General features: G+C 39.2%; 3 protein-coding genes and 1 long non-coding RNA gene across 7 annotated transcripts; 2 read left to right on the forward strand and 2 right to left on the reverse strand.

Annotated features, from left to right (window-relative positions):
• The first annotated feature begins 36,315 nt into the window (after window positions 1–36,315).
• On the forward strand, window positions 36,316–37,916 carry INSM2 (INSM transcriptional repressor 2). Its single transcript, XM_061367301.1, has one exon. It carries the CDS (start codon window positions 36,336–36,338, stop codon window positions 37,713–37,715), a length of 1,380 nt encoding a protein of 459 aa, XP_061223285.1. The 5' UTR covers window positions 36,316–36,335; the 3' UTR covers window positions 37,716–37,916.
• Window positions 37,917–39,729: 1,813 nt separating this feature from the next.
• Window positions 39,730–174,653, reverse strand: RALGAPA1 (Ral GTPase activating protein catalytic subunit alpha 1). 3 transcript variants are annotated; one of them, XM_061367302.1, is made up of 42 exons: window positions 174,322–174,653; window positions 161,193–161,303; window positions 160,622–160,671; window positions 159,150–159,207; window positions 158,544–158,587; window positions 155,865–156,042; window positions 154,071–154,186; window positions 153,255–153,393; window positions 147,661–147,869; window positions 147,028–147,267; window positions 144,601–144,789; window positions 143,717–143,854; window positions 141,389–141,537; window positions 140,028–140,157; window positions 139,028–139,265; window positions 136,593–136,754; window positions 132,021–132,161; window positions 124,479–126,038; window positions 122,461–122,585; window positions 121,049–121,265; window positions 119,690–119,866; window positions 116,242–116,394; window positions 114,250–114,443; window positions 114,024–114,122; window positions 113,756–113,911; window positions 112,211–112,339; window positions 111,119–111,244; window positions 109,884–109,942; window positions 106,192–106,300; window positions 102,612–102,722; window positions 97,250–97,318; window positions 95,341–95,475; window positions 94,391–94,574; window positions 86,614–87,478; window positions 85,046–85,117; window positions 84,002–84,125; window positions 81,573–81,728; window positions 74,523–74,681; window positions 72,804–72,931; window positions 49,582–49,706; window positions 42,648–42,762; window positions 39,730–41,068 (listed from the first exon to the last, which is right to left on the reverse strand). In XM_061367302.1, exons 1-42 carry the CDS (start codon window positions 174,425–174,427, stop codon window positions 40,972–40,974), a joined length of 7,842 nt encoding a protein of 2,613 aa, XP_061223286.1. In that variant the 5' UTR covers window positions 174,428–174,653; the 3' UTR covers window positions 39,730–40,971. The 3 variants fall into 3 exon arrangements, with proteins under 3 accessions (XP_061223286.1, XP_061223288.1, XP_061223289.1); XM_061367304.1 differs by lacking the exon at window positions 42,648–42,762 and having other exon boundaries at window positions 125,871–126,038; window positions 174,322–174,651; XM_061367305.1 differs by lacking the exons at window positions 42,648–42,762; window positions 132,021–132,161 and having other exon boundaries at window positions 125,871–126,038; window positions 174,322–174,651.
• On the reverse strand, window positions 150,408–152,635 carry LOC133219792 (uncharacterized). The gene is made up of 2 exons (XR_009727531.1): window positions 151,882–152,635; window positions 150,408–150,884 (listed from the first exon to the last, which is right to left on the reverse strand). It is a non-coding gene; the product is annotated as an uncharacterized LOC133219792 (long non-coding RNA).
• A 7,030-nt stretch (window positions 174,654–181,683) lies between the features above and the next one.
• Window positions 181,684–203,370, forward strand: BRMS1L (BRMS1 like transcriptional repressor). 2 transcript variants are annotated; one of them, XM_061367307.1, is made up of 11 exons: window positions 181,684–181,890; window positions 187,794–187,884; window positions 190,255–190,382; window positions 193,184–193,263; window positions 195,866–195,962; window positions 196,365–196,448; window positions 199,377–199,441; window positions 200,270–200,309; window positions 201,130–201,256; window positions 202,387–202,459; window positions 202,941–203,066. In XM_061367307.1, the coding sequence occupies exons 1-11, from the start codon at window positions 181,755–181,757 to the stop codon at window positions 202,959–202,961; spliced, it is 942 nt and encodes a 313-aa protein (XP_061223291.1). In that variant the 5' UTR covers window positions 181,684–181,754; the 3' UTR covers window positions 202,962–203,066. The 2 variants fall into 2 exon arrangements, with proteins under 2 accessions (XP_061223291.1, XP_061223290.1); XM_061367306.1 differs by lacking the exon at window positions 202,387–202,459 and having other exon boundaries at window positions 202,941–203,370.
• Window positions 203,371–288,358: the final 84,988 nt, after the last annotated feature.

The raw sequence follows: 288,358 nt of genomic DNA on the forward strand, positions 1-288,358 counted from the left end.
ATCCAGAAGGTCAAAACTGGATCTGGATGCAATTTTCCGGTGATGCTAGGTGATATTTTGAGCAAATGAAAGACCTGAACTGAGTTATGTTGAGCTGCTTGAGCAGGAGGCTGCATACAGGTAGAGCAAACCATTTGTCTCAGCAGTTTGCTCCAAGCCCCCTTGTGCTCCTGTGCAGCCCTTGTGCCTAAAGCTGGTGGGTGCAAATCATCCTGGATAAACATAAAGAAGCCAGTATGCTGCTTCTGTGAGCAACAGAGCCTGCTGCAGCAGACAGGCACATGGCAAGCCTTAATTAGAAGCTGAACTGCATGTGGGCCCAGGGATTTCCCTGGGGACGGATGTGGCAAATGCAGGGGTTAATGCACTGAGTGCTATAGCTGTGTGTCTGTGCTAGCAGGGGAGCTGCCAGAGGAGGAAGCAGGAAATACTAGACAATACTGAGAGCATAACTCTGAGAGAAAAAAAAAAAAGAAGCCAACAAGCAAGAGAAGATGAACTTTGGGCTGGGTGCTTCCTGAAAAAGCCCTGGGACTGCCAGCCGAGGGACTGTCTCAAGGTAAGTTCCTCCTGTGCACACCCCCTTTGGAGGAGGGCTGGCTCTCTGCTCCATCTCCTAGTGAAAGTCCTTTGGAACCCTGAAGCCCAGCAGAGCACATGGCTCTAGAGGGGGTAACCCCAATCTGCCACCCACAAATTGCCTGAGGCTGGCAGCAGCTGGAAGGCTAAGCTCTCTCTGAGCATTCTTTTCTCTAGGCTGAACAACCCCAGCTCTCTCAGTCTGTTTTCACAGGAGAGATGCTTCAGCCCTCTGACCATCTTCATGGCCCTTCTCTGGACTTGCTCAAACAAGTCCACATCCTTCTTATGCTGGGGGCCCCAGAGCTGACTGCAGTACTCCAGGTGGGGTTCCATGAGAGCAGAGTAGAGGGTGAGAGTGGAGCAAAGGGGGAAGAGTGGAGTAGAGGGAGAACTCCAAATATGCCATGCCCTGCACTTTCAGGTTCTCTAGATCAGGTTATAATGAAATCTTGATTTCCTCATACAGCTCTTGCTCCATTATATTCCTGTTCATTTTCATGCAGCCAACTACTTACTCTGACCATGACCTCTCTTGGGGCAAGAGATGGCTGGCGGTGGGTTCAGGGCCACCAGCACTTGTGGGAGCCAGGGGATGAGCAGTGCCACACTGTGGGACTGTTTCACCTCTGCCACCCAGGCTGGTGGTTGGAGGCTGGCCATTCCTGAACTGCATGTAAGAAAGGGGAACTGGAAGTAGCAGTGTGTCTTTCTGAGGGTGCCAGTGGCAGTGATTCATTACTGGAGCCACACTGGAGAGGAGCGGAGCAGATGTAGATGACATGCAGATTTTCCAGCCTGGATGGAGTCTAAATTTCTCTCTCTCCAAGGCTGCATCCGTTCCTGGGATGACTTCCATTTAGCATATGCCTTGTAGGGCTCTGATTTCTTCCAGTTTCGTGGGCGTTGTTTCCTAACTTACGGCTCTGGTGTTTCCCAGACAGAAATTACCTGTCCAGGATAAGCTCCTGCCTTTCTAAGACAGACAGTTTGTACACAGTTCTGTGAACTCCCTGTGCTGTGTGTGCGCCGTGGTGACGTCTGGAGGGCCTACGCATGGCATAGTCCCAAGGGCATACAGTGCTGGACTTCCTAGATGTCCAGGGATCCTGGACAAATGGGGCAAAGGTAATTTTCAAGTTCTTCACAGACTGACTCTCTGAGCACGGAAAATATAACTTCCTTGGGAAAACCCTGACCTCTGTCGACACAGACTTAGCGCCACGGGTTTGGTTTTGTGCTGGAGACAAAAAGATTTGTAGAGGCTCTGAAACATGTTTGTGGGAAAGCCAGTGAGGAAGGTGAAATGGGAGGCAGTGATTATCCCCAGAGCACTGCAGAGAAGCCATGTTGGTCCCACTTTGAAACAAGTGTTTGATGGTCATACCTTTTAATTCTTCTTCTGCCTTCATCCACAGACCCAGACCCTTTTACTGGCTGCATCCCCTGCCTCACAAAGCGATGTCTCACCCTCTATGTGTATACAGGAACACCCTGTCATAGAATCATAGAATAGTTAGAGTTGGAAAGGACCTTAAGATCATCCAGTTCCAACCCCCCTGCCATGGGCAGGGACACCTCACACTAAACCATCTCACCCAAGGCCTCGTCCAACCTGGCCTTGAACACCGCCAGGGATGGAGCATTCACAACTTCCCTGGGCAACCCATTCCAGTGCCTCACCACCCTAACAGGAAAGAACTTCCTTCTTATATCCAACCTAAACTTCCCCTGTTTAAGTTTTAACCCATTCCCCCTTGTCCTGTCACTACAGTCCCTAATGAAGAGTCCCTCCCCAGCATCCCTATAGGCACCCTTCAGATACTGGAAGGCTGCTATGAGGTCTCCACGCAGCCTTCTCTTCTCCAGGCTGAACAGCCCCAACTTTCTCAGCCTGTCTTCATATGGGAGGTGTTCCAGTCCCCTGATCATTCTCGTGGCCCTCCTCTGGACTTGTTCCAACAGTTCCATGTCCTTTTTATGTTGAGGACACCAGAACTGCACACAGTACTCCAAGTGAGGTCTCACAAGAGCAGAATAAAGGGGCAGGATCACCTCCTTTGACCTGCTGGTCATGTTCCTTTTGATGCAGCCCAGGATACAGTTGGCTTTCTGGGCTGCAAGCGCACACTGAAGCCGGCTCATGTTCATTTTCTCATCAACCAACACCCCCAAGTCCTTCTCCGCAGGGCTGCTCTGAATCTCTTCTCTGCCCAACCTGTAGCTGTGCCTGGGATTGCTCTGACCCAGGTGTAGGACCTTGCACTTGGCATGGTTAAACTTCATGAGGTTGGCATCAGCCCACCTCACAAACGTTCATCATATTATATTCATATCTTCCCTTCTAAGGGAGGGTCCTCACCCCCCCACATTGTCTGCTGTTGCTGTCACAGTAGTGTCACTCAGTGCAGCTCTCTGTGCCACTGGCACTTCCATGCTCTGACCTCTGCCTGGAGCAGCCTCCTGGCACCACTCAGCAAAGTTGTGTGCCTGTGCAGTTCTGCACTTCTTTAGGATATCTGGGATGCTTGTGAACAATTAGCTAGCGAGTAATGGACAGCAAAAGGCGTGCATGAGATACCCTCTCCCACCCTTCTTAGTGAGCAACATCAAGTGCCTGTCAGCTTGAGGTCACTCAGGTTGCATGACTATGGAGAATGCTGAGCCATCCTGTGTGGGACGGAATGACTTTGCTCTCTGTGCTGGGGGCTGCAGTCCCCCTGTTCCCCTTGGTTGTGCATAACCTGCAGATCTTTGTGGCCCTTCTATGTGTTTGGCTTAGCTGATTTCAAATTACAACATATTGTAGAATGAAAATCAAGCCAGATCGCCCCATTTCAGGCACAGCATAACTGTGAGAGTTAGTTACAGTCCTGTATCCCTTAATACCCTCCCTCAGCTGCCTCATCTAGAAGTCTCTGGGGATCCTGGGGAGTAAAACAGTGTTCTAGGGACACCTCGTACCTTGTGGAAGCTGTTGATCACAGGGAAGCAGGCACGGGTACACTCTTGCTGCTGCTGCTGCAGGTGTCTGCTTATTTGGGCTTTTCCAGACAGCTCCAGGTGGGAAAACTAACATCAGCTCTGAGCTCTCTACATTGGCATGATGCTGCACAGGCAGAACCTTACCTGTGTCCCTCTGCATGTGGTGAGAGATGCCTGTGGAGAGATGCCCACAAGCCCTCCTGTATAGGCAGGCACTACTATGGGGCTGGGCCTCAGCCTGAATCTGGGAGAGTGGTGCAGTGAGGCTGAGCCCCTCTCTGAAGGAGGGGGCAGGAGGGCAGCATAAAGGTTGTCTTTGCTCATGGAGGTAAGCGTGGGGTGTGCTTAGGATGGTGGAGGAGGAAATATCTCAGCTTATGCAGGCTGTTGCACTGGTGCCTGCTCAGGTGGCGCCCACTCAAGCAGTTTGGAAAACCCCCACTTCAGTTTAGCTTACTTTTGCTTAACCCTGTTGGGGTAAGCTGCTGTGAGACATCATCCCACATGTGATCAGGCATGCATGGGAGGAGGGAGACACAGTTCCCAAATGGTTCCATTCCTAAGGACCATCCAGAGGTGGATTGGGCAGATAAAAGCCTGTCTTTGGGATCCCAGCTACACACTGGTTTCAGCTGCATCATCAAAGTGAGTCATTCAATAAAAACAATTAGCTGAAGAAATATCACTGAACAGTAACAATTATCCAAATGTCCTAGCATTGACCATTTAGATGACTAAATTCACACAATCAATTGTGTTAGCAAATGCTAATTCAAATCTAATAACCTTCTGGTTTATTTGATTATATATAATGAATTCACCTGCAGTATTGTGACAAGATGGGGCTAGAGAGCAGCAGGGTGCTTGGGCACCTGCCTGCCCTGTGGTTTCTGTGCACGTGTTGTCCCTGGGCTGCCAACAGCACACATAGTGTCCATGAGTCAGGCTGGGGAGCAGAAGGAGAGCAGTGAGATGATGTCTAAGGGCCCTTCAGCTGGGCCAGGAGCAGCTTTCATGGGCTTCAGAGGGACTTGTGCCTGTGCAGAAATGTAGAGTGGCCTCCGAGGAGAGGCTGTGTTCTCCTTTCTGCCTCCTTGCCTGGAGGGTCTCATGGGGGTCTGAATCTCCCAACTGCACAACTGGGCAAAATCACACAAACACCAGAAATCCAGAGCATCTGCCTGAGAATAAAGGGGTGTGGAGGGAACTCATGCTAAAAAAAAAGAGGATTACCATTTCAGTCAAGAACAAATCATACTTTCTAACTCATGCTGGAAATGGAACTTCTGGTGCAGGCTTTCACTCTTTTCTCATGTCCTTGCGACCGTCGTACCTAGGCTCTGGAGGCACACAGGTCTTCCATGAAGTGTTTCATGCTCTGGATAGGTTGTTGATACATGGTCATTTTATTATGAATGGGCATAGTTTTGTCGTGTCTGGACATTGGCATCATGCTTGACACTGCAGTATGTGGATGTCTAGAATAGTGGACATTATACGTCAAGTGGGATATAGGTTAGTGCTGGAATTGCCCTCAGTCTTCCTGCAAAGGTGCAGTGAGGTCCTCCATCCTCAGTGCCAACAGACCCTCTCTTCTTAGCTGTTGTCTGTGAGTGTTCAGAAAAGGCAAGTTCAGGAAACCTTGTTCTTTATCAGTATTTCAAGAAAGGAATCAGCAAAAGGTACCAAGAAGGCAGCCTGCCCTGAGAACTGATGTCTGCTGTGGTATTTGCACATCTGTGGAAACCATCATGTTTTGCTCTCCTCATGCTCTGCAGGTGCAGGAAGGAGTGAGCGTCTGGCATAGGGACTGGTGACACACTTCCGCAACACGGGGTGCCAGGGATGGTGAAAACCGGCGCCTCTGAGGTCAGTGGCCGTCAGTCTGTGCTCACATCTCTTGTGTCAGTGCCCTATCCGTTGAACCGCATTGTTCCCTTCAGGTGGAAAACAGCACAGGCATCAAGGTGATTTTCTCCCGCTGTCTGTTCTCACTATGACATTGCAGGGTTTCTAAATGGGGTTAATACACAGTGAATCCCCACAATGTGTTGCAGCAGGCCACTTGCACTTGGCATCCACAGCAGGACCAGCAGCTGGGAACATTTGCCATCAGCTGAGAGAGCCTGGCCATGCTGTTGGTAGCACACGGGAGCAGCCCTTATACTGCAAGGACAGGTCTTCTCTGCCTGTCTGCTAGTATTAACATCCATTTGCTCTCTGAGCCAGGCTGGCTTTATTTGGTTTTTAGGTCATTCTGTGTAACATAATCATATTGGAGTAAAATTCTTCTACCTAATCAAATGAAACTTCATGTAGTTAGTTTGTCATTAGCATTTACTAATGAATGTGATTGTGAGGATTTAGTTTCTCACATGGTTAATAGGAAGGCATTTAGATAATTACAGCTGTCTAGTGTCTTTCCACTGCTAATCGCTTTTACTGCCTGGTTCATTTCCAGACCAGCAAGTGAAACTCTGGCACACAGTCGTGCAGGAAACTGTCCCTGTGGTTATGCATTGCTGCATTCCTGATACGGTGCTTTGCAGGTGTGAAGTCGGTTCCTAGTTCCAACCTAAGTTCATATGAACTTCAGAAAACCACAGCCTTGCTGTGATCCAGCTTTCCCACTAGGCTACACCATGCCAGGTCACGTTGTCCAGTTCTCTCTCTCAGACACTGGCCAACTTCATGTCCCATGAAGACATCTAGGGAAGAAAAACATATAAGCAGTTAAATATGTACTGTTCCTGCTTGTGGACTGCACATCTGGCTTTCAGAGCTTTAGAAGCTTCCCGTGCACCTGTGTTTAGCAGCTACCCATGGATTTAGGTGCAGTGAACTTCTCTAATCCCTTGGTGGGCTTCTCCAGATCTTTGGTGTCCACAATATCCTGCAACAGTGAGATTTAATTATACATGTGCTGAAAAGAAAACTCTACCAAAACTTCTTGGTGTTTGTTTTAAAACTACTAGATGGTATTAAAAAAACCCAACTAGATGGTATTTTAATTTGGAATAAGGAATACTTCTGTTATGTGAAACAGGGAGTGAGATCTGTTCTCTTCTCCTTTTTAGGCCACCTGTGACTGAGCTGTCACCACCCTCTGTTGTCTTGTTTCCAAGCTTCACCTAGTTCTGCTAACCTGGTTAGTTTTTTCTCATATGGGAGCCTTTCCATACCTGGTCACTTTTTACTGAATCTATTTTTTTCTGGCTCTTTGATGCAGAGCTCAAACTGTATTTAAGAAGGATGTACCTTAAGAAGGAAGGTGAAATGATGTTTTCTGCTTTTTTTCTCTTTTTATTCCTATTCATTCCTATTTTGACCACCGTGGAGCCCTGATCTCAAGTGTTCACCATGGCTCAGAGATTTTTTTCCTAGTAAAAACAGTTAATTTAATGACTGTGTCATATATAAATAGTTTTCCCCTCGGATGCTATACAGTGCATTTGTTGATGTGAAATTTAATGCAAAATCTGACTTCCTAGTGCTCTGCTACACCACATTATGAAATATTTCTGCACTTCTCACTGTAATTTAATCTTTTCTGACTCATTCCATATCAGCTGCAGCCTTTGCTACTGTGCTGTTCATTCCCTTTACTACATCATTTATGGATATGGTAAAGAACTGGACATAGTTTTCTTTAAAGACAAAATCTGGGGGAGGAAACCTGTATTCTACAAGCTAAGTGCAGTATGTTACAACGATGATGGTAATGATAGTTCTAATAGTGTCATTGTTCTGCCCTTCGGCAGTTGTCTTCTTAGTAACAAACAATTCAGTAGTTTTTCAGAACAGTGCTGTCTTTTTAGGAGCTAAATGGGTCAAGGGTTTCCTGCCAGCAGGGCTGATTTCCGTACTGGTAAGATAAAGCGAACCAGGAGGAAGCTGTTTCTGGGTGACAGTTACATTAAAGTTAAGAGCTGTGCCCACTGGTCTGAGAGAGGCGAGCACCCATGCACCTTCAGAAACTTTAGCATCTCTCCCAGCTGCCCATCGGTTTATTAGGAATTTTATTTTTTTCTTCTTTGTCGTTGTCTTCTCTTTCTTTTCCTCCTTCTCCTTCCCCTTCTTTCCTCCTTCTCCGTCTATTTTATCATGACTCCCCCCTCGTCCATTCCCGTTTGCACTCGGTGCGGTCCCCTCTGCCGGGGATGCGGATGCCTCGCGGGGCTGCCCGGCCCCTCCCGCTCGCCTGTTTCCGCCGCCCGCCCGCTCTAGGGCTCTCCGTGCGCGTCGGGAAGGGCGGAGGTGGAGCGCCGTTTCCCTCTAGTGGTGCCTGGGAGCTTGGCAGGAAAGCTGAGAGTCCCCGCCGGGGGGCGGGCGCTGTTCGGCGGCACCGGCTTGGCTTCCAGAGCTCGCAGAACTCAAGCGTTGCTCCCGAAAGATGAGTCCCTCTCGGCTTGTAAAGCCACTGCTGGCCGCACGGAGACATGATGCCGTCTCCACGGCTTTACAGCAAAAACATAGCCAGGTTTCCTTCATCGGGCTCCCAAGGTATGGCTTGTACACATGAACATCAGTGTTCGTCGTTGCATCCTGGTTCAGTAGCAGCACTGTTCGTTGCAGCCCCAGTCCACAGGCATTTGGCACAGCAGTTGCAGCACAGCTGAAAAGCCTGTTTCCAGAAATCCATATTGGGATAAGTTAGGATGCTGAAGTATCAAGGTTGTTCCTGGTCACCTGATGCGTATTTGGGGAAGTTCATGTCAGGGTGCATGACTCTTGCTAATCTGTTGTTACTCAGTATTACAAGCAACAGGCAGAAACTTGAAGAGTTCCTGTTTCAAGAGAAAAAGGAGAATTGGTGAAAATGAGCATACTGTACTGTGTATCTCCAGGGAGAACAGCATTACACATATCAGACAGAGGCCTTGTACGGACAAAATACCTTATATGGACAAGAAGCTCTTCACAAAAACAACCTGAGGTGTTCTCTAGCCACAACAGAAACCACCTAGTAAGCTCCTTCTCTGCAGCTACTGGCACGGCCTTCAAACTTTCTAGAGGTGTTCTAGGTCAGGATATTTTCACACCCTTTGAAATAATCCCATGTCTCAAGGCACTTGGAAGTGGGTAGCTAAATCCTCCACCTCCTCTTAGATCTGATGTGTATGACATCAGTATGTGCATTGCAGAGATCCTTAGTGGCAAGGGCTTGGTGTGATATGGAGCACACTGGCTTGAGCCCAAAAGTGGGGGAGTCCTGACTGCAGGGTGTCCTGCCTCAGGATGAGATGCCTGTGCCCTTAGGAGTTACTCTGGGCAAGCACCATTATGTGCCTGCTTCTTGCTGCCTGTTGACTGTGAGTGCTAGGAAAGCCTGGTGCAGGTGTTTGTAACCTGTCCTGTGCACCATAAGCCAGATCAAAGACCTGGGAGGAGCAAGGTGCAGGACTTGCAGACCCTAGCCTCTGGTTCTGTTTGCATTCCATTGCCTTGTGTGATTGTGTCAGTGCTTCAGAGGACACCTCTTCCCTTCCTCAGTCTGACTGCATGGTCTCTCCTGAGTCAAGCAAGTCTGTGGGCAGAGTCTGAGGCAATGCCACTGTTGCTGATCCACATTTGACCATCTTGGGACCCTCATGCTGGCAATATCACTTGAATTCTCCATTATTGCCCTTGTCCTCCCTTCCTCTATGTACTTCCCTGCTAACCTGCCATCTCCCTCTCTTGGTACCTTTGTCAGCAGCTGCTAGCAGCCATTGAGTAGCTGCACTCTCCTCACCAGTATCTTGGTGCAGCTCCAGCTCCTTAGCCCACAAGCTGCACTGGCTGCTGAATTGCAAATCCTCTTTTTGATTTCATGTGTATGTGCCATCATGAAAATGACATTTTGCAAGGATTGTTGAAACCTCTCCTGGTAAAACTACGCAAGCACAGAGCGTTCTCCTTCGTATCTGGTTTTCTTCTTCCCCTTCAGAAAGACCTCAGACTTGGGGGAGTATATGGCATACTTCATTGATTTGGGCAGACAATATGAAAAAAGGAAATATTTTGTTCCTTGACCTCTGGTAGGGGAGCAGGTGATTCTCCTGATTATTGCTCTTAAAATTAAAAAACTATTATGGGTACTTTAAATTGTTGTTAGTGTGTTGAAGGAGTAATGTTAATAGTTAAATAATATTGATTAATTTGTGTTCATTAATATTATATATAGTAAATATTATTGTTATTATATTAAGCCTTGTAGGAGCAGCTTTAAAGGTTCTTAATTAGCTATTACTAAGGCAAAGCACCAGTATGAGGAGTGGCAGAGCAATGACTGGCAGATGATCCAGCTCCAGGAGGGATGTGATCACAGGACTCAGGCAGAACTTAGACGCTTCAGTTCAAAGCTGTGCTGTGTGCCTCCCGTGCCTCACCTCTGACACAGTGCTGCTTCCTGTAGACTCTTCAAAATTTCTTCTGTTGCAGAAAAAAAAGAGCAACTGGGACACTTACACAGAAGAGGCTGTGCCAGCTCCACCCCCTGCTCACAGCTACCCCATGGCTACTTCATGGGAAAGATAAGCTCTTGGAGCATGGCCCGAAGCCCTGGACACCCCTGTCCCCAGGGGAGCACTCCCTTTCCTCATTGTCTTTCAAAGTCTCCTGAGGATGCTGAACGTTTACAAGAGGTCAAAAGTGAATGGATTGAAAAGCCAATCTATTAAATCTATTAAATATAAAGACACCACTCAGGAATAGCCTGAGCCAAAGATTACTGGCTGTTGAGAAGATATTTGGAGGTAATTCCACTTTGTGCTTTCCTGTTGCTGTACTTTTTCCCAAGCACCTGCTTTTGGCCACTGTAGGAGACAAAGTGCTAGGCTAGATGGGCTTTCAGCAATATACCTATAAAATATAAAATATATTTATATTTATAAAGCTACACAGGTTTTTTTGTGCTGCCTTCTTGGTAGTGTGTCGCAAAATCCCAAGTTTTTTGTAAATGTCTTTGGCAGTGATTCTGATTGATTGTATCAGAAAGCTAAAGATTAACCAGATAATAAAGTAATGAAAATGAGAATAATAGCATTAAGTTTGCAAAGTTAAGCACTCAGAGGGAAGAAAATGTCAAAATAAGGGAGCTTGTATTCTTAGGATTGTAACGTTGGAAATTCCAAATCAGATGTCCCCCTGTGTGTGCTAGGAGATAGAATTGCATTACACAGTAATACTCGTATTTTTTATGTAGGGTTCCTCCCTTGTTCACATCACAGAATGGAAGGTGTCAAGGGTCGAGTGAGGAGAACAGGGTGAAGGAGAGGGCTGCCTGCAGAGTCCTACCTCCACCTCCTTCTCCTCCTCCTGCCTGTGGGAGTTCATGGGCAGGAGAGAAGCTGCTGGTGAACTCTGAGGGTGGCTGCCTGGTGCTGTGAGCCCCTGCCCATGGAGCACACTGCTGTGATGCTGGATGTCTTGAGTGAAACCACATTTTTCATAAAGGGCATAGACAGCTCCTCATTTCCCAGTGCTAACCGAGGGCAGCTGGTGCTTACTTATAGAATGGTTTATCCCCACCACACCCGAAGTCAGCTAAAGCTGTACATGGATGACAGCTCACTCATAATCTAGTGAAATTTCTACTTCAGATCCCAGTTCTATGTTTCTTTTACACAGGAAACAGGATTAACTTGCAGAATTTGGAAGTACATGTTTTGAAGCATGTATCTTTGTTTATAGCTTTATCCATGCAGCCATTTATAATTAGGTACCATAATATAAAAATAACATGAAAGCAAGTGTTTTGGTTGTGACAGTACTGATAGCTGGAATGTTGTCTAATGCTTTGCATACAAGTACATGTAAAAGTAGTTCTTGCAAAATTGGATGTTTTGGTATAATCAGATTCTGTTGTGGTCATTTATGTGTGTATAAATAGCTTGTCATGTTACCAGCCTGATAAATCTGAGCAAACAGCGACTAAAACAAAGACGGTCTGTCCTCTTGACAGATGAGCACTATTTGCAGTGTCTAATGCTGCAAAGTTAAGCAGCAATGAGTAGTCTGTCTGCCCAGGACTTCCCCAGCCTGCTGGGTAGATGTCCTGGCAGCCTTTGGCATCTGAAAGTGGATTCTGCTCTCTTGATCCCCACATCTTCATGAGCCAACCTAGGTTGTTTCTGTCATCTCACCTTATAAATATCTTCAGTTCTTTGAGTTTGGTAATGCTTCCACTTACATTAATAGTTGCCTTCTCACCTCAAATGAGGTAAAAACATTTATTTTTTGTTATCTTCCAGGGTCCCATTTGTCACCTTTCCCTTATCTTCATCTCTTCTGCTTGAAGTCTTCGGTCATGATGGTACTGCTGGTCTCTGAGTTGAGGTTAGGGTTCAGGTGTGGGTTACAAATGCCAAATGGTGCTTGTGCCTGTACAGGGCTCTTGGTCTGCAGTGAAACTAAGGGGAGTTTCCTATGATGTGGAACAAAACACACAGATTAAAGGTGTGTAGGTGCCTAGACTGAGTTGCTTGTGGTCCCAACTGGGCCACAGAGAGACCAAAAAGGCTGTCCAAAAGGTCTGGTTTGGGCTATGGTGAGTTGCTGCTGAAGGTGTCTATCTCTCCACTGAGCATGGAAGGCATTTAACCAACTAATTTCGCTTAGACACCTGTTTTCTAAGTGGCTAACATTTGGTGACATGAGGAGGGACATCTTGACCTTATCTTCCTAGAGTCAGTTATAATCACATGAAAAGTGATAATAACTTCTTATTTAAAGAGACTCTGGACAACAAAACCATAACCAGTTTCATTTGCTCTTAAGGGATGTCTGAGAGCTAAAGAAGAAGAGTGTATTTTTCTAATACACTGCTGTAGTTGTGCCTTGCCTGAAAAAAACAGTCACCATGAAAACACACACCTGCAACTAGACCTGAAAATTGCCTCCCAACAGTTAATGAAGGTATTACTTTCCTCTGTGATGAAGTTAAAATGTAATTAAGGTTATGTTGCTTTGGAAAAGTTCATTGTTGATGTGTTGGAAATTAGCATGAGGTGTTATGCACTCACAACATTCTTTTGCGTGTCCTGGCTGTTTGTCAGGAGAGTGTCTATTGAAAGAGGCGATGCTTTGACTGTGATAGGCACTGGGAAAACATGCGATAAACAGGGAGGCTGGTGTGATGGGGAATTTTCCGGAGTATTGGGTCTAAACTTAGTGTAAGCAGATTATTAAACGGGGGCAAGTGTGTGTAAATAACTATTGGCATCATTTATCTGTGTGGAAACATGAGAGAACTTCCGCTTGAAGTGAGAAACTTCTAGAATAAAAACTTCTAAAAGATTATCTGCTCAGATTTTGTTAGTTCCCAGCATTTCTAGTAGTTACAGTGGAGACTACAGCAAAGACTGAGAAGTTTTTACTGTCCATTCTTATAATTAAAATATCTGGAAACTCATTTAGCAGCAAATTTAAACTAAAAAAAACAAAACTTGCATGAAGTCCTCAAACAAAACAAAACAAAACAAAACACCCAATAGGTGTTGACACATCCTATCATCAGGCTTAGAAGGTAAGTACAAGAAAAACGATTGTTATCAGGTGTGAATTAACATATAGTGAGTTTGCTTGCAACTGAAGAAGGTGACAGATATAACATATGCATTAATAAAACTCCAAATGAAAGGTATGGCCATCATTAGGCATGGTACTTGGAGAAATGCTATTGATTCCAGAAACTGAATTTAATTTGATGGCTTTTACTGTAATTAACGCAATGGTTTGTACCAGCATAGATCTCTTAACATTATTAGCTAAGGTGACAAATTATGAAATTAAATGTTCATTTAAGATGTAATTCAAATATTCTAAAGGTTTTCTTGAGTCAATGGGTCTCAGTTAATTTCCTTAGAGCTAAGAGACTTGATTTATTTTTTATCCTGCCAGTTTTCTGCCAATGAAGATACTCCTGATTTACATCAATACTGCAATGAAGGAAACACGCACAAAGGAAACATTCACAGGTTCTGATGAGTTCTTGACAGCCCCTATTGCGATTACTTTGCAAGCTTGAAAGGTATTTTCTTTGTAGCATTAGATTTTAATGGTACTGAATGGAACGTGCACACATAATAGCAATAATTCATTTTGCTTGTGTTTGCCCGTTTCCCTTGTTATATATCTACTAGATGCAGGGTCTGGTTCTCTTCTCTTTTACACCTCTTTTACCCGAGGGCTGTTTATTTTGCTGGAGTTACTCCTGATTTAGACCTGTGTATATGAATCTGTTATCTGAGAGAGGTAAATTAATGCTTTTAATCAAGAACACTCTTCTGCCTACCCATCAACATCAAAGCCTAGACATGCTATTAGTTATTGAGAAAGGAAACATAGTGCGAGTAAGCAGCCCTCAGCTATCTCTGGCTTCCCATTACCAGAATTTTAGCACCATTACCTCAAACCTGTGAATACTTTTATCCTCACAGTCACTTGGAAAGGCTATATATCCCCATTTTACTGACCAAAGCCACAAAAGGATACAGAAGTTAGGCAGAAAGGAGGACCTAAATCCAAATATAATCCTCAAGACTAGTTTGTGCAGCTGCTTCCCAAAGTCTTTGAAGGTGCCTGGGTTGTGGACATTAAAGTCCCACATATCAGCAGATTTCTTTCTGGCCTTGAAGGACCTCAGTCTTGTTAGGGGATAGCAGCTTCAAGCCTAAGTTTTCCCCTGTCAGAGCCTGTGGCCTTAGCAGGACTCTCTTGACTGGAGGATGAATCTGCCACTATGTACTCAGAGTGTGCTGAAATCCTCAAACCAGATTTCACATTTAGCACTAGTGGAATCACTTTCTTTTTTTTTATTTTTTTTATTCCCTTCTCCCTGATACAAAGAGCTCTGGCATCCTTATCACTGGCCTTGTATCTGGTAGCTGAATTAATAGATCAGTCATGCAGGATGTATGTGAGATGATAGCAGCAAACCCTCTGTTTGGAAGGATGCAGAACAGCCTGTGCATGCTTCCAGTTAACTGCCTGAGCCAAGGGCTAAAAAGTAGGACTTCTCAATTTACTGAGATCCACTAATCTCACTGAAACCTGGTGTCTTTTCATGCAATCTCCTCAGGCAGAAGCAGGCCACTGTGCTGAACTTGTTTCCTCAGAGATGGGTAAGACATATGGGATTTTGTGCTAGATTCCATGTGGACTGGGCAAAATATTCTTGTAGGCAGCCGTGTTATAAGGTACTATATAAAACAACTGTTGGATGAAGAAGGAGCCACTCTTGGAGCAGGGACGGATGGCTAGATTTTCCTCTGGTTGTCCTAGCCACCAAGCAACAAAGTTGATCTCCTTCGCCCCTTCTTCATGAGTATTTAAAAAATTCAAGAATAGTGACCTCATTTCTGCTGAAGGAGTGGGGAGAACCCCAATGCAGCTAACTGTCATCAGATGCTGGGGGGACACTCTCTTATATAGGGTAAGGGTGGTCTCTCCTTGACCAGACAAAAACGTTGAGTCTGGTTTCTTGTGTCTTGGGTGAATGTGCTGAGGGTGTAAACCATGGTGTAATACATTACAGAAACACATCATCCCTTCTTTGGTTTTCCAAACGCACAGCTAACATGCCCACCTTAAGAAGAGGTTCCAGGTCTCCGAATCCCAAGTGAGCAGAAGCACTTATGTGCAACGCTGAGCACCTGTGTGGGCTGGGTGCTGCAGCAATGAGCTGGCACCGTGGTCGCAAGATCTTTTCCTGGGCGCAGTGGGATTAGGACGCCGATGTAAAGGCCATTCAGGCACTTGGAAACAGCGGAGACCGCCAGCCGAGCCGGGGCCTCGCCGGCGGAGCTGTTCCTCCCCGCGGTGCTGAAACGCCGCGATGGCGCCTAATGCGGGACCGGCGCCCGTCCCAACCCCTGCGCGCTCCAGCAGATCCTAAGTGTTCGGGACGTGGAGAGCAAGGGCCAATTAATGTTGTGAAATACACGGCCCCACCTGTAGACTACAGTCCTTCTTTATTTGTCGACTGATTACAGCTGTAATTGCTTTGCTATTTATCTGTGGAGTAGCTTCCTCCATATTGAGGATAACAGCATTAGGAGGCCTGGTGAAGAATACTAATTACTTAAACCCAGAACTTTAAATTTTGGGTCTTAAAGGCAACAGGAGGAATTAATTGGAAAGGAGATTCAAGCCAGGGTAGGTGGCTAAAAGCATTGAGACAATATATGTGCTAGGCTGCTGACCTGAACAATATTCCTCACCAACGGCAACAGCAGAAAAGAAAATGGGGGAACAAATCGATAAGCAGTTCAGCTATAGAATTATTTTAAGGAGACCGTTAGAAAAGGGCACATTTATCAAAACAAACATTGTTTGTTCCAATACTGTTGCAATGTGAATTGATGAAAAATTAGTAACAATTACTCCCAGAAGAGAAAGAATTCTTTAAGCATAAAAACTAAAAGTTAAACTCCAGTTTTACTTCTGCACATGTAATTTGCCAGAGAAAAGTAATGAATAAAATTATAATTAATAATTATAGTAAAGATAATACCAAGTTTCTATTAATGCCTATAAATACATCTTTGTTAATCACATAATGACTGATAGAAACACTCAGAAAGTAGTTAAGAGAGATTTTTTAAAAAACAAACGGCTAAAAAATATAATCCTACTGTACCTCAGTAATTGTTAAGGAAGGGCCCATTATCTTAATTATGTTTCTGGAGCAAACATTATTTCAATGTGATAAAAGATGACATGACACTAAAGGTAAAGCTACAGCAGCTGTTACATGAGTAACAAGCCAATATGCCCACATTCTGGTAATTTCTGCCCCCCCTAGACATGTTCTCATTAATCTGTGATTAATAGGATTTGAGTATAGTAAATGATGTTGATCTATTGTCTGTCTTTGTCCCACACCATAGAGAGAGCAATTTGTCAGCTCAGCTTTTGTGTGACTATTTAATAGCAAAGAGGGGGAGAGAAAAGACGCTAATCTTCTAATTGGCATCTACAGAGAAAGGTCTAAGAATACTGCCTGCCTGGAAATAGCTTGTGTGCAATTCCTATGCCTGGGAGGCTGAGGCAGGCAGACAGCTGTACAGCCCTGGGTGCTCACCAAAGAGGAACTGTATGTATCTATCACACAATCACACACTGTCCAAAGGGAGGCTGGAGAGAAAGACACAATGTGGAACAAGGTGCAGTTGCTAACTCTTCAAAGTCTGTTATGTTTCAGCCTGTTACATGTCACAGAAGTACTTCTTGACTTGTGCGACTTTATTAAAGACAGAAAGCTTCCTCCTCCTCAGAACAGAAAGAAGAACAAGGTGGGAGAAGAACAGGGGGCAGTGATGGAGACCTGAACAGTCCTCTCACATGGAAATGGAGAGAACATGAAGTGCCCAAATGACTTTCCAGAGATGTCAGGTGAACAATGGCTTTGTGCTAAGATGGTGCCACTTGTAATGTAACTGTCCTCCTTAGGTGCTAAGGTTACCTAAAAAAATTATTGTCCTTTCCATAGGACAAAATACAAATAATTTCAAATTTAAGTCACTAGTCTCAATTCAGCAAAGCATGCAAACTGCTGCTTAACAACAGGCATGAGGACAAGTGCTTTGCTTTCCCCCCCATCTGTGGGTATCTATTTGATGCCTTCGAAAAGGTCAGAATTGAGAGTTGGGTTTTGGGAGCAGTTGAGGAATAGATCCCTCTGGTACATCTACACCTCAAAAAAATGCAGGTTTGTTTCATGTAATGATTTCTTGAGTGGTGGACGTAGCTGAAAAGTTCCTCATTCGGTTTAAACATGGGAGCCATTCTGACAATACAGCTATTTAAGTCAGTGAAGTAACCTTCTAAAAAGACTTTATTGAGGACAGTTTTGAGGTAATCTTTTTACTGGTGCAATTTAGAGCACGTTTTTTAAAGTAGCTTTATCAATCCAGTGGGTGGAACCAGGATATTGCATCAAAGAAGTGTGGAACTATATTAAACCAGCTTTGCCATTTGGAAACTTTACTGTGGACCTAAGCATAAAGTTGTTTCTACCTATGTAATTCTTCAGTGAATATAACATAGAAAATCTCTATTGTCTCTGTTTAATGCTAATGCATGTGAACAGGATTTAATGGAAACTGATGAAGGATAAAGAATGGATAAAGAGATATTTCACTAGGGGAAGAATAAAACCACTGACAGGATTGGATCTGAATTAAAAAGGAGAAGAATGTAAGGAAAGAAGTTGGTAGTCCTGAGGTTAAAAAAAGGCACTCAATAGTGTGTATTTCAGTTCACAATATTTACTGCCACATTTCAGAAACAATCACATCCCTGTTTGAAGCCACTAGAATCCACTGCTCGGGTGTATAAACCAGTGTTTCAGCATGTACAGCAGTTATTGTGGTGTCTGGGCTCTGCAGTGAGAATGCTGTCAGGATATGGAAAGCAGATGTGAGTCTGGGCAGGAACAAAGCAAGTGGGAAAGTGGGGTGAATTGTACTATCTTGTATATGAATTTACAAAAATAAAGTGTTTCCCTGCTGCTTTGTGATGTTGCTTGTGGGCATGCTGAGCATAATTGTCACTAACCACAGAGTGTAGCCCTTTTTCTGTTTTGGGGGTTGAGCACTGACCTTTGTCCCCATTTCATGGGTGCATGGCAGAGATAACACATCCAAGCTTTCCCAGTGGAAAGAGCTCCCAAAGCAAAGATGCTGGAGTATTTGTGTCTCTATCATCCCAACACCGGGGAGTGCAGTGCTTAAACCCCTGCCTGAGCTGGGGCCATGTGAATGAGCTGAAATGTCGTAGTACACCCATCCATGTTGGTATGTCTCTGTGCTCTAGTTAGCATGTCTTTCAGAGGGAGGAAAAATGTCCATCTTGCTTCTGAACATGAGCTCATGAAGCATAATGCCAGGCCATCAAGCAATGTAGATTTGTGGTCAGGAAGCTTGAAGCTTTCTGCTTTGTGATCTGGTGTGATGAACTCTAGTGGGGGACACTTGTTCTTCTGGACTGCTGTGATGAGGCAAGGGAGGATTTCATAATCCAAGCCCAGGACCAGGGTAAATGGCAGCCTTTGAAAATTGCAGGGTATCCAGGACTATCTGGTTGCCTCCACCAGGCTCCTTAATTTGCTTTATAGATGCGAGATGAGTTCTGCAGCCTGGCTAGACTGTACTTAACCAGCCTGTTTACACAGAAGTTATCATAGATTTTCCTGTAGTGGTCACTGGGAGAAGAGGGGCAGAACATACCCCCCTAACTCCAGCCTTATGCCACCATTTGAAGGTCTTTTTGGTGCCAGGATCTAGTGCCACAGAGATAAAACTCTCCAAGACTGCACCCATCTGTCTCTATGTAGGTGTTTTGTGAGGGCAGGGGAACCAGAGGTGCCACAACAATAACCAGTATTCATACATTCCCTTTTATAGGTTAGGGTGCTTTAACCTGTCCAAGATACAGTAAAAAATATTCCAGTTCAGAGGGAGTTTCAGTGTAAATGCATACACTTCAGGTAAGCTCAAATCTGATGCAATACTTTTACACAAATACACATTGTGGTCAGGTTCAGACATGCAAGTTCTAGCTGTTTTTTAAAAAATTAGGTTAACTTTTCATTTTAAAATGCTCAGAGCTATGAGAATGGGGGGGGTTTGTTAATCTTATAGGCAAACAACTAAGCAAAATGCCCCAAATGTTTGCTCTGAATAGACCAGGAGGTGGTGCGAGGCTGCGGGTGGCTGGCTGTGACCTGCACTTCATCTGACAAAGTTCTCTGCATCAGGACATGAATTTATTGCATCTGTCCATCAACACAGCTCATTACATGGAACTTGAACTTAAGCTGTCACATATTTTCCAACAGATTAATCTCTATCTAGCATGTGAAGTTGTTGCGAACGCTATTTGTTATGTGATATTTCATGCTCTCAGCTTCTTCAAAAAGCTGTCAAGTGAAGGAAGATCAAAATGCAGAGTGACATTTCTCTTTAAAAAGGCATTATTACAGAAAGACTCCAGGATTGTTAAAACTTGAGAATACAGTGATGGCAGTGAGTGTTGTAAAACTTATTCTAAAACATGACCTGTTTTCTGCCTGTCCCTTAATATCACTGAGCTTAGACAGGAAAGGGGGCTGTTTTTGAAGCAGTTATCTCCCAGGCAGGCAATAGCATCTGGTGATATTAAAATGTCATCAGATGAAAATACATGCAACAGCATCAACCTCATTTGAATATGAAATGCAAAGACAATCCAAGGCAGACAAATGCTTGTTTAGAGTGATATCTGAATCCAAAGGCTGGATCATCAATAATAGATTAAGGTTTTGCTGCTTGCTGTAAATTAGAGGTCGGATGGGTATTGTTGTTTTGTTTTTTAATTATTTATCACATTAGCAAGGCTGGCTGTTACAAAACACCAGCCAGAATAAAAACGTGAAGTATGAAGCGGGAAGAATTAATTTTAAAATCTGACACTAGAATAAAGCTTCAAAACCCTGTATCAACTACACTGAAAATTAGATAGTAACATTCTGGTACTTCTGTCAAAGTCAAATACAGAAGCAATTGTTAAGTGTTGATAGGCAGTGGATAGAAGGTGTAATCCACTGGGAAGGTTTTGATCCAAAATGAAACAGTTTTCTACCCCTGCTAGTCAGGCAGAAATCTAATTACTCTCTTTTGATCTCTATGGAGAGGTAAACCAAAGAGTTATAGGTTATGGACAGTATTATTGATTTTTATCTCAGAAATCAACAAGTGCAGGCTTTACACTTTACACATACTTGCTTAGCTGGTGTTAGGATCAAATATTTCAAACTGGCTTTCCCTGCTACCAAGTCAATAAGCATTTTAGTTGTTTTGCTCAAGTTGTACTGTTGATGTTAATATTACAGAACTTTTTTGCACTTAGAAGCTTTGGAGGAAAAGCACAGCCAGCTTTTTACTGGGGCGTTTTAAAGCAGAAGTCTAAACATTTGTTTTTCCATCTACTTGTTTTTCTCTTGCAAGACTTCATTGTTACATTATGGCTATAATTGGACAAGTGACTGTGTTTTTACTTCAGCGTGTAAGAAAAATATCTCCTTCATTGTAAAGACAGCAAAACCAAGAGCCTGAACAGGAAGGGTCTGACAGTTTCTGGACATTTAGCATCCCTTCCACTGACATGATAGAGAAGGATTAACTGTGATTCAGTGGGTAACAACACCCAAAAACATGTCTGGAGTGCTTCCAAGACATTTCTATGTTAGTCCTGGAGTGCAAGGGAGAAGAAAGGTTTCTGCTTCTCGAGTTTACAGTGCACCTTTGAGACAAAACAGATGCAAACTTCTCTGCTCATATTCCAGCACTGAAATGCACCTTGTCCTTTGTCCCATCTCTGTGGGTACAGACATTTCCACAAATACCCACTCTTATCAGTTGCAGCTTATGGAAATACTTAATCTTAACACCCCCACAATCCATCTTTGCCAAGCTACTTACCATAAATCCTTTGTAATTTTGCAGGGTGAGCTCAGATGTGGGCCAAAATGATCAATAGAGAGTCCCAGCTTTTCATGGAGACCCTCTATATGCATTTTTTACTAAGTTTAAATATATGGGAAAGAATTCACTGTTAGTCTTACCTAAAACCTTGGCACTTAGTCATGTCCACAGTTCAGCAAACAGGAGCTGTGCCGTCAAGCTAAAAGATGTCAAGATTTCATGCCAGCCTTTTAAAGGTATAATTACTTGGGGTCTATTGTTCTTAATTACACATTTTCATTCAATCTAATTGGTCTTCAAGAATGTGCATCAAGTCAGGGTCTGCTTGCTCATGCACACAAAAAAGCCGGTCATTCGCATCTAACTATGCTGTCAGAGGCATACGCACAGACACGGAGCCGGGATGAGTGTAGCTTCAAGATGATTTTGATAGCTTCTCTTCTCCGTGTCCTGGGAGATAAGGCTGTTTCTCCCACAGCTGCATTTTTTTCCTGAATGACTGACAACCCCTTTAGAGGAGATCAACCCCTTTTTGTGCCCTTTCACTCACTCGGAGGTTATCAGCTAAAACTGCACTCAGCATTCAATCACATCTTTCCCCTGTGGCTGTAACTCCTGTTAACACAATTAACCTTCTGATGGGAACATAAAATGAATCTAGGGAGGGAAAAAGAACAGAAATGCATTCCCATGTTAAGGATTAAATGGCCACAGAGCTTATAGCAGTGTTTTTTCACCTCTTTCTCTTCCACTGCATTGTATGTAAGGGGCTATTAGCAGGAAGTCACCTGTCCCAGAATTCTTCCTAGCAATCCCAGCATCTTTTATTTTATTGGCAATTCACTGAATTTAAGGTTGCTGGAAAGTATTATGGGACATAAAATCAGATCACCAAAAAAGAAAATTTGCATTTGTCTGTGTTTTGGTTTGCTGACCCTAAATGTGAAAGATACTGATGGACAGCCAACATTTCCCTTTTGGTTATTTTTTTTGGGGTGGTGGTAACGGGAACAAATAATATCTGTCTTTTTTGGGGTTTCTTTTTCTGTGACAGTATTTTGAAATCATCAACAGACCCATTGTATGTTCATCTTTGTTTTCATTTACTGTCTGTGTTTGTGTCCTGAGCTCTGTATGTCTGTGTGTGTCTCTCTGCCTGTGCTCTACCATGTGTCTACTCTAAGAATGTTTTATTCACTGTACTTTTGAGGAGTCTGATTACACCCCAAATCTCCCGAAGGCAAGATATGAATATTCATTCAATTTCTCCATGTACAGGTTGCAGGCTGTGACATCAAGGGTGCTGTGCAGGTCTGGTGCTGGCTCTCACACTGGATATCTATCTTAAGCAAGTTAATGCTCTGCCCTGATTTCCTCTACAAAGATACATGTGAAGGACTTCCCCTCAATTTTAAGTGCACCAAAGTCCTTGAGCAAAGAACTAGGTGTGTATTTGAGCTGCAGAGGTAAAGCACTTGGAGGACACCCCCTTGGTCACACTGACTCTCAGCGGTGAGGCCAAAGGTGGAATGGGGTTGCAAGGCACTTGTTCTCTGACTGCCTGAATCTATACCTCCGCTGTGGTCAGAATAGGGCCTGAGGATGCTGGGCCTTTTGACCTTCTCTGGTCCTGCCTATTCTGAAGTGTTGTACAGCAGCAGATACTTGGCCTGTGAATGGTTTCAGTACCCCAGGAGTTTGAAATTTATAACTGAACAAGGGGTAGAAACTAAATACCACTTCTGTAGCATAGGCATGTCTCCAAGTACAGAAGGTGGTACAACGGAGGCAGCAGTTAATTGAGATGAGGACATTCTGTGTTTTCCTGTAAGATTACAATAATGTTGATTTTGATTCTACCCCATTTACCAGGTTTGCATAAAATCAGTAAGTGTCCTGGTCTAGCTGCTAAGGGTGCACCTGCACTCTTTTTCTGATGGTTGAATTGGCTTTCTCCAATGCCTCTGGTGACAGATTGAGGGAACTTTGATCATTTTAGCATCAGGTATTTAGCTCGCAAATGCCAAATCTGTGTTTTTAGCATCCTTCACAGAAGTAGATCTAATTGCTTAAACAGTAATTGAAGCAGGCAGCGGAAGAAAAGAAGCCGTTTTTTGGTATCTGTACATTTTTACAGGTTTTTGTGTGGTGTGATGTAAAGAACAAGTTTATAATGCACATTGTAAGAACAAATGGGCAAGGCAAAATAAATACATTTTTGAGACAGACTTTAATGATGTCCAGCCCGATTTGTCTGTCATTACATTTCCAAGTTTCTTCCTCTCTTTCTTATTACAGCCCTGCTCTCCCAAATAGGGGTTAAGAACATTGTGTGGATTTTCCAGTGTTGCTATTGTAGATTTGGAAAAGTGCCGCAAGGTTAAAACCTATGTTGAGAACCCCGCAGTTAATAATGCTGGAATGTGTCCCTGGCAAAATCAAGGAAAGTCTCTGCAGCTAGAGACAAGTGCCTTGTGCTGCTGAAGAAGAGCCAAGGGAGCTCTCTGTATCTGCCAGTTTGTAGATGGAGCAGCTGTTGGGCATGCAAGAAAAGAATAAGGAAACGCAGTTGATGGAAACAAGAAGATGCAAGGATATCAACTGACAGCCAAAGGCTGGGCTATTTTATTTCTCTGTTTCATACCTCTTTTCTCTTTTCAGTTCAGACGTGTTAATTGTTCGCCTATCCTTGTCCTGAGAATTGATTGTTGCATCCAAGGGAGATTGCTGACATGAAGAAAACACTTACAAGTAATTAAAGTGAGGAAAGCTGATGCCAGGCTTGCTTGTCCTTCTCAAAGGAACTAAGAACTTCACCAGAAAGCAGTTTTGTTTCAAAGCAAACTTCATTCCAGTGGATGCAGTATCCATATTGAACCAATTGAAATACAGCTTACTGTAGCTCTGTAGCAATGGAGCACAACTGTGGAGCTCTGCGGTGGAGATCACCCTTAAGGTAATCATACAGCAGAAGAATTGCACATAAAAAGGCCAACTAGGCAAGGTTAAATAAGTTTATGGCCCTGGCTCACACCAGGATCCCTTGGCTGGCTTTTCACAGGAGGTACCAGTAGGCCATTGCCTTTTCCCATGCAACTGCCTCCAATTCAAGCATCCTCTTACATGTTCCTGCTGCGGTATCTTTAGAGGACACAAAATCCACGTGCATTTGGTGGGGTCACAGGGAGGTGGCCGTGAGCAGATGCAGTGTGTGTCAGGGTAAGGGTCACACCCAGGACGCAGGGTGCACAAGTGCTTTCTGCTGAGCTGAGCCTGCTGTGAAGCTCATAACTCAGCATGCTGGTAGGCTGAGGGCAGCGTTGGTAACTGGGGATTTCCCACTGGGGAGAGAGACATGAATATAAACCAAATGGTTGTAAAAATGTGAATTCAGGACCTATTAAGCACTCTTATCCTCCTGAAAGACATGTGAGCTGGGGTGTTATGTAAATCCTGAAAGGATACAGCTCCCAGCTCATCCCATTGTTGAAAGGGATTAAACTTCTGTGAGCACTGGGTGCTCAGGGATTATGGCTCAGCATCCAGAGGGGGATGCACCAGAGGTGATTTATGGTGTTTAAGGGCTTTATACCTTCACTCAACACCTACAGCTGTTAGGATCTCTTCTAATTGTTTTCTGCAGATAGCAGGATACAAACTCTTAGTTTTTCCAGGTGCTGTTGAAATGCAGAATATCATGGACTCTTTTCCTGGATCCACACACACATGTGCCCTGAAAGCAGTATTTGAGACATGGCACCCGGTATTTTCTATTAAACCAGGCCACCTTTACTCAAAGCAGCTACCACGTGTGTCCTCCTCCACGGCCCAAGACCCACAGCTGTACCAAGTGGATCTGTCACCAATTGTCTCCCAGAAAAGCCTCCCTGTATTTTACAGTCCATGGCACTTTGGATTACTTCTTCATGTAAAAGTTCAGTGTTGCAGTCCAGCCCCTGGGAATTACAGCGTCTGAGCTGGCTCTGCAGTACTGGCGCGATGTGGTTATTAATCCTTCTGATAGGGCTGGAGCAGTCACTGTCTGGTGCAAGGGCTTGTGCATTACTACATAATACATCAAACCTCTGGTGCGGCAGCTACTTCCGAAGAGCAGATAAATTTTCCACTGCCCTGTGTGCCTCTGTGCAGGGCTCTGCCATCCTGTGGACCAGGGGTCTGCTTACCAGCATCAAGGGACTCAACCAAGAGAGGGACAGGTTAAGTCTGATTATGCTGAAAAACGTGACCTGCTTAAGATGCCACTTAAACAACTGTGGGGTTTTGTACAGATCTTGGAGAAAAGTAAAAGAAGCTTAACTGGGAAATAAATGATTTGCAATACAAATTATTCACTATTGCTCACCTTTTTCTGGTGGAGGTGGTGAGACAATGTCCTGCACCAGCATCTGTGGGAAACCCCATCTTTTTATTTCTTTTTCTTTCCTTGAGATGCACTAGTTTCGTTACATCTCAAGGCTGTACAGGTCTAGGCTGTCCACTGCTGGTTTGCCCTCTGCATTAACTAGTTTTGCTATCTGAAGCTGAAGCTCAGAAAACAGAAAAGAGCACAAGATGCTAACAGGGTCGGATCTGCTGTTTCAAAACGTCTCCTATTTTCCATTTTTCTGGGCTGTGCTTCCCACACCTTTCGTTCCAGCAAGTATCTCTTAACAAAAGAGAAGTAAAATCCATTGGTCTGCATTTCAGAAAGTGGTCTTTAAACTTTCAAACACAGCAGACATTTTCACCTGTATTTTCCATGCACAAAAACTGGATGTGGAACAATATCAGAGCAAAATTGGCAGTGTGCGCCTGAAGGTCCCTTTGAAAAAATGGATCCATTCAAAACTGTGTTTCACCCTCAGTCCTAAATAACTGATTTATGTTCCAGGTGAATTTGTACAGCAATTTACACTTCTTCTACTTCTTCAATTATCCATTTTTCCCCTATTGAGATCTTACTCATTTTCATTTGTTTCTGCAAAATCTTTTTTCCTGCTCACAGTACCATTATGCCTTCCCCACCTATTTCTTTGGCATTAAGTGCTTGGTTCTTTATCTTTTCATCATTAATTACCAATGTCTTTTTGACCTCTGCTTTGTAAGCTACCATGCCATATTTCTATTTCCTATCTTTTAGACTCAGCTTAGATTTTTTTTTTTCCCTTTAGCAACCTGCTCTGAATAGCTTTGTTCTTGTTTTTCAGTCAGTTCCTAGAATGGCCACAGAGCTGAACCTCTGCCCTCCTCTCTTGTTTCTCATCTTATCTCTATTATATCAATGGCCTAGTTAAAAATGCATTTTACAGCTCCCTGAGGCCAAGCTGCTCTCCGGTTTTATAATTATCCTGATTATAATCTATATAAGTATCTTGATAACCTTTTGCAGTGACTGAGGGCCAGTTAGAAGTTCTCTTCTGAGGGCCACGCGTAGTTGGCATGAACAGAAGTGGGTACCCCTGTAGGACTCCGGGTTTGGTTTTGGAGATGGGAATAGCATGAACAGAAGCCACCCCATGAATGCTGCATCAGTGAAATGTTAGTTGAAAGGGCTGAGGATTTTAACTGTGAAAAACAGTAAACTTCTTTTGGCAAGCTCATCAGTGAGATGGGTGGCACCTCGGTAGTTCAGAAAGATTCAAACCTGCCCTTTTGTATCTAAATCATTTCCTGGGCTGGTTGCACATGTGTCACTTCACCATGCCTTATAGTGACATTTTCATTTGCTTCTTTCTTCGTAATCATTCCTGAGGTTTTTTATTTTGTAATTGAAAAAAACTCAAAGTTTATAAATTATTTTCCTTTCTTCGCCAAATCTCCCATTAGCGTCATCAGAGTCTCATTTAGCGAGCAAGGTTGGACTCTTACATCGCCTTTAAGTATTCCTTTCTTGGGGGTGATGGCAGGGAAGGAAGGCCAGCAGGTTTTTTTCAGAACTCTGAGAATGGCCAGGCCTTCTATCTGAACTGTATTTTATAAATGTGCAAAGGAGACATGAGAAATGCCGGCATTTGCTGTCATTTTGTTCTTTTAAATAAATAACTGACTATAATGAGTCTCAGCCACAGAATGAACATAATGAACCTCAAAAAAAGATGTTGTCTGAGAGCAATATTTACCACTGAGGAAGGGATTGTTACAGAAACAAAAACTGTTTAGACGTTAGTGGGTGAGATAAGAATCTATTAAAGGAATTAAAAGCGAAGATGATTCATCACACATTTCTGCTTATTTGTAAGAGATACATGAAAGGCAGGGATTTCAAAACATTTGTATTAGAAAAACATCAATAACAAAGCCCCTGATTTAATTTTTCAGTCTCTCGGGCTTCAAAAGAAGATGTGACTTTTCCACATTTGCTGTGAAAAACACACAGCGCTGGAAGCAAGCAAAGGCTCTGCTTGCTTTGCTGCATTTTATTTTTAGGTAGGTCACCTATGCATGATATTTACACTGTTTTTTCCTATGTGAAAATCTAGGAACTGTTTCTGTTGCATTGCAAGTCAGGTTTCTGATATATTTCAAAGGGGGAAAGTGTTTCTCTTGGTGCTGCTGCCGAGGCTGCTGCAGCACGCTGAGGAGAGCCTGTGTGACGTCCTGCTCACCCCTTGCTCCCACGTACCCTCCCTTACCCCAGTCACCCCACTGCTCTTCCTGCTAAGAAAATCCCTCTGTAACGCAGATCAAGGTAGTCAATCAATGAGACTGTTGCAATGGGTCAAGGTAAAGATTTAGGTATGATAGGGTCGGACTCTATGAGGCTATATGGATGCTGGAACGAGATCTCATACCACAACTGTAGCAGAAAATTTGTCTTAAAGTGTTTTTCAAAGCAGAATACAGACAATATAGATTAATATAATAATAATAATAATACAGGATTTTTGTAGGTATGTTTGCTATATGGGGATATATGGGAATAATAGAGAACAAACACATCAACAAAAGTAACAGAGAAAGAAGTGAAACCAAAGGAGAATGTGTACATAAACAAGCAAGATGTTAGCCAGCACTGGGACTCTCTTAGAAGAAAACAGGAGTTACAGTTTAGCAAATCTCAATTCCTTTTGTTGTATGGCTCGAGTTTTGCTGAACAGTATTCTTTTAGACGTCTCCTGTGAGTCCAGCATCTATTAAACAGCCTTTGAAAATGAACTGGCTTGTACCAGCTCCTGCTCATTTGGAATGGGGGGTGGTCAGTAAAATCCTGATGTGGTGGAAAGCAGCAATAATTTCCCCAGTGCGGGAGTGGCATGTCAAGGACCAAACACACTCTTAAGGCTAAGCAGCAGCCGGGAAAGACTGAGGAGAGGAGAGGGAGGAGAATGATTTGACTGTTCCTGCGTGAGCAGTGCCCTGGGGAGCCAGAGCCGCCTGCTTGAGCGTCGCTGGGAAGAGCTACAACGCTGCTGCAGTGCTGTGGCTCTGCTCCTGTCCTCATCCTCTGACTCAGCAGAGCCCAGTGCTGTAGATGTAGAGACATCTACATCAGGTACAGCCCTACAGCTCCCTGGCTTTGAGGAACTGTGCAGGGGTCAGGCCCATAGGGTCAGGGTCATATGCCTGTCAAGATTCTCCAGACTGTGTCCATGGGCTCATTCCCAAACATGAGAAAGGCATTGGTGGGTATAGGGGGTGAAAGGGGCAAGGAGGCACTGAGATCTCACATGATCCTTTGACAGGCACTCTCAGATCTAGGAAGGTGAGTGGAAAGTTAAGGGAGCTCCACCTGCGTGTGGAGGCATCCTCCCCATTCCCTGAAACACCACCCATCTCCTGCATGGCAGGTGCTGAAACCCAAACTGGCTTCTGGGAGCTTTGCTTTTTAGGAAAAAAGTGATTCCTTCCTTAAGTGAAACTTTATGAAAAAAGAAAAAAATAGAAGAAAATATAATTGTGGAATTAAAACCCCCTTTTTATCAGGATTGTTTGTTTTAATGGCAATTTTTCTTTCCCTCATACCATTTAAAAATGCTGAAGTGCATTTTTGCTCCCACTTAAAGGTGTGATGAGCCTTGTAAATATAAACCAGGCAACAGGCCATTTCAACCCAAGAGCTGACAGTTTTCCATCCTTTATGCTAAGAAATACCATGCAGCCATAGGAATCTCTGCCTTGTTTGCTATACAATTCCCAATGCTTATTTTAAGTCCTAACTCTGCCATTCTTCATTGCTATTTTCATTTCTGATACAGTTCTGCTCATGTATCTTCCAACTGAACATACTGTGCTTCTGTTTAACTGTCTATTTATAGTCATAAGAGAAATAAACATATAAAATAAATGCATCTTGATGCATAGCTGTGCAGGAGTACAGATGTTTTATTAATGAAAATGAATCCAGCTTTTTGTAAGTCATGGCAGCAATATAACATATCATTGTTTGCTTCTCCGCTAGATAGTCCCTGCTGTTTTTACATAGAAATTCCTGTAATACTTAATGGACATCTGGAAGAATTCAGCCAATTAATCGAATTCACGCAGGAGCTAGGCTAATGGCTGTCTGAAAGGCAGATTACATTAAATCAAACTTGCAATATGAATGAAAGTACTTAATCATACATGCAACATTCATTAGACGCGGCACAGCAAGTGTTTTGATTACTTTAATGAAAGATCAGGTAAAGTGCATCAACTGAACAGATTGAAGAGACAGCATGCTTACAAATGTTTGATTATGTTGACTATCAACAGAAACAGTGCCAGTAATTTATAGCAAAACATATTTGGAGGAGGAGGATGGAGCCGGTGAACTTGGGAGGGGAAGTGAAATTTGGGCCTTGCCTCTAAGCACTTTAATTAATCGTCAGGATAGAGAGACTTTAATCAAATGTCATGAAAGAAGCAAACAGATGTATTCAGAGAATCCTGTATGGCAATGGCTAGGGATCACTTACTTAGAGCCTGATGCTGGTTTTGAGTCCCCTGTGTTTTGTCTGACTTTGGAGTAAACAGAGCTAACAGTCTAACCGGAAAGAGTGTTCCAAAACAATGAGATTTGGGCTTGATTTTCTTGGTCTGCAAAAGGTACTGACTTCAGCTTGGGGCTGCTCTGCCCTGTGGGCTCTGCTGGAGACCCCCTCTGGCCACCACTGCCCTGGCCCTCTGCTGCAGGCACTGGTTCCAGGCAGAAGAGCGCAGATAAAGAGGAGATTCCAGTGCAGATCATCCTGAGGCCCTGCTGCATTTTCCCTTTTCTGGCCCCACCAGCCAGCAGAGTGCTTGTCACTGCCCCCCGGGGTTGACCCACCGAAGATGGGCAGTCTCCAGCCTGAGGCACCTGCCGAGAGCCAGCGCTGCATTTTTGCCTTCCGAAGCTTTGTTCATGATGGGCATTTGCAGGTCTCATTTGAGGAGGAGCAGGGTGGCTGACCTGAGACGCCAAGGGAGCACTTGCAGAAAAGAGCAGCAGATTTCTGGCTCAGTACTGCCTTTCTTTTGCCTTTATCCTTCACAGTCCCTGCATGGAGACGAATTGCTATCCCCTTTTGGGAGCAGTCACCCTCCTTGTTGCTTTTGTGAGATGCAGGCACCCAGCTCAGATACATTTTATTTCCTTGTAATGCAGTTTTCCTTCTTGTTTCTTTAGGGCGCTACACTGCCCAGTTGTTCCTAGCCAGCTTTCTGTGTTGGTTTGCTCTCCTCCCATTCCCTGCCACTGTTTTTCCTTATCACAGTCTCCCATGCTCCATCTGCCCCTTTTCAACTGTTGTTGGCAATGAGGGCTCCTACACTGCCATCTGCTTTGCAGTGGCCAGGATGTACCTGCACCTTATTCCTCAGTAATTCCTGTATTTCCTTTGCATAGGCAAGCAAAGCTACAGTCACATCCTTCTGAAAAGGGCTATCTGCAGCTTGGGCAGGCGAGGGAACCTGAAGAAAACAGAAGTAGACAGGGTACCATGGAGCGGGAATATGAGAGAACTCTAGGGCAACAACTGTGGGGAATTGCCTGTTGCCCCTCCAAGCCAGAGGAATTTTGTGGAGGAAGCTGGCCTTGTCACAGGGGCATGAAAACATTCAGGTGGGGAAAGAAAAACAAGGGAAGAAAAAGGTAAATATTTTTCTGAGGGCTCATCTCCCTGCACCAGCACGGGAGCAGAACAAAGTGTGGCCAAAACAAAGTACCTGTGGCTGTGATTCACCTGTTCCTGTTCTCTGCTCTCCAAAAGCCTCCCAGATTGAGCCTTTTTTGGGAAATATAGAAAACCTCAGGCTTGCTGGAGGCAGGCACAGAGCTTCCCAGACCAGCACGCGGCACTGCCATCACTCAGGAGCTACATTTCTCCCATCCTACTGCTGTCTTGTCTTGTCGGTTGTTGATCTCTGTGGATGCAGAACTGTCCACCTATCTGCAAGCACATCTGCAAGCAGCGCAGCTGGGACTCAGCCTCGCTGAAAGCCACTACTGCGATTCATATAATTAATAACCATGACCTTTCTGTACCAGGAGTATCTTGTTCAGTGAATTACAATATATAATGATGCTTGTAGGAAACAGACTGCTGAGTATCTCATGGCCAAGGAAGCCAAAGCTTCCTATTTATGACATGGTGAGATCAATAAATAACTCCATTACAGGAAAATTTGTCATGGCAAATGGCTTCAGCCTGTGGGGTACAAGCTGAAAAGCAGCTGGAATCCATAATGAAATAACAAAAGTTAATGGTCCCATTGAGGCTCTTGGGTGACTTGTATGAGTTTGGGAATGTCCGGATGCTCCCTGGAGAGGACCAGGTGCCCCCACAATGGGCTAATGCAGACAGAGATGGGGAAGAACCCATATGTGGGAGCACTCTCCGGCATTATGTTGGTGCTCACTCATAGAGCAAGGACGGAAGCCACAGCATCACTGGCCTCAAAATACCAGGTTAGTGAAGGCTGTGTGGTGACATCAACAGCACCCCTTCATTTATGAAAAAATAAGGTTGAATGCTCTCATAGTGTCTTAATACCCTTCAAATCCCTCTAGCCTGAGTACTTTCACAGAACAGTGTTTCCTACCTTCTCTTACAAACAGCTTTTTGTTAATATTTGAGCAACGAAGAAAGCACAGCAGCTGTTAGCATCATTTTTCCCTTGAGGCAGATTGTCCTCAGGTAAAACAAAACACAATTAAGGTACCAGCAAGGTCAGCTATATTAGACGATTCATATCCTCATAATGCAGATATTGCCTTCAATGTCTGTCACCAGCATTGAATCCCCAACCACAGCAAGATAATTGGCAGCCTCCTTCTAGGGGGCAGATGAAATGGGTTGTGCTGCCACCAAAACCAGCCTGGATTTTGTTTGTTTAAATGCTGGAGCCTGGGGGTGGTATCGCTCATCTAGCTATATTGTTGGAGAGTCATGTATCAAGGACAGGCTTCTGAGGCAGCTTCTGTCTCCCTCCCATTTACTGCTCTTTTAATTAGAAACCAGATGTTGGGGAAAGATTTAAAAGTCAACTTTATTTGAAATTCTGAAATATAAAAAAACTGACCACAACAATTTTTTGTGTGGTGGGGAGGGGAAACATGAAGGAGAGAAATGTTCTTTAATCCTTTGCTTATAGCTCTTTTCTACTTTATTTTTAACTCCCATTTTTTAAAGCTGTGGTTGCTTTTTTCTCTTATTAAGTGGCCAAAGGCATTCCTCTTCTTCTTTCTGCCCCCTCAAGCCCCCAGAAGAGTTTTTAGGATTTTCTCTGAGAACCAGACCTCACCCGAGACCTTCTCCCTCCCAGCCGGGATTGCTGTCATGCATTCCTCTGCTGTTTATGCTCCAAGACTGCTCAGAAACATCAAATGCAGCTGCCCAGTTGCTTGACTATGTTTTATTTGGGGAATGCATTGCACCTCCTCTCCAGCACCCGTGCAGGCTCCCAAGTGTCTGGAAAGGAGCCAGTGCTGACCTCAAGGCCCTGCTGGAGGCATGGCTGGAGCAGTGGGATTCCTTCCTTGCAGCTGGAGATGCTGGTCCCTAGGTGGTGTGTGGGCACCGGGATGCAGAAGGACCTGGGTGTTGAGCTGCTGGTGCCATATTCTGGAACACTGCGGCCAATTAGATGGAGAATCCTCCAGAATCATAGAACTGTTTAGGTTGGAAAAGACCTTTAAGATCATTGAGTCTAACCATTAACGAAGCACTGCCAAGTCCACCACTAAGCCATGTCCCTAAAAGAAGGCACCAGAAGCTCTCTGATCCAACAGGGGAAAGTATCTAGAGGAAACTGAAGTCTATCGTGGTCACTTTGGAAGGTCCTCAAGAGGTTGACCTGGCCATCATTGAACCTGACTGCTGAATCTCAGCAAGGATTAAATGGGTGTCATAGGTTTATTTTAGCAGCAAAGTTATGTACAAAGGTAAAAGTCCTTTCATACAAAATGGAAAGCTTCTGCTAAAAGGGAGGCAAAGCAATGCTGTACCACTCTTGTTTCTGTTCTAACACAACAGCAGTCAGCCCCAACTAGAGAAGGCAAAGGATGTAAGAGGAGGAACTGGTTCCTCTTGTTCTCACCTGCCAGCTCCCCCCAGCTACTACATTTTTCGCTCAAAGTTTGATTACCTATTTACTGTGTTATTAACCCTTTGGTTAATCTAAGGTCACCTAAGGGTGACTCTCATACGGAAGCACCCAGTACATTTGATCAAGCTCAACCTGGTTTTATCAGACTGTAGAGAACGTAGTGTAAGGTCAGGAGAAGTCATATTGTTCAGTTCCTTGCTGAAGAAAGCCTCAACCTTAAATAAGGTTCCCCTTTTGTATGATGTTAAGGCAGGTGAAGTGCTCCACTCACAGCTACATGATGGGACTAATAGAATGTAATATCAGTGGAAAAAAACCCCAGCAGATTTCCACAGGATTTGTGTATGTGAGCACACAAATTTTTCAATGTCCTCATCAATTATCTGAATTTTCTGATTACAAATACCTGCAAGGAGTAAAAGCTGAGAGCAAGAAGACAAACCCATGTAACAGTTTGGAAAGCTGTGAGAGCCAGGTGTAGTGCCAGCCACAGGGTTAAACTCACTTATGGATGTGGGGAGGGAGGAGAAATAATCTGTAATCATGCAATAATGACCCTCTGAGGGGCTGGGAGCCAGCACTGGAGCAGGGGCAGCCAGGGGAAAATGGTGTGTTTATTGAGACAAGCAAGTCACAAGATGGCTGCAACAGCTCGAATCCCAAAGCAATTTTGTTGGTGTTTTCGTTGAAGATGCATGGATGCAGGCATGTGCTGCAGCAAGACCAGTGATGGGGTGAGGGGTTCTGCAGTTTTGGGTCCCACCTCAGAACTTGGTAATAAACTGGAGGCAGATGGAGGAGGCTGCAAGAAGTCTGCACTGTGAGGGCACTGAGGAGCATGGGGGGGGGTGGTGGTTCAGGCTCTCGCCAAGTTATAGGGAAGAGCTGAGGTGTGCAGCAGCAGGGACAGCAGAGCAGTGATTCCACCCCTGCAACTCTGGGAGGGGAGACCCTAAGCTACCCCCCAGTCTCCCTGTGACCTCTGGGCCATATCTGACCATGACCCTTGAGGCCTGAAGAAACTCCCTGGCACAACTCCAGCCTAAAGCTTCTACCACAGAAAATGTCTGGGTCCCAGTAAATGCACCCAGGGCACCTGCTTTTCAACTGGCACTTCGCCTCCTGCTACTCTGTGTAGGAAAAGGAATCACCAGGCTCCTCACCCCCTGGGACAGAAGCTGAGCTGGACGTTCCTAACACAGACTGTTCTTGCAACATGACAAAAGGAAGCAAAACGTTAATGGGAACATTGCTTACAAGGGGAAACTGGAAGAACTATTTACATGTCGCTTGGAGGAACAGTATAAAGCAGTGGATCTGTAACCAGAGACCCAATTATTCAGTGAGAAATGTAGCCGGGAAGTCCCAGTTACAAAGGTCAACCCAAATACTAGACAAAAATCATGCAGTCAGTCAGTCAGTGGAGCAACCTAACTGCGCTGCAGCATGGCTCATTGGTCCCAATTACAGCGGTTTGCACTAACAAAGGGTGATCTCTAGGCTGTAAAGTCTATAATCTAATCTAAAATTCAGTGCGACCATGAAAATGGAGGGAAATGGGAGAGGAGAGTAATGTAAAACATGATTAAGTCTTTGCTAAGCAAATACAATCAGCGCACTTACACGGACAAGTGGTTGAGCGTTGTGAGCAGGTGGGGCAAGTTCTGGTCTCGCAGGGAGGCTTCAAATCTTTCTTTCCACTTGTGGAAAGCCCCTCGATGTAGAGATGCTGGTTCTCCCTCTCTCCTGCCGCTTTCCAATTTCTCGGGTCAGGGGATGCTCCCAGCACGGCGAGTCCGACCGTCCCCCCGTGCCAAGGGCTGGAGAGACTCTGGCGTGCTCCTTGCCAGCCACACGCCATCTTGTGTGTACCAGGAGCAGCAGGTCACCGTCCCGCCTCCGAAACCGGGCTCGGGTAAACGAGCGATCGGACAGGAGATGCGGGTAAGGGGGCCCGGGGAGGCTGTGGACAACCCGCTCCAAGTGCACTTCGCTCCCCGCTGAAACCCAGACTTTCTAAAAGGCGATTCGTGGTTTAGCAAACATAACTGCCTCCTTGCTCCAGGGAGGCACAAGCTGCCACTGGCCTCAGGGCATCCACAAACGGGTCAGAAGCGGCATCGGGGCGGGTGTGGGCTGAGGGCTGGCCACTTCGGCAGTTCGTTGCACCACTTTGTTGCTCAGTCTTGCCCCACCCGTGCTCGGAGGCTGCCCATGAGGGAAGCTGCCTGGGGACCACAACCCTTACCCGGGTCGGCGATTTAGCATTGCAAGCGGCAGTGCCAAGTCTGCTGTTGCATCGGGAGCTCGCCTTGACGCTACATCTTTCTGGCTACTCGTGGGAAAACTCTGTCTGTGGCGGGCTCCCAGCTCCCGCTCCCCTCACGACACACACACACAGAGCGGGCCAGCCCCGGAGGTGGATGGAGGCTCTTGGCACATACACGCGCGACAGATGCTCCTGCCGGAACCGTGCCTGGCCCCTCGCAGTCTCTCCCGTCTCGGACCCACGCTCCCGGCCCCGCACCTCCCTCAGTCCCGCAGAACGCCTCTTCCCTCGGCTCCGCGCTGCGGGTTGTGCTCCCTGGGACACTCCGCCCGGCCCCGCAACCCGAGCGCGCCCGCCCCGGCAGCGGGAAGCCCCGGCGCTGCCCGGTAGCCGCCGCCGCCGCCTCCCCCCGCTGCCAGCGCCGTCCCCAACTCCTCATTGGCCGACGCCGCCGGAGGGAGGATGACGCCCGGTCGGGAGCGGGCGCCGAGGGTATAAATGCGGTGCGGGCAGCCGGCGTCCCGCTCCCGCCGCCCCGCCCCGCCATGCCGCGCGGGTTCCTCGTCAAGCGCAGCCGGCGCCCCGGCGGTTCCTACCGGGCTCGCCCGCGGGAGCGGGACCCAGACCGGGACCCTCCACCCGTCCCGCCGCCGCCCCTGCTGCCCACCGCCGGGGGCAGCCCCGCCGCCAGGCCTGGGGCGGAGGAGCAGGAGGAGGGCGAGGAGGAGGAGGGCGCTACCGCCGCCGCGTACCCCGCGACGTGGCCCCCCGGCGGTGGCGGCGGCCCTGGTCTGGCCCAGCCGGAGGGACCAGCCGCCTGGGGCACGGCGGGGCCCTGCAGCGCCGCAGGGCCGCGGGCAGCTCTCTTCGAGCGGTGCCTCAGCTCCCCCGCCTCCGCCGAGTCCTTCCCCCTCGCCGCCTCCTTCCCGCCCGCCGAGAAGCTGCTGCTGCAGCCCCGCACGCCTCTGCCCGTCCCGCCACCGCCGCCGGTGCCCGCGCTGAAGCGGCCGTCTCGGGCCAAGGCGCCGGCCAAGAAGGCCAAGGCCACGCGAAAGCTGAGCTTCGCCGACGAGGTGACCACCTCGCCCGTGCTGGGGCTGCGCATCAAGGAGGAGGGTCCCGAGGGCAGGCCGGGGCCGCCGACGGGGCGCACGCCGCTGGGCGAGTTCATCTGCCAGCTGTGCAAGGAGCAGTACGCGGACCCGCTGGCGCTGGCCCAGCACCGCTGCTCCCGCATCGTGCGCGTCGAGTACCGCTGCCCCGAGTGCCACAAGATCTTCAGCTGTCCCGCCAACCTGGCCTCGCACCGCCGCTGGCACAAGCCGCGGCCCGGCCCCAGCTCCGACTGCCCAGCCGCCGCCGCCGCCCCTCCGGGCAAGGAGAACAGCCCCGAGCGACGGCCCCGCGGCCCCGCCGCGCCCTCGCCACAGCCGCCGCCGCCGCCCCGTCAGCACCGCGGCGGCGCGGACAGCGCCAGCGGCGCCCAGGTTTCCCCCGGCCCCGCTCCCGGCCCCGTCGGGGAGGCGTTCGCCTGCCCCTGCTGCCAGAAGCGGTTCCGGCGGCAGGCCTACCTCCGCAAGCACCTGGGCACCCACGGGCCGGCGCGGCCCGCCGCCTACGGCCAGCCGGAGCGCGGCCAGGTCGCCTTTGCTTGCCACCTCTGCGGCGCCCGCTTCCCCTCGGCGGACATCAGGGACAAGCACCGGCTGTGGCACGCCGTCCGGGAGGAGCTGCTGCTGCCGCCGCCGCCGGCAGGGCCCCCCGAGGGCGGCGCGGTGGGCGGTGAGCGGCAGGGCTTCCCCTGCAAGCACTGCCCCGCCACCTTCTTCAGCGCGCCCGGGCTGGCGCGACACGCGAGCAAGTGCCACCCGCCGGAGAGCAGGCAGGTCCTGCTGCTCCAGGTGCCCGTCCGGCCGGGCTGCTAGGAATGCGTCTGCTCCGGGAGCCCGGGCGGGCCGAGCGAGTCCCGTCCACGCTGTAATTCCTATGGAAAGCCACGGCTACGACGGCCGAGGGGCCATCCAAGGGCTTCTCTCTGCCCTCCCCTGTTGGCGGGTACCGGAGTTCGGCCCCGCGGCAGGAGGCTGAGCCGACAGGCGGCACTGTCGGGGCGGGCGGCAGCGCCCGTGCCGCCGCAGGGGGGTCTGGCGGTGTGGGCACGAACCAGGGCTGACGGCAGCACGCAGGGACCTTGGCCCTGAGACGCCGGCCATGCAGGGAGCCAGGCGTCAACTCACTGCGAGTACATCTTCTGTAGCTACCCCTCAGATAGAAGTTCTGCTGTACATATGGTATTTAAAGAGAGGAATTATTTTTCGTGAGAAAAGGAGCCTAATCTAGTGACCTTGTTTTAATAGCCTTAGCCCCTGAGCTTCAACATTTAAGTTATTGTGAGGTGTTTTGTTTGCTGTACTCTGTACTAAGATAGTTGAGAAGGTAAACGTTCATATTAAGTCAATGTCAAGTCATACAATAGCTAGCAAAACGTATGGAAAATGAATTGTGCTGTCTGCTTAATTAAAGTACGAGGCGTCAATTTCTATGGCTAAGTGCGCATCTCCTGCTTGCTCTGTGTTCCTGTGCTCTAGCTAGCGACCGTGTGGTAGGCAAATGCACGTCTCCGGCAGCTGCCCATTTCAAAACCCACTGTCAGTGGCTTGTCAGTACAACACTGACAATGGCACAAGGCACAGTTGGGTCTCACCAGGCCCTGCAGCGTGGCAGGCAGGGGGGCCCTGTCTGCAGCTGGCCTTTTTGGGCAACCTCCGACCCCTCTTCCCTGTGAGCTGAAGTGCGGGTGGTGGGCTGTTGTCCTTCTCCCTAACAAGGCCTACCTTTAGCAAAGCAACCCGAGGCACGTATTCCCTGGCTTTGATGGTGCTCTGGCCACATGCTTTGAAATACTGTCAAATTTACTAGCTCTGACATTTCAGCTGGCATTTATTTATTTATTTATTTATTTATTATTTATTTTTCCATGCAGGACTGCCTGTTTCTAGATGTGATAGCAAGTGAGGCCAAAAGTAAGGGCAAGCAAAATTCAACAAAGGATTTAAAACAAAGCTCACCTTTTTCTTGAATTCAGTAGGGCAAAGTGGGTCAGCTGGTGATTTCTGAAGAATCAAACCGATCCCAGCCATAGTCTTTGTTCTAACTCTCTCCCTGAAATGAGCACGCAAAATACTTCAATCTCTTGATTAGCATCCTCTAAAGCAGCTATTGCTGTAGTTTTATATTTTGTTACACACGACAAAAGAATCGTGTATATTTCAACCCAGATGCTGAAGCAAGTGCTAAGTGCTTCATTTGAAACGTGTTTCATGGACTTTCTTGGTTTAGTTCCAGGACCTGGACAAATGAATACAATATACCCTAGAATACAATATAACCTAAAGCAGTCAAGTTTGCCTTCTGATGGAGGAGGCTGAACTAGCGGCTTGCTCTTCTCATATGCCAGAAATAAAGCATGTTACTTTAAGTTGTGCATTTACCCATCATTTGGTAGTTAATGGAGACAGCTAAAAATGCTTGTTTCCGCAGTTAGACAAGTTCTCCCCTGGACAAGGTTGCTGTGTTGAGTCGCCGCTCTCCTTTCTCCACTTGTGCAGTCAAAGATGAAGGGCTCTGGACCACAGAAACCTGATTACTAACTGCTCCTACAATTAGGACTGGAACAACCAGCCCTGTTGTTGCAGGAGGGAACGTGTGGAGCTGCGTGCATTCTATTTACTAGATCCAGGGAGAAGCTTGTTGGCAGTACGGCGTACAGTATGTGGGTTCGGAAGGAGCCCCCAAGAACTTGTGTGTACTTTTTACTACAAATGAAAACTAAGCCATGTATCACACTTAACTGCTCCACACATAATACTCTGTTCTTCAATCACTTGTCAACTGGAGTAATAATCTTATCACTGTGATGAATGACCAGTTTCCAAAAGGTGGTAAGAATAATTTTATTGTATTATTAAATAGCATGTCTTCTCTTCAACCATTACAAATCTGTAGATACTACATGAATGACAATACATAATTTATCTTTTTGTTGTTGCCCATAAGATATATTTACACATGCAGTTAGTACCGATGTCATGCTACATTTTGTTAACAGCATTTTGTTGTTTGCCAGACTCAAAATGTGAGCATTTCATCTTCTGCAGGAAAGCACCTCTGGGAGGGTGGAATGCGTGTACTAATCTGCACTCACAGGGTTGGAATTGTCAGCATTTCAGCCAGGCTCCTGGAGGATGTTCCCTTTTCTCCCCTAGCACACATCATCAGAGCATGAATTTCTATCAGGAAAGTTGTTTTGTTTTGGTTTTTTTTGTTTTTTTTTTTAATATAAGAAACAAGAATTTACCTCTAGACCCAGCAGCCTGGTGAGTGATAAAGGCTAAAAACCCCGTGGAACTTGATGGCATTTACTATTGATACCAGCTGAACCAGGCATAAGTAAAATTTCAGCACAGTGATTTTTCTGTTTGTTTTTTTTCTGGCACAGACTGTGGCATCGCCTGCAGAGTTATGAAATAATACGTTGCTTTGTGAAGAAAGATTTGGTGCTATGCACAAGTTATTCCACTTGGACTCTGCAATGCTTGAAAGGCCGTTGAACTATTTTATTCTTAACATAAATAACCTGTACACATCCTGTGCATTAACATTGTGACATCTGACAAAGACTTTACAAATGCAACTTCAATTTAAAATTGTACATTCATTTTCAAATTGTACATATTTCTTTGTTACAGAGAAAATTGCAGTGGGGCACAATAAATATAGTGTATTCAAAATACAGTTTCCAATTTCATATATGACTCAAGATCAGCCAGAGTTAAAAGTGACTACCGTTAAGATACTGTAATCATCCAGGAAGGTAAAAGGTGCAGAGGACAACTGCACTGCAAAGAAAAAAAAAGAAAAAAAGGCAGCCTGAAGTTTGATAAAAACCCAAAAGCTGAAAAGTAAAATTCCAGTGTCACTGTTTAAAATAAAACATACAGAAAAGGGGAATGCAGGAGACGGCACACGCATTAGAGACATTATTCTAATGGAAGCAGTGAGTCACTGTGGGAAGGAAGGGTGGCCGATCGCTGTTCACTAGAAAGCTGCAGGCATCTCGCCACTCAGGACTTGTTGGCTGAGCCAGAGGAGCGGCGCAGTTTCATGGACATGCGGCTCTTGCTAGTCCGAGGAGACATTGGAGAGGCTAAGTCTGTTCCATCCACCTGTGCTGTTGCTGCTGCTGGAGTTTCTCCCGGCTGAGTCTCTGGGCAGAAGCCTGCAGAGGACAGCAAGAACCAGATAGGTCAGCGCTGCCTTCCACACTCGCAGCTCAGGATCTAGTCACAGGGGGCAGAGAGGAATTTCAGTGCTGCTGTCACTCCCACAGCATCTCCTAGCCCTTTACCAGCTGTAGGTGATGGTACTACACATACCCCAATAGCCACAAATCTACCTCTAGAGAAAAGAGGATGCCAGACACCACTGAGCTATGGGACTACAGGACCCCCTTGCTCTCAGGAATTGAGGCAGCACTGAAGTGGGTGGTGTTCTCTTGCTAACAGAGAGAACAAACACCTCCAGTTTCCTTGCAGGGATAGGGAGTTGTTATTCAAACCACAACCCAGAAGAATCCAGTCTTTAATGAGAACATGAAGGCTAACAGCTTGTTGAGCATGAAGGGAGCTCTACGAATGCAGCTGAAGAGGTGGAGTGAATCAGGGGCAAACTGGGAGAGCAAAACATCTCCCATCCCAACTTTAGTCAGTGCTTCAAAAGGCAAATTCCTACAGGGTCCACAAGGCAGAAGCTTGAACAGAACATACTAACTGATGTACTATATGTTAACGTTTCTTTGTAAAAGGAACAAGATGAATTTGAGACAACGGGAAATAGTTCATTAGCCCAGCACCTGGAGCTATGCTCCAATGTGCCCTCAGTCCTCACTGCCAAGAGGACAAGGCTCTTCCTCGCAAACAGCCCATCTCCAAATCTTCTTCCATAAAGATACAAAAGGAAAGGAGAAAATACGAAACCAAACTTACATTCTCCTTTCCATGGTACAGAAAATTAACACTGTGAACTCATATCCACAAAACGAAACTGCATTTCAATTAGCCATTTAGAGAGGCTGACAGCCTGATTGAATTCAGCTACCTGTCACAACTGTAGTTGCTTCTGACCTATATAAATTACGGACAGACGCTTAGTCCTGCAGAAGTCAATAGGGAAACCCCTGCTGACTTCAGTAAGCCAGAGATCACTTGCTATTTCTTCCACATCATGTTATTACTGGTAATTTTTTTTAAACAATAATAATGCCGCGATCAGAACTGAAGATCTCCCTCCCTCACTATACATTTCATGTATAAGGGGTGCAAAACCCATTCAAAAGTGAGCATGATTTATTTTTGAAAGAATCCTCTAAAATCAAAGGTCATCAGGTAAGAAGTTTAAGAGTACATTTAAAACATATTTCATAAAGTTCTATGATTTAGTGACCTGGCTGGCCTCCTCACCAGGTCCATCACCTCCCTGCTCCAGAGGGACAGCACCATACTTTCTATCTTTTTCAAATTGACATGACCCATCAAAGTGACAGGGAGGAGAAAGGGCTGTTATTTGTCCCCAGCTGGTGACAGTAATTCTGTTCATGAACTAGGTACTTCATTGCCAAACAATCTGGAAAAGCATGATAATGCCTGACTCACTGTGCCTTACAGAAAAAGGCAGGCAGGGAAACATGCAGTCTCATTTTCTGAAATTCTATCTTGTTCTAATTTTACAAGGAATTAAAGCATTTCAAATGGTGCAAGTTAGAGAACAGAAAATAACCGTTGTTGTTTTGCACAGCATACCATTCACAGCTAGCGTGAAAGACCTTCCGTTTCAAGCCTTTGCCCTTTACCTTGATGTGGCCAATGCTTTCTAGTGGAGGTTTTGGAAGGAGAAGAAATATCACAGCATTTCTTTCTTTGTTGAGAATGAAGAAGTGATGAGGAAGGAGGAGTGGAAAGAAGTGAGGAAGGGGAAGGAGAAAAGATAAAAGATAACAGGCGTGAGACATGAGACACGAACCGCAGAGATTGAAGGGTATTAACAGATGAGCACAGAAAACGGAATTTCGAATTTCATTATGCAATTTCTGCTCATGCTACAGGTTAAAGAGAGTGATGAGTTAGTTATGTGCAATGAAGCAACAGCTCTGAAATCCGGCGTCATACTTACCAACTAAGCATTAAAAGAGAAAAAAAAAAGGAAGAGAAAGAGAAAGAAAAGAATTCTATAACATTATCCAGATCCAGCAACCTTATTCATAGCAACTGAGATACATCCTAAACATTGTCTGAAATGCTTGCTTAAAGTCTGTGAGAACAGTTACATACTCACACACATACACACAATCAAGAAGGAAAAACAAATGGCAACTTGATGTATGGCTTCTGCTCCCCAGCTGTTCCATATTAAATATGCCATAATTTTAGTCAGTTTCAACATGAGACTCTTGAAATCACATAAAGAAGAAAACCCAGAGTATTTAAGCAAGTGAGTTTGTGTCAAAGGGTCAAACCCAAATATGAAATTTCGTAATGGTTGGATAAAGAAAATATTAACCCCCCTGTTATTTTGATTTTTCTGGTCATAACTTAAAATTTTGTTTCTAATTCCTGCAGACCGAATCATAGATTCAGACCTAATCCCAGTTTTTAAGAATCTGACGTACAGCTACTGAAGAACAGAAGTCATGTAAAGTGATTTTCACATCCAAACATACCACACCAGAAGAGTGAAGAGTAACAGCACTTAAAATATACTTGAAGTCTGACAGCATTCAACAGACTTATTAGCAACTAAATTTCTTTGGATTTTAGACAAGCATATATATCTCTATATACATACATACACACATAAACACATGTGGGTATTAAATGTGGTATATAGAAACTTTGTAGGTTTTGTTTCCCCTTCAGAGTTTTAAAATTGTCAGTGTAAAATGTTAGTATCTTTATCTCTCTATGCAACGAAATGTTTAGTTATCCAAAATATTAAAATTGGGTTAAATAAGGACTTGAGAACTGACCTAGAACCAGAATGTTCCATAAAATAAACAAAATAGACATGTTAGGATTTTTAAGAGGTTGAAAAATGTCAGGAAGTGATCCTTATTTTTCATCTCTTTGGTTTTACAAGTGACAAATATCATAGCCTGATGAGCTATAATATTTTGGGCTATAATGTAAAGCCGTTTCAATTGCTTCTGAACAAGGCGGTGGATCAACAAAGTTGAAATGCGACATTTTCACACTCCATTTGAAAATGTTAGGATTTTCTAATACTAGGATGTTGGTTATTTGAATCGGAAATCAACTATTTAAATGTAAAATGGCATTCTAACTATGCTCAGACTGAGTTAGGAGTGAGGTGAGGTGGAGGAATCCGGAGGGATCATTAAAAGACACACACACACACATTGCCATGACTTATCTCGCTTATCAGTTCTGACTTTCAAAGAGGTGAAAAATTCACTGAGCAGAAGCCTGACAAGGTGCTGCCATGGCAAGGCTACTCTCTGTGTCTCTGGCTTTATCATCACACTTTGTTGTCTGGATCAACAGTTTCCTAAGTATCATCTCTCAGAATGACCACAGAGGAAAATACCACTTATGCATGTTGGTATATTTTGATGGTCTTTTAAGATCCTTGAGCACCCCCGACCTGATCTCCAGGGAAGCAGGCAATCATTTTTGTACAGCTTGTGCCCTTTGCCACTCCTAGAAATTCCAGTCCAAATCCAGCCAAGTTGTCTGTCATACTCAGCAGAGGCTTGCTAGAGTCAAGTCAATTAAGTCTCTTGCTAACTGGGGGAAATGAGGAAAGGAAGCAAGAAGTGGATGCAGACAGAAAGACTGCAAAAGCCACTGCAAAGCAAGATGAGAAGGTGAGGAAGAGATGGTCTAAAGATGTGGGAGACAAACTGGATAGGAGAGAGAGAGCCAAGAGCTTGACATGAGAAAGAGCACAGCAAAAATGATTAAGTTTATGGGTGAAAGAGCAGCAGAGCCCATGCCCAGTGCTCTTCAGAACCTGGCTGGAAATACCAGTGTTGGATAAACCAGTCCTTCTCTGTCAACTACTATCTGTGAAACACAGTGGCAAAGCTCCCAATCTTTCCACTAGAGGAGATTCAGGCAGCAGTAAGGCATCTTACCATTACCACCAGTTACTGCCCTATCTCAGTCTGCAGGAGGTGGTGGAAGATCCAGAGCTTGCATTTTTGCTTATGAATCATAAGGGTGTTAATTAGTGTCACAGAACTGCTTTTGCTATATGTGTTAAAACAAAAGTGGAGGGAATTACACAAGGAAATGTCATCACAAGACAATAAATTCATAAAGTGAAACATTCAAAACCTAGGAAACATCAAGATTACAATTTATTGCTCTCCCCTTGTGCATATGCATGGGATGCTTTTTAATTGGACAATCATACTCTATTTTTTCCAGTGGACCCATTTAAGTGTAGAAAGTTGATCTGTTCGGGGTTCTAGCAGTTCACACCGAATCTACTGCCTCAAAGTGCTGAGGATGCTCAGCTTACTATCACCGAGGTGGTTGACTTAAGGACAATAGTTCAGAAATGTGCAAGGTTTCAGCTTCAGTTATTCCAATATGAAACTTCAGTGAGTTTTGAGGTTTCCTGATTTGGAATGAAAAAGATTTTTCCTAAGTTTGGACTGAAGAAGGGATAATGAGAAACTCTTCCCTGCCCTGCCAGACATGCAGCCCTTGTTTCAGTTTCACATCCAGTCCCAAAATTCAAGCACCAACATCAACAGGTGTTGCTTAGACCGTTCTACAGAGAAAAGCACCATTATTCTCACCTGTGTTGGGGTTATACAAGGCCAAAAAAATTCTCAGTTCAGAGTTACACAGCAAGGAAGCAGCAGGAGATATTAAGATGCAGGCTACTGAATTTGGATTTTTCTTGTGCAAGGCTGAAGTAACGTTATCTCTACATTCCCCTCCTTTGCTTCTTATACAATGACATTCCCACTTTGGGAGTGTGAAGCAGAAATGTTCTGAACACAAACTTGAAAATATAGGAACGGTTGTTGGGATCAAAAAGTCTGAAGCTTTTAACACAAGGAAAAACTATGACTAATGTAGAGAAGCCCCCTCTTTATGATATTTACTATACTGAGTTACTATTTTTATTAAGAAGAGGGAACAAAAGAGGATTGAGAAAAACAAACCCAAGACGCTAGTACACTGTAAAGCTCAGAATCTTACCATCATGGAGTCAATAAGCCCTTCAATATCATTGAGCTTACCATTAACAATTCCCTTGACCTGTTCTGGTGTCAGAAATCTGGTTTACTCAATAGCTGCACAGGAGGAGTTACTCCAATTACGAGTATTTGCAGTTACTCTGTTTAACAGAGTCAGCACAAAGTAAAAAATAGAGGCAAATGAATTATATTCCGTGTGTAAGTGTAGGTATATCTCATTTTTTTAAAATGTACACATCAACTGCACTAGTCAGGTTCCCGAACATGGGAAGGTGGACTTGTCAGATATTTTGATAGGCCAAACTCAGCACCTAGATAGAACAGTAGCAGCCACAATCACACTGTATTGAAGGGCAACCACTGTAAGGAAGGAAGCAGCTTTTGGTGAGGGCTGAGCATTTGATAAAATATGTCAGTCTGAGGAAACAGAGTTTGTTACCAAATAGCATGTTCTCTATTTGTGCTGATTATCATAGCTCAAGTGAGAAAAAACCGGCGTGCTGAACCTGGCCAATGGGATCACAACAACAACAGAATTACAACACCTGGATGGGGTGTAGCACCTTCACAGTTTCTATAGCTTTTTCTTGGAAGAAACTGCATGTAATTTATAAAAATTAAACATATTCAGCAATTGCAATCTTGGAGGTCATGATTCAATTAAAGAATCAAGTCTATAGTATCTAAAATGTGGACATTTTTTCTAGTCTCTCTTGTCAATTATTTTTTCACTTAGAAACCCAGACATAAATGAAATATTTTGTATCTGGAAAAATAATTGTGATGTGTTTTTAGAATCCGGTCACACTTTCAGATGACACGGTCAGGTCTAGCAGGAAGCCTGCAAGGTTTTGCGTGAGTCATCCTGGGGGTGATGGATGTGCGTGGATTCCCAGACAGGCCTCTAGTGTCTCTCTTATGTGCAGTCCTGGCACAATTCAGAGCTCTGTACCTATCTTTCAAAAATCTGCCTGTTGTAGGGACCCTGAAACTCAGGGTATCTGCTTTTTTAATAGCACATCTGGTGAACTCATTCTTGGAATCACAGTCCAAGATCATCTGTAGCCACCTTGCTCACAAGTCTGCCTTTGCTAGAACTAGAAACCAGTGGTTTCCAGGCTAACCCCAACCCCTGGGGTAACCTTTTTGGCAGATGACTGCAGTAAACCTATACCTGCCTCAGGCTTTAGACCTGATGCCCTCCAGAGTCAGCCTGAAAGTAGATAGTCTGGTGATACTCTAGGCACTCTATTCTAGAGCTGAGTATCAGAGCTTCAGGAGTCCCAGATCAAATGGGAGTCAGCCTCCAGGCTGCAAGCAGGACTGCCAGAGTATCCCTAACTTCCCTGGGCTGAAATGAAAGCTCAGTCAGGTAGGTGTGGGGAGAGGTTGTTTGACTTTGACATTTGGTCATGCTATGCTGAATGTCTGTCCAAAGAAGCTTCTGGCTGCTCCCGACACGTGTTGGTCAGTTTCACTATTCATCACAAGGTCCGGAAGAACGTGTCCCTCAGGACGGGACAGCATGCTTTGTGGTATGTAAACACACACACGTACATGCAGATGTGAAAAAATTGCAAGGTACTATTAATGAGATTCCTGCAGATCATTATTACTGTTCCTAGAAAGGTTAAGTCTAAAATCAAGTTTCTAAAAATCTTATTTTTCCAGATGTTTGAGAATACAAAGCATGACTAGGACAATTTTTAGAGGAATACAATAATAGCCACTGTAAAGCAGTGTTCTCCAGTGCACCAAAATAATACAGAAAAACAGCTCTGCTTTATCCCGAAAGAATGAACTAGAGGAAGATGGCAGAAGGATTTAGCCTGGAAGATTTCCAAAGGTGAATAGGCAGAACCAATACAAACGCACTAGAGTACAGAATATATACTAGCCATACAAAAGTGTCTGGCATTGAATACTTACTGAGTCCATTAGGTAGGAAATGTGCAAGGACAGGTATCTGGTTTTTGTTTGTAATGTTTCTGGTTACAGATTTTTCCTATTCAAATGTTTTCATACATTAAATTAAGTTACTATTTTTTTATACTGATTTAGTTTTAAATTGCTTTTAGTTTTGTTTCTCTTTGGTCTTGATTATTTGCTCTAGCATAACTATACCACTTATTATACTTGAAAACCACATCTTATTTCTACTTACGTTTTATACTTCCAAGTGAACAAGTTCCTTTATAATAAGTGAACCAGTCTCTTTATAATGCTTTTTTAATGTTTTAACATCTCTCAGTCTTTCTGTAGTCCTATCACAACTCTTCTATAATTTAGAATTTATTTCTGCGTATTTTTGCAGTTGAGAAACAAATTTTGAGATAACTTGCCAAATTATTCTTACAAAATGTATTTTATTCAGATTTACACCTTTTCAACAGATGTGTTTTGATTTATGCATCACTAAATAAAGGTTTCTGAACAATGAATTTCAAGTGTTACACCTTCTTCTCCTTCTCTCCTATGTTACCACTGCAGAATGTCTTACAACATCAATGAAAGACAGTACAGGGTACAGAACACACCACTGCCATCCAGTACTACTTTTTCATGCTGAGAAACAGAGGTCAACACAATAAAGTGTTATTCATTCAACAACTGTCTCTATCATTAGTTACCTTAATCCCAGAACCAGTGTTAGTGCTTCATGCAGACCTGAGGTTAGTAAAAGACTAAAACTTTTAAGAAGATGTAGTGGTCATTTCTCAATCAGTGTGAAATTCTTTTTAGTGTGAACAAGGGCAACAAGGAAAGTTTGCAAACAATTTGGTTACAAGCTTAGTGCTCTAGTAAAAGTAAGAGGAACAAAGGGATTTTTTGGACACTTTGTCTTACCTTCAGATAAACAGAACTGATATTTAATGATCTAAAAAGAGGGGAAATAAAATAATGAAACAATCATAAGGAGTTCAAGAAATGTCAGAACAGGAAGGCCTTGAGTTACTCATTTTCTTTTACAGATTTTCTCATTAGTAACTGAAAATGCAGTATCCTTTTATAAAATGAGTATTTTATGGGAAAGTAAAAATGACCTTAAAACCAACTTTGCAGCTAATAACCTGGACACAAAACTCATGATTGCAAGGCTCTCAGCTTGCCAATTTTAACTCTAAAAATGTAGTGAGCCTTAGAGCTTTCCTACGATGAAGGTGTACTTAAAGAATATATCTACCACAACTAGTCTAGATGAGGGAGTACCAATGCTTCCATGCAGACTCTACACAGGGTGGGGAAAGTGATAAAATTCAGGGGCCTGGGTGCTGTATTAAAGCTGGTCGCCAAATCTTAATGCCAGTCAGTGGCTCATGATGCCAGGAAACAGAATAAAGATTTAGAGGCAACTTTGCCCGGGCTCTCAAATATGTACACATAGTCTCTCTAACGGTAATTCTTAATGATGCACAAAAAGCCTGAATTTTTAGTCTTCATAGGTAAGGATACTGCATTTCAAGTAAGACTGTATAAAAGCAGTTCTTGACTCTACTTCTTACCTGTCTCTGAGGGCAAATGGTGGTAAGGTGCTGGACAGAAAACCTGAGCAGCAAAATCCTCAAATGTCGTAGGCTCTAGATGATGTTGAACAATTGTTTGCAGGTATCGTGCTCTCTCCTCGTAACTGGTTTAGCCAAGAATTAAGGATGAATTTATATAATGTACTGTAACTGCTAAATAACAGTGCCTAGTAATTCAGAATTCTTTTTGTTACACCTATATCATGTATTTCAGTGGCTGTATGCACTTTTAATTCTTTACATATGATATAATGTGATTCACTGAGTTAATATTGACTCTAAGATAAAATGATTAATGAAAATCTTATGGTTCAACCATCTTTTTTTCATGTCTGATGAAAAGCTTTTTGAATTTTATTATTTTTTCAAAACAGCAACTTAAATACTCTAAGTAACTGATTTGCCTGTTCTATGATCACAATTAAATATAAAACCATTAACATTTTTAACAGGTATAGCATGAAAAATAATCTCAGCATTAACAAAATGACTAATTTTGCTCTTCTCCATAACAAACTGCTTCCATAATTGCTAAATACAGATACACACAGCTAAGATAAATACAAAGTGAAATTTGAGTATTAGGAAAAACACCTCTTCAATTATGCCATTAAAACAAGCAAGAATATTTGTAAAGAATCTGCAGGACCCTTAAATACTGGCTAACAGGGTGTCGGCAGGGCACTGACAGCAAAACACTGTACTACTTCCTTTTCTCTGTGTTCTCTCCTCTCTAATATTATTGACAAGAGACCAGTATCTTGAAGTGTTGCTTTTGAAGAACCCTCTCCAGGCTTCTTGTTCCAGCAGGCCTCATTGTGCTGTTAGCACAGAGAGAGCGAGAAAAAGAGAGAATATTTCTGCTGTTCATGAAAGCAACTATGGAAATGGCTGTCAAAATGTAAAGCAGCAGGCAGCAACATACAATTATCAAGAAAAACTACCATGCTGACTTCATGTCGTACAGTTCCCGAACTGAGAAATCAGTTAACCTTTTCTCTCACAACTTTCAAAGTCCTCCAGCTGGACTCAATACACTGACTGAGGGAGACCTTCTCCAGTTATCTTAGAGAACCGTAAAATGATCAGAAAATTTCCCTGGCATTTATCTTTGTGCACATTTGTTCTTCCTAATTTATATGTACATAGATAATTTTCTCCTCACATAGCTGTTTTCCTAGGAAAAAAAAATAAGCAACAAACAAATGAGGATGCTGTGGAGGAATGCACTCAGAATCAGTTTCATGATTTTTTTCTTTGCTGCTCTTTTTTGCAGAAGAGGGACAGTGAGGAAATGACCTTTCTGACTCAATTTCACCACCTGTGAAATGGGGATAATATTCATTTTGCACATATTTTTCAGCAATCCCAACAAAAAAACTGCGTGACAAGTGAAGAGTGTTTTTAATAACAAGTGCTAACATTTAAAATAAATAAAAATACTATTTTAATTTATAAGCAGTGATATTCTCAGGTCCAAATTAAAGCTGGAAATAATACCCTTAATCTTAGCTTATAAAACTATACTTCAACATATACAAAACTTATCCTACAAAAAAACATTTTTGTAGTTTTCTGCACTGTATATATAGTAGGTTTTGCAGTATATCTGAATATGAAAAAACACATAGAGAATATATTATCTGAAAACAACTTCTAGTGAATAAAATGATCTTCATTTTCCTTAGACCACAGCTTGGTAACATAACTACAAAACTGGGAAACCACTTTCCCTCCAAAATCTCTGTTCCAAATTCTTCCTGGATCCTGAGACAGCCGAACCTCAGCAGAAATCTCAGTCTGGAGAAGCTGTAACAGAAGCACTGGGACAAGAGAAAATATAAAAATCTCCCATTGTAATGGTTCTTAGGTGGGGGATAAACACAGTATTGAGCCTGAACAGAGGAGAGTAATATAGCACGGTTTTTAAGAGGCTGTGTGTAAGTGGTAGAGGATGAAACTGATGGTTCAAGTCTAAGTAATACTACGTATCGCACAACTTGTTGAAAAGCACTTTTTTCATTGGGGGAGATTCACAGCTGCTGAATTTTCTGCAGTTAATAGAGTCCTTTGATTCACAGCAGTGCCCCTTGCACAAAAAATACTGGCCTTTGTGTATTACCAGAAACTAATTTTCTATTTGGCTGAAAAGGGAAAAATGGGGTTATTGCTTCTCCCTCCTACAGAGCTTTTCATTATGCCTGATGCACTCAACTTCTAAGCTCTTCTGAGAAAAAAAATAACTGAAGAGGCAAGAGGTAGAAAAATGAGCTTGTTAGCACATTAGAAGTGAAGTATCTTGGTGGGCCCTAGAAATTCCCAGTGGTGTGTTAACTTATCACTCTATGCATGCTGGCACTGATAGTCTCCCAATTGATCACTCTCTTTTCGCACCAAAGGTGCTGCCAGGAAGCAAAGGCTGAAGGCCCACAGGAGAACAGGCTGCTATCAAAACAAGCTGTTTTTAAAAAGTCTGCCTGAATGGGTAAAATGTTTCATGAAAAAGTAGGGTGGAGACACCTACTTGCTTTTAAAATGCTCTACTTTCAGAGGTCTCTAAAGGAAACCTTTTAGTTCATCCTATTATATCCAAAGCTTATACACAAATAAGGCAAAAATTAAGGAAAGTTACTGTTTTGAACATGACAAGGACATTCCCATTCTTCAGTCTAGGTACCTATCCCCTAAGCAAATAAAGAAGTCTTGACACAGATGCTGACTGAGGAGGATAATGATATTTTCATTACACAGTGGAGAGGACATGCTTATATCAGTTCTAGAAGTCTAATTCAAATGCGCACTGAGTATACCCAAACAAAAGTAATTCAGCTAGCCAGGTTGCCGCCTGTCCTAACAATCCACAAAACCATCTGCAGCTTGTTAAAAACAGAAGCCTGCTTAAAAACAAAACTCTGATGTGAATGCCAAGTCCAAAGCTTGCTGTATTCTGCACTAAGAAATGAAACACTCCACAGAACTCCTTCTGTGTATTAGACTGACTAGCTGAGATTGGGATACTTTTATCTTCCATTCGATTTGAGAACATTCCAGTATTTTAAAACTCCAAATCTGTATGCTTTTGTGGCCAAGATAATCTAGTTCCATGCTGTATTTGAATGCAACTATCTGCAAGAGTGACCATAAACCCATGGTAGTTAATTTCTACATTACTTCTAATAGGCTAGACATTTATTTCTTTAAAACACCTCTCTCTAGGGAAGAGTTATTAGCACCTACAAATTGAGTGGCACATACAAACTCAATGGTTAGTAATAATAGGGCAATGCAAGCTGTATTCTTACTGTGTGGATGTTGCCACTGGCATCTGCAATTAAGATGGAATGGGAAGGATGCAGGGACAAACCAACGGAGAAAGACTCTTGCACAGAGAGTGACTAAACACTTAAAACAACAGTGTTGTGAGCTTTCTGCTTCTGAAGAAGGTGCTAACTGGAACAAAATAGAATGGATAAAATGGTAATTATACAGGCAGTCTCCCAAATCTCTCAGCTAAAAACTTGAAGATACATAATCTGCAAAAAAGGGTAACAAAAGAAAAAAGAATCTAATGACTTCATTATACCTTTTCAGAAGATACTGTTCTGAAAAATACAATCAGTGCAAGAAAAAAATCAGGAATCGTACCTTTATAGATCACTTAGGTGGCAGTCACTGCAACTAAAACTTCATTTGCCGTAAAATCCATTTTACTTTCTCTAAATCTTCAGTTACTGCTATACTACTGAAAATACTGTACTTCCCATTACTCCTGTAAAAAAGCAATTTTTTTTTGACCTGTTGATTTGCACTTGAGAACAGGCACCAAAATACTAGCTACTTACTTACGCTCAATCTGTCTGAAAAACACCTCAATGTCTTCACCTAACAGCTCTATTTAGATTCCTGTGGCACAGTACAACTACATCCTGGAGATTCTTTTTACATATTCTAACATAAATTATCTAGGCTCACTCTTCCCATCTCAGTTACTGCCATTCATACATACCTGGTCTAGTGAAAGAGGTGTCTTTGGGGGCTTGGAACTAGAAGATCTTTAAGGTGCCTTCCAAACCAAACCACTATGTTTCTGTGATATGCTTTTCTCTGACCTCAACAAATGAATTTTTATCACTCCTTTTATCTGCTCAGAGCATTGTAGAGCCCACTTTCTGAATACACTGCTTAGGTGGAACATTCTCTTCAGATACTGCACCCCTAAGCACAAATGCAGGCTACTTATTTTAACGCCATAGTCCATACCAATTTGATCAATTTTATCTAAACTGCTCTTGCCTCCAGTCAGTTGATGCAGTCACTCTTACTCACCTTGACATTTTCTGACAGGCACTTTGGTACTTTTTTCCATGTGGCTTATGCCTAGAATCAGGTCTCCATAAGCATCCACAAAACAATCCCCTGCAAATCCCCTCTCCTCTTTGCTATGATGTTTATGAAAAAAAGAAACAAGAAAAATACCTTGGAAGACAAAAATCTGAAACAATTCTCTCACATTGCGAGTTTTATTTTATTCATGGCTTTGTCATTCTTCAGTTTGGTGAGGAAATGTGTTTGCTACATATTTCCACATCTCTAGCTCTTTAGTCTTTATTTTTCCTTTCCTGTAATCTTAACCATATAATATCCACAAAATCCCATATTTCCCATTGTTCAGCCTCTTCTGCTGCCTCCATCTTTCAAGTCCTTCTGCTGAATTAATCTCCTCACAGTAATTTCCAGAGACTTGTTTTGTCATTTTGACTATGCTTTCTTTCCACTCTTCTTATTCACACTTCTCAGTTTTAGAACTGAATAAAATGCATTACGATAAATCTATTTAGTATTTTGCAGTTGAATACTAGATGCATAATTACTATGTTACGGTTATTCAGGAAATACCAGCACTAAAATGTCAGTAACCTGAAGCTGAAAAAAAATGAAATCAGTTTCAACATGGAGTAAAATTTCCAAGACTTTAATTAAGGATATGACATTTCACAATGTTGTAGTCTAATATGAGAGTACCTAAATGCTAGATTTACAAAGGGCTGGAGAAAAAAATTCTAGTGTCTGCTCCAAAAAACGTTTGATAAGAAACTCTTCTTAAGCAGGGACTGGAATCCAGAAACTCTCTTCTCCCAGGAAAGTACCATAACCATTAGGCTATAGAGATGAGCGGGTACTTTCCCTGTGATTCAGAGATCTTATTTTATGAAACAAAGAGCAATTTCAGCAGTGAACAGAGTGTGCCTGGTTATAAAATGTCCTTGGTCCCAGTGGTTAGAACAGATTTGTAACAGGCAGGAGATGTGGCCTCAAAATTGGAAACTGCTCTCTCATTTCCTGGCTGATTGATATAACTAGGGGGTTACCTCCTGTTGTGTTTGTGTGGGCTCTAATCCAGCGAGCGTAACTTCAAAACTCTTAGCTTTGCTGCCCTGCAAGTCAGATGGACAAAGAAATACCTACCTACCATTGGAAAAAGAGAGGCATGAACCAGGCATTTGGCTATTCAGGATACATCAAGGACTTAGCTCCTAGTATATGCTTAAGTGGGCAGATCTCCAGGAAAGGTTGGCAAGTGAAAGCTTTAGATACCTGTGAACAGCAGAGGCACTCAAGACTAGTGAGGAACTTGTGTCAGGTCGGAGTGGTTACATTCCTAAATGCTCTTAAGACTGTTGGAAAAAAATGCAGAAAATGTTTTAGCAAGACAGATTTCTTCAGCAGCTTCTGCAGGGAAGTACTATGCTGGGGAACCTACTCAATGACAGAAGCTTATAAAAGGGCTGACGAGATGCACAGTTCACCACCACACTAAAACTGTGATGGAATTATTTGTAATGGCAGATTAATAATTCATTTGTTCAACAAAATTTAAAAGGAATGTGTTTGTGTACCTAAAGTCATCAATGACAGAAACTCTGTATTTTTCCAAAAGTCAAAAGAAAGTATTTATCACTTCAGATGCCCACAATAAAATGTTATGCCTTAGCTTCCGTTTTAGTAGATGACTTCAAGATGCTGTCTGGATGATTTAAAATGCATCAAGATCCCTATAGTCCAGGAAATATCCTGGAATTATAAAGTTTCAAGTTGTAAGCTCAACAATGCTGCAGACGTTCCTACACGCCTAATGATGGGCAGGTCAAGTCCAGTAAACTGGTAATGTGACTTTTTTTGTTGTTGATTTTTAGGAAAAAAACCCAAACAGAATTGTAACAAAAGAGTCGCTTTCTGAAAGGGAGTAAAAATGTGGGCTCTTCACTTAATGTTTTTCCATCACTGTGTCTCTCATTCAGAACAAAAATTGAAATGAGACACTTCCATAGAGTTTTTGTTCATAAATCTTCCCTCCTGAACTTTGTGTTTTACATATATATATATATACATATATATGCATACGTGTGTAGTATATCACAATATAACTGTATATTGGAATATGATCACAATAACGACAGGATGCAGCACCTGAGATTCTTTGATTCTGGTGCTAGGAAAAAAGGTTTTGATGATTGCTTGGAAATACCTCTTAGAAAAAAGCCAGCGAATACACTTCTAAATAGCAAGATGGACTTCTTCAGGTTAAATTACAAGCTACTGCCAGAAATACGTGTACAGCTGCATCCCTGGCAGTTCCAACTGTTAGCAAAATCATCTAAGAAGTCAATATATATTGATACGATTGTGGAGAGTATGACTTTGTCAGCCAGGTATTTGGAAAACAATTTAGACAAGCAGAAATCAAAGCACTGTTCCATCTTTAACTGAAAAATGAAAATCCTCCACCAAGAGATACCTGCTTGCAGGATCAATGGACACCTGCAAGAGTTTTTATAATTGCATGTATACACTATTTATAAAAAAGAGATTAACAGTATTTTAAGGAAAGATGCATACGATGGCACCTTCTTGTTTACTACATTTGCCCCCTCAGCAAATTCAGAAGCCCACCTCTTCTTTTCTAGAAAAAAAACAGATGTGTAGTATTGTCAACATACAAAAATGCTCTCAGGATACTGCAGACCAAAGGAAATGAAGAAACAGTAAGGCACAATGAACAGAATTTGTTGGCAGATTTCTTGCTCTCTGGCTTGAAAAGGTGTTCAAGCCCTGCAGAATTAATTGCTACAGTTTGAGGTGCTTAAAATTATGAAAGCATCAATTTTATTTGGCCATTTTTTTCCTAGTAAATTACAATTCCTGACATCAGAATGTGAAAGGAGGACTGCCTCCTGTAAAAAGATAAAGCACGCAGGTTACGACCAAGGTTTTATAGAAGCTGAAAGGAAAAATTAGCTATAGCAGAATTTGACTTCTAAAAGAAGATAGGACAAAACCTACACATCACAGAAATGGAAGTTTTTTCTGGGAAATCTACTCTGAAAAAAGAGATTGTGCAGTGGTTGTCAAACCACCTGAACTCATACTGAGTCACAGCAATTTGTACTCTTTGTTGGCTCTTAAGAGTTAAGGATGTAAGTCAGGCTGCTATTGATCCAGTGTTGGAAGCCCTGCAACTAGCTGCGTTTTGTATGTAGGTGGGTGATGAGTATCAACTGTCCACACTGAGAGGAATAGTTAAAGTTCTCTTATATTCTGAAAAGTGACTCTGTAGAAGTGGCATCATGGTGTTCCCTATTTATTGCATTTCAGCGATTTCCACATCTAGTTTGCACAGTATACAAATAGATATTTTTCCAGCTGCAACTTCTGTTTACTGAAGTCAACTTGATACCTCAAAGTCAGCCTGGGTTCTTTTCTGGTTTTTAAATACTGCCAATACTGAAAATGGCATATAAATATTTTGCTCTGTGCATCTGTTTACACAGCTATGCTGTAAATGAAAGCAGCTTCTGCATATGCAATTGGAACTTAGCCACAACACTGATGATTCATAAAGCAGAATTCAGTTCATTCCCTTCATATCTGATGCAAGCTATTTAATGAATGAGAAGGAAAAAAAATTACTATGTTTGACACTACTAATGAGGTGAAAGAATAAAAATTTTGTATTTTCTAAGGTGATTTTTTTTCCTCTACTGAAACCGTATTTTCAATACTAGCAACAGCACTTTTGGAGTAAAATGCACAGCATATTTTGTTAGTCATAAAACCAGAACATAACTCAAAGGAATCAGTTATATCTGAAAATGAAACTTTATGTTGCATTTCATGAAAACATTTTAAAACTTCAGAAGGGACTCAGTGTTAATTACTCAATACCACCAATTTTAGGAACTAATGTATATGACAATCTACTAATTAATGTAGTTATCTCATAAAAAATGTAAATAAGTATAAAAACAAGTAACAAAACTCACTGTCGAATTTCAACAAACAAAATGTAATAGCTAACATCTTTAATAAATTTTTTTTTCAACATAAGTTATAACTGCAAAAGGGCTTTCTGAGGTATATATATTTTTGAGGTATACTTCTTCATGAAGAAATTACACTGACAAATCCATATAAATTAATCCCATCATTCCAGATCTTGCAATTTGTTTCAAATGCACAAGTTGTATCATTCTTTAAATTAACATAATTAAAATTACTTTTCATTTTTTACACTACAAAAAAAGTTCAATAAATCTGTGATAAGTTAAAAGTTACAGGGCAAATGATAACACATACTTTTGCCATTTAGAGGCTTTTTTTGCTTTAAGAGTACTAATCTTGCAGCTAACGATAACTTCCAGTATATCTAATCTATGGTTAAATGTCCTTCAAGGTAAGCATAGGCTAGATAAAGTTGCAGCCACTGGGCATTTCCAAGTCAATGCTACTGCTTTCTGCAAGTTTACTAACACATTATATATTGAAAAGCATTGACTTCCTCCAAGTCATAAAAATCGTCATTTTTACGGTGTAAGCACTTTCAAAATCGCCAAATTACAGCAAGAAACTCTAATTGCTGCTTACATTTTCACTGAAAAACCCAATGAACATTCTGCAACACTGTCATTCTAGGAAAATTCTTGATATGTTGTTTATGTTATTCTATCACATCTTACAGCTAACCAAATTCTTCAGTGGTTTGTAACATCATCTAGGAAGGAAAAGCTGTGATTCATCAGCACAGACAAAGCTGGGCTTTAATCCATTCCTATAACCATATTGCCAAGTCTATATTGTTTACATTGCGTCTCAATTAAGAGACAGGCAGGACACCTGGTACTTCTTTATCTAAGTCCCATGGGCTGCCAGATGACTCAAAATCCATAACAGGTGCTAAGGCAGTGTGAGTGTAGCACCATTAACACAAGCGGGAATTGGATAAAATTTGGCCTATGCTTAACCACTTAAAGCACTCAATTATGAAATGAAAAATGTAACCACTCTGCACCAAGCTCCTTTACAAAAGGCATTTACAAAGATATGTAGAATTAAAGTGCAAGTGTAATGGACTTAACGTAAATTTTAAATTTTAGTATAAATATTCCTAATAAGAATAACCTATAAACCTATATAACCTATATCTTAAAAAATTAAGATAACCATATAAATATATGTACTTACTGAACTGAATAAATTCTAATTTTGTCATCTCTTTAGGTAGCAAAAATGACAAAACTGATGCTCAGATTTCTAGCAATTTCAAAATTAAGGGGAGGGAAATTTGAGTTCACAATACTACTGAATTCTTAAACTCTGTAGAATGCAGATGTTATTTTAAGGACTTTGGCAAATGAAAGCATCTTACGGAAGGATTTAAAGACCAACAAGGTTCAGGTGAAAGACTGTATGATAAAAGATACTCCCTTTGCACTGAAAAAGCCCACTGCAGATCTTTTTCCAGCACTTTTTCAGCTGACTGAACTAAGTATTAAGCTTAGACACTGACAGAAAACACTGCATGATAGAAAAAATGAGTATCAGAAATTTTACAGTGGACAATTACTTAAGAACTATCTGTATCTAAATGTGCAGTAATCCAATTAAGTTTCTATTTAATATTGTAATTATCGAGAACAAAATATAGTGATTTTATTACCAGAGTAAGCAGTAACAAAGTACAGTAAACTGTCATTTAAGACAGTGTCATAGTATCTATGATAAGCCGCATATTGGCTTAAACTAATGCACTATATGCCTCTAGGGAATGACAGGCTCAGAGACTGGGTTTTAACATCAGAATCTATCCATTAATCTTGACTTAAATATAATCTACTCTGCAGTAAGAAGAACAATGGGCATTCAATGAATTATCTGTTTGAAATATAGCAGGAGCATATTAACACAAACATATAGTAGAAAATCTCTGTTTCGGTACCATTTATTGTGCATTGTTAGTTTTATAAATGCTGAACTGCATTGTAGCATCAAATTAAAAAGATAGTAAGAACAAATGACTAGCCTCATCCCAAGGATGAATACCTCAGCACAGTAACAGATTACTCATTAACTTTACTGACTGTGTGGTTAGAAGAAAATTACACTATTTACAAATACCCCACTCATGTTTTAGTAACAGGCTGTGGAGGTGAAAACAAAACAGTGAAGGAAACAGTGTTGAAGCCCTTACACAGGCAGCATTCCTACTCCAATGTCCACAGAGGATTTGTCTTACTAATGTATCCAAGACAATCGATGAACATATAAGGTATGTTGTACTAATTGTTTGAAGCCCATTACAGCTGCCAGTGCTTCAGGCACTCTTTGGAGCAATGCTCCTGCCAGCAGCCAGCCTTGCTGGCATGCAGCTGCTTACCTGGCTGTGCTGGCTTTGCAGGAGGCAGCAGGGGAGGCACAGGCACAGCCAGCGGGCCACCGGACTGAAGTTTATTAAAGATGCTGCAAGGGTGCCAATGAGAGACGTTAACGTGCTGTAGTCATCACTTCTGCCCACAGATAATATGAAATAGTACAGGCTGGGGGAACTGCAGCCCCACATACTAACTCCTGATTTTGGGAAAGGATTTATCCCTATTGTCACTCATCACTACATTAGTTTTAACTCAAGTAATTAAGGCTGACGAGTGTAAAAACAGAGAAGCAAAACTGGCTCCTCAGTCCCTGGTTATAAGGAATGAATGTTTAAGCCCACTATTTTCATACATTCAACTATTTGAATTTCTACCTTAAATGCTTTCTCTGCATACACAGACATATTAATTGATGAGGAAACAGTAAAGGAAATGCCCTTTATGAAGACATCCCTACAGACTCTAAAACTACACAAGTAAAAATTATTGTTAAATATTGTCCAGTGAAAAGACTGCACATACAGGTATATATTAAATTGCAATTCTACACTACATAGTAACAAATAAAACTTCTCTAATGAGAAGCTTTGCAATTAATTACAATCTGTATTGTAATAAGCTTGACAGCTACTTTTTTTTCTTCTCTCTTTGAAGGGAGTATTTTCTCTTTACCCTGGGTTGCTGCAATTCTGGTATGAGATAATCTACTTTGAAGTCCTCCCGGAGGGCAGCCACCGTTGATTTAAAAAACTATTTTTAAAACTCGAAGACAGGCTTCTTCTATTTAAATGAAGAAAACAAGTATTAACGGTCAGTTACCTCCCTCTTTCTTTATTTTGAAGGGCAATTAGTAAAGCAGCCCTTTCGCCCTCCTCCCTAGTGCTGTCAAGCTGTTGAGAGCAGTTTGCAGCACTACAATGGTACTATTGTGAACACAGCCTGGGCTTCCTTCCCACAGAGAGTTAAATGGGCAGTTCCTGCTGCCCATGATTGGTGTCCAGTGAAACAATACTTAAGAGCCAGGTTTTATCAGTTCTGCGCCAAAGAAGTGAAGCCAGGGAACCCAAGCCTTCATATCATGCTGAACCATATGCCAACCCTGCTGGCCCCAAAGGTTTATCACTAAGAATCAGGATGCATCATGTCCCCTGTGAAATTTCACTTCACATACCTTCTGTGAAATGCATGGCTTTGCTGAAAACTGACCTTTTTCCACAATTGGCAAGAACAGATGGACGGTAACTATGGTTTGGCAAGCAGAAATTAAAAGATTTTCTAACAGCCTGCATTCTTCAGTGTTTGGGAGGAGAAGCATTCAGAAGGAGATAGATACATTTGTGACCCACAGATCTATTCAGGTGCAGTTAATCAGCAATTAAACTATTTTCTCAATGCCCAGAAACTATACTGAGATTAATTTGATTGGCCAGGCCATGATTAGGACTCATGTCCTTCGGACTACCATATGGTAATTCCAATTACTGTAATACTAACTTTTAATCCTTGCTTTATGTTTTGTTGTTGTTTTTTTTTTTCCTATTAACTATATACATACATCCTTTTTGTTAAAATTTCAACTTGTTTAATTAGTGAAGTACATTCCATTTCCTGCTAGATGTTTCCATATACTCAGTGGTATCATATATAACCCCTTTTCTCAGTAACTGAAATACAGACCTATAAGAGAACAAAAGACAACCAGTGTGCTAGTTTCTATTAATCTCCTCGGGTTTTTTTGATACCTATCATCTTCTAATCCCACTGCTGGCACTGGAAAGCATGCCCCAACTGTCTTGATTACCATACGCAGAATGATGCAGAAACTGTTTGCCAATATCTTATTCAACTTACTTGAAAATATCACTCTGTCTCACAGATACCACTGTTGGTTAGTTTTGCTTGTTACAAATAATCACCCACATTTCCCACCAATTTAAATACCAGAATCAACCATACACAATGGTATACACTTGTTTTTTATATATATACACATCTTTTAGTATTTTAACATACAAATCTTTCAAGTTGTTTGCAAGTCACTTTTGTTATTAGGGGTGAAATTATGACTAGGAAAGGATTAAGCCATAAACAACGCTGTCTTCTGCAACATAAACACATTTTTAAACAGTTTAAAAACATTTCTTTGTTTAAATCTTAGGAATGTCAGGAAAAACTGTTTAATCTTCCCTGATTTTATTCACAGACTTCTGAGAGCAATCAAAGAAATCTGCATGAATTTTAACACCTTAAGGGGCAAGAGTCTTAACATTTTAACAAAGGGCTTTTGTTACCCAAAATGTTTAATTCATTAAAAAGGTTAAGTAGGTATTAACAACAACCCTGTCATTTTGTGTTATGTACAAGGCAATCAATCTGCAAAAGATTAAACTAGTTTATCTTTTTCATTCCAGTTTAAGGACTCCTAGCCTTCTCCCTTCAAATTTTTAAAAGAGGGGTGTATCCACATTTAAAACAGATTTGATAATGAAAGAACGATTGCTATTCTAACTTCCAGCTTACAGCATACAAAGATTTCCTATTCTAAAAAGACGCAGTAACAAAGAACTCCCCTCCTTCAAGCGACCTGTACTGACAGATTCAGAACTTCCTGAAGGCTGATAACGCACTTCACTGCCTTTCACAAGTAGCCCACTGACGTCCTTTTATTCTAAACCAGAATGACAGTGACATAAACCTACGCATATTTTATACAGAAATGAGTAGAACCAATATTCCCCTTCAGATGGGTAAGCTCATTTCATGGAAGAATGCAGATGTAAAAGAACCTAGAATATATTAATAGTACAGAAAGATTTGAGCTCCCAGATTTGAGAGACTCAAATCTGTTGCTGAGTTGTCTGTTTACAACACCAACTGAGCACTCAGCCTTTTATAAATGTAATTATTAGCAGAAAATTTTATTGCTAGAGTCAATCAGTTTAGTCTCATTTGGTAACTTGCTTTTTACCACTTTCAAGAGAGTTTCATCCATTTCATTAGGGAAGAGTAACTAATAAAAAAAAGCCATACTTACTAGTTATAAAATAAATCGTAACCATTTTGTGATGAAAACAAGATTAATACCTTTTAACCCATGTGCTTACACTATACCTCTTTAACAAGTGCTTCCAGTATCCCCGTTCATAAATAGCCTATAAGAAGAGGTAGAGACAGGAGATCTACATGGGGTAGAGATGTCAGGTTCTGTAGGATTAGAAACAAAGCAATTACTGAAGAAAATACATTTACCTGAACATGTACAAATCCAGAACTGCTGCTAAATCAAAGTATATATGTGTGTTTTTGATATATGAAAATAATACATTACAACACAGCCTTCAAGTTTGACACTTCAATTTATTCCTCATTAAAAATGCATAAAAAACAATTGAAATTATGTGTATGTATGTCAACATGAAAATGCAGTAAAACGAGTGGCTTGGTACACGTATCTGCAAGTATTTCTCCAGCACTTACTTAAGTGTCTGTATGATAAGAACTAGGGCAAGAGTTTAAAAACCCATCACAAATGTTGGTTCAATCAATTGTCTCTAGTGGCTAGAATCAAAGGCGTTTAAAGTGATGCTTTGGAATTATTTCGTGCAAAACAATCCTGTTCTTTCAACAGGTAACTAATAAATGATGGCTGAGAACAGGCTTGCATTACCTTTGAGGTTCAATTGTTACTCAGAACACTGCCTACTTTTGCTCCCTGGTGTTGCATTTTAACTCTAATTGCATGATCAAGCCAATAAATCTGACTTGGGAGACAAAAAAACACTACAGAAGTACCTACCCTGACAAAACCACAGGCTGCAAGAAAATGCACTTCAAACAGAAGTGAGACAAGATGAGACAAGTGAAGGAGAGGTATCAAGGCTTGAAAGACAGTCATTAATACTGACAGATTACTGTAATTCTGGCTGTCAAGGTGATCGATTTAAGCAGCATATGCCAATCAATACTCTTCTCATTTACTGAGCAGCATTAAATACATAGTTAGGTAAGATGTCCCTAAGACAGGATTCAAACCATACTTAACAAACATAAATTGCACAATTTATGCTTTGGAATCTTAGTTGTTTTTTCATTTGGCAATTTTAACTGGGCAAACTTCAGTGTGATGTTCTCCATTCAAAAGTTACTTTAGATGATTCTATTCCACTGCATTGCCATCATGTATACAATTCCTTTATGTTTCAAACTGTACTAATTTTCTGTAGAGTGTATTAACACAAATACCAAATATAAGCATTCTAAAAGGCAGCAGTTATTTAAGCACTGCTCATTTTGCATTTATTTTTTTTGCATTAGTGGTTTGCCATTCTGATGTATGTTAGCCATCCATGGTTAAAAAGAAACCAAATCTTTCTCGTAGTTCTCCTGGAATTTTCCTTGCAATAGTCTCTTATTGCTCAAATATACTTCTGACATCAAAGGAAAATACATTAATTGGATATATTAGTTAGGATGGAAAATCCTATAAATATAATAGCTATTACTGCCATTGCACACCTACTAGTAGACACACACTCTCATGCACAAATGTGCAAATGCACACAACTCTAAATAAAATTTTTCCCTTATATTTAGGTCTTCTTATAATGCAGAGAGAAACTATTACAAGATTCCTCGAAATGGAAATACCTGAACAGCCCATTAAAATAATCAGATACTTATAAATGCCTTGGAAATCTTAAGTTTTTTCAGGTTATATCATTGTATGCAGGAATTTAATTAATTACATTTTAATTTGTTAAAAGATCAAGAATGCTGAGGAAACTTCAACGGAAAAAAAGAGGCTTATAAAAGGCGGAAGCAAGGACAGGTGGCCTGGGAAGAAGACAGGGATGTTTTCCAGGGAGGTAGGGACCAGGTTAGGAAAGCTAAGGCCCAGCTAGAATCAAACTTGGTGAGGGATGTTAAGGATAATAGGAAGGGATTCTACAGATACACTGCAAATAAAAGACAGACTAGGAACAATGTGGGCCCTCTCTGGAAGCTATCAGGAGAACTGGCTACCCTGGATTTGGAGAAGGCTGAGGTTCTGAATGACTTCTGTGCCTCAGTCTTCACTGGCAAATGCTCTGACCACACCACCCAAGTCTTGGAAGGCAGATGCAGGGACTGTGAGAATGAAGACCTTGGGCCCACTGTAGGAGAGGATCTGGTTTGACACCGTCTTAAGAACCTGAATGTGCACAAGTCCATGGGTCCTGATGAAATCCATCTGCAGGTCCTGAAGGAGCTGGCGAATGAAGTTGCTAAGCCACTGTCCATCATATCTGAAAAATCATGGAAGTCAGGTGAAGTTCCCCACCACAAGAAAAAGGGAAATATAACCCCCATTTTCAAGAAGGGGAAAATGGATGACCCAGGGAATTACAGACCAGTTAGTTTCAATTCTGTGCCTGGGAAAATCCTGGAGCAGATTTTCCTGGAAGGCATGCTAAGGCACATGAAAAACAACAAGGTGGTTGGTGACAGCCAGCATGGCTTCACTAAGGGGAAATCCTGCCTGACCAATTTGGTGGCCTTCTATGATGGGGCTACAGAACTGATGGACAGGGGCAGAGCAGTTGATGTCATCTACCTGGACTTGTGTAAAATGTTCGACACTGTCCCACACGACATCCTTGTCTCTAAATTGGAGAGACATCAATTTGATAGGTGGACCACTCGGTGGATAAAGAACTGGCTGGATGGCCACACACAAAGAGTTGTGGTCAATGGCTCAATGTCCAGCTGGAGACCAGGAACGAGTGGTGTCCCTCAGGGATCCGTGTTGGGACCAGTCTTGTTCCACATCTTCGTTGCTGACATGGACAGTGGGATTGAGCGCGCCCTCAGCAAGTTTGCTGATGACACCGAGCTGTGTGGTTAGGTTGATATGCTGGAGGGAAGGAATGCCATCCAGAGGGACCCTGACACGCTTGAGAGGTGGGCTGATGCCAACCTTATGAAGTTTAACCATGCCAAGTGCAAGGTCCTACACCTGGGTCGGAGCAATCCCAGGCAGAGCTACAGGCTGGGAAGAGAAGAGATTCAGAGCAGCCCTGTGGAGAAGGGCCTGTGGGTGCTGGTCAATGAGAAAATGAGCATGAGGTGGCTTCTGTGTGTGCTCTCAGTCCAGAAAGCCAACCGTATCCTGGGCTGCATCAAAAGAAGAGTGACCAGCAGGTCGAAGGAAGTGATCCTGCCCCTTTACTCTCCCTTGTGAGACCCCACTTGTAGCACTGTGCATAGTTTTGGTGTCCTCAGCATAAAAAGGACATGGAACTGTTGGAACAAGTCCAGAGGAGGGCCACAAGGATGATCAGGGGACTAGAGCACCTCCCATATGAAGACAGGCTGAGAAAGTTGGGGCTGTTCAGCCTGGAGAAGAGAAGGCTGCGTGGAGACCTCATAGCAGCCTTCCAGTATCTGAAGGGGGGCTATAAGGATGCTGAGGAGGGATTCTTCACTAGGGACTGTAGTGAAAGGACAGGGGTAATGGGTTCAAACTTAGGGGAAGTTTAGATTGGATATAAGCAAGAAGTTCTTTACTGTAAGGGTGGTGGGCACTGGAATGGGTTGCCCAGAGACACCGTGCATGCTCCATTGCTGGTGGTGTTCAAGGCCAGGTTGGACGGAGCCTTGGGTGACATGGTTTAGTGGGAGGTGTCCCTGCCCATGGCACGGGGGTTGGAACTAGGTGATCTTAAGGTCCTTTCCAACCTTAACTATTCTATGATTCTATTCTAAGCAAGTTGTTAGTAGAACTAGGACCTGGAAGAACAGCAAAACAGAGCAAATCAAAGAATACGAAAGACTGAACATCACATTTTCTACCTTATGATTCTTGCTTGAACTTGGAGAACAATTTCTGTTGTGAAACAGTAGATTTTAGAAACAACTCTTATTTTCTTCTGGGAAAAACAGTGGGGGTCATATGATAAACTCATCCATGGCTCTCACTTGAACTCATCTCAGATAAGGCTACTATGCTATAATTCAGTGATTGGAAAAATATTCATTGAAATTCTGAATTTTTCAATTATTTGTTGTAAAGCATATAGAACAGTATCTAAAAAGTGTATAAATCATCATTTTAAATGTTCCTTCTCATCTGTTATGACAGACAAATCAGTAACAGGCATGTTAAAATATTACTAAATATCTTATGTCAAAATTGTATTGCCAGAAATATAGCAAAGTTTGCTGAGAACCTTTGCATACAGCAGTTAAAAAAAAAATCTAATCCAGAACATATTAGAAGAGCAACTATAATGGCATGTATTATTCCTTTCACTATACCAAAATTAAGTAGTGGCACTGTAAAAAATGAATTCATGATACACATTTAAGAAGAGAGAGCACCCCCTAAGCCTTTTCCATTTGATACAAAGTTATCACTAATGTTACCACACATACTGATTGCTGTATTCATTTTTTTCTCAATGCATCTATAAGATAGAAAACTTAATGGACTAAGAGGAAGGGAAATTGGCATTGCCAAAATCAGTGCTTTTCAACTTTAACTTCTAACTTCCAGTCTTAGTAAGAATCTCCAAAATCTGCACAAATTCCAGTTTAAAGATGTAAATCAAAACACTTTTAATTAAATGAAGTAAATGTGGCCAGAGAACCCAAAGAATACTCTTTGCTCACTACATATCATTATTTTTATATATAATTATTATATCAACACTATTTTTAAAGATGAGCTTTCCAATGTCTGCAATTCTATCTTGCGGCAGATGATGGTTGAACAGGCACAACCAACAGTGACACTACAGGTTCCAACAAAACTCTTTCTTGGGGCAGTTGAGTATCACATCAAGGAAGAAAGGTTTTTCTTATCTATGAGTTTTTAATACAGGGTAAACTTTTAACAAACCACTCAGAGACATTTCATTTATAAAGAAGTTACTGTCTTGTCAGATACCGTATGGAGTTAGTATCTTCCTTTTCTCTGGAAGACAACTGATGAAAAAGGTTAGCTACATCAAGTACCAAATGCTTAGACATAGTGCCAAAAATTTTTCAATTTTGATAAAAAATATTTTCCAATCATTTATATTTATTTTCTGCAATATAATATTCTTTGGATGGAATTATTAAAACAGCAAGATATTTTTGCTATCTAAGTTCATCTGTTCCATATGACAAAGAAAAAAAAGCCAAAAAAAAGCGTCAATTCTTGGCATTAGGTCAAAGACTTCATAGTTGAATATAAATAAGTGAAAATCATGCTATGGTGACTATGGATATAATAGTCTTCTATATTCCATTAAAAAAACAGATTTAAAAAATGCTAAATTGGATTTTTTACTGTGTGTCTAGCTATATACTACGTACTATCATTTGTGAGGGAAATACTAATGAGACAGAAACCATGGCATCTGAACTGCACTATCTGAAGAGCAGATAGTTTGAAATAATTGCTAGCACTCCAAAATTTGTGTACAATGTGCAAAAAGTAACACTAGTTGTTTCACAATTGGAATTTCACTCCCACAGATTTTATAGTATTTTTCCAGTTCTGTTGCAATAACTTTAACAATTTGGATCACTGGAGGTACTTACTAAACCAAGTAAAGAACATTATTTTGGTGTACCTCTTGGCATCTGGCTAGCATCTGTTGTTTATTTAGGAAGTTCACATAAAATTTTATATGAAACCACTCTTTCTATTGTTCAAAAGATTTAGTATTGATCCATTTCCCACACATGGTAGACTCTGAATTCAGAATGTAACAAAGTGCTTGCTCTGAGATGCAAGCCATGAATAAAACTATTCATACCAGGAATCTCAATGCAATCTAGTAAATAGAGTATTTAATAATTCCCTAAATATTGGCCTCCCGATTCTACATCATAGTGAAAATGACTATTTCGCATGTCACTTGCTGCTGCATGCACATATGCTGCCTGTTGGTGAGGGAGTACTGGTACAAGAAAGCCAGGCCACGCCACCAAATGATAGTGAGGGAGTGCAGAATCCTCGAAGGGGGAACTAAAGCAAATTCCAAACATCAGTGCAGAAACTGTACTCAGAATGGCAATTATTCTGTTCACACAGCTGCAGCAACAAGTATGTCAAGCATCAAGTTAAAACAGGATACCTGCCATGTTGGTTGATAATTTTAAGAATTTTTTTCACCTTAAAATACTATAATACAGAAACAGATCATGATAGTATTCTGAACAAAGAATAAAAACACAAAACAGATGAAACGTTTAAATATCATTAACACAATCAAATCTTTGAAGTGTTTTGCTATCTAAGTTTGCTATCAGAGATGTCAAAATAATATCAGAAAGAGCATGGTGACTGACAGAATATGTCAATTTCAGAAAGCTACTTCAGCCTGTACAATATATGCTCAAAGTTGGGGCAGACTAAAAGAGAGATGAGCATTATTTCTTGTATCCACGCAACCATTATTATACTATTCACACATACTACCCATTGCCACATCATCATTAACAGACTAGCGCAATAAGGAAAAAGTTGCAATCAGGTTACATGAAGAGGACTGAATATCCCTGCTGATTACAAATGACAGCTGATTTTTTTCAGTCAGGCCTGCACTTAGAAAATGCACTAACTCAGAGGATAAGTGAACACTCCTTGGAAGCAGGAGGGTCAAACTCAGTGCTACTTTTGTCACATCCCATATGCAAGCAAATCAACACAGTCTAATTGTTTCCCTTGATCTATCACCACATACCTTCACTATGCCATTTTAAATATTCCTCAAAAATAGATAAGCACATACCTACTGTATCATTAACTCGACACTGAGTTAAAAGGTGCCCACCAGGTATTACACAGCACAGTGAACTGAACCACACATCTGCAGGCACTGATACATCCATACGCTGATGCTGGCTTTGAAACTAATTCTGTTGGTCTACTACGGGAAAACGAGATCTAACCTAGAAGAATAGGGCTTTAAATGTGTTCTGTTTGACAGCAGGCTCAAGTATTCTTGTTTCCTCAAGAACCACATTCAGCTGAATTTCTACTCACCATCATCAAAGTTCCTAATAAACTAACACTGGTATATTAGATACTCATAAGTAAACAAAAATTAATTTCAAGCAGATCACTTCATAATTCTCTTTCATTGACACCATTATGGTCTTGGACATGTGGGAAGTCTTGGTTATCAGCTTCACTTACCAGTCTGGGTCTCTGCTTTTGGCATACCTTCCAAAAAAATAGCTTTTCTGCTCCTTTTATCCTCCCCTCTTTGAACATATTGTTTTCACCATTGTGAGCCCTCTTTTAATTTGCTCCAGCAACACTCAACACAAGGAAAGACCACCTTGGACAATGAGTCCTGTCTTCTGCAAAAGACATTAAGTCTGGCAGGGTCTCAAGAAAAGCTATTTAACCACAGACCATCAAATACTCTTGCCCCCATGCCTTTCAGTCCACAACAAACTTAAAAGCCAGTAGTGAACTGCTACAGCCATAGCTAAAATATGCCAGAGGAAAAAAGTGGGAGACACTAAAGACAATCCTTGACATCTTCAATTCCCTGCTATTGCAGGATCATACTTAGATTCAATTTTCAAATATTGCTAGTTAACAGACCATGTCCATGTTACAGGAACCACCCATGGGTCTTCGCCATTCTTGTTTGAGGGAAATTCCTTCCTGACCTCAAATCTGGACATGGATTGAACACTAAGAGCATGTCCATGACGTTTTTATTCAAGACCTTTTTAAACCACTGAGAGTTAGACCAAGCTTTGAAGTATAACATTTTTTTGCTGTTCTCCACTGACAGCTGACTCCACCACAGCCTAATTCAAGCCAGGGAAGTTTGTAAATTTTTTTTAATTTCATGCCAAGCAAACAGGTTTTAAAGAACTCCCCACACCCCCATTCTAATTTTTAAAGTATTAAACAAAGCACTCCAAGCCAGGTGGAAAAAGAATTCTACACACTACTTAACAGTCACCCTTTAACATCAGTGCCCAATCAACTGGTGCTTCATAAGCTCATTAAGTGATGGTGCAAAATGTACCAACCAAATACTATCTCATCTTAAATACAGGTAACACTTTCCATGCTAGCCATATTAGGAGACAAATTATCAACATGCTACCAGAGGCCATTAATTATATCATGAATTACATGCAGTGCTGTGATGCATATAAAACCCTCACAATTAGGAGAACTGAATTAAAAGTGCAATATACAGCTTTTAGGGATCAGCCAATTCCTAGACATTGACCTGGGAAGCTATGTCCAAGGTATTTATTATAACTTCCATATTCTGTAAAGAAGCTTAAACATACAAGTTTGTGGGTTTTTTTGGTACTGGAAGTTTGCTGTTTCAAAGTAAATTGTTTTCCAATTGCTCACCACTATACATCAATATAATGCTATAAGCCATCACTTTTCATGGTATAATGATGATAATACATTTGAAATTCTTTGATTAAACCATTTGAGTAATGGCAAAAAGATCGGACCTTTCTAAACATAAAAATACAATGAATCAACATGTCATCTAAAGAAATGGCACAAACGTCATTTGATGTGATCACATCAAACACTATCCATCATTCATCTGTAAATCCACTTCATTATATCTAATACAACCTCCAAGTATTAACAATCAGCCTTGGAAAAAAGACAGTCTTTTAGCAGCAATCTATCACATGACAAATAAAAGTATCTACAGCTTGGGTGGAAAGTAAGAATTGAATTTCTTTTGGATCAAAATTTAAACTTATTTTTCAGTTTAGGAAATTGAAAAACAGTATGATCTTGATTTAACTAACAGGTATATAACAGAACTCATTCTAAAGAAGGGGAGAGGTAGAGGTGACTTGACTTACCTTATGTTTTTTAATTTCTGGTTGGTAAATCTATTCTTCCAAGAGCAGCCCTCTCAGAAAATTACAATTTCAGTTCCCCTCCTCCTAAGAAGTGAGATAACTTCTGACATCTTTACAAAGACACTATCACTATTTTGACAACAATTCTGTACTCTGAGCCAAATAAAAAAAACCCTGTATGATGAAAATGTAACAAATATCACATCTTGAAGGAAAGCAGCATTCATATCCTCCTGCTTGGAACTAGACAACGAAACTAAAGTCATATTAATACTGGATAAATATTTAATACCTTTAAGTAAAGAAAGATTATTAACACTATGACATTGCTATTTTAGAAAAAAATACTCACAAAATGGTCACTAAAATAATTTTGCTAAGAAAAAGTGATATGTACATGTTATAAAACATTGAAAACAGGCAATTTTTCAGCACTGAATCTATTTTTCACTCAATTAAAAAAGCTGGTTGTAATCTGAATACTCCTCTATAGGATTACATTCCCTAAAGGCACCATCACCAGGAAAAGAAAAATAAAATTACCCTATATTAATCCAACAAATACATAAGATGACAGAAAACAAGAAAATCATATCTTCAGAACTGCAAGGAAACATATATGCCTTGGAAACCATTTGAGTGAAAGGATACAAGTTTTGGTATAATGGTATTAATGATTTCAATGCACGGCTTGCATTTATAGCTGTTGCACGAACCATAATAGGAAGAATTTTTCCATTCACAATAGCACCATCAAAGAGTGGACCAAAAAATGGAACCTGAACAAAAAATTAAGAAATTCAATATAAAGCAAGATCTTAGCTATAACAATTAGCAATCAACATTAACAATAGAGCACTCAAATATATCTTTTTTTCCCCTTCTCATTGCTAGATAATCAGACCAGTTATTGTGCTCCATGACAGACCTTTTCTCTTGTGGAAATATACAGCCATATAACTGCTTGATATCCTTGGTAACAGATAACACAGCATTTGAAGAAAATTAAACAACCATTTGAATGCCATGTCTCATCAAAGCTAATTTCCAACATTTGCTGCCAAAATCTTAGGAACAGTCATACATACGATGTTTATGAGGTTCAAAGGTTAAATGACAATACTGTAGGTAGCAGTAAGCAAAAGGAATAATTACTAACATTTTTAAGTAATATTTATCATGGCTTTAGATAGAACATGTGCATAAGGACCAACTCAATGTGCAACTGCCATACAATTGCTGGTGGACATACCCTCAGCTTCCATTTTCTTTTATTTTTCTATCTGTTTTTCTTCCTTTCTATGGTATCCATAGAAATGGATTGTAAGCCCTTTACAGGAGAAATCTGTGGTGAAAGTTCAGCCTCTTTAAACCCTAAGTGGAAGGCCTTATTTGTGAGATCAATAGAAAACCTTGTTGTTTATTATAGGTAGCACCCAAACAGTTTACAGAACAGATGAATCTTACGTTTTGGCAATAATTTCTCTCTGATCAAGCATAACTGTCCAATTAAAAAAACCACAAAAGAAACCAAAACAAAACCCTCTATTAAATATCTTAATTTCCTGTATGTGTGAATAAAGTTCTGCAGTTGCTAGCATAAGGCATGTGAAGAAGAGCAAAGTTTATGTATCAGGTCAGCAAAGGGAGCAGAGTGTACACTAAATATTCTTCCTGATCAGATGAAACCAATGCTGCAAAGGGATTTTAGATCCCGGTATTATTTTCTCCATCAGTCATTTAACATAGTTTTGAGAACACTAAAATCTGACAGGAGGCACATCTTTCATATACAAGGACCTCTTCATGGACTAACAACAATACCTGCTCTTACTTTTCTTTTCCTTTTTAACCTGCACACTTCCAATAATACAACTCTTTATATTTAAAATAGTAAAAGCAATATTAAAACTATGCATAACCAGCAATAACAAGACCATGTACTGTGTATCATTTCATGCCTATTGTCAGACAAAGGCTGTCATCCTATAGGGGAATCCTATTTCCGTCATACCTCATTTATTACTGTTACTGCTTCTAGAAAGAATATTTGAAGTATAGACATTTATGGCAAGTGGCTTCACACACAGAACGTATTATTTAAATGATTATGCAGAATATTCTAGCTTTGTTTCCAGTTTATGGTGTTAGCAGATATGCTTGACAGTATCAGGCCTTTACAATTTCAAGTTACTGGTTTTACTATGAATTGTGCTCTTCCTCTTCCTTCAACCACCACTGCAACTGTCAATGTTAAAGACACATCACCTTGTTGGATCTATGTATTACAGCAAAAACTCAAATTATGAACAAAATTCACTTGATATAAAATATACAAATGAAATGTGAAAGAAACCAAAACCACCTTACCTCAGGCTTTTTCATGATCTGGATACTGAACATATGATTTTTCATGGGATAGATAACTATAAGAACATCACCAAATTCTGTTGGAATTATTCCTCTTCTATAATCCCGAGTATGCTCTGACCAGACGATGTGTACTTCATCGTTTCCCAAATGTCTTAGCTGGAAAAGTAGGGATAAAACCCCATCACTTTGAATACATTATATAGCTAAACAGCTGTACTAAATGCTTGCACTTCAAAAGAACAAACCCACTAAAAAGAAATGAAGAAAAATGAATAAAATAACCAATTTACACTATAGCTCTCTTACAATTTCCATGACAGTATTAGTTCACAGTATTGGTTTGTATTACAGATTTTTAAACACTGGTACCAGTGTCTATTTAAATTAACAGATATGTCAATATCTGTTTTCTAGTGAATGTTGAAATTTTGCTGATATTCTCAAAAATGCAGAGTAATTAATCTTATTTATTAGAATGCTTTCAAGACTGCCATCACAAACAGGCAGTAAATTACTGAATTATATATGAACTTTTAAAGTATATGAATGAATTTGTTTAAAAGCTGCATATCCAAGCAGTCTTTAACTTCATCATTTTAATTCCAAACTGCCTACTACTACCAAAAACCTAAAAAAATCCACAAAAACAAAACCAAAGAAGCCCCTCAAAAACCACTCCACTCCTGAAAAATCCCAAATAGTTCTTGACTTGGCTCATAATGGCCAAATGGATTTCTCAAAATGCATGCTGTACCCTCAGCTGTAATCATATAACCAGATTAAGGAGTATCTTGAACTCTTTGGAATCATCTGCACTAAAGCTCCAAAATGCTCCTTCTGCTAAACATTACCATCTGATAAATAAATGTTAACATCATGGAGAGAGTCTTTCCATATACTGATCAAATATGTTCAGATTATTAAATGTGAGTTTCTTTCCTGTAAAGGCTATTTCTGAAAATTCAAGTTGGAATCACATTTTTTTTCCTCCTTGTGTATCACCAGTTATAGCTGACAGTTGTCTTTACCCACAGTTAACACTTTGCACAGCTTTAGATAGGTAGAATTTGTCAAACAATTGTCTTGATAGTATTCAAAGGACAGCACTGTGAACAGGTAACATGCAGACACTAACCTGAGCGCTTACAGGAAGTTATTCTATATAAAAAGGCAACAATTTTCTGAACTCATTTACAGAATGTAACTGCACTTTAAATAACAGCAAAACAAACATGCAGTCATGAGAGAAATGTCATTGCAAGTATTCACTTGTTTAGATTACAAAACCTCCTGGAATGCTATTTTTGTCTTATCTGAAAGCTTACACAGGTCATCCAGCAGTAGAGTTAAACAAACAAACAAATAACCAAAAAAGAAACAGGAAAAAAAAAAGCTACCTCTTCTCTGCTACCTTGAAATTGTGTAAGACAGAAAAACAAGGTGTTGGACTGGGCAAAGGATAGATAGCATCAATACCCTAAATCTTGTCTGATGCTCAACAAGTCATTTGTTTTGCCTGGACCAGATAATAGATACATCTAATCTACAATGATTGCAGCTCATTCAAAGTGAGCTGTTCTTGCTTCTTTTCTTAGATGGCTGAATTACTTTGAACAACACTCAGTTAGGGATGATCTTGTGCCAACTGTAAACGCAGCCCACAAAACAATTGGCTAGAACAACTTTCACTAAGCAGCGTTTTATTTGACTGGACTAGAACAAAACCAGGCAGCAACCTGAATGACTGATGTGCAATATGCAAACACCAGCTGCAGAAATCTTGGATGACACCCAACAATGACAAACATCATAAAAGACAACCAACTCTGGAATTGTTCCTGAGGGCCTGAACCTTTCATACTTTCAGTGATGAAGTGACAGTCAAACTATCTGTTGAAATGTGACCATGTTGCTGTCTCTCCTTTAGGTTTCAATGAGCAGAGGTGGATGAAGGTAGGACAGCTCTCCTGCAAGCAAAGCAAACATTTGGAGAATCTATTATTTACTGTAATTGTTACACCAAAGGAGAGCCAGAGCCTGACCTCTTTTAGCTGGATTCTTCATGTCTTTGTACTGAATTGGAAGTATCCTAGAATTCATGTCCTGGACACAAGTGGGACAAAGATACTGAGCTACAATCACCTCTGCTTAGTAAAACCTAAAAGAGAGACAGCAACATGGTTCCCCAAGAAGTTGTGTTCTCAATGTTATCTAAAAGAATCAGATTTGGTGCACACAGAATAAACAGATGCTGAGACTGAAATCTGTATCACTGGTTACTCAAAGCTAACCACCAGTTGTGTAAACCACTACATCTTCACACTAATTTCCTGACCTTGTCTTCTTAAATTTACAACTTCCTATGTGCCTATAGTAAGCAAAACACAGTGCAAATCCTCATTAGAGATGTAAAGCACATCGATAATATAAATAATAAAAAGCTCTAAAATAATGTTATACTTCAAGTAACCTGTAATAAGCTATAGCTGAAACACCTGGAAATACAGGTTACACACCAGTATTCTAAAATGCTAAATACTGCATAAATGCAGGTCAAACTGCTCTAGAGAGTTTATTATCTAAGTATAAGGCAAAACAAAATGGACAGGGACAAATGCAAAGGAACTGTAAAAAACGCATTAAAGCTTAGAAGAATATCTTTTATGGCAGCACTCTTCAAGAATGAAAGTGTCAAGGCCAGAGAAAGGAAGGTTCAGCAATCAAAACAACAGTTAAGGATATAATAGGTTAATTTCCAACAATGTAAGAATCCTGAAAGTGGGCCAAATTAAAGATGATTTTAGGTTATGGATACAAGTGACAGGCACAATGGTCGTGTTATCCGTGGTGATCCAGAAAGGTGGCAATGAGAGAGATTAAGAGCTCTGCTTTAGCAATTTTAAACCTGAGCTGTCGGGAAGACAGCCCTGAGGAGATATCAGAGACAAACAGATTTTTTTGTAGGCTCGCTTTGAAACTCTACTCCATTAAAACAAATATATAAAAATGACCAACTGTTAGGTTACCTGAAATTTCAAATTTAACTCAAAATACTTTAAAATATTCTTACTCTATAGCCATCACCATGTGTCAGCTCTCCTAATACATTTATGTTAACTGAATACAAAAGAAATGTGAAATAAATATAACCAGGAGGGATGATCAAATCTAATTTTGATACATTAGTGTCATATGCTGTACATGTTACAATAGCAGCCAGACTTAATACTAAGCTGCAGGCTATACTGAAATTTCCAAATGGCAGATTGTTCTAAGTGATACCAAGTATAATTGAAGTAATAAACGATAGTAAAAGCAAAGCACGCTGTCAGGAAGAATTTAAGTATTTACTTTTTAAAATTAAATGAGTTAGGTTTGGAAAGGCAAGACAAGTGAAATAATGCAGGGCTCAATTTACAGAAAATTCCTTTTATTTATCTGTTACATTAACCCTTGAACTCTTGCCAAATTACTGTAATTTCTAATACCTACTTACCTAAAGGAGGGAGAAAAAAGGCTATTACGTTTTCTTATGATACAACAGCTAGCCCCAACTTTTTTTCTTCAAAATGAAAGTGTTTATTATAAAAAGAATGGAAGGAGCAGAAACATCTGAAGTAATGGCTTAATGCAGCTACTTTCGCCCATTAAATGTAAGCAGCACTGCTGTCTACAGCATTATGTATCCTCTAGTTGAATTTATCACATAACTTTGTGTCTACAACTACGGTGTGTTTTGTTTTGGGCTTTTTGGGGGTTGGTTTTTTGTTTGTTTGGTGTGGGTTTTTTTCTTTTGTGGTTTGGTTTGTGTGTGTGTGTTGTGTTCTGTTTCTGCTTTTGTTTTTTATAAGCAGCACATTTACGTAATTGCATCTCCAAATGAAGTCATACTACATACATACATCTATAAACCTTCGAGTTCCAAATACCTGTTAATACCACAATAAAAAAACAAAAAAGTTATAAACACTGGGAGCTATAAATCTTTTATGTGGTTAGGAAAATTATCAAGCATAACCTAGGATCATGAATTAGTATTCCAATCATTAACCACATTACTACTTTTTATTTACATATCTTGTGTGTAACATTCTCACCTACAACTCCTCCACTCCTTTATCAGGTTAAGGAAGGAAGTGCTAGACAGGGGATAAGCTGTAGAGGCACATACATGAGCTTTCTCATTCTGTGAACTGAGTCTTCACAGTTTCATTTAATCCTGATTACATTCTTTGCAAGTTTATTCTTGTAAGGGTAGTGTAACTACTTCTTACTCTGACATTCAATTCTAAGAAAACCAAAATGGATTGCATTATCAGCATTAAATTTGAATTTACTATTTGCAAATTAAATACCTATTTTGTATATGTATTTCAATGTTATGTTCCTTTACATATTCAGATTTTTTTTATCTGTTCTCTGTGAATTCATGGCTTGCTCTTGTTCATATCTTCAGAAACAGATGCGTATGAGGTATCCAAGACACTTAGAAGTTTTATTGACTACTCTGTAAGACTGATGGAAAATAAGTTTAAATTGGCTTAGCCTCCGAAACAGCAGAATCTTGATTTTGCAGTGGCTCGACTGGCAGGAAGAAGTTTTGTTTTAATTTAATTTAATTTCCATTTATAAGATGAACCTATCATGCACCTCTAGGCACATTTAAAATATAAAAAACAGCAGCAGTTCTAAGCCAACTACTGCAATTTTGCTTGGTTTTCTCCTATTGAATGAAACAGACAAAGAAAGCACATGAAAGACCTGTAGAGATGCTCAAAACTCAAGTTTCTCTGGAGGTCACAAACAGTGAATGCACTCAGAACAATTCAACTGTAACACACACAGCTCTCAAATGATTTTCAGGTCCCCTGTAACGTGTGAGAGATGGACAGGATCTCAACACATTCCTTTTGCTCATGTGTTTGATCTAAGCAGCACAAGTAGTTGTACTACTAGTAAAAGAATTAAGCCTGTTTTCCTATTCATGTCTCCCTGATACCACTTGCTGGTTTCTCCTAAGATGAAAACTTGAGTTCATGCTTTTCTCACATTTGGGATGATTTGCATAGCCTCTCTCTCTCTGGTGCTGGTTCCTTAATGTCTAATGCTTCTTCTCATGCAGTTTTTACCTGTGGAGTATGAGCACTAAGAGCCTCTCTCACTCTATGTCTTTTACTTAGCCTATCCTCATAAAACATACATTAAATGAACACCTTGAAACATGTCTCTTACTAAATTTGATTGAATTGGGGCAAAAGGTGTGAGCGAAGGGAGGACAGACATAAAAGAAGACTCTCAAGCCTCCATTCATGGAGAAATCAGGCTTAAAAAGAACAAAAACTATACACAGAAGAAGAAAGGTAAGGAAAGTAAGTCACACAGAAATAAAGTAGCTTCATTACACAGCCCATCAGGAGCTGAGCTACAGATATAATCCCAATCTTTTGATACACTATGCATCCATATAGTATAGCATCCATGCAGACCTCAAATATTCCAAATTACTGACAAAGAAGGAGAGAAGCAGGCCTGGGGCAAGCTGGAACAGTTAAAAAGTCCAGCTGACACCATTTTCACAAGCTAAATCAGAGGGTGCCCGGACAGCACTGAACCTTGCCTGTCAGGAACAGCTATAGATGATGTAGATTCAAGGTGCTCCCAGAAACAGACATCAGATCTTGCCTGTGTTCTTCTGAAGTCCACAGCATTTGCGAATTATTTATCATTAACTGATTTTCACTGTGACCTATCTTCCCCATTAACAACACTTCTTAATGCTTGCATTCAAACAGATTACAAACAAATATTGTAAGGATAATTACAAGCTGTGTTTTATAAAAAAAGTTCCTTTTAAAAATACAGAAGCCAGTAAACTTAGAAAAAATACATACACACTGTTCTATACTAGAACAATAGCAACAGTCTTGTTTTAAAGTTAGTTATTTTTGCTGTAGAACCAATTTTATAAATCATTCTACAACCTAAATATTATCCTGACTCTATTTCAGGAAATAAAGAACGGAAAGGGCCCAGCACTACAGACATAGAGAAACACCCATTTTTTAAAAAACACTTCCCCTCAAATAAACAAGCCACCAAACCAAACAACCTAAGATGCAACAGTGAGAAGTCAGAATTCATAGTCAGTCTATAGTAATAATGATAACTAGAATATTTTTTCTTCAAGTTGAACACAAAGAACGAAAAAGTCATTAATAATTGAAGTTTGCCAGAGGCATGGCTATTTCTCTTTTTACTAACTGTCTACTGTCTAATTTAATTACAAGTATTAAGCTCCATGCTAAGGTCAACCAGCTTCAGTTCCTCCAATATTACACTTCAACCAGTGCTCATTAACGTGTCTACTGAACGGATTAGCACATCTGAAGATGTATGTACGCAGGACAGGGGACAATCTAATGATAGCCAATTGTTCATTTATAATAGGACACATGTTCGAGACTGTAACTTACTATCACTAATGTGGAATTTATTAAATTCTAAAAAAATAAAAAAAATAAAAAAATGCCAATACAGCAAACCATTTTTTCTTAATGCGCCTATGAGAGATCATATCACTTCTGAGCGTCTGTGCCTACTCTGAGACAAGACACCCTATCTACAATTAACATTGTTGAATTCTTTATATTTTAAACATTTTTAAAAGGTAAAATTATGTTAATAGCCATCATGTGGCTCCTGCATGAATAAAAAGTCACGTTAGAAAGCACTCACCACATATTTACTAATTGGCATTTAAAGTCTGGAAGTACTAAAAACATGGCTCAGATGTAATGCTTTTTCTCTTGCACAGACCATTACCTCCCTGTAGTTTTCAACACTATACATGTAATCCTGACAACAGTTGCAATGATGGCAAAGATCACCAGTATCGCAAAATTAGAGATTAGCAAGTAAAAGTGTTTTATTACAATAAAGAAATTATAAAATTATATTTTATGATTTTTCAGAAAAAGTTATTTTCTTTGACTCTTAATTCCTCTAGGATTATTATAAAAAGAAAACCTGTTATTCAGAATCACCTACCTTTTTTGTTAAAGAATCATCTGAATCAGAAGGCATTCTTGTTGACACATGGAACATTACTTCTACTGTTGAGGTAGCAAAATATGGAGTGGACAATCCAGTGCTTTTGTTTTTTTGCAGTCCTCCCATGAAGCCACAATGGTTTGTGAGATTTACCTAGAAATAAAGCACAGAAAGCATTATGAGAAGGGGAAAAAAAAAAAAGATAATGAAAAAAAAAAAATCAGGTGATAAATGCATTCTTTACACTTTAAAATGTGCTTTCAACCATATTTTTTAAAGTGAAGTTACTTTTCACAACATTACAGTTACGTTTTTCTAGAACAGCTCAGACTTGCCAACTAGACTGGACATTTACTGCAGTGCAGTGGCATTCTATATTCCACTGTCACCACAGATGCTGCTGGGAAGATGAGGGTAAAAAAAAAGAAAAGGCCGTGTAAATGAGCATTTACTGCATTATTCCCTGACCAGTTGCTTACATGTGCTTTTTAAATTTTTTAAAAGTCTCCATTACTACATCAGCCTTGACCTAAGCTCTGAAAAAATCCTGAGAGGCAAAAATTTTACATCATCTTGTTACCTTCCGTATGTTTTCTTGAGAAATAGTCCTTCTTTGAATATGAAAAAAAAAATTACAGGAAACTAACTGATAATTCATAACTAAGTTTATAAGTCTTAGTTCTATGGGAAATATTTTGACCCTGAAATAAATAAGCACACTTAATGTGCTATTTCACATTTAAAACTGCCTAAGGAACGTTGAATCTCAGATGTGAATACATTTAATCTCTGCCCATATGGGATATATATATCTGTTTTGTTAGTGAAAGATTCAGAATTTAATGCTAAGAGGTTAAAATACTAGATGTCTGTCCTGGTTCCAGCTGAGACAGAGTTAATTTTCTTCCTAGCAGCTGGTGCAGTGCTGTGTTTTGGCTTCAGTCTGAGAATAGTACTGATAACACACCAGTGTTTCAGTTGTTGCTTAACAGCACTTATCCTGATCAAGGTATTTTCAGTGTCTCATGCTCTGCTCGTGAGGAGGGGAACAGTAGGAAGGAGAGACAGGACACATGACCCAAACTAACCAAAGCAGTATTCCATACCACAGCATGTCATGCCCAGTATATAAATTGGGGGGAGCTGGCCGGGAAAGGGCTGATCGCTGCTCAGGGATGGGCTGGGTATCAGTCGGCAGGTAGTGAGCAATTGCATTGTGCATCACTTGTGTTTCTTAGGTTTTATTCCTTTCTCTCTTTTCCCTATTCCTATTATTTATTAATATTATTATCTTTATTTCAATTAAACTGTTCTTATCTTGAGCCACAGGTTTTACCTTTTTCTGATTCTCTTCCCCATTCCATAGTGGGTGAGGGGATGAAGGGAAGAGGAGAAGTGAGCAAGTGGCTGTGTGGTATTTAATTGCTGGCTGGGGTTAGACCATGACAATGTCTTATCATGGAATATTAATTCAAATTAGTAACACTTTATAGTAACACTTTATTAGTAACTATACCTAATAAAGGCTAAAGGAATTAACCCATGAAAGAAGGATATCTGAAACACTAATACATTGGGTTTTTTTCTCCTGAAGAATCAGGAATGTGGAAGATAAACATCTATGCTCATGACAGTCAGCAGATTTCTAGCAGTTTTTCTGTTCCTATGGAAAATTCAGAACCATTATCCACACAGCTAATCTAGTAGTGCTCTTGTACACCTAATGATTAACACAAAAAAAATAAAAGAATGAGTAAGATGGACACTCATGTGGACATTCCTGATGAATGCCAAGTCGCAAGAGGAACAAAAAACCTGCCGTTTCTTATGCAGCCAGCCAGGAGCAGAAGCGACTCCTAAACTTCTGTGTGACTGTGCCAAGCTGAACTTTATAATGGAAGTTAATCCTGTGCAGTCAGAAAGAAAGAATGCTAAAAAAGGAAATCCTTGTAGGTGTATCAAACCAGTGACTAAAGAGCTGCAGGCCCATACAGATGACAGGGAACATAACTGTGTGAACCATTACATGTCTGCAGTAGAAGGCAGGAAAAAGGGAGCATAACAGAAGCTGACTGTTTGTACTTTTTGGATTCCCAAATTTGAGCAAAGCTCAAACTTCAGTGGATGTAACACTTAACCAGCTAACAGGGAAATCAGGGTGTCTCCTACTCAGTCCATGAATGCCTAGTACAGGACTGCACATTAAAGAATCATCTCTGCCTGTACAAACTTTCTTAAATCCAAAGAGTTTAAAATTAAATACCTAGTTTTGCTAATGAAATTAAAACCAGAATTCTTCTCTACATCTTACTTGCAAACCAGTGTATTTCAGTACTTGTGAGTAATGCTAAAGAACCAAAGACTTATCCCTAAAGGGATCTGTAACTTTGTCTGTAAACAAATTTAGGATAAAAATGTTTTAATACCTCCCAGCCAAGACCAGCTACAAAATCCTCATAGGCTTGACTTCCCCCAGTATTCGTAAGAATGGAGTGTTTATCTTCTTGTCCCTCAGCAACATAAAACACTGCAATCTTGTGTGTCTCTCGGCTGTAAAACAGAGAATGATCACTGCATGACAGTGCCTTTACTAATATGAAACCAAAATATGCAAACAATACAAACAGTACACACAGAGCATGGCTTTTGAAACACCAAAAAATACAGTGGAAGTAAAGTACAACTATATGGCTTCTTTTTTAATACCTTCTACATTTCTACATTCCCAGTCCAGCCTTTTCTAGAGCCTAAAGTTTCCCTAGACATGAACAGCATTTACCTCTTTTATCACTTCTAAGATGTAGGATGGCACTGGCAATGCCAATTACCAATGGAATAAGTGGGTTTCTGAAATGAGCAAAACCTGTAAAACAGGCAGTATTGACAGTGCACTGTCCATTAACAGTGCCTTGTGTATGCTGTGGCAAATGCATCTTACGCAACTGAACAAAGGATCTATTAGTACTATAGCAATGTCTTCTGTCAAGCTTGACCTTGGACACTGGAGCAACCAAATGTGGTTTCTCATACTTCTAAAACCTCCACTGGATTTTATTTCAACTTTTACAAAAACAATTCAAAGTTTTTAATTCTGTGCTACAATGCCAACTAGAATTCCACGTCTTCAAACACTAAAAGCATTGGAAAACAGCTAAAGAATTACCCAAAGCTTAAAATGCAGAGACTTCAATTTATCCAAGTTTTAAAACTATTCCAACTTATGCATACAAGTGTTCATAATTCTAAGTTATTTGAAGTTTGCTCTGTCTCATGATACTCTACTTGTATAGTCTTACTGTACAAATAATACCAATGTAACTTCAATACAATACCAGTAACAACTACAGTGCAAAATACATGAATAATTTATGAAACTATTTTAAAAATCAGTTCAGCTCTTACACCTGTGCAATTAGAACCATTTAAGTACAACAAATTTAAGTAAGTAGGCAGCCATTGAAAGAATTTACCATTGTCTTGAGTCCAAATTTCTGAGTTCTCGAAGTAACTTTTCATTTTTCTTCAGGAGATGAAAGCTCCTTCTAAATAGAGAAATTTATAACTATTACATCACCTGTTCACCAATGGATACAGAACAGCACAAGAATGACAAAAGAACATTTCCAAGTCCATTTAAGAACAACTGGCAAATGCTTTTGCCTTTTCAATAGTACTTTCTTACATAAAATATAAAGACATCTTTTAAAAATATATACAAGCAATTTTATTTTTTTTTTTACTCCAGGAAATCTCCATTATAGCCCCAAGTACAACCTTTACTTCTTTCCACTTTCCTCTGTTAACCTATTGCATCTAACTGCAATCAATCCGTTCTCTACAGAATACACAGAACTCCCTCTGACACATATAATAAGCTGCATGCTTTACTAGGTCATAATATATATGCTTACTGACAAAAGACACTCCCATAACCTACTGTCCTAGGGAGTTAGTGCATTAAACACAGAGCTTTTGCTATTCTGAATTTCAGAAGAGGGCAGAACATAAACTCCCTAGTCACCCATCCAGCTGTAACAATTTAAAGAAAAAACAAAACAATATGTTAGAGCAAGAAAGGCCCTTTTCATTTCTTTTAAACTGTGCTTACGATGTTTCCCACAAAACACACTGGAATGAGTTTAAAAGCAGTACTGTTCAAAACCAGACTGCCTTAAGCAATTAAAAGATACAAATAAGGGTTATAATACCAGAATTTTGTCCCATTGCAGTGATACGTCCAGTGACATACATTATTTTTGTTTTACTTCCCTTCATAGTATGAAAATACAGAATTTGACAGCTATGGCCAAAAAAAAAAAATTAAAAATTCAGAAAGGCCCTTGAAGTCTAGGATGCTAATATTTGTACATACCCTCATGTATATGCAGACATACACCTAACTACACACCCTGCAAAAATAATGTAAGCAGAGACCTTACTTTTGTAACTCAACATGGCTTGTCTGCTGTTGTTGTAAACAATACCCAAACATTGCCAATGTTGAAATAAATAGTAAAGGATGCATCTTTTTCGTTAGCTAACAGAGATGCAATGCTTTGAAGGTGCACGCAAGCATGCTTTTAGCAGGCAAAGCAGCAAGACATTGTCCAGCAACACAACAGCTGAGAACATGACACTTTCAGAGTCGAAGGGTAATGATTTTCACAGGAACATACATGGGAAGCAAAGAAACCAAAAGGTGCCCTCTTCACCCATCATAGTAACTCTTAGTACAGTTGGTGAAAGGATAATTAGAAAAGATATTACTCCTTTAATTCGCCTTCCAACACTGTTCTAAGGAAAGAATGTAAATGGCAATAAAGGCAACAGGTTCCTCCATTCTGCCTCTCTAAATGGCAGGTTGAAATACAGAAGAAAACTGCCGTTTTCCCCTTAGTTGCATATTCCCTCTTCTCTTTTGTTGGCTGGCCTGGCTTATTTTTGGCTTAACCTACTCCATGATCAACTATTACTACACATTAACAGTAACAAAATTCCTTAAGAGAATTTTCTTGAATTGCGAGTCTTTTCTTTTTACCTTTTATCCCAAGAATTCATTCCCAGTATACTGAGAAGTAACCTGCAGTAGTAAAATGCTGACTGGGGCTTTTGTGAGGTTGGCTCATCTTGCTCCATAGCCCTCATATTTAAATCATTGAAATGCTTTTCAACAAACTCCCTCTCTTCTGTGTGCTGTTTCAGAATTGCATTAATGACATCATTCTCCTGCTTCTCTGAGATGCAGACTGGTTGAGGAGCAGGAATGTTGAGTGAGACACCAGTTCTCTGTAAGCATTCAGGGCTTGTAACACCTAAATACTGCAGGAGTTCATCAAGGGCATCTTCTTCATCCCTAATTGTATCCCATGTTGGCACAGTGTCTCTAAATTTCCTTTTCACTTGGAGTGTAATTCCATCCCTTGCAGATACATCTTCCACATGCTCAAAAGATGAAAGAGCGTCTTCTACTTTATCTTGTTGAGCTAACGAAAGTGCAAAAGACGTTGGTTGCGAAGATCCACATAAAGATGATGGTCCATACAGAATGGCTGAATCCCATGAGTATTTGCCAGATAGATCACGTACTATAATTCTAACATTTGAATTAGCAGATGCAAGTCCAGCAGACAGCCCTCCCCCAGGCATGTCATCTTCTGCTTGGATTTGTATGCAGGACACCAGGGATGTATTGTTTAACACAAAGAACTGAAGATTTGGGTTCTCAAAAAGTTCAGGAGAAAGCTCGGGGCTTTCACTGTAGGGATTGTCGTTGTTTTCACACACTTGACTAGTTAGCATAGCAGGACCTCCACTCATAGGATAGTGGCCTAAGTGGTTGACTAGATGTGTTATCACAGTACGAGCAGCAACAGAAATTAATCCTTGTTGCATGTGAGTTTTCACTGTGAGAGAAAGAACATAGGTTTTAAAAGGAGAGTTCAGAAAACAACACTGAGATTCACGTATTTCTTTTGATCTCTTCTCCTTCGTGAGTTTTAAACAAATGATGAGCACTGCAAGGTTAGTCCAACTCAGTAATAGAAAACAGGTACTCTGATCAACACTGGTCTCATATAAATAGCATGAAAAAACATCAGATAGTTAAAGAAACATCCTCATTATTTTACAGCCCAGAATACCGCCTTTACCATAGCTTTTTAATCAGCATACTTCTTCTGAAATACACGATTTCTTAATCTAGTGAAAATAAATCTTAAATTGCTGATGAAGTAGAGAACATAATTGTGTTGCAAGAAGTCCATTTTCAATTGCAATGGATTTTTATATTTATACACATCATTACATTGAGAAAGACAAAGGAACAAAGATGTACAAAGCCTCTAATCCATCTTAATTTCTCTGGGGAGCCCATAGCTGTAGGTTAGGTTAAGAATAGTACTGGATGATTTTAAAGTACCAAATCAAAGACCAGGCTACCTATACTGAACACAGTCTAACAGTAGCTAAATTTTCACAAAGCAAATCTCATTCTCCAACTGCATTTTAAGAAGTTTCAGGCTGGAAAAACTTTGAGGGAGAAAGAGAAGTTAATCGTGCCTATCTTAACGTGACATTCATCTTGTGAGATGCACTGGTATTTCAACATAGTGTTGCCACCTCCTTCTTTGTTGCATACTTTCCATGTGCATGCAACATTACCTAAATTCACAGAAGTAATTTCTTAATGTTTATACCACACTCTTGCTAACCCAGTAATTCATTGGTTTTGGATTTTTCTATGAAATCCACTCTACATTACCCATGAAGTAGACAGGTGGTCAGAGTGACTGTCAGTCAGGCTACCCTCAACTAGATCAGGGTATCCACTGAAAAACCCATACACAAAAGTATTACGCTGCAGAATATCACAGGCAGAAAACAAAAGATTAACATGGCAAAGCACATATTTCTGCAGCCTTTCTCCTGTAACAGGACCTGGATGCCCCAAATTTGGGATTAAAAAGGGAAAGAGAAATCAAGATTGTATTCCTCAGGATTATATCATATATTTTAAGCTATATTAAATGTTGCAAACTGCTGCAAACACTTTCCACTTCTTTCTTGCCAAAAATCCATCAAACTAGAATGTTCTGAACCATGTTACTTTTTCATTCATTTACTGAGAAAATGCAACCTTTCGGACATGTAAGCATGGTGTAACTATCTCATTTCCCTTTATATTGTGTATTTATACACAATAAAAACTCATGCTGCTTCTTTTTGCCACTTAAGGCATCTGAACTGGTTTATCTGGAAAAATAATGGCAAATTTGTAACACAACACTGATTGTCATGATAGATCTTTAGTTTTTGAAGCACAGGATGCATTCTGCATCTGCAAAAACCAAACCATTTATATTTGCCTTTTTTTTTTTCCCCAGACAAGGTTTGGGTAAACCATGTAAGAGATGTTTGTGATTCTGACTCTTCTCTACCTTTAGGGAGCACTAGATCTGAACTACAAAAAGAGAATAATTTCATCCAGTTAACAGTTGGCTAAATCAACTAACTGGCAAAATCAAGTTCATTTTTACACTATTCCAAATTCCAATAAATGCAAATTTTTTAATGAAATAAGGTCTTGAAAATTAATATAAACAAATTCTATATTACATTTTTTATTTATAACCTTCTTGAGATTTAAAATTTACAAACAAAAACATTCAGTGAAGCTGAACTAAATGTCCAGATGTTGACAGCATACAGGAAATTAAGCAATAGTGCCATCTGCTGAAATGTAAGAAGGAACTGTAAGCAAGTTTATACAAGACAATGACAAACTAAGCTGGATGCCTGAAGAATTATTTATCAGTGCAGTACTAACCATTACCTGCACAATGCAGAGGCTGGCTCATCTTTGTCAGGGTATTTAAGCGTTTAGTGCTTGGCACTGCAACAGGTAAGCGAGGTAATACTCTTCTCAAGCTCCTAGGGGCAAAACCATGTGAGCTTCCCACTACCTGAAGTTTCACACTGCACAGATTAAATGCCTTCCATTACATTTCACTGAAAAAACCCGAAGAAATGGCAGGGTCCTGTTAGCATATAAATTATTATTAGTATTGTTTCATCGCAAACCCTAAACATCTCAAACCTGACCATGGTTGTATTGTGCCTGTGTGCATGACTTTACTCCCTTAGGAGCCTAAGGGACATACAGAAGAAAAAGGTAACACAGTGATTCAAAGAGCAGAACATAAAATTTAAATTTGGAAGGTCCATTCCCAGTCCTACCACAGTCTTTCTCTGAAAATTTTGCTCTTGAATTAAAATAGAATGTAAAGGAACTGGGATACAAATCTGTTACTGCCTCTTTTATAAGATGAAAAGAAAGAACTTCTCATTGAGTTTTCTCTCAGAATACAGTATTGTGGGTCCAAAACTGACACAGTAAACTTAAATCAGAAGTATTAAAAGAAGACAACTGAAAAGTAATCTGTTATGTTGCAACAAAATTAAGCAATCTTGGATAATTTTTGCCACATAGCAGGTCACATTTTGATGGTGTTTTCCTTTAGCAAAAGCCAAAATCAAACTCAACTCAAAAAAAGCAAACCCAGTAATGCTTTTAGAAAATATGAGAAATTTAAATTCTCAACTTAAAGGACACGTATTAATAATGTGTTCCCAGAAGCACATCTCCTCGATCAGGAACAACTGGACATTCAACATATCAGAACTCTTAAAATGAGTATCTAAACCCTGCTCTTTGTTTCTGAAGGGCAGACCAAAATACGCAATAACGCAAGTTATCATAGCCTTACCACAAACTCTACAAATGAAGTCACAGCATTACACGTTGAAGCAGTCTAGCTGGCTGCTTTGCCAACCTGTCTTCCTGAATGAACACATTTCTGCTCTCTTTACAATGCTACAGTGGTTTGCTTGGTCAATGTATTTTATATGTGTACATGATTACTTCGTAATTTACCAAAAGCCTGTTATATTAGCTATTTTTCTTAGTCCCTGAAATTACCTCTTCTGTGGAAAGGCTGAAGGTCTATCACCACTCATTTGTTATTAGTGGCATGAATGGAGGATTCCTGAATTTCCTTAAGATCTGTTGTTAACTCTCTAATTCAACTTTGGCTGAACAGTTTCTGAACTAGTTATGTAGTGGAAGGAAAAAGTAATGACTGAAGGTGGAATTTAACTCTCCTCACCCTTTTAGCTATCTAAAGAATGATGCACATGTAGAGACTGATTCACCTCAGAAGCCCTGGAGAAATGGGATAAATCACTCTCTGGAAACTCTTTATCTATTACATTTAGAGGGAGCCTAAGAGAGGTCAGTTTAGCTTAGCTACCTGTATTTTACATTAGCTTAAGGAAGTCTCACTCCTTTCTAAGCTTCAGGTAAAGAGAGATGCAGTTACAGAGAACCCACCTCTAGATTATCCCTCAGGAAACACAAACTGTGCTAATCTGGATTCACCATGTATAAAGTGGGTTTTTTTTAAAGGGTACTTTTTATCTTCTTTCAGTAAAAAGCCTAGTACTTTGTATTTCTACTTTTTTAAATAAAAGCAAAGACTAAACAACAGATGGGAAATACTTTTTCTTCAGAAATGGAAATATGTTAGGAAAATTGTCAATCTATACAAAAGAGTTGCATTTATATTTGAGGCAATATGACAAATGGGTGAAAACTCATTAAATCAATGACTGATAGACCACTGTATCTATGCAATGTAACTGCTAGCTTCCAACCATAACTATCCCTAACAAATCTGTGATCTATGAAGAACAGGTTTGAAAACATTTTTATCTGTAATTGCAAAAAAAATAAAATCCATACAATATTATTTCCTTATGGCTAGACTCTATTCAATAGTTTGATTTTGCTATGTATTAACATTAGAAGATGTATAGCACTTTTTGTTTAGTGGTATGTATTTTCATGCAACCAGCTTCTCTTTCAATACAAAGGTCACAAAACCCCCTCAAATTTTACTTTTTCCTAAATGTTTGCATTATTTAGTATAAACAACAAAAAAAAGCTTTGAAGAGAGGTTCCATTGTAATTCTCCCTCATTTATATTTATGGTTCTGTTAACGACAAATGAAAGACCATAAGCAGGTAAGCAGATCATGGCACAACACAGTCTAAGTTAGTGCTTGCATATCTCAATTGCACAGCAGTATAATGCTAGACTATCTTTGGAGAAAGTATATCTGCCAGTGTGACACTGAATCCAGGCTAGTTAGGTGTGTAGTTAATTAGCACAGACAGCACTTATATGCCTGTACTGTAGGTAGAGAAGGCTGTTGTCAATACTAGCTAGAAGAAGAGCTCATCATCCTTCATGTACACATGCCCTGTGATTCTTTAGATGTATAAAAGCACCACAGATTTGTCTTCAAATTCTGATGATGCAAGAAAAGCTTCCTACTTGTGTCTTTATTGTCATCTGCTAAAAGTTCATTCTGGTTTAAACAAAACACTTTAATACACGTAGCACAATTTCAAAATTATTTTTTGTGTATCTTACACCGCAACCTGCCACTTTACCTGAAACCTACAGAAAGGAGGACAAACACAATTTCACAGGCAATCCTAGCACTTGAAAAGTTACTGAAACAGAGAGGTGAACAGAATTCTCTCCATATCGCCTGTTTCCAGGGGATTTAAGAAATCTTTGCCCTGCTGTTTATTGCAGGGCTTGCTCCAGCCTCCCAATAGATCCTTTCCCCACTACGCAGCTTTATCACTGAAAGTCCCGTATCTTTGTGGTCTCATACCACATCATACTGTGGCTAAGTGTCCATAAAACTTGTGATGGATCTGACCTTGAACAATGGAAAGCATAATCGGGTATGTCGATCACATATATTAAACTGATCAAAAGCAGCCTGTCTTAAGAATTCTGGCTTTTCAGTACTTTTGGCTTTGCCTGTGACCTGAAGAAAGAATCTAGCAAACCCCACCCTTCCTTTGTGGAACTTCCCTGATTTCCCTACAGTTGCCATCCTGCCCATTCCCATTCCCTTAAAAAAAAAAAAAAAAAGAGAAAGAGAAAAAGAAAAAAGTCGTGATAGTATTTTTGCTCTGCTAAAAGAGGTTGACCCACTGGCATACTGTTCTGCTGGTAGCTTGTACTAATTGACCCCCTGTCTTGATCGAGTCCCAGACTGGTTGTTATCCACTAGCTTTACTCCTCTCACTCCTCCAACAACGCCAGGAAGAACAGATGCTCTGTGATCAGTCAAGCACTGTCAGTTTTATTCTCTGCCTGGCAATGTGGACTAGAAGCGCCAAGGTTGCAAGACCATGGTTGCATTATAATGCTTTAGTTTGCCAATTAAATTTCATGATCTCACAATTCCAAAGCCCTGAAACTTTAAAAACATATGGGGTTTCCTTAGCTTATCTGGAGAGATAAAAGGAACAGCTGAAATTACTTGTATTTAGAAATTTAACAAGAAATCATAAAGGAACAGATCATGTACGGAAATGCAAAATGAAGATACTGATGCTAAGGTTTTTGCAACTATATTCATTTAAAGAGAAATCTATTCAGGGTTGTCTTTTCAGATTGTCAGATTAAAAAAGCCACACAGCATTTGCTGCTAACCCATAATTACAGATTATTATAGAATACAAAAGATGGCAGGCATAAAAAGCTACTACAATTCACTACACTGTAATAGAACATGCAGTAGAAGTTAATTTTGGCAAATGCTTTAAATATTAGCTTTACATAATATGTATAGGTGAGACTGTAATTAGGACAGAATGAATCCTTCGAAGCCTCTTTCATTCTGACCCAGCAGATGATTACTTTTTACTAATAAGACCACAGCCATTTGACAAAAAGCCAACTATAGTACCTTGCTTCATTCTTCAGTAAATTTAATAATTACAGCTCCTCCTGCCAATAGTTCTCAAATCAGACTTGTTCAATCCAATACTGAGCTTATTAGGGGACAGCTCTATGTTTAGAATTCTTTGGCCAAAAAAGTACTTGAGGATGATGAAGCATGCCTTAGACAAGGGCACAATGATTAGCCATTTTCTCTACATAAAAAACAGCACGTAGTCACTACAGACCACAAAATCACCTGCTGTTAGCACACAGCTGCTACAAAGAGCTGCTGCATTTATCTGGTCCTTAATACCTTTAAGGAAGCCTAAATGGAACAACTTAATATGGAGGGAGAATAGCACTACACAGAGTTTCTGGTATCAGTATTAATCTCATCTTTTTTAATTTTCTTCCCAATGTAGCCATTTGATATTGACACACTGCGTAATATATGCTACTCCTCCACAGCTTAGATTCTTTATTTTTATTTTTAAGTTGTGAAGAAAATGTTAATTTCTGGGGCTTTTAAGTTTCTAAGCAGATGAGAGAAAATTTATTATGTTTTTTAGATAACTGTAGTTTTAGTGTAAATAGATCAGCAACACATTACGATAGGCTATGACAATGCACAGAAAGCTTTCAATATTACAAGCTCAGAAAGGAAAAAGTCCAAAATATTCTTAGAGAAAATTAAGAAAAAATAAATTTATTTACTGAAAATAAAATGACAAGCAACGTTTATCCACATTGCAGTACTTAACACTTTTCAGTGACAGACAGAGCACAGAAGAATCCATACCAAATCAATCTTTATGTTGTTCAGAGGAGACTTATTTCAGTTAATCGAACAATAATTGCTCAAAATTATATCAGCTCATTCCATACTAATGGTTCTTACCTACTGTCTAGGTACAGTTTAAAATTCATGCTTTAGACCAACACTTCAATGCTAGAAAACAAGATAAAACCTTTTTGAAAGAAAATTCATACTTAGGCAATTTGACAAACCTTCAGTGACTGGCTGAAGTTTAGAAGACCTCTCTGAGTCTGGAGAATGCAGCGGTTCTGGCTCCTTCAAGCTTTCTAAATGCATAAAAGGATCGTAGTCCACACATGCCAAATCAGAAAGGCTTAAAGGAAAATATTTAGGGTTGCTAAAACACTGAGACCCATAGACACATCCATGCAGAACCTACAACAAAACCAGAATTTCATTACATTAACTACTGAAATTTCTACTTGATAGTTTTATAAGAAATGAATTTTATTTTTATTGAAATTTTTAATTGATTTTTTTTTAAACAGCTAGGCAGGACAATATATTGGAAAATTTTTGTTGCTTATTGCTTATAAAAACAAACCCTGGACTTCAAAGAAAATTGTCAGGACAGCATCAACACTGAAATGGAATTTAACAATAAAGAAACAAGAAACAAAAAAACCCAACAGATCACTAAGCTACCCTTATTTATAGATCTCCCATCTTATTTAATTATATATGCTAGGTCTAAGCTGCTGGAGGTTTTAATCCCCTTCCCTTGTGGAAAAAAAAAAGAAAACTACAACCTATCTTTTTATTCTGTGTCCCTAAAGACAGTAATTATAACTTAGTGCTTTTTAATTTGCTTATTGATAAATAAAATTGCGTGGTATATAAAAGGTACATCCTCCTGTCTTAAAAGGTATAGCTGGTCTTCTACAACACAAGCATCTGCTATTGATGTGTCATGGAAAAACAAACTTGGTTACACATCACAAAATGCAAACCAAAATCAGCAATTCCAAATATACCAGAGATCAACCAGTTACAGTAAAATGTACAAGAACTAAGGCAGGGCTCTACATTTCAGTAGTAGAATCGAGGTCAGCTTACAGAAAACTTATGTCTTCATTTTCATGAAAACAGACACTAAATCCATACACAGAAATCCTCATTTAGAAAGTAAAGAAACATGTACCTTATATATACAATTAAGAACGGATCTTTCAGTCTTATCATTTTCTGCTCCTGTAGCGTGAAGAGGCTGCAGCAAGGTCTTTAATGGCAAGGCCATTATCCAGTCCAATAAGCACAGAAGTAAAGAAACAACCAACTGGAACAAACACTTTCAATTAAAAATCAATTAAACCAGCACCTGCTACTTCACATTTATCACTGCATTTTACTTCTCTATTTTACTTTGTTTTTTCAATTTGGTAGTCACCATTATTCAGTAATGGCAGGTCACACTAGTTTAAAAGCCACTGTATCTTCAAAACCTACAGCACCAGTGAAAACTTAGGCTACTGAGGCATGTAGCAACAAACATCCACAGTTTCTCATCATGGTGAGCCTGTGAGCAGATACTGTGCTGAGGAGAATATCCATGCTCTAAAAATTGATTTGCAGGGTACCATTTTCAGAGTAAACAGGTACAAATTAAGGCTGATCTGCCATTCTGCATGCAAACCTCACTGTAAAGTGAATCAAGGATTATGCAAAATTGAACTATTTCAGCTGCATTTAGTGCTGTATAAAAACTCAAGAGTTTTCTTCACAACATGTCAATAATGCTATGCAGCACTAGGTTTCATCTGAAAGAAATCAAACTGCTTTCTGTCTTGGAGGCTATCAGTCAGCAGAAGAACCAACTTCCTCTAGGGATGTGTTTAAAGACTGTAGAATAGAATTAGATTAAGAGACATATACACATCAAATTATTAATAACTTATTGGTTTCAAATAATTATTTTTAATTTTTAAAACTTAACTGTGGAAGAAACAATTTAGTGAATCTTGCAGCTATTCTCTGAAGTATTTCCCAAGTTAAATAAAGGTCTTTCAGAGAAAATCCACTTTATTTACTAATAAATGACATATAAACATCATACTCATTTCACATAATACAAGTTTGTCTCTCAGGAACACCATATAATAAGCCTAATGATGAAGAGTTCTGAGTATTTTTTACATTAAACCAATTTTTAAGAAACCCATTAGAACTACTCTGTCAAACTAGGTAAGCAAGTTTTTTTATGATATTTGACATACAACAATCAGCATTAGTTCATGGGAAATTTTTTCCATTATGGGAAGCATCCTCAAGTTGAAAGCTGACTAGCTTGGCATAGCATGGTAGCCTGCAACAGCCCATAACTTCTTGCAAATAGATATGAGAGGCAAACTGGAGCTCTGGAGGCCAAAATGAGTAACAGATCAGTGCAAGCTGAATGTGTAGTCCAGAACATGAGCTCTGCCAGCGACAAACTGGACCAAAGTGCCCAAGTTTAAATGACCACTGAATCCCACAGTCCTAGAGCAAAGCCAAATAATTCAAACGAGACACAGCTCTCAGGAGGCAGAAAGTACTACTGAGAGTATGAGGTAAAGAAAGAGCCCATCTTAGCTAGGGGACTCTGACCCACTGAAAATACAAAAAGATAGCAATCATTTTGAAGGACTGCAACAATCAAATTCACCTGAAGATTATAAGCTATCTTTCTCAAGAATGTACTTACAATGGAAAGATCAAAAAATCATGGCCTTATATGTGTTTTGCAATGTACTTGGAGTTGAAAATATATTTTTACTGTAAGACAAGTTTGAAAAGTCTACATTACTTTGCTTGTCAGTTTACAGAGTACGGAAAAAGAAAACTAATTATTAAAAACAATGAACCTCAAGTAATTTTAAATGCATATTTTCCCACAAATACTCCAGAAATTCACTAGCACAAACAATATAGCTGTAATTCTGGAAAGACTATATTGTATTATACTTAAAACGCTGAATCCTTGCTTTAAAACACAGCTTAGAATTCATAATAAAGTTATGTCGCACACCTTTGTAATTAAACTGACACACTAAAAATAAATGAAAAATATTTACCCTCTTGTCCTGTTCATAAGAGGAAGCTTCCGTACTGGGCAGCAGATGTGTAATAGTTGCTATCAGAATCTGGGGAAAATACAGTGTGGTTTCTTTAAAAATATAATCTAAATATTCAAGTCTAAAATACATTTTTAAGCAGGTAAATGTGACATAATAATAGATTCATGGTTAAATTCTGTAAAAATTATTTTGAGGCAAATAACCATATTCCTTGCTATTTTTTTTTTTAATACAACCCTTTTAATTGTGTTTCACAGAAGACACTGAAGGAATACATCTGGTGTAGGTGCATTAAGGGCAATGAAATTATACAGCTATGACAAATATTCAGGCAGGAAGAAAACTTGATTCAACATATCTATAGGGTGCAGGATGTGGGTTTGTGTATGGGGCTATCTGAGCTCCCATAGTTCTTAGAACTACTAGAATTTGGAAACACCCTCCCCCTTGAGCAACATGACTGTTGCTGAGGCGAGTAGCTCGAGAGAGGACGCCTTGAACACCGGAGCAGGGGGAGATCAGTGTCCAGGAGCCTCAACTCAGAGCAGTAACAGCCACCGAGGAAGCCTCAAGTCCTCGACAGGACCTGCCCAGGAGCCGGCAGCTCAGCTGACGCGAGCAGGGACTCACAGGGGACGGAGCCAGGAGGGGGTGGCACCAGCCCTGAGCGGTTAAAAACCTGCCCCAGGGAGCGCGAGCCACCAGGAGTGTGTTGAGGCAGTTTGCGTGGGATGGTGAGCACTCGCCGTATGACCAGGGCTCGGTCTGGGATCTCTGCTCTGGCTGCCCCGGTGGTGGCCACTGTAGGCACTCAGAGCTGATGAGAGGGGAAGCTGCAGTGCAGGCTTCAGGGTGTAGAGAGCACCTGCACTGGTCTGGTGAGGGAAAGGTACACAATGGGCAGGGCTGCACTCGGTGCTCCCCGGTGGAGGTCCTCCTACAGCAGGTGGCTGAGCTGCGGGAAGCTATTAATAGGCTACAAGATGTCAGGGTAGCTGAGAGGAAGCAGGAATGCTTGCTCCCGGCCCAAACTGTGCAGGGTCCTCAAGCTTCCCCTCTAGCTCATGGAGGAAAGAAGGAGGCCGTTAACTGGGGAAGCTGGGAATTGGTGAAAAAAAAAAAAACAACACACACAACAAAACAACAAAAAAAGGAGGAAGAGGACAATTAAAAGCAAGGGACTTCCTCCTAAATCTGTTGTCCCCACGCAGAACCGCTTTGCTGTCCTGCAGGGGGCTCATGAGGAAACGCACTTGCACCAGAAACAGGCGGCTGATGCACTAGTAACGATCTCTGCTGGTGCTGCCAGGAAAAAGCGGCGGGTCGTAGCAGTAGGGGATTCTGCTTTGAAAGGGACAGAAGCACTCGTCTGTCAGCCTGACCCGGTCTCAAGGGAGGTGTGTTGCCTACCAGGGGCACGGATCAGGGATGTTGTAGAGAGGCTGCCTGCTCTGGTAAGTCCCACTGACTATTACCCACTTCTGGTGATACATGTGGGTGCTAGGGATACAGAAAGTAGTAGCCTGGGGAACATAAAGAAGGACTACAGACCCTAGGAGAGGTGGTTAAGGGCTCTGGAGCTCAGACAGTCTTTTCGTCTATTCTCCAGGATACAGGGGAGGACCTAAAAAAAGCTAGGAGGATTAGTCAGGTTAATAAATGGTTAAAAGGGTGGTGTCACAGTCAGGGGTTTGGGTGTCTTGAACATGGGACCCAAGTTTGTAGGCCAGGTCTAGCGGGGGCCGGTGGAGCTGATCGAAGAACGGGAAGAGCAGTTTTGGTAGGAGGCTTGCCAGACTGGTCAAGGAGGCTTTAAACTAGATGTGTTGGGGGAGGGGAGCATAATTCCATCCCAACACTCCCAGTCAGTTGCCAGCACCTATAATAAATGCTCGGAGCAATGTAGAGATATTCCAGCTGCTTCAGCCAACGAGCTGGCTTCATTTGGAGCTCGACTCAGATGCCTCTATACAAACACCCGTAGCATGGGGGACAAACAAGAGGAATTAGAGATGTGTGAACGTCTATGGGGGTATGATATAATAGGCATCACAGAAACATGGTGGGATGGCTCCTATGACTGGAATGTTAGAATGGAAGGTTACAGACTCTTTAGAAAAGACAGGCCTGGCGGGCGCAGAGGGGGAGTTGCCCTTTATGTTAGGGATAGGCTGGAGAGTATGGAACTCTGTCTGGGGAGAGGTGAGCAGATAACAGAGAGCTTGTGGGTCAGGGTTAAAGGGAAAAGAGCGATGGGAGACATTACTGTGGGGATCTGTTATAGACCATCTGATCAAGAGGAATCTACAGATGAAGCACTCTATAGACAGATAGGAAAAGCCTCACGCTCACAGGCCCTCGTTCTCATGGGTGACTTCAACCACTCTGCCATCTGTTGGAATGATGGTACCACCCGGCACAAGCAATCCAGGAGGTTCCTCGATTGTGTGGAAGACAACTTCCTTCTGCAAGTAATAGAGGAACCGACAAGGAGAGGTGCCATGCTTGACCTCATGCTCACCAACAGGGAAGGGCTCACTGGAAAAGTGGTGCTCCAGGGCAGCCTTGATGCAGCGATCACGAGATGGTCAAATTTGAGATCCTCAGGACAGTGAGAAGAGTGTGCAGCAAGCTCACTGCCCTAGACTTCAAGAGAGCAGACTTTGGCCTCTTCAGTAACCTGCTTAGTAAGGTTCCATGGGATATAGCCCTAGAGGGCAGGGGGGCTCAAGACTCTTGGTTGATCTTCAAGGATCACCTGCTACAAGCTCAGAAGTGTTGCATTCCAGCTAGAAGGAAGTGCAGCAGGAGGGCCATGAGACCTCCTTGGATGGATAAGGAGCTGCTGAAGAAAATTCAAATGAAAAAAGAGTCTTATAGAAAGTGGAAGCAAGGACAGGCGGCCTGGGAAGAGTACAGGGATGTTGTCCGGGAAGCTAGGGACCAGGTTAGGAAAGCTAAGGCCCAGTTAGAATTAAACTTGGCTAGGGATATTAAGGATAACAGGAAGGGATTCTACAGGTACATAGCAAATAAAAAACAGACTAGGGAGAACGTAGGCCCCCTCAGGAAGCTCTTGGGAGAACTAGCTACACAGGATTTGGAGAAGGCTGAGGTTCTGAATGACTTCTTTGCCTCGGTCTTCTCTAGCAAAGGCTCTGACCGCACCACCCATGTCTTGGGACTGTGAGAATGAAGACCTTGTGCCCACTGTAGGAAAGGAACTGGTTCGAGACCATCTTAAAAATCTGAACGTGCACAAGTCCATGGGTCCTGATGAAATCCATCTGCAGGTCCTGAAGGAGCTGGTGAATGAAGTTGCTAAGCCGCTGGCCATCATATTTGAAAAATCATGGCAGTCAGGTGAAGTTCCCGACGACTGGAAAAAGGGAAATATAACCCCCATTTTCAAGAAGGGGAAAATGGATGACCCAGGGAACTACAGACCAGTCAGTCTCACCTCTGTGCCTGGCAAAATCTTGGAGCAGGTTCTCCTGGAAGGCATGCTAAGGCACATGAAAAACAACAAGGTGCTTGTTGACAGCCAGCATGGCTTCACTAAGGGGAAATCCTGCCTGACCAATTTGGTGGCCTTCTATGATGGGGTGTCCTGGGTTTAGCAGCAGCAGAACTGATGGACAGGGGTAGAGCAGCTGATGTCATCTACCTGGACTTGTGTCAAGCGTTCGACACTGTCCCACGCAACATTCTTGTCTCTAAATTGGAGAGACATCAATTTGATGGATGGACCACTCGGTGGATAAAGAACTGGCTGGATGGCTGCACACAAAGAGTTGTGATCAATGGCTCAGTGTCTGGCTGGAGACCTGTAACGAGTGGTGTCCCTCAGGGATCAGTGTTGGGACTGGTCTTGTTTAACATCTTTGTTGGTGACATGGACAGTGGGATTGAGTGCACCCTCAGCAAGTTTGCTGATAACACCAAGCTGTGTAGTTCAGTTGATTCGCTGGAGGGAAGGAATGCCATCCAGAGGGACCTTGACACGCTTGTGAGGTGGGCTGATGCAAACCTTATGAAGTTTAACCGTGCCAAGTGCAAGGTCCTACACCTGGGTTGGAGCAATCCCAGGCACAGCTACAGGCTGGGCAGAGAAGAGATTCAGAGCAGCCCTGTGGAGAAGGGCCTTGGGGTGCTGGTCGATGAGAAAATGATCATGAGCTGGCAGTGTGTGCTTGCAGCCCATAAAGCCAATTGTATCCTGGGCTGCATCAAACGGAGTGTGACCAGCAGGTCGAAGGAGGTGATCCTGCCCCTTTATTCTGCTCTCGTGAGACCTCACTTGGAGTACTGTGTGCAGTTCTGGTGTCCTCAACATGAAAAGGACATGGATCTGTTGGAACAAGTCCAGAGGAGGGCCAAGAGGATCATCAGGGGACTGGAGCACCTCCCATATGAAGATAGGCTGAGAAAGTTGGGGCTGTTCAGCCTGGAGAAGAGAAGGCTGCGTGGAGACCTCATAGCAGCCTTCCAGTATCTGAAGGGGGCCTATAGGGATGTTGGGGAGGGACTCTTCATTAGGGACTGTAGTGATAGGACAAGGGGTAATGGGTTAAAACTTAAACAGGGGAAGTTTAGATTGGATGTAAGGAGGAAATTCTTTTCTGTTAGGGTGGTGAGGCACTGGAATAGGTTGCCCAAGGAGGTTGTGAATGCTCCATCCCTGGCAGTGTTTAAGGCCAGGTTGGACGAGGCCTTGGGTGACACGGTTTAGTGGGAGGTGTCCCTGCCCATGGCAGGGGCGTTGGAACTGGATGATCTTAAGGTCCTTTCCAACCCTAACTATTCTATGATTCTATGACTGCAGAGGAGCAGGGAAAGGCTTGCTACACTTCTTAAGAAGCTTCCACACAATTAACTTTCCAGGTACTTGGGAGACCTTTGTAATTTCTCTCTGATACGAACTCACAGAGGCTATACTCTGCTTCCTTGTCATAAGTGTATTCAAAATAACGATTTTTGATTTATACTGAAACCTTCAATTCACAGAAAATACAACTGCAGTTCCATATGTTAAGTAATTGCTTTCTCACTAAACTTAAATAAACATATTTGAAGATACTTAATATTTAAAAAAATCTGGAATTTACTGACATTCTCACATAAATAATGACGGTTATACCTGAGAAAAAGGATTATATAGGCAGTCTATATTTTAATATTGAAGTCAGCAAGTAATGTGATGTGAATCCCTACTGTTAATATTAAGTAAGATTATGTTTATACTAATTTAACATTCTGTGAAACAGACTTGCCAATATTCTCATATTTTAATTTCAGGGAACTACATTCTACTATAGCATTTAAAATAATCAAAATTTTCAAATTTTTAATTACTTACTTGAATAATTCTTACAGGTGAATCAGCTTGATACACTTGAAGTCTATGTACATAATGTATCAGCATGTTCAGCATACTGCAGGCAACTTGAGCTACTGTTTTGTTTGGAAACTAGAAAAGAGAACACAGCACAGTAACAATGACTACGTGATTTCACATAAAAGCGCATCAGGTGGTAAGGAATTTCAGTGGCAGTTTTGTACTTACAGTTCCTTTTGTTCCAGGAACATAAGAAACACAATAAAGGAGGAATAGAACTAAAATCTTACAAAATTTGAAAGGAATTATTTTAGACACAAACAATGTCAGCAGCTAGCATCAACAGTTTGGGACAGACTATCAGCGAGTGGCACACAATGAGAAAAAGGGGAGAGGAGTTTCCTGATTTCAGACCTGTTCGTGCAGTATCATGAAACCAGGAAATAAAAAATTAAGTTCTTGTTACCTTCATAACTATTAACATGGGACTGCAAAAAACCCACAAAAACTCAAGGAACCAATTCTGAAATCAAGAGATCTTTGTTGAGGACCAAGGGAGGTGAACAGCCACGTACCAAGTATATAGTACTAACAGAGAGACTGTTTTATGCTAGCGACTGGCACGTACAGCACCTATCTGAATGGAAATGAATGCACTTTGGCTTCCGTGCTTAACTGCTGTTCCTGTTATTTTTAAAATGCAGGAGAAAGTTGCTGCACTGGAGCCTGCCTTCAACAGTTAGTAAAATGTTTAAGTTACTGTGCTGGTCAAAGCAGAAGTGAATGCATTTGTAGTACTAGTCCCCAGACCTGGAAGTGGACTTACATACTGTCTTACAATCCTAAGTGAGAAAGCAAAGAAATGAAGAGACAGAAATACACTTTCCACAATTGTTAATGCAAAGGATGTGTAATTGAGGCTTTTTCCTTCATTGCACTTGCTTTGAAACATTAAGCTGTGCACCAAATAGCAAGCACAAAGTGAATTTTACAAGTGAATTTTACTCATCTAGGACATGAAAACCTTGCACATCTGAGCTAATGACAAATTTGAGCTTGAGTAACAACCCAAGAAAAATGAAAGTGAACGCATAACAATTTCATTGCAGAACATGAGCTCAACTCCAGATTGCTGGAAAGCTTGCAGGAAAACCCCAGGGTCATTGGAGAGAACGAAAGGTGTGGACAAACCAGAGCATGGAGTATCCAGATCACTAAATTTAAGACAAAATTACCTGAGAAAAAAAGCCTGGAGACTTTTCAGAGACTTCGAATAATCAGCAGTTCACTACTTAAAAACAGGAAGCATTTTATTCCCCCCCCTTTTTTTTTAAGATGATTGGGCTCTAAAATGAAGAGGAGTGAACAATTTTTAGAGGTGGTTTATGCAAATTAGTTAACCCCTTTCTGTTCTCTGCTTGTTTTTTTTTTAAGAGAGGGAAAAGTCAGTAGAGACACAAATTTCACAGAAAGGCTGAAGAGTATAAAGTAATAAATATGAATAAAGCTCAAATCTTGTGCACTTAAGTTTTCTTATTCATGGGAAGAGCTCCAGGAAGGAAGTTTTGATCAAGAATATGGGGATTGGCCCAAACAGATCAAACCCTTCATCTGCTTCAGAAACCCAGCATAGTGAATGTATCACATTTCAAAAGAATGCATGGATGCTTTAGAACAGTCATAGAGCTGTGTGTCCTGGACACACATTTTCCTGAAATCAAGCAGCAACGCTGAGTTTATGCTGGATAGCAAGACAATTCACCCCTTCCTAGTCAGCTGATTTGTTCTGACTTCTTTTCCAAGAGCCTTCAGAGGCATCACAAAGGTGGCTGTGTGATGCTACAAACATTTCACCTGCTGTCCTCTGTCTCTGGAAAATGCTGTATGTATAAAGGGTAAGAATTCACTACTTTGATATTTTGTATTTAGCAGTGTAACTGTAGACATAATTTTTTAAAAGTTACTTGATGGGGGGGGGGGGAAGCAGCTTTCAATGAACTGGCACTCTGCCTTGTACCTAATGCTCAGGGTTATTCTCAGAAGGGTAGTCTTTCCACACTTCAGCTTTGCAAGGATCCACTGCTTTCTGGACGTTACACTGGTAGTATAACTTTGTCCATACTTGCAGACAACCTATGTTTAGCACTTATTCAGCTAAGCCTGAACAACACAATTTTGTGAGGTATGTGAAGCATTTCTGAGAGGAGCAGTTGTGAGATGCAGGGGTCTGGGTGGCTGGTTAGGATCCCTTGTGCTTAGACTTCAGCAGAGGTTAACACAAATACAGCACTATCACCAAACTGCTGGGAGAAGCACTAGGGGCATTCAGAGCGAGCTGGTGGATTACAGTTCTGAATATGCTTCTGTATGTCAGAAATAGGCATATAGCAGCTGGTAACATTTCTATTCAATGTTATTTGCTCAATTATACTTATGAGTAAGTTGGACTCCTTATCCATTAATTTCTCCTGAAAATAATAATCCACTCTGGGAGTTCAAATCTCCATCCAGTTGGAAGCCAGGAGATTGCTTAGGTAACAAATTAGAGCTAATCTGTTCCTCTCATGATATATTTATGAACTCTTCTTTTCATGATTAAACTTGATTGTGAAAGGATACCACTGCTTCGAACAGGAGAAAAGCCAACACGCTCTGAATGTTTTTGCCAACACAAAGCAAAGTAGAAATATGAAGATCTTTGCCTTCTTATTCAAGAAGTAATTTATATTTAATATAAATGAGATACAAGTAATTGGTTTAATAAATACATCAGAGAAAAATAGGAAAAATCACAATGAATGTCAGGATTAAAAATAGTTCAAACTCTGATAAATTGCAGAAGATAAAATCACCATTTGCCTAATAGCAAACTTGCACAGGAAGTTGATAAAACACACTAGTTAAGGGATATTAAAAAGCATGGGAAAAACCCTGGAAGAGAGTATTAGTGAAGCTGCAAAGGATGAATGTGATTTCGCAAAACAGGAAATTGCAATTTAGAGTCTAATACTAAAAGCACTGCAGCTACCCATTTTAGACATAGACTCAAATCCTGCTTCACAGGATGTGATCAGCTGATTTGCTAAGATACTTTTCAGATTCCTGTTGCTGAAAAGAAAGAATAGTTAATCCCCAGCATCTGACAGAAGCCATGTACAACAGGTGTACACCCTGATTTTTATCAATGTGTATATACAGAAAGACTTGATTATTCATTTAATTTTGATGTAAACAAAGAGCATGTGGAAATGTTCTGAAAACAGACTGGGAAATACTTAAGAAGTTGAAGATACTATTCATGAACATGCAAGCTTGAAAAATGCTAGAAAATACGTATTTTTAATAATATTGTAATTATTACATAAAATATGAGTAAATATTACAAAGATTTGTAAAAAGTAGGAAAACAAAAAAATTAAAGAAGGGTAAAGATCTCCATAGACACAGTTAAGAAGTCCACCAGTTAAACTGAATTCAGTCGTTTGTAAGGATTGAAAATGAGATTGTGAAGTAAAGATGGTAAAATGTGATCGTATCTTGGAAAAGGCAAAGCATCTTTACACGTGAAGGCAATATATATTTTAAAAGTGTTAAGTCTCACCTTTAAAGAAACACAAATCACATTCAATGCTTCCTTGATCTGAGGATGATGTGATTCATGAACTAGCTCCTCACAGATCCAAATACCAAGGCTGCAAAGAGCAACACACCTGTAAAACAATGAAACAATGTCTGAGAATAAATTATTACGAAATGTTCCTGATACGTCTTGCCGAAATCTAACAAATATATTTTCAATATTTTAAAAATAACTCCACAAAAACCTTTATAATGCTGTAACCTATTTAAAAATCAGCAAGTACCCTGTTGAAGGCATGGAAAAGACAGAGGAAGCACCCTTCTGAGCAACTGAAAAATCCAAGAGAACTCCTGCATCCCTATATGCTTTTTGGATTAAAAATACCCAAAAATCAATGTATGGGAAATCCGTATATACTTTCTTAAGACAAGGTAAAATAATGTGGTGGGATGTTCCTCCTCCCCAGCATGAGAGTTTGCTCGTATTTGTTTAGAGCTTCTGAGGCAGAGACAAGAGGGAGGAATGTTATTTGCTAATATGTATTTACATTTTTTTAGACAGACAATAAACAAAGATGTATAGAGGAGGGGTGAATGAATGCTAGACATTAGACATATTGTGATTATATACTTTAACTTCTGCTATTGTGTCTTCATTTAAAATCAGGAAATAGAAGAAAAGTATAAAGGTAAATGTTTGATATTTGTTCAGAAACATTAAGGAGCTAACTTAGGCAATCTCCGAATCGTTCATAATTATCTTCAGGAACACAGACTGCAAAATATTTCATAAACAACTTCAAAATTCAAAATGCTCTGGATAAAACTGGAGAGCAATCCAAAATTAACAAGATGAAAGCTGGTCATGGGAACTGCAAAGCATTACATCTGGGAAGGAAAAATCATACACAGAATCAAAACAGAAGTGGCTACGAAGCCTGTGATGTAAAAAAATTATTTTAAGGCTACTCCGAATCATGAAACTACTAACAGGTAGCAAAAATACATATTGGAATTGGTGCTATGTGATAGTGTAAATAAGATTGTCAAGCCATCCTGTTTCATACATTGTTACTGAAAACTCAATTGCAAGACTACCTCCATTACATTTTAATTAATGCAATTTAAGAATAAAGACAAACGTAAGTGAGTCTAGGAAAAGAGCGACAAAAATAATAAACAACTTTGGGAAGTACTGCATGTGGATGAAAAGTTGAAGGGTGCACTAAGTCTAGATCTCAGTTACAGAAGGGCATGATAAGAAATCTTCTGACATGCAGTAAGTCACTGAATAATTTAATTTCCAGGAGAAAAGATTTCTCCTGTACAGTGGTCATAAACTGAACCTGACTGTAAAAATTACGTAAGTATTGGAACAGCCCACCTAAATTTTTGTAACTCTTCTTTAAGAAAATTTTCAGGACTGTTAAGGCAATCTGCCTTACTGCCAGGAATATTTTAAACACACTCCAGCCTCAGGGGAGGAGAAACAATCTACACTTCTGTTACTTCCATTATATGCGTTTCAATCTATTTTGAACAAAATAAGAACATAGCATGGATTTCACAATAAATGTAGACAGTTTGTGTAAGCCGTCTCAGAAAATAAACCTTTATGATATAGAAGAATAGACAAATCTAAGTTTGCGTTACTATTTAAGTTTTCATCATCTAGTGAGAACCATTCCACATCCTATGACACACTGGGATGCAAAATATCCAGTAGCCTGCAAGGTTTCAACTAAGAACATCAGTTTTGTTATCATTATTCAGAGTAGTCTCTGAAAAGCTGTGTAGTTATATGGCTACAATGTTGTTATTAAAGAATCACAGACTAACAGCACAAGCAGAAGAGACAAATACCGAGTTAGGCAACCTATCACTTCTTTTTCAGACTGTTAGCAGCAGGAGAGATATTTGATTAATACAGTTAATTTTTCCAAACAGAGATTCAAGTAGAACATATTTCAGATAACTGATTTCCCTGAAGCCCAGCTGGGTCAAGTATGTAATGAAACGCAAAACATTGAGCCTCTGTGGAAGAGATAGGGAATAGAGATTTATAGCTTGGGTTAACAGTAACACCACTCAGACTTGCTAGAGATATACAAAGCTATGTACCTAAATTTCAAGAAATCTAAGTTCTCTCCCAGGAAACTGCAAAGAGAAATTGAGCCTCTACTAGTGGCTGAGCCAACATGGCAAAAACATGATGCAGATCCTAAATATGACCTCTGACAGTAACTGAGGTGACTCCGGATTGCTGTGAAGCAGATGGTATGACAGAAGTTATTACCAAAAAAGACTGTGGATAAACTGCCAGTGGGGAGTGAGACAACCAAGCTTCAGGAGCTGTGGGATCATCATTATCTCCAGAATGAAGACATAAACCTCCTGTCTCCCAGATGAAGGAGAAGGGCACAGGTAACCCAAAGAGACATTGGGAATCTATTCCTTTTTTAGTCCTCATTTAATATTATTACTACACACTGCAGTCCAACTTTGCATTTTGAGGGCAGCATATCTCAGAAAGATCGGGCAGGCACATGTGCCTCTGCTCCTATAAACACACCCCTCACAGCCATACAGGATATGGGGACATGCAGCATGTCCCCTTCCTGCTCCCAGCCACACTGCCAGAAATGAAGACGCTAATACTGTGTGCTTCAGTGCCACAGGATCAGTATATTCTGAACCAACAGATTTCAATCACTTTTTTCAAAAGCAAAATGGAAAGTGTAATGCTTTTTAGAATTCAGTTTTGCAAAAGAAAATGAAAAATGAAATTAAAATGATCTCAGAACATTCCTTCTGTCCCCTGTGTTGAGAGATACTACCACCTAAAGCAAAGAACAGGTAAGTGAGCCGATGGAAACTGCTCTTGGTTTTTCAGCAAAACATTTTAAGGTTAAGTGAGCTGATCTTTCTAGTAACATTTTTCAGGCATACAGATCTAGTATTTTAAATTTGTCAAGTGACAATAAATTAGTTGAGCATATATAAACACTCCACCGAAATATATAAGGCACACAGGAATGCTATTCCTTGGTAGGCATTACAGATTCCTGTTTCAATCCTATATGCAGGACTCTGTAACTGAAAGCCTCTGGGCATGGGTAAGGAAGAACAAAATCCTAAACAAATTGAGAAGTGCAAAAGAACACTGGTTCTATCCAGTAACTACCCTCTCTGAAGTTCTGTATTAGATTGAGACCCTTAGGTTTAAACATCAGATAACTCATTCTCAGTTTAATGCTTAGCTCAGTATTTTCCACTTCTTTTCCATACCTTGGATTATTTCTGATGTTCAGATTAAATCATGTGGTGCATTAAAAAGTAACCATACCTCTTTAATAAATAATCTTGTCCTTCATCAAGGTAAAAAATGACTCTCTAGTATGCAAAATCCCTGAACTGAACATCAAGGTAGGCTGAGAAAGCTCACATCTTATACCATTACCCATATTTACACCTTTTCCTATCAGTCACTATCCGAGAAAGAATACTGGGCTCAACCAGAATTTGTTCTGACAGGTGTGTGTTCTTTTAATATCTCTATTTACAAAAGAATGTGAATTCACATGGTGGACCATACTTTTGATAGTGGTGAAGAAAACCATGAATAAAAGAAAAAGTTCTCTAATATATCTACTTCAAAATGGTATAAAAAAGAAAAGAAGCTACTGATTTAGAAGCTATGTTTGCATGACATACCGTGCAGGACCAGATGGTTCCTCTCTTGCTGAACTTAACACAGTTTTAATTATGAGTTCCTAAAACAAAGAGGAAAACATGTATTGCTTTACTAAGAACTCCATCACATGAAGCATCTGAAAATTAGAACTTTATTATAGTACACACAGGCATGTTGCTTAGCTGAGTCTCTAGGCTTGTGGTCAGATTGTTTATTTACCACTACTCCAAGCTTCTAGTCTACCTCAGATGCTCATCATTGTGCTACTCCCAGGAATAGCTCACAGGTTATTGTTCTAATTTCTGCTGATGAACCATTTATCCAATTCTTCAATGTATTTCCATAAAATACCAAGGGTAAACAAAACCAACAACTCCCCAAGGCTAACTTCAGTAAATAGTGCTGAAGAACAGAAGGAATTTATTACTCTAAGTATTTTTTCAAAATTATGTTGGATTAAAATGTCTTTGGAAGTGGCTGCAGAACAAGTGACTACAGTACCATAAGGATGATGTCAAGAAGAATTTTGTCTCAACTGCAGTGACATGTCCCTAAAGCTGTAGGTTGTCTCAATAAAGCTCAAGAAAAAGTCATTATACAATAGAAATGAGAAAGAAGGAATTAAAAATTAGTCTCCAAAAGGGAGCAAGGCATACAGCAGCTTCCAAGATATCATTTGCCTCTAATCTGATATAGTTTGTCAACTTATGGGGAGAGCCTTTCTTAGACATATCAATCATACCTGACACACATATAGCAATTAAACACAAAAACTGAGCTCTGCCCAGTTACAGTACACTGACACACTACTCAGCTCTGTAATGACAGAGAAGATAACGTCTCCATTAATCTTTGCTTTTTGCCTAAGAGAACATCCTGATGTATAGATGTTTTCTAAATCTGATAAATTTTACCAATTGTGAAATATCAATGGATTAAATAGTGCATTTTGAACCTCTCAATCTCCTCATCTCAGTTGATCAAATCTGTGAGACTTGCACATCAGTGAGGTAACTCATTATTTCCTTCTACAATCATACAGAAACATTTTGTTATTAATTTAATAGCAATTATAAAGTATGTTTACTACTATAAAGTTTGACAACATTTTATGTGATCTTAAGCCTTATAATCTATTTGAAATTATTTCTTGAAAAAAAATCTTAAAATTTTAGTTAGCATTTCCTGTAAAAACATCATTATTAAACATATACTTGATAGCTGAATACCATTCAAATATTCTTAACATTCCTACCTTAACATCTGTAAACTGTGACACAGCAATGTCAGGAATGTTAGGGTGAAGAGCTGGAAGTTCATGATATAAATTGGGAAAACAGACTAGAGATCCTAAAAGAACTTGTGCTTCAACTCTTGGTGCCTAAAAGAAAAAAAAATGTGGGGAGAAATACTTGCATATTCTTACTGCAATCAGGAAGCTGACTGACATATCTAGATGCCCTAAAAAAGAACAATGGCTGAAACTCTATGCAGCTATTTCCTTTTTCTGTAAATTCTGTAGAGCTGAGGAAACCTAGACCACAGTCCCATGAGACTGCGACTCATGCACACACCCTGGTCCCATTTGTCAAGATGGACAAAAGGAAACAGAGAAATTGTTAGGACTACAGACAAATAACTGAGCTGCTAACCAGGCTTAGGTCTTATATTCTGCTAATTCACCAGGATGCGGAAAACAGGACATGACATGAGTCATTGCTGGACATGACAGGTAACAGCCCAAGATGTTGACAAAGGCTTCCAACAGTACTTTGAGGGAGGCTGGATTTTATCTGGTTAAAGTGGGAATGATGTGAGAAACAGTCAAAACTCACAATTAAAGAGGAGTATTGGGGAGCTTTGAGGGTGTATAATCATGCAAGGCCAACAGCACCTAGGTACTATATGAGGCTGAAGTTGCCTGGATAGCAATACCAGAAAAGTGTTCAAATAGTGCTAACAGTAGCAGATTTGAGTTCTCAAACATGAACAAAGTCACTGCATAGCAGAGATATGGAGGAATAAATACATTTTAAAAATAAAGGTAGAGTCAGATGGACACTTATTTTAAAACCTTTTAAAAACCAGATAAATGGCAGTCAGTTCTGAGAACTCTGAAGTAAAAGACTCTGCTTCAACAGTAATTTTTGCATTCCTCACATATTTTCTGGAGAGGACTTGCCTGTGCAGTGTTCTAGAATAAACCTCTGACAGCATGGGTATTTGCTAACCATTAAATTGAATTCTGGGGTCAATTTAACATCCTAGTCAAGGAAAAATACTGCTAAGTTTTCTCTCAAATCCTTTCAGCTCATACATACATTAGAATTAACTGATAGATACTTACATTGAGAAAAGAAGAAGCTGCCACTCGTCCTGCTGCTACAATGAAATCCATAATGAGCATGGTGGCACCAGGCAAACCAAGTGAAAAGAACTGAGGAGAGCAGTGCTTGATGATTGTATTGACAATATCCTTGCAGAAGGAAAAAGAAGAAAAGAAAAACAAGAGTATCAGCAAGATAAACAACGAATGAAAAAAAGGCAGCTAATTACTAAAGGTAGAAAGTAAAAATGGAAGAAAGCAAACGCATTGTGGCAATTAAGACACTCATTACTGAGCAGAGAGCATAGAAAGATAAATTCCTTAAGCATACTCATACTAATGTAAATAAACTGCGATATATTAAATAGATCCATCTAAGCTTGGACAGTATTGTACAAGGTCAGCACCAGGACACATTTTATATTCATTTATATTTAGCTTTTAAAATTCTACAGATGATTAACCATTCATTTAAATATGTACAAAAGAAATACAGATAGCCAGGTATTATACCTCCATGTTTAATTCTCTCCAAGTATTATCTGACTGTAACTTTAAAGAATGTATTACACTCTTCCATATATTGGTATGTAACCAAAATATAAAGAAAGAATTACAATAAAGTGTTATGTAACACCTCTGCTATATAGTTATCCAACACATTATGTTCTTGTAGACTTAGTGAGGAAGCTTTTAAAATTAATATACAAGATGCAATTTCTTAAAAGCTATTAGAAAAAAATATGAAATGTTTTAATTCTTAAGAAACATCCCAAGTTCACAGATAGACAAAAAATAATCCCTTTTTCTCCTTCAAATAGCAGTGATATCCAATAGAGTGGCAGTATGCCATAGGATCCAACAAAAAAGCAGTGTAAACAGGTTGACAGAGAAACTGGAGGTCTGTCCTATCCATAGACATCTGTGGAATAATTTTGGACTAGGACTAGTTCTATTTTGCCTAGTTAATGAAAACAGGGTTGTCTGAATCTTTGATCTCCCTATGCTTCTAACTGCTCCTCAAAGAAAATCACAAAACCAACATTTTCACACTTCTGATAAAAGCCTTTAAGAGTGTTTAAGCCATACAGTATTTTCAGACTTGTTCATATTAAAACCTATGAAAAAGATCTACTCTCACTGATTAGATACACTCAGTATGCCTCACTTTGCTGGTTCCTGTACTTGCTGTATGAACTACTCCAATGTAGTTAGCACAATTTACTTTCCCACTAGCTAAACTGTTACATCAGGGAGCCAAGTAAGAACTATAGACCTTAAGAATCCGCTTCCTTCTCTTTCTTGCATGCTTCAATCTCTAACTTACGATCAGTAAAAAATGAAAGAGCACCTTCTCTGCTCTCATGTTTGTTTGAAATGGACTCAAAAAAAAAAAAAATCCCATTTCTGATTACATCCAAAGGCAATTTATCAAAGTTTAGAAAAAGTATCAGTCACATAACTGTTTTCAAATCAAATGACTCAGTTGAAAATCCATTCAGCATTCTGATAAAACTATTTTATTATTAAAGTTTGTATTAACCTGAATTTTGTAATTGAACTTACTTGATCAACATGAAGAAGTCCACAGTGCATTATATTGTAGAAATGAGTTAAAAAATCCCTGTTTGGAGAAACATCTTGTCTTCGCTTCATTGTCTTACAAATGAGTTTATAAGCGTGTAGCTTCCCTTGTTTGTATTTATCAGTCAGCATTGTTGCCTACAGTATTAGAACGATATTTATTATTAATAACTCAAAAAATTAAATCAAAAACTCCTCTATGCCTACATGAACTTTTATTTCTGTTTCACTGTTTAGTGCTCAAATTTACCTTGAACAGCCATGGTGTTAGAATTCTTAGTGGTGGAATTAAAACTGGTGGAGATGGTGAAGTTAGGTTATCTGTTGATATACCAAGATTGTCTCTTATCTGCAATTATTAAAAACACACAAACAAAGATAAATATTTAAGGAACATATATAAGGTGTTGGGTATTTTTCTTCTGAAAAATCCTGCCCTATAAGGTCAGGTTGGAGAAGAGGTTCAGCTCTTTTACCTTGGCCAGATTCTGCCATAGTTCACACAGGTAATCAAAAACCTGAGCATGAATCTCTGGATCCATGATGCTGTTGACATCTCCCAAAATTCCTAGCATTCGCCTCCACATCACAGTAGCAACATCTGCATGCCACCCTGTAAGTGTTCCCCCAGCCATCACACTGCAACATTCTGAGGGGAATTCACTAGTTTCTGTAACGGAAGAAAAAAGTATAATGAGATCTACTTCTCCAGCAAACGTTAACAGCTATATCACAACTTTCCCTGCATAGCTTTCTTAAAACCAAAAGGAAAAAAGAGATCCAGCTTTCAGAGTAAGGTATTCCTTACCCACTCAGCTATTTCAACACTGGATTTAACTACACGTCAATTATCAAACTCTGTAGAGAAAGAATTCTCCTGTGTCATATGTTCTTTCCATAAATAGCATCTAAGGTCACTACTGGAGCCCTAATATGGATCCGACGGACCTAGTTAGTCCTCCATTTCCAACTGCTGCCTTACATGCTTTGGAGTCAATGAACGTCCAGAACTCCACTTGCCTGCTTCCATGTAAATTTACATTTCAAGTTTACATTTTTCCTAATAAACCAGAAACACAACTTTCCTTAGAATCTATTATAAATGTATTTTATTGCAAATTAAAGAGAAAGGCAAGAGTAAACTTGCCTTTGCCTGCTGTTCTTTAAGCAGTAAATTTGTATGACTGGAGAGACAACATTCAGTTAAGACAGCACCACAATCTAACCCTCACCCAGCTCTCTTTACACATCAGTGTTATATGACCGAATGCTCTTTTTTGTGTGGAAGATGAATAATCCCATAAAATCATAGAACAGTTAGGGTTGGAAAGGACCCCAAGATCATCTAGTTCCAACCCCCCTGCCAGGGGCAGGGACACCTCCCACTAAAACATCTCACCCAAGGCTCAGTCCAACCTGGCCTTGAACACCGTCAGGGATGGAGCATTCACAGCTTCCATGGGCAACCCATTCCAGCGCCTCACCACCCTTACAGTAAAGAATTTCCTCTTTATATCCAATCTAAACTTCCCCTGTTTAAGTTTTAACCCATTACCCCTTGTCCAAATCTAGTTTGTCCATACAAAGAAAACTCTGACATAATCATGACTAAAGTCTACTCAGCTCACAATTAGCTAAACAGCCACACAAAACTAGCTAACAAGCCACAGTTTTAAAGCAGCAGGCATCCCACATATCCTTTCTGCCCCTTTCAGACAGATTTTCAAAACACCTCAGCATCAGAATTTGCTGAGATTTTCGGAAAATCTCACAGCTCCCACAGGCATACAAAGTCAAAATTAAATCTGAACTCATAGCCTCTTCTTTTGAAGATCTGGACCACTGTGGTAGAGACAGTAATGATTTCTAGGCTGTAGATATCAAAGTGCAAAGCAAATGATATTTCTGCCCATCAGTAGGCTGCCTCAAGCAAAATGGTCTGAAATATAGATCAGATATTCTTTTTCCATGAGACCAAATATGAGAGAAATGGGAACTTTGCATTTACAAAGTGAATGCAGTCTAGAATTCAATAGCTGACATAGTTGAAGTAATTATAAATTATAAATTTGTTTAAATATGAAAGGGAAATGAACAAAACTTCCAAGAAGAAATCGTAACATTACTTTAAAATTATGTCTTAGAATTTGTAAATCAATAATAAAATAGGCCATGGCAGGGCCACATACTAGGTTAAGCTGCCATGACTCTAAGCATCAAAAAGAACAATTATAATGTGTGGACTATTAATCCACTGCTAATAATTCCAATGAAATGCAAGATAAAATGCAAAAACATCTGTTTTTGTTTGCTTTTAAAGGAAATCATGGTAATGAAATATCTCTTAAAGCGCAGACAAAACAGGTTTGTACAGGATTGTTTACAACTAATGTGATACTAGCTACTTCACTGTATTGCATTCAAAAAGAAAAAAAGAACAGGTTTCTGTTTTCTGTTCCAGATATTGCCTAGGTCATCTGGCGTCTGTAAAACAGAGTGGTGGAGCTTCTCATCCAGCTGCAGATCCTTCTGCTCAATATGATCTGCATGAAGAGTGGCAGGAGAGGGTGTCTGTGATCTGGATCCAAGAGCAGATTGGATTGGAGAAGCACTTTCAGAGCCTGCAAATGCAATTTTTAACAGTTACCTTAAAAGCCGCTTCTATTTTCTTGAGCTACTGAAATGTTGTCTAAACGTAGCATTAAAACTGAGCTACTTTTATGTATCAAATTGGGCCAAGAAAAGATAGAAAAACTATAAGCAGATCTCTGTTAATGGTGCTCTGAAAGAAAACAAATTACATGCAGGACAGCTAAGAGATTAACATCAAAATCAAATACATAAATGGTTTAACAGAGCTCTATTTTAGGTGCATATAATTTTAAATGAGTTTGTTCTACAGCACTTTCAGCACTCTGTACAGTCAAAATTCTCTTCACATTTCCTCACCTAAATTACTCTCCAGCAATTTAAGCAGAAATTTTCCTGGAACAACTGTTTTTCCAGATTTATGGATGCATTCAAGTTAATTTATAAATAAAAGCTCAAACCAGCAACTAACAATCTTTGATGTGTGTGTACCAATTGGCCTGAGAAAATCCATACAGAGGGGAAGTTCTGTATAGTTAGAGAAACATTATTTCCTCTTAGACAGGAAAATATAGGTGTTTGAATGGTGGTGCTGCAAAGGCATTTTTCCATGATCACCACTGAGCAACCTCTCTAGGCAACTATTTGGTCTCCTTTACTGAGAGACCTGCAGAGAGGGAGTAGGTATTTGTATTTTTCTTCTGCAGTACATTGGTTTCACTTCCTGAATTTGCCTAAAGACGCTTATAAAAAGCTGACTCTGGCCAGAACACTCACAGCACAGAAAAGAAGAGAACAGATATTCAACACATACTTCCCTACACATTAGCGCAGGTTAAAATATAAGAATTTGAACCTATTTATTTTTAGCTTTAGATAAATATAACTGGGACCCAAAAACATAATATACGAAGCTCAGTATTAGAAAGAAACTGAACTTTAGGAACAGAATGAAAAAGTGAGTCTCCTAAAATAGTAATTTTCCCAATCACTGGCTGTGAAGTGCTCTTTCTTGTAAAGAGAACAAATTGTTTAAAGAACTTGACAGAAAATGTGTTATCAGAACAGAAATTGTAGTAAATAACCTTAATCGCTAAACTGCAAAGGTCTCTATCTGCTTTAAATGGCACAGGCAATGAAGCTTTTGCCACCAATTTAAATCAACACCTCTATGCAGGAGAGATTGGCACTACTGCTTCACACACAAACTACTGTTTCATGCAAGAGGTAACGACACTCTCCTCTTGCTACTGTGTTTTTCACATGCTTACAAAGATACTGTAAACTACACTTAAAAGATGTCCAAAGAAATTCTTTCCTATTTCTCTTCCATTCTGCTCATTAAGTGAGGATGGATGAAAGTAGATCAAGAGTGAGAAAGACTGATGCAGAGGAGAAAAAGTGAGGAAGAGTGGGATACAGACGGAAAGAAAGGGAATGGAGATAGAAAGAAAGAGTGGGGAGACCTTCATATGATGAAAATGAAGGGACAGAAATAACTACAGAAAATTTGCTGAACTTCTGGAGTCTTGTCAGAAGCACCAAGAGATACTCCAGCATATGTGGATCTAAATTTGACTGAGACTACGTGGGTGCAATTCGTTCTAGGACTACTAAACAACAATCAGTAATAAACTCAATTGTGTGCTAAGAATATGAATGGCTATACACCAAGAAGAAATTTTCCTTCCAAAAAACCTTCAAAGCAAAACTATTTAGAAACACACAGATTTCTGAGCAGCCAAACCGCTGAAAACTCATTTTTTATGAGCATGTTTTGAGGTTGAGTTTCTGCATGGATTTGCTGATCTCTAATACAGTAAATTCAAGTTGCAAGCCTCCCTGCCATGGGGCTCTGCATACATGCAATTTTCACTAGAGAGCTGCCTATCTTTTATAAAACTTTGAAGAAAATAATGTCCTTCTATTTTCTTATACGGGGTTTGTGTGCCTATATCTATATATAGATACATATATAGATATCAGAAATTAGACAATGGACTCCAACATTGTTGGGAGCATGGAACAGTCAGACAGAGACAGTGTAATTGCACAATTCTTGCTTCTTCAGGAAACCCAGCTAAATGCATATGACACACAAAAGCTGCCTCTCTAAACCAGTGGTCCAAACAACAAGAAGAGACAGCCACAGAATCTCTCAATGGATAACTCGATCATTAATTGCAATCTTATTAATGTAATTATAGTGCAAACTTAGACAACACCACCAAACAGTAATGAAATTATTAACATATAAAAGCAAACAAAAAAAGAACATATTTTCTGCAAGGACTTTCAACAAGCACAGAACAAAGCAAAAATGAAGAGAACAAAAGTCAAGCTGAACACTGCTGAACAACCTGAACAGCAATGCACAAGAAAGCTAATATCATGCTGCTTTCAGCAGAAAGGCAATTTTAGAAAGTGAATTTGTGGCCAGGGAAGTACAGATGTCTTTCAGTATCTCTGAAAATGCAGAATTTGATTTCTCACAGAGAAGATGACACTGTATGTAAGTATAAGCTTTTACAGGTAAATAGGTACTTGTTCCCAGGGTTGCAACAGGAATGGTAGTGCATACCAGTTATGGAACAAGGAGTATGAAAATGACTATGGACATCTTCTCATTTACAAATTCTGGCAAGAAACCATTCTTCCAAATACTTCTCAGAGAGGAAGATTCTCTCTTTCAGAAAGAAAGACCATTCAATTTGGGCAAACTGCATCTCTTGGTGGATGTTAACCTAATTGTTATTCCTTTCTTGAGAAAGTTGGAAAGTAAACTGGTGGAGGCTCAAGCTCATCAACTGAGACTGTAAAACACTGCTTCCAAACAGGCTTTTTCCTCTCAGTTACACAACAGACAACATATAGAGGGGTTAAGACACACATATATAGAAGAATTCTATGACACTTCAGCATGATATACTGATTTAAAAGAGCACTTTCAAAGCCTTCCAAGGAAAAGACTCTTGCCAAAAATTAGCCATTTGACTACCAGGAACAGGACACTTGTAAGAGACCTGGTATAAGTTATGTGGTAAGAGTTTTCTCCCTGGTAACTGTATAGATTTTCTCATTAAAAATTTAAAATACATTTAACATAAAGCCAGGGATCATAGGGGTAACTAAGTCAGACAAAAGTTTTCCACTTGTGTTACTTAACACATTACTTTTCAATAGCAATCAAAAAATAATTTGAATTGAAGAATCATCTTATATAGAATACAGATTCACTGCAGAAGCTGGAACTTGCATTCTTCAGGGTAAGTGGAAAACATCTGAAATACATACTTTTTTTTAAAGTTTTTTTTTTAACTACTTTACCAGTAATAGTTGCAGCTTCAGCAGACAATGGTTGCTGATTGAGACTACTTGTTTCCGAATCTATGTGGAGCGTAGTTAGACTGGCCACTTCTTGCTCCTCAGCACTTTGTTGCTGTCCTGAAATTGCATTGACGTCAATGGAAGCTGGTGTCCCTGCCTCAGTGCCAAAGCTAAAATCTGTAGGAGGAAAGCACTGTATTAACTGACGACCTAAAAATACCATTAATATAAAAAACAAAAGCCCAGGACCTCCAAATTCCTCCATGGAAAACATGTATATGCATCTCCTATGTTGCTAACACACTGTTGCAAATTTACATAAAATGTAACAATAGAAAGTAATTTTACTATTATGAATATCTCACTTCTGTCACAAAACTGTGACCAGACTTCTGGAGAAGACATTCCTATTGCACGTTCTGTATTCTGCTTAGTTGCTGTAAGTGCACCTACATGAGAATGAAGTGAGAATAATGGAAAGATACATTAAGGAATTTACTTTCAAAACCTATAAGCTGGAAGAAATATCCAAGTTGGTTGGTAAAATGCTAACTTCAAACTAAAAATATAATGGCAAATGATATTCTAACAAATGTTATTTTCAACACTAATGAAAAAACATCATGCTGAAACGTCGGTTTAAATATGATCATCAAGTTGCATAACATCTACATACCTAAAACTGTAATTTCTTCAATACATTCTACCACGTAAATATTATTTCTTTCTTACACAACACAAAGTCATAACCCTGGCAACCATAACGATCCCTTCTGTTGAAAAAGGGTGCGAATGAATAGAGGAAACAAATAAAAAGCATTATGTTATTACGCAAATCATGCTAATTTTACCATGACTTTATACTTAGTATCTTGATTAATCTATAGCTACAGAAAGACTGCTGTAAAAATATTAGAAAACATTCAAGTTTTCTCTTCTTTACTTTTCATTCTTTTCTTTACTACCCTGAAGAATTAAAACAACTTCCAAAAATAAGTAACTTTTCATTTTTATATTTTGTGCAGAACAGATGGATACACCCCAGGGAGAAGACAATATTGCTTTGTAACTTCTGTTCACTGTTGTTCTGCTTTTTGTACAGTAGTATTCCAGTAATACAGTGTTGATTCATATAGCATACTAAAACCACAACAGCCTCTCTCAAGGACTCTGCCTGCTCCATTACATTAATGATTTCAGTGGGATGTCAAAATAGGCTCTCTTTACAGAAAACTGCTGCCATACAACTTGACCAAAAAAAATGAGCAGGAAAAAAAAAAAGTTAAAAAATAAATTAAAAAAAGGGAAAGCAAGCAAGCAATAAGAAATGCTATATTAATTTTGGAAAAATATACTTGCTTTCAAATTTGCGTCCATCATACTGAAAGGCGCTGAAGGAGTCAGAGTGGCTGTCTGAGCTGATGAGGTCACTGCTGCCTGCGCTGGCAGGAGACGTCCATTCGGAAGGCACGCCTGGGTCGTCTATAGGACGCATTTGGTTCTGTTTGTTCAGTATATCAGGAAGGTCTTTAGGAACTTCCAGGCTGCCAGGACTGCTTCCTCTTCTTGTCACATTCTAAAAAATAAAATGACATAAGTTACCTTATGATCTTGGAGTTTTATTTTTATTTTTTTACATATACTGGAAAAAGCAATCCCACATTTGCAAAGGTCAGAACACAACAAATAGTTTAAAAGTACCTAAACCAGAAATTGTCATCATACTACATACATACCCAAGACTTTCCAAAATCCCAAACAGGCAGCAGTAAGCGAAGAACATTTGGAATGTTCCCAGAATTTCATAAATATAGATTTTATTCGCAGAATGAATTTTTGGACACATACCTTAAAAGGCTAGGGTTCAGACTAGCAAGTGCCATACATGTATCGGGAAGACTTAAGAGAGAAAAGTAGTAAAAAGTATATTACCTCCAGATTATGCCTAAATCACTAAAGAAAATTTGTTAGCTTTGGTTCCAGACAGAAGCAAAAAAAAGTTATAAAGGAATTTTGTGTTTTCTGGCCTACAGACTACCATGCTATAAGCAAAAATGTAACATACACCACAAGCAAATGAATTTACTAATTCATGCATTAATTTTCTTATGATTAAGCCAAAACTTTGGTATTGGCTTGGACACCAAAGACATGCATATAGCAGAAATAAGGCACTTAGATTTGCTCCTGTAAAAGTCAGGTGGTGTGTTATTTGGTGTCTCTTTAAGGCATTTTATTTTTTTTTACAGATAGGTTTGCTTCAGATGGAAGAGAGATAAAAGTAGAAAAGACATTTTATGAAAAACAATAATGTCCTTTAACACTGTGCCCAGTTGCTTCTGTATTCTTTTACCACCCTACTACTAATTAGAGATCTACTCAGACTGACAAGCTTTTCATGATATGTTTTAGCATTTAATAGATATACCAACCTAAAATTAATCTTACAAAGTTGGTACTCTGTTTTAAGAAAACATATCTATTTGTGCGCTAGATTACAAACTCAGTGGCAGCTTAGAAGTATTTATTCAAACTTATCTTGGCTGGTTTTTGTCAAGTTGAATGAGACTATCGACCTTACAGTAACTTTTGTACTGCTTCCACAATGAAGATTTAACAAAGGCAAAGAAAAGTTAAGTGATAGTCTTAATTCCTTCCGACCCATAAAATCTAGATAAATACATTTTAATTAACTTATTTATAACATCACTGATGAGTTCACACATATATGCAGACTTACATACTGAAATGTAGGAAGTTTAGAGGCTTACCAGTGCACTTCCACTGCGGAGTCTCTCAGCTATAAATTCATCCATGAGATCAGGAACATTTGTATTGTTACTGCCAATGTCACTATCAATAGGGTGCAGCTTTTGACTCATGTCCTCTCTATTAGCTAAAAGCAAATGAACAACTGTATATAATAAAGAACACATGGAAACATTTCCAAAACAAAAGGTAACAAATGAAAAAAACTGCTAATTAACAGAAATAAATAAAAATGGCCAAACATGCATTTTAAGAATTTCCCTATTTTAAAGCAGATTCTACTTTAAGAATTAGTACAGCTTCTTCTTCCCACTAAGCAGGGGTTAGTCAATTTCCAGGACCACCTTTAAGAGCAAGAAGCTTACAGGTAAGCACTACTCAAAGTTGTTAATGCTTGCTTTAAGGATACAGCATATATTCTTCCTCCATATCATAAGTAACAAATCCTAAAAATTTTATTAGATTCCTACAGGCTCCTTCATTGCATTCCTAATGAAAAACAATGTGGGCATAAATGTAAAGTAGGCTGTAATATGTACAAATGTCAATATGGCACTGTATACAGTTAGTATAAATAGTGCAAAGAAAATGTTATATAATAAAATCACATGCTAGTTCATGGAATGAAACTTCAAATTCTGGATGGTCAATGGTTACGAACAAGTCATGAAGTTCACTCATTTACCAGTGTTACATTTTCAATATAACTATACAGTTCATACATAACTGTGGCTGTTACACCTGACTTCATGATCTTCACCTTTAAATTCTTCAAGTTATTTCAGCTTATGTTTTCTCTGTAAGCATTTTTCCTCAGTGTCATCTCTCATGAGACCACAGTATAACTTATTCTAATAATGAGGCTCTGTTTAATGTTACAGATTTCAAATAAAAGGTACTTCTAAAATTAGTGCTTTCTAGATACCTCTTTTTCAGAAGTCTATATTCTGCAGAGAAGCAAATTACTTTTTTGAGACTCATGACAGTCACATTCTCCTGGTGCTATGCTTATAAAGACTGCCCTCAGGTGGCATTAACATCTTGATGCAGGATGCATTACAGAGTCCTTTGTTAATCATGCCAGCGTAACAATGGGGAAAAAAAAGAAAACCTACATTACTGCTGAAAGTTATTTTATTGTTCATTTAAGGTTTTGTGAACTAAGACAATGGATATTAGAGTGTCAGCCTTCTTTTTTGATCAGTCCACAGAGGTCTCATAGTTAGCAGGAGAAATACTATTATCATGAGACCTTCATGAACACCCATGATTCCAAGACAAAAGAAAGCAGTGAAAGATGTCGACAAGATGTAACTGTATCAGATTTGAAGAATTAATATAAAAAGGTCTAGAGCACATTTTGAAAAAGACCCGGAAAAAAAACTTTATGATTGGACTCAAGAGAACTGTCACAATCCAATCATTTCAGTAACAGGAGATTTTTGTTTCAGACTATTTTCTGAAAGTTATCTAAACTGACCTCCAAATATAAATATGAAGAGCTTTTTTGGTTTGGAAGAGGAAAAGGAGGAAGAGGAGGAGGAAGAAGAAAACACACTAAATGAACCAGAAATTCAATTAGTTCAACCTAACTGGTTGAGACAGGTCCTTCTGACAAACTACACTCAGAGTGGAAAAGCACATTCAAATATATATTTGCCAATCATTCAGTAGGCTGAATTTTAAGGCTCTGCATGGCAGATGAAAATTCAAAACTCTCACAGCTTAATCCTTTATTAGGTCATTTACTGTCTCTTCCTCTTCCCTAACCTGATAGTCTTCAGCAGCAAAGAGGTTCAACTAAATATCTTGAAAAGGAAAATTAGTAATTTAAAGTATGTAAAAGTAACTTTATGCTGGGAGAAAAATCAGCTGGCTGTAGGCGCATGCATAACCAAACAGGGAAAGCAGTGATCATCCCAAAGCTTTTTGATTGCTTATCAGAGCTTGCTTCAGTTGCATTAAGCCAAACTGGTGCTGCCTTTCTCCTTTTGCGCTCTGCACACTTGTTAGTGCTCACCTGCAGCTTTCCTTCCAAAATAGCCCATTACATGACTGTACAGATCCCTCAGTGGAGCCTCTGCTGGCATTCTGTTCTGCCTCTGTGGGGAAACATTTGCCTTCGGCTTCGAAAGAGCATGTACAACAGTTTTATAAACACCACCTAGGGAGCCCTGCTGTTGTGCTGACTCCTGACCTGATGCTCTAAAGGTGCTACGATTGTGGAACTGGTTAACTGCAATACCTTCTTTTTGCAACATGGCTGCTTGAGCTTCTGTAGATTCCTTAATTTGCTTGCTGCCAGCTGAAGCAGCATTGATTGCATCTAGAGGTCTGTATATTCCAGGTCTAACCAGCTCCGTGACAGATGAGCTAGTGCTTGCGCTGGTACTGCTGTTGCTGTTGCTACTACCGCTACTACTGAAGCCCCCAAGCTTACGAAGTCTTGCTTTCCAAGCAGCCTCTTTGCTCTCAAGAGGATTGTAAAATTGAATTGATTCTGTAGATGGCCTAAAAGTAACATGAACACTATTTCTTTTTTTAGTTGTTATTTTCATGATTTTGGCCCTATGAGTTACAGTTTCAGATATACTCCTTTTAGTTGGCGATAGTTTGCTTGTGCCTGTGATGTGAGGCATTTGAGGGTTAACTTGTGTTTTAGGAAGAATTTTCTTTGCATGCATGGCACGTGAGTTGGTTACTTTTTCATTAAATTGGACATTTTTATGCTTTTCAGCTACTGCTGCTTCCACAGCTAAATCTACATCAGCTTCAGTGGCTGCTTGCCTGTACAGGTATCTCTTCCCTTCTTTGTTGCTAGGACTACTTGGCCCACGATCAAACATGCTTTCATATTGTTTATCAACATTTAATTGTCTGGCTTTATCGAGCACTTGGTTTCTTGTAAAAAAGTCTACTTGAGTAGGTGTGATAGTACTTATAAAACCACTCTGGTTTTCCTCTAAGTGCAGCTCTGTGTTACTGGCTCTTTCTGTAACAGTGACGCTATTCGTGCATTGACCAGTCTGATCTCTATGTTCTAATCCATCCAGTGGTAATCTATCATTCCTATTTATTGATGTATCAACTTCATGAGCAGAAGCCTCACATTTATCTATCTCAAAGTTACCGCAAAGTTCTTCTTTAAGATATTCTCTCAGAGAGGAAAGGAGGTCATCTTCACCTTCAAGGTCAACATATTGGCTTTGTTCAAAGGCTGTGTTTGCAAATTCTACTGGCCCTATTAAATGACAAAGATGGTCATAAATGCTATCCCCAACTTCCAAGGAGGACTCTCTGCTATTTGTATCAGTGGTATGGCTTTCAGTGGATCTATGCATTGAAGAGGTCTCAGTGGAACTCTGTAAGCTTGGAGCATGATGGGATGAATTGTCAATGACAGGAACTGCACCTTTGGCTCGTTCAACTGTGAACGGTTCCAGGATGTCAGAGGTGCTGCTGCTTCGTGGCAGTGGCTGTTCCTCATTTAAAGCACCAAAAACTTCACTTGGAGCATCCTCACTCTGTGAAAAATGCCTGACTCGAGGTGGACGTGGAAGAATTTGAGCATCATCAATGTCTGTAGGAAAAAAGTATATGTAACATGCACTAAAATTTACAGTGACAGTATTTATTTACCACTACATCCTAATTAAGTGACTTTAAAAGCCAGTAAAATCCAGAGCCTTGTTTTCTTAAGTACAACAAAAATACTTTTTCCAGTACTAGAGTGTTAAAACCACACGCACATAATATCCAGAACAGAATGTAATATAAATGAGTTAGACCATCAGAACACAATTTTAAATGTTAACATGCATGAGAACAAACAGTGAGACCATGGAGCATTTGGAAATGCAGTTAAAGCTAGGGCTGTGCCAATAAGTTCAATAATTCAACCAATATTTTTCCAGCTAGATTGTTCAGAAAATGGTTACCTGGAATACAAATTAGCTTAACAGTAGTACCCTGCATGGAATTTACATCTTTAGAAAAATACGCAACTCCAAAGAGAACTAAGTTTTCTGGAAAATCGTTGTCTATTGAAGTAACAAAATATTACTTTTTTAGAATTTGTATGAATATATAAATTACTGAAATATCACAAAGAATATTATCATATTATTATGAATATTATGGCGTATGTAATATAGAGTACACCTAAAGACTAAAGTTTGCAAATGACAGCGAAGGGCTGGCCCTGTGCAGAACAGATGACTATACATAATGGATAATTTAAATATACACCCTTCTTCCCTAGAAGGATGCTTTGTCTTTCATCTTCAAGATGCAAAACTAATAGTTAATGGAGGCTTACCTACCCCTCTTATTCCAGATTTACTCAAGCAAATGTGACATTTATGAGAACTACCAAATTAAGGACTCTGCTACTGAAAAACATCCTGCAACCTCACAACAGTTAACATTAGAGTAAAACCACTTTTGTTTAGGAAGAGACCAGAACATTTGTTATGACCCTTTAAATTAGTTACTTTGTCTCTGTTGAGACTGCTAATGTACAAATCAGTACAAATCATAGTTAACTCCAATGAAAACTGCAGTTCCAACATAGACCCCTACAAATCGTAGAGAGGTATTTTCAGACCTCTTCGCATCATCCAGCAAAATAAAGAACCTACCCGCTCTTTTTCAGATCTCCCGGTGTGTTCTAGGAATACTACATACTGTCAGATCCTCAGTGTAGGCAAGACTAAGTATCTCTTATAGACAATTCAACTAATTGCAAGAACTCACACTATGCCTTGCAGTCTTTTTATGGGATAGGCACCTGAAGAGTAAGGTAAAAACAGCTTTCTCAATTTTTTGTTGGTTTCTTTTTGGTAGAATCCTTTATTGCCCAGATTTGGTTTTTACTACCTACCAGTTAAAAAGTTGTAGATATGCTTTTAAGGTTAGGAATAACAATAAAGAGCTTAAATGACCTCCAACAAGAGTTACTTCTCATAATAACCAGACTTACCTTGTTTTTCTATGGAGAAGGTTTATCTTCAGGATAGCAATTGTGAATTTACTCAAAATAAAATTTAAGGCCCTTTCCCTCCCCAGAATCTGTTACTGCCAGAAAAAAAGAAACTATGTTGAATTAATTTAGAAGTATTTCACTTCATTACTTCACAGATCCCTATACCTATTTCCGTAGTATTTAATAATGATAATCTGAAGTCACCTTAAAAACCTGTTTTAAAGTGCTCAGACTTTTCTGAGAATGTTACAGCTAGAGATGAATTTCTTAATATTCCTTCTGAGCAAAGCATATAAACTGAAGGCATGAGATTTATCTGTACTTGAGTAAATGTATGTGTTGGAAGAAAATAAAAACTGGTATTTCCGTGCTTAATATTTCAGAGAAGTTAAAATTTGAAAATTAAAAGTTTGACCTGATTCTAAGTTTACTGAGCTGTAAAGAAGCTGTTAGATAGGAAACAGGGAGGTCCACACTGGAAAAAGAGAGCAGACATTTAAGCTATTTCAGAAATAAGTATGAACTGAAGCATCACAATATACGGCAATTTATTACCCTCTGCCTCTCTCTTCAGCTTTGACGAACAACAAATTTGTCATCATTGTTCTTGTTCAACTCGTAGCTAATTACATGAATTAACATCCTCTGAAATTAAAGGTCTCCCTCTGTAGTCAGAACTTGCAAACTCTCTATTGACTTAGGCAGAGATTTACACAGGTTATATATATATAGTCTCAAAACTATTTCTTACAGCCACAAAGGAAGAACCATAGGGTTCAGTCAAAAATGTGCATGATGACATTACATATGAGATTAATATGTGTAACGATACACTGATCTCATCTTGACCCCTCAATATGCATCATTCACACCTTTTATAAATGCAACTTTTCTAAAGCAGCATCTTGAGGATTGCAAACTGTGCACACATGCAGCGATTACGATTTTCTAGGATGTTAAAATTCCTGGATGGAGAACTTCAAATGCACGCCAAGCAGCTCCACATATTGAAATAAATTCAGCTAGATTTATTTCAAAGTTGATCCAGTATTAATTTTAGGTGCTCATGTATGCATGACTAGCACATACAGGTACACAAACATTTTCAAACAAATGTGTAGTGCTTGTGCCAACAGAGCATTCTTTTTTGCAGAACGGAGGAAGAAATTAAGGAAATTAAAAATATACTGCTACTGCAATAGTAGCACTGAAAATACAGACAATATTTAAAACCCCAAACAAACAGCTCCTTCATAACCAGGGCTCACCACTGCACACAGGTATACAGTCAAACTGGGACATCATCTGTTCCTTTGGAGTTTTCACTAACTACACTGCAATTGCGCACCAGAAGGCTATCTATCTGACACACTGCACATACTTTGGAGAAATGCCGACCTGGTTCATAATATATTAGAGGGGAGAAGATACTGAAATTGGTAGTTGTAGCCAGTATCGCCCAATCAGAACTTTCCCTAAAGCAACTTCACTTTCTCTTTTTCTGCTAGAAGGCAGAAAGAAAACGTAGGTTTTCAGCACCAATTGGAAGACAGATATGCTAAATCAGAAACTCATGGAAAGATACATTCTGGCAAGACAGCATGAGTGCAAGTAGAAGATTCCATATAACATTGGGACTGGATTTTATTCCACCATGGAAAGTAAGTTCAGAAAGTGGAGAAAAAAAACCCATTGTTTGCTTCCCAGCTTTCATTTTGATTCTTTTATAAGATGACACTCATTCTACAAGTTTTTGGGATTAAAAGACTAATTACAGCCATACTGATATTACAATTATGATTTCTTTTATATTTAATCTTAGCGATTACTTAGTGATTAGAAAGCAAGGTTTTAAACGCATAATATACCTCTCTTTTTCATGTTAATACTTCTTTTGATACTTTTCGTTCCAATGGATAAGGAAAAACTTCCCACCTGCAATTCACTAGTCTATCACTGTGGCCCACTGCTTCCAGGAAACTTGCCTACATCTCACCAGCACTTTTTTTCCACAAGTGGTCTTGTACCTGACAGTCCTCAGCAGTTCCAGGAATGAATGTTTACTTTGCTAGTTACCCCATAAATGTGTAAGATTGTACTTCCTATGATTCTAACATGGAAACACAGCATAATTTGGAAATATGAAGTAATAACAACCTGAGGAAAAGCATCCTCTCTATGGTAAGAGATTACTAGATATCAGTATTGAGCTTCTGCAATAACTTTTGTTAACATACTGACTGATCTTCAAGCAGAAACATTACGTCTCAATAAATAACAGTGGGATGTTCTTCCTTATTCTTAAAAATTAATATACTGTACTGAACATAAGGTAAAGGTTTTGGCTTAAATGCTTTCTTTTGGACTACTTGTCAAGATTCCTCAGTAAGTCAATCTTTCAATGAGGAGTTTCATAGCTAAAAGAAGCTAAATACTACAATTTAAGATTAGGGTTTTCTATTCTTTCAAAATATTTGACATATTCTCTCTTTCAAGCTGTGCTGGATCTGAAAGTCAGTTTGGATAACAGGATATTCATATCATCATGAAATAAAAGTATGGGCTCTCATAGCCAGCTAAACATTATTAGTTACCTAAATACGCTTATAGTAGAGCTTGTTATTTGGGAAGTAAATTGTTTCTACATCTGAACACAGGCTTTCACAAAAAAATCTATTTATCGTAAGAAGAAAAGGCAATCAAAACAACAAAGCTCCATGTTTTAAAGAGAAAAGAGAGTGCACAAAATAAAAAACGCAGAAAATTAGAACAGCAAAGTGTATCCTGATCGGGCAGATAGATTTTCCTTTACTCTGCTAGTTCCCCATTAACAGCTTACTTTGCTTCACTAGAGTTGTTCAAGATTCTTAGGCACAACATGAAGCTGTTTCAACACCAATTTGTTTGAGAAGACACCAAAACCAGGAAGCACCTAGGACTTTTTTTTTTTTTAATGTTGTAAGTGCAAAGGTCTGTAAAATTATTTCAAGAATTACAGTGGTTGAGCAGTTTCTCCATTGGATGAGTACCAACAGAAAGGATAATAGCAAAAGAGCCATCAGGTCTGGGACACATTAGAAGAAAGATGCAAGCCAGGACTTTTCAGAAACATGGATGATAAAATTGACTGCAAAAGCACTTCTGCCTTCTTTAAGACAGGATAAAAACTATCAGTGACTATATAACAAAACAATAGTTCACTGTGAAAGCTCATTATCTTCTGCAGGTGCCCCCGAGATTTCCATCCTATCAAAAAACCCATCTTCTAAATTAATTTATATCTCAGAAGATACACCCTTTGCACTCATACATTTATGAATTTATAAAAGAATAATATTTTTAGAATAATATTTTATTATTCTTCATTTCTAGTGTCAAAATTTGCATCAAAATACTTTAAAATTTTTCACTGTGAAAATCTGGTCTCCCTAAAGTGGGTTCTTCAAACTTTCCCAATTCTCCATTTATGTTTTTGATTGAATACTAAGGCATCAAGTTTCTGTTTCACAACAAGACTCAATTTTGGCACATAACAATATACATTTATGAAAATACAGTTCTTAGTACATTTTGTAGCAAAGGCAGAAAAAAACCCCACCAAAACAAACAAAACCCCAAAACTATCTTCCATTAAAAAAAACACTGCCATTACATCCTTACATTTGTACACAGTTTTGACTATATACATATATATATAGATATAGTCCTTCCACTATGGTTTTGTTTTTAGTCATTGAGACAAAGGCATAATATGATTGTCAGCCTCACGTAATACTCATTTACACCTATGTAATAGCTGGAGCACAGGAAAATAATAACTCCAACTGCAAACTTTCATGCATACATTTTTAAAATCTGTGCTAATTCTAATTGTTGAACCTGTTTGTTCAAAGAAAACTATCCAAAGAAAGCTGCTGTAAAACTTTCGGCCCACCATGCTGCTGGACCAAACAATGTTGAGAAAAACAACAACCCTGTGAAAAATGGATCTGTTGAAAAACACCACCAAAACACAGCATTTGAGAATTCCAAACTGTATAGCTTATTAAATGTTTTTATAAATAAATGAAAAAAGGCATAGGGTATCATATAATACACTTTACAGTGTACTTCAGACATCCTTTTTTCATGGGTGCAAAAGTATATCACTATCATGGTTGTCGACACAACTATGACACTGATTACAAAAATTTACATAGAAAGATGTAAAAGGCAAGTCAAAGTAAAATTATGTTCTTCCTTTCCCTCCCTCCCTTACCACAGATAAAAATTAGTTGTACCTTCTGGTAAAGAGATGCTATATTACTGCTTACCAATTAATTGAAAAAGCAAGAGATTTCAATTTTCACTTTCATGATAGTAAACATTGGCACAGCACTAACTTCTAACAGTTCCAGAATGAATTGCAAAATAGCATGGTATTTTACATATAAAAATATTCATTCTTAATCTCTTCCCCTCTCCCCCCATCCCCCAAGTATTCTTACTCTGAAAAAATTAATGATTTAGCAGAATTTGAAAGCAGAAGGTTTAAAAAAGTGATAAAGGGGGTGCAGAAATTAGCAGAGGTGGCACTACCTGAAAGCTCATCAGAAAGGGGAGTGAGAACAATATCAGGCAAGAAGGGTTTGGAAGTATGGATCAGAACAGGAGCACTTTTAGCACTGCGTATATAGGCCGATGGCAGAGCACATTCACCAATGGATCGGCTTCTCATGGCTTTAAAAAGGAAAAGAAAGAAGTGGGGAAGGAAAAAAGAAGAGTGACTATAATGAAAGGCTTGTGTCACAGAAAAAGCAGCAACAGAGAAAACAAAGATAAAAAGGAAGAAAATTCAAAAATTAAAACATTTCAGCACGGCAGATATTGGCAGAGCTGTAAGAAAGAAAAAAAATCAGTGGACACATAAGACATTTTGAGTTTTTAACTTTTATGTAAAGCAGCAACAATGCCTTTATTATGACAATTACAGAGATTTTGCATTCAAAATCAAGAAACTAATTAACAAGTTTTTTCCCATTGCATCAGGGGTTGAAAAATCAAGGTGAAAGTTACTCCACAAACACTCAGAACTTGGATTTTTTTTTAACAGAAAAAGCAACTTACACTACATCTGCATTTTTTCTAGTTTCCTTTTGCTTACTCCTGAAAAAGCATCTCTGAGTTTTACACATACCCATACTCTTGAATTCATGATTCTCCAAAAGAGATTCAAAATCGTAAGGAGAAAATGACCAGTTCTGTGTGGAGAAATTTGCAATACAACTTGTTATAGTTCCAAATTAAAAATGAAGTGACTGAAGTGAAATGGTTTGACAACAAAAAGCATTGTTTCTTATCCACCAGGTCTGGCTTCTAGTTGATACTGCACAAATCTTGCTAAACTGATCCTAAATCACATTTTCATATCTCACATCCTGCCAACAGCCCTACAGAACGGAAAACTTATGTAAGAATCATGGCATCAGGCGCAGGGTTATACCTGCAGCTTTTCTAATGAATTTTAAGTGAATCTTTATAATATTGATTTTACTTTGTTAAAGGAAGACACAGCAAGAATTGATACTGCATTCAATCTCAAAGTACACTTGAAGTTCGTCAAAAAGCAATATTCATGGCTTGAACCCGCTTCCTTTTCAACTGTTGCACATTTGATATCTTGTTTTGAAACAGTTACTGATCAAGTTCTTTTAAGGAAATTTCAGTGCCTCTTACCTAAATAATGTCAGTGCAATATTTAACCAGTCTCTGAACTTTTCTATATATACTTTTAAAACAACATGAAATATAGACTTAAAATTTCAGTGCTCCTGGTCTGTATGAGAATCAGAAGTACATGAAAGGAGTGCAGTGAAAGTTGAGCACATCACACTTCTAAATCAGGTTAAAGAATTGTCCCTAACAGCAACATGCAGATAACTTGTGTAGGTCAATGTACACAAGGTAGAAAATATACTTGACAAATGCAGCACAATTTAAATGTAGTCTTAACATCAGTTTGAAAAAACAATTCAGAAGGACAGATGTTTTAAGACTGAAGCAATTTTTGATTAAACTTCGTTTATAAGACAGAAAACAATTATTATTTAAGGCAATTACGTGTATTGCTTTAACATCTCTGTTTAAGAGATACAATAATATAATTCAAGATACAGTGACAGGTGCATTACATTCATCACTGTGCCAGTGTAAAATGAATTTAGGCAAGAGAAAAAACTAACACGATACACAGTAAATCTTAAGGGTCTTTCACAACCTAAATGATTCTACGATTCTAAATAAACCAAGTTTTTGAGATTCAATACTGTGTGGATTACAGACCTTAACCTAAAGTGTCCCTTGTAATTTAACTGGATCTTTTCCAACATATTACATTAACAGTAGCAAGGGTGGTGGGGGCAGAGCAACCAATTTACAAAGTAGAAGGTGGAAATTTTACAGAAACTTGGAAGGAAAAATTGCAGTGTATTATTATTGAAAGTTGAGGTAAAAGGAAAATGTTATCTCAATAAATTATTATTTTAAGTAAGATGCAACACATTCAGTTAAGTAGTTAAGTAGAGGCACACTTAATACCAGAAGGTGGACTAAATATTTGATAGTTTATAAACTTTCACTGTTGTCTATAGACAAAGGCAGAACAATAGATTAGTGAATTCTTTCTGATCCAGTATTTTTATAGCACCAGAATCTGTTGCCTAAGACACAAATTCTGTATCTAGCCCTGCAGAAGATTTTTCAACCCATATGCATATCATTTTTAAAGGCCCTTTTCCAAAAATTACTTTACATAAGTTCAGGCTAAAAATGTACACACTGCATATCAGAAAAGCTGTGATTTTTATTTGAGTAACACACACATACACACATATTTGGTGCAGCAATAAATGTGTGCTGGCATGAGGATGGCTCAAAAAATAGAGGTGCACAGATGTACACAATATGTGTACAACAAAATAGATGAAAAAGAAACCCCAGCTTCTTCTTATCATACATTCAACATGCATATCCCCCCTATTCAGATATAAAAGAATGTATTACTCTTGATCAAAGGAAGTATACTACATACCAGGTAACATGCAACGTATACTATGTATCAGGCATCTGAGGTCTTAACACCAGAATTAGCTGTGGAGCTAAGGTTAAGCTAAAGGAGAAGGTCTGCCCAGCAAAATGTTCTATAGAAAATTTTACTTATTGTGACTATAAACTACTATTTTATTATGTGACCCTTTGATAACTGGCACAGATCAAGAGGCATCCAAACAGCTTTTAGCATACCTGAGAGACAATAACAAGCAATTGTTTGGAGACAGTGAAGAGATATGTTTTTGTAACATATTCTTCAGAAACATTTGTGAAAAAACGGAGGAGTTTGGGATTCTGATTCTGGCAACTCTTTTTGGGCTTTTCATATTTTAAAATTGTCCTACTAATACTGTGATGCTTGTCCACAGATGGTATTCTAAAAATATGAATGGAGCTGGAATTTTAACTAGTTGCAGTACAACAAACTTGGCTTATTAATATCAAATATGTAAGATAATTGGAGGAAAGGAACAAAACCATGGAAGCTGAAATACAATGAAACTAAAATCAGATTAGTTTGCTGCTAACGAGGTCAATATACAGCTTGATTAGGATAAATTTCAGTCATTTTAGGACTAACATCATATAAATAGCCATTTTTCAAATAGCAGCAAAACAAAACCACTAATAAATTGACCAAACTACATAACCTTCTGACAAAATGTCTGAAATATTAACAATTTGGGAAGAAGAAATTTTAACATGAGCTTTACCTTGTTAAGGCAATTGAGATTTAAAACAAAAACACTGCAACAGTTAATCACAGACCATCTACAGAGAAACAGAAATTACATTTAAAGTATCTGTGATTCATAAAGAAAACTAGTCAAACAAAGTGGTTTCAGCATGAGATGCAGCAAAAGCTGTGTAGCATCTGAATGCATGAAAAAGACAGGAAATATTTTAGGAGTAACTTTAATTTTCTCACATCTATACTGGTTATAGGATAATTAACTCTGCCACACTAACAAAAGCCTCATGAAAATACAGATTTTTTAAATGGAGAATGTTGAAGAATATTCAAGTAAAAACCTCTTCGACATGAAAAAATTAACTGTAAATAGTTTTGGGAAAAAAAAAAAACCAACAAACAACGTTCATTTCTGAGAAGTTAACACAATTATAAATTTAACTGCCAATACGCATCTCCAGTTTTTAAAACTGTGTCAGACTGCAACTGCTTCCAAGAAATATCAGTGAAGCAACAACACACAATGACTGAAGCCACTACAATTACAGAAACAGTAAAAAATCAAGACATATTCCTTAAAAGGTTCTTCTTTTAAATAAAAATAGAAAAATCAGCTTAACTTTCCTTCACATAAGGAACAGCACTAGGATTAGCAAGATAAGACAACAGACTAAAGAAATTTGTAGTCCAGTTCCTGTTAAGACATGCTAAGCAAATCATACGAACATAAATTGAGTCTTGAGCAATCCACCTAAGACACTGTTAGCATCACTCATTTCTAACACACCAAAGAGTATCTGCAAGTAATTACTTCCAGTTGAGAAATAGATGACTTCAGAAATGGACAACTGCATGCATTTCTGTCAATCTTTCATTAATGCTTTTATAAATATTCAGGTTATACTAAAAGACAACATATTTTATAAACTACGCAGACATATACACATTTCTCACACTTTTCTTTGCACAGCTGAAAAATACTCAACCTGTTTTGGGCACAGTTCATGAAAACAGGCTCTTAAAAAGTCTTCTGTTACCCACCTATCCATATCACTGATCAAACCATTCCAGCTGTTTCTTTTCCATGTACATACAACAGTATTATTTTTCCAGTCCAGATTAAGTATTTGATCAAACTCATTAAAAATGAATATATCAACTGTGTTACTTTTATTTGAAGTTACTATAATTCTAGTAACCGCAGCTATTCAGCTACCCTAAAAACAAGTAAGTCTGCCTAAGTTACACATTTAACTCTTAGAGATAATATACTTTTGTGGAAAGAAGTTACCCACTTTGCTACCAGAGTCAGTCATCAATTCCTTACCCTTTCTCAAACGCCACTTATATCAGGTTTTACAGATACATACCAACTGTTTTCTGACGAACTATGCTCCTTGCCTTTTCTGTTCCTGGAGAGCCAGTGGTTGTAGCACTGCGTTGTCTCATTGGTGCTTGTCCAGGTTGATCACGGCTCCAGCCTCTAGAAAAGGACTTATCAACAGAAGATTTTGGGAATTCATGCCCAACTCCTGCAAAAAAAGATTTGCAAATTTATTCACTTCTATTCTGGCTTCATCAGATATTTGTAGTTAAGTTCTGAAAAGTTTTAAAGCTGGACAGAATAAATTATATTATCAAAGCAAGAATGACTTCAAATCTATACATCTCATTACTGGTTTTTAAATATATAAACCCACTAGCCAGTATTAACACTGAGAGACAGCCAAACTTTTTCATAAGTGTTGGTGCTATTAAACTACTGTGATTTTCTTTTCTGATCAGTCAAGTGCAAAACCACAACAAAATTGGGTTTATAAAGGTTGTAGCCTGATAAGACGTAGCCATAGAAACTTTCCTTTGCTGTACTTGTTAGACACAACACACAAAATCATGTTACAGACCGTTAGTATTGTGGTTTCCTTCTAAATGATTTTGTGACAATTGAGGAACATGAAATAATGATGATAAAATGAAACGCAAAGGCAAAAAAAAAAAAAAGGATGATGGGCTCAGAGAACAATGTTCTTTGGAAATTCACACAAAAAGCTGTACTAAGATTAAGAAAAGATGGAACAAATTCACATTTGACATTTAGACTGAAGTAAATAAAGCTCACATAAGGAAGTATCAAAAAAACCTGTGTGTAAAAAAGAAAGTGAACTAAGGAATATGTGCATTGCATTTCCTTATCCACACTGAACTCATATAACTGAAAATTATTTTTGATAAACAATTACAGTAATTGAAAAATACATATTCTTGGAAAGTTAGTCTGAGTACAACCTATTCATTATTATTAGCAAACTAGCAGGGGCAAAGAAATTTGGCATAATTTGTATTATATTTTTTACTTCCAGTGCTGGATTTAACTCTGCCACACACATTTAATAACAGAGGCTTTCTCTGGAACTCTTATTACTGAAGACTAACGTGAACTCACATCATGTGGCCCTGTATGGGTGATACAGCAGATCTGAAATGTTTTTTTAAGCCTATACTCAAGTAACTATATACATTCTTATCCAACATCAGACTTTAAAAAAAAAACAAAACCAAACAGACAAACCCAGAAAAACCAACAACAAAGAACCCAACATAAAAACCCCACCAAAACAAAAAAAACATGACCTGTTAACTTTTGCATGAAAAATAATCAAGCTGAATTGGTCTAGAACAACCTCTCAGCGTCAACTAAAGAGAAATGTATTTTTGTCTGGTTGTCACACACCAGAAGAACAAAAGTGTGAATAATGCCTCTGCCCAAGATGAGCAAAAACAGGAATACTCTCTTTAAGAGCAGGAATCCACATCGATTACTCCTCACTGACAAACCCAATGATACCAATAGGAAGTCTCTTCCCTGTGGTTTAACTGGAGAACTACATCAATCAGAATACAGAGGGATAAACAGTAAACTAAAACTTTTTTCCCCATCTTATTCAGCTGAAATCTAATCCTGCCTCTCACCATTAACATCTCAAAGAACTTTTTAAAGGAGACCAGTGTCATTACCCATGTTTTACAAAAGTGGAAGAAAAGTCAGAGGTGATTGTCAATGGTCCCATGCAGAAAGTCAGTCTATGATCTGGGAAGAGAATCCAGGTTTTGCACCTCTCAATCCAGCCCTCTATCCAGGACCTCCTGTCCTTTACCAATTCCAGAACTGTACCATTATAAGCAAGAAGCCACCTCCTCTCCCCATATTATGCCCTGCAGAGGATTTTTTGCATAGCTTAGGAATCCATTTAAAAACTGGTAGCATTCACATGGACCTTTTTGAGTATCCTTTCTCTTAAATAATCCAACAAGGTCACTTAAGCAAAACCCATCTTCACCATGGCTTAGTGATGAACTGGTATCCAAACAAAACTATGCTCACTTTACACTTCATCTTGGATTTCAGGATCAATATTCCAGTGGCGATTGCAACAGCCACTTGCTAGCTAACTTTTACCAGATGTGTAACCTTTGTTATTTTCAAGAAGCTATGACTGGAACTCAACTATTTAATTGCTCTGATAAAATAAGAAAGGCATAACTTACTACAGTGTGACATTTTAAGTTAAACTCAACAGTTTTTTTTTCTTTCAAAAATTGCATTCCATATGTGGCTACTTGCAGGACTGACTCTTAATGTGAGAATTTTGTGGTGGTTCTAAGAAGCAGCCTTATTATAAGGCAACTGGGTTATTTCAGGTAATACCTATTTAGGTATACTAAAAACACTAGACCAAAATTATGCTGTACCCAACATCTTATCACCCCAGCCAAAACTGAACTGATGTGTATACAGCATTCTTACCTTTGCCTTTGTGTTTTTTCTGCTTCTGCTCACTTAGTTTATCCAACGGCAGGTCACTGAGGTCCAGGCTGTACAAGTTTCTAGCTAATACTTTAGTTAGTGTCTCCATTGTCAGGGACCACTCAGTGGCCAGCTCTTCCCAATATGTCAGTGATGACATTACAGACAGCAAGTCATCCCAAAGTTCTCGAGAGATGTACACATTTAGATTTGCTTTGATCCAAGCTACTATAAGAGTCTAAAAGAATAAAGTAAGAAAAGTTGGGTTCTGAACATAAGATGCCATCACTCAATTGTTACTGCTTAAAGCTTACAACTGCCATTGAAATTTCTAGGTAAGCTTGACATTCGTCTCATCAGCAGAACACTCAAACTTTTCATGAATTACCAAATGTTATGTTACAATAGGTTTCTAACTTAGAAACAGAAACAACGGGCTCATAAAAGATCTTCCAGTGTCTTACAAGTTTTGCCTGGGAGTTTTGAAATACTGTCCTCAATTAGTTCTCATTACATTCATAGCTTGTGTATCTTTTTTTTTTCTGTCTACTGAAGAATCTGGATACTTCACAGATTCTATTTACAGAGAAGCCACCACAACAGCACACTGCACCTATAAACTCTGACAGTATTTGCTCCAGCTTACTATAAGGAATAACGAAATCAGTTTGTCAGGCATGGATGGCACAGAAGATTTTGTGTTGACTTGAGCTAACTTTGCAATGGAAGCAGGCTAAAACTACACACATTGACAGTTATCTCAACTCAACTAAAGGACAGCAATTTTTTAGTTTCACAGTACCCCAAAACCTATTGTAGTATCATTACATATCGGACAGAAAGTAATAAATGTGGCTAGCTCTTTAACCCACACCATTCACATTATCTGCGTAACATAATCAATGACTTAAGATGACAAACCAGCCAGCAGTGGTTGTTGCATATAATCTCTTAGTCAAAATTAAGCTGAATTAATTAGAGCGAAATTATGTTTAATTGCCTGGAAAAGAGGTCCTGCAAGTCTTCCAGCTAAAGTGGAGTTTTTTCTTCCTTGGTACTGCAAGAAAGTTTGGGGTGGTATTTTCAGCACAGATTCAGTAACCCTGAGCAGCACAAGAAGCATCTGTTCCCTACAAAACATTTACATAAAAAAAAATAGAGTTAGCGTTTTGTTACACTTCTGTTTATACCAGTATACCTTTGAAGATAACAACCAAACTTGATTTGCTCAGATACAGGACACAGTGATTATAAACAGCCTAACTCGGTTCTTGCAGAAGAAATTATGCCAATCTTCACACTTGAGAGAGAGAAATCCCTGTCACCCTCTGACACCTTCTACCAGGTCACTCAAGCACTATCACCTTCAACACCCAGAAGTTACACACAAAGTTGTAACTGTATTTCCAGTCTGATTTTTTTCTTTTTTCCCCTCCCTCCCTCAGTATGAATGACATCTTTTCCCAATATTACATCATCATTAATATGCTTCATCTATTACCTTGTGTGGCACTATCTTTGCCATCACAGTCTAGAGTCACTTCTTTACAGTGATGTGAAACTGGGGAATACTAATCTAGTGGAATCTGTTTTCTATTATTACTCCCAATTTCCTAGTGGTTAGCCTTGAACTGACTCCTGATTTCTTCACAAGAGGAGACGTGTTACATGTAATTCCAGCTCTATTTACCCAGAGTTCAGGAAATACTAGTTACAGACTGAAACCAAGTCAAATTAAAATGGAATAAATCAGCCAGTTGAAATCCTCTTGCTACTGCTTCCTTGCAATGGAGAATGGTGGCAATATACTACCTCATTAGAAACAACTATTTAAAGGAGTCGGGAAAATAACTAACAGGAACTTGAAAGTGGAGTCTCTTGTACCTGCTACGCACCCTAAGCACTGGAAAGGAACAAAACAGTATGCTGACTTCCTTATGCAATTACAGATCAAGAGCAAGTCACATCTGATTATAATACTTATCCATGCTTATCTGACAATTTTTTGTTTACTTTTAAGTAAAGCTGCGAAGCTTTCACTTGTTTGCATATTTTTAGCACTTTGACAGATAAGCAAAATGCCCTGGAAAAAAGTAATTAGTAGCTCCTTAATAGTAGCTGCATATCCTATCTTACTTCCTTTTTTCACTGAGTGCTAAGCTGCCTCAAACTAACGGCTTTAACAGAGCAGATAACCTCTTCCCCTGTATTATGTTCTCTGTGATGTTAAAGTCCATGTATTTACTGATTTAGAGAAATCAGTTCACATAATCAATAGCACTCTACTGTGTTTAATACCAAGTAAATTTTCACATTTATCTTGTGATCTAATAATCAAAGATAAAAGCATTAGCATTTTACCATGTCTTCTTGTCCATCGTCACTTGGACTACCATGTGACGGTAGATATTAAGAATGCGTTTACACATATCAGTGTGCTCATCCAGCAGAGCTTTTATTTCATTTGCAGGTTCAAGAAAGAATATATTTGAAGAATTTATTATAAAAACCTGTAAGTAGAAAAGAGTGGGTGTTGTGAGCTTGAAATACATTTGTGTTTTCAGCAATTCCATTGCTATTAACTAGGAAGAGAAAATCTATGATTTACAGAAAAGACTGCATATGCAATCAGAAGTAAATATGTAAATATAAGCTAGCTTGGTAAGATGATAAAGCAACAGTATGACGGATTTTTTCCTCATTTTTTCTACAAACCGTATTTGCATATTTTTGCTTTCATAGGCAGATGGTACAAACTACTTAATACAATTATTTTAATACGATGGACAAAAATGGCCCAGTAAAGAGGTCCACTGCACAGAAGTTCCACCTGGAAGACAGAAACTGACTAATACAATATATACTAAACTACCTGAAATAGTCCTGGCACAAAGCGTGTGCTTTAGCATGGCAAGTCCTGTGTTTTTCTGGGAAACTAAAGCATTCATCCCACTGTGATCAGTAAGGCTTACCAAAAGTAGGAAACAGGATACCTTCCCCAAAATGGCTGACTTCAGTGGACAGTGAATTAAGGCTTTCAGAAAGAAAATTATAAAAACAAACTAGGCAAGGACACTGGAGGAGTTACAGGAGCTACTACTGAAGTGTTGTTATATTTTTATGTAAGTTTAGGAAGCATTTGAATCACAGTGAGCCCTAGATTGTAAATTATCATATTAGTCTTTCTTAAAGCACATCAACAGGAAATCATTGGTTCTGCAGCTGTAATTTCCCTCTACTGAGAGCTTTGAATTTTAGTAATTAAAACTCGATAGTACTCAGTTTTACATTCACTAGCCTCAGCTAATGAACCTACTCTACTCTAAGTACCTAAATATGTTGTCTATACAAGAATCAAAAGGGAAGAAAATTCAAGACAAAAGTCTTGGATTTTTGATTCACAGAAAAAGTCAAATGTGGTTCCTGGTCAGGAAACCTCTCAAAATCAAATACGGTACTGGCTTAGAATGATGTCTTGACCCCATTTCAGGCTAAAGAAAGTACCTAGGGGTCAAATGAACCTTTGCCTAAAAAAGTTCAACACAGAAAATCTCTCAGACATTCTCAGATGTGTAAGCATTAGTGATACATTGCAAACAGATTAAGATGCTTCTCACTGTTTCTTTTCTCAGAAAAACTTCATGTTCTTAGTCAATGAATGCGAAGATTATGAAGCTTAAATTATTGTAATATATTTGAACTTACAGGTAATTTCAGTTACAAAGTTTATTTCTATATATAACAATGCACAGCACAATAGTAAACCCTATTCAGGAAATCATCCAAGCTGTGGCAGAAATGAGTTCTAAATAGCATTATCACGCATAGTAAAGTGCACATGGTGGAGTGGCAAATGCGCATGTCTATTTCATTTTGTTTAGAATCAGTTTTCTTCTGGATAAAAGACTATTACAGAGGCTAGTCATATATGCACCTATATGTATGCATATGCATGCACATACATAAACTGGTCACATTTTATATCACCTTAAAAGGGTTTCAAAGACCTTCAAATTATACACGATTTACTGTATCAACTTCAGTGAATCGTTTTGATGAACATTTTAAATTAACACAATTTCTGCCCTGCCAAATTTCCTAGAAACAATTAGAAAACTTCTGTTAGGGAGCTTCTGCAACTCTCCCATCCCTTAAGTGTATCAGTGGAGAGTTGTGGTGTCTGCTCAGATTATTTAAGCACCTGCGCGTTCATCCAATCTGTAATTCAGAAAAAGATGACAAAATATCCCTGATCACCTTATCATTCAGATTAGGAGGTTCAGATATTTTATGTGCAGTGAGTAATAGCTTAAAACATCTTCCTAGCACTCTCATTAAATACTTAATTAGAATAATCGGAAGATGTGGCACTCAAACGAGAACTGTTTTTTCTATAACATGATAAGAGACCAGAATGCATGTCCTGATGTAAAATTAAAAGGCTTTTTACTGTGTTATCCAACACTTGTGTATACACTGTCCTACTTAAGGTCAATAAAGACACAGTGAACAACAGTAATTATTCCAACATTATTTATCATGATTCTTTTACATTTAAGAGGTATTTTTTTAATTCAGAGATGCTTTGAATGAGTATGGGCTTGAACTGCATTATATTCTACCCTTTATATGCTGATAACAAGAGCTTTATTATTATAATGAAAATCAGATATCAAGTCTATTTCATACCTGCAATACTGACTGCACTCCTGCTCGTACATTTTGCTCTTCCATATCAATTTCAGACATTTTATGCAAAGTGTCTTCATAACAGCCATTTCTTGCCCAGTTTGAGTTTCTACCATGATTGGTGTTCATGCCTTTTTCCTGAAAAATATTTTTTAAAAAATCACACAGATTTGTAGAGAGGTATTTTGTTTTTACATGGAAGGAAAAAGGATATAATAGATACGAAATAATTAACAATGGTAGACAGATGTTTAAGATGCATCTTAAAGACACAACTATATCTTAAGAAGTTTGTAGGAATTTATTTTAAAGTATTCAGATGAAATAATTATTTTCCTCATCCTCTTATTTCTCTATAACTTACATACAGCTGAAGGTTGGCATATCGTATAATCCACACCTTGAGAACAGTTCATAAAACTATATGAAATTTTAAACTGAACTAGACACATTTTAAATCTACAGACAATGGATCAAAGTGGTACCCCATTCACTGTTTAATTACAACTAATTTTCCCCAATAGATGGTCTGACATCAAATGAAACCACAAAAAGGAGATCTGAAGAGGGACTTTTTACAAAGGCATTTAGTGACAGGATGAGGGAAAATTCAGATTATTATAAAAAAATTCTTCACTAGAGGATGGTGAGACACTGGCACAGATTGCCCAGAGAAGCTGAGGATGCCCCATCCCTGGAAGTGTTCAAGGCCAGGTTGGATGGGGCTTTGAGCAACCTGGTCTAGTGGAAGGTGTCCCTGCCCATGGCAGGGGATTAGAATGAGATGATCTTTAAGAACCCTTCTAACCCAAACCATTCCATGATTCTACTCTGTCTACCTCCATATCAGAAAGATGCACATATATTAACCAACAATATTTTACCTCTTCTCTTTCTTTTGCTTTCTCTGATGAACTGTGGTCAACATTTTCATCACAACCTGCAGTTGTGCACTGCATTATTTCTTCAGGTTCTTTCATAAATAAAGGCTTATCTTCTTGTTGAATCCATTCCTGATACACTTTTACCACTTTCCTCATTGCAGCTGCTTCACATATTGGCAACAGAAATGCCTGCAAGTAGAAAAAGAAACAAACAAAAACCCAACTGCAATACTTGAAATCAAGTTGGGCTCTATAACAGACAGTTTCTAAGGGATGGGGAAGGGGAGGAAATACAGCCACTGCAGGATCTTTACAAATAAATGACTCCTAAACCTAAATGTTCGCTCACTTTTTTTTTAATCCGTAAGCTGAAAACATGAAATAAAGTTCTACAAAGAAAAGTCAAGAAAGTACTTAAAAAAACCTTCACTGCCAAAGAAAGAGATATAAGAACCCATATAAGCATATCTAGACCCACACCTAGACTGCTGAAATTAAGATCAAACATTCATCAAAAGTATGCAAAATGAATGAGCCGAAGTTTCTATTGCAACATCTTCCATTCAGACTATTTGGAAGATTGGAGTTAATTTTACATGACTAAAAAAATTCAAGTGACACACACCACTGGTAGACATCTATCTTATTTTTAGCTAAATGAGATTTTGCAAAACACTATCCTTAAAACAAATGCCTCCCTGAAAAGACTTCAGAACTCCCGTTTCAAACAATGCTGCATTTGAGTCAGTGTGATGGCTGATCACTGCCCTCTTCAGGACGTTTTCTGTATCTGCTGTGCTGGTAACAACTAGTCAAGAGATCAGAAACTTTTAACATGAGTCAGGTTTTAACTAATTTAAAATACATTTACCAAAGAATGAGACGCCCTAATTGTATTCAGAAAAGAACAGATTAAACTCCACCAATACACAGACTTATGGAGTCCATGGTGTGAATGTTGAAAACTCATTGCCCACGTCTTTAGGAGTGCTCATTTAACACAAGCAGGGTGTTCTCTCTCTGGAAATACACATTTCATACCAGTATTGCACTAAAAATTGTTGCGTATTACAGAATTCAACTGACAAATTCATCAGTTACACACTATAGCTCATCAAGTCCAACAGTCTTCTGTGAGCTCATATATACTTTTGTACCCTGGAGTCTAAAATGCATAAAACTTTTTTTTTTTTTAATGGACAATCTTCTCACCATGCAGTTCAACTTAAATCTCTTCCTAACTGGAAAAACGTAGCCCTAATGTTTTAGAAAAATTAAAAACATCCAGCACATGAGAAGTGAACCTACACTGAAAACTTCAGGCTAAACAATGACTTAAATGAGACTGCATAACCTCACATGAAATCCAGATAATCTGCATAACTCACAGACTGCCTTGTGAAAAGAATGAAGAATGGTGTCCCTTTCACTGAGGGAATGGGGGGGGTGTGGTGTGTGTGGTGTGTGTGACAGTTTCTAAATAGCCCATCAAAACTTTAGATTCTATATTCAACGTCTCAGACTCTGTATACCCTTGAGTGGTAGCTGAACTCCGGTACCTTACTTCCCTCAGTAATGTGTCCAAACTCTTCAATACATAGAATGGATAAGCTACTGACATTCACTTCCTCATTCAAAAGAAATCCCTTTCATCTAGATATACTGGAATTTTAAAATACTTATTTTTTTGCTGTTTAAAGCAATTAGTGCAATGCATTTCAATTGAAACTTAGTACATTTTTCTTTACTATTGTTCAGAAAAAATTCATCTTTTGATCTACAGCATGGGCCATAAAGAGTGTCTATCTGTTCTCCCACATTTAACTCAAAGTTACATATTTTCACATTATAAATAAAGACTACGTATTCTAGCATATGTTCTTAGTTTAAATTTGATTAATAGTTTCCAGTTGAGAAACACTATTTTGAGTACGCTCAGCTAACATTTCTGGTTACAGTAAAGGCAGAAGCAGAAGCTGTTACCTTCTAAAGCTATGTGTCCCACTCTTCTGATGAAAACTATCAAGGAAAGGATATTCAGCTGCTCCCAAAACAACTCTTTAACAGCTGTAGACTCCCACAGAAGGCTTATTTTAATATGCTTGGTTGAGAGTTCTAATAGCTATGGGGTTGATGTATGAAAAGATCAAACATTCCTGTCTATGGGGAACTATAAAGTCCAAGCTAAATGTTGTCAAACTGCTTATTAAAGAAATAAAATTAGAAAAATCAGAAACTGTAGATATCCTACACAGAAAATATTTCAGAATTTTAGGTTTTCAATACTTAAAACCTTCAAGGAAAGATGACAGAAAAAAACTGTATATTTATGTAACGTTCTGCTTAGCAAATGCGCTTGAAAAAAAAATGACATAATATCATTTATAATATAATAAAGAATCCTGCATTTTAAAAATGGTTCTTTACCTGTCGAAAAATCTCAGTTAGAAAATTAACATTGCTTCTTTTAGCAGAAAAGACTTTCCGGACAATTTCAATATCAGTTAAATGCTCTTCATCAATACTGCAGAGGCTGGAAGAACTTGGTTCTCTCTCTGTTAAAGTACTTGTATTGGAATGAGATTGTTCTGGCTCTGCATTTCTATCCTGCTTATCAGTACTGTCATTTTTGCTGTCCTCCCGTGAAGCCATGCTAGCAGCTGCTCTCTGGAATAAAAAAAAAGAATATTCTATAGCTCATGTTCAGCGCAACCATTAACTAACACAAAGCGTACTGTACAAGTTATACAACAGTATAATTTAAAACGGTACAAAGGACTCAGAAAAAAATAAAAAAAAACCACAAAACCAAACGAGGATTCAATGTATTTCAAAGCTTCTTAAAGCTATGTGATTAAAATAGCAGAATTTGGAAAAATAACCGAAACCAAACAAAAGCCATCCCAAAAAATCCCATAGTGAGTCTCTCTAAAGTGAATTCACTAAGCAGAAAATTTGCTTAGAAATTCCTTTTTTAAATTCTTCAGGACTGCACGCTGCTGACATAATAATTAAGGCAAAAAAAAACAAACCCAAACTTTTTTATATATTTGGTTTTACCTGAATATTCTTTGGCACATTTTCACCTTCCATCCCAGGAATATGAGGTCCTGTATGAGGTTTTGGCTCAAGCCAGAAAGACACCAACCATCGAATGACAATAACACGAGCCTTAATAAAAGGTTCTTTTGTGCAATACACTGCCTCATTGGTTTCAGCATCTTTCTTAACCATTACGTAGTGTGGCTTTGGTCTCATTTGTGGTATATCTGTAAGGAAACATATCATCTTAAAAACAGCTGCAGAAAGAAAGCTCTACACAAGAAAGAAATCCTAAAATCATAACCAATACAAATGAACATTCAGAGGCACTGTTTTTTCTATTCACTTGTACAACTCATTCTAAGGTGCACCAAAACAGACAAGAGAAAATTTCAAGACTAGACTATAAGACTTCACGAGGCTATAACTGTCTCCTGGAGGGAGACAATACTGTTGGTCCAAGAGACAGCAAATTGGTTTTGCTATGCAAAACCTTTAATTTTTTTATCTGAAAGTGATTTCTATAGCCTTACATCTTTGCTTGCACTTTTTTCTTTAAAACAAGTGAACACATTTAATTGTTTCCAGCTTGTTTTAAGCTGCATGCTATACCAAAAATTTTAAAGATAAAACTAATAAAGATAAAGCAAACTCACTACTCCACACTTGCACCTAAAAACTACAAAGGGGCTCTAAGTAGCAAAATAATTGTTAATTAGACTAGAATATGGCCTACACAAGAAAGCTATCTTCATATAGAATTAAGATATTGTCAAATGTCTTCATTGTTAAAATGTGTTTATAGTTGTTTAAGTTACTAAGTAACAATGTAAGTGAGTGATATCATTTTACAGGCTTTTAAGAGTCCTGTATGTCATATCCCCTACTATCAAACTTACTGGGAAAAGCAGATACAGTTCAGGGGCAAGTGATCACTGTATTTCCTAACGCATCCCTAGAAAGATCTCTATGGAGGTCTGCAGCAATTCACAATACAGCAATATAATTAGCAATAAGGGTCATCAGTTATTACTGATACAGATCCCAACATCTAATTATGGCTATAATGGGAAACCTTTAATTCCAAACTGTATTTTAACAGTAAGCGCAATAAGCACAGTCTCTTCTGGCCCTCCAACAGGTGAAAGATGCAGAAAAAGATGAAAGAACAGCAAAGATGAATAAAAAGATGAAAAAAAATGAACAGAGATTAATTATGACTAGAAAGATGAATAGAAGACGTTCTGCTCCAAAGCCACGACAAGTCTGGCAGCTTCACCTCGTCCCACATCTGCACTAGCTAATTTTCCTGGAGTTTACTGCCAAAGCAAGGGCACATTCATCTTCCTATGACTTAGCTGAAAGATGATTCTGTGGTCATAACTTCTGTATACTGGCTTGCAGCAAATATTATGAACAATGCCCCGTGGTGTGCCAACTGGCAGGCACTGTGGTTATTTGGGGTCTATAGCCTACAATTCTATTTTCTCATCAGGCATTCTATATGATGACTCAGAACTGTTTAGCTCTGGTTCTCTACTGTGCTAGTGACAAAGATGCCAACAGTGTCATTAGTATTCCTGAATCTGCTTCAGAAAAAGGGACAGCCTTTAATAACTCAACAAGGTTGGAATTTACATGCAAAGTAAACCCGTAACAAAGATGGAGCAGAGAGCGCAGGGGGAAATGGCATTTCATATGTGCTGGGTTTTTTAAACATATGGACTGTTTTTTTAAATTGTGCATAATGGACATTGCTGCATAAACAAGTATCAACAGCCCAGTTCAATCCAGCCATGTATCAGCCAACTTGATACTGCAAAATGTCATTTCTGCAATACTAATCATCAGTCTGAAGTACTTTCAGATGTGAATGACAATTCTCAGCCAAGTTTATTCCTAGCTCTAGAAGGGCAAGTAAGATCTGCTCTGATAGAAGGAGTAGATGAAAATTTGTCTGAGAACCAATTCTAACACATGCTGTCAGAACACACCCTGCTGGTGGTGTTTCAGTATCATTACTTTCATCTGGTGACAGCAACTTTCTCTCCCCCCAGAAAACAAGCAAACAAACAAAACAACACAATCAAAAACCAAGCAACCAACCAAACCAAACCAACCAAACAGAAAATAGATACAAGGAGACACAGAAAATGAAGGTCCTATCCAGATCTGATTAAGAGATACATTCCATGGTTTTACAGGCCAGAAGGCAGTTAAAGATACTAACGGCAGGAGTCAAAGAAGATGCAAAGTAGTCACGTTGAAAAATATAAAGTTGTTCCTTGACTATATTTTACTAATGCAAGGTTGAGAGTTGCTTAGTTGTTTTAAGAAATCCAGCATAACTTCTGCCACATTACGGTCTCATACTTCAGGAGAAACAAATCTGGATAACAGCAAAGAAATATTCAGCTACTATCTAGGCAACTGACTTACAATAGCCTTTTTCAGGCATTTGAAGTGAACATTGCCTACCTGCCAAACTGCTGGAAAGGTCTCCTTGTTAACATTACAAATAAACAATACAAAATCCAGCACTAGCATTGAGGATATCCAAGCTGGTGTATCTCAGTGTCACTTCAACAGCCACATACAAAAATAGTGATAAACTCATCACGATGTTGCTAAACTGAGGAATGTTTCCAGACCAGACTTTAAAGTTACATCCACTATTTTTAATGGAAGCATTATTTTAAGAGGAAAAAACTACATGACTCTTGCATACAATCCACCTAAGTAATAAATGCACAGAATACTTAAAGAGCTTACAAAGACTTTATTTACTACAAATAAAAAGTACAATGTACAAAGTACATTGTTTGCATTCTGTGGAAAGCAGCAGGTTAGTAAGAAAATTAATATATCTTAAACAGAAGTATATATAATAGCACAATCAGTATAAAAAAGGAAGCAAATGTTTGGTAATGCAGTATTTAAAGACGCAAAAATCAGTTTTCTCTGGTATCTATTAGCATTCAGCAGGGCATGAAACCTGCAATACTGGCACTGTTTTCAAAAGGACAAGACATCCAGTAGACATGCAGTTAACACTTCTTTGCAGCACACTGTCTCCTTTTGTAGTTTCACGATACTCTCTCAGAACATCCTCTTTCTCTAGTTCCTCTCAACTGTATCATTTGGTGCAGCTGATTCTCAAATGTATCCTCCTTCAGTCATTTCTTGTATTTTCACATTTCTGTCCATCTTGGAAGTAGTTGTCAAGGCTAAAGACGAGGACGCTGACACAAAACAAAAGCAAAAAAAGCTCATTAGATTAACTCAAGTAGCGCAGAAGGAAATATTTCCTTCCCCCAACATTCAACTTTTCCTTTCTTTTTTGTTTTCGGTCTTTCCTCATCTCCCGCCCCTCCCCTCTAGGAATTTGATGTAAGCAGGTGCCAAAAAGGGCAGGAAACTGTAAGGTGGAAGACACATGCAGGGCAGAAAATGAAAAGGCCAGCAAGAACTTGTAGTTTTGATCACGCTTACTTTGTAAGGTAATAAAGGGTTCAGAAGGAATGAAGTGCTGCAGAGAACTGTCGGACTGCTCACTTTGTTTCCCAGTAAAAGAAGCAGCCCATCTAAATCCCTTGGAAATGGCACAAAGGCACATTATTATGATGAAAGAAACAATGCCCTTGGAATCTTACTGTCGGATCTGTAGTTCTTACTAAAAAGTTTGTAAAGACTGTCTTACAGGACTCTAAACAGATGTTAAAAGACATTCAAAACAAACAGACAAACAAAGCCCCAAACTAATCTCATGGGCTCTTCTAAGCCTGTAATACTCAAGCCAGAATTTGGAGGAAACACAATACAAGCGTCTTATAATTGGAAAAACTGGTGCTTGTTACTGTAACTACATAATACATATAGTAAATATATATAATATATATAATACTTATATATATACTTATATAATATACTTATCTAAAAATCTGGCTTTACAAAAAGAAAAGAAAATCTCAATCCAATAGACTCTCTGCAGTAAAGCCCTGTATGAATGCTTGCTTACTAAAACTACTGTTTTGATTTGTACCTCATGACAACCCCTAACACTACACCAGTAGGATAAGAAGCTGATATTAGTACCAGGCTCGGTGCCCAAATTTGCTCTGTTTTCTGCATAAATGCTGTCAACTTTGTTCAGAACAGGCACAGAATTGTTCACAAGTAGGGTGGGAAGATGCATGCCAGAGAAGAACTTCTTAGAGGAGAAAAGTCTGTTCTACTTACCAGTGTTTCTGCTGTTTTCATTACTGTACTTTTCCCAAAATTTTTGTTGCTGACCTTGCACAGTTATTGATAATAGTTTTGGAGATTTGTGCCCACTTCTTCTTTTTGCTCCCATTGTCCTGTTCTTTACTAAGGCCTTGAAAGCTTCTTGTTTACAGTTCACAGAAAAGAGAGATGACTACATGAACTATGGAAGACTCAATCAAGATCTTCATAGGAAGAGAAAATACCATTTCCACATTTCTTGTTCAAAGACGTCAAGCAGCAGTAGGTTTGCTGTCTCAGCATCTCAGCATCACTTATCATCCTTCTTGTACCTATTTTAATCACTGAACATCTTCAGCAACTTCACACAACTCTTGTTCTCCTGTTGCTTATGGCTAGATTTATACCGTTTTCTTCTGCCCTAGATGAGAGAGTCAGCTGCTTGTCTTTCCCAGAAGAACAGGGTTTTTTAAACATCCATCTCTGATGAAAGCCACATCCAAATACATGTACACGGCCTGGCAGAATCTAAGACCTTTTCAATAAGCTTCCACAACAGTTTGGTTTTAGAATATGAAATTGTGTCTGGAGATCACTACTAACCCTTGAGATAACACAAACAGGTAAGAGGCGCAGTAAGGTGTCCATTATTCAACTAATGAAATGGCAGCTTAAAGCCTATGTATGTGGTACTGCTTTGCAAGCAAGAGTCTTGAACTCTATTATTGTTCAACCAACATGTGCATGGGTACTTGCAAACCTAAGCTACTAAAAATCAAGATTTCCAACGTTCTAGTTGAGAATGGGCTAAAAGCCTCTGAGCAAAACTCTAGCTAGGTTCTCTTAGAAAACACCTAAAATTCTACTCTCTATATGGAAAGGTATATTCTAGCACCATCAGCTTTAAAGATTCTGTTAAACCCTAACTTCCTCTTTCTACTCACTACTTCCTTTCCTCTTCACAAAATACAGTTGACACAAAAAACATAACTAACTTTGCCCTGGCCAAACTATGAGCAAGCACTATATGATCCAAACACTATACAGACAAAGCCAACAGCTCCCAAAGAATGGCACACTAACACCTTTTATCTCAGCAGCAGTAGTTTCTCCTCAGAGCACAACTTAAATTGACAATGAAGGTCATGCTAAAGAACTGTTTTACAAGAACATTACCTGAATCAGGTTAATATAGCTAGACTGACTTCGAACAAAGGGTCAGGTGCCTCCACAGAGAACTGAAAACCATGAAGAGGAACCATATTTTCTTTCATTTGAAATACTTTTGGAGAATGTTCTTTATGGGCAAAGTGACCCAAGCAAAAAAATGCTTTGCTATACTCTACTAGAGAAAATGTAAAGACTTTATCAGCTGTGTTAACACTTACCAAGTATAGGGTTGTACAAGCTGGTCTCCTTACAGATGTTTGGGAAAATAGAAGGTAAGTAGTATTTCTTAAAATTTGAGAATAAAAATGAAAATCCCTTTTCCTGGTTTTCTTTGTTCTTCCATTCTAAACTCTTAACCTTAAAAAAAAAAAAAAAGACTGGATGAAGTAAACATCTAGAAGTAGAAGAGAAAGATGACTGATGAAATGCCTTCAGTTATTTCTTTGGGCAAAATAATGCATTTTAATAAACATTTTTAAGAGAGATGGAACAGAAACTAGCTATGAAATTTCAATGAAACAACGATAGTTCTTTTCTAAAATGTTGCTTCAAAATGAACTTGAACACATCAAATACCAAAACCAATAGAAATACATCTGCTTTTATGGCCATCTTGCCAAGTCATCTTGCTTTCAGACAGAAATTTCCCCCTAGCTTGAAAAGCACCACCACAAAACCCACAAGTGAGCATAGTTTATACTTCCACTGTTGAAGGCAACAGGGCCAGGGACAGGGAGATGAAAAAGGGAAGGGAGCTGAAATTAGCACTGCTGGAAGTGACTGACAATTCTTTTCTCTACATGCTGCAATTTCATGCAAGAACGTGTGGTAAACAAACCTATGAGCCTTCACACAGAAGATAAAGATATTCTAGGATTTACTTTTTCCAAAGGACACTTAAAGAACAGGCAAGGGATAGGAATGTTTATAACATTTTTATAAGATTTGCAGTGCTACTAGTAAACGTTGTCTGGTAACAGACAAACAGGTGTCGGTTATTTCATATTTCTTTGCTTAAAAGCTACAGAACATACCTGAATTACTATGTATTTCAAAAGTGCTTCTAAGAAATAGCTTGTTAAATCTTCTTGTCCTTTATCTCCTGATTGTGGAGGAACAAGTGGAGTGATTTCCTCTATAGTCACTTGAGCTATTTAATAATAATAAAAAAAAAAAGTAAATCTAACATTTAGAACATTTGTTCTCATGCATAAGAATCTACCAAGTTATAAAGTAGAAATGCACTGGGGTAAGTAGAGACAATTACAGGAAGAACAATCCACCCATAGATTAATGAAAATTATGAAAATTTAGCTAATAAACCGCCACAGAAGTGATTTTTACATATATAAAACCACAGCCCTATATACCCTGGGAATCTACCTGCCAAGGCATTTTTTCCCAGAAGGCATAATCCACTTCTTTTGGAACTATGCAAACAATAGCCTAACATTTGTGTTACACAAATGTCAAATTTTTTTTTTTTTGCATCTCTCATGATTTTCTTCATTCGGCAGCTGATCACTTATATTTGTGTTAAGTTTTACTAGCTCTCTCCTTCCTTCACCTCTACAGTGAAGCTACTTCAAAGTTTACTCTTCTCACTCCTGTAGTTGGATGTTTGCATTTCAGTTTTTGCATGCTGCATTTCTACACTGCCTACATTCCCTTTAATTTGTTCCTCCTTTCCCTCAGTAGAGATATATGCAAGATAACTCCAGAACTGGGCTTAAATTACGTAGCAAACTTATCTGCAGAACTATCCTGATGCAATTCATCTGCTAGATTTCAACAAACTGAATTATCAGTCAAGGAGACACTGCTTGCTTCTAAACGCAATGACTGTACCAGCTCTAAAACACTGGGTGGAGATGGAAAAAAAGTAACAACACTTAATGTTCAGAGGAAAAAGTGGTTAGCTTCTTATTCACATCTATGTGAATGCACAGCTTGCACTTACGACCTCACACATAATGAAATTCATTAATAAATGAGTTTGAAATCCTACTAGCAGGACTAAATGGATTTAGGAGGCAAGAAACTCCCCGAAGTAACCAGTATCTGATACTTACTGCCAGAGTGAACGGTCAAAGAAAAAACCGTCCTAAGAACCATCTTAATAATCATCCTCACTCTACTGAATGACCTTCACATTAAAAAAATCTTAAGATCTATAAAGTATAAAAAGCTTATTACAGAATGGTCAAGCCTTTCCACTAATGCAGACCTTTATGACCTCAGGTTTTGCAATTTACAAGGTCTAATTCTTTTGGAAGATTCCAAGCAATAAGCATATCACAGCTTTAAGTGCCTGGTCATACACGGACACAGCCGGAAGACCAACCATTCAGCTTTACTTACAGCCCTAACAACTTCTTGAAGGTCATACCAGATAAACTGCTTCACATAGCTTGCTCCCTAGAGCACGGTCAAAGCCAGTACGCCATAGTTCAACACAAGTGGAATCTGCCTGTGCAAGTTTGCAGTAGATCTAGCATCTGCCTGTAGCCCTTAAAAAAATTACATAAAATTGGTCATTAACCAATTCAAAAAAACATGCTATGTGTTAAGCTACTATACCATACCTTAAACGAAAACAAAAACCCAATGCAAAAAAAAAAACAAAAACAACAAACACAACCCACCTTCAAAAAAAACCCAACAGCAAAAGACAAAGCTACTCTTGGAAGAAGACCTGATAAACTGACAAGAAACACATTAACAGCTCCACATAACCTTGCTAAGTACATACATTAGTTCTCTGTTACTGCAACTTTTCTGTGCTAAAAATTACATAAGGAATTAAGAAATATAACCGAATTACTTACTTTCTTGAACATTAAGTGGGGGGTTAATGAGATTGTCTAGTGTTCGGGGGCCATATTCAGACTGTGGTGATGAAAATCCAGGAATCAAGCAAGAAAACATCCACAATTGTTCTCTGCTACAGTTATTCTGAAGTGCTTGCAGCCACAAAAGAAAGAGACGCACACCCTCCCGACGTATCTTAAAAGGAAAAAAAAACAACAAAGAAACAGGTTAACTTGCCCCAGAATACGCAAAAGCATTTCCAGGAAAAGGAAAGAGAAAAAAAAGCCCAACAAAAGTCTATAGTCACTTGCTTGACTACAGGACTGCAAGATGCCATGTGAATTTTCCAGAAAATACAAGGACTGTCACAAATTTTCTAAATGTGTTTGTGAAAAAATAAGAGAGTGAAGTTTTTTGCAGCAGCAGCAGAACCCATTCCACCCTCTTCCATTCCCTCTTCAAGGTGATGGAAGTCATAGAACAGTGCCCTCCTTGCTCTCACGCTGGAGAATTTCAGCACCAGCCAAGCCTGCATGTTTACACGGGAGTGGCATGGTTGGTTGCTGCAGTACCAAAACTGTCTCTTAATGCCTTCTACTGAGGTTCTTAATGACTTTTTAGCCTCACTCTTCACTGGCAAATGCTCTGACCACACCACCCAAGTCTTGAAAGGCAGATGCAGGGACTGTGAGCATGAAGAACTTAGGCCCACTGTAGGAGAGGATCTGGTTCGAGACCATCTGAAAAACCTGAACATACGCAAGTCCATGAGACCTGATGAAATCCATTCACGGGTACTGAAGGAGACGGTGAATGAAGTTGTTAAGCCACTGGCCATCATATTTGAAAAATCATGGCAGTCAGGTGAAGATCCCCACCACAAGAAAAAGGGAAATATAACCCCTATTTTCAAGACGCAGAAAATGGATGACCCAGGGAATTACAGACCAGTCAGTGTCACCTCTGTGCCTGGCAAAATCTTGGAGCACATTCTCCTAGAAAGCATGCTAAGGCACATGAAAAACAACAAGGTGCTTGGTGACAGCCAGCATGGCTTCACTAAGGGGAAATCCCCCCTGACCAATTTGGTGGCCTTCTATGATGGGGCTACAGAACTGATGGACAGGGCTGTCAACTGTTGCTGTCTGATGACATCAACAGACACAGTTGATGTCATCAACCTGGACTTGTGTAAAGCGCTTGACACTGTACCGCAGAACATCCTTGTCTCTAAATTGGAGAAACATCAATTTGATAGGTGGACTACTTCGTGGATAAAGAACTGGCTGGATGGTCAATGGCTCAATGTCTGGCTGGAGACCACTAATGAGTGGTGTCCCTCAGGGATCGGTGTTGGGATCAGTCCTGTTCAACATCTTTGTCAGTGACATGGACAGTGGGATTGAGTGTGCCCTCAGCAAGTTTGCTGATGACACCAAGCTGTGTGGTTCGGTTGATACACTAGAGGGAAGGAATGCCATCCAGAGGGACCTTGACATGCTTGAGAGGTGGGCAAAGGCCAACCTCATGAAGTCCAACAAAGCCAGGTGCAAGGTCCTACACCTGGGTCAGAGCAATCCCAGGCACAGCAACAGGTTAGGCAGAGAAGAGATTCAGAGCAGTCCTTTGGAGAAGGACTTGGGGGTGTTGGTCGATGAGAAAATGAATATGAGACAGCTTCAGTGTGCGCTTGCAGCCCAGAAAGCCAACTGTATCCTGGGCTGCATCAAAAGGAGCATGACCAGCAGGTGGAAGGAGATGATCCTGCCCCTCTACTCTGCTCTTGTGAGATCTCTCTTGGAGTATTGTGTGCAGTTCTGGTGTCCTCAACATAAAAAGGACATGGAAATGTTGGAACAAGTCCAGAGGAGGGCCACGAGAATGATCAGGGGATTGGAGCACCTCCTGTATGAAGATAGGCTGAGAAAGTTGGGGCTGTTCAGCCTGGAGAAGAGAAGGCTGCACGAAGACCTTATAGAGGCCTTCCAATATCTGAAGCGGGGCTATAAGGATGTTGGGGAGGGATTCTTCATTAGGGGCTGTAGTGATAGGACAAGGTGTAATGGGTTAAAACTTAAACAGGGGAAGTTTAGATTGGATATAAGGAAGAAATTCTTTACTGTAAGGGTGGTGAGGCACTGGAATGGGCTGCCCAGGGAAGTTGTGAATGCTCCATCCCTGGCAGTGTTACAGGCCAGGTTGGACAGAGCCTTGGGTGACATGGTTTACTGAGAGGTGTCCCTGCCCATGGCAATGGGGTTGCAACTGGATGATCTTAAGGTCCTTTTCAGCCTTAACTATTCTATGAATCTTTACGTTACACTTGGGTGGCTTTTGTATCACAGTCAACCGTTATTACACTACCCACCAACAGGTCTCTCTGGCGTAGATAATCCTCCACTGCCAAGACAGCCTGAGCCCCAAGATCAGTTTCCCTGCCCCAATAATGAACGGCTAAGGCTTACTTCTGTTTTAACACAACATCCTTCAAACCATTTGCACACATTCCTAACTTAGCTACTCTATGTAAAACACATTACTACTGTGAGTAGTCCTACTAATGATCTGAAGTCATTCTTTCATGACACACAAGTCATTATCTGGTTCTCATTCCTTTGCTTTTACTATAAAAATTCACCCTTATTTTTATTTGCAGGTATTTTTTCACAAAAATAGTACATAACATTTTCCAATACCTTTAATGAATTTCCAGTGTGAAGAAGCTTCTTTAAAATCAACCCTAAAAAGAAGGGGAAGAAAAATAATACATGTATTTGTTTGTTTGGTATTTTTTGTTTATTAGGATGTTAGAGTTCTCGGTCAGACTTGATAGTAACTTTTAAACAAGTCCTTGGCAATCTCCAATTTAATCTTGGTGAACTCGATATCCTCAGGCAACTCTCTCAATGCCAGAAGGAAAAAAAAAGATCACCTTTCATAGCCTCCTCATAACCCATAACATCTTTATGAACTTTTGGGGATGTGTACATTATAAGTAAACAATCCTCAATTATTAATATACATCTCATCAGCACTCCCCATTTACAAATACAAACCTCATGCCAATTTTGCAATTTATTAGTAGAAGAAAATAATTGGTTTTGTTTGGGTTTTTTCCCCCCTTCTCCTAGCTTGCAAGAGTTAAGACCATAATCCTTGTTCTATCACTTGAAAAGTAAAGAACATGAGTAGTACTAACTACTACAGAAAAAATAAGATTTTTTTTAAAGAGAGGAGGAAAAAGAATGAGAAGGAGAAAGAAGGGGGGGGGGGGGGGTGGAGGGAAAGGGAAATAAACTTACCAATACTATGGAATTGCCATCTCTGATGAATCCTTTCTGGAAGAAGTTGCAAAATTTTCTACGAAAAACAGAACCCAAGGATCTATGTTGCAGATGTCATTCTCAGAAGACCAAAGAGCACTCTCACAAAGGCCACAGATCAGAAGCTGTGGTTAACATAGAAGATTTCCACCGTTCTTTCCTAGGAAGCATTACTGCCCTTTCAAGATAACCCTTTCCTAAAGCTAAGAAGTCCAAAGAACTGTCTGGCAAGTCTTGCATTGAAGACTTACGATGTTACTGCAGTTTTATCTGGTCCCACTGCCTTTCTGATGGATACTGCTGCTTGTAGTAAAGGGAATGGAATGAGTATCTGCCTCAGCTGCTCTGGTTCACAACAGGTTGTATTAGATTATCCTGTCTTTATAAAGGCTTAAGCTAGCATGCTCAGCTGTTAACTTGCCTCTAGCACACACAAACATTTGCTTCAGCCTTTTCAACAGAGGGGCAATGAGCTACAGCAAAACAAGGAAGAACTGACATGGGGCTATAAAGATCTAACACCTCTCCAGTTAGACTGGATGATGATCATCTTCAGAGGGTAAGAAACAGAGCTCTGTCAGTGACAGAAGCAGTTAAAAATTTATTACATAGCACTTCAATGTTTATGCTAAAGGAATTAACAATCTGCAAATAACCTGATTTCCCAAATGAGTTTCTGACTGTGGTCCTCCAACAACCTGTGCAACTGCTTCCAAACCACAGGGCATCTAATTTCCCTTTAGATAGGAACTAGTGAACAAATAAACTAGCTCTCTTCAGATTTAGAGTACAAATTCAAAAAGGACTTTGTATTCAATCATGTGCTAAGCATTCATCAGCTTTCAATTTTACATATTCTTTAAAAATCACAATCCCTGTTCTATAACTAGAAGCTTCCATCAAAAGGAAAGAAAAATTTTACATTCTAAGCTATTTTTAAACTATAGTCTCTGCTCAGAAATGTTTCAATATCATTAGTTTCTGATTACTCTTAATTAAGATATGCTTTTGGTAAGGTTATTGTGAAATGCTATTTAAAAATAATAAATCTTCTTAAAATAAAAGGGATCTATAAAACTAATTCTGCAGCAGTAAAATGAGAAAAACCAGTGATAACATGCATTCAAAAGGTCACGACTAATCAGGGATCACCTTTGTGAGAATTTCAAAGTATATAATACATGGGAAACACCACCACCAAAAAGGAATGCGCTATGTGCAGATGCAGGAAACATTTTTTTCCAGTTAAGACATCTTCCTGCAAAACTGAAAGTCAAATTCTTTTTCTTCTCACACAAAGCATATACATTCAATTCAAAGCAAAAGGAAAAAGGAATGCAGTTAAATGTAGAGTGTATTTCAAGCAACTGTAGGACAGGTGTATTGTTACTATTTAATAGGACTTCATTCAAAGCAAAAAACCTCATACAGGAAGAATCAAGTCATCTTACCTCAAAAATAAAAAGAATAGAATCTAATTCTTCTCTTTGAGACTTGTGACCTAGATGCAATGAAAAAATCAATAACAATAGAATTTAATTACCAAAACATGAAGAGAAAAGATCTTTAGATATGTAAAACAAAAACATGCATTTCTACAACCACCATTTTGCATTCCTTGCATTCCTTCTGCAAATAAAAAAAATTTCATAGTTATGGTTTATAACACTTACAGTTTGTACCATTTTCCACTATGGCATCAACAGCTGCTAGAGATTATGTTACACAACATCTTATGAAACAACTTCTGCAGAACTTAAGTGTAACACCTTAAGAATCTTTACTTTGTAAAAAGGAAAAACCAGCCATCAGAAAATCAACACACTCTGCTCACCTCCACAGTACCAACCTCAAATTCTCTTGCCTTTATTTGCAGAGTTGGTGCTAACACGTATTTGTGCACAGCTAATGTTGCCATTTGTGACCATGGACACATAGAGATTTATTTATAACATCCTGCTTTGCTTCATAACAAAAAACACAAGCATCAAGACAAAAAAATGTTCTACTTGAAATACTTACCTTTTTGTTTAAGACCAACTTCAATAGTCACAAAGTTTTCAAAGAATACATAATATATATGTGAGAAATGTAGGTCGAAAAACTGTTTGAGATCAATCGATTCTGCATTCTCTGAAAAACAGAACATAAGGTTGTTTTTATTTCTTTCAAGTATTCAGTCAGCCACTGCATAGCATTATCTTGCAGGAAGAACTGAAGATTTTTTTTTTAATATTATTGGTAAAGAAGTTCTTAAAGTTTTCATTTTTTTAAACTGAAGCTAATGAAATTCAAGATGATATAACGTAAGTGCCTAGTGACTTTTAAAACAGAAAGCAGCATCTTCTTGCACAGTCATTCTTTGCAAAACCCAGTCATGAACCAGGACTCCATCAGAACTAGCACTCTACAGATGGATGATAACTGTTAATTTAATAGAAATAAAGCTAATGATGCTGCCCAAACTCTTCAACAGAAAGACCATCACTACTCTCAATTGTAATTACTAGACACAACAAAGTTTACTTCAGAAAGTGGGAAAAGGATGGTAAGTAAGGACCATATCTACTCTGTAGAGAAAGACGTTGGGAGGAAGCAAACAGCAGCACTGGACTCCCACTACTGCCTCCTTACTCCCTCCAAGCTCCAAAAAGCACTTTCATTTCCCCTCTGGCCCAGCTGCCAGCACTCCTTTGATTGTCTGTCTCAGGAGATCAGAGGCTGGGACCTCAGGGGACACCCTGAGGTGGAAACATCATCATGAGTGTAGAGAGATGTGCTTTCTTGCACAGCCCAGGAAGGTTTCCAGGCTCTCTTCCCACAACCCCCTAGATGTTTTGTGCAAATTCTTAGTTCAAGAAATACATAAACAACTCATCAATTTTAAATTAATCACTTTAAACAATTATTTCAGGCCTTAGTACACCTGAACTCAGTACACTGAACTAAAAGATGCTCCCTGCTGTCCTGTTATTTGACTAGGTATAAGGCTAGGGAAACAGTTTTGAGAATTACACCAATCTTCATCATCTCACATGCCTGGACATACAACTGGTACACTTATAAAGCAAAATATGACATATTTTCATTTCCATTTTATTGTGTAGCTCCAGAAGACTTTCAATTCCATTTCACCACAAATCTTGCTATAAAAGTTTCCAATACATGTTAAATTTTCACAGTATCACAGCATTCTGCTAATGTCTTGCGTAACTAGTGTAGTGAAGCTAGAGTGCTCTTGAGTAAGACAGTAAGTACAGCATTAACAGCTAAGATCAACTCTTAAAGTAAGGCAGCTTAGCTAGCAATAAACTTTGTGGTCCAGAGTGGTGTATGTGTGACCATCTACAGGACTGCAAAACTGGAGGGTTTGCAGAAATTGCTACAGCAGTAACAGATGAGCAGCTGAACTGCTCAAGTTTACAGGGAAATACTGAAGCAAGGACAACAAAAAACAATGCCACTTCATGCAAACTGGACCATTACTTTTAGGTGGTCAGGACAAGCGCACAAGAAAGAGCAATGAGTAGAACATAGGCACAAGCATTATAAACATTGGCACTCATGGGCAAAACCCTAAGTGAGTTCTAGACTACAGACAAGAAAATACAGCAGGAAGCAAATCGGAAGGCTTTGAGATTGAAGAATTAAAAGGATAAAGAAAGCAATGATAGAGACTTCAGGAAGAAAGAAGGGTGGCAGAAGATAATCCTTTAGTCCATATACTTGTCTGCTTTATTGGAATTGCACATGGAAAGCAGTGGAATGGTTCGTTGGATGCAAAGGAGCAGAAAACACTAGTCCCAAATACTACAGGGATAGGAAGCAGTTAAACAGAACCTCTACCCTTCAACACACAGGAATACTTCATTTTTGCAGGCACATCAAATGTTTTGTTTCCTGGAACAGGCCCTCATTCTATTCCCAGACATAGGTCAACTCTGAAACAAACAAAAAATCCAAACCAAATGCACTCTTTGAAGACTCAATCTTCACACAACAGTAATTTTTGGAGACACTATTCTTAGGTTCTTCGGATGACAAACTGAAGGCTTGTCTACATAACCAGCTGAACAGTGATTCGGATTTTACCACATAATTACTGTGTGACTCTTGCATACATAAAACTGGCTGTGTGGTAAAGCGTTCTGCCTTTCTCACCTCAGGAAAGACTCAAAGGAGCATTGCTAGGCCTGTACTATTACCATCAACACCCAATTAACACTAAAAGCATACTTTAACTTCAGAAGACAGCTATAGCTTGGATGAGAAGAATGACAGTAAAAATTCCTTGACCTTGCAACTTTTCTATCAAATGCATTTCACCCTGATTTCTTTTTAAGATAACACCTGGCACAATAATCAAAAACAAGTTTTTGGAATTCAAACCAAACACTTAATGACAACTGAATTTGTGCAATAAATCCTATCTCTTCAGATGAAAGAAAATAAAAAATTACATTTTAATGGGAATTTTGTCCTGTCATTATCTGAAAATAACACTTTAAAACTCCAAGAACCAAAAAACAACCAAACAAAAAAAAAACCTCAACAAACAAGAAATCCCACACAAACTATTTCTATTAATACTGAAAAACAGCTTTCCTTCTGAGGGAGGAAAACCACACTTCGGTAGGTTTGCCACATCCGGTATGTTTGCCACCTACAGCAGAAAGTAGCATCTGCTCATGATTGAAGGACACCTACAGTGATTCAGGTCCAGAAATATGGAACCCTGTGTTGGTCAAGAAACTCAGAACCCATTAGGTATATACCCTGCACCAAGCATTATGGCAAGAAGGTGGAAAAAAGGAAAAGCAGATACAGCACAGAAATAACAAGGTAGACCTTAGAATAGTTTGATCTGGCAATAAGCTACTCTGGCCACCTGCACACATGACTCCATTTCACAGCTACTGCTATGCTGAATACAAACCACAGGACTAACACATGCATGAAGAATCTACTGCTCTCACTGATTAATGTTAAAACTTCCAGCTATATGCTGCTGTAACAGCTTTCTTCATTAATGAAAGATCCAATTTTTTTTCCCCCCAATGAAAACTGTCTCTTAAAACACTCAGTTCAGCTTTGTCCTCACGATTAGTTAAGATACAGATCTTAAATTCTCTCATCTTAAACCATTTTCTCTAACATTAAGTCATTGCCTCTTCTCTGTGCCCTCCCAAAGTATCATGAACACTGCACACAGAGGTAAAAATCATTTCCAGTGCAAGGAGCATACGCATGTCCTTTTCAAACAACCTTGAACTGGGAATTTACAGGAAGTTGCTTGTCTGTTTTAGCTACTTAATCTTTAGTGCCCTCTTAAGAACAGAGACATATCCTTGCTTTTACATGAAGTGGGATTACACAGAAACAGGCTTTCCCCCCTCAGAGTGCTTTTTTTTTTTTTTTAATTTTAAACAAAATAACTTTGTATTCTAACACAGATTCACGCAACAAACACAAACTAATGTATCCCTCCTGTTCTTCGTACTTATGCCCAGAATGGGAGGAAGAAAGGATTTCAAAACAGATCAGGAATCATATAAAATAGTTAGAAAGGTTTCTCAGAATGGGAGAGAGAAAAATGGGACATCACTGTATTCCAACAATGAAAAAATAAGGCTTCTACTATACAAAGCACAGTTCCAGCACATCAAAATTCGTATTTTTTATGTCCTCTGTCAAGACCAGGTCTAGTTTGAGGTGTTCCTGTCCATGGCAGGGGGGTGGAACTATATGGACTAAGGTCTTTCCAACCCAAATCATTCTATGATTCTATGATTCCCAGCATCATTTATGGAACCTGTTTGCCAAGAAAATGCAGTTCTCTTTATGCTTCACAAAAGCAAGAAACATGGATCTTTGCTGATTTTTCCTTAATAACTTTTGTACCAATATTTGAGTTAAAAATCTGATCTCTGCATTAACTCTGTGTATTCAGTTGTGTCTTTTGACTTCTTTTTTCCAAGGAGAAAGTTACATTTAAGCACACAAAAACACTGTACAGCTCTCTGTCCTTTTCTTGCTACCATAAAACTTTCCTAAAAGTAGCTTCCGTTTTTTCCTATGTTCAGCATTAAGAAGGTAAATTACCTTTTTTGGTTCAAGTTTTAGCAGTCACATTCATCTTATGGATTTCTGTTCTATTCTGATGAACAAAATACACAACCGAACTAAAAATGGAAGACTACTTATCTAAGCTATTTGTATGACCTTAATTTCAAGAGCATTCAAGTATCAACTGGAATTCGTATTTCCATTAAACCACTGAAATTCATAAATTCCACTATTCACCACCTTACAGACTGGAACTGCAGCAAAGAAGGACTAAAGAAAAAATAAAACCAGCAATCAAATAAAAAAAAGCCCTCTACCTCTTTACCAACTTCTGTGCTTTCACATGACTGCACTTTTAGGAACTTGCTTTCCCACATTTTCAAGTGGCCAACTCTTCTTAGGAACTCTTTGAAGGTTAATTGTTCAAAACTTTCTAAAAGGTTCCATTCTTCTCAAGTGTCTCAGAAAGCAATTAAAAACTTAAGTGCCCACAATACTCATTTTAGGAAGGGAAGATTCTAGGCCAAATTTTTTTTACAGAATATTTTTCTGCCACAAAACTCTGGTGACAGTAAACCCAAGCTCCAATGCTTTTATTGTGGTTCAATTAGCAGCATATCAGTTTTTAAGCAGGAATAATAAGCATTGACAATAGCATTTCCACAAGCATGCAACCACTGTACACATTAGAAAGGAGGATACTATTTACATACCACATCATAGCTAGAATAACCATGAAAGAGCACCACCTCTGAGAGCTTAAAAAACTGTCAGATGTAAAACATGAACCAGAAAAAGCCACACAGATCATTACCCATAAGGGATCACCTGACCCAGATTCTGTAAATCTTACAACTTTACACATTCAACACCCCAAACCTTTGTAGGAAGAGGATCTCAACTTGTAAGTTACAACTGTAACTTATATACAGTTAGTCTTCCCTGGTTTTTTTCCTACATATTACCTTACAAATTATTATAAACTAATCCACAACACCTGTTACATATTTATAATGAGTTGAGTTAGAAAGGGAAATGCATCTATGCTATTTAGATGATTACTTGCTGTACGAAATGAAAATATTATAAAGCAGGTACTTGTACTTTCTGCAGAGGACAGAACTTTAAAGGTAAACAATCAAAATTCTGAAATTAAGAGAAAAAGCAAAACAAACAAAACCACTCCCCCACAATCTTAGGTATCTATTAACTTTTCTGGAGAGCATTAGCATTCACAGGTTCATGTGAAGCATCACAGAAATTTACCACAGCATTCAACAAAATAGTCAACATCATTACAAATAAAGTTGTAGTTAATTTTACAAATGATTTTAAGAATTTCAGAATTTAATAGCATGCTTATACATAAAATTTTAACAGCACATAGTATTTAAAAAAAACCCAAACAAATAAAACAAACAAACAAAACAAAACACCACCAACAACAAAAAAAACATTATCCTGTCTCGTTGGAGACTTACTGGCTTTTATGTCACTTTCCCTCATCCTTTCCCAAAAATAAAATACCACTGACAACTGCAGCAAACAATGGCCTGGAAGATGGCCAGACTTCTAGGTCTATTTCTGTAAAGCAGGGGCCCACTACAGACTGAAGTGCTCAACATCAATTCTCATAACAAACTGGTGCCATTAGAAAGCAAGAAGTTTCTAAGTGTACTCAGTTTCAGCTAACACAATCAAAATGGTCAACAGAACTTACTAGTTCTTAATTCTCCAAGCTGAAACAACAACAACAACAAAAAAAATCCAACAACCCAACCCAACAACAAAAAAAAACATGGCTGCTTTGCAACAAAACAGCACAGAGAGGTTCAGTTACATGCAGACAGCATGTCATTTAGAAAGTTATGTGGAAAAACTCTGTAACTAACTGGTGGCTTTATCATAGTTAACAGACTGTCAAAGTGATAAAAACCCAATGATAACAAACCACAACACTTTAATGGTAAGCTACAAATGCAAATCTATTAAACAAGGGCTTCACTTTAGCTCTTACTGTTCCAGATCATTAACAGCTATTTAGCAAAAACAATTTTTCCTTTTTAAAAAGGTAGTTTCGTCAAAGGAAATATTCTTGAGGGTTTTGGTACTGAAAAGGAAACACACTTCAAGACATCTTTAATGGACTTCTATTTTGCATCAGACAAGTCTGAACTCCCAATCACCACCATCTTTTAGATACAAACATGCAAAGGAGAGAAGAGAAATTCCGAGCAAATAAGCAGGTTTATAGCACCAGTGAACATCACCTACACAGAATCTGTTACAGATTACCAGCACTCTATAGGAATGAGCAGACGCAACTAACATCTCTCCAAACTAATTCTTTTAGGTTGCTTGCAAAGTCCAGTCTATGCTACTAAATGTGTAAGAAACACTTCCATAACAGTTCACCCATGTTCTAGAACTCAAGCTTTTTTTCTAAGCAAGTTGAAACAGTTCTCTAGTAACGTACTTATTTTCATCCGGACTGCCATCAGCTAAACCCCCTTCCTTCACACCCAAGCGCTCAGAGCCTGGAACTTTGATCCAACTCCAGCCCTTACCCTGGCAAGCCAGCTGCACTGGCCGCTGCTGTTCTCTGCAAGTTGAGTGTAACTTCAGCAAAAAAAAAAAAAAAAAAGTAAATAAATTTTTCCCCTGTGCTCCTGGCTAAAATGGACCAGAATGCATTCGGGGTAAAGTTGAAACAGAAGATAAAGTATAATTTTTTAAACCGCATACAACCCATGGCCAAATCCATGAGTTACAGCAGTGACATTTCCTCTGCCATTAGAATTACCAGGAAAAGAAAAGAAAAAAGTAAAAAAATGTACAAGTTTTGACAAAAATAATACAGCTTTACACATCCACAGAAACTTCTAGAATGGTTACCTCCAAAGAAAATTCCAGGCAACTAGCTTTGCTATAGGTTTTCATTCTCCTCTCACTTTCATGACCATAACATATTTTTCATTTATTATAATATATAAGCAGTATTATAATGAATGGCTACTGTGGTTTAAGCCCAGCTGGTAACTCAGAACCATGCAGACACTTGCTCACTCCCTCTTTTACCCCCCACCCCAGGTGGGATGGGGAGGAAAGCTGAAAGAATGTAAACCCCATAGGCTGAGATAAGAATAGTCCAGTAATCAAAGTATAATATAAAACTAATAATAATAACAATAAGGAAAATAACAAGGGGAGAACATATAAAAATAAAAAAGGAATGGGAAAGAAACAATAAACACGAGTGATGCACAATACAGTTGCTCACCACCTCCCAACCAATACCTAGCCCAACCCAAGCAGCAATCAGTCCCTCCCAGACAATTCGCCCCAGTTTATATACTGCTATGACGTGCTGTGGTATGGAATACCACTTTTGCTAGTTTGGGTCAGGGGTCCTGTTTCTGCTTCCTCCTGGCTGCTTATTCCTCTCCTCACTCGCAGAGCGTGAGAGAGTAAAAGGTCCCTGATCAGAGTAAGTGCTGCTCAACAGTAACTAAAACACTGGGGTGTTACCAGCACTGTTCTCAGACTGAAGCCAAACACTGCACCAGCTATTAGGAAGGAGAAAAAAATAACTTACAAGCTGAAACCAAGACAGTGATGTTGATAATGTGAAACACCAATGAATGCCATCCAGCTGAAGCATTAGGGCTGACTGCCAGTGAAACAGATTTCTTAAATTAAAACCCCTTTAGACAAATGCAATCTCTGTTTAAGTACCTTGTTTAATACTAAACAATATATAAGAATGGATGTCCAATGCAGCCTATTTCATTATGTTCAGAATAGCTTGATCTTCCCTTTCAGAGTCTGCTCACAGGATCCGTCAAACACTAACCACCCACCAAGAACAACAAAACAATAATTAAAATAAATCCCACACTTCGAATACTCTGTCCTCTTAGCATTACATTTTACAAGCATTCTCTCCATGGTTCCAGAGATAAAAGTGGTGTATTTTTAAGATAAATAATAAAAGTTTATGAAAACTAATATATTCTTTTTTCCTTTACTCTGCATTAACAGATTACAAGCCTGTAACTCCTACTTTGCAACAAAATGAAGGAAAGAAAAAAAAAATCTTAAGAATTCAGCCCTTAAAGTAAATCTTAAACCAAGTATACTCATTTGAATTGCTTGCACACAGCAAGATTACACAGTTATTAAATATTTGAGTTCAGCTTTTTTAATACATATATTTACAAATTCTGACTGAAACTACAGATTCAACAGGTAGCAGCAACATATTTGATATCAAACCTAGAACAAAACAAGAAGTCAATATTATTAATGTACAAGATTACAAAAGGGTCACATATCTAGCTGCCTTATTTACAGAGTTCTCAAAGCAACTCCTTTAACACAAGGACAAATCCAGCATGATTTGATGCCTGAAGGATTACTAGAACAAACTTTTGTAAGCTACCATTTTAAAACCATAGAATTTTAGTTTGAAGTTGAAGTCTGATTAAACAATGCAACACTGATTATAAGAACAATGGAATATTATTTCCATGTTATTTACTCTTAAGGATCCCAAAAATTGCAATTAGCTGCTAATTCACTAGGAATTACTAAAACATATATTCTTCTGGAAAATGCCAGGCTTCTTTTCAACAGGCAATACCAGATTCCATAAAGTGCACTGTGTGCCGCCACTTCCATCTGCTAGAAAAGTCCCAGTGATCACACCTGCACTAACTGCAGCTGGCAGCCTTCCTTATAGCACAAGGGCCTTACTTCTGACGCTGTGCCACTGCCATACAGACAGCAAGGGAATCCCATTTAGCGTTGCTGCTCAAGGTTAACGTGCTGTAACCACTGCAGCAGCTCACCTTAAACAAAAATGTTACAGCCTTTCCAGCATATAGAAAAAAAAAGACAGAAGAACATTCTGATTAAAAAAAAAAAAAAATAAATCACATACTGACTAAGCATTAGGGAACTGGATGAGACTTCCCAGATCTAAGAACAGGGGTGTGGGGGGAAGGGCAATGGGGGGGATAGTGAGGGAGGGGAGAATAGGGGGGTGATGCTGTCTGGTGGTATAAACTCTTCCCTATGGGAAGAAACTAATCATCACAGAATGGTTTGGGTTGGAAGGGACCTTAATGACCATCTCGTTCCAGCCCCACTGCCATGGGTAGGGATGTCTCTCAGTAGAACTGGTTGCTCAAAGCCCTGCCCAACCTGGCCTTGAACACCGCCAGGGCTGTGGGGCATCTGCAACTTCTCTGGGCAATGTGTGCCAGTGCCCTACCACCATCCTAGTGAAGAATTTTTTCCTAATATTCCTCAGAAGTACCAAATCTCTTAAAGTAGATAGTTCCAGCTGTTTCAAGGCAAATATTGCACCAGGAAAACAATGAAAAAGAGATTACTTTCACCCACAGAGTGCTATGTCCCAGGATATGAGACATCAATCTCTTTTCCATTTTTCTTACAATTTCTTAGCAATAATAATATTTATTACTAATTTGAGGTTTCTTAAAGGCTTTAGCCTCTATTAAAACAAACTTGTGCCTGTGACATGCATAAATTGGTCATGTATTATATTTACATTAACAAATAATTTAGTCAATTAATGAATTAGTCACCTGAATTTCACTGAACTTTCCTTTGTTCCTGAATTATGAAAAAGACTGAATAAAACCATACTGAAGCAGAGCAGAGAACCAACCACAGATGGGACAAAATGAAGCGGCAAAGAACAGTTATCTACAAGAGTTTCACCAAAAAGAAAAAAAAAAAAACAACAAAAAAACAACCCTAAACAAGCAAACAAAACCAATCCAAACCCAACAAACAAACAAACAAAACAATGACAAATACATTTCTCCTGCTATATCTACAACTCATTGTCTAGCACTCAGGAGCTTCCCAAGCCAAGAGTCTTTTACTGTAACTTTAAATTTGATGGGCCTTAGCAAATTTTTTCCTAGTCTTTTTCATATATGTTTACATATTTTTCCCTATCTGCCCTACAGAAAGGGATTCCAAAGCTAACGATGCCTTTTCACATTAAAGCTATTCTTTCATTCGAGTCATTCTCATCTCCAAATCCTCCAGACACTGACTACAGCAATAAGGCTACTAAAATGGCAATGGTGTTTGGTGTAATGGTACAGCACCGTTTTACAAAGACCACAAAATTTTCTATATTTCTTATGCAGATTAATTTGCCTTTTTTACTAAATTTAAACTGAGTTGTCACCACCACCAAGATACTTTTTCCTGAAGTGATACAACTCACCGCATTCTAAGTTATTTTGTAAAATGCATTTAAATAATTCCATCTAATGTACACTAATTTCTCAAAAATATATGTAACTTGCCTTTGTGCTGTCCTTTCATTTACCTCCATACTAGATTCTCTGGAATTGTTCAGTCTTTTCTGGTCTTTACTAAAAACCACATTATACTATCTTAAAATATTTTTAGATGATGCCTGACTTGCACCATTATCTTTCAGTATGCAACTCTCAGTATTTTACTGTAATGAATTTTTTTTTATTTCTCCTGTTTGGTTAATAGGCAATCAGCAGTCTATAATTCACATGCACTCACCTGTTTTCATAACTATTCATTATTTTAGCTTACTGGAGAACTGCTGCTTTGGATGCAACTAGAAAATGAACTAGTACTCGCTTTCCTCCCCTAAAGTGTTAATCATGAATCCAAGGCCACACTTCAGTTTATCATTGCTGAGCCAGAGACTAAAAATACAGAGAAAAAAAAAAAAAAAAAGAAAAATCAACTCTATTCTAATACACCTTGCAGGCCTATTGAAAGGATTTTAAGTTAGAAAAGAAAATTCTCTCCTTCGCTTGCATGTGAAAGCAGAGAATTCTCTTCTGGATAGTCTTTTATTCTCCAATGTGCAGGCCTAAGAGCAATAAACAAGACAAATTGGTTTTCATCCAAAAATATGATGAACAGAGCTAAACTGAAATTTCCTCCCTTCTCCCCTCAGTCTGTTTGCAATAGCTATCATGGCTCCCCTGAGCATACGGAAACATGACAATTACTATGCTGGCGGAGTTGTCACTGAAGAAACGAAGATATGCAGCACCATGCTGCTCAAGCTGCAGGATAGTGCCTGCATGTGAAGCCATTCGATCACAAAAGACAGATTTCAAGTAATCTGCTATATACGTTCCTTGAACTACTGTAGGAATACTTAAGAGAAATACCCTAGTCCCCCTCTCAAAGACCTTGGTTTTGTACCTCATGCATTTAAGAATATCTGCATAATGCCAAAGTCTTCTAGATGCATTCAAGACAGACAAGCCGAATCGTTCTGTGGCACCCTTCCCTACTTATGGTGTCACACACTGTATTCTCCCAACCTTGGAGAAAGGGTATGTGAGAGCTATGTTACAACAGGCCAGATATACGCATGTGCAGGGCGGAAGAGGGAATGGCTATCACATGAAAACATGCCCCAGCAGATTTATTCTGTCCTACAGCCAGTAAGCAGAAACCTTAGATTAGATAAGAAGGTCTGCTTGACACAGCGCTCACGGCTTGCATCTTAAAGAAAGCACCCAAGTATTAACAAAGATGAAGGAAAATCTTGTAAATAAAAGACCAGCAAGAGGAATATCAAACTTGGAAAATATTAGATTAAAATCACAGACTGGCTTGCAGACTAAAGCAAAACTAGGAATATTCAAGATGCTTTAGTTTGGAAACCTAAATTCAGAGAGTTATTTAGTTTCTTTCTAATGCTTTTTCCTCTTAAGTTTCATCTGTTGAAATAGCTAAAAATAAATGTAAATCCAAACAAAGCAAGCCACAACTGGCTCACTACAGCTAGTTAAGATGACTGGTAACATTCTGAGTGAGGTAAGAAGTTACATCGCACTACTGAAGTGCCTTGAATAGCAAGCTACCCAACTATTCTCCATTTCGAAAGTCTAAGTAATTACTGTGTTGCAGAAAATAAGACATGCAGCAGCAGCTGCCATACAGGAACACCTGTAACTTCGAACACCAATACAAAAGAAAAAAAGGAGCAACAACAATTTTCCTTTGAAAAGAAAGAATCCAGCCTTGGAGGACAAGGTACTTAAATACCTCCAGACTGTAGCCAGAACCCAAAATAATCCATTCGGTACTCTGTACTAAATACATAATGCCTTTGCTTTTGACCAAGCTCTGCTCGGATGTTGATAAAAGTCATAGAAGCAACACATGCACTGACAAAACTGAGGGGCCCAAAAGACACTCCAGAGCAAACTTCTTTTTTCAACAGCTTGATGACAGTAACTTAGATTTTTACAAACATTTGCAACTAACAGCTATTGGGGAAATGGTTAACTTTTGAGGGGTTTCTTTCACACTGCTTTTTCATTAGGCAATTATTCCATATAATCACAATTTCTAATTCACTGGTCAGGTTAAACAGCTGTTCACATGGAACCGCAGCAGTACTTAAGTGTGTATGTTCCCTCCTTGACCAACTGGCAAAACAAAACTGTTCTTAGACTAACTGTATGAAAGCTGTCTACATTTACTCTAGTGAGCACCTGTTACAGCTCTTACATTGAAAACATACACAAACGTAAGCTGTTACTGTAAGCATTAGAGGAAATTGATTAGGGAGTCATAAACACTATTAACGCTCACCAGCCGCTTCTGTTGAAGCGTACCGACTTAACAGCATTTATGTAGATAAAAAGAATAATTCGCGGGGAAAGCACGCCAGCTTTTCAACTGCATCCACAGCTAGCAGATGAACTCCACCTTCAACTTCAGTGCCAGTGTGCGTGTCTCAGTACAACAGTGGGGAGCATCAGAGGCCTCCCCCGCTCCGCCCGCCGGCTCCTGCGGCCCCCGGCACACAGCTGAAGCCTCACAACTGCCACCGCCCCACGATGCCCGGCCGCCGGGTGTGGTCCCCCGCCGGAGCAAAGCCCTGAGCCAGCCTCAACCCCCCGGCGCCGAGCCGGTCCCTCCAAGTCCCCGGTCTTTCCTGCGGCAGGACTCGGGGTCGGCGGCCACACGGCCTCAAGGCCGCGGCCCCCTCTGAGCCGCTCGATCTGTCCCTCCCTCCCGGCCGTCTCACCGATGAGGACGCGCAGGTGCTTGAGGCGGGTGAGGGGGTCCTTGCGGGTGTCCAGCACCTTCTGCGTGGATTTCCGCACGTCCCCGTGCGGCTTCTTGGAGAACATCCCGCCGGGCCCGGGTCTGGCCCCGGCGCCGCGCTCCAGAGGCGGGCAGTGGCCTCCGGATCCGCCCGCTCTGGGGCAGCACCGCCTCCTCCTGCCTCCGACTGAGATGCGGCGGGGCGCGGCGCGTAGCCAACTCCCCGCGGGCCCGGGGGGGCCGGGCCGAGCCTGGGCTCCCCCTTCCTCTTTCCCCGCTATCCGCTCGCTGCTTCACGACAGCCGTCAGGTGCGACCCTAGGCGTCCCTATGGCAACCGCGTCGTGACGTCACGGCCAGCGCTCCCCTGCGCTCCTCCGAGGCGCGGCGGGCGGGGCTCCGGCACTCTGCCTTCCGCCCGCCCATGGCGTCCGGCGCCACTGGGGGCCGCGGTGCCACCGCCAGGCGCTGGAGCGGGTTGAGAGGCAGGGAGCGCAGGGTCTTACTGCGGTACTGTCTGCGCAGCTCGGCGGCAGCGACTGGCGCAGGAGCTGTACCTCAGTTGTTACAAGTAAAATGTCAAGTTTTCCCATTATACAGCTACTCCGGGCTATACAAAGGCAATGAAGTGTAGCGAAGTAAGGGGCGAATCCGTGGGAAACAATCCAGGTGGGACCGTGTCCACCAAAGCAGTGACTCCAAACCTTTACTCAGTCCTCAGTTTTGCAATCAGCAATGATGTGTCACATAGTTCCTATTTACACACTGGTCCTCAAGAGTGCTGCAACATCTTGCCCTGCCCACAGTTGCTTCTTCCAGGCTTTGCTGCCTATGTTTTTGGATGCACTGCTGGCATTGAGGCTGAACTACCAGGTAAGGCTGCGTCTACGACAACAGTCTGGGCATCCTCGTGCCTTGTGCGTGCCATGGGATGGTCATGTCCATGCTGCTCCTGCGGCAAAGAGAGAAACAGGCTCAAAAGCCCTCATCTGTACAGGTCCCAGACATGACCTTGTCAGCAAGGCCCACAGCAACAGCCAGGGAAATGCACAAGGTCACACATAACGTCTGCAGCTGAGGGGCTGAATTAGTGATACTGAAAAAAAACAAAGTTTATCCTAAAAGCCTGGCATTGGTTTACAATCACTGACTTTATGAACTAGACAATTCTTGGACTTTTCAACAGACATCTGTTGTATCATTTAAGATACATGAATTCCTGTGTCTCTTTGCTTGGATGTTTTCAAACAGTCCCTGGTGCTTGGTTTTGCACTGAGGAAACCCAAATTCCCTAAGCTAAGAGTGTCGTTACAACAGCTGGAGTTTTTAATATTAGCAATATTTAACTATTTGAGATGTTCTAAAATTGTAAGAGTTGCCAACATTTACATGCCTGTTACATAAATAACGTAGCCTGAGTATTTAAAGGCATGACCAATAACAGTTAATGTTATAAGCATAAGGGCAGTAGGATTTAGTCAGCAGGGAATGAGTGAGGGAGCCAGCATCATCTGCCTGCCTTTAACTCAAGACAAAGCTTAAAAATAATAGGTTAAGACAGCACTAAAACATTAAATGATAGGAGCTGGTAGTGTTAACCAAGGTAATAATGGCTTCTACAGAGAACCATGTCATGCAGAGCACACTAGGCAGGAAGGGCACGTTCTGGGCACAGTGAAAGCCGTGATCTTGCAAAGGCTTGACTTCAAAGCATGTGACTCTGATGCCTTTGCTTATGCATGAAGGACAGCGCTAGAAAACAGCAGGATTAGTTAGGGAGGGGTTGGGTTCTGCTGCATTCCAGGTGGAGAGTACTGTACCCAGTTCTTTACGTTTCCACTTTACAGACAGAACTTTTCAAACATTTTTGTCCAGCTGTGAGGGGACCGCCATAGGTAAATTTAACTGAACTTTTAAAGGAGTAGTGTAAGACAATTAAGCACTGCAGAACTTCTTTCCCCTTCTTTTAACTCTCTCTACAGGGCCCCATCAGACATTCAAAGTACCGGGGACAACTGCGTCACATTCATACCATCAATCAACTTATCACAATTCATCTAGGATTTAAAATTTCTAAAGAATTCAGCTGTTGCCAAGTACTTGAAAAATCATGAGGGATTTTGTTTTGTTTCTATTTTTTTTTATCTCTTGAAGAGAGTACAAATCCTTCAGTTCTAGCCTGGTTCAGTAGTTCACATTTCAAATAGGCAGATTATGTTTTGGATTTTTGCATCTACTCCCAGAAATACAAGTTTCTGGAATTCCAGCTTTACTAGAATTTACACCACGTTATGGTACATGATTAAAAAATAGTTAAAATTATTCAGAATTTCACTAAGTATTTCCCTTCTTTCAGGTAGCTTAGCATGCGTCTTAAAACTAATCCCTTTGAGGTGCATGGTTATATTCCACAAAGAACTATTTGCATGTAAGGTCCTCCAAGAGAAAATAATACATTTGAAAGAATGTTAAAAAAAGCATTCCACTTCTTCTCATCTCTTCCTGGTCAGCTCAACAGCTGATCCCTGTCAGGCTTTTCTCTAAGTACTCCTATTCCTACTTTTCTATACTAGCCTCCACAATTTCCTTCCTATGTTGGTTGTCTTGCTTTTGAGAAAGCAGCCTCTCTAAATTGCACCCTGGGCATTAGAATGGTGTGTTGTAATCAGCTAGGTATATGGCTTTTCCTGTTTGGGAACCATTCTGAATAACGAACTTTTAGTTAACTTAATTGGCAAGTATTTAGTTTGAGAGAAAGACCCCCAAACCTAGATACTTAAGGTTTGAATAGTCAAACCCAGGGTTCTGTACAGTTGAATACTCTAGCATAATGTATTGATACTGGAGACAAAATCCCACTTCATTTACACAACCCCATATTTCACAGATGAGATCTGGAATCTGTAAGCTTCTGTAATTAAGGGAAAGAACTGTTCATGAGTTTATATTCTCATGAACAATCAATTCTTGCTTTATTGCTTTTTTGTTAAGCAGTGTATAACCATTAATACCTTTGTGTGAACATCTGGTACAAAGTTAGAACACTGCAGTTTTTCCAACCACTAGAGATCCCAAGCTTGAATATTTTTTTCCATGATTTGCAGAATTAATGAAGCCATATTTCCTCTGGATTTGTACTCTAGCCACTGAATGCCATGAGTCACCTCCTTCTACAACCATAAACCTTCTTTGGCTTAGTCCTTCCCTACCTATTTGAGATGAGCAAGAGACTGCACTGTAGTTAAGTCTTAACTGTGTATACAGGTTGGTGAGCTGACTGCTGTCCCTTGGAAAGATAAAAGGTAAGTTATACGTTTCTCTCCATGGGACATTAATAGTGGTTCTCTGTTCCAGATACCATGCAGAAACTTGGTATATTTAACACTTGTGCTGTTATGTAAAATCAGATCTGAATTAGACAATGGATTCAAAAGTAGCAGTGAGAGTGCAAGCAAAAAAAAACCCCAAACCAACCCCAAACAACAAACCACAAATCCAAACCAACCCCACAACCAGTTCCTAAACTTGTTTTCTTAAAACACTAGGACTATGTCAGCTATGCTCAAAGAAGAGAAGGAATATATGGCATATCATGATGAAGAACTCTCATACATGAGAAAGTTATTTTCAAACGATGCAACCAATACCAATTCCTATCCAATGATGCCAGAGAATTTAGACTTTGCTGTGCAAAGTCACCTCCAGATCACAATGTTTGAATTCTAATGTAAGCACTAGTACTCATATCTGATATGAAAGATGCTTTGAAATGTGAGTAAATAGCAGCAGTTACAATTTTTTTTTCCCCTAAAGTACTCAAACTCAAGCACTGAGAGGTTTTCTATTTCTTTCCTAACTTATGAAATAGTTTTGTAATATTGATAAACCCATAAAAGAACTCCTAGAAAAGCCCAGCAGAAATTCTAAATGTCTGACAGCCTCTTGGGGAGAGCCAGTTTTGCACAGATTATTTCCTTTTCCTATTTCCCTTATCTCTCCCTTTATCTCACCTTCAGGAGTAAGCAGTCTTTTAGAAATAAGTCATAGCACTTTGAGTTGATTTAGATCAGTCGTTTTTAAGCTTACTTTACAGCATTTGCAGCACATACCAGATTATCTTGCCTAAATAATATACAAGCTAAGGTAGGAGTATGATCCAGTAGCCTTCAAACACGGCTAGTATCTTGCACAACGTGACTGCTACTTTAACTTGCTGCCATTCTTGTTCTGCAGGTAAAATAGTCTTTTTGCCTTCCTGTGACCCACCTCCCAGTGTTTCACTTTGAAGAGCACCAAGTAGGTTATTTCTTTTGTGATATTGGATAAAAAGTGTTTCAAGCGACATAATTTGGTTTGCCAGAATTCACAAACACCCCAGTACTACCACTTCTTTCTTAACCTGTACTACAGGTGAGGCACAAGAACTAACTAAAACCTCTCATGTTGTATCTTCCAGATAAATTTAGCTCATGATTCTTCTTTCATCATTAATAACCCATACTGATAGACCTGGCTAATATGCTGATGTCCTCTTTGAAAGACCTCAGCCCCCATAATCAAACTTGTGATGATGAGTCAAGACAAACTACATCTTCAAACTGAGAAAACCTGGTAATGACAAGGTATTTCAAGCTCACTAAGATGTAGAGCATTAAATTGGGTCAAACACAGTAAAAGCTCCTTCATCCATGCTTCTCCTTCAAGGTTTCATCTGTTCCTGTATCCTATTGACTCACATGATGTATCTTTGGCCTTTTTAAAATCTTCTTGTCAGAAATATACAGTTACTGTGCAGTTACTGCAACAAAAGCTGCCAATCAAGTTGATAATCAAAAAGCTAATAACTGCTTTTTGGATTCTGAGACGATACAGGTTTCAACTCAGTGTCTCCATTCAACAAAGTAGGTGTCAACAAAGTAGGTGTATAATTACAGCTCTATTTCTTAGCTTTTCCTGAAGATGTCTGGTCTAACAGCCACCATGCCTGTGCTAGGTTCCACTTTTCTGTGTGCTTCACAGATGTGATTCAATAGCTAGATTCAGATTATTGGTTTAAGTGCCTGATTAAGTCCTAGGAAGCTGATGCCTGCATTTCTACGATGCATTCCTCCCCCCCGCCCCCCCCATCTACAAACAGAAGCATGTGAAATTGTGTATTACTAAAAAAAAATCTGGCTCAATTCCCCACCCTGGTTGCTGCTTTCCACTGTGGCATGGGATTTTTGATTTCCTTCTGGGGTTTATTTTTAGCTCTCTTAGAACTATTTCCAACTGTTTGGATAGGAAATTACAATCAGGCCAAGGGTTTCCTGGTTTTCTGCCATTCCTTCCCCTGCAACTGTTTTCCAGTAGTTTTTTAATAATCTTTTTATCCAGCTTCTCCAAAATGCAACACTTGAATTCAGACTTGTTTTGACTTTTTTTTATTTCCAGTTCCTATTTATTAAATCCCTATGAATGTCTTAAGAGGAATTTCAGATACAGTTTGTGAAATCCATTGGTTTTCTTTGGGGACGTGTCCAGCTTTTGGTTCAGGCCTTCTCCTAACCCCTCTCAGCTGAGTATCAGTCATCACTACTCTTTTGCCACAGTAGCTCAAATGAATACCAGCTTAAAAAACAGTTCCTCGGTAACCGCCTCGGTAAGTGTTGAAACGGTACAGAACCAGCACTCGGCCAGATTCCGGGTTCCCGCAAGTTGTTTCTAAGCAGAGAAGAACCTCGGGCCCAGGCCCATTGCCGTTGCTCTGTTCAATAACCAGAGACTAAACAAGCCCGAGCCCGGCTCCCGCGGCAGCGGCGGGGAAGGTCCAGGCCCTGCGTGTTCCCGGAGCACCCGCTGCCCCCTGGCGGCGGCGGCGGCCCACACGGCCCCGCGCCCCTCTCGCCGCCAGCGCGGCCACCTTCCTTGTCTTCCCCCAGCACTGCCGTGCTCCACTGGGAGCGGGAGACCCCGAGGGAAGAGGAGGCAGGAGAAGAGAACGTGTGTCTTCGGCAACCCCAGCTGCCCGCTAGTGCCGGGGCTCGGAAAGGAGCCGTTCCTGTGTGCGCTGTGGGTCTTGGAAATTACAGGTGTTACTTATCATATGCTTAAAATCGTAACAGTTGTGGTGAGTGTGAAGAAAGCATGCCAGGTTCTGCTAGTCTTCATTTCACTACAAACCTAGAGACATCAGCAACAGGGATGGAGTTTACCCTGTGAAGGATGAGAGGTTGTTAATTTTGTCTTATATTTCTGTTCTTGGAGAAGAGGTGGGACACCTGTGAACACTCCTCTTGGTGGAGACACAGGGAGATTTGTTTCATTGGGTATACAGAGATGTGGGAGAAAAGAAGTGACTAACATACAGCGATGGTTGTGATGGGTGAGGTGGGCAGCAATTGCCATGGAGGTGGAAGTCTGTGCTGAAGCTCAGAATCATTAACTGCTTCACAACATAACCTGCATAACAAACATCCTTCCAGGCTGCGGAGGATGACTAGATCTGCATCTCTCAGTATGAAGTAGAACTGCTACTGCCAGGTAAATACTGCCTTCACTTCCCTGGGGCAGCACATCACATCCCACAGTGGGACACAGAGTTTGTCTCTGCACCTCCACCTGGGCTGGGCTTCGTAAGAGAGCCCATGCTGTACAAACAAGTTCACTTCAGCCCAAGAAAAACTGCCCACGCTCACCTGCGGGCCACAACCAACTGTGTGTTTCATGAGTCTTGAAGATCCCTGTCAGACATCTCTGTGCCCACAAGCATCTTGAAAGTAAGCATCAGTCCCTTGTAGCAAGGGGGCAGGTGGTACAGCCTTCATGTCCGTTTAGCCTCTCCTTATGTCTACTGTGAGTGGCTGTCAGCTTTAGGGGCCCAGGTCTGATTTCATTTAAAGCATACCACCGAAACCAGGGAAAAAGCAGGTTCTGGAGGGGAGGTCGCTACCCGCAGGGCCCTCTGGAGCCCGGGGGAAGGTGGGTGGGCGGTGGCGAGCAGCGACAGACACCTTGCCAGGATGCAAACCCCCTTGGCAGCAGCATTGGTGCCGGCTTGCAAGGTGGGTCCTACAGGCCCGCTTGGGCTACCTGTGCGAGGCGTAGGCAGGGCTTCTGGCTCTGTCTGATCGTGATGCAGCCACTCAGTGCCGGGCAGCCCCATGAGCGGTCGGGAAAAGGGATTCACAGAGCCCCCGCTTCCCGCCCGGCGCCTCCCGAGAGCAGCTCCTCTCTTACCCTCGCGTGCCTGTCGACGGACGACAACTCCCAGGATGCCCCGCGCGCCGGCCAACGTAGCCTGTTGGTGGGGCTCGGCCAATAGGAAGGCTCGTAGACTACGCAGGCGGGGAGGGGCGGGGCAGGGCAGCAGGGGCTGGTGGCGGTGGAGCGGCGGCGGGAAGGGCTGTGTTAGGGATCGGCGGTTTGTAGGAAGATGCCGGTCCATTCCCGGGAGAAGAAAGAAAACAACCACGATGAGATGGAGGTGGACTACGGGGAGAACGAGGGCAGCAGCTCGGAAGAGGAGGAGACCGAGAGCTCGTCCGTGTCCGAGGAGGGGGACAGCTCAGGTGCTGCGGCCGCCTTCAGGGGATAGTGGGGAACCGCGGCGGTTCCCTCAGCACTCAGCGTGCTGTCCCGGGAGAGACTTATTCCACCCCGCCCCGGTCCGGTGGGGGCCGGTGCCCACCCCTGCCGTGACCCCGCCCCCTTGCTTTTCTAGCCCGGCCCAGCCTCCCGCAGGCTCCGCTGGGTGGAGGGGCGCAAGGGGATGGCAGCACCACTTTGCCCTAAGCTACCGGCTCTGGAGTCGGCTGGCACCCGGCCTTGGCGGGCCGGGCCGTGGTACTCCGTGTAGGTGCTGTGGGTTGTGCCTTGCTGAGCTTGGGAACATGGCCTGGCGAGGGTGGTGGGGGGGGGCTCGATAAGGTCTGCGCTAACAGTCTTGGCATATATGCACACATCTGTGTGCGTGCATGCAACAAAATACAGGTGTGTGTATACATATATTTCATCATATGTAAAACCGTGAATTTCGATTAGACGTTTTGAGGCCTGTCTTTGATGCAGCATTGGAAAGCCTGTCAGTACCATTGGCCTTTTCTGCTAAGCATTTCAACCTCTGCTTTGTTGAAGGCCCCTTTCTTTTTCCATAGCTTCCTTGGGACCACAGATTGTGAATTAGTAGGTGAAGTCCAGCTTTAAAAGGATTACTTTTTCTATGGGCAGTATCCACTGTGTTAGAAGGTGGTTATTATTTATTCAAACTTCCCTTGTAATTATAAGGGGTAAATTATAAAGAGGGAAACATGCTGATCATCAGATGCATACACTGCTGTTCTGGCATCCCTGGGGCTTTGTAAGTATGTAAGCTCCATAAGCAGGATAGAAGTCACTGGAAGAGCTAGCTGAGGACCAGTAGCTGTGTTCAGTGCTAGCTGTGGTCCTGATGTGTATTTCTGGCAGCTGAAGTGGTATAGAGTGGTCTTCTGGGATCCCGTCCCATGGCTGTACTAGCACATTGACCTGTGGCATCAGTGCCAGCTTGGCACAGTGGAAGGAATGGGACACCACGAACTAGACAAATTAGGCAGCTGTGAAATTATATTTTTACATATGTTGGCTTGTGATTGATTTATCTGTTTATAGTAGTCCTCAATATACAGTTAATTCTTCATTTTTGTTGTTAAATCCTATAGCTTTTAGGTTCACACTGATGCAGTTCAGGGAAAGCCCTGGTATGGTTGTTCCATGTGGTTTCATAGAGCTTGCCCTTGTCTGGGCTGTGTACAGACTAGCAAGGTGCTGGAGCACTATAGGTGTGGTAGAAAGAACCAAGCTGACACTGTGGAAGTAGAGTGAAAACTCTAGTAGTAATGGGAAAGTGAGACTGCTGTGCTGAGAGAGAATGTAGTCACACCCTTTGACCTTGATTTAATACTCATTCCTCACGAGCTGATCCCCAGTAGAGGCCTTTGTTAATCTGTAAATCCAAGTGTTTCGTACAGAGCTACCCCTGCTTCTCTGCCACCCCCCCCCATGGCTTGAGCTGGCCAGTATGACTGAGTGAGCCCCATTTTATAAGTTAGGCTGCTGGTCAGTGGCTGTCTCTGCATCAAATTGCCACTGCCACTGACCTGCCTCTCATCCTTACCCAGCAGTTCTGGTACACTGTGCTTTCCTGTCCCCTTTTTTGCATGGTCTTCAGTGTTTGTTGGGCCTTTGCATGTAAACTGACTGAACAGTAACCCACGAAAAAGGTAGCTAACTTACAAAAGCATGCTTCAGTTCTTTTATTATCAGAATTGTACATGGACTAAAAAGGGAATGTTATATTTTGGATAAGAAATTAAGAGATAGCTTTCAAGAAGCTCTGATATACAAAGTTTGTTACATCTTCTGAGGGAAAGCAGAGAGTGTAAATTATAAGTTTATTTGGCAGTAAGTTTATGATACACAGGATTATGAAAGACTCCTTGATAAGGTCCAGGAGCAGCACTGCAGCTATAATCAGAATTTACGGAGCCCATTTTAGCCTTCCAGTTTGTACTGTAGGTAGATGCTGTCTGGGAATGCCCTTTCTTAATCTCTTATTCTAGCTAATCTGTATGTCTAAAAAAAAAAAGGAAGTAATTTTCTCCATGAGAAAGGGAGAAAAGGATGTAAACTTTTCTCTAGCTCCCTGGCTCTGGTGGAGAGAATTGTTTCTGCTTGTTCCAGCTTTGAAGTTTGCTCTTTTTTTCAAAACTTGCCTTTGCTTCTGTTTGCAGTTGTGTTAATTGATATTTTTTAAGAAAACTTCGAAGTCTACATGTCCTCAAAGGCACTTTGGTTGATTTTTTATTTTTTTTTTTTAATTGAAGGCAAATAATTCTGTTGTCTTGCCCTTGTTTTGTTTTCTTCTGGGATTAGGGTCCTGGAAGGAGGAATTGCATTTTAAGTGAGTGTAGTCTGTATGTTTCTTTAAAACAACACAAGAAGCTCTCCAGATAATTTCTATTGCATTCCACAGATAAATGCTTTTAAGGAGCACTTAAAACAATGATTACAGGAAATGAGTTGCTTGTCTCAGTGTCTTGACAAATATGAACATGCTCCATGGAATCAGGTTGCTCCTAAGACTATAAGATGGTTAACATTGCAAGAAATATGTCCTTGTTAAAATTATAATAAGAAAAAAAGATTTTGAAGTACTTTTGTTGTTAAATTTGTCACTTGCTTTGCTTGCATTCAGCTTTTTTTTTTCCATTTTAATTTTTCTTCCAGTAGATGTCTGAGAATACAGAAGGTGCAGTTAGAAGCATAACTTACCCTTGAGAGCTGGAATTATTCTATCCTGGGTTTTTTTTTATGCTATGTATTTAGTATAGGGTTTTTTTTTACTGACCAGGATATAGAATAGCATATTGGGAATGAATAAAACCTCACAAGTTATGCCCAGTATACCAGGCAAGAATTTGGCCTTTTTTTATATAGGCCACAACTTATTAAAAAAATCTGGTTTAAGCACTGTTATATTTTTAAGTACTGTGGGTTGTTTTTTTCTTTAAACCAGGCTGCGTAGTTACTGAGTTGGACTGCTTGAATATAGTAGGAAAAGCATTGCTGTGATTTTTAAGGTTTTTAAAAATACCCTAAATACTCTCAGGATGGGCCTATGAACAAGGGTTTCAGTATATAACGATGTACATTTTTCAACTGGAAAGCCATGATACTTGATCTTAAAACCCTTTACTTGTTCAGTATTGCATATTACCCAATCTGTATGTCATTTAAAGCCATGAGGAAGGAGTTTCATAACTGGGGAATTAAAGATATTTCAGGACTCTGAAAATCCCCATCATTTTATGAATCTTACTGAAGGCAGAATAAGGGTAAAACAGTTGAAGAGTGAAGTGTGAATTGCCATGCAGTATGAATAATAGGCAGAAGTCAAAGACTTTTGAGTGTGTATGTAGTTGAGGGGAAGTTGGACAGAGCTTTGAGTTATTTCACTGTCTATGAGAGAGGCAGCTGTGTTCTTAGATACCAATGCATTACAGTTTCTTTGCAATGCAAGTTTAGAATATAAGATGCAGTCCCCTTCTTTTCCAAAAGTGGGTATTGTACAGATCCTCAGCCAGGGTTACAGTTCTTAGCTGTTTTCTTTGATTTTTAGTCCCTAAATATCCACAAAAGATAAGATCTGTGTTAATTTAAGGAAAAACTTTCAAGTGGATTCTTTACTAAAGCATACTTAGAACCAAAAGCATAGCTGAACTTACCTGAAATCCATATTTGAGCAGTAGAACTATTGGTATCCCAGTGCTGCTGCTTCTTTGGCTTTACAGGGAGGTGCCTTCAAATTTTAAAGAAGCTTTATAGCGCATAAATGCTTTATGCATCTCTTTGAGTAATATGACTACTGCCACATTCCTTAAATCTGTGAGTTAAAAGTTGCCCAGTCAGTTTTGGCTTGCGTATTGCATCAGATGGCCAAATAAAACTGCTCTTTGATTTTCAGCCTTATTCTGGGATTCAGGATCTGCCTTACTTTTGAGAACAGAATTTTAAAATAGAATAGTGTCTCTCAGCAGCCTGATATTCCCCCCCCCCCGTGCCAGTGTGCGAAGCATTTAGCTTTCGAAGGTCTGCCTATAAATTTTCTCTCTCTGCTTTCAAGTAACTCAAGATACTTCATGTTTTAAAACTTCGTACGCATTCCTTTTTTTTTTGCTTGTGCTATCTATAACATGACAAACTGCCATAGGTCTTTGATTTGGACTTGCAAGTTAACACTGTAGTACAGATGAATACTGCTCCACTGCCTGCTAGTTTTCATATTCAGGCAGAGAGGGCTGGCATAGTTTTTAGTCTTAAAAGCTTGCAGTGATTTCGGGAAGAAGCTATGTGCAGAAAACTTAATACATTGAGAGATCTGAATGGAAGATCTGACTTAATCAGGTCCTCTGAAGTAGCTATGCTGGCCCTGAAGCTACCCCTTTCACCTTTGCAAATTGCCGTACTCTTTTGCAGAACAGTAAGGATGAAGACTTGCATGCTGCTGTCTGTAGCTGGTGTAAGAGACAGAGTAAAGGAGTTAAATATGTGCTGGAAAAATGTGGGTGCAGAAGAAGCAAAAGGTTCAGAGTTTTTTGTGGTCTAGAAGAGTGAGTCCAGGCTGTTTCTGCGTGTTTCAGGATCCTACCTTGCCCTTCTGTCAGAAGTTAGGACTTCATGACAGAGTAACTGCTTAGATGGATACAGTCTCGTTAGGGCAGCACCCTGTCTCAAACAATTGGCCTGTTAACACTAGTTCAGCGCCAGTTCCTGGCTGCATCCTGCCTATCCTTTCTTCTGCATGTCTTCTGCTACTGCTTGATAATTGGTCAGTTGTACCATAACTGTCGAGAGCTAATTCCTGGAGATAAGGCTGCTATAAAGCAGTTTCAGGACATCTCTAACTTCTGAATGTGGCTTAACAAGGCCTTTTTTTTTTGTTTTGTTTTGGGTTTTTTTGGTGTTTTTGTTGTTGTTGTTCTGGGAAGGGTGGGAAAGAGTCAGGAATTTTGTAGCTTATTTTTTCTGTTTTCTGGTCTCAGAAAAGGCTGGGAAGGTAACAACTGGTGTTTAATAACATCAGATGACTCTGTGGCAAGTGGGGCAAAATTTCTGGCCAAAAAGTGGAGATTTATTATACTTTACAGTTATGTTCACTAGGAAAATTAAGAAAGTAATCAGGAATATAAATTAAAACCTGTAGGAAGAGTTTAATGTCAGTTACTCTTGTTTCATAAAAGCATATAGAATAAAATTTCTGCAAAATTCTGGGCTTTGCAGGTTAAGAAGTGTTTCATTAAAAATTCAGTAATTTTAAATGGTCATTAAGATGAACTATAGATATTTCTACATTAATATTTTGGCTTCAGAGAAATCTCTGAATTGAACAGGATGAAATGTGCTTTCAAAACCAAGTGTTACTTTTTTATTTAATGCATATTAGTAAAACAAATCCTTGAATTTTATATGACAAATGTAACATTAAACTCTGCAGGCTTTCCAGGGGTTGCTTTTGCTCACACTAACTCCAGATACTCTTGAATTTTCAGTGATGGCTATTAGCTGTCCATGCTTAATGGCACCTTTCCTCTGGTGTGATGTACAATGTTTAGTTTTTCTGTTTCACACTTTCTTAGGTGCACTTTATATTATCAGTTATGAAATTTACCCTCTTGAAGCCTTACCATGATAGTTTCCTGTTTTGAGGGAGAAAAATTGCTGTTTATGGAGTTTCTTCTAGAGTTAGATCCAAGTTTCCTCCTTTGTAGTTTATATGGCAAGTGATTTCTCGTATTGTGCTATAAGATAATATAATGGATAATCTGTTCATAGCTGAAAATTCAGGCTTGCTTCAGATTAACTAGAAACAAAATACTCAGTTTATTTGGTTATACATTACATTGTTAAAAACAAATTATCTTTCTTTTATTTGTAGAAATGGATGATGAGGACTGTGAAAGGAGGAGGATGGAGTGTTTAGATGAAATGTCCAATCTTGAAAAGCAATTTACAGACCTTAAAGATCAGTAAGTATTTTAATGTTTTAAGTGCCTCATTTGAGGATCCATTCCATAAGAATATGGTGTGCAGCTGGTGTTTCTTGTCTTTCATATATATATATGGATGCTACTTCTGGAGAAGAATAAGGATTGGGAATTCTGAAATTATTTGCAGGCAGTTGCTCTAGAGTGCTTTTACATATTGCTGTAAGAATGGTTTTGAAGTGGTTTTACTGTGAAGGGCTGGTGTGGGTATATTACATCAAAGTCCTTAGCAGAACCAATGAATTGTAATTTTAAGGAAACTTTTGGTGTTTTTCAATTTATATATTTATTTACTCAAGATTTTTCTCATCCTTTTATATGTGTGGGACAGATGTAAGTACTGTCTTTGCTAAATAAGAAATTAAGTTGTTATTTTTTCAGAGTATTGCAGCAGTTTTTATAGTTGATGCCAATGAAAGTTTCTTGTGTCTACTGCTACCTAGATACCAATAATAAAAAAAAAGAAAATACTGTTAACTCTCTGTCTGTAGTCTGTCTGCCATAATACCTACATCAGCAGTAACAGCCTAGTAAGTATTAATAGTAATAATTAATAGTTATTCAAAAGTGAATCTCATTTGTATTAGAGCCAGTGTTTTGTGTGTATTTTGTTTGGGTTTTTTTTTTTTTTCCCACATGCCCAGACAAGCTAGGTACATCTGTTCTGTTTTAAATTGGCAGTAACTTGGCAACTAGCTTAATCGAGTACCTGACAAAGTGACACTTTGAGGAGACCTTCTCTATTCTTTGGCATATATTGAAAATCAAGTCAGTTGTCACTGTTTCAGATGTGTGTTTGTAGTGTGAGATCTTTCTGCTGCAGAACTGAGACATACAGCTTGCTTTGCCTAACAGGACACTGTGAGGCCCACCTAATTGGGCCTGGAAAGAATTGCCCAGCAAGCAATTTTTTGCTGCAGTGTTTAGGGAATACTGTCTTGCTGTTCTTTCTTGGGCTGATCAAGAAGCAAGCTGGCAAATGGAGCCAGCTGATGAGTACTGGAACCAGTCGATACTGACTGGTTTGGCATTTGGATATCCTCCAGCTTTTGAGTTCAGCTCTATTCTTCCATCTTTTGGACTGCTTGGATGACTGAAAACAGGTTGTGGAAACAAACCTTTAAGGAGTGAATATAAAGGCAGGTGATCTTGGGAGGAAGGATAAAAGTATTTCGGGGGGGGTTAGGGATTGTGAATGGTGTTTGGGAGTTGGTAAGGCTGTGGTATATGAGGAAGAAGGTCTCTTGGAGACACTGGTTAGTGAGAGATTGGTGTGGATTTAGGGGCTGGAAAAAGTGTGATGGTGGGATTACTAGGAAAGGAGCATTAGAATGATGGAACAAAGAATATAGGAAGGAGCAGATGTGAGTAGGGGAGTGATACATTTGGGAAAGAAGAAAAAGATGCATGAACAGTGGAATGTTTAGCCGCAACCACTAGTAGAGATGAAGTGATTGTATGTACCTCCTCTTCCTTTTCAGAGAAACTGAATTTAGATGCTATGAGATAAGTAGGATTTGCAGTGGCTGATAGCAGTTAAGCAAATCAGTGTTTGAAAGTACTGGATAAACAGTTTTAGTCCATCAGCTGCTGCATGGTACCAAAGACTTCTCACTCTGATGTAGCTTGAACTTAGTGCTGTGTAATCAAATGTCAGTGACCCACCCAGTCATGTGCTCTGCAGCCATGCTTATGCTCTAGCTAAATAATTCTGCTGTAGCTCTCTATATGTTAGTAGTTACGTACTCATCAAGGGTTGAGCCCATCAGACTGGGTTTTGATCAGCTGCAGGCTTTGTCAGTTGACTGCAGGACAGATTGCGTGTGTAATGCCTGGTTTGCAGGTAAGGAGGGGAGTGATCACTGACAATGGCTAGGTTAGGTACACAAGCTTGAACTATGGAGTTCTCATCAAAGTAAAGTGATGAGCAGTAAAGCAGCATCCCTGTCCCAAAGACATCTGTTTTATCTATGTAAACAGACACAACAAAGATATGTTTATCTGTGTAAACAAGCAACATCTGATGTGCTCTTTAACCTGTACAGCAGAGTTTGTACATGTTTGCCTTGATTTCACAGGTTTTGATTGTTGAGTGCAAGGTTAAAAATGAGAATGTCTATCTTTCTCTCCCATGATGTAGGCCACATTGTCCTCATGTATTGTAGCACCCTTTCTTATCCTCTTCCATGTTGTTTCACCTCCTACTCCATCTTAATCCTATTAATAGTTGTGTGTTGGTTTGTTTTTTTTTTTTCCCTTCTTCCTGAGAGATGGGATATTTCTTCTAGCCTGTGTTTGCTTTTAAATGAAATAAATACTTTTGTTTTGTTTATTTCTTTGTATTATTTTAAGGCTTTACAAAGAAAGATTAAGCCAAGTGGATGCAAAGCTACAAGAGGTCATAGCTGGAAAAGCACCTGAATATTTAGAACCACTGGCAGCTTTACAAGAAAATATGCAAATCCGAACTAAGGTGGCAGGTAAGGCATGTAAAATGAGTATTGCTGTTTCTACAAGTATAAACTTGCTATGCATTTTGAGGTCAATCTTTTTTCTTTAGAATTGTTAAAGGAGTGTGTTTTAAAATTAGAAATACTGTGGCATAGTTTAAAATGTATCCTGTGTAAAATATTTTTTAATTTAAAATTAATAGGTTGCTTACCTCTTTGCACAAGTTGCCTGATAACATCACACCAAAGATGTCTTTTTTTTTTTTTTTAGTGTTTCATTTAATGGCTGGCTGTGTAGTAAGCACAAAATTAAAACCACTAATTTTTTGTTAGTCAGAAGATTTGGAATCAAGTCTGCACACTGGCTACTGTTGAAATGAAGAGATATGTGGGTGCTATCTCATGAAGTTCTTGCCAGATCATCTTAGTTGATAATGTGTTTTCTGCTCTTCTAGTCTGTCTCTTCTACTGCTGTGCTGCTATCCTTATGTTCCATCCAGGGAGGGAGCAGGACTCTTAGCAGCTTTTATCTAAGCTGAGTTTTAATTATTAAAATCAATACTTAGATAGGCTTTTATGCTTACAGAAGAAGCAGACAAGAACTTCTACCTTTTTCTGGGGTACAGCCATATTATCATGTGGAATGGTGGTATTGTAGGAAGACTAAGTTCTTTTCTTCCCTACTGTAAATTCTTTTAATGTTATAGCTCAACTGCTTTATGAGTAATTCAGTGGTTTGAGGGTTATCTAACACAGGCTGTCAGAAAGCCAAAAAGCAGACATTTTGATCTCTTTAGCCACAGAAACTATGCCAGCGTCTTTTCTAAGAAATTCAGCAGAAATGTGGTGCAGGCAAACTGGAAAATGGCAAGCTTGCTTTCATTTTTAATAATACTAGTGCTGCTTCAGTGCTATTCAGTTTGTCTTCATTGCTATTTTTGACATCAGACTATGAAGAGAATTTGAAGTCTTTTGACCAATTGCATTTCTCTCCGTCCTGGTAGTCGTCACTTTTCCATAGCTGGTGGCCCACAATGTCTTGGTCTTTAAAGTCTTAACTGAAATTTACTTGCCTAGTCCTAAGTAGCCCATTTGGGCTTTGTAGAAAGTTTGCAGGTGAACTTGCAGAAGATTTGATGTAAAAGCAACCTTAATCCATGCTTTTGATTTTCAGTTTTAAATGTGGCTGCCTTTCAGTAGGTGGGGGTGGATAGGCAGCATATTACAGATTCTTCTGATTTGTCTTCATCAGCACTGAAGATCAATGTTCCATTGTAAAAAGAGTCCAGCATAAAAACTATAAACTTGCCTTGAAGTTGAGACTAGAAATCAGAATTTTTTGTTTTGTTTTGTTTTGTTTTTTTTCCTCCTTTTTTTCCTCAACTGAATGAGATTGATAAAATTATTCCAGGGAAAGCAAGAAAATGCAGAACAGGCTTATTTGCTCTTGCTTGGCAGAAGTGGGTAGGACTTGAGCTTGTGCAGGTAATCCCTGAGTGTCTGAGAAAGGGATGGGGGAAAAAAAATGCTGAAGTATGATTAGCTAAACTAGGGATATAAATTGCATCTGTGGTGGAAAGGGTACTTGTGTTTGTCTGCTCTCTAAGGCACTGAGCATGATTCACACAAAATGTGGATCCCGACTGTTCCAGGAAGTTGGGAAAAGAACTGTTTCTTCTAGAAGTATTCATATTTATATTGCTCAGTTTCAGGGAAATAAGCCATGATTATAAATGGGTAGACTTGGATATAGCAGTCAGCCATACATATTAACCCCCTCTCCCAAACAAACAAACCCCAACCAAACCCAAAAACCACAACCAACCAAACAGCATAACATACTGATGTAAGAAAAGAACATTTTGAATTCTAGATCAAAAGCGACTTCACAGCAGAAAAATGATTGACATAATACTTTGAGTTTTATTTTTCAGACCTATTGATGGTAACAGAATGATTCCTCTTGTACTGTATTAAATTATAGTCAAATGAATTCTAAGCAAAGTTTTTCTTTGGAGTTCTTCATTTGCTAGACAGCATTAATGTGTGTGCAAACTTAATTCCTCAAGATGGTAATCTGGAACAATTTAAGTATTTTGTGTGAATGCTTTGACTGTGTTAAATCAAGTTCTATCTGTACTTGCCAGATACTACATTTCAGATATCTTTCAGATTGTTTTTCAGCTATCTGTTTAGTAGACACATTTTCAGAAATGTATAAGAAATGCTCCCAATACTCAGAAGCAGTATCCTTTGTATTGCAAGGTGGCTACTTCAAAGAATAGGACAGTGTCTTGTTAATTAATGTAGTTTATTAAGGTCATGCATTACGAAGTAAGCCTTATTCTAAATATTAATTTATAAAAGCTTTTTTTTTCATTCAGTTTTCTAGCTATTTAAAACCTCAAAACATTATTTAAAACTCTAATTAGAAATTAGAAGAGGCCATTTGGTACTTTGATTTGAAAATTTGATTTGGTAATGGATTTGAAAACGGAAGATACCCAGGATAATTTGAGCATAAATATGAAACTGACCAATTTTGTAAAGTTAGCATGACTGCTGGTATAATTTCTTGACAAATGGGAAAAGGTAAAATAGCATTTATTTTTCCTCAGATCTTTGGAATTAAAGGATTATTTGTTCTTATGTTTACTCTGTAAAGCATCCAGCCACGGTAAGTGGCTAATATAATAGATCTGTATTTTCTAGTATGTACATGTTTTGGGACTTAGTATGTACATGTTTTGGGACTTGCAGGCAGTCTTAAAAGAGATTTCTAAAATCCTATACTAGCTAAAGTAATATTGCTGTAATTTGTCTGATTACAGGTATCTATAGAGAGCTTTGTCTGGAATCTGTGAAGAACAAGTATGAATGTGAAATTCAAGCCTCTCGACAGCACTGTGAGGTTGTGCCAGCTATTTGACATTGATAGCTAATCTTATTTAACTTTATGGTGTCATGCTTTCCCAGTTCAGTGCATGCTTTTATTATTGCTGTTATTTGCTATTTGAATGCAATCGCCTTGTGAAATTTAAGCCTACCTAATAGGTTATTCAAAGCATATAAAAATTTGCTTTATATTACTTTAACTTTACATGTAAGTATAAGTAAGTTTTCTTATTTTTTATTAATAAATTTTTATTAATAGGTTACCACATGATTTCTTTTACCTTTCTTATAAAAAGATTACAAAAAACAGAACTAAAATATCTGACCTACTTTTAGCCAAAAGAACCTTACATTTTAGTAACAACAACTAAAATAATAATGATGCTATTAATGTCTTTTCTAGATGCCTTAGGCAGCTGGTGGTGGTGTTGTCATTTCAAAAGCAGTTACAGGAAAAATATATCTCTCCTTGAATATAAACATTCCTGTTTAAGTATCTAAATATACTGGATACCATAGTAAAAAGACTCATGTCCAATGCTGTAGTATAGCTGCTTAGGTAGTGAGGTTTGTGTCATAGTACTCCTCAGCCCCATTGCAGTTGCTTAAAGGTATTTTTTTTGGCGTGATTCCTGAAGTCTGTGGCTCCTTCTATACCAATAAAGCACATACTTTAAAAAAAAATAAAAAAAAAATCTATATCCCTGATGCTGTGGGAAAGAGCAAGGTATAATAGGAGCTACTCATTACTGACTGTCTTTGCTCCTGGGAATACTCTGGAGGTTGGGCAGAATCCTGTAAGACTTACAGGGTTTCTCATCTGTGATTGATTTGCTTTGGCTATATATTATTTCTCTTTAAGGTGGTCTTTCTACTTTGTTTTGCTATTATGTTTCTAATGAGAAACCTTCAGAATTCAAATACTCATCATGCAGTAAGGTCTTTAAAGTCAGCAGTGCTGCTTATTCTACTGAATATGACCATTCAGCAGGAATGCCACTGATGTCTGTAACAGCTTTTCACACCTTACTTGTCTGCAAGACCTTGAAGCAAAACAGATGTCTAAACACAAACACTTTCATTTTAAAATGGAATTTTAACATGTTATCGGAACAGATAACACTCATTTGGCATTTCAGGCATATCTAAGAGGCTTTTGCCTTTTCAGTTCTACTGGGGATTATTTATTTTCCTTTTTAATAAGGTATTGAAAAATATTTGAAAAGAGGTCTTTGGAATTTAGTATGTTGTAACTTGCAGGGAATAGTAAACATGACAGCCATTTAGTAGAACAGGTTTCTTTGTTTCTGACTATTCCTCAGCTACTTTGCTTCATTCCAGCATACTAGCTTGAACATTGGTAAAGGTTAAGTTTCTGTTAGTATGCTATGCTCTGGGCAGGAACAGTTGAGGTGCAGAAATCTGCTGACTTGGCTTTACGGGTTGCAGCTTCTGGCAGAGACATGGTAGCAAATAGCTAGATGCAGTGCCTTGTGCTGCTTAAACTGTTCTGGGTTTTGTTTTTTTTTTTTCAGTGAATGTATCCAAGCCCTCTGTTTTCTAGAGTTGTTAAATATGTTGCTTAGTGATAATGAACTTTAAAATGTAACAGTTAGCTGTATTTCCTAATTGTGCTTTAAGAGACGTGCAAGCTGATGAAAGAACAGTAAATTTAGAGGCCTGGAACTCTGATTAATTCCAAGTTACTGGCTTAGAGGGTGTAGTGTTTCTTGATGCTGCCTTTAAAGGGGTAAGTGTTCTAAACAGATACTGTGTGATTTTGGTATCCTATGCAAGGGACTGTAGAGCAGTTTACTACAAAGTTGGTTTTTCTAGTTCAGAAATACTTAAGAGATGGAAGATGGCGTAGACAGCATGAGATACTGTAGAAGGTTCACATCAGTCTGTGGCTTTGTTTGTGTGTAAGAGGTACTAATGATACAGCTAACACTGAAGGCATTACGTTAATCTATTTGGATCAGAAATTGCTTTTTAAAAGGATGAACCAGCTAATTTTTCTAAAGCAGTGCTTTAAAAGTGTTTCTCACAGCTTCAGAGTAGATGGTTTTGCTTTCACAACTATAAATATTTTATGTGCTCAAGAAATTCTTCTGTGGGAAATAGTTAAAAATACATGGTAATAGATGATAATTCTGTATAAATTACTGCAGGTCCATTAATATTGGAGGCAGCTGAATAAAAAGCTTTCCATTAAAAACATTACCTTTTCTGATTTGTAATGAAGGATGGCATAGAGGTCACTACAGTTATTCATTGTGAGTAAATCTTTGCTGTCCAAAAGGAAAATACTGTATTTGTGTCAAAATACAAACAGTTATTCTGGCGATCTAGCTGCATGCTTTTATCCGCTTAGTTATACTTGGTACTGGTATTTGATAACTGTATTTATGCTTATGGTAAGTGAATGTGCTGTCTTTAATGTGGTAGGGTCTCATGCTAAGAAAGTGGGTAGAGGGAGATGTCATGCTTTATGGCTTCTGAAAAATTTTCACCTAAAGCTACTCTTGCCTTCCTTCTTCTGAGGCTTTATATTATTGTCGTATCTTTAGATGATAGAATTTAGTAATGTAAAAATGTATAACTTATTTCTCTTTTAGAGTGAAAAGCTTCTGTTGTATGATACCGTACAAAGTGAACTAGAAGAAAAGATTAGAAGACTTGAAGAAGACAGGCATAGCATTGACATTACCTCAGGTGGATAGAAATTCAAAGTTGTTGGGGTGGTTTTTTGTTTGCTTGTTTGGTGTCACTGTTTTTTTTTTTCTTAATCTTCTGGTAACTATTGATTAATGGACTGCACACGTAGAATGTCTGGTGAGTTTCAGGTTATCCAGCAGGGTGCTATTCAACTGTAAACTTTGGGCAGAGGTTGAATTTAAGCTTAAAACAAGCTTTGATCTAGTAATTGTCAGTTTTCCTTATGTATTTTGAGAGTATTAATGTATGAGTATGTAATTATGTAACACTTTAATTTTGTTCAGAAACAGCATCTCCCCAGAAAAATGTTATTTGTCATTTTTTCACAATTTCTCTGCTGTTAAAAGAGCTAAACTTATAAATGTTTATGATTTGTAGCATGCTCTTATGTCTTCTCAGAATTATGGAATGATGAGCTACAGTCCAGGAAGAAAAGGAAGGATCCATTTAGTCCAGATAAGAAGAAACCTGTTGTTGTATCAGATATCCTTTTACTGAAAACTTTGTTCTTTCTAGTAGTATTTACTGGTTTATAGCTGGTCTTACTGTTTATGCCAAGTGCAGGGTCCTACACCTGGGTCGGAGCAATCCCAGGCACAGCTAGAGGTTGGGCAAAGAGATTCAGAGCAGCCCTGTGGAGAAGGACTTGGGGGTGTTGGTAGATGAGGAAATGAACATGAACTGGCAGCATGCGCTTGCAGCCCAGAAAGCCAACCATATCCTGGACTGCATCAAAAGGAGCGTGGCCAGTAGGTCAAAGGAGGTGATCCTGCCCCTTTACTTTGCCCCTGTGAGACCTTACCTGGAGTATTGTGTGCAGTTCTGGTGTCCTCAACACAAAAAGGACATGGAACTGTTGAAACAAGTCCAGAGGAGGGCCACGAGAATGATCAGGGGACTGGAGCATCTCCCATATGAAGATCGGCTGAGAAAGTTGGGGCTGTTCAGCCTGGGGAAGAGAAGGCTGCATGGAGACCTCATAGCAGCCTTCCAGTATCTGAAGGGGGCCTATAGGGATGTTGGGGATGGACTCTTCATTAGGGACTGTAGTGATAGGGCAAGGGGTAATGGGTTAAAACTTAAACAGGGGAAGTTTAGTTTAGATTGGGTATAAGGAGGAAATTCTTTCCTGTGAGGGTGGTGAGGCACTGGAATAGGCTGCCCAGGGAAGTTGTGAGTGCTTCATTCTTGGCAGTGTTCAAGACCAGGTTGGATGAGGCCTTGGGTGATACAGTTTAGTGGGAGGTGTTCCTGCCCATGGCAGGGAGGTTGGAACTTGATGATCTTAAGGTCCTTTTCAACCCTAACTATTCTATGATTCTATGATTTTATGATTCTATATTTTATGATTCATAAACAAGAAGTTGGAAGTGATAATGCATTCTCAAAATTTATTTTTGCATGGCATCTGTTAATTCAGCTTAGGGAAGTTATGTTGACACATCCTACTACAAAAATCGAAATTAAAATTCTCTAACTACTAGTTTCACATAGAGAACATTTCTAAAGGTTGATTTTTTTTTTAATTCTTCAAAGAATAGAGCTGCAAGGCAAAATCATAAAAAAATTAGGCATTATGTTTGCAAAGTATAACTTGACTTGTGTAACTTCTGACTTGTGTAACTTTGCTTCTTATTCTGGTATATCTTTGTCTCAATTTATTACTTCTTAACAATTCCATAAACTACAGAAACTCTTTAATCAAAAGTTTAAAATTCAAAGAATTGAGCTAATTAGAGGGATTGTTTGTGGGCTTGGGGTTCCTGTAGAGAGAGTATAGTATTTAAAAATAGTGCATTGATTACTTCATAGCTGTTGACAAGCAAACTTTTTAAGGCATAAGCATAACAACTAAGAGACAGTATCATCTTTCTCCACAGAAAGCAGGAGATGCCTTTGCAAACTTGAGTGTTCTTTCTTCTCCTACCCCCAGCCCAACATTTTTATAGGGTAGAAACACGGTGGCTTGGAAGTTGCCAGAATTGTGGAGACTCCCTAGAAAAGACAAGGCTGGATAGGGCTTTGAGCAACCCAGTCTAGTGGAAGGTGTCCCTGCTGGCCCATAGCAGGGGGGTTGGAACTAGATGACCTTAAGGTCCTTTCCAGACCATTCTGTGATTCGAAGTAGTGTCATTATATTGTATAAAGGCCATTTTTTATTGTTAACTTGCTGCAAAAAATCATGCTACTTTCACAAGCTTTCATAGTATCAGGAGAAGGTGGGAAGGAAGAAGTTTCTGAAAAAAAGCCCCAAACGCCTCCCTTGAGGATGTTCAGTTTACTGGAACATATACCAGATGGATGATTTGTCCTTGTGGTGGCAGTTCTTCCATTAGGATGCATTAGAAATTCAGTTTAGTAGAGGTGGTTTTTAGCTAATGCTTAAAAGCTGGGTGGTGTTAGTCAGTGTACCTACAAGTGGCTTCTTTAGTTTCTTAACTCCTTTCAGCAATTTGAATGCCATGTTGTGTGAAAGTGTATTTTCTTTAGCCCTTAGCCATCCTTGTCTTTGGGATGTCCATACAAATAGCATTCAGATTCTGTGAATTATGAGCTACCTTGCTGTTTTATAATACATTCCAATCAGAAAATGCTAACATAGTATTAGGTCTGAAACCCCAGCAATTTCAGGCAATTAATAAAGTTAAAAATCCATTCAGTTGTGAAGTAAATTATTTTTTTTTTTTCTTATGATTTTAAAATAGTTGTGAACTTGTTGCTCTCTACAGATCTGTCTATAATCCTAGGAATTTTGTGTTTTTTAATTTATACTACTTTAAAGGGTAACATTTGAAAATGGCTAAAGATTCATACAATTTCAAATGGAATGTGAGTTAAAGCTCCTTTATCCCATTTTAGAACGTTTAGTTTTTAAACATTCCTAACACTTTTTCTAAACTTATTTTTGAGAGATGAAATGGTGGGAAACTGAAGACCATTGTCATGGAATAGCAGTTCTATATGGAGTTTTGTTTTGAAGTTCATGTATTGTGTCTGCTTTTCTCTCAAAAAAATATGACGCAGAGTACTGTAAAAATAATTTTATTAAAGTTGATACTAGTGGAGATGCTGATTTTCAGTGGTCTGTTGAAATTGCAGGAAATTTTAACTGTAATTTGTAGAATTGCAAATGGAATGATTTTTCAAACTTTTGGGGATGAAATGGTTTTATCACAAGTGTTATTTTATCCTCTTGTTGAACTCCAATAGTCTGAATATCCACATACTATGAATTATCTCAGTTTTTAAAGTGTACTTCTAGCTTGCATAATTCAAAGATGCATTTGTTTTTGCTTCACATAGGTATTCTTTGCTTGAAAGATTGGCATAACAGAGCTATTACTATCTTTCTAGCAACATTACAGTGTTTTTATTATTGCTGTTTAAAAGAGTTTTCCCTAACTTCTCCACGCCCCTATATAGTTTATATGTTACAAGACCTTGATATTCTTGAAGACTGGACAACAATAAGGAAGGTGAGATTATAGGATGAATGCCAAAGGTTTTTGGGTTCTTGTCCAGTTCTTTTGCCTCTTAAAAGTATGTAAAGGTATTTCTTACATGATCAAAATTCTAAATAGATTTTTATTTCTTCAGTAGTCAGGTAATCATTCCACTTGTTTTATACTTGTGCATATTTTGTTAACAAGAAGTAAAATGTGATGCCTATGTGAAAAATTGTCTGGCTTTTCTCTTCGTAACATATCAGAAGAATAGACACAAACCAGCTTTTCCTCAGTTTGTTTCCTGTAGTGTAACATGATTTTTAAACAGTAGTGGATCCCAGAATTTACTGGGATTTTGCCTTTTCTGGAAATAATTAAAAACAAGCGAAAGCAAACAACCCCAGAAAACTTTGAGTGTTTGTTTTAAAACCTACTTTAATACTATGTGATCTAGAGTTTGCATGAAAGAACAGAGAATGAGCTTGTATACAGTGTAAATCAGAAGAATAGATTGATCATACAGCATTTTGTTTTTTAGAATGAGCAAATGCAATTTTGTATTTTCTTGACAGAATTACAAAACAGAAATGGAGGGTTTAATTTATAAAACATCTTGAGTGATTTGAACTCAAAACTTATCTAAGAAGGTGATTCTTTTTCTTTCTCAAAATTCTGTTTTATTTAGTTATGGGGTCACCACTGAACACATATCTGTTTTTGATATGTTCCAGTTGTGGTTTTTGCACATAAAAGCAAGTATCCTGAGCTACACCACTCATAAATTCAAAGTCAAAGCTGGTGATTTAGGAAAAAAAGAGTGTTCTTGCTGACTAACTTAATTTTCATTTTTCTGTCAAGGCAATGGCTACACTGGGGCCACACAGAGTAAAGCCAGAACGTAAGTAAACATTGATTTCACAGGACAGAACTTGCTGTGTGTAATGGTGTAAACTGAATCTAGGCAGATCATTCTTATTTTAGCCCTGGTGTAGTGATGGAGGATGGGGTGAAGAAGCTGAAAGATCTGGCTTTTGTCTTTCCCCTCTCTTGGGTGCTGATGCTTGTAGCTTGATCGCTGATGATGGTGTTGATGCCTGAATTCTAGAAAACTAGTAACATACATGACTTCTTCAAGTGAGTTATACCAGTTCACGTCAGCAGGCTACACCAGTGTTTATGCATAAGATGAGGCAGGAAACTGAGAGCACCTGGACCTTAGGAATGCATTGTGAAGGATGTTCACATTTGCTGCAAGCTGCAACCCTGAAAAAGTACAGCTGTGGGAAAGGAGTTGAGAAGCACATGAATGCTAGGTAAAATCAAATTCTTTGAGGTGGTGAGTAAGGAGGAAAAGGGAGAGGAAGCAAACATGATTTTTTTTTTTAATTGGTGCATTACTACTTGCATGCTGTGGTAATGTGCTGATAAAGAGGTTTCAGGTTCTGCCATTTGAAGTTATCTTTATATTGCATTATTCAATTTGTGAAAATTCGTAGATCTGAAGGTTGTAGGGAAGATAGCTTCTATTTGAAAATGGACATATAACTTGTCTGACTGGAAATAGAAAAGTATCTTGCTTCCAATTTTTGTGCATTCTTGCGGTTACTTTTGATCATGGAAAGTGTATAATCTATGTAAATAACTTGATGAAAGTATATTTAAACAACTAACTGACTTCTGCCAAGTCAATATTAAATTACTTTTATTGATCATTTTAGCACCTGTCAAATTAGAAAAGCACCTACACAGTGCTAGATCTGAAGAAGGAAGACTGTATTATGATGGAGAGTGGTATGGACGTGGACAGACAATATGCATTGATAAGAAAGATGAATGCCCTACAAGGTAAAGATTACTCAGATTGTACAGCTCTGTACATTCATATTAAGCAGTAGATAGGATGATGGCATTGACGAATAAGGCTAATTAGGAGGTACTGTCACCTCAGTATATTTATTCACCTTGGAAGACAAGTATTACCAAAGAAGGTTGTGTGCTGGACTGCTGAGAGGCTAGTAAGGGTTGGAGTTAACTGAAGGTCATGAGATATTTGCTAAAGTTAGGATCTCGCTAACAATTTAAGCTCCTCCTGGTTTCTGAATACCCTTTGAGTAAGTTTTTTGAGTATCTTGGGATTTTGTTGCTTTGAAAATTTGATCTGCTGGCACACCAAAAATACTTGATTATAGACAATCACTTTATACCATTAAAGATAATTTCTTTTCAGTTGGTTAATGGTCTGAAAGAAAAAAGTTGGAACTTTTCAGATGGGAATTCCTTCTCTTAACAAAGATTCCATGAGGGAGCAATCTAAATATTACGGTGCAAATTTGGCTGAATGTTTTAGATACCTAAATGTATTTTCTCTGCATGGATAATATTTGCAAATTCTAAAAAGTGGGTCTATTTAAAACAATATTTAAAATTAAATTTGTATCTTACCTTTTACTGACTGAGGCAAGAGAATCTAAGCACAGTGTTGATTAAATATGAAAAGCTACCCAGGAACTTCATGTAGCAGTAAACTATATATATATTGCATATAGTCAACTACTGTAAAGCTGGGTGGTTTTTTCCCCATGTATGGTAAAGGGGAATGGATTTTGGTGCTTTTGGTGTTTGTTCAGGGTTGAAACATGAAGGTATTTTAGTAAACTATGTATTCTTTCTGAAATAAAAAATCTGAATTGGTTTAGCAGAACATAGCAGTTACACTGGAACAAAGAAAGATCTTAGTATCCAGTGTCTGACAAAAGCCAAAACCTGACACTTAAGAGGGCAAGCACACAGTGGAACTTTCCCAGACTTTTCAAGATTTCAGCACCTTTTAAGGATGAATTGTTTCCTGGAGGGACTTTTGTCACACTTATTATTTAGTTGATCTTTCTTCCATTAACTGTTTTAATTTCTGGTTTTGAGCCTTTTTTTGTCATCAATTGTAGTTGACTTTTTTCTTCCTTTTTTTTTTTTCCTAGGGGTTATGGGGTGAGGGTTGTGTTCACTATTTGTGTGAAGGTTTACCACAAGGGGCATAAAAGCATGGTTCATGTAAGAATGATTCAGTAAATCAGGTTTTGACTTTCCCTTGGTATAATGACTAACAGTTGATACTTTATCTGCTTTAAATCTTAGGCTTACATCTCTTTGACTTTTTTTTCTGAATACTTTGTATTCAGTGTAATTTCTGTGTGTGTTTTCCAACAGATCTGTTTTTTACCATGGGTCATCTATTGTGTTTTCTATGGGTGACTATTGTTCTTTTAAAATATTTGTACATGTTAAGGGTTTAAATAGATGGCTGAAAAATTAACTACCTTCACTAAAGACACATGCAGCTACTAAAGAATTCTGTTAGAACTATCCTTACAATGGATACAATATATTTTTGGTCTAGCATTTATAAGTAATGCATATTTTCATTTACTGTATGGAAACACAGCTGCAGTTTTGAGGTTATTTATCAGCTTAGAAGTTTTCTAATTTCTTCTTGTTTTTCTTCCCCTGACCCTTCTTCCTTCATTTTCTGTAGTGCCATAATTACAACAATTAACCATGATGAAGTTTGGTTTAAAAGACCAGATGGAAGCAAGTCCAAGCTGTATATTTCTCAACTACAGAAAGGAAAATACTCGATAAAGCATAACCACAACTGACCGTTGGTAATCTATAAAACAAGTGGTATTGCCATGCTTGATGTGCCATGGAGTGAAAGTTGTATTTAACAGTGTTTTGTATTCCTTATGAATTTACAGCAGTATCTGATGTGTATTTGTAGTGCTGTATGTAGACTTCATATGGACGGGCTTCAGAAACCTGAGGATGGTAAATCATGTCAACAGATGCTTCACCTCTAAATTGGGTCCAGTGCCTAAGATATGAAGTATGCTCTTCAAGTATAATAGCTCAGAACTTCTCATCTTTGTAAAATAAAAAAATAAATGCAGGTTTAAAAAAAAAAAGACTTCCCCCCCGTCCCCCCGTCCCCCCCCCGTTGGTGACCAGTTGGTGTGATTAAAAATAACTGTAATTACCAGCAACTCACTTTTTTTTTTTTTTTCAGTGAACATGTCATGCTTCTTTTGTGGATGCAAATTTAGCCTGTTCAGCTGGTGCTTTTGAATAGATTGTAACATGAATAAGCATTCTTTTATCCAAAGCAGACTGATTTATTAAAATTATTGCCCTCCACATCTCTGCTAGTACTGACTGTGTCATATTTTGTAAGGTTTACTGTATTGCTTGTAATGGGACAAAGCCAATATTTGGAGTTACATTTTTTGAGGAGCACTTTTCTGATTTATGACCCTATTCTACAGTAAACAAATTGTTGGTAATTTTTTTTTCTTTCCCAGATTTACAGCAAAATTTATGTGTGAAATAGACAATGTTGCTCCAAACGTGTATTGTATGTAGCCCACAAAGAATGACATGTAAATACTGTTGCATGCTCTGCTTGTTTGGTCCACAGTTGTATGAAATACTGTGTCTTTTTTTCAAAAGGAAAGTATTTCCCCAGAAATAATATATGTGGGATAATTTATACTGACTTTGCCACCAATCACCATTTCCCAAATTTCTGTACCCTACTTCATCTTACTGTATACGAGAATTATTTTATGCAGCTTAGAAAGATGAATTTCTCTTAAGTCTTACAGTTTTAAGTCACAGTGAAAAGTCCTGAATCCTTGATATTAATGTGATGTGTTTGGAGCATCTATATTGACAGAAGGGATTGCTGAAGAATTATTAATGCTTTGGTTATGTGCACTTTAATCTCCACTTTTGATGATATTACTTGGAGAAAGAAAGCATCCATTTGCTTTAAATGATCACAGCAAATAAGTATTTTTATTGTAACATATAGATGTTCTATCCCTATATTAATTATCTCTTCTAGTTCAGGGTGGTAACTACTTTCCAAATGCCAAATCAATTTCTGCTGAGTGATGCTTTTCTACAGTTGTATGACATTATTAATCAAATGTACATAAAGTATTAATTGACATGCTGGCTTTTAACAATATAAACTGTATGTATACAGTGGTTTGATAAACCTTTTGTAATGAAATATTCTTATTTTTTAACTTGGTATGTAAATAAATAATCTGTGGTAGTGGATATCTCTTATGTTGTTTTGCTTTTTGGTTTTCTATTGTTGGAATTGCTGATACACAAAGTACTAAAGGGAGATCTATTTACACTTTCAGAAGGCCTAAATCTTCTTAAAAATCTTTGACTTGCACTTTTCTTTTGACATTTGAGAGTTTGAATGCATAGATTGTGTCTTTACAATTTTTTTTCTTTAATATTTTATGTAAGCACTGTTAAAAACCTCATGGCTGTTGATGTGCTTGACATCATAAGTTTCCATGGTTAACCCCTTTCTTCTTTCCTGTATTCTGCACCTCTCTTCCTGCAACTGATTATTTCTAATGCTGTTTCTAATCTGATTTCCTTTGGTGCAGAACTTTGTACAGCCCTGTAGTTTGGACTGATGCTTGATGTATGTGTCTTTATTCAGAAGAATACAATTTGTATCAACATGACAGGTAATAAGTGTAGCAGTATGGTTAAGGGAGGAAACAACTGGGATCTACCTGTTCCATTACCAGAAATCAGAGAAATTGAGCTATGGCTTTCTTTTTTACATGTAATCACTTCCGTGTGTGCGATTGGAAAAGTGGGTTTAGTCTTTCTGTTTTGTTTTTGTTTTGTAATTGGTTAATTGCTTCTTGCCTTGGAAAATTGTTTTTTGTACTTGCTGTATATGTTTTCAATATTTGAACAGTTAATGGTTGCTTCCTACATCATAACATGTAAGAACAGATTTTAGTCCTTTGAAGTACAGATGTTAGCCTGTTGTCTATTGTTTTATCTTTTACACTGCTACCTTAAAGCTTTCCTGTCCTTGGTATTGTCATTTCAACCTACAGGTAGGAATAAGATCTAAAAGGAGAAAGATACTGGGTATACTGTTTATTCCTTGAGATATAATAAGTGAAAAGGGAAGTAAATGAAGAGTGACTAGTACCAAGTGACAAAAAATAACTTTCGGTACATGTATAGAAAAGGCTTCTGTATCAATAGTTATGTTTCAGAGAAGATGCAGTTTGGGTTTTTTTGCAGATCACACAAAGCAAGCTGATCTGTTCATCCTTCCCATAAGGAAGTATCTGGTATACTTAGTTGAAATGCAGTTAATTTAACGTCCAGTACTTGCTGTATAAATACCATGTGGAATTTAGCGTAAGTATCTTGTAGCAAGCAGCTCTTTAAAGTTTCCAAATACACGTTGTTTTTAGCATTCTGTCACACTGTGTTTTTATTAAAACCATGAAAGTTGGCTATTTATAGTCCATGGAACATCTTGGTTTATATTTGTAAGCCAAGGCCTGTGTAGCTAACTCACCACCCCCATCAAGTGGCAAGTGATGATGAAGTGCTAAAATTCACACTTGTTTTGAAAACCTATGCTGTCTTCCACAAACAGGTTCAATTTCTTCTGGGAGGGGTTTTTTGTTTGGTGGTTTGTTGTTTGAGGTGGTTTTTTTTGTTGAAGTGGAAAGAAAAAAAGTAGATTTTTGTCTTTTTAGCCAAGAAAGGGATATCTTAGTGCTGCTTCCGGTCTCTTGGAGAAATTCTTTAATTATTACTGTGAAAGAGCTGCTTTTTTTTTTTTTTTGCCTGTTTTGAGGACAAGGGTGAGATGTAGGGATAAAACAAAGCATTCAGTAGGTATCACATTTAAATATCTAAATACTGAGGGCATTTATGCATATCAGGTTGGTTGGAGCCTTTTCCTTGTGGTATCTAAATGGGGCATGCTTTCTTGTGTTGCTGCACTGGTGTTTACTGTTCAAGCGAGTGTTCAAGTAAGCTCTGTTTTCAGGCACATGATTGTTGCTAAAGAAGTTCTTTACAAGGCTTTCCTTGAGCAGGGGCATGGTTATGTTGGAATTAAGGCCAAGTAGCCTTGGTCTTATTTCACTTCTGGTATTGAAGGTACCTCAGAGCTCTGACAGCCAGGATGCTCTGGTTGATGTGTACTTCCAGGTAGCACTTCAGTGTTTTTGCAGGGTGTGCGTAGGTCAGCTGTGCATTACATCTGCAATAAATCAGCATGGGATTTTCAGTCTGCTATTTAATCAAAAGCACAGCATGTGTTTAGTAAGCCTGATATTTCCTGGAAATGCCAGCCTACCTGTAGTTGCATGGCATTGTGTATGCTTTTATTTCTCTGTATGGAAAATCTGGTCTTGATGGAACGGATGTGACTTCTGACATTTAAGACTCATTTTTGTTTTTTCTGGAACTGCCAGGCTTCAAAAGTGAAAAGTGATGTGCTGAGTTGCTTCCTGTCTCTGTGTGCTGGCTCCTGTAGATCTCATTTCTAGAAATCTAACTTTCCCAGACTTTGTAAAATGAGTTTGAATGATGAAACTGAGCTGAGAGATTCACTAGCAGGCAGAGGAGCTGAGGTTAGGTATTGAATGCAACATTAAAAAGGAGAAATTCCTATTCCAGAATGATGAAATGTGCGTCAAACACCAGTGTTTGTTGGCCATTTGTTTTTTAAATGGTAAGATGAGTAACATACCCTGGTTACCCCTTGGCACTGACAGAGGCAGTTTCTGATAGATACTATTTTGTAAATAAAGATTGTTTTGCATGGCAATGGGTTCAAATAAAGGTGTTGTAGATAAGCTTGGCATTTCCGAGCTTTGAAAGTATCAATATTATTCTTTTGGTATGATTTGTGTATGAAAGAATATAAATGTATAGGACTCAAGCCATTTAGTAAAGTGCTAATCTCCAAATTCTCCTAAGACAGTGTTTTCAGATGTTTTAACTACATATATCCTTTTTACTGCAAGTTCTGAGTTGCTAGGTTTTTTTGAAGACCTGGGTTATGTTTTTGAAGATAGTAATTTCTTTGAACCATAATAAAATACAGAAAGCAGCCAGTGTTTAAGATATGGTTAGCAGCAGTAGGTCTTGTATCCTTTTATTTTTAGTGTATTAGTTCGGCAGAAAGATGCTCAGACATCCCCGGTCTCTGTGAATAGAAGCAAGCTGGAACACGGCAACAAGTGAAAATAAGCTTCATTGTTTCTTTGAACAGGGCAATATTAGTGGATCCTCCTTTTCCTATAAGCAAAATCAATTTGAATCCATTGGCTGGAATATATGAAATCTGCCTTCACTCCGTGCTTGTGGGCTGTGAGGGGGGGTACCCTCGTTCCTGTTCCCTGAATACCCATGTTGCTTAAAGCCTGCAGATGGCACTCAGTTTATGCTTGAAGTTACTTGATGGTAGTTTTAGAATTTTGTCTAGATCCTGTTAGGTTGTTGGGTTGTTTTTTTTCTTGGTTTATTTTAGTTGTAGTGCAACTACAACTGGTTTTAATCCTAATGCGTACTAATTAAAGGATATTTGAAAAGAACAGATAGTACCCGGAGTTCTAAAGAAGGATTATCTTTTGCTACTGTATAGCGAAAGAAAATTGCTAGGTAAAGGCTTAGGAAGAAACAGAAATGGATTAGATGCTTTGTAGTTGCTATAGAAACAAAATACGTAATTAATCAAAATGAAATATATTACAACTCTTAACACTGATGAAAGTACTTTGTAAAGGTTGGACAATGAGTGAGTGTTTTATATTGCAACACCAAAATGAGAAATAAAGGGAGGGTTCAGGTTTATTTTTCTAATGCAGTTTTCCCCTACTGCATTTTTTTTTTGTGTGCTTGGTTAACCAAAAGCAAAAATATTTATTTCCTAATATTGGGGGGGAAAAAGGGTGTTGATAATAATAAGTAATATGGTGAGGATTTGCATTAATACCACCAGAAATTAATAACTATTATGTGATACTAATGATATGATGACATGAATACAAACCTTAAGTAAATGTTTTTTGGGGAAAAAAAACACCCACCTGATTTTATTAGTATGAACTGTTTAACTGCACTTTAACTTTTAACAGACCACGTCAGTGTTTCTTATTCTATAAAAGTATATTAACAGTTTCATACCTCTGCTTCATAGCTAATAAATACAATTTCATCACTAAAAAATGTGTGTCGAGAAGTTTAATTGGAGAGTAAGCGCTGCAGATTAGGACGCCTTTCAAATGAGCTAGCAGTTAGTGCCAGCTGCCAGGAGAGGGCACTTTGAGAGTTCTCGGGAAATGTCATTTGTTTCCAAAGTTTAACTCGAGTTCTCAGAATTTTCTTTCTTTCTTGTATCATAAATGTTCACTGTTTAAAGTTCAGAAATGTAGCAGTGATTGTTACTTCTCTCTGTGAGCTGAACTCTGAAGGTGACCACATTCTGCTATTAGTGAACTGAGGAGGCACATTTCCATGGAAGGCTTTCTTATTTAAAACATATCTCAATGTGTGGCCATGGGAGATTGGATGGAAATTGGTTAGCTTTTGTGCTTTACACAACTACTGCCCCCCCAAAATAGTTATATATTTATAAATTTCCTGGAAAGTTACAAGTTGTAAGATTTCATCAGAAGAGTGAAAGGTGTCAGGGAGTACAACAGTTTGATTTTAAAAGGAGCTGTACAGTGCTTCTTTTATGTATTCTGAAATACCAAGGAGACCATAGAATATTATAACATATCCCATTTCTTTGACTGGAATAAGCTGGGATGCTCACACTGGCTAATGCTCACACTAATACTCACACTGACATCATGAGGCATGGGGGGTTTGTACCAGTAAATACAGTGCTAATTATTAATCAAAATGAGTGTGGCTACATGCGAGAGACACCAAAGTACACAGCCACTTGCCCAAAACCTTGGGGGACCAAAGCTGAAGGTCCTGTGCTGTCCCAGGTTATTTCAAGCCTCTTGTGGGCAGGACCCAGAGCAGCAGTTATGCAGCTGAATCTGTTCTTAAGCACATGGGATAATTACAGTGCAGTCACTGCCTTGCTAAGTTGTCTGAATAGTGATGGTGCTCTAGAAACAAGAAACTTAAGTGCAAGTCCGATCCTGGAAATGGTGTGGGTTTTGTTTGGGTTTGTTTGTTTGGGTTCTTTTGTTCCCTAGCCCCAATACTCTTTGTTCCTTACCTCTATTGCCAGCCTTTCTGGTAGCTGGAGGCAGCCTGCAGAAAGCACAGGCTGCTGTCTAGTGGAAAATGCAGTTGTTTGGTATTCAAAAGGTGTACATGGCAGCTGTGTACTAACGTGTGCTAAATAACTGTTAATGATAACATATGCAACAACTGCAGTAAGCTGTGAAAGTACCAGTTTCTGAGATACAGTGCTGATGACACTCCCAGCAGGTCTGGGATATGCAGCTTCCTGTCCAGACATGGATGCCTGTTTGAGTTGGGGACGTTGTAGCCACCTGCAGGTGATGACTTCGTGTGCTTGCTCTTGAATCAAAATCCTGCAAGGCATTGCTGCTTGGGACCTAAATGCCACGGGAAGTTTGGCTTTCATCTCTGCATACGTCTGTCCCCACATGTAAAATAGCACTTTGCTGGTGGGAAGCTGTGAGGTTAAATGTGTTCGGGACTGGTTTGTCAGATCATTTAGTTGTGGGAACCCAAAAACTAGCAAAAATACCTAGTTATGTTACACAGAGGTATTTGGAGCCCAGCACAATAAACAACTTAGTGTGCATTTAAGACTATGAAGTGGGATCCAGTTTTTAGTCAAACAAGGAATATTATGTTGGAACGATTACTGGATTGAAGTATGTGAGTAACTTGAGTGAGACGAAGTCTGTGCATGCTATATAACCGATAGCTAACCATTGTTTTTTATTTTTGTTTTTTAACCCTTTTAACAGCAGGAATCAAATCACAAATCAGCTTTAGGAGTGTTTCACTTCTGTTTCAAAAACTCATAACCGAGTTCTTGGCTTAAAACTGAAACTCAGCCCCCGTGGAAAAAGTTGTAAGATGCTGTGATAAAATGTACCATTAATTGCAAACCATGATTACTAAATTCTTGTATTTGTCCAGGTTCTTGCATTCTCCAGTTGTGTCGCCTTGCTGCTTGCGTGACTGGACTATTCATTATATCTCTAAATAGAAAGCAAATGAAGGCTTTTGGGGATGAAATGCATTTTTGATATTTTTTTAATTCTTTCTTCCAATGTTTCCCTTTCAATAGTTTGAAATGCATATAAATATTCCTAATAATTAGGCAGTAGCCAGCCAAATCCAACTTGCCTAGAAATGAACCATTTTTAATCAGGCTTCATCTGAATTGGGCTCCTATAAAGATTTCACGCGCAATTTGGAAAAAGTTGTTTCTTGTTTTAAGTAATGCTCTTTCTTTGTGGCTTTTTGTTTGTTTGGTTTGGTTTTGTGGGTTTGGTGGGTTTTTTTGTGCTTTTTCTTTTTTTCTTTCCCGTTTTAGGGTATAAATAGTCTGATATTGTTCAGAATAATACAGAATAAAAATGTTTCCCTGGTCACATAGGATTCAGGATGTGGGTTGCTTTATTATTGTGCTTTATAATACAAGAAAGATTTTTTGCTACAGAAGGCTAATCATATTCTAATCATATTTTATTTTATGAAGGAAGTGATCATAGCAACAGTTATTTCCTGATACCCAGCATCAGGCTAATCTCAATATCTCCTGTTTCAACTTTGGAAACATACCCAACCAGACTGTTGTTACCCATCACGTTTGGTGGTGGTAATAATTTGGAAAAACTTTTCAGCATCATTAGCTTTTGGGATTTGGCATCCCTCCCTTGGAAGGAGCAATTCCAGCATGGGTGGACAGCCACTTTCCTGGCCTGGTGGTTACAACCCTTTAGGTAGGACTAGGCAACAAGGGCACTTCTGATGCTTTAAAGACAAAAGGTGGAGATTGTGTAGCTGGTGGAAGAGGAGCAAGAATGACCTTAAGCCTCAACCTTCAGGTTTCCCTCTGCCTCCCTCCATAGGGAACAGCAATGTAAACCATTCCCTCCCATCCACAGGATCTTGCACACTGTGTAACAAAGTGCTTTCTCTGAAATCACTTGCTGCCTTGTCAGGTGTAGTTAAAGCTGATGAAGTCCCGAAGTTGTTAGAGTAAAAGAACTCATAGACAAACAAGTGGTGTAGTTGAGTAAGTCTCCTCAGAAATTTGTATTTAATATCAAAAATACTGAGCAGGAAAGCTGGTGATAGGGTTTTGTTTCTTCTGCATCTTTGTTCATAACATTTATGATGCTTTATGAGTTAATGGTAAATTTAATCCCAAATATTAATACTGCTGCCTGCTGTCCATATTTGTTTTCTTGGTGTCCTGTGGCCAGAAAGTCCCTTTTCTAAACTGGTAGGAAGTATTTTAGTCTAATTGCACAAAGACTATTATGAACATATCGTAGAGCGTTCTATGCACACCAATGTGTTTAGTTTAATGATTGGTGTAGTAAGTTTAAGTATGTGTAATAGACATTGATTTATTTTTTTTTACTTTTCAGTGCTCTGAGGAATCCCTCATTAAAGCAGAAAAATAAACAGGATTTAGGATTTTGCATCATAGCCAAGTGACAGGGGTCTGCTCTGTGCATCAGGAATGCACTGGTGATCCCAGCCAGGAGTCAGCTGTGCACCCAGGAGTTGGAGAGCCACATCACAGTTAACCTGAGAAGCTGTAGGCCTGTGCTGTACTTACTTAGCAGCTTATATATTTAGAGCTTTGCTTTTAGGCCTGTGCTGAGCTGCATGTAGGCCTTGTCCACAGGATAAGTGCTGCCAGTGAACTGTAATGGTGGAGCCTGCAGGCCGCTCCAGTTCGGTACCAGCAATTACACCACCCACGTGTCCTTGCCTTCATCTGAAAATGCAGCAGCAAGTTCTCCTGTGAATGTTCATTTTGTTTGACGGTAGAAATTAATAGATTTGTTTTAGGAAAATCCCATAAAATCTTAAAAGCCCAAAATAGGGCAGGGATCCACGCAGCATACTGTGCATTGATTGGAGACCCTTCTGGTGCCATGCAGTTCAGGATTCCCAGCATCTGAAGAGATGTAAAATCGTCTGTACTATCCTCTGCTTGTTGATAGTATTAGCTCCACTAAATGACATTTTAAGTGATACTTCAGAGAATCTGAGTGCCTTTCTTATTGGGATCCTAACAAACCAGAACCTCTTGGTGCAGAGCAATGGCATGCTAATTTTGAGGGAGAAATGTAAAACTGAATGATACCAGGCTGCATTGCTGGTATGACTTGTAGAGGGTAAATGTACAGAGAAGAGTGCTACTCTAGTTGCTCTGAATGCCTGCTATTACATTCCAGGTATTTATCTTAGATTTATTCTTTTTTATAATGTCATGAATCCATTTGTATTGTTTTAGCTCTGTAGACATTGGCTGCTCTCAGGATAGGAGGCCTGGTCCTGTATCTGAGAAACCTGCGGATGAACTTCTGCATTCCTGGAAGGCCTTACTAACATGGAATTAGTACTCTAGAGATACAGAATCCGCTTGTGTGGGTGTCCAAGTGCTGGAGGATCAGGCTTCTGGTGTTTAGAGAACAGGACGAGTTACCCGCAGTCTGTCCAATCCTGTATTTAGAACTTCTGTACTGCTGTAGTGTTAAAGCTACTCTGAATCTGTTAGTGATAATACTCTCTCTGTGCTGGTAGGTGCAGGTGTGAGCTATAGTATCAGTTGAAACTGCTGTTGACTTTGTGTAACATATAGCTTGTCTTCTAATGTTTTTCATAAGATACATTTAGGAAAGCTATTGGAATTTTTTTCTTAGTGGTCTGTAATTTAAAACAAAAACACTTACCAGTTTTACACATGTGAACAGAAAATGGGGAGTGATGTGAACAGCTGTAAAACGCTGCAAGGTTCGCTTTTCTGTGAATTCGGGGCTGGGTATTGGCACCTAGAGTGCAGGGGCCTTCTGGCATCACTGTTGCTGAAGGACTGCATTTCTTTCTCTGTTTTATTACTCAGTTAAATCAAGTCCTCTTCGCAGTTTGAAGCTGGGTTGCGGATGCTGGGGTTGGTACATTGAGAGAAATGCAAGTGAACTCTTCAGTTCTCAGTGCCTGCTTAAATGCTCCTCAGAGGACAGCCTGAGGCATCAGATCTAAGGATTTCAGAGGAAGCCATGAGTGTGCGCTTTTAAGAGCTGCATAGTAAGTTGGGTTGAATTCCATTGCAATCCTTGATTTTCTGGAATGATAGAAGTTTCACAGCAGCTTCTCTTGAATAAACAAAATTGTATTGAAAGTGAAAACACAAATGCAATTGGTACGTTAGCATTTGTGTATTTTTCTCTTAAAACAATTTGTCAATCTTAATTTGTGTGCAGCGAATACTTACTTTTAGCAGCTTTTATCGGCCATTAATTTGTTAATATTCATGTACTGCAGTCCAAAACCACAAATATTGTGAGTTTTGGAATAAATGTGTGTATGGGCTTCTGGTATTTTGAGTGTAAATGGATGTTTGGTTATTTGGTTAATACAAGATCATCTGATGCTCTCATTGCCATTTCCTTGCAGCTGCAGACAATACCAAAAAATACTTGACCCGTGAAAGTGTGTGCAATCTTTTTACTGTACTATTGTTATATGTAAGCAATAAATGCTTACTAGCATTTATTAGTAAATCCTTAGATGCTCAGCATAGCGTAACAGCCTTATTTTAAAGGCAGATTCAAGTGTAATGCACTTTGAGTAGGAGGGAATGCTAATAAAGGCATCCTAAGAGCAGAAAGTTTTTTGAGTATTAAATTGAAACGAAAACAAAACCAAACAAGCAAAACCAAACACCTCTTTCTCTTCTCCCCTCCGGAAAATGAAACAACAGCATCAACACCAGCTTTTTGTAGTGATGTTCCAACGTCTTCATCTTTTGGTCTCGGCTCTTCACAGTTGCCAGTTTCAGCCTGGCTACCTGGGGTATTTGTAGGGTGGCTGTAGGTCTCACCTCAAGTACATGTAAGTGTACTTAGAATCATAGAATTAGTTAGGGCTGGAAAGGACCTCAAGATCATCTAGTTCCACCCCCCTGCCATGGGCAGGAACACCTCCCACTAAACCATGTCACCCAAGGCTCTGTCCAGCCTGGCCTTGAACACTGCCAGGGATGGAGCATTCACAACTTCCCTGGGCAACCCATTCCAGTGCCTCACGGCCCTCACAGTAAAGAATTTCTTCCTTATATCCAATCTAAACTTCCCCTGTTTAAGTTACCCCTTGTCCTGTCACTACAGTCCCTAATGAAGAGTCCCTCCCAGCATCCCCATAGACCTCCTTCAGATACTGGAAGGCTGCTAGGAGGTCTCCACGCAGCCTTCTCTTCTTTAGGTTGAACAGCCCCAACTTTCTCAGCCTGTCTTCGTACAGGAGGTGCTCCAGTCCCCTGATCATCCTCGTGGCCCTGCTCTGGATTTGTTTCAACAGATCCATGTCCTTTTTATGTTGAGGACACCAGAACTGCACACAATACTCCAAGTGAGGTCCCACGAGAGCAGAGTAGAGGGGCAGGATCACCTCCTTTGACCTGCTGGTCACGCTGCTTTTGATGCAGCCCAGGATACAGTTGGCTTTCTGGGCTGCAAGTGCACGCTGAAGCCTGTTCATGTTCATTTTCTCATCGACCAATACCCCCAAGTCCTTCTCTGCAGCGCTGCTCTGAATCTCTTCTCTGCTCAGCCTGTAGCTGTGCCTGGGATTGCTCTGACCCAGGTGTAGGACCTTGCATTTGGCATGGTTAAACTTCATGAGGTTGGCATCAGCCCACCTCACAAGCGTGTCAAGGTCCCTCTGGATGGCATTCCTTCCCTCCAGCATATCAACCGAACCGCACAGCTTGGTGTCATAGGCAAAATTGCTGAGGGTGCACTCAATCCCACTGTCCATGTCAGCAACTAAGATGTTGAACAAAAATGTACTTGTAGTACATGATGGTAAAGCATGGAAATAAATTATTGTGGTGTTCTTTCATGTATATCTCCATTTTTCTATGCTACTCTTCTTCCTTGAATTATGTGTGTCCTAAAACCAGCTGTTGATGTTGCCAATTAAAGCCAGTTTAAGTGGCACTTTAACTTATCCATGTGCATTTGGTTTTGATGTTTGGTTTTGCTTGGGTTTTGTCCACTTGGGTTCTCATTTCATGAGACTCTGACACCTTGCTTTAGCTGAAATTTCAATAAGTAAATATGTGTAAACAGATGGAATAATGACAATTTTAATGAGCTAATAGGTAGCAGCAGTGTTTCCTTTTTGTTAGATAAGAATTATTCTTACTGAAGAAAAAGGAGTCAAATGTTGCAAATGTGCTTATCATATCTTTTTAAAGTAAACTTGGGCTGTTAGACTGAGCAAAAAACTGTCATGTCTACCTGATCCTCCCCTTGAACATCATTTTGAAGTCATCTGTTTTCCTTGCAGGGAAGTGGACCTTGAAGATGACAGTGTCTGGAAATTCTACTTTTATCCAGCAATCGAGAAATTGACTCTAGGCTTACGCAGGGACCAAGTGCTGAGGAGCCCAAATGCCCAGTTGCCTCTTGGAGCCAAAGTAGGAAAACGTAAAAGCTTCCAGGGCTGGAAATGAGACTTCTTCATGAAGGGATGTTTTTCTTTCTGTACCATTTGTGTCATGGAAACGTTTTCTATTTGATTTCTCTTTACAAAAGGATACTTAATTATTAGAGCTGTATGCTCTAAAGCTTTGAGCAGAATTATTTACTTGCAGAAAAATCATCCTTGATTGTTACATGAGCTGATGCACTTTACAGTTAACATGTCTCTCATCTTGAGCTGCTATGAGCTTATGAAAATCAATTAAAACCAATACCATTCTTACATAATAGAGTTCTTGCAATATTCTGCACTTAGTATGGTGAGATTTAAGAAGCATATTTGAATCAATTAATCCTAGAACTCTGGTAATATTTCAAAGAAACATATGCATCATAAAGCTCTGTATGCGTTGATCTCTTACTCCTTGACACATGCTTTTCCTTTTTATGCCTGTTTTATTTTAACAGCCAGTGCACGTGCTGTTGCTCAGCTACAAAACACTTGAAAAAGTTGTGTGACACAGGTATTCTGTCAGATGACTTTTGCTGTGATTTGTTTCTTGGATGCTGTGTTTCCATTTAATTTTTTTTTCTACAGGTTTGTAATACAGTAGTTGCATTTTTCTATGAAGGGCAACTAATGCACTAATCAGCCAAGCTCAGAGCAGTAATTAGTCTGGGAGTGATCAAAGGGTGCCCTTCTAAATCCCAGCAATTTGAGGGGGTGAGCAAAACCAATGGTCTTTCTTTTGCCTTGGTCTCCTATTAATTTTCACTCATTTGATGCAGAGCAGCTGCTTTCCTGCCAATCCAGTGCCCTGCTTGAAAAAAATCCATTTGGATGTCACAAATGCAGTTTCAATGGGTTTGACAGAACAACTACTCTTTAAGTTAACCTTTCTCTTCTACAAGGGACTCATGGGAAGAAGAAATTCCTTGAGCAATGGTGTCTTTAAAACCCATAAGAACACATTACAGGGGGAAAGGTTATCTGAAGCCAGTGAGATGTGATTTAGTCTGATTCTTTCCCAAGTGACAAACACAGGTATCATTTGAAGGGAGTGCGGGAAAAAGAGTGAGTGACAGCCAAAAACTGACGAGAAGTTGCAGAGCTGGAATGATAGTATTAACAGCCCACCGTTAGTATTGTCAGCAGGTAGACTCCTTCCTTAGTGCACCCTGCTGACCTAGATGATCTCTTGAAGTCTATTTCAGCCCTGGCGTGTTTATGGTTTCATGACAATACCTCAGTATTCTGCTAGTACTCAAAGTCCTGTTCCCTCTTCTTTCTATGCCCTATATTGTCAAATGGCTAGGGGAAAAAAAAGAAAGAAAAAAAGAGATGTTTCATTCAAGTTCCTTGCTCTTAAAAGCAGAGGCTATCACTGCACTCTGCAAGAAAAGAGAAGATAGGAGCATGTTTGTGTTCCTGTCCAGTGTAGATGGGGAGTGAGGTGGCATTAAAGGAGATCTTTATTGAGCAAGAGGGAAAAGGAAACACCACCACCAAGCCACACCTTGCCAAGCGCTACACAAGGAAATGTTGGAGGAAATTTTACACACTGGAGGGGAAGATGGTGTAGAGGTTGCAAAATGCCTTAAGATGAAGGGGAATAAAAGAAAAACAGCATCATACTGCAAAAAACATGCCATAGCCATAGAGTTTCCTTCCCTTGACTAGTCAGTGGCTTCGTTGCCTGCCTGGTGAATGCTATTTATATAGTCCCTTGCATGGGAGTGGGAAAAAGGAGGGTGGGAAGGGCTTCCCTAAGGGTTTAGTCAGGGACCTGAGCTACTACATACAGAGGTCTGAATTTCAATCCCTGTGACTTTCTCTTTAGTTTTATGTGAACAGTTGGTAAATTATAGCAGCAGTGAAAGGCTCTCCCCTTGCCTGGCTGTAAACTGGGCCTATGATTTGCCAACTAATGCAAACTGGCGCTGTGCTTTCTTCTAGCACTGGTGGAAGACCTGATATTCACTCCGAGATTTAATTCTTGTGGGACAGAGTAGCTGGAGTCGAATAGTTCTGTCCGTAATAGTTTGCACTGGAACTATATCCCAAATATGCTAACAGTTCTCAGTTACCTAAATACATGGAAACCCATGACATCTTTTCCAGAGATTGCCACCATTTGTAAGTGTGTACATTTTCTAACGTATTTTTTGTGAATGCTAGAAATCCAGATACATTTTTCCCTACAAGTTATCCATAGGCATTCATTTACAAGAGGTTCTTTGTCATTATACATGCCTTTGCATTACAGAACGGTCAAAAACGTACTTGGCCCTGATTTGACTGGAGAGCTGCCCTGGTCTGTGCTGATGGGAGAATAGCATCTTCCTCCAAGTATACAACAAACCTGTATCTCCTGCAGTGCCAGAAACTTCTGCTCTCCAGACACTGTAAAGATGGAGATAACTGATTTACAGTTGGTGTTTTTTTTCTTTTTTTCTGGTTTTCTTTTTCTTTTCTTTTTTTCTCCCTTCTCCTCACCCTTCCACTGCTTGAATGCACATGTAGTAAAACCAAATTATTGCATTGTCAAATGCCTGTAACAAGTGAGCTGTGAATCCTTATGGTATGCTGACTGCCTGCAAATAGAACCAAATGGAAACGATCTCTATTACCTCAAATATTCTAACGTAGGTTGTTTTAGTTTTAGTTTAGTTTTAGTTTTACCATTTTCAACACATGAGCAATCTCTTTGAGTTTAGTTTTGAAATTGTCAGACAATTATAAAGATGTTTGAATCAGGTAGTCATAATTCAACTTTCTTAACATGATATGAAGGCTTTTAAAAACATGTCTCTAAATAAAAAGAAGCCCATTTGCATTAAAGAAAGGGAACATTTTCTCTTACTGCTTTTGTTCTGATCTCTTTTGAAGTGACAATGTCTGAGATCTATGTAAAGCTCAAGTGCTGTGTATGATTATAGGAGTGACATGATATTAAGTGGTTGACCTGCCTATTATACAATTTGTAAGGCACAGAACTTTTTATTACACAGTGATAAATATTACACTATGGAGAACTGAAGCTGCTACTTCCTATTTGAAATGGAGCCATTTTTAAGCCAGCTGTGGTATGTTAAACACAGCTATTCTGTTTTTTCATTAGAGAGAAGTAGATCCTGATATTTTTTTTCTCCCCATCTGTTCGTGGTACCAACCAGTATTTCAGAAAATGATCCTGTTCTATATTTGGATATATTAAAAATATATGAAAAAGTATAAGAAAAAATTGTTTTAGCCAAAGCCTGCTTTAGTTAAATGCTTTATTCCTCCGAGTGTAAATAGGCATGTCTGTTAAGCATGTTTGTAGGGGGGAGGCCTTACACTGTGACCTTTCAGCTCTCACTACATGTTCTGTTACCAGACAGCATAGCCAGAAGACCTGGATGAAATAGAAGCAATCAACATTGTAAATCCTAGTGTTTTGAAAGTCAAGTAAAAGCCACTGGTTGTGATTTTTAGGAAGATCTTAAAAAAAAATAAAAAAATCTGAATATAAATGTTCTCCTGTAGAATACTTCGGCATGTACTTTAAGACCAAAAGAGCCACTGGGCACTGAAGCCTGCTGCTCGTTCCTCTGGGAGAGGCAGCAGGTTCCTCATTTGCTGGCCAAGTAGGGCAGCAACATGAAAGAGCAACTTTCAGGTGTGGAGAATTTGAGACATGGGAAGGAGAGGCCAGCTGTGAAATTATAGCAGTTTGTGTTTTAGTGAACATTTATAAAGGCATCGAAGACTAAGTCATACAGAGCAGCAGGAGTTTCTTTTCCGCTTCATGATTTTAAAGTTCCATGGAGATCTGCTGAGCCTTTACAGTCACAGGCATACAGAGTAAAAGAAAGAGGAAATAATGAAAAGCAGGTGATTCTGTGCTAACTAAAAGCAGTTTTCTTTGGGGCAAATTAGTTTGAAAAAGTTTCTCCTGGTGTTATTCTGGTAGAGTCTCGTAGGATATGCTTTTGGAATTGTAGAGCAGCATTTGAGGTCAAAGCATGGAAAAAAAAGTCACATTGTTTTTTTTCTGAATAACAAAATCTCTGACAAGTTCTAACTATAGTGAAAGTTATTCCAAAATGTGTAATGAAGATGAACACAGCTTAGGGGGTTCCTGAAGTCTGCGGGTTGCACCTTTTAGACAAGATTTATGTTAACATTTCTGTAACTTTTGTATTCTGGATGTGAAATGGAAACAAGCAGTAACAATTAATAAACAGTTGGGTACTAGGGAACGTACTTATTTTTATCAGGGTATCCTTTGTGTTTTCTTCCATCTTTCAAAAGTTCAGAGAAAGAAAACAGACATGCATAAAGTTTCATGGAAAGGGTCATGGAAAACCTGATGTAAATGGGTAGATGTCTATAAAGGGCTCATTTATTTCTTATAATAATATCTCTGTATTTTTATAAAATTTAAAACAAGACCTCTCTTTTCAATGAAGCCATCCTATTGCTTTTATTGAACAATCTTATATCCCACAGTGAGGTTGATTTAATGATTATTTGAAAATGTTTCTACTCTGTATCATAATTTTTTACGTTATCAGCCTGAATTTGGAATAGGTTAATGATGTATGAGTGAAGAACCCATTGATAAATAATGCAAATCATATTCAGACCATTAAATCATATTCAGACCATTAAATCATATTCAGACCATTAAATATATAAGTAAACTAAAATGTTAGTCAGTGTCTGTGTTGATGTCATGAATTCCCTATGTAATGGCTTTGGAGAAAAAGTTACAGCAGCCTGGGAAAAAAATCCACCTTCTGGCACTAAATCTGTGTACCAGTCCACATGATGGCAATGGGTAAAAGAAAACACCTGTATATCATTAATCTTAGCTGTCTTTATCAATTCTTCTATTAATAGTGGCTTCCGTTTGCATTCAAGTGGAGGAATTTGAAATCTGTTGCTTTTGTGGGACTGATTATTGCCTAGTTCATGATTCTGGCCCACAATTTCTCACCTCCTGTCTGTAATAAAATGAAAGGTGTCCCCTGCTGGTAAGCAGGGGATTCAAACAAGAGCCAAAGTCCAAGTAAGAGGGTTTATTTTTCTTCAAGGTTGGACTCGTAGTGAATTTTCCCTCTTGCCTTTGTAGTGCTGTTCTCAATTCTCTTCCTAAAATCATCTGGGAATTATATTTAACCCATCCCTGCAGCATAAAGACCTAGAACAATGGTGTGGTTTATTCTGCTTCTTTGTGTGAGTTGGCAGTCATGAGGTTTGATTTCAGGTTAGTTACAGAGTTGGGGAAAGCTTTCTGGTGACTGGTCCGCATCCATGACTTGTAGCCTGTAGTTGTGGGAACACTTTTGGAAGGAGTCTTATCTCAGCCCCCTTAAAGGCTGGAATTTCCCTCGGCAGGGCAATTTTCTTTAGTGGTTTTTGGTTTCTCCCCTTCTGTCTCATATGAACAATTTGAAAATGAATGCAAGTCTTCAGGCCTAACAGAGAAAGGTGTCTGCCTTGTGCAGATGTAACATATTCTATGGAGATAGTTACTTCCTTTCCTGCATATTAGCCACCTACTACGAGCACGGCAATGGGAATCCATTGCTAATCCAAGTTATGAGTTGTTAATTAGAGCAGAAACTGTGGCGGTTCTTTGCCTCTGATGTGCTTTGCAAATTCACTTTGTATAGATGTTGCATTCAGAATTGTTAGGAGCCCTGTTTTTATTGTGCCCTGAGTTTTTTCCCGAAACATTAGAAGTGAACATTGTAGTCCAGTGAGAGGAAAAGATGCTAATGTTAATAGTGGATGTGAGTTTAACCATATTTTCATTTAATTTCCTTTTTGAAATAAATCAAAATAAATTACTGTGCCCTCTAAGAATTAATAAAATGGTGTAATAATGTGTCCTGTACTGTTGTGAATGCTGAAAGAGTTTCCTTTCTTGCTCACAAGGTCCATTCATGCAGCTCAGAGAAAGTAAAAGAAATTATTTATGTGTACCTTAAAAACTAAGTTTTCTTCTTCCCACAAAATGAGACTTTAACATTGGCTACAGTTGATGTGAATAGTAAAAGAAAAGGGAAACAAAAAAGTCCTTTGGAACTCGGTTCAAGGGGGTCTGACATACTACAAGAGATCCACATGACATCTGCACATTTTTCTGTAGGTTGGCGCTGGAAAGAGGATAGAATTACCAGGAAATGTTGCCCTGTGATTTCTGTATTGAAGTGGCTGCATCTGTGCCACCTGTTGAGGACATGATTGGAGCATTAGTTCTTGTTCTGCCTTAGCACTATTGATAACTCTGCTTAACATCGCCACAGGGGAGGCTTTGTTGAAGGCTGCAGTCACTTTGCCTGAGCAATGGTGTACATTGGCTCTGCCATTCAACCTTTTTTTCTGACATTAGTGCATTTGAATGGGCCACCAGTGAAGCCATTCAGGGAGCCCGTGCAGCGGGGCTCCTGGGTGGGCCAGCTGAGCTGTGGCCCGGTAATGGACCCCGGCCACCGCCCAGGGAGCTCCATCAACTCTGTGACCAAAGGCAAGTGAGACAAGGATGTCCCCTGCGAAACATGCAGCGTCGGACAAAGGCGGACAGGGACCGAGCAAGCCAGTTCAAGTGGCCTGCTGCTCCTCTGCCCCACACTCATCACCTGGGCATGGGGACGCAGACCCCATTACCACTCCAAGGGCTTAGATGAGCTCCAGCTCTATTCACAGCAGGGTTTGCATTCCCTTACAATTGGTACACTTCTATTGCTGCAGACTGCCTATAAGCCTACGTGTAACCCTCTTGTATACTATTCACCTATATACACATTGGTGTGTTTGTGAAATGTCAGTGGCAGCTGTGTGAATTAAGTGCAGGATTGAAGCTCTCTCATCTGACTACTTGTGCCTATTACTTTGGTAAAGGTAGCAATCTTCGAATTTTGACCAAAGATTGGTGAATTCACAATAGAAAGTGGCAGATATTGTGTTGTGTCACTCTCCCGAGTAGCTAATAAGTTCAACAATAAAATCCCCTTCTGTTGAAAGAGGATTTTCATTGCATCTTGCCGGTGGTTACAAAATATTTGTTTCAGGTTTTTTCTTTGGCTTCTGACTTACACCTGCTGGTACTAACAGCTGCTGTTTGCAGTCATTAAAACTGCTGCTTTAAGTCAGTTGTACTCCAGGTAATGAGTGCTTTTCTCCCCACAATTAAGCAAAAAAGGCCAGAGGGAGTTGTCAGCTTTGAGATCCTTACTAGGCTACAGTTATGATGCGCTGATTTGGATTGGTGGCTTGAAAGCCATTGACTGGCTTGGAATATGGATAGTATTCAAGACTACCTCTGTCCTTGATTTTCTCTCTGCTCTCCCTGAAGTCCTTTGGGCAAGATATTATGGTTTTCTATGAAGGTTAGCAGAAAAACTGTGAGAAACATCCTGAACTCCAAGCAAATGTTGTGAGATCAGTTATTAAATTTGTTCATTTAATGAACTGAAGGGGTTATACCTCTATTATTTATTTGTGTGGATCTTTGCTTTCAACCTTGTGAAAATATTCCTCCAAAATTTGTATGGGTGATAAATGTCCCTGCAGCAAGGGGAAACAATGTATGTGTGACTTTGTATTTCCTGCACCTTATTCCTCACTTACTTCAGGAAAACCCCTTGGGACTGAGCTATCTGGTTCCCAGAAAATGTGGGCTTGCTTTGTCATCCATCTCTCACAGAGCTAACCCTGCCTTTTCTAGATCACGTCTGCTGTCTTCAAGATGCATGTGGGTTTTCTTGCAGCAAAAGGTAATATGCCAAGCCCTCAGCTTCTTGTAAATAGCAAGTTTCCAGTTTGATCAAAGGTGAAGGACAGAAGGGAAATGACTAGTCTTCTTTCCTTTATATTCTAATAACCTCACAGCAAATATCCTGTACCAGGGTTTTTGCTTAGTTTTGTGTTTTTACCAAAATTAAGACAAACTGGACCTAACCTCAGAGACCAAAGAGAAAACAAGAGATATGTGGATGTAGAGGTGGAGAGAGGAAGCTAAAGCAGTAAGAATTAGTTGAAAAATACTGTGGGCATGTCAGCACTACACTTTATTAATTTTGAAAGGACAGTGGCTTCAGGATTGTGAAACATACAGTTGAAATCAACAGTATGAGCTGAAAATTATAAGTAAAGATGTGAAACACAAAGATGTCGTTTGGGAGTGCTCAGTTTGGTTAAAAAGGTGAGGGGGAAAAGGAGACCAAAATAAAGAAAGAGTGGGAGTGAGGTAAGACAGAAGACCAGACTTGAAACTGATTTGCTTGGAGAACATTAGAGAGACCTAGAGAAAACCCAAATACATGTAGAGTGGCTTGTTTCTTTAATGATAAAACTTTTTTCCTACATTACACAGCCATTCATGACTTTCAATACATTTTGTTGTCATTAAAGTTGTGATATTTTACTGCTTTTTCAGTAACCAAACTCAGCATCTGGAGAGGCTTGGGAAGAATAAGTGGGAAGCCTTCCTCACTTTGGTATATTCTGATGGCTGCTAAGTGGATAAAGTAAAATGCAGTCAAATCTCTCATGTTATTTTCTTAAACACAAATGTAGAGAAGCTGTATGTGGGAACATGATTCTGTATGAGCAAACAGTATATATCCAGTTTCTTTTTATGACTACAGATAAACTGGAAACTTCAGATGCAGAATAACCAAAAAGCACAAAACATTGCACCTACCTGTTGCCTTTAGAATCAGATTTCAGCTGCAGCAGTAAATAAAATCATTAGTTTCTCTCACATGGCTACTAAAGCCTACAACAGCTCAGGAGTAACTCGATCGGCTTTGGGCAAAGCAAGAGCATGAAATTTTTCTGCTGCTACTAAAAAAAAGTGTTGAGATAAGCGATCAATGCAGTCTCTAGGGGGCAGCACACTACCACCTTCTGTGTCTGGCTGTAGCAAACACTTCACACATCACCTTAGAAGAAAGATTGCTTCTACTGTTAAGTCTTCAGAAAACTTGGGTTCGATTTCGCGAGGCTTCCTACACTACGCACTTTGAATTTATTTCTATACACTGATTATAGCGCTATGTTACTTAAAATCTTGTGACTTTGCAAATATTATCAGTTTTGTGCGTGCTCAGCAATATCCGTTTAATTCTCGTGTTATGCACTTGTCTTTGTGGTTACACTTGTATAAAATTTCATAATATTGCCTTGATAAAAAATGGTTCTGACCATTTTTCCCTACTTCATGCCAGATTTTTTCCATTACTGTAAAGGGTCCTAGCATGTGGGAAAGCAGTCCTTTAGAAAGGATGCTCTTTTCTTGATTCTAGCCAAGTGGTTTCTGTATTGAGTGTTATGGGATCTCTTGTGCACACCTTTCTAGAATCCCAGTGGAGCAGCTTATCTGCTTGACACTCTATACACCTAGTTAGAATCAAATGGGTCTATGGCATTCCCAGTATATATTTGTTCCTATGGTGTTGCGAGTAACCTAGAACAGTGTGATGAATAAGGAAGAATCCAGAGGTTAATATTTTTTTTTTTTTTGTTATTAACTGTCTTCAAACATGTGTTATAACTGAAAACGACCAGGAGGGTAGAGAAAAGAATTTCTCTTCATCCTTCAATATGTTCTATGGTAAAACATCCTGCTATAAAGTAGTAAACAGCACTCTCTTTATAGCTAGCAGATGGTTCTTCAGTTCACAGTTGTGGTTCTCAAAGCTGAAAATGAACACATGTGAGTGCCCTCTTTGATTAATAATTCATGTGCTCAATAAGATAGTTGTGTGGTTTTTTTCAGAAGAAAGTTTCAACAGAAATGAAAAACTTTGCAAATCCCAGCAGATTTTGATGAACTGGTTTTAGCTGAATATAAATTTTAAGGTGTTAGAAAGCATTCACAGGAAGAGCAAGAAGAAAACTCCTGAATCTACCCATAATTGGTAATCAAGACTCATATCAAAATGTATAAACCTACCTTCAGATCTCTTTGTTGTTTTATTTAGGAATGAGGTTGCAACCCAGGTATCCTGCATCCCAGTAGAATACTTTAACAAGCAGGCCAAAAATGTGTACTTTGGAGTAGAAATCTGTGCCCTGCTTGAGTTTTTGTGTGTGTTTTACTAAATATTTTAAATACCTATTGGGCATACAATAAATATTGGCAGTTCAGTCACAGTTTTGGAAGACCTGTGTTTCAGTTCTTGGATATTGAATTATTTGGATTTTTTAACATGAAGAAAGGTGCCTCCAGCTGGAATGACTGGAATATCAGATGGGTTCTTTGGGGGCTTCTTTAAGGGACTGCTTTTGTGAAACAGGTAAGTCTTAATTCTGAAGTTCCGCTCTGAATCGCATAGGAAGAGGCTGAATCCTGAGTGCGACTGTCCTCATCATTGCTGGAGCAATACCTCGGTCTTCTTTTCAGGTTTCTGGAACATTCTGGATTGTTTGCTTTAATCCAAAGCATGCATACAAATTTTAAAGCAAGTGCCAGTACAAAGTGATAGGTATACAAATAAAGGCTTGATTTTTCAAACTGATACTGAATGAACTGTTTGCTCAGCCTTACTGGCAACTATAAACTTTATAACTGTAAACTATAACAATATAGCGAAATTATATAACAAAAATAACCCAAGAAAAATGGAAGAGAAAATGCTGAAACTTTATTCATCATTTCTAGACTGAGAGGGATGCTGTGAACTTCCTTGAGATGTTGGAAAGCTTTGATGGCTTTTGTAAGCTTTCAAAGGGCACACCACTTATTAACTGATGTTGTCAGAGAGTAAGAAAGATGAGAGAGAAATGTAAGACACCATCACTGTGAACAAATGGAACACAATAAATCTTTGCATAGCATTTTATTAAACCTCGGGGGGTCAGGAGAACAGCATCTAATTTAGGTTAACAGGATGTAAAGGCAGAGTAAGGCCTTAATATTTATGTCCATCCTTTCTACTAGCTCAAACAACACTCAAGAAGTTATTTTACAACGGATAATCTGGAAAACAGACAATAGCTCATGTTAACTAACAGTTAAGATCAGATTTGTGCCACCAGCTAAGATAGCTTCTGCATAATAGCCATTCTGCTAGTCAGTACTGCATATCTCAGGAGTGCCCAGGTCCCCATACTTATTTGTCAAATCTGTTATTTTCAGTAGAGAAATCTTTATCTTTAAACTTCTGAGCATGTTCCTCCCTGGCTTCCTGAACACATTATTGTGTCCCTCTTGTCCATAAGTTCTTCTGAGTCATCTTCCACATCAATTGTAAAATTGTTTCCAAGGTTAACACTTGCATGCTGGAAATTGCCCAATACAATTTTATTAAAGTATTGGCATGTACAGCTCAGCTGTTGAATATTGCTGCCTAGAGCTATGCTTACCCTACCATTTTTATATGAAACACAGAGAAAATGTCTAGAATATATATCTTCAGCATAGCCATTTAATATGCTGTACTAAACTGAACATGGATTTCTGTTCTGTACAAGAGGAGAAGTCCTTTTTTAGTATATGAAAGCTGCAGAGATTTTCGTCAGAAAATGTGATGGACTCCATTATTCTTTTCTTTAAAAGACTGCATTTCCATATGAAAATTAATTTGAAAAGAATTAAAAATTGGGTCATAGAAAAAGTTTCTGCATTTTTTGTTTTGCTGTGAATCACTGTCAGAATATGTCTTCTGTTGTGAGGTCAAAAAAAAACAAAAAATGAAGTGTGGTTTTTAAAGTACATTTTGCCTGGGAGTGCAAGTGCTAAAATCCCCCATCATTTAAGAGCCCTTTTCCAGTTGCAGAAATGTTCTGTTTCTCGTGGTCTGCTATAACATCTATTATTGTGCTTTTAAGAACAAATTCTCTAAAGGCTATGCTAAAACTATAAGTTTTAATACAGCTCTACAGAACAGCTGCAGGTCTCTTAACTTGGCCTCAACAACCATATTTGCCTAATCAGAATCTCATGATTATTAGCTGGTGTTATTCCAGGCCAGTATGTGAGGCCCTTGAATATGAAAGGGAACAAAAAAAAAAAAAAAGGCACATAACGATACCCCAGATATCCTCATATATTTAGAATTATTTCAAGTGTGACTTACCCTAGTTTTCCAAGGCTTTATAAAGCCTGATTTTTAGAATGGTTACGATTCAGCCTTGTAATGGTTTTACCCCAAGTCATTGCTAAATGCGTCTTAACTTCAGCTCCATCTTCCTGTAGTTTTTGTCTGACAATAAGCACTGATCTCTGTTTCAGAGGAAGGTTCAATGCACGTAGATTTACTTGGAATTTGCAACATGAAATCCTCTGTTTAAACACAACAATGAAGTGGGGGCTAACATGATACAAATAAGCCTTTTATAAATCTAGGCCATGACATCTCTGTTGCTATGAACAAATCTTGAGTACAGAACTGTTTTTATCTAGGGGTAATTTTTACACATATGGCCTATGGTTATAAACGAAGACTTCATCTTTAAGAGCATGTCGAGAGGGAACTTAGCATTTTGGGAGCAGACATACAGTAAAGAAGATGTTTGTAGAACATGTCAGAGAAAAGAAGGATGTATAAAGGGTGAAAAGCTAGACTAACAGTGTAAGGGAAGCATGAAAATAGGGCTAGAGAGGGTTTGGAAAGAGCGACAGGCAGCAATCAGTATTGCAGGTAATTTGGGTAGGTAGGAATCTCCCAGGGAAAAAGTTTATGATTCCTGGTTCAGTCACAGTGGAAATCAGAGCAAGCAGGGTAAACCAAAAGTAGCAATCTTGGTTAAAGTAGGGAGGCAACAAATAAACTTGTTACTGAATTAGCAGCTTTTCAAACACTAAATACCACTACACATGAAACAAAAATCCTTCTGAATGTTAATCAGCCATTAACGGCAAATATTTTTGCAAAGAAACCCACAAACTGCTGCTTTTTGTAACCCAGAAATGCTGGTTTTAATAAGCAGCCTGCCAGCAGGGAGAGCCCCAGAAAATGAACATAAATGGTTCAGGCATGTAAGCATGGTAATTGCAAGGTTTTTCCAATGTGAGACTTTGCTAACCTGGATAGTTTGGGTTCCAGCTTGGCTCTGGCTCACAGTAACACCATGGCCCAGATTTGAGATGTGCAAGTCATTGAAACTCTTGTATTTAGTATTGCCTGCTTCGCATCAGACAAAGAGCTTCATTTTAAGCAGGGTGTTGGTTGCCTTCCCTGTCATGCTGACACATCTCCTTCTGAGAAGCTGTAACAATGGCTGCTGCTGGAAGCCCTGGTGCCCAACAGCGCTCCTGTGAGGGGCATCTGATAGAAGAAACCGTCAGCAAAAGGTAAGCCTAGTGTGCCCACAGCTTTGAGCTCTGGGAAAGGTGTGCTAAAACAGTTGGGGGGGGGGGGGTCTAGAAGGAATTGGTGCTTCATGTTTCAGTGGAGAAGTAAGAGTGTCTTTGCTTCAGGTATAAACCCATGCCTGAATTCAGAATTGCCAATAGGTCATAATCAGCATAAGCTAAAATCTAGGCTCCACTGCAGGCTTCAGATGAGCTTCCCATAGGAGGCATAAGAATTTTGCTTTGGGTGTCCTTGGCCCTAGCTCAGCAGCACACTGACATGCAGCATGGCTGAGTCAACGCTCCTGGCCCATCAGTATCACACATGTCATTTGCCCCGCAGTAAGACCAAATCCCTCAGAAAAAGGCCATGATATCAAATGTCATACAGGCAAACAGGATTTACAGACAGCTTGGATTCTGGCTTCTGCCATACCCATGCTGGCAGTACCTGCCACACGCACAGGCATAAGGACAGCTACATGGACCTGACTGGGGGAGAGCAGCAGGTCCTCCTGTCACTGCTGCTATTTTATAGGCAATGAAGTCATAGCCTAAAGACTCCTTCAGCAGACCATTTTTAGGTTGGGTGACAGGCTTACACAGTATCCTTGCAGGTGTGCAGCAAGGAACTTCTAGCAAGCTTTGTGGCACTGTCATCATGTAAGAAAAGGAAGTTAATATATTTATTCACAAAATGTCCTGTGGTGATTTGGAGAACACTGACGTTTGGAGCTGGTGTTGTGGCATGCTTTATCTTCACTCCAGACTTTTGTTTGTGGGAATATTTCCTTATATGACTGTGGGTGTAAAGAAGGACAAATATTACTGCTTCTCCAGGAACCCCAAATTCAGAGCTCTCCTGTCCCTGTGAGAGCCTCTTTTGGGAAGTGATGGCTGAAACGGGCTGGTGGGTTAGGGAAATACCATCTGTCCCACTCAGCTGCTTCTAAAGATTCCAAAGAACTATTCTGAGATGTAAAATAAAGCCGTAAAGCCGTGAGAACAGAACTTTTGTTAATTAAGCCAGGAGACGCTCAAGCAGGCAGGCTGGTTCCAGGGACGAGGGAGACACTGTAACCAAATTCTGCGGTTCAGGGTTTGGGGAGGAAAAAATTGAGGTGCCAAAGCTCCTTTGAGACAAAGACCCTTGGTGAATTTGGCACGCCACTGCCTCATTGTGTTGCACAGGACTGCCATGAAAGGTGGGGTGGCAGAGCAGCACCAGCAGACCACATCCTCGGGAGCAGCATGAGGTCAGGAGCACGTGGAGGACAGGGTCAGGAACACTGCTAGGTACATTACCAGGGCCTGTTGTGAGGCGTGGTATATGGTTTTTCTCTTCCTTCTTTTCCAGTTAAAGAGAGTCTGTTTAACCCTGCATGTCCCACTTCTTGCTTGAGAGTGGAGATGGATTGTCCAGAACCCAAATGGTCCAAGTCAGGATGATAGTTGATGGATGTTTCCTGTTTCCTCAGTTGTAATCTGTCCCTGCGGTAGTTTCAGCAGCTGTTCATGGGTTTGTAAATTTAGTGAGATTTGGAACTAAAGAAGACTTTTTGACTGGAATGACAGGACACCTCCTGCCTGGCCCCGGCAGCCTTGCACCAGTGAAGCTGTGAGGCAGGAGTGGGCTGAGGTGAGCCTGCAATGCACAGGAGGGGCTCCTTGCGGCACCACTGCTGTGTGTCCAGCAGTGGCCTTGGGTGGCATTCGTGTGTCAAGTTTCTGTGGAAAGGAGAGCAAGGTGGGCTTTTTTTAAAGTGTTTTATTGATTTAGGATTTGAACCTGGCCCCTGTGGCTGCTGGGCAGCAGTGCCAGAAGGATTACACAGGAAACTGTGTCACTCCATTGGAACACCTCCTGAAATAGCTTTGGTCCTCCTGTCAGCACACTAAATATCTGCTGTAAACCTAGCACAGGAGGGATTTGTTCCACCTGCATTACACTTAGAGGGTGAAAAAGTCTGGATTTCCTCTCTGATTTACTGCTCTGCAGTAGTGACAGGAGATGTTTTGCTCATGCTACACTCTTTGATCTCTTCTGATTAATTTGGTGCTGCCTGCTGAATCACCAGTATAAAATTCTTTTTTATGAGTAGAACCCTAAATTTTTCTGTCTCTTTATTTGATTTAACTTGTTGAACTGTTATTGAATTTGCACTATGTAAACATCTATCTGTGGGACTCAGATCTGACAGAAGAGAAATCAATTAGGGTAGGAACAAAAACCATACTTGAGAATTCTTGAAGGACACTCAACTATATTTAATATCCATTGTGGGCAGGGAAGCTTCTATAAGGTGACTGTTCCCTGACATTGGGAGTGTATTTACCATTAAATCATAATTGGAATAAGAGATTGCATTTTACTATCCAGAACTGTTAAAATGTAGAAAAGTTTTATTTGTGCCACGGGTCAGAAAGGTGTAAGAGCAGGTTATACATATTTGAACATTAATATCTTGAAAACAATAGATAATGAGTCTATTTTAAATACTTTTTTTCTGAATAATAGATTGAAGCCAAACACTATTATATTAGGTTCATCTGTATTCACAAAAGGGCTGTATGTTTACTTGTAGCTTTGAATTTGCATGGCATATATCCTATGCAGTCATATAGAAGAAATATTTCCATTTTAGAATTCAACTTTTGTAACCTTTGGCAACATGTAGTATCAATGGCTCTTTGTTGTTTAAAAAAAGTAAAACTGTAAGCTATCCACAAGGATATGCAGGGCATTGCTATAGCAACACAGCCTCCCTTCCAGCACCAAGAGAGAAGTCATGAATAAAAGATAGGGTTCTAAAGACAACAAAATAGAAAAGGTTGTTTCAACCCTTCTAATACCTGACATTTGCAGTTATTTTGTTAAATGCAAACCAAAAAGAAAAAAAAAATGTTGGGAAAGGGCATGCCTTTGCTGAAAGTATGCCTTTATTTATTGGGAGTGTTTCCAAGCAGATACACACTTTTTACATTTATCAGTTTAGAGAAGCAGAAGAGAAATCAATAGCAGAAGCTGACAGCATGCAATTTCTTAGAATGTAAAATAATCTTAAGCATCTCTCTGGAAAAAAAAAACACCACCAAAACACCACCACCACCAAAAAAAAGCCAAAAACAACCAGTGGATGCTTGCTGCCTGAATTAACATAATGAAAATTAATGCTGGAAAAACACCACCCATTTTCTGGTTTATACATGAAGTAAAAGAAAAAAAAAAAAAGAAATTGTCCAGAAAAGGGAAGATTCTCAACCTCAACAAATAAGTGTTTTCCTTCAGCTGTATAGAAATTATAATGAAAGTAGGGCTCAATCTCCTTTTCCTCTGTGCCCTACTCCACTTTCTAGTCTTTAGTAGTTTTGGTGGAAAGGTTTTAATTAATGAATTAACTGTGAGGCATAAGAACAGCAGTATGGTTTGAAAGGTTCTTTTTAAAAATGCACGTTGTTACTGCATTTGAATTCTGATTACATCCAGGGAGGACTGCAAGACCATTTCCTGGCTACAGTCTTGCCTACTAAAAGATTGTTTTTAAAAACACTATTGCTTTAGAAGCAGATGTATTACTCATGAAGCGCTGTATTTGAAAAGTAAAGGAGCATGTGTTTCATTTTTTAATTCATTTACTCATTGAAATAATTTGCTTAGAGTATCTGCACTTGAATTTATTCTATTTGAAATTATAACATCGTGATAGCTGACTGTAGGTTATGCTGTCAAGTTTTCATTCAGTAACTGTAAATGTGATGTAGGAAGCTGTGAGAATCAGTAATAGTGTTAAAGCCCCCTTTGTCTGTCAGTCCTATAATTTGGCTTCAAAGCAGGGAAATTCACTTCCTTCAGGTCATAAGTTTTTTTTTATTTGGGGGTACACTTTGCTTATAATTAGATACTTGCCTCCATGTACAAGTGCACTTGGAGCTGAACAAGTATGGAGAAAGGCTGTCGAACAACACTGCTCCTCACTGTTAGCTAAAAAATTGGGAATAATGATCTTTTTCTTCTTTATTTTTTTCCCCTCATTCCAGTCCAGTCACTTTCCTGCACTTTGAGGTACAGCAAGCAGATGAGATCTTATCCTGCAGAATCCTGAGAAATGCTTTTTAGCAATTTCACAGCATTTAAATGTGGAGTGAATTGTCTTTGGGATTGCCAAAAAAAAAAAAATAAAAAAAAATACTGTTTTTGTAGAGCTTGTTACTTTGGCAAGATAAACCTCCTTTTGTGTGTGTGCTGCTGCGGAGCTGCTGGTCATTGCCGTTTCTCAAAATCACCTTTATTCTGCCTGGTAGTTCTGCAGTGTGTCACCCATGTTGGCACTGAAAGCCTTCTCTTGGGAAAACTCATGGCTATTTCACAGCCCTGGACACAAGAGGGCTGAAGTTATTCTTGAAGACTTGTAGCTTAGTGGTGATGAGCAATGGTGTTGAGCTTTTCAGGTGGGGTTTGGATTGGCAGGGTTCTCATTAGTGTCTTCAGTTGTTATGTTAGCAGTGCAGTAATCAGAGTGATGAGTGGTACTGCTTGGATCATGAATTAGACAACTGCCAATAAACAGCCTTCTCTAAAATAGACACCTTATCTGAAATCCCATTGACTTTTATTTCCTACAGTTTTGACATTTACTGAGTCTGGTCACTGATTGGCTTTTGTTTCTTTTATCAGTGACAGCAGGAAACAGATAACATGAGCAAAATTCTGTTCTCTGTCTCCCTCCAAAATTCTTGTTTGGTGCAAGAGACTTGCTTTAAGGCAAACTGGAATGGAAAAGAGATATATCTGTATTTAATAATTTTGGAGATATTCAGCCAATAAATTTGCTTGAGATTAGACATCTCAGGACATTTTTTATTTTCATAAAACTTCTAAGGATTTTTTTTTCCCAAAGAAGTATCTCACCATCTTCTATCACAGAGGACCTTCACCTACACTACTGAAATTTTTCTAAAGTAAGACAGGTACCTCCCATCCAAATCTGTTCAGCAATACTGTTATGTGACAGTATTAACCTGGAAGATGACAGAAAGGCAAAATATCACTGGCACAATTAAAATCTACAGTTGCTAGCATATTATTCTGATCAGCAAAATTGTACTGTACCACTGTCACAGTTAGTAGCATGATCCTATGCCAGTTGTTAAGGGTATTTTAATAACCTTTCTAATGTTATTTCATAATGATTCTTTTTTCTGGTCCTTCAGGTGATGGGCATGTTCAGACAAAGAGCAATCAATTCACCTTCTGTTTACCACTTCGAGCAATGGCTATATAAAAGGAAGAAATCTGTTCAAGGAGGGTATCCACATTTGTCCTCCAAGTCTCTAGCAACCAGTCTTGTTGTGGCATTTGCTGTTTAGGATATTAGTTATGATTTTGCTTATGAAGTCTAAAATTCTATCAACAAAATAATGGTCCTATTATTATATTTTTGTGGCTGCATTGAATGGCTCAATTTAATAGTAAAGACAACAATGAAGTGATACCCCGAATTCATTTTGGGGACGAGAAACATTTTTGTCTAAATGTAGGCAAATCCAGTTTCTCAAGCTTTTTCATGTCTGTAAAACAGGACTTCTTACAGACTAAGGCAGAATTCTTTTTGCAAGTTCCTCTTGGTAGAACAATTGGCAGAGCATGATTGAGAAGGTTCCATTAATGCCTTGTTAGTACTCTTTTAAAAGAACCTCCTCTCCTCATCAATGCATTTTTATATAATTGAAGATTAACCATATTTAAGCTGTGCAAAATGCAGCAAACACCTGTTAGCTTCTCTGAGTAGATGTATATTCAGCAACAAAAACTTTCATTCTAATATTTATAGCTAGACATCTTTTCAGAGCTCCTCGGGTACACATCCCACTGATTACACTGTCAGATAATTACACACAAGAGTAATAAGGCAGAGGGTTGTCCTTGAAAACCTCATGATGTTGACAAGAAAAAGAGTGCAGGCGATCGATAGTTACCTGGAGAACTTAATCTGGCTTCTGTCTGTACTGGAACCTGGGTCTGTATTTGTAAAAAGCACTTTGAGCATTGTGTTTTCAAGCATGTCACTGATCCTGAGGTGGCTTAATATTCATCAGAGGGCATATTTTTATAAATTTCTCCAAGAATTCCATGAAACAACAAAAAAAGTTGTGTGTGTGAAATTGTAAAATAGGGTTTGCAAGATAAACAGGGTTTCCTCTCTTCCCTCATGGCCCCATGTTTCCCTGGTTGCTGTGCATGACAACTGCCTCTGTTATAGATGAGTGGTCCAGCATGGCAGAGGTGGGAGGAAAAAAAAGACACCCACTTTTATTTCATTTTTTGACAACACGCTATTGAACAGAACAAATAGAAAACCAGATAAACCAGTACAGTAAAATACCCACTCTTTTCTCTGAACTGCAAGTAGGCATAGAGATCTCTAAGTCAGTAGGCTTTCTATTCTTACTTTTAGACCATGCTATGGCAACACTGTGCTTGGGCTCTGAGGTACCAGGAGAAAAAAAGCATTTATACCCTGAGTACACTTTTATGAGAGCAATAGGTGTAAATTAGCTGAGGTTCTTTTAGACAGAGGCCATGTCCCAGGCAGCACTGCTATTTGAATGCAGTGCAATAAATCAAGAGAGGAAGGAAAGAGGAGGGAAGTCAGGTAGATGCATAGAAGAATATACATGGAAATGAAGGAAGAGGGAAAGGAATCTAGAAATTAAAGGAAAAAAACAATAGGGCAAGGTGCAGAGGGAAGGAGAAAAAATGTATTAATTTTTGGAAGGGCATATGAAAAATGAAATTTTTTTTGCATTTAGTTTGTTGCAAAAATATGTTTACACGTAGTTGAAATTCTTTTCAATGTTGTCTGTGCATAGATTTGTGAAAGATTACCTATGCCTTAGTTGTCTAAATTTGATTTCTCTATAGCTCTTACACAACGTGCATTATATTTTAAGTGTATTTGAAAGAAAAATATTGCTTTTCCAGAGAAAAGGGGTCTTTGGTTGCAATCCATGTAATTACAGGATGGAAAGTTCCTCTTGGCAGTGGCACTGCCATTCTTCAGTTCCTATCATTTACATTTCAGGCAGTCCTGGAAATTGTTGCTGGTTTCATATTGACTTAAGAAAGTAAAAGCCCTGAACATAGTCTTCAGTCATCTTTATTTATCCTTAAATGCTGTTCAAAATATGCTTCACAGCACAGGTTTTTTTAGACCACTCAATACATGCTTACTTATGTATACTTTTCTCACCCACTAACTATTTCTGACTGTGCTGGGATGGCCTTAGTGAATTTATCTCTGTTATTATTTTTGGGGAACTCACGGAGCTGGGGAAAAAGTGGTTTTAGGTAACAAAAAAGCTAGAGAAAAAATTATAAGGCACTATTTGCATCCCTGAACCAGATTAATTGTGATCCAAAGACTGTTTATGCCAAGCTCAGTGATTTACTGACATTCACTGTTATTGAAGAAATGCTTAGCAATTTAAAAGGTCAAAAATTGAGAATCAATATTTATATAAAATTGAGATTTTAAATTTTTTTGATCCTATTTCACTTTAAAATAACCCCATGCGAAATTGAAACGCATCTTGATAAAACACTGATTTTGAATCAGTTTTCATCCTGCAGCTTTTGTTTTGCTCCAAATCTACAAAAAGTGACTTTTGTTGTGCACAGGCATGGGGAGTGTTTTCAAATAGCTTGACGTATGCCACAGTCATTGGTTAAACATGGACACAGACGATTGATATTATTTAGCATTTCATATGAATAAAAATTTGGTATGGTCAACCAATAATAAGCTTGCTTTGAATATCATAATGTCAGTACAATGTGGCAATTACTGTCACACAAAAGAAACATTGCTTCAATAATGATTTTTTTTGTTATTTTGCTCTTTGATATGCTTAACGTTGAGAATGCAAATGTATTCTGAAAAAAAAAAGTAATAATTTTTCACATTATGCTGAAAGAATGATAACAAATTGTGGACAGATTGATGTAATTTCAGTGAGGTCGCACACACTGATAGCAACATGCAGAAATTTGTGTTGGTTTAGTAAGATTTTTTTTTAAGCTCATTATTAATCTAGAAAACTTTTTTTTGCCCTTTCACCTTTAGTGGTGCAAATAATAACAAAATCTTTGCTCTTTTTTTCATTTCAATAATTTGGAAAACAGAGATTGCTAAAATGTTAATAAATTTCTCTTTTCCTTGCAAGATTTTGTATATTCAATATTGAGTGATAAAGTGCAATAGCTAATCTTTAGCCCAGGTAAAAGCTTTCATTCTTTTCATTAAAAAGACAGGCTTAGCCATTTTCTAAAACAGCAGCTGCAAAAAGCCCAGTGTAATAGATTAAAACGATCATAATATATTTAACACATAATTCAAGACAGCATAGGTTTTATTCCACTTTGTTATTCAATGGCAGTGATTTAAAGTGGATATTAATACTAACTGTGTGCTATACAGTGCATGTATCCATCAGTGGTTACAATTCTTAAGGATGTTATTTTAAGCCAGCAACAGGTTGTTAGAAATTCATAATGAAAAATAAAATCATTTTATCCTTGCAATTATTTTCTAGAATCATAATGATGAGCTGTCCTGCAATACTGGCCACTGCCTTCTCAAATTCAGTATCACTGAAGGCAGAAGCAGCACAACTTCTTGTCCATCTCCCCACCATAATATAATTTACAACAAGAAAGTACATACAAATGAAGACCCTTTCTTAGAAGAAATTAAGAGAGGAAGCCCAAAGGGTAAAATCCTTGCAGGAGAGTGCTTAAAACTGCTGGAGACATTTTCCCTTGTAGAACTTCTACCCAAATGAGAAAATAGAAAACCTTGGCAAGATAACATAAAACTGTTATGAAACAGGCCAAAAAAGCTGTTGAGCCTTGACTTGCTAAGATCATTAACACAACTAATATCAGCATTTAAAATGCAAAAGCAAAAAGCCTGACTCTGTCCTTCTGACAGTGTTAAACAAACATTTAAAAAAGATAAGATTTTAGCAAAAAAATTCCATCAAAACAAACTCAAAACAGCTAAATGTTGTTTTTCTGTTGTTGTTGTTTACTAAGAAAGAGCAAAAAGAGTTTGTTTGGGTATTTTTTTTTCAACCTGGAGCCTTTCTATGTGGAAAATGAACTAAGGACTTTTGACTTAGCTGTCATGAAAAAAGTTTAGAAGAAATTGGCATATACATATAGTAACAAACCAACTGAAATAAATTATATTCATCTAAGAACTAACAGAAATCAAAACTAAAGTGCTGAACTACTCCTTATGGTGGATAACTATGCCTCACATCAACCCTCATACCTGAGGAACAGAAAGTGGTAGTCATAAAGCTAAGCTTTTTAAGTACCTGTAGGTTGTGAGACTGAAGTTCGTTAGTGTGTCTGGACTCCATAGTGAGCAGATTGGCTGAAATCATCATAAAGACTAGAATTAATATGCCACGGTGTTTTAACATATTGCAATGGTGAAGAATTGGCACAACTTATGTGTGTCACCAGATGTTAACAAAACGTAACTAATATGGGATATAGAATAAGTTTCTTTTTGAATTAGCAAAGAGTTAAAGAAAAGGAGAAGTTAAATAAAAAAGGTAGGTAATATTTTCCCAAGAGATTTATTAGGGAAATGAATGGTGTTGTCTGCTCTTCAACATATTCCTAGCTGGCCTAGAAAAGGGAGTGAATAAAGAGAATTTTTGGCTGATATGAAATGACTCAAGGTAGCCAAAGCTTGCTTCAAAAAGAGTTATGGAAGGATTTTACTGTGTGAGTGATTGGGTGAGAAAAGACCAAATTAACACAAGGTAATCCTCCTGAGGAAAAACACAGTTTTAACGATGAAGCCCACAGTGGTGGACTCTAAATTAGCAAAGATCTGGAAGCTGTTCTGGTTAATTCCTTCACAATATCAGCCCAACTCTCAGCAACCATCAAACGGCAAACAGAATATTAGGAAGTATTGGGGAAAAAATAAGAAAAAGGCTGAAACAGAAAGCTAGAAAGCTTGATTATGCCTATATTGATGAGATGGGCACATAGCAAATGCTTTGTGGAAGTGTGGAAGTATATAGACCTAGAAAGGGTGGGAAGAAGAGTAGAGGGGAAGGTTAGAGGTATGGGACAGCTTCTGTGTAAGAGATACAACTGTACCAGTACTCTTTAGCTTGGCAAAGAGACAACAAAAGGCGGGTGTGATAGAAGAATATAAAAATATGAATGACATGAAGAAACTGAATAGGGAATGATTACTCACTGCAGGGTACCCAAGGAAACTATTAGGCCACAGGTTTAAAACAAACAAAAGAAAGCCCTTTCCTGCATAACAATATTACATTTTGAGATTAATTTTCATGGGATGCCAAAATTTCTAATAGGTTCAAAAAGTGACTAAATAATTTTATAAAGGAAAGACTGTGAAGAGCTATTAAACATGAGATGGATGATTTTAAAAAGGACTATCTGGCAACTATCGCTCTCCTTTCCCTCTTTCATATGTTCTTTTTTTCTAAACATCAGCTGCTGGCCACTAGCTGAGAAAAATCTTTTAGTTTGATCTAGCATGTCTGTTTTTATGGAAAACAGCATAGAAAATATGGTTTATTCAATACTAAATATGTAAGCTCTGATTCTGCTATCCTTTCTTCTGGCCTATTCTCAGTATAAAAGCTAGCCAGGTTTCACTGGAGTCGCATGATTAAATGTCATATAACTGAGCACTTCAGAATTGCTAATCTTTCAAGAATAATCCAATCAAAACTTACCATTAGATGATTATTTTTGGACATTTATTGTATATTTAATCATATATGAATGCTTTCAATGTTGTTAAGAATAAAGAGAAAATAGAACATACAGCTTGAGACTCAAAACAATTAGTGGGGGTTAAGGACAAATGAGAGAGAGATTTCTCCACTATCTAGCAAGGAATGCTAATTCAGCTTCTCTTTCATTGCTTTAGTGAAGCAAAAATAGGGAAGGAAGGAAGGAATGGTTCAGTATTTTTGTTATATTTGTGTTTATAAAATAGTACTAGAAGAGCGGTAATCCAGGTGGTGGTTAATCCTTTATTACTGTATGAATGCAGAGACTTCCATTCATTTCAAAGGCTGCCCCCACTAAATATGTGGTTTCTGTAGGAACAGAAAACAGCCTGATTGGAGAACGTGGGTGTCTTAATGGGGCTGCAAAGCTAACATGATAATGATCCTTCTTCTGTCAAGGCCTAAGGTGAACAAAACCACAACTCTGGGATCAGCAAGTGGAAGGTCTGCAAAATGCTAGCAGGGCTTTCCTCCCCCCTCTTTTCTAAGGTGAGAAAATGAGATTCTCCTGACTGCAAAGCTGAGCCAAGTTATAGTTTAATTTGCTTTGCTAATTAAAAGTATTGCGGAAAGCAAGCCCCAATTATTTGAAGCACAATCAAACCTTTAGAGCTTGTGAGATGGGAGTAATGACAGAAAGTGGAAAGGCTGGCTGTTAATGTTGCCATCAGCAACTTAAATGTTGAGATGACCTGTCAAGAATCAAGTGTTCTCCTATTTATTTGAAATTCTTAGACAGGTACTATTGTATTACCTGGAATACTCAATTCTGAGAGGTGAAGAATGAAAGAGCCTGTTTGAACGGGTGCCCTGCAACACGGGCAGCTTCCTGATGGAAGTGGGACTTGTGCTGCCACTTGTTTCCAGCACAAGAGGTCTGACAATGTTAAAGCAGACACTGGCTTAATGTGATGTGTGTGCCCTGCTCATCTGAGAGGTATAAGGACAGCTTGCCTGATGTATTACTGGGCTGGCTGCAAATACCGTATAGAGGTAGATATATGCTGTACTGGATATATTGCACAATGGCAACGGGCTGAAAAGTCCTGCTGGGTCATAAGCCTGTGGTGTAAGTGAAACACTGTCTTGAGCAACTTTTCAACTTTTGGGACTTGGACAGACTTTAGGAACCCTTAAGAATCCTTCCTCTTTGTCCCTGAGCAGGGCTCAGCTGCTGTTGCATGTGCTCCAGTGTCCATGTTTAGGTGCTTTGAGGAACCTGTGCCAAAAATTGAGATGATGGTATCAGTGAGGATTAGGTATCCAAACTGTTGTCTTGAAGTTTCACATTTAAGCTGTCTCCTGCTCAGGCTTGCTTTGTCAAGCATGCTTTGTCACTGACAATTGCTTTCTGAATACAGTTGATGTATGTTAGCAGCAAATTAAGCAGTTATTTGCAGAAACATTCTGAACTCACTTCTTGAACTCCTGGAATGACAGTTCAATGAAACCAGAATAGAAATGGGATTGACATTTATGCAAACCAAGAATACTCAGTATGGAGAATTCCTACCGTGTGGTATGGATGACCCAGTACCAGTGTGTTTTAGATTTCTGTGAGCTAGATTTCTATGTGGAGAGAAAGTGTTGGGTGAAAAGAACAGAAATTGTGGATGCCCCATCCCCGGAAGAATTCAAAGCCAGGCTAGATGGTGCTTTAAGCAACCAGGTCTAGTGGAAGGTGTCCCTGCCCATGGAAGAGGGGTTGGAACTAGATGATCTTTAAGGTCCCTTCCAACCTGAACCATTCTATGATTCTATGATTATTCTACAATTTTGGATAAAACTTCGAAGACCCATAAGCTTTGTTTTTGTTGTGGTTTAACCCCAGCCAGACAGCTTTCATTCACCCCCCCCCCCCCCTTCTTGCCCTCCCCCTACTCCTGGAGGGACGGAGAGGAGAATCAGAAAGAATGCAACTCCCACGGGTTGAGATAAGAACAGTTTAGTAACTAAGGCATAACACAAATCACTGCTGCTACCACCAATAATAGTATTGATAAAGGAAATAACAAGGGAAGAGAATACAAGACCTCATCACCAGGTGACCGATAACTTGCCCCCCCCAGCCCGACCAAGCACCGACCGATACCTCCTCCAACCTTGCAGTCCACTTAGCCCTTCCGGGTCTCTCTCCGGTACATCCTGGGTATGACGTGCTGTGGTATGGAATACCTCTTTGGTCAGTTTGGGTCAGGTGTCCTGTCTCTGCTTCCTCCCGGCTTCCCTCCTCCCTGGCAGAGCATGAGGCTCACAAAGTCCTTGGCCAAACCAAAACATCATTTTTATCAGCTCTGTTCCCAGCCTGAAAGTCAAAATACAGCACTGCACCAGCTACGAAGAAAGAGAAAAATGACTGCTCCTGCTGAACCCAGGACAGTTTTCTTTATGCTTTTAAAATTCAGGTAGTAAACTTTGGTCATGTTTATAAATGATTTGGTATTTTAAGCTTGCTAACACAATTTGAAAATTATTTTAACAAAGATAATTAATATGACATTGTGGAGAAAAGGTTTCCTCAAAAAAATTGAGAATGGTATAAAAGAAACCTATCTTCTTGGCGACTGCTATCTCCACAAGTTGACTTTGGACTCCAGTTCTGAATCTGGTTTTTGAGTTGTACACAGTCACACAAATGCTGGTCCTCTGAGATGAGTCTGATATAAATAAGGTACAAATGATGGTTCCTCTCCTCCTGAGATAGTGATAACATTGTCAATTCTTCTAACAATAGGCAGACTGTAATCCCTGAAAATACTTGCTCACTTCCTCTTAGCAATACAGTTTCTACTCTCAGAATAAAGATTGACAAATAAGGAGAGTTGATAAACTTTTCTTTGAAATCATCAATCCAAAATTAATCCTCCAAACAATGTGTTTTTTTCCTTGTGTTTAGTTGTAAAATTCAGCTCAGTAATTTAGTATAAATATGGGATCTAGTGCTCTTGTACTGGTTGTATGCAGTTATGCTGCTAAACATAATTAGTAACTGAAGTAACACAAACATAACTAGTACCTGAAGGGAGAATGGGGACAGCAGGCACATTTCCTTTCATTTGTTAGAATAAAAAATATGGAGATATGGTGCAAAATATTCTTCATGTTAATATTAATTATGTTTTCCCAAACCTTTTCATACATGGACCACATCTGAACATGCATTACTCTCCATTAATTGTATGTTACTTCTATATGAAGGTAGAGCAATAAAGGTTCTGGAGAATGTGACGGGGAATTATGCTTTTTTTTTTTATATCCCAGTATTGGCTGGCAAGGTCACTGTCTGAATGTGTTGTCTGCTTAAAATCTTTTCTGTTGTACAAATAAGAGCTTTCCAGATACAGTTCTTAGAGATTACTGAAAGTTCAGTTAAATATTTTACATCTGAACACGGGTTTTGTGGCTTCTGCATTAGCAGTTTTAATACTTTGGAGACATTTCTTGTTTTCAAAACATGCTTTCTAATATATCTCCTGTCTGTTCACATGTGCTGTGTTTTCCTGAAGCTGTTATTTGTGATGAATAGGAACCATTGGAATAATCTGTAGTGATGCTAATTCACATTCACTTGTAGTGCTGCTGCCTAGATACATAGTAATTGTTCCAGGAGCCTCCAATTCTGATAAGGACAAATATTCATGATGAAGACATCACTGATTTTTAATTCATTTGTTCTTTAAGCTCAGAATAACTCTGGTGTGCTTCTAATGAAGAGAACCAAAAGGAAACGTATATGTACAGAGGTTTTGCAGATGTATATATGACTTTGGTAATCCTAAAGCATAACACATTGGTTGAATGCATATGACGTATATTAAAAACCAAATCTTGTATGTCACGTATTTAAAGTATGAATGTCTCGGATACTGCAATGCCAATATATATCCCATATTTTGCAACTCCCTCCACCTATCCCTAGTATGAAGGTCAACTCTTTTATAAGAAGGAGTTTTCCTTGAAGATAAAATCAAGAACATTCCTCAATCAAGACTTGGCTCCGTATGCTAGTACACCAAGTTAGGATGTACAGAACTGCACCGACCTAGGCATCTGTAGAACATCATAACTTTAAAATTAGAGAGTTGCAATCCACCCTGCTGCATTTTCAACCTTTAAAAACCTGAAGAAAATATTTTTTATTCCAAAGTGGTTTAGCAGATGGGGTTACCAAATTAGTTATAATTGAAATAAAATAAAAATAAATTAATAAAAAAAGAAAGAATAAATTCCAGTTTAGGCTTTTTTGTTTGCTTGCATGTATGTGCATGCATAACCATGCCATTGTCAATTGCACATGCAGTTGTTTGTTACCAAGTGTTTTTGAATAGTTTTCGAGATCAGGTAAAGAAACGTTGCTTTAGAGGGTTCACTTGGAGTTGGAAATGTCTGATAGGAGAGAGTGGTAGAAAGAGGTATAGGTAGAAGAGAGCTTGTAGAAAAAGCTATTAAGTCACTGTCAGCAACTTTGAAGTGACTGTTTCTAACAGCGAAGCTTAAGTGGTGGAATCTATATTACCTAGCATTTTAAAATCAAAATAGGTTATCTTTCTTAAAGTCTTTGAAAGGATAAAGTAATTGACCCGATTCGTGCTCTGTGTTTGGCTGGGCTCTGAGTTAATACAGTTTTCTTCAGCTGTGGAGATACGGGCTTTGCTTTGAGAGCACTCACCTCTTGAGCTTTATCTCCAGCATTGCTGTAAGTCTTGAGTGGCCATGGTGTTCATGAGACCAGCAAGTCTTAGAAAGCAAGAGGACTTCCTTGGTATATTAATAGTACATTTTGTTTATTTAACTGTATTAGAATTTGATAAGCTGGTTATTTGATTGGCTTGTGCTCTTAATGAGCAATTTGTAATGTGTTTCATATTGTTTAAATTCTCAGCTTCATTATTCTTGTTTTAGTTTGCAACTGTTAACTTGAACCAAATTGAGAAAAGGCTGGAGAGCTGCTTTTGCAATGGCACTTTGCTAATGTGACTTCTTTGTTCACAGAGAAGTCAGGGAATTGGCTTTCAAAATAGCTTCTCTTTGTTCTATCTATGGTATCCTTAAAGGCTTTTAAAATAGTGACTGTGAATTGCCATATATCAATTACAGAGAATCTATATGGGAGAAAGGAATGTAAGAGAAAATAAAATTGCATTCCAGAAAAATTGTACTATAGAAGAGAATAGGAAACCAGGAAAAAATATTTACTTTTCATATTCTAAGACAGAATTTTATACTCTTTTTCATGGCTTTGCTCCTCATTGTTATCCAGGGAATTAATACTTAAAGTCTGGATGAAGAGAAATTAAATTCAAGCTAAATATATATTTATTTACAGAGTAAATGTATTTTAGAGGGCTTATTAATACCTGTTTCAATATATTTATTTATGGATTAGTGGAGTACGCTTCAGGTTTGCTGACCATTTCTGCATTTTAGTATTTAAATTATGTAATAAGAGGGGAACTTTGTAAACAACACACAAGCAGCTTGCCTGTTCTTACACCAGCAATTGTGGACTGATTGCTTGCTTTTCTACCCTATATGGACTGTTACTGTTTACTAGCATTCTGCTATTTAAAACCAGTTTTATAAAATATACTTCTCTACAGTTTAGGACTTAACAGTGGCATCTCTTGGTAAAGTTCTGTGAGTTGTATATCTAAGAAATCAAGCATACGCTGTTCAGTTTAAAAACTAGCCATTTATTTCCAACTTACCCATTTCTACTCCATTGCTCTCAGTAACTAGCACTGATAAGTTATGCCCTTTAAAGTGCTGATGCTTCATTGCAGTATACTTTATTAGTGCATACTAACAAAATGTTGAGAAACAATTGCTGTTGGATTTTCCAAGAACTCCAGAACCAGTGACATAAACGTTCATTTGGACAGCACAGTTGATGGAGGAGTTGACTTGCACAAAAGGTTGTAGATGGAGTAACTGCAGAATCTTTGCAACTGGATGGATTGTTCTTCCCCCAATTATTCTCAGATTTGGTTTGTTTCTTGGACTTTACTCAGTCCTTTCTGGAGACTGGTATTAAAAAGACTAAACCAATTTCAAAACATCCCTACAAAATCAGAGACTTTTCAGGTAAGTATCTTAGGGCCCATAACCTTTTCCACTTTCAAAGTAGGTCAAAATATCCAAACTGTGCATGAGAACTAGGCAGCAATCCACTTCAAGAGGTCAATACCATACAGGCAATATTCACAGCAAGATAATTACCAGAGAATATCCTGTTAAAAGTTTCATGCGTTAAGAATATAAAAATAGAAGAACATGATAGGCCATACTTACATTAAGGGAAAATAGGTGTTCAAAGCAAGTGGTCCCTGATATATACCAGGAGGAACTGAAGGACATACGCTGTCTCAGCATGTGATGCAGCTGTGGCTGTGCAGCTCTGCAGTCCCTCACTGCTGCCTAGTTCCCACTCTAACTCCAGCTATTTTAGCACAGTGGGTTCACCCTCAATTCTTTCCACCTTTGACTTCCACATCCATATTGCAGCAGGACTTAACCTAGTTCTTGTGGCACAAAGCTGACAAGATGTGATGTGACTTTTTCGTCCACCTCCCCTCTGCCTTTCCTGCTTTTCTCCTAGGCTAGTGAGCCTTCTGTCCTACTTTGTGCTCTACCTGGTGACCCCATTTGTATTGCTTCTCAACATTGCCCATAACTTCACTCTATTTCTTTACAATAAAAACATGTTTTAGATTCCTGTTCTAAAATGATGAGATCTTTCTTCCCTCCTTTTATCTCATAGGCCTCTGATCTCATAGATGCTCTGTTACCAAACTGTATTTTTGTTGCCATATTCTACACTTGATCCCCTTCATCTGGTTTTAGGATCTACATTTCAGTGATTTTGTTTTTGTCACTACAGTTGAGTATTTTAGATAAATTTAGTGAAAAAGTATTCCATCCTTACCCCTTGTTGGTCAGGTGTCACTGTGACATTGTTATTCCCTCCCAGCCTGTCATATGCTTAGATCCTGTCCTCTTCTGACTCTTTCCTCCTTCTGACTGCTCTGGGAAGGGTTTCCTTAGAGAAGTTAGATTGACCTCTCTCACAGTTTTCATAGCGGCTCTTTGTGGACTGTGTCTGTTCTCCTTAACTGTATCCTGCATATCTGCCTGAGAAAACATGAATCTGACAATCTTTTGTAGGCTGCTGTCTCAGGAACCTGTCTCTCTACTCCACTGTTGGCTTATTTTGTTCAAATTCGAATCTTCGACTTGTACATTCTCATAGAGACCTGTGAACCCCAGTTCAGAGAGTGCTACTAAACTCTGACTGCAGCCACAGTTTCATTTTTCTGAATGTAACTGGTTGCCCAAGGAAGTTGTGAATGCTCCATCCCTGGCAGTGTTCAAGGCCAGGATTGATGGAGTCTTGGGTGACACGGTTTAGTGAGTGGTGTCCCTGCCCATGGCAGAGGATTTGGAACTTCATTATCTTAAGGTCCCTTCCAACCCTAACTGTTCTATGATCCTATGATTCTATGACCCCTGCTAGGCTTGTCAGTGAGGCATGTAGCATGGGTTTGCTCTGTAGGTAATTTCTCCCATTCAGGCTGTCTTGATGATTCTCACTTTAATAGTTCAAATCTTTCCTGTCTTTCTTCCCATGTAGTGTTAAGTTTGTATTATTGTGTGACTCAGTTACTATGACATACTTTTTGTCTTTTGTTGTAATTTTTTCCTCTTACAATTCTTCATATTGATGCAAAGATCTTCCTTCCCAGGTTTCCTTTATCTTACATCATTTTCTTTACAAAATCATCTCCCCTTCACTTGTCTCACTAAACTGAAGAAGTTGATTCATTCTCAAGGCCTTTCACAACCTCTTGCACTATACTTACCACCTTATTTTCAAGACTGAGGGTGGACACCAACCTCCAGTTAGCCTGCAAGCTTTCTCCATCTATTTGTTGAAGTTCCAGGCAGACACATTTTGCTTCTTTCCCCATAGTATTCTTATACCTCCCTCTAAGCTGGGAAAGGGGAATGTCCCTATAAGCAGTCCCAAACTATTTCATTGTCCTCCAAATCCCTCATTAATATTCTTTTACACTATAACTAATACATGAGACAGTGTTTGAGCAGTCTTCTGAGATCAAGCTGAGCAATGCTGGTTGCTTTATTTCCCCCACTGATCTGTCTGCATTAATTTCCTCTGTATTTGCAATGTAAGTTATTTGGGGCAGAGACAAGTGGCACAAACAACTTCAAAGTGCTACAGCAATACAGCTGATAAGTAATGATTTTAGAAGGCTGTCACCTTTAGGAGACTTTGAAGTGGTGACCTACAGTGTGTCAATGCTACAGAACACGTGCCTCCATCTGAAGACAGAGGTGATGTTATGGGATTTACTTTCCATTTCCTTACTTTTTGAAAAGTTTATTTTATTTTATGGAATCCTTCATTGTTTCTCAGTGAAGATATCTGTATATTAATGGTATCTATAGATAGCACAGGATGATAAATACTGAAATAGGATCTGGAAGTGATTTGTATTTCATGAACTCTGGTCGTGACCTTCTTACAATTACCAGAACAAATTACATTAATTACACCAAGTTACATGACAGGTGGAGGAAGTTGTCATTAGTATCCATTGCACATAGTGATACAGAAATAAATTCCCTGGTTTTCTGTGGTAATTGACTGTAAACATGACCACACTTACACAATATCCTATGTAGTGCGTATTCAGCAGGTGATGTTAGTTTTATTTGTGCAGTTTTCATGTGAAAAGAGCTTACTTATTTCAGAATAACTGTTAGTCTTCAGGAAACTTGTAGGAGTGCAATCAACTATAAGACTTCTAGTACCTTTCAAATTTGAGTTAATAACTATTGTGTGTGTGTGAAGTTAGATGAGAGAGAATGTGCTAACATAAACCTTGTTTCTCTAGGCAAAGAAACAGGTGAAAACATCTGAAAGGGTGAACCTGAGAAGTTACCTAGCACGGCGAGACACTATGACCCTATAACAGGCTGCCAGTGGGACATTGGAGAGACATCAATTTGATGGATGGACCACTTGGTGGATAAAGAACTGGCTGGATAGCTGCACACAAAGAGTTGTGGTCAATGGTTCAATGTCCAGCTGGAGACCAGTTATGAGTGGTGTCCCTCAGGGATCGGTGTTGGGACAGGTCTTGTTTAACATCTTCGTCGCTGACACGGACAGTGGGATTGAGTGCGCCCTCAGCAAGTTTGCCGATGACACCAAGCTGTGTGGTTCGGTTGATACGCTGGAGGGAAGGAATGCCATCCAGAGGGACCTTGACACGCTTGTGAGGTGGGCTGATGCCAACCTCATGAAGTTTAACAATGCCAAATGCAAGGTCCTACACCTGGGTCAGAGCAATCCCAGGCACAGCTACAGGCTGGGCAGAGAAGAGATTCAGAGCAGCCCTGTGGAGAAGTACTTGGGGGTGTTGGTCAATGAGAAAATGAACATGAGCCGGCTTCAGTGTGCACTTGCAGCCCAGAAAGCCAACTGTATCCTAGGCTGCATTAAAAGGAGCGTGACCAGTAGGTCAAAGGAGGTGATCCTGCCCCTCTACTCTACCCTCGTGAGACCTCTCTTGGAGTATTGTGTGCAGTTCTGGTGTCCTCAACAGAAAAAGGACATGGATCTGTCGGAACAAGTCCAGAGGAGGGTCACAAGAATGATCAGGGGACTGGAGCACCTCCTGTATGAAGATAGGCTGAGAAAGTTGGGGCTGTTCAGCCTGGAGAAGAGAAGGCTGCATGGAGACCTCCTAGCAGCCTTCCAGTATCTGAAGGGGGCCTATAGGAATGCTGGGATGTACTCTTCATTAGGGACTGTAGTGATAGGACAAGGGATAATGGGTTAAAACATAAACAGGGGAAGTTTAGATTGGATATAAGGAGGAAATTCTTTTCTGTTAGGGTGGTGAGGCCCTGGAATAGGTTGCCCAGGGAGGTTGTGAATGCTCAATCCCTGTCTGTGTTCAAGGCCAGGTTGGATTAGGCCTTGGGTAATATGGTTTAGAGTGAGGTGTCCTTGCCCATGGCAGGGGGGTTGGAACTTGATGATCTTAAGGTCCTTTCCAACCCTAACCATTCTATGATTCTATGATTCTATTTGCTCTACCAGGAGCCCTACCAGCCCCTACCACAATGTAGACATCACACTTGCTTTTCCTTTCAAATTACAGTCCAGTATTTCTGAGGAGAAGGACGGTGTGAAAAAAGGGGCAAATTCTGATGCGTACAAGTTTTCTTAGTGCCTGCCATAGTTGAATTCTTTTCTAAGCATGTTGGAAATCCATGTTTTACTGAAAATTAATTTTTCTTCACTGTTTTCAATGGGAAAGTAAGCCTAAAGGCATACATAAGATCTTGTTTCTCCACTTTGTCCTCTGAGTCTTTCACTTTGCTCTTCCCTTTAGAGCTTGTGCCGCATGCTTTCCTTTTGGTCTTTCCTTATTCTGTTATTGATCCTTAAACAAAGTTGTATCCCTGATGTTGGTTTCTGTTAAGAAATATAATTTTCGTTTAGATTTTTCAAGGTACTATTAAAAAAATATAAAAAGAACAACCATTTTGTAATAATTTTTAGATAAGTCTCTGATTGTCTGTGAATTGTTTAGAGGATATAACTTTAATAATACATTCTAGAGACTGCTTTATTCCATTATCCATATTATTACATACATATTGCATTTTTTTTCATCAGCAAAATGCTTCAAGTAGCTTAGAAAAAAATGAGCTGAGCAGTCTTCATATCATTTATATGTTAACTTCTAAAATATTGGCCCAACTCTTCTTTAAAATGCATAGCTGAATTTTTCACCTAGCTTATGGGCACTAGATCCCTAAATACCTCCAAGGACTGGGGCCTGAGACCCTGTTAAAGTAACTGATCCTTTGTAGGCTGTTGTGTTGACATCCAGTCCTATGGAGTAGCTTCTTGAAGGACCATGTGCAAAATTAGCATGCATAGGTATTTGCTTCTACATATGTACTTTTTTTCATGTGGTAGGCGAGACAAGAACAAATCAAACTACTTCCATAAACTCCAGTCTGTTCACCAGGTAGGTGAATATAGAACCTGATGTATGTAAACCCTGAGTTATTAATAAGAAATGGGACTTTCCTTGAAAAATGCATTGAATCCCTTATATGAGTGATGAAGCCATCATTATTTTCATGTAAGTTCTGTGGTTTCAAAAATGTAGTAAAACCTCAAAAACTAAGTTAGAAACATAATCAAGGAATCAGTATGCCTCAAATCTTTGCAAAACGACACAACAAATCTGTCAGAGGACAGTGGAGAGGAAAGGTATGAAAGAAGGCTTAAAAATATAGATTAGTTAAAGCAATCCTTTAAAAGATGGATGAATATGGGTAAACGCACAGTTGCACCCAATGCAGAAGCAACCTCAGGAGTGTTGTGTTTAGCATGGGTGTCTGTGACCTTCCAGCCTACCTCTGGTGGCTAGCAACGATCTTTGGCTTCAGCCCAGGATGAACCTCAAGCTGGGTATCCCACAGAAAGGACACTGTATTTCCTCTGTCATCATTATCTAGAGAATGTCTTTAAACAATTCAAGGTTAGTGTATAATTAAAAAACCTTTCCTTTTGTTGTTGAATCAAACACTTTAGAATGATGGCCCAGCACTCTTGTTTGTGGAATAAATAACATATTTCTGCTATAGATGCACTTTGTCACCAAGATGAAGGATACTAAGAGAGCCCTGAGGACAGTTGCATTGTGTATAATGAGATTTCTGCAAGAGCTAGGTATTGTAGAGATCACAGGGGTGGAAATCCTGGAGAAAAGAGTAAGGTTTGCGTTTTGCCTTGCACAGGCTGAAGCATGCATCTGCTGGATCTGTGCAGAGGAAGATTTTCTTTTTCAGACTGCCTGATACAATAAGAGAACTTCCCTTACACATGGAATCAGAATTTAGAAAGGGTTTTGTAACATAAAAATATACACAAACCTGTTAAGATACAGTTTTTTAGCATGCCTAAAAAGCAATACAAATAAAATACCACTAAAAAGCTATACCACTAAAAGAAAATTTACTTGCTGGGTATTTTATTACAATTTTTCTTCAAGCCAACATTGAGCTTTAGTACTTAGTACCATTTAATGCTGTATAATCATTTAAATCCACTTTAATGACTTTTGTAATATAAATGTTTTAAATATCATAACAATTATTTTAACAAGTGTTTCCTGATTCCAGGCATGTGTAAAGAAGATGGGGTATGTAATATGTCTGACCAGATAACTGCTTTTACAAATTATATTCATTCATCTTTATTTAGCTGCAAAATGAAGAGAGTTCAGTGTAGTTCAAGGAAAGCATTGTGATAAACAGACAGCTTAAATGTGAGCAGTGTAAAGAGCAGCAGCTTGCAGAAATATTGCTATAGATACTAAGACCGTATCCTGCCTCGCTACGGACCACACATAATTGAATCATGTTCAATAGAAGGCCATTACAAAACAGAACTGATTTGCAATGCTAATGTGGTGAAGACAGCTGTCACTGGGAATTAAATATGATCATTCAAAGCCTGAATAAATGAGGTGCCCATTATCTTCTGGCTCTGCTTCAGCCTGCTTAAAGAACACAAATAAATGATACTGTCTCAATAACCAGCTCAGTTTTGTCTTCTAGCCATAGAAATATGAAGAAGACAGAGGGAAGAGGGAGGGCACACAACAACATCAACAACAAAAAGCAGAGTCAATCTATAAAGACACACAGAAAACCAATGCCCTAAGACTCCATTTTCAATAGAACAGTATTTGTGGAAAAATGGAGAAAAAGCTCTTTAACCAAGCTAACGTGTTTTAGTGTAGAGCAGGCATACTTACTCACAAAGAAACAATGAAAAAACCTCTGGTGTCTAAAAATCAGTGATTTTCCAGAAGAAATCAGTCAGAATCCAAAACATCAGAAGAACTGCCACAGTCTGCCAAGAGTGCTAAACGATAGTTTAAAGTAAATTTCTTTTTCTTTCACCACCCAGTGCTTTGAAAGTCATAAAGTATTTCAATTAGATTTTAATTTGAACCATATTCTATACTCAAGGAAAATGCAGATTAAGGTGGAAGAAATTTGCATTTGTTTGAAGAAGAAATTTTTGGGCAGTTTGTGTCATTTCACACATAGCATAAAACTCAACAGTGGTAAGAAGAAGAAAGAAAAATTAATATATAAATGAAGGGTATTTCTATTTCAGGTAAAACTGTCACAGCTAATTTACTAATCACTGATGTGGCTAGTCTGGTCCCAAGTGGAATCTCTTTGGTTTAAGCTGCTGCTGGACAGGGCTGTGAAGCAGATGAACCCAAGCAAGTGCTGCACAGTGCAAGGGATTTTCATTCCAGAGGTGGGCATCCTCCAGCTGACCTGCTCTGTGTCCCAGCCAAGCAGCCAGCTGGGCTGTGGCACAAGGATGCTGGTAAAGGGAACATTGACAGCTGCAGTGACAAACACTGCCTGAGTAGGTTTTTAATTACCAACTCACACCTAAAGAAAATAAGGTATAAAATTTGCACTTTAAAGGAGAGAGGAAACAGAGATGTACCTTGCAGAAATTGTATTGATAGCAAGTATGCATGTGTGCAAGTGCTTCTTTAGACCTACCATATCCTTGAAGGATAACTGCATATAAAGGACTACAGAGCTGCTTTTATTCCATAAAAATATTTATGACCCATGGCCTCTTCACAATGTTTTACATTGTCCAATAGGAAAATCAGGTGGCAAAGCTGGAAATGGTCAAAATAGGCTGGGCAAAGTGCGAGGAAAGGAGTTGAGGATGGTTATGGCCTAAGCTCTAGCTCTTGTAATGCCAGGTCCCAGGACAAGTGGCCAGTCTGAGACCTTTAGCAATCCTGTGTACACAACAGGCAATAGATTTCACAGTTGGAGTTGGCTACATGCATGAGAAAATATGCTAGTCTAGAACAGAGAGCTAAATCCAAAGAAAATAAAGGTGGGAGCAAGAGATGAACACATTCACAGCAAAAAAGTGAAGGTTTAGAGGTATATTACTGTGAAAAAAGTGTGTCTGTTGGAATATTAAATACTAGCAAGGGTAATGTTGTATATACAGCACAAGAAAGCAAAGTAATAGGATGGACAAAAATTTGGGATTAGCTCTATAGAAGTCAGCAAGTTTAGGAATGGGTGGAATTTATTGACAACAAAAATAATTATGAAGTTGAAGATGAAATCATAAGCTGGGTTTGGTGGAATATATTGTGAGCCAGTGCACAAACAAAAAGCAACACTGAGAAACACACAGCATTAATGCATCTGCACTTGAAATGCTGTGTTTTTTTATGTCCCCACATGTACTGAAATGCTTATGAAGACACAAAGAATGACATTTAGCATGGGGGAGAAACATAATGCTGAGTACATGTTGAATGACCAATACCACCATCTCTCTCTTCTTTACAAGTCAGAGGATATGGGCACACAAATGTAAAGCTATACATGAAGAAGCAGAAGTAGTTATATTTTGAAAGAAATCATGGATGTAAGAGACACCAGTGTGAAGCAAGTGTGAGCGGAGTTTCAAGGCCAGAATCCTTAGGTATCTAAACATTTTGTGGGTAAGCTTCTCTTGTGAAATAAAATAAAGCAAGGCCAGAGAAATACATATTTGAAATTACTATTTTAAGTTCCTTCATCTATCATTTGCTTGGTAACTATACAGTTTGCAAACCTGTTAGCTGTTAGCAGCTAAATAGGCCTATTGTGCCCTACTGTGAGAATATCCTTAATGGATTCTCTATTTTCACAGTCTCGCTTGGGGCTTAGTATTTTCCTGTTTTAAAACCCAGGGAGGGAAGACTTTATATTCACTGTTTTGAAACTCTGTGGGTGCAATATAGCACCTGTACATTTAATATCAAAGCTTTTGATTATGTTTAACTGAGGGGGGTCTTCTTCCTTGCCCTATTCCTCCCAGAAACTCCTGCATTCCCTGTAGATACATGCATTTTAGCACTTCAAGAATTTCTTAATACATTTTAATTGCCAGGTAACTTTTTTCTGTAAGACTCTGATTGATGCAGATTTGTTGGTTTGTTTTTTCTTTTCATGTGACTGGCAACACCACAGGTGATATGCAGCCAGAGAACGAACCAGGGCGTGGACAAGGTCTCATGCACTGCTTGATGCCGCAGTACTGCACCTGTGGGTATGACACATCCTACAGATAACTGCAACATCCATGGCAAGGCCTTTCAAACACTCTCTGATTCTGGTCCTTTCTTGGTAAGATTTGGGGCAGGAGTCTTCTCATATCCCTCATTACTCCCCTCTCACGGCTGCCACAGCCACAACACTGTCTTCTCCTTCTTCTCCTTTTTTGTTAGATACTTTTAGAAATCATAGAATCATAGAATAGCTGGGTTGGAAAGGACCTTAAGATCATCAAGTTCCAGCCCCCCTGCCATGGGCAGGGACACCTCGCTCTAAACCGTATCACCCAAGGCCTCGTCCAACCTGGCCTTGAACACTGCCAGGGATGGAGCATTCACAACCTCCTTGGGCAACCTATTCCAGTGCCTCACCACCCTAACAGGAAAGAATTTCCTCCTTCTATCCAATCTAAACTTCCCCTGTTTAAGTTTTAACCCATTACCCCTTGTCCTATCACTACAGTCCCTAATGAAGTCCCTCCCAAGCATCCCTATAGGCCCCCTTCAGATACTGGAAGGCTGCTATGAGTTCTCCACTCAGCCTTCTTTTCTCCAGGCTGAACAGCCCCAACTTTCTCAGCCTATCTTCATACAGGAGGTGCTGCAGTCCCCTGATCATCCTCTTGGCCCTCCTCTGGACTTGTTTCAGCAATTTCATGTCCTTTTTATGTTGAGGACACCAGAACTGCACACAATACTCCAAGAGAGGTCTCACGAGAGCAGAGTAGAGGGGCAGGATCACCTCCTTTGACCTGCTGGTCGTGTTCCTTTTGATGCAGCCTAGGATACAGTTGGCTTTCTGGGCTGCAAGTGCACACTGAAGCCGGCTCATGTTCATTTTCTCATGAACCAACACCCCCAAGTCCTTCTCTGCAGGGCTGCTCTGAATCTCTTCTCTGCTCAGCCTGTAGCTGTGCCTGGAATTGCTCTGACCCAGGTGTAGGACCTTGCACTTGGCATGGTTAAACTTCATGAGGTTGGCATCAGCCCACCTCACAAGCGTGTCAAGGTCCCTCTGGATGGCATTCCTTCCCACCAGTGTATCAACCAAACCACACAGCTTGGTGTTATCAGCAAACTTGCTGAGGGCGCACTCAATCCCACTGTCCATGTCAGCGACGAAGATGTTAAACAAGACCGGTCCCAACACCAATCCCTGAGGGACACCACTCGTTACCTGTCTCCAGCTGGACATTGAGCCATTAACCACAACTCTTTGTGTGTGGCCATCCAGCCAGTTCTTTATCCACCGAGTGGTCCACCTATCAAATTGATGTCTCTCCAATTTAGAGACAAGGATGTTGTGTGGGACAGTGTTGAACACTTTGCACAAGTCCAGGTGGATGACGTCAACTGCTCTACTGCTGTCCATCAGTTCTGAGCCCCATCATAGAAGGCCACCAAATTGGTCAGGCAGGATTTCCCCTTAGTGAAGCCATGCTGGCTGTGACCAAGCACCTTGTTGATTTTCATGTGCTTTAGCATGCCTTCTAGGAGAATCTGCTCCAAGATTTTCCCAGGCACAGAGGTGAGACTGACTGGTCTGTAAGCTACTACCAGACAGATTATTATGTCCATATGACTGGCACTTTTACTGCCAATTTTATTGCATTTTTTATTTAGGAGCTGCTGTGTTCCCTTCATGTCAGGAAACACCAGTCTCATTTAACAGCTTTCATAAGGAAAGCTTTTTAAGTGTCACCTGAAAGCTAGGATAATTCACCATTCCTCCATCTTTAGTAAAGCATGTGGTCTTTTCATGACTTGCAATTATTGTGTTTTTTTTTAAACTGTAGACATGGAAAATGGTGAGCAATTCATCTATTTACTAAGTGGAAGTATGTCTCATCCATCAGGTATCCTGCTAGCAGTGTGAAAGCAAACTTTAGTGTTGCTTGATAAATGACTGCTCTGTTAATAATGCCCTATAGCAAGATGACTCCCTTTGTGTGTTGGAAAGGCTTTGGATATTTTCTACCTTGACTTTAGTGAAGCCATTGACATAATTTCACACAGCATTCTCGTGGAGAAACTATCTGCTCATGCTTGGATGAGTGTACTCTGCTGCGTAAAAAAATGGCTGGATGTCTGGGCCGAGAGAGGTGCTGAATGGAGTGAAATCCAGTTGGCAGCTGATCACAAGTGGTGGTTGCCAGCGCTCAGAACTGGGGCAGTTCTGTTTAATGTCTTTATCAATGATTTGGACGAGAGGATCGAGTGCACACTCAGCAAGTCTGCAGTTAACATCAAGCTGGCTGGGAATGTTATCTGATGGAGGGTAGGAAGGCTCTGCAGAGGGATCTGAACAGGCTGGATTGGTGGGCCAAGGCCAGCTGTGTGAGATTCAACAACTAGACCAAGTGCCAGGTCCTGCGCTTGACTCACAGCTACTCCATGCAATGCTACAGGTGGGGAGAAGAGTGGCTGGAAAACTGCCCAGTGGAAAAGGACCTGGGGGTATTGATTGGCAGATGGCTGAACATGAGCCAGCTTGTGCCCAGGCAGCCAGGAATGGCAACAGCAGCCTGACCTGTATCAGAAACAGGGCAGCCAGTGGGACCAAGGAAGTGACTATCCCCCTGTACCTGGCACTGGTGAGGCTGCACCTCGAATCCTGTGATCAGTTCCGAGTCCCTCACTACAAGAAAGACATTGAGGTGCTGGAGTAGGTCCAGTGGAGGGAAACGAAGCTGGTGAAGTGTCTGGAGCACAACTCCTATGAGGAATGGGTGAGAGCATTGGGGTTGTTAAGCCTTGTGAAAAGGAGGCTCAGGAGAGACCTCAAAGCTCTCTGCAACTACCTGAAAGGAGCCTGTAGCAAGATGGGTCTCAATCTCTTCTCCAAAGTAGCAAGTGATCGAACAAAAGGAAACAGTCTCAATTTGAGCCAGGGGAGGTTTATATTCAATATAGGAAAAACTTATTCACTGAGAGATTATAAACATTGGAACAAGCTGCCCAGGAAAGTAGTTGAGCCACCATCCCTTCAGGTATTTGAAAGATACGTGCCACTTAGGGACATGGTTTAGAGGTAGACTTGGCAGTGCCAGGTTAACAGTTTGACTCAATGATCTTAAGGGCCTTTTCCAACATAAATGATTCTAAACACCCTCTTGTGGCTAATTTGTCAATTTAGGGTGATGTCTCAACATAGAAATTAAGAATCACGAAACACTTTATTAGAGAAAGTAAATTTAAATTGGCTCTGCCATGTTTGAGGAATCAAACATATAATGTTCTTGAGCAGTTGTCATTTTAACCGTTTTTGATTTTTTATTTGTATCAGGAGAGCTATGAGAAACATAAAACTATGCATAACCTAGACAAAAAAAATTAAAAGTAGGAAGCTACATGGATTATCCTACCTCAGGCATGGGAGTTTGTCACTTCCTATCTGCTCTCCCTTTGACATAAATAACAGAGCTGGTAATTTCACAGATTTTTTTAGCCTTATGCTTGAACTTCAACACCTGCCATTCCCCCCAATTCTTTCCCTTACACTTCCCTACCCTGCTGAAAAAAAAAAAGGCATAAAGCATGTGTAGACACACTATTTACCAATGGAGTTAAAACTGAAACATTTGTAACAAAGACCAGGGAAAGGGGGAGAGGAAGGGAGCAACGCATGGTGTTACCATGAGGAGCTGAAGAGCTTTCTGCATTGTTCAATACTGAACTACCCTGAATCCTCTCACATTCTTGCTGCTAGGCCACTTTATTTCAAATTCCTCTTGAATGCTGTTGAAATCCATAAGAAAATGCCTGCTAATTTCCAGCTGTTGTCTGTATTTATTTTTTTTTTTGTGCTGTGGTATTTAAGAACTAGTCTAAATTTTCTAAAATACACTTTTCTTCATGATGCCTAGATATTTTTTAATTTGCTATTTTATCTAGGTATCTAGAACACTAAAATAAGTGTACAGGTAATGATGGTATTGCTTCCAGGTAGGAATGGAGTAAAGTCCCATTTGGATTTATATTCTTAATACAGTAAAGGAATACAGCTTGTGTCTATGATGGAAACATGGTGGACTTTGGTGCTCAGGGTTTATTTTTAGACCTGCACAACTCAGTTTAAACCAGCATTTACTGTAGTAAATGGTAATTAACTGATGGAGACTAATGGCAGTATCTTATCAACAATGATTGTTATTAAATTTTGATCTTTATTGCTTATTATTTGTATAGCACTGTAGAAGTCTCTGAGATTTCACTTTTTATGTTAAGACAAGCTTCACTGTTTCCTAAATTCCTGACTGCATATCGCCTCATAGCCCTGCATTAGGGCTTCACGTATTGCCCACCCACATTATCATGGTGCTCAAGAGATGTACTGCAAAGTGAGTGGAACTTCATAAAATCTTTGAAACCTCCAAGTTATGGACCCATGTGCTTATTATATACCTACATATTGAAGGATTATGCTACTTTTTCCCTGCTAGATGTAGATGGATGCAATTGGGCTAGTTAAAACACAGCATCAAAGCATTGAGTAGGTTTAATGTATTTGTTTGAACTTCTGCTATTAATCCTGTGCATAAGCTGTAATTTCTTTCCTTTTCTCATTATGCATTAGACTGAAGAGAAGTGTTGTGCTAAAGTGTTTGTGCCAAAATGTTTGTGCCATATTGATATGGTTGGATACATAGCTATGAGGCCATTGTGCAGCAACAAAGTGTATTATCTTTGCATTAAAAGACCACTGTAATTTTTGTATGTTATATTCAGAATATGAAAATAAACTGTAGTAGAAGGCATTCAGTGGATTTACATTTTTGGGGTCATTTTGTGTCTTTCCCAAATGATCTCGAAGGTATATTTCCTGTCAAATTTAATAAGACACCCCCCCCAACTTCACACTAATTAGCTAATTATGGCCCACAAAATATTCATTTTGTCTCTCTGTATTTTTATTCTTTTTTATTTCTGAATTGTGAATGGGGTGGAAAATACATTCACTAAAGGGGAGATGGAGATAATTGAACTCTTTTCATAGAATTCCAGGTAGAAATCAAATCCAAGACCTAGAGGTGAAAGGTGAGCTCTGTAACTACTAAACCAAACTATTCTTGGTAATTATCAGTATGAACATAATTATTAACATGTCAATTATACTCACAGTATTACATCTCTCCAAAGGGTTTAACTCTACTGATTTTCAACTTGTCTTGTTTTTTGGGTAGCCATCCAGTTGGAACAAAGTTGCTGGATAATATTTTCGACACAAAAGGGTAACATACTTTTTAGAAAACGTGATATATATGTTTTGTTCTCAACGACACTTGTAGGCTTCCAGATTTTGATTGCTTGGTAATACTACTTGGCATAGTGAGGTATCTATTTCAATAGATTCAAATGACTTATTACACAAGAAATAAAAAACTGCATGCAGACTCCTCTCTTAAAATCTAAAGCTGGAAACTGATTTATAATACTGCATCCTTTGATTCTAAAATAACACTCTCTCTTTGTCTGCTAACAATTTTTTACATACCTGTTTCCTAAAATTTACTTAGCCAATGTATGAAGTCAAGTAATTTAGCCATTTTGAAATATTTTGTATTTAATAGCTTATTAACTCTTTCTGAGTATTCAAACATAAAATGCTTAATAAAATAAGGTTTTATGATCAGTGGGAACCACATGAGATATTTCTGTGCCTTTATTAATTTTATATAATCATTTTTAGTGCTTGTACATTATGGTTGAGTTCTAGTTAATTGGTATTTGAGCATATTTGACTAAAGGTGCCATATTATTCTGCCTGTATTTATAGGAATAAAACTTTCAGAAAATGCTTATGAGAGAGACCAACCTATCTGGGAGAAGAATGGAGACTTCAGTTTGAAGACTGAGTACTAAGTACTATGGCAAAAGTGACTCATATTCTAAAGGTATGAGAACTTGGCACAAAACAAATTAAACAAAACAACGTTAAACAACAGCAAAGGTAGTATCCTCTATTCCTGTTCTCATCACATGGGTATGAAAGGGACCTTGTTTAACAACTGTAAAATCATTAAATCTTTGTAGAAAAATGGCAATCTTCCTACAGGGCTGGAAGAAAGAAGACTGTGGTAAACCTGTGAGAGTATTAAAAAAAGGCATCACTTGAACTAAATTATCATTTTAAGTCCTTTCCAACTGAAATATTCTGTTCTATTGTAAAAATATTCTTTCCCAACCTACCCCCGTTCTTGTGTTTTTAAATTGGCATCTGATTTTGACCACAGGATGCTGCATTAGATGAACCTTTGGACTGATACTGTAGGGCGATTTTAATGTTTTTCTGCAAGAACTATCCTTTTAACAGTTATAAGCTAAGGCTGCAATGTGGCCTGAGAACATCTGCTCTACCAGCAGGATGCTGGGTTTAGTGACAGGATTTATGTGTAATCAATAATCTAGGGAAAAAAAAGAGATGAGTATATTGCCAGCTTGCACAAATGGTTGATTCATGATTACCAAACTTTAAAGTGTGGACCAATTCCTAGTACTTTTGTAATGAGCAAGAAAGATGTAGGAACCTAATGGGAAGGCTCCAAGATCATACTCTAACTCTACCCAGTGTTGTAGATATGTGCCTTGCTAGTACAACCATAGCAGGGAAAGAGAAAAGATATTGCCATTAGTACAAAAGAAGCTTACTGATGCATGGAGAAACATGCATTAAGGCCAACAGATAAGCTAACTATCTATAAACATGTAAGGCTACAATGATGTCAGCTTTGGAAGAAAAACAATCAAACCCAACCCAACTGCAGTTGTACCATGGAGTGATAAAATATCACCAGGAAAAAATGTAATTTATATTTACAATGCCAGATAAAATATTCAGCTGGAAATTATCAGATAAGTATTGGAACTTGAAAGATTTTATGATTTTAATCAAATGACTGTATATAAAACAATGAAATTCAAACCAAAACCATATATAAAAATGATCAGGTATGGTGAATGTCCTCAAACAATTAATATGAAATTGACAATATGTGGGTAAAGGATAGAAATGTTTTCTGGGCACATTTTACCCAGAAAAATACCAAGTACTTCTGCAAAGTAAAGATATTTGCTAGTTTTAATAGAAAAATCGAGTTGAAAAAGATAGTGAAAATGAATGAAACAATTCTGTAAATTGAAATGACTAGCCGTGTGATATTGCCAACATGTTTGGTTAACAGTGTCATGCCAAAGTTCAGCTCTGCCACATACACACTGGCGATGGGCTGGTTCTCATTCACTGTGCAAGTAAAAGGGAAAAAAAAAGAAAGAAAATCCTTTGTAACAAATTACTCTGGCACTAGTTTGTCATGTTGGCTGCCCTTCTGCTTTGTCAGAGCTTCCCACCCTTGCAGCTGAGGACAATCATGCTCCAAATCCTATTTGCTGTAGCTGACATATGAACATGTCCTGTGCTCTCTACCATCTCTACTGTGTAAGCAGTAAGTTTCTACATAACCTGGAGATTGCACATATGTTTACAGTAAACTTGTGATTACACACATGTTTATAGTAAAGGTGATCCTTCTCTGCCTTGGAAAGACCTCCTTTTGAATGAAAGCAAGTTTCTGATATGTTTAGATCAACACTTCTGGTTTGTGTTGGCCGTGCTCAGGTCTGGGGCCTGAGCCTGAATCTGGAAATAGGGACACCTGACTTGTGAGGTACAGTGGTACTTTGGTATGAGGAAACTCTGAATATAACATGCAAGCCTCCTTCTTGGACACACATGAAGTCAAAATTAATCCAGAATCCTAGAAAACAGCTGGAAAACATTTGGGCCACTCTCTATCTGCTGCTTGCAGGTACAGGGTGCCATAAACCAGAGGAGACTGCAAGAAGCAAGGAAAAGAAGAGACGAAGGTCAGAGAGGCAAATGTCAACAGTCACAACAGAGACAGGTGTTGTGAGTCTGATTGGGTGTAGTACACACACACACACACAAAAAAATTCTTGTCTTTAATGGGAGATGAAACTGATAATTGCAGTGTTTTTGGATGTTGCTTAGTAGGGATTAAGTTAGAATATGTTCCTTTGCCTTGTATTACATATGCAGATGCAGAAGAAAGACCTTGTGAATGAGATGCAGTCAGTTTTGTATCTCACTAGTAAACAGATGATTCAGTGTCAAATGCTTCAAACCTTCAAGTGATAAATCCATTTCTGAAACTCAGTAACTGTTACTACAAGCACATCTCCAAAGAATAAAGAGATTTTTTGGACTCAGCTATAAACACGTTATTTGCAGCTGAGTAAGCTTTGTAACAGCTGAAGGCAGTAGAAGCCCCAGAAAAATTTGGTACTTATCAGTGTAGTTAAAAAAACTGAGAGCACCTTTTCTCCCTCCCGAAAACCCAGCCAAGCAACACTGTCTTGTCTCAGATAAAACTCACCTTATGTTAGACAGAAACGTTTCTGAACGCATTTTGTAGGATATTATCTTCATGTTTACTAGCACAAGATAGCTGATGTCACATTTTCCTGACCTCTCTACCATTTTAGCAAATGAGGAGAGTGATTATTGAAAAACATAAAGATAATAACTTGTAACAATGATTTAAAAAAAAAAAGAAATTAAAGTAGAGTGAAGGAATAGCAGGTCTGTGAAAATGGGCTTAGAAAATTTTATATGGGTATTATATGAACATTAATGTATGCAAAGCTGCTGAGCTGTTGTGTCTGCCAAAAACACAGGCCAACTCACAGAAGGCTTCCTGATCATTGCAACAGAAAGTTGGAGTCTGGAGCAAAGTAATTATCCATTTGCTTCTGTGAGTTTGAAAAAGAAATGTGCTAGCCCTGATTTCCCTGAAATAGCTTTATTAGAAAATACTGCAGCTAAGAAAGTGATTATGTATCTTGAATCTATTGTCCTTTGTCATCTGTATGTTTATTGCCTTCCAGCAAGTCACACTTATGGGCAGGAAGTCAAGCAGTTGGCAGGGCTGTGCAGTCTCAGATAGGTACTTGGTGCTCCTGAACATTCTCAGCCTAGCCACCTGGGGAAAATGATGTATAAAATTGCAGCCACAGATTGCCTATTGCATTTATGTCTGATGAAGTTACAACGCATTACCACTACATCGGCAGTGGATTCATCCTGAACCTGGTGGTAATTGGAAGTATGAGCTGCAGGAGCACTTGATAGTGACTTTGCCATGAAATTTAGGCATATATACATTGTACAAGCTCATATTTATAGCTGTAGCCCTTTTTTACCTTTTCCAGCTTAATGCATGCTCACTCATCGAGTCACCATGTGTTTGTGAGTGTAATGCTGCTTGCAGGTGGGCAGCAAGAAGAGGTGGAAGCTGAGAGTAAGACATGGTAGAAGGGAAGTTGTATTAGAGAAAAACAAAATAATGAAATGGAGCTGTTATGATAACAGGAACAGTGGTCTCATTTTCTTTATACAGAGTTTGGAAATATAAGGTCAGTGTTGAATGTATTGGGTTGAGTGAGAATCTGATGAAAATGAGGAGCCTAATTCCAGGAACATGTAGCGTAATTGAAGTACAGATGCTTTTACAGTGTACAGAATGGTGAATCTCTCAATTGTCCATAATCATACTTATGACCTTGAGTGATGCATATGCATAGGCAAACATATGTGTTCAAATGTGCATGCACAGTAGGGATGTATATTGTCATAACTATTTGTTACCAAGCAAAAATTGTCACCTGATCATTTCACACATTAGAAATCTCTTGTGTCAATAGTAGCTCCTATGGATTTAATTGAGTCAGCAGCTTCTGCCTGTACTGCCCCTGAGGCATGATGACAGCCCCAATCACTAGAGCACCTCTGTGTCATTGCTTCTTACACCATCTCTTGTCTCTGCCTGTGGGATGTTCAGTTTTGAAAGGATGTGGGATGTTCAGTTTTCTGCCACACTTGAGAAATCGGGACTGTGCCACTTATACACTCTGTCTTTCTTACAAATCCATTTTTGCTTTTAATTTGTTTCCTATCTCCTTTTTTTTAATGGTTATAAGTGTGGTGCTAGTATCTAACTGAAAATACACAGCTACATCACTACGCTCCACTGTATCCACCAAAACCAGCTCCCAGTGCAGCTGAGCATTTGGAAACCTCAAAAACCAAATTACCTTCCCTACCTTACCCCACTGTTTCCAATGGTCTGCCAAAAAAGACCAAACAAAACACAAATAAAAGAAATAGGTTCACAGGAGTATCTGACATAAGAACTTGTAATTCTGCTGTCTAAAGTCAAGCATATTTTAAAACATACGTGCTAGGACTGATAGCCTGAGCATGTAAAGACATCTGGCTTAATCAGACAAACTTCAGTGTTTTCAATAGGTTTCATAACAGGCTTAGCTCTAAAAAACTGCCTGTTGGTTGCAGTGATGTGAGAAAGTTCAGTATTTGCTCTGATTCATCAATTCTTTAATTTAAAACCAATCAATGAATGAACCAACCAACTAACCAAAAAAGGTATCTCCCTTGATATGTTGATTTTTTAGTGCACATTTTGATTACACTGTGTCATTTTTCCTGCATACAAAAAAACAGTGCAGGGAACTTTTAGAACACATGTGATAATGTTAGCTAAACATACAGGTATGTGTGTACCTGCTGCACTAGGAGGTTTGGCTATATGATCATGTGCAACACGGGCTTTGACAACACCTAAGTATTTGTGTTACTTATAAAAGTTTCTATATCCCATTTTGTGATTTTCTGCCCCTTTGTCTCAAATGTGATCATGATGCAGTAATATATTGAGAAATGACAAAAAGGGGTTTATCTGTATGATTAAAAGGATGAAAACAGTATACCTGGATGATTGGAGAAACATAGAGATACTTGGAGCTTTCTACTCTTCCCGTTTTTATTGACAGGAGGTGGTGGTATTCTGGGGATTTGTTAACCACAAAGCCGTATAAAGTTACTAGATTTGTCATATAATTACAATACTGCATAAGAACATACAGCTAAATTCAATAAATAATAATTGTGATTTTTGTTCTAGTTTCAACTAATTCTTCTGTACAAATAGGTATTTAAATAACAGAAGCTATAAAAGCAGCAACAACCAGTCAGAGTGTATGTGTATAGAAACTCTCTAATAGAAATTAGTGCCTTTTAAATATCACTGTAAACTCTGTTTTCTGTAATTATAACAAACCCTAGAGTTTTACTCATGTAATAGTTATTTTTTAGTGTCTTCACCATTATTTTCCTTTTTATTTATTTAACTACATCTAACTTGAGCAAACAATGTTAAGTGGGGAAACAGATGTGGTTAAATAGCTTGTAATTACGCTTTTAGTCGTCTGGTACCATCACAAGTCTCCTCCTGCTACTATGACCAGAAAAAGTGACCTAACTGATTTCACCAGCAGTCTTGCCAGTGCCTGATGCAGAATAGATGGCCTTATTACGCAATCAGAGAAAAAAATAATATATATATATATAAAAAATCAGCCATTGCACCGGAATAGTAATCAGCAGTGTTTATACTAGCCCCACAATGCACAATCAGAACCATGAATTCTGCTAATTGGGTACCTTCCGCATCCAGAGGTGCCTGCAATAGGAAACAAAAGGGGCTTGAAAATTAGTGTTTGTAGCAATTAGTTTCCATCTAAGGCTTAACCCTGTTCATGGAAGCCATGATTCAAACAGGGATTATTATAGTAACTATGGTATTTAAATGTCCTCTGTCATTATTCAGCAACAAAATTCAGTATAGCAAAACTAATTTGGAATTACTCTTTAAGACTAATTTGGATTTGCTCTTTAAAATATAATTGTTGGGAATTTTTAAAATCCCAAATTGCAAACCATTTATTTTATGCTTTTTTACATTTCAGACATCAGTTGTTTTCTTTTAAAGATTATGAGCCTGTTTCAGACTAGCTGTAGAGTTGATTAAATGTGTTTGTTATTGAATAGCTGAGATTTAATGAATGGCGTATTGGAGAGTGTTTGACTATTATTTTTCACAGAATGGTCTGTACTATGACATGTTGAGGGATTCCATGCTTCATATAAATGGACTGCAAGTCCATATACAAGGACCACAAGTTGTTTATCAACTCAGCTACAAATTCCCAGCAATGAGTACTGGTATAAGAATATTTAAGAAGAGAAATGTAGGTATGCAATTCTTTTTAGTGAACTTGTAGTGCTTTTACAGATGGGCCTCAGTGAAATCTCAGTGGATTATATTAAGTTGGTTACAAAAAGCTTTTTGCCCTTTTATTTCCTTTGAATCTTTAGCATTTCCTATGTAATAATCTGATAGACAAATCTTCATGCTTCAGTCCTTACCATTATAGACTCCCTGCTGTAGGTGCTTAAAGGACAAATTAACAGTAGTACAATTCGAGTAACCTCTTCACCTTTTCTGTCAAAGCATCAGCTGCATGTTCTTGCTTTGCTAAAGCTCTCCATATGGTTACAGCAGGACTGTGACAAAAGCATACAAAAAAAGCTTAGAATTTGGGAAAGAAAAAACTCTAGAAGAAATAGGAAAAGGGAGGCAAAAAGTCTAAGTCAACCCTCAGTCTTAGCTCTGCTCTTTAAAGGTTACATTGAGTAACGGAAGTGTACCATCTGCAATTTATTAATAAGTTGCCATCCTCATTAGTTAACTGCTGTTTAATCCATATGTGATTAACTGTGTGACCTTAAAAAGATTGTTATTAATACAAAACATTACATTATGAAACCATTAAGTTATAGGAAAATATTGGTACTTTGAAGACAATCAGAATGATAAGTGTGATAGTTTTTAGAGATACTGTACCAACATTTCCTCTGACTGATTGCATTACATATTGATATTAGCAAGTATCAGTATGTAGTGCAATCAGTCAGTGGAAAATGAGTGAAATGTGAACTAATGAGAGCTAATTGTCTCATATAATAGCAAGGACACAGAATTCTATCAATTAAATTAGTCTGAGTTGAAACAACTATCAGTGTAATAATGTTGATAATATCAACCAAATTAGATGTAATGAAATAAATGGTATGCTAAAGATCAAGGATACCCATCAGCTTCGACCCCCACCTCCTGCTAGCTAGTGAGACAGCCTCATGACTTTGGGCTCAGTTTGCTGCAAGTTCTGCCTATCAAGCATCCTGAAACATGCAGTTCTGTACTCAGGGAGCACCTATAGAGGTCTTTTTTTAATTCTCATAATTTGCATCTGGCAAATTACCTCAACCTCTCTCTGTGAGGTTGAGGCAATGAACAACAAGTAGTAGAGATATGCTATTAAAGACCATTATTGCTAGCTTTGGCACAGCTGTTGGTAAAACCAGGAGATCTGGTGGGTGAGGAATGCTAGCTTGACCATTAAAGGTTTCATTTTTTTCATTGGGATCTACTACAACTGAACATCTGTGTTGCATGGCTCAACACTGTTTTCTCTCTCCTTGCTTAGTCCCATTCCTTCCATTTGCTGTTGGGTAAGGCTTCCAAAGCTGTTCCAAAGTTGCTCACAAAAAGGCCCGACGCCCTAAATCCACACAGGAACTGAATGGCAAGAGCAAGGTTTTCAGAGATGCTGAGCGTACAGAAGCTCCCACTGAGGTCAAGGGAAGAACTGCGATCATCAGTCTTTCAGTCCTGATATTTAGGAGTTCAAATGGATCTAGAAGCCTAACTTCACCCACTTCTGAGGTTCCAGCCTCTGAAATTTCTGCTTGCACTGTGTATTGCTCTGTTTCACCTCCTCACTGTCAGTCTTCCTAATTCTGTGATTGTTATGACCAGGAGATGCCCATTAAGAGATCAAGTAAAGCTATCATTCATTCCTGTAACTGGGCTTGGGATTATTAACAGTATGAATTCTCAAAAGAAATAGAGAACACTGATCTGGGTTTATGAAATGAGGCAGAAAATTAATTGATTTTAACAGTCCTAATCACCTGATCACTGTAAATCCCTCCTCAGTTAACACCCTAGAAAAGTAACCTGATAAAATAAAAAATAGAACAAGACCAGAATCTGAATTCTCAATGGGCAGTGACACTTCTGAGTTTAAGATAAACACCAGACCATTAATTTTTTAATCACATAAAATCAGTTTTAAATTGTTAAGCAGAGTCACAGCTTCTGGACTTTCTCGAACACATGTGAAACAAGTTGATGTTCACACTGACTGTAAGCACTGTGAAGGGGTAAAAGATGAAAAGGCAAATGAATTTTGTGATGCAGTGAAAAACATCTGTAACGCCCACTTCCTGCTGCAAGGCTCTTTGACCATGCAATCACACAAGTATTCGAGCTGATGAGACGGTAAAAAGTCACATGTAGGGAGGAGCTATAGGACAGGCACTATCGAAGCAAGTGGGCTGCTCGATAGCAACTGCTCAAAGGTTGGCAAAATATGAGGGAGAAAATGCATGCACTTGTGAAGCAAGAAGAGGAGAAATAATGATAAAAAAATGTCTGTGTAGCCAGACCTACCACAGCCTTCTTTCTGTCTCAATATAGTAAAAGGTGATAGCTGTCACTGATGGAGGCAGTTTGCCAACCTGCGTTTTTCCTAGAGCTACTCACGGTCTAGGGTAGCAGAAACACAGAGAAAAGTCAGGGCCACACAGACCATCAGCTTTACCAAGGATGTAATGCATGCTAATCTGAAAGCACAGCTTGGGAAAACACTAGAGATACAGAATACCCCAGCAAAACTGTAAAATTTGATAGATGACTGTCATACTGACCTTGTAAAAAATCTGCAACTATGAGTACATAAAAATTGGCCATATGACTGGACAAATGGAATTTTTCTATGCGTATCAAAGAAAATGGACACAAGAATCATCTCACTGATATCGCTTTCAAGTAAAATTCGTCTCCTTCTATTACAGGATCACAGGAAGAAAATGCTGGAAATATCACCATGCTACAGAAACATCGTGCCTGAGAATGGTAAGGCAACTAATCAATCCACAATGCTGAAACCACATCTCTGTATAAAACATGATCACTCACTAACTGCGTATTTTATTTGGTGTTTGGAAAGCATTTGATGCCTTTCTACCTCAAAGGCTTAGAGGGATGCTTACAGACATTGAGATGTATGTCCTCAACATAAATAGGGTATGAAACTGTTGGAACAAGTCCAGAGGAGGGCCATGAGAATAATCAGGGTACTGGAGCACCTCCCATATGAAGATTGGCTGAGAAAGTTGGGGCTGTTCAGCCTGGAGAAGAGAAGGCTGCGTGGAGACCTCATGGCAGCCTTCCAGTATCTGAAGGGGGCCTATAGGGATGTTGGGGATGGACTTTTCATTAGGGACTGTAGTGATAGGACAAGGGGTAATGGGTTAAAACTTAAACAGGGGAAGTTTAGATTGGATAGAAGGAGGAAATTCTTTCCTGTTAGGGTGGTGAGGCACTGGAATAGGTTGCCCAGGGAGCTTGTGAGTGCTCCATCCCTGGCAGTGTTCAAGGCTAGGTTGGATGAGGCCTTGAGTGATATGGTTTAGAGCAAGGTGTCCCTGCCCATGGCAGGAGAGTTGGAGCTTGATGATCTTAAAGTCCTTTCCAACCCTAACTATTCTATGATTCTATGATTCCATGATTCCATAGCGTATCACTGAAACCACCACCACAGACTTCTGTCAGTGTCAAATCACAGTGTGAAGAACACTGTGGTAATGAATGGTTTCCATTGGGCAAGACACAAAAAAATGCCATTTCAACAGAAGCATATATATTTTGAAGCTGCTGTGAAAGGATTTTGACACAAGGAAGGAGAAGAAGTTTCCATTAGTTTCCATCCTAACTGATGTCTGATACACTAACAACATGTTGACCCATACCACAGTGACTGATCTGATATAGTCAATTCTGGAAGTGAAAACAGGCAATTAACCAGGGACATGAATGTCCTGAATATGTTGAAAAGAGCAAGTACGTATACTGACATAAGTCATAAAGATAAAATGTTTTTTAGTAGTAGAAATATAGTTAGAGAAATAGCCAGAGAAATATAGTTAGAGAAATAGCCAGAGAAATATAGTTAAATGTCAAAAGCCAGCAAACTGTCTTACTTAAATATTGTATGGATGGAAAAAAAAAAAAAGATCAGGAAAGCAATTACAGAAGCACTAAGGGTGGAAAAACATAGGGGATGCTAGCCCCTATATTATTGATCAGATAGATGGTGGATGGACTGGTGAGGCCACAAACTTACCAGTCCAGCTAGAGAAGGACCTGGAAACAGTCATACGACATCATCACAGGTCATGCATGAACACACAGATGTACTTACTGAAGTTATAATAATCAGTGAGTGAATGGATTTGGTAGCTAATTCTCTAAATGCATAAGGATAAATTAAAAATTTTATGTAGAATCTTACATGTGATTACCAACAGTTATTTTCAGTGGACCTTCCATCTCCTTATTGTTGCTTCTACTTTTCATTTAGCAAGACCATTATCTCACCTATATTTGGGTTGCAATTAATTTCATTCCTCTCATCTGTTAATGACTTTCCTTCTCTTTTATATTTACTTCCCTACTCATCAAAGCCTTTTTAATCCTCCCAAGCCCCTTTTTATTCACTCTGGGCTTGACTGTAATGCTACACTGTGCCTTGGGTAAGTAGCTATATTGCCCCAGGAGCAGACCAGAGAATTAAGTAGGACTTGGAGCTCTGGTCTTTCCCCGTGCTAAGCTCCTGAAGACAGGGATGTGTTGTGGCTGTGCAACTTCCAGTATAGCCAATAACTTTGGCCAGCAAACCAGAGGGAAAAGTATTTTGCAGATATAGGCAGTGGCTTCTTTCCCTGCTGATCTGCATGCAGTCAAGATTATATAGTTAAGGTTACCCAGGTCCTGCTCTCCATGCCAAACATTTTGCTGCATGAGAGAGCAACATGCAACAGGTAATGTAATACTTTACTTTGCTGTCTCTGTTAGTCTCAGCTTCAGCATTTTAATTTTTCACAGCCATAATCTAGAAGAAGAAGCTTCAGTGCTGTGGCCAGCAGGCACACAGGCAGTGACAAAATGGCACAGTCAGGCTGCCTGGGCAGGGAAACAGCATCATGTCCTGGTGCATCATCAGTGGAATAACACCTAGGACAGTTCACCCTTCTGCTTTATGGCTCCCCATGTCCTGCCATTTTTAGTATGTATGTTTTTATTAAATCAGATATGCTTTAATTTCTGTCTTACTGTTTTGTTTTCAGCTTCTGAGTGCTGTTTCTTTCTTTTCCTCTAAGAATTAACATGGTTGCTTGTTCTTGTAATAAAAGTTTGTAACTTGAGAACCTCCTTAACGCACATGTGATTGTATTTGTTATCCAACAGAGAGATGGGAGGTCAGGATTTCTCCATTATGGTTTTTACAGGCTAGAGAAATAATTATCCTTCTTTGGCTCTGTGTACTTTGTAGTCAGAGCTATTCTTCCCGCCTGATTTGCTCAGTGTGTGTCATTCCCCACACTCAGTGGGGCGGGAGGGTTGCCATATGTGGCCTGTAGTCTGGCTTGTATAAAATGCAGCCTGTTGCACTCTATTGCCATAAAAATCTGAAGCATTGTTCACATAACTGCACGGAACTTACAGGGGAAAACCAGTGGGACCAGTTAACCTGTAGAAGGAAAGAGTAGAAATTAGTCAGGTATTTTCTCCATATTTATTACTAATCAAAAATGATGGTACGGAAACACATCAGAATATTTATGAAAATGTAGGATAAATTGCTAGGTAATCTTGGCTCTTTCTACATTTTTGTCTTTGGCCTTCTCTCCTGAATACTCTTGTGAAATAAACAGCAGTTATGACATCTGAACATGATTTATTTAATGGCCTAAAAATATGATATTGTCCACAACTGTAACTGCTTTCAAGTAACCTTCACATTTGGCTGCTGCTATGTTTTATCATGTATATTGTGGCTCTTTTTTTTTTCTCCCTTTGCTTTTGTATTGCTTTAAAAAGACAACAGAACATGCTGTGAGTTAATGTTTCACTTGTAAAAGGTTATGGATTAAGCTCAGCTGGTTTCTCAGGCTGACACAGGGTTCATGATTAGAAGAATGAAAACAAACATGAATTGAAAATGTCACTAACCTTTATTGGGCCCTGAAAATCCCTGAGCCTGCATGACAGGAGGCTTTCCTGTTTTCAACAGGATAAAGAAGATTGAAACAAAACAGCACGGATCTTGGCTATTTACATTCTTTAATGAATGCTCTTCACGTTTGGGTCCCTTTGTCAATCTCCCAGTTTTCAAGGGTTTAGCTGTGAAAAGTGCGGATGGTATCACATACTCTTATAAACCATGGAGTAGACATCTGTCTAGGATGCTTTTTCCTCCAAATTATGCTTAGTGTAAAGGACCACATTTTAAGCTTCATTTACGACTATGCATGTATAAGGTAGCCAATTATCCAGTTTGAGTGTTCAATAGCAGAAAGGCTGAATAAAACCACCTCTAAATAATGCAACCAATTTTATTTTATGAAATTAAATCAGAGAAAATGTTTTTATAAATTCTAGCTGATATTGTTGCTTGATTTTGAAAACTGTGTAATAAAAAGAACCCCAAATCTTTAACTTAAAAAAAAATCAGTTCTTGCTCTAACTGCTGTGGAAGAGCATGACCTGTCAGCAAAGGCAGCAGCTACTCAGAATGAACTCCAAATGGCCAGTGGAAACCAAAAATGCCACTGATCTGGGGTGCTTTGTTTTAGCAAGGGAACAGATTCATACCCAATATCTTAGACCTACAAACTAAAGGAGTCTATTGCATGGTATGACTGTCCTTCCTCAAAATTAACTCTTCCCATATGTTACGGAAGAATTAAACATCACACTTGGTCTTGAAGACTCAGATATTCCCTGTTTCCTTATTACCTTACACTGCTCAGCTGACCTTTTCCCCAGTCAAATTACTGAAAACATAAAAGAATTATCAAATGTTTTTAAATCTAGGCTGTGAATAAACAAGGTGTAAGTTTTAATTTGTTTAAAAATTTTAGCTGCATGTTTTTGGTAACAGCTGTGCCATTGCTTCATTGATTTCATAGGTAACCTGAGAAATACTTTATGGAGGAAGACCACTGGGGGATCCAGCAACCAAATCTATTTCCTTCTCCTGATCTGTATAAATGTCTGGTGGATATGGAATTTTTGCCTCACAAAATCACATTTAGCTTTTTCACAAAGTGAAGTGAGGCAATATAGACCCATGCTTCGTACATAGTTATTTAACATATCCTACCATTTCATGGTGCAACTCTGACCTGTAACTGAGATTTAATGAAGTGCTTTGGCAGAGAATTAATATTAGGGGGAATATAAACCTGCAGATTTTTAGTCTCACTTTGTCCAATTATAGTTTGTTCTTACATTACATAACGTATTTTACAGTTTTTGGTGCAGGAGCAGAGTGAGACCTTACAATAATTTAATGAGGACTAGGGGGGCTTATCTCTGTTTTAGTATTTTGCAGATATTGAAGAATGTCATATTTGATAAATTTTCCTAAAGTTTTTTAATTGTATAGGACCATAAACCACAGCTTCAAAATCAGCTGAGGTTTTTCTCATGTGGCCATGCGAGTCCTATTTATTGGAAGTGATAAACCAGATTAATTGAATTAAATGAAAGCTAAAAAATGGTTATTATGTACTGAAAAATTACAGTGTTAGCTCCTTAGTTGAGCTTAGGCTGACAAACAAGGTTTTGCAAGTCAGCATTGAACTTCCAGGTGTCTTGCTACACACTGAACTCACATAGAATCATAGAATAGTTAGGGTTGAAAAGGACCTTAAGATCATCCAGTTCCAATCCCCCTGCCATGGGCAGGGACACCTCCCAGTAAACCATCTCACCCGAGGCTCTGTCCAACCTGGCCTTGAACACCACCAGGGATGGAGCACTCACAACTTCACTGGACAACCCATTCCAGTGCCTCATCACCCTCACAGTAAAGAACTTCTTCCTTATATCCAATCTAAACTTCCCCTGTTTAAGTTTGAACCCGTTACCCCTTGTACTGTCACTACAGTCCCTAATGAAGTCCCTCCCAAGCATCCCTATAGGCCCCCTTCAGATACTGGAAGGCTGCTATGAGGTCTCCACTCAGCCTTCTTTACTCCAGGCTGAACAGCCCCAACTTTCTCAGCCTGTCTTTATACAAGATGTGCTCCAGTCCCCTGATCATCCTCGTGGCCCTTCTCTGGACTTGTTCCAACAGTTCCATGTCCTTTTTATGTTGAGGACACCAGAACTGTACACAGTACTCCAAGTGAGGTCTCACGAGAGCAGAGTAGAGGGGCAGGATCACCTCCTTCGACCTGCTGGTCACGCTCCTTTTGATGCAGCCCAGGATACAGTTGGCTTTCTGGGCTGCAAGTGCAAATTGAAGCTGGTTCATGTTCATTTTCTCATTGACCAACACCCCCAAGTCCTTCTCTGCAGGGCTGCTCTGAATCTCTTCTCTGCTCAGACCGTAGCTGTGCCTGGGATTGCTCCAATCCAGGTGTAAGACCTTGCACTTGGCATGGTTAACCTCAGGCCACCTCACAAGCGTGTTGAGGTTCCTCTGGATGGCATTCCTTCCCTCTAGTGTATCAACCGAACCACACAGCTTGGTGTCATCGGCAAACTTGCTGACGGTGCACTCAATCCCACTGTCCATGTCAGTGACAAAGATGTTGAACAAGACCGGTCCCAACGCTGGTCCCTGAGGGGCACCACTTGTTACTGGTCTCCAGCTGGACATTGAGCCATTGACCACATTTGCGTGTGGCCATCCAGCCAGTTCTTTATCCACCAAGTGGTCCACCTATCAAATTGATGTCTCCTCAACTTAGATACAAGGATGTCGTGTGGGACAGTGTCAAACACTTTGCACAAGTCTAGGAGGATGATGTCAACTGCTCTACTGCTGTCCATCAGTTCTGTAGCCCCATCATAGAAGGCCACCAAATTGGTCAGGCAGGATTTCCCCTTAGTGAAGCCATGCTGGCTGTGACCAAGCACCTTGTTGTTTTTCATGTGCCTTAGCATGCCTTCCATCTATGATTGCACATTCTCTAAGTGGATTGAGAAAGCAGGAGTACAGTGGAGAAATACCCGAATTAGCCGTGGAAACACATATCAGGCAGTAGTAGTGATGTGATTACATATCTCATGCTGTTAGTGAGTACCATGCCTTGCCACTTACCAAGCTGCTTCTCTTTCACAACTCCAAACTCAGCTCAGAAAGGAGCATGAGTCTCTTCTCTGTAACCCTGCAAATCCATAATTGAATATGAAGGGCGAGGCCTGCCTCTGATATGCTTCTACAGAACAGGACAGCTTGATGAATTTTGATGGTTAAGATGCTCATATGGAGAAGTTTAAAGGGGACTTTAAAGGAAACACTTTTGATACTCTTAATACTACTGCTGACTGGAATGAGAAGGGCTGGAATGAGGGAATGGATGGATTCTCCTTCTGGCTGTGTTTTGCCTGAGGTTAAACAAGGTTATACCTCAGAGTATATCTGACATGACAGATAAGACAGTTGGTAGAAAGCCTTGTCTGGGAGCATCAGTAAGTTCAGGTGTGGGATAGACACCAAATTGCCAAGCACTTTTACTACTCAAGCACTTCTGCTCATTCCTTGTGCAGAAACCTAGTCTCCTAGGAGATTTCTCTTGTGAAAACTTGAGGAAGTTTTGAGGATCCAAATTCTTTATTTGGGTGCCTAAAGTGGTATTAAGATGACTGCATTCTCCTCTTGAATCTAATTCATGAAGGCAACTTTTTTAAAGATACACAGTGCATGAAAGTACATATAAGTGCTTTATTTTGATTTTTCAAAGGTTCATGGGAAGTTAACTTTGTTTTGGTACTTTCTGTCTGGAACGCATAGGGATTTTCAGTAGAAATAAGTTAGAATTAAACTCAGGCTCTTCAATGCCCTTATCTATCTGTCTATCTTGTCAGTATATGTTTAGACATTGAATATGTCTGTGATATTAGCCATAAAAGCCCAATGGGCCAAGGCTCCAAAGGCACTTATGTGTCTTTGGAAATATGTTGTGTAGCATTTTACTGCCATGTTATCTGTTCTGTGGGAATAGAAGATGCAGAAAGGAAAATAGTTGAGTGCTGGATTTTTTTTTATTTTTTATTTTTCCTCCAGCCATAAGAGTTAACATCCCATGTTACTTTTCTGGGGGGGGAAAAAGGAACCACGCTGAGAGCATTTGGAGCAATGTAACATTATTTAGTTTAATTTGCAAAGCTCTTGAGAGCAGTTTCACTTAATATATAGTGCTATATAATGCCTTGGCTTAGTTTGGACTGTGTGAGAATGAAGCGAGAACTCAGGCATAACTCAGTGACCGTTGTTTTCAGTTTTGAAAATGCACGGACACACATGATTTATAATCAAAGGAAGGAGCTAGTGATATTTGGCATGTGGAAATTACTGTTCAGCTCTGTGCCAGTTTCTGCTAAACTCTCCCAATGTACTTTTGTCTTGGACTGAGTACTTTTGACTGTTCATACAGAAAGGTTCCCTTCAGTGGAGAACTGAGCCAGACGTTTAAAGGGTGTTTTTTTCCCTAATAAAACTTTACAGCACTTTCATGTGAATTTAGCGTTTGTGAAAGGCCCTGCACTGACAGCCAGGAAGAGAGGCCCTAAGTTCATTCAGACCATGCGCAGTGCAGACAGGGGTAGTAGCAGTGCTCCTGCCTTGCTGTACTCACACCTGTTCTCCACATCCCAAAGATGATCGCCTCTAGTGGATAAAAGATTGATTTGGCCTCTGATGCTCTTCAAGCATTTGGTTTTCATCTGAGACTTTCACATGGCTGCAGTCTGATTCCACCTGTGGAGTTTTTTGTGTGAATGCTTGCACACACAACACTTTCCTCTTCACAAAGTATTACAATCACTTTTACTGGCTACTCTTTTTTTATTGTAGTACTGAAGCCAGCTGGATGTGTACCAATGATTTGCAGTGAGTGAAATATCTCTTATTTAATAATCCAGCTCTTTAGCTCAGTTGAAATCTGACAATTAGAACAGTGGAGGAAGTGTAGTTACATAGTAGAATTAAAACAGAAATACTTATGTACGCACTAGTTGTAATGTGATGTGTAGGGGTAAATTTGTATTAAAATGTATTAAAATCAGTATGCACCTCTGAAGCTGCATGTTGTATGCAAAGACTATAACTCAAGACAGCAAAGATGCTAGAGACAATGACCCCTATCAGAGTTAGCCTAACTGCACATACATGGAAGCTTTCCATTTGACATACATAATTCCTTGTATTAGCTGGACAAGCTGCCCTGCTGAAGATCTATCCTGACCTGAGGTAGTCACCCCACTCTTTTCCTCTAAAATGAGAAGAGGTTGCCTGCTGTCCATTAAGTGGCTCAGCACTGGGAGCTATAGTCAGGAATGGAGGTAGAAAGGCATTGCCACCTTCATCAGTGAGGAAGGCAGTAGAGGACTGAGCAGACCAAACGTCCTGGGCTGTACAGGGGAAGAGACTCCAACATCTCAGGCAGACTTAGGCAGGAAAAGCAGTACACAGGTGGTTCAGCAAAGACACGGTACCTTTAGGTATAAGTAGCATCGCCCTGAGTATCAAGAACACCTGACAAATATCTTTAAGGCTTAAGCATTGAGAATCAAGGCAAAGAATATCTGAGATTCATGGTCGGTTTTTAGGAGGTTAAGAGGAGAATTCTGCCATATTAGGCTTTGTTCTGTCTTCTCTTAGAGCATTTTTTAAAATTGCCCAAATTATAGCCTGTGAAACAGTTACGGTGAGGTAATTAACATTTTCACTGGGGCTTTAAAACACAGGAGGAATGAAACACTTAGGAATGGAAAATGCACTTCCCCTGGTCTGGCATGAGCATTTACTGGAGCTAGCAGGAATACTTTCTAATGGGAAAAAAATAATACAGAAAAAAGATCTTGTTATTTGAGAGAGTAATATCAAGATGACTGGTTCTCTTGGGGAATTGTCTCATAGTGATCTGAAATTAAATGCCTCACTTTGTATTTCCCTGGTAATTCACCTCTGAGAGACTTGTGTCTTCATTACCAATTTCCTTTAAAAAATTATTAAAACCTCAATTAATTTCAGGCTGTATTCAGTAGAAGTGACTATGTTTATAATTAAATGCAAAAATTCAAAGATAAAGAACCTACCTCACATCAGTGTTGTGTTTTGTGATGATGATATTTCAAAGTATACACAAAAATATGGCTGAGTATTTCCTTATTTTTCCTGTACTCTGTTTGTACTTTTTAAAGACCTACTGGAATCTTATATTAATTTTCATGCTTAATTTTGCATATTTTGTGAAATTGAAAGCAGGAGAGTTTGACAGAATTAATGTGATGTGCCTTCTTCACCTGTCTGTCCAAATCCTACCTATATAGTGTTCTTTCTAGTCATCACTGAAATCTCTGTTTCCAAGCTGCAGATTGTCTTAGACAAGCTTATTTCATTGCATTTCATTTCATGGTTCCCTCCAAATGCCTAGTACACAGTACTCCTATATGTTTTCTCATTTAGAAAGACTTGTCAGGGAAGTTAAAATATTTCAAGTAATTCTGTTCATGATCCACAGCAGGATTATTATAGATTGAGGCATGACGGTATCTTGGATTCCTGATGGAACAACATCCTTAGGATATGAACCTGCATACACACATAGTACTGGGAGGCTAATTGTATTTGGTTCAACAACAGTAATTTACTGAAACAGGCTTATTATCTGGCCCATAATTTCCAACTTGAGTTTAATGAGTCCTTTGCTCTTTTATTTCTCTTTTCTCCCTCTCATTTCTCATCCTTTACCTTGCTCCCTTCTCTTTGTCCCTCTTTCTCATCCTCTTGCCCCTGTTCTCTGTCTTGCCCTGAAAGCACAGACAAGTCTGAGGTACCATCATTGCTACAGTCTGAAAGATGAGAGTGTGCAGATAACACTCAGAGTTGTGTAACATCATCAGTTGCTTTTGAGGCTTCTGGGACATGCACTGTCCTTGGGACACTCTCTTAAATGATGTAGAACTCCCATAAATCAGTGTCACCTAAAAATAGGGCAGCTACTCAGTGACTAAGTGCTCAGTGTGCTTTGTTCCCCATAAGGGGAGGGATACTTATCTGCATTAAGGCCAGCATTAAGTCCCTGTGTTCTACTTACCAGCCTCAAAATAGAGCTTACACTACATGTAAGTGGCTCCAAAGACTTATTCTGGCCCTCTGTGCTGGAATGACTGTTGTGCAGCATGCATGCAATAACTGCCTCCTGATGAGGAGTGGTGTCATCTGATGCGAAATGACAAGGGAGCAAACCAAACACAGGAAGGTCTTTGCTTGCTGCAACAGCTGCTCCCGCTGCTAATTGATGCTGTGTATCTGTGGCATCATCCCAGTGCCTATTTTAGGTTGTTTCCAGCTGTGAAGGTTTTTGTCTCACAGCTAGTGGTATCTGTGCAGCTGGCAGAGCGAGGTAAAAATAAACACAACTAATTCAGCAAAGCAATGAGAAAAATATACAAAGTAATGTAAAAATAATGTAAGCCAAGGTTATTTGGGAGAGACACTAAGCTTGTGTGGATAAAGTCTGATCTGACATGGAAAAGGGTTGATCACCTGCCTGTGACTGCCAAGAAGGGGGAAATATTTTAATGTGAATTTAGGTTTATGAAACGTGTCAGATGCTGAAATTTTCCAAAGATCAAGCTCTAATGGCACTATTGACAACATCCTACACATGTGTTTAAATATTTACTGAGGGAAGCATTTTGAAGAAAGAGAATATATTTATTCATTTATAATTTTCCATAAACTTCTTGCCTCTTTCCTAAGCAATACTTAAGTAACTACTGCTAGTTAGAGGGCTTTTTGTTCCTCTTTTAATTTGCATATTTATCTTTCAGAAACACAACTTGCACCCCCAAATTGATTTCTCCTGGTTTTCCACATCTCTTTCAGCAATACCCACATTAACCCTGCCTAAATTGCTAACACCATTAGGGTAGCACCAGATATTAGGTAGCACAATTGTCACTGAGAATATAACCAGAAGTTTCCCCTATCTGCAAGGGAAGACAAAATGAACTGGCTCTGTTCTGCAGTTTATTATATAAGCTGTTTGAATCCAGCTTGGATGCAGGCAATTTTAGAGATAAAAGAACAGATTGGATTTCCTATAAATACTTCATAATATTTAGTTTCTAGTTATTGTAATAATCTTGGCTTTGGAAAATTGTCACGATAAGAGAAAATTTAAGTCACAAATAACCTACTCCTTATATATTGTATTTATTTCCATATACTGTATTGGTTAATGGCTCAGTGTCTGTCTGGAGACCAGTAACGAGTGGTGTCCCTCAGGGATCGGTGTTGGGACCGGTCTTGTTCAACATCTTCATCGATGACATGGACAGTGGGATTGAGTGCACCCTCAGCAAGTTTGCTGATGACACCAAGCTGTGTGGTTCAGTTGATATGCTGGAGGGAAGGAATGCCATCCAGAGGGACCTTGACACGCTTGTGAGGTGGGCTGATGCCAACCTCATGAAGTTTAACCGTGCCAAGTGCAAGGTCCTACACCTGGGTCAGAGCAATCCCAGGCACAGCGACAGGCTGGGCAGAGAAGAGATTCAGAGCAGCCCTGCGGAGAAGGACTTGGGGCTGTTGGTCGATGAGAAAATGAACATGAGCCGGCTTCAGTCTGAGCTTGCAGCCTAGAAAGTCAACTGTATCCTGAGCTGCATCAAAAGGAGCATGACCAACAGGTTGAAGGAGGTGATCCTCCCCTCTACTCTGCCCTCGTGAGGCCTCACTTGGAGTATTGTGTGCAGTTCTGGTGTCCTCAACATAAAAAGGACATGGAACTGTTGGAACAAGTCCAGAGGAGGGCCACGAGGATGATCACGGGACTGAAGCACCTCCCATGTGAAGACAGGCTGAGAAAGTTGGGACTGTTCAGCCTGGAGAAGGCTGAGTGGAGACCTCATAGCAGCCTTCCAGTATCTGAAGGGGGCCTATAGGAATGTTGGGGAGGGACTACTCACGAGGGACTGTAGTGATAGGAAAAGGGGTAATGGATTCAAACTTAAACAGGGGAAGTTTAGATTGGATATAAGGAAGAAGTTCTTTACTGTGAGGGTGGTGAGGCCCTGGAATGGGTTACCCAGGGAGACTGTGAGTGCTCCATCCCTGGCGGTGTTCAAGGCCAGGTTGGACAAGGCCTTGGGTGGCATGGTGTAGTGTGAGGCGTCCCTGCAACTTGATGATCTTAAGGTCCTGTCCAACCCTAACTATTCTATGATTCTATGATTCTAAGTATCTTACCTGTTAGTCAAAGCAGCCATTTATATGTGTAAATGGAAGTTTTTTATACTTCATTAAACACTTTAATGTAGGTACTTCTGGCTATTTGTCTTAAATTGCAGTGACAAGAAACATAAATACTTATAAAATGTTCCAAAAATATATGTCCTGCTTTAGGTCTCAGTTAAGTCTAGGGGTTTTTCCTCTTTAGAATACAATTTGATCTATTTCATTTCAGTAAGTTTTCCCAGAGGTATCTGTATTTATTTTAAATCCTTTCAGTTGGCTGCAATTCTTTGAAAATGCCAAAACCACCTTGTACTTTCATTAACTTAGGAAACTAATTTTAGGTTTTCAGAAGGAGAATTTTTACTACAAGACAAAGAAAATAATTTCAGTTCTCTGCTGATGATCTGTTTTTCCTTCCTTTGCTTCCATGTTTCTAAATGTTTATTTTTACTGTTTTCCCTCAGTGTTCTGGACACAACTGCATGAGTTGTGCATTGGTACTGCAGGTGGGGAGCCTGCTAGAACAGTGCCACATTCTAGCCTGGAAATACTGACCTCTGCTCATTTTAAATATGTAATAGATTTCTTCCTGTATCAACTTAGAGAACTAGCATTCATGAGTCAATCATATCACCTAGGATGCAAGTACACACTACTTGTAATAGCAAGGCATGAACTAACAGAAAGTTAAAATAAATGAACCTTACTGCTCTTACCAAATTGGCCTTGCTCAATTATTCTATTTACCTTGTCATTAAGTGTTTTCTTAATACATTCTTATCTGTTCTGTTTTGTGAGGAGAAATGGTACCTAGAAACACAGAAACAAACATTGCAACAGAAGTGAAGTAAGTTCATAAAATAATATTTGGTTAATCTGCAATTATAGAGCAGTCCTTACTTTGTTTCAAGATATCAGTTTCTTAAAGTTTCCTGTAAGACTGGATGCTACACTAGTGTAGAGCTATATTAATATTGGTATATGTCAGTAGAATATGATATGAAGTCATATCTATTTATATAAACTGCAAATCAAAGCAGCTTGTCCATCATCATCATGTTTGGTGAGACTTTACATAAAACAAAATCTTTAAAAGCTGCCAAAAATCGGTGAGTTTAATATACTACCACTCTGAAATAGTGCTGAGTAGGAGGGAAATTTGTCACACTTCACTCAAAAGAATATTTTAATCTTCTCATTTAGGAACAGCTCTATTATAGGTATGTGAGTAAATAAGCAGAAGCTTTATATCCACTCTCATCTCACATTTGAACATCTTCAGTTTCACATAAAAAAAGAATCCTTTTTTATTTTTACAGAAAAGTGTATGAGTGAAGCTCATTATAAATGGATTTACACTGAATGAGCCCTAAACTGGTAAATAGGACTTTGTCTCTTGGGGAAAGTCTGTGCAGGGGTTAAGCTTCAAAGACATCTGTTAAAATCACTTAAATTACTCTAGAATCTTATTTCTTTTCAGTGCGTCTTTTGAAATGTGTGCATTAAAAAAAAAAAAAAAAAAGAAAGGATAACATTCTAGTTGTTAATGAAGCTTTGCAGAATACTTTCCATCTGTGCAAATGTCTTCTATCTACTGCTGGAGCAGGTTTTGTCATTAACTCCACCAAGGCCAGGGTTTTATTCAGTGAGTATGCATTTTGCTTTAGGCTCGGGGTGTAGAGTTGAGGCCTCACATAAAGATGCAGCTCCTGTAAGAGTCACTTGCTTCCTGCAACACTGCTGTTTTGTAGCCTTCAAGAAACACCGCCACCAATACGATCAGAAAAGCATCAAAGTGTAATTTACCTAACTCCTTAAATTCTGACTTATGTTCTACAGTGCTTTCTAAATCCTGTATCTGATGGGGCTGCATCTCACCTGCTTGTGCCAACCAGCCAAAATCCAGTTGCTAGATACCCAGTCTTTTCCGTGACAAGCCTGAAATTGCTGCAGTGAAGAGTGCTGCTGAACAAGAGACCTCCGCATCACTAAAACACTATCCTTAATGCATTCCCTCTCAAATAAATCACTTGGTATGATTTCTATGGATGACCTACCTAAAGGGACAGTGACCCAATGAGAATACAGGCTGAGAGATGGGGAGATGTAAAACTTTCTGGGATAAATATGAATCAATAATTATTTTTTTTTTTTTAAACTGTTTTTCTCAGATCTTCCCCTTCCTTTTATTAAGCCACCTAGGTAGATTCTTGAATCCACCTCCTGGAAAGGAGGCATAAACCTGCTGCCTGAGCTGTCTTAAGAGCTTGATCAAGCAGTGAGGTAAGTGCCTTTTACTACACGGAAACTACAAGGTCAGAAGGGGAAAAAGTACTGACGAGATGGTGATTATGAGCATTAATCATAATAACATCGAGGTCTTATATAGCACTTTTCATCAGGAGATTTTAAAGCACTGTACAAAAGAGACGAGTCTCATTATCTTCATGTTTTAGATCTAAAATGTGACCTCCAATACCTTAAGGCTTGTTACCTGAGGGGGAAAAAGAGACTTCTGGAATCAACAATACTTATTCTCTGTTAAATTTCTAATCATCACAATGAAGATTTTTTAAATCTACTTGTTCTGTAGACTCTGTAATGGAATTTTAATTGCTTTACCAGCAGCTTGAAATATAATGAATGAATAAATGTAATTCTTATCAGGATGCTGCCATCAGCTGATTGAACTAGTACATTGGCATTCATGGGGCATTCAGACAATTAGGTTAGCTTGTTCAATGACGTTGCTGGTTATTGCCTCATTTACTGGGGAATGGTAATAGAATATATAGGTCTTGCGATGTGCAATAAAAACCACTTTGAAAAGGGGTTTAAGCCAATCCTTCTCCTTTGACTTTGCAAAGAACTGGTGCATGGATCTTTCACACCATCCTAGCTAAGATCTTGCATGCTAACTAGCAACTGAGAGGTGTTCTTTTATTTTTATTTAAAACAGGCTAACACTATAACAAACAGCTAACTATGCCCTGAGTGCCCCACAAAATAATTATTCTGTGCAAAACAGGAATGTTACTGTAAGCCAATTTTTACCCTCTGCTATCAGGAAAATATTTGTGTTTTATAGTGTTAGAAGATGGACCTTGACATCTATCAGCAGAATTTTATCATAGGAGAAAAGATTCATGTCTGCAGAACAGCAAAGAACAAAACCAGTGCTCACCTTTCTGCAATGTCCCTGGTACAAAGATGCTCAAGCATTTGCTTGGGTTTTGCTCCTCTCTGGTGCCAAGGTTGATCTGCATGAGTTAGTCTTAATGAGAAGCAAGATTTCCTAGGGCTGTGAGAAGTTTTAAATATCAGATAGGAAAGTCAGAAAAATAAAAAAAACCCCATACATATATCTGTGTTTAGACAAATGGTATTAGTGAGGCAGTATTTGGGAAGGATTAAAAGCCACCCTATGGAAAATGCAGTTTTTAGACCCTGCTCCTTGGAAACTGTTTTGTGAAATGCTGTTGCTTTTTAAAGGAAGGTCAGTTTTGAACAATGATGTAGGCACTGTCTGTTAAAACTGCTGCTTCTAATGTAAGGCTTGTCCCATTTTCATTTAAGCAGCTTTACATTCCTGGAGTAAGTAGGTACTACGTTTATATCAAAAGACTTGGAGGAATAATATAACAGTTTCTGACTTACTCATGTCATGTGCTGGCTACTGTCAGCTTTCAAGAGTCAGCCAGCTGAGAAAGTCAGCATTTCCTAAGATCCAGTCCCAGATGAATGCCACTAATCCAGTTATTTCCTTCCAGTCTCTCCCAAATGTCTGTGAACTTGCTGTTCATCAATATAAAGAAGAAAAAATATTAACCTCTGTACAGCACAAGGTGAACAGAAGCCAATGGGCATAGGGGAGACACACTGCTTTGTACTAGGTAAAAAAAATCCCCAAAACATAAAAATCGTCAAGCAGCTTTCAACAGTTCCTTCAAGTAAGAATATGGAGGTTTTGAACTAGGCAGGGAGTGAAGGAGCCCATTGAGTTTTCTCCAGGTAGTTTTATAGTCCATGTTTGTGCTGACAGCCCTGTTTCAGAGAGAGAATTAGATTGCACACAAGGCAAAAGGAAAACTGCAGATGATGCAAGAAATCTGCAGAAGATGTAGTGACAATGGAAGGACTGAATGCAAGAAACAAAAAAGAGTGAGGCAAATGGGGTGCTAATTATTTTGTTAGCAAGTGTTCAACCCAGCAGTTAGCTAAACACCACACAGCTGCTTGCTCCCCCCAAGCCCTGCTGCTTGCTCCCTCCAAGCCCTGCTGTGGGATGAGAGAATTGGAAGCACGGGGGAAATTCATGATTTGAGATGGAAGAGGTAATAGTAATAAAATAATTAGAATATACAAGTGGTGTCCAACACAATTGTTCACCACCCACTGACCAATGCCCAGATATTTCCAGAACAGTGGCTCCCAGCCAGCTTTCCCCCTGATTTATGTACTGAGCATGATGTCATAGGGTATGGAATATCCTTTTGGTCAGTTTGGGTCAGCTGTCCTGGCTGTGTCTTCTGTCAAGTTCTTATGCCACCCCAGCCTTCTTGCTGTTGGGGTGCTGTGAGAAGCTGAGAAGTCTTGACTTAGTGTAAGCACTGCTTAGCAACAACTAAAACGTCAGTGTATTATAAACACTGTTCTCATTCTAAATCCAAAACACAGCACTGTACTGGCTAGTAGGAATAAATTTAACTCTACCCCAGCTGAAATCGGGACAGCAAGGCAAATGTAATGCTAGCGTTTTACCGTCATTTGATTTGGCTCATAAAATAGGTAAGGACTGCATTACTGATGGGAAATGGGATGTCTTCCAGGTGGCACGAGTCAGAAATTACTTAGCTGCAATTATTGTTTTGAAACCTGCTTTTGTTTTGAAACCATGAAAACAAACCCTGAACATACAAATGTAGCAGAAATTTTGTTTTTAAGAGAAAGAACAGAAGAAAACACTGATTAATTAGGAGCACATTGCCCACAGATTTCATGCTGTTATTCTCCCTTGAGGGCCAGGTTAGCGTATCTCATGGCAGTAAAGTGACTCTAAAGAAGCGTGAATCGCAGCCTGTTACACCACAGGGTGACAAATTAATGATGTCAAACTTGCTGCACTGATGAAGTTGCACAACACTAAATGCCAGGTTTAACCACTCAGGATAGGGACTTTCCTACAAATGCTAAAGCCCAGCTTCTTTGAGCAGTCCTTGAAGGACGATAAATAGTATCTCTTCTTATATTATCCATAGCTTACTCTTTACCACCTCTTGGAAAGCAAAATCCCTCTCCAGCAGCCTCTCTACTATTCCTTCTGTCTCCTGGCTGTCTCTCGGGAAAGCAAGTTCTGAGCACAGCTACTCTTTCCTCCTTGTGTTGCTATTACACCTCTTTGCAGAGTCTTCCAATACACCATCAGTAACAGTTCATAAGTGAATATGTATGAAAATGTCCTATCTACCCTGGGAGGTCTCCATGCCATTTATTGAAATACAACCATTATTGCCTTTGCCCTCAGTTCAACATGGTATTATCCTTCACTGAAACTGTGACAATTAACAGCTGTGAATATTTAACAACCGATTTTTCAAGTTAGTGATCTCGGTCATAAAGTCAGAATGCCACGGCATCTTGATTAGTTTAGTGTGTCTCCCCTTTTGTTGTCTGATCTGAATGACAATTACAGGGTAAGTACTCAGTTTTGTCACTGTCCCAGTACAGCAAATT

This window comes from Neopsephotus bourkii, unplaced genomic scaffold (assembly GCF_033783945.1).
Source record: "Neopsephotus bourkii isolate Nb327-2 ecotype Australia unplaced genomic scaffold, CSIRO-AGI_Nbou_v1 NB_1376, whole genome shotgun sequence".
NCBI lineage: Eukaryota > Metazoa > Chordata > Aves > Psittaciformes > Psittacidae > Neopsephotus > Neopsephotus bourkii.

Coding starts and splice junctions, on each gene's coding strand:
- INSM2 (XM_061367301.1), top strand. CDS start 36,336: ATGCCGCGCGGGTTCCTCGTCAAGCGCAGCCGGCGCCCCGGCGGTTCC.
- RALGAPA1 (XM_061367302.1), bottom strand. CDS start 174,427: ATGTTCTCCAAGAAGCCGCACGGGGACGTGCGGAAATCCACGCAGAAG. Junction 85,118..86,613: donor ATGAATTCTTGGGATAAAAG/GTAAAAAGAAAA, acceptor TTCTCTATTTAG/AAGGAGCTTTCATCTCCTGA. Junction 74,682..81,572: donor ATGATTCTTTAACAAAAAAG/GTAGGTGATTCT, acceptor CTACTTTTCCAG/CTAAGACATTTGGGAAACGA.
- BRMS1L (XM_061367306.1), top strand. CDS start 181,755: ATGCCGGTCCATTCCCGGGAGAAGAAAGAAAACAACCACGATGAGATG. Junction 181,891..187,793: donor CGAGGAGGGGGACAGCTCAG/GTGCTGCGGCCG, acceptor TTTTATTTGTAG/AAATGGATGATGAGGACTGT. Junction 199,442..200,269: donor ACTGGACAACAATAAGGAAG/GTGAGATTATAG, acceptor TTTTCTGTCAAG/GCAATGGCTACACTGGGGCC.